This window comes from Lynx canadensis, chromosome B3 (assembly GCF_007474595.2).
Source record: "Lynx canadensis isolate LIC74 chromosome B3, mLynCan4.pri.v2, whole genome shotgun sequence".
In the NCBI taxonomy this organism is placed as follows: Eukaryota; Metazoa; Chordata; class Mammalia; order Carnivora; family Felidae; genus Lynx; species Lynx canadensis.
This window is the reverse complement of record NC_044308.2, coordinates 76352920-76628226: the sequence shown is the minus strand read 5'-3', so window position 1 is coordinate 76628226 and position 275307 is coordinate 76352920. Positions and strand designations below refer to the sequence as shown.

At 34.4% G+C, this 275307-nt stretch overlaps 2 protein-coding genes and 1 pseudogene across 2 annotated transcripts; 2 read left to right on the top strand and 1 right to left on the bottom strand.

Annotated features, from left to right (window-relative positions):
• Nucleotides 1–23979: 23979 nt before the first annotated feature.
• On the top strand, nt 23980–24398 carry LOC115516328 (60S ribosomal protein L28-like). Its single transcript, XM_032593488.1, is given in 2 exon segments — nt 23980–24172; nt 24174–24398. Coding segments are annotated over 2 exon segments (390 nt in total). The 5' UTR covers nt 23980–24007.
• Nucleotides 24399–79261: 54863 nt separating this feature from the next.
• Nucleotides 79262–231267, top strand: NOVA1 (NOVA alternative splicing regulator 1). Its single transcript, XM_030318862.1, has 5 exons — nt 79262–79487; nt 81232–81375; nt 193736–193902; nt 204001–204072; nt 228095–231267. The coding sequence occupies exons 1-5, from the start codon at nt 79352–79354 to the stop codon at nt 229097–229099; spliced, it is 1524 nt and encodes a 507-aa protein (XP_030174722.1). The 5' UTR covers nt 79262–79351; the 3' UTR covers nt 229100–231267.
• Nucleotides 220290–220769, bottom strand: LOC115516051 (annotated as a pseudogene).
• Nucleotides 231268–275307: the final 44040 nt, after the last annotated feature.

The following is a 275307-nucleotide window of genomic DNA, read 5'->3' as shown; positions in this document are numbered from 1 at the left end:
AACCATGAGATCATGACCTGAGCTAAAGTCAGATGCTTAACCAACTGAGCCACCCCGGGGCCCCTATACCTGGTTTTTAAACACCAATTTAATCATATGCCAAGGTTGAAATGGATGCACTTGAGGCCTACCACTAGAAGAGAATGCCAAGGACTGGATGGGTGAGGACTGAGAGATTACCCCAATTTGGCGAGTGGTAAGACATGTTATGTCTTCTTCCATATGTACCCCCTATGATTTTTTCCCAGTGCAAGAAGAAATCTACATCTACAGCTCTGATTTTTCACACGCTATGACAACAGAAAGCATTATAGCAGAAATCTCACTTTTCTCATGTAGCCATAAAGGATTCCCAAATAATTATAAGTTTTGGTAAGATGCAAGGGACCCAAGCCATTGTTTTTTTTGTTTTGTTTTGTTTTGTTTTCCAAGAGAGACAGGTATCAGTGAAAACTGAACAATTTTCACTGAGACCTAGTTTGGCACACAGTCTGTCACTCAGCAGAATAGAATGTAAGCAACATGCAAAGCAGTCTCCTCAGAGACAATGGAGAACATCTCTAGGAATTCCAGTCAGCAGCAGTCAATGAAAATCTGACTAGGGTAAGGTACCAAAATATGGAATGATTTTTCTCACGTAACTAAGGTACATAAAAGGGTAATCCAGGATTGATTTAGCTGCTCAAAAAAGTGTTTGGTAATAATGATGTTTGTAAAAGAATTCCTATACCATGAGAAAAGTTGTTTTGTTTTTTTTTAAGTTAAGGGATGTGTTTGCAATTCTGTAATGAATTTAGAGTAGTATTTAAAAATAGGGGCACCTGGGTAGCTCAGTCAGTTAAGCATCTAACTCTTGAATTCGGCTCAGGTCATGATCTCACTGTTGTGAGATGGAGCCCCAAGTAGGGCTCTGCACTGAACTTGCTTGAGGTTCTTTCTCTCTCTTCCTCTGCCCTTCATCCCCACTTGAGCTCTCTCTAAAACAAACGAAAACAAAAGCAAAACAAAACAAGAAACATGTAATAAAGGTGTTTATAAGAGTTGTACACGAAGAATACTTTGAGAAGTGTATTATTTCAGGGATGGATGTGATAGGTCTTCTGTAATGTATTTAGAGAAGTGCTTAAAAACACATAATAAAAATGTTCTAAAAAGTGGTAACAGCTTACTGCAAAGAGAAAAGTGCTTTTTTTAAGTGAAGGGGTGTGTGTGCTGTTCTGCAATGCATTTGAGAGGTGTTTAAAAACACACTGCAAATTTTTCCTTAAGTGTTCATGGTCCTAGGGTCTCTTCTCAAATCAAAGGGTGGCTACTCTACCTCCAAGTATATGTGTGTTCTAGGCAGGAACAAAGCAGAAGAATAAGGGCAAAAGACAAAATAGTGTACTTCAGTACAAAAGAAGAATACTGATTATTAATGATTTAATGACTATTAAAAGAATACTATAGGTTTTTAAAATTATAGCTTTTGTAGATTAGCTATAAAGTCATCTAAGCAAGATAGCCTTAAGAGAGTGGTTCAAAATTTATATATACCCATACTGAACAAAATAAAACCTTAGACATGTGAACTAAAGTAACAATGGAAAGAATACTTTGTCTTCATAGTTCAATGTCACTATCACAGGAATTAAAGATTAATGAGATTGCTCTGAAGAAAGCATGCCCAAGACTCTAACTAGGCAAGAAGCAACCAACCTTGGCTGGATCCTCTGAGGAAGCTCTTCCGTGCTGCAGAAAATTATTTTTGGAAAGGGTTACTACAGGTGAAATAGATGAAGAATGTTGTTTCCTGAGTTTATGGAAGCCTATAACTATCAATTTAAATTGATCAATATTTGTAGACCCTATACTGTATGTCACAGACACCGGATTATTTGGTTAATCCTTTCTCTTACTCCACTGAGTGAAAAACAACTAATTTTCTTTGGTCTTTTTTCTGGGGAAACTTAAATTTTAAGTAAATAGGCAGTACATCTTAAGTAGTTAAAATGAAAAAATAACAGTTTGTAACCTGATAGCACGTTATGGCAAAAGTCTATTCTCAAAGAGAATCTAGCACATAAATCTAAGGGATGCTTAAGAATTCTTAAGAAAAACATCTAGAAATTACATAAAAAAAATATTTTTGGCCAATTAAAATAATGTTAAATCTGGACAGTCAGCACTACTTACTTGTCTAAACCACATTCTGAGAATAAATAAACAAACAAAAGCACATTCTGAGAAATTTAGATGGGACAGGTGACTGAAATTTAATATAATCTATGCTGCCTTATTTTTTTATTTAATTTTCAAGGGAGTCTGTGGTGAGGAGTATGGACCCTTGAGTTATTTATTAACAAGTAATAAACGTTATAACACATTTATGGATGGAGGAAAAAAAAAGGTGAGAACTGTCTACAGAAAGATAAAACCAATGAGAATCAACTTGATTCTGATCTTTATATAAAAATCTCATTTTGATAGTTAAGTCCTTGAGGAGAGCTCATGGTTGTGAAGCACCAGATATCTCTGAAAGCCAGAATGAAGGGTGTGGCTGAAAACAAAAGGTCTGTTGGATAATCTGCTTATAAGTTCAAACTAGCTCCCCTCCTTCTTTCTGCAATTGCTTCTCCTTTACCTAGGAGGAATAATATATCGAGTTAACCTCTAAAGAATCTGAACAACACAGCTACAGACCTAGGGACATGACGCAAAATTACAGGCCAACATATGGACATACTCAAAGCAAAGGACATCCTGCATTCTGAACACAGACCCCACCCTGTGGTCCTAATCTGCTGACAGCCAGACAAACCCTCAGAAAGGAGAAGGGAGGCTTTGTTTCTAAAACAATAATCAACCCAAGCAAAAAGACATATAGATACTAACATTTAGATTCCCCAATGACAGAGACTACTTTCACCCGATAACCTTATGCTTCAGCTTACCTAGTAAGAAGTCTCAGCCATATACCCAATTTTCAAACAGCTATTTGGTGCCTCACTATTAAAAGTATCAGCTTAGGATCATTAGATATCCAAAGAAAACCTAAAATATGAAAAACAAACAATAAAAAAGGTAAAAGGAATTTTAAGAAAAAAACAAACTTCGAAAATATGTGCAATTAATGAATCATATCATAAAACATTGACTCAAGAAAATAATATTACGGGGATATGAGAAAAAATATAAGAGGTCAGCAAAATAAGAGCTGCTAGAAATTACCACTATCATAGCAGAAATTTTTTAAATCCAGTAGAAGAGCTAGAAGATAAAGTCAAGCTAATCACATGGATAAGGAAACAAAAAGACAAAAAAAATGGAAAATTAAAAAAAATTATAAGAAAATCAGAAGATCAATTCAGGAGATCCAATCTCCCTTTCATGGGAATTCTACAGAGAAAAAACAAGTAAAACAAAATGAAAAGAATTTTTAAAGAAACAGTACAAGAAAAAGATTTAAAACTGAAAACACTAAGTTTGGGAGTTAAAACATAAACAATGAAAAAAGATGCATAAAGCACAATGATGAAAAATTTCAAAATAAAAAAATAGGAAATACTAAAAGTTTGTAGACATAACAAGGTCACATAAAAGGACTCAGCAGCAGTGATATGGATAACTGAAAACATTGAAGCAATGCTTTAAAAATTCTAAGGCAAAATTATTTCCAATCTATAATTCATTACCTAGCCAAAATACTACACCAAATGGAAAATCAAAATTATCATGTTTAGCCATGCAAGATATAAAAATAGCTACTTACGTACCTACCCATTCCTTTTTTTTTTTTTTTTTTTTTACCTTTTCTATTCAGCTCACTACATTTTTCCATACAAAATTTGTCTGTATTTACATGGTCTCAGAAGCAAAAACTCTCCAATACTCAAGGCTTTGGGGAATACAATACCAAGAGAGATGGATTGAAATAGGTAGGGAAAGAGATAAGAGTTAATGTCAAAATTCCTGGCATTATAATTTCCCCAAACAAGAATTCTAAGATTCAGTAAAGAAATAGAAAAAGGTATAGGAAAAAAGCAATCCAAACCAGAAATTGGACACAGGGAATCCCACGCATGATGGTAAATGAAAATCCCAGAATAACAGCTGTGCAGGAGGCCCAGAAAGCAACAGTTGAAATTGAAGCAAGAGGTCAGAAGGCTCCAGAAAGTATTTCTCAAAAAGGGGTAGTAGGAGGACTGATGTATTTAGCAGAGTTAGAAGTGTTGTTTTCTCTGTTGGTTTGTACGGAGCTAAATGTGTGGTAGGAAAACAATAAAACAAAGAGATCACTATATGGCAGACTTTAAACGGCCCCCACTCCTGTTTTCTGGTATTCATATCTTTGTGTATGTAAATCACTCCCCTTGAGTTTCAGGAGGACCTGTAACCTGCTTCTCATCAAAAGAATATGACAAAGATGATGAGATGCCACTCCTGTCATTACATTATGCTTTGTAAGACTCTGTCTTGCTAGCAGACTTGCTCTGCCTCTTGTTGGCCTTGAAGAAGTGATAGAAAAAACAGCAGGGTGCCTGGGTGCCTCAGTTGGTTGGGCATCGGACGGACTCTTAATTTCAGCTCAGGTCATGATCTTATATGGTTGTGAGATGGAGTCCCATGTAGGGGAGCCTGCTTGGGATTCTCTCTCTCTCTCTCTCTCTCTCTCTCTCTCCGTCCCACCCCCCTCACGCTCATTCTCTCTCTCTCAAAATAATAAAAAAACAAAAAAGAAAGAGAGAGAGAAAGAGAAAGAAATAAGAAACAGCAATATAAAACATTAATTCCAGGGGACAAAAAGTTGTGTAAGAAAATGTATAGAACACTATGTGGCTTAGCCATGAATATTTATGGTCATAATGATATAAACTCTGAATGTTGACTCTATAAAATTTCTGAATTGAGACTGAGAGGGAAAGTACATATTTAGCAGAAGAAAAGTTTATAAGAAAACTAATTTCTCATCTCCATGGTAGTAGTAACAACAAAATCAATTTTTGGATTTCCATACGCTATGCAATTTTCAAGCACCAAGATACATGATTTCATATGCCGATCAGGAGCTTTATCCACCCTTCTCAACTTTCTGGGCATTCTTTCCTCTTGCCCACTTGCCTGACTTTCCATCCACCATCCCTGACACTGTCCGCCACTCCAGTTCAGTTCCTGCAACCCTTGACACCTTCCTTTACTAAAAGGCTGTGCATGAACATGCTCAGTGAAGCCCTCTGAAGAGAACTAATCTAACCTTCCTAGTGAGAATGGAAGGATTTAGACCAAGAACACCAACCCTCCTGGGCTATATGAAAGAGAAATCAAAACTGCTGCTATTTAGAGCTATAGGATAAAGCAGTGGGTTTTCCTTGAGGTGGAGACCTGCAGCATTTCACTCAGGACAGCTCAACATTGTTGAAGCTCCTGAGATTCTCCCCCAAATTTCAGCACATCCCAATTAACTCTGAGGACACCATTGAAGGGGGAGAAGAAAAGAGACCTAAAATCAAAGAAAGTCATAGAAATGTAGTGAACAGAGACGCATCCTATAAATATTCATAAATTTCTGTGAAGTGTCTTATCTTCACTGAAAAATTTTATTTCATAAAATAACTTTTTACCAGTTTGATATTTTCAGAACTATATTCATAACTCATGGAATAAAATACTAAGCAACATAAATATTGAAATGCCAAGATTATCGTTGTATTTAAGTAGTACAATCAATTTATAGCAAGATACCAACAGATGCTACATAAAATTTTATAATAAATAAATAGCCATAAAAACACACTATTTTGTATGGAGGCAAATACCAGGAGGATTTGAATATCACCTCTTTATTCTACAGGATACTGATGTCACATTTCTATATAATATGGACTCTTACCATTTTTAATATGCATTTTGAAGTTATAATAATTAGAATGATTTGATAATGGCCTCAAAGTCAATAAACAGATTGATGTACCACTATAGAAAATTAAAGATTTTCACAAATAAAGTTTGTGATCAAGCAGACTTTTCAAAAGAACTAAGAAAGAACTGGTTACATGACTGGCATACCTGGGTAGATAATATTGGACACAATCACAGGCCTCATGTGTAAAACTAAGACAAGCTACCCTTGGTGTGGAAAACAAAATCACATGTTTTTAGTAAACATGAGTAGTGTTTTGTTGATCTTCAAATTTGCTATTACATAATTAGTGAAGAAAGTCTACTCACAGCACTAACATAAACTCACATATCCCTCACAAAGTAGTCTCTCTCTCCTTGGGGGAAAAAAAAAAAAAAAACTTCTCTAAACTTCTAGAAGTGAGGCTTTGACTCAGAGGTCTGAGTTGAAGTCCCATCTCTGCAAACCAATTTTGGAACTTAGGGTAAACAATATAACCCTAAACCTCTGCTTCTTTCTTTTAAAAAATGGGGTGAATAACTGCTGATAAAAACAAGTTATCTCATTTAATCTCACGGCAACCCTATGTAGACCTGCCTTGAAGACAATAAAGCACCTAAATGAGTAATTGGTATTACAGTGATTACTGCTTAAAGGGGCAAATTCACATAGAACTCTTAGTAGAAAAAAGTATATTCCCAAGATTTGGGGGGAAATATATATGTAAGTTCCTACTAAGAGTCAGTGTTCCTGATGAAAATAGATTGCATTTTTATAGTTCTATTTTAGAAATAACACATTTCAAGAATAAATTATTTTACTTCTAAGAAACACTTGAATTCAATAATAAGAAAATGAGCAACCCAATTAAAAATAGGCAAAAGATCTGAACAGACACTTCACCAAAAAAGATACACAGATGGTAAATAAGCAAATGAAAAGATGTTCAACATCATATGTCATTAGAAAACTGCAAATCAAAACAAGAATGAGAAATTACAATTTAAAAATAGGCAATTAAAAAATAGGCAAAAGATCTGAACAGACATTTCACCAAAAAAGATACACAGATGGAAAATAAGCATATGAAAAGATGCTCAACATCATATGCCATTAGTAAATTACAAATTAAAACAACAATGAGACATTACACACCTGTTAGAATGGGAAAAATCTATAAAACACAATACCAAGCGCTGGCAAGGTGTGGAGTATCAGGAACCCTCACTGCTAGTAGCAATGCAAAATGGCATAGCTACTTTGAAAGACAAATAGTTTCTTACAAAACTAAACATGCTCTTACCATATGATCAGCAATCATGTTCTTTGCTGTGTCCTAAAAAAAGTTGAAAATTTGTGTCCAAAAAAAAAAAAAAATGTGCACACAAATGTTTTATAGCAGCTTCATTCTTAATTGTGAAAACCTAGAAACAATTCATTCACCTTCAGGAGATGAATGAATAAATAAGCTGTGGTATATCCTGACAATGGAATTTTATTCAGTTCTAAAAAAGAAGTGAGCTATCAAGGCATGAAAAGATATAGAGGAAATTTAAATGTGTATTATTAAATTAAAGAAGCCAACTGAAAAGGCTACATACGATCCAACTATATAGCATTCTGGAAAAAGGCAAAACTATGCAGACAGTAAAAGAGATCAACAGTTGCCAAGGACTGGGGGTAAGGAGGGATAAATGGATGGAGCACAAAGGATGTTTAGAGCAATGAAACTACATGAATCGTACTATACTGGAGAATACATTTGTCCAAACCCATAGAACGTGCAACACCAAGAGTGAAGTTTAATGTAAACAATGGACTTTGGAGAATAGTGATATGTCAATGTAGGTTCTTCAGTTGTAACGAATATACCATGCTGGAGCAGGATTTTGACAGTAAGGGAAGCTGGGCTTATATGGGGGCACAGAATACATGGGAAATCTCTGTACCTTCTGCTCAATTTTGCTGTGAACCCAACACTGCTTTAAACATAAAATCCATTTGCAGGGGCGCCTGGGTGGCGCAGTCGGTTAAGCGTCCGACTTCAGCCAGGTCACGATCTCGCGGTCCGCGAGTTCGAGCCCCGCGTCAGGCTCCGGGCTGATGGCTCGGAGCCTGGAGCCTGTTTCCGATTCTGTGTCTCCCTCTCACTCTGCCCCTCCCCCGTTCATGCTCTGTCTCTCTCTGTCCCAAAAATAAATAAACATTGAAAAAAAAATTTTTTTAAAAAAAAAATAATAAACATAAAATCCATTTGTTAAAAAGCACTTATTTCCAAATAATATATTTAACTGCTAAAAGCATAGAAGCACATTTAAGTAACTAAAATTGAGGTGCAACATAGGGTAGACAGTTTAGGGTTTTCTAGGGTAGTTAAATAACATGATGTTTAGAATCCTAAATATATTTGGCTTTTAATTTACTCCTTGCAAAGTTCAATGTTATAATAAACAAACCCTTAAATAAATTCAAGAGACCACAGAAAGCATTTGACTGAAAATCATTGGTTTAAGGTATTTAGATTAGTTCAATTCCAAAAATTCTATACGGATTACCATAAAGGAGGTAAATCTGGGATACTATCAACACCATCATTTGTTTAAATTCATTTCTGAAAAGCACAGATCTTAAAGTTAGGCCAACCAGTTCACTTAGGAGTTTTAAAATTAAATGCCAAAAACTTGGAAAGTTGGTGAAACAGGACTATTTCATACCAGGAATTTTCCATACTAGGAAAAAAAGTCTTGAACAGCATATTAGCTGGGACACTTTCAATTTTAAATGACAGAGTCCCAACTCAAACTAGTCTGGATTCAGAGTCCAGAGTGCTCACCATTACACCAGAGAACTACCATAACTCAAACTAGTTTAAGGAAAATAAAAGGAGTTGGGAAATTTACTGTTTCCCCTAGGAAAAGAGTAAACCAGATTAGGTTAGGAGTAGGTCTCCCTCTTCCTTCCTCCAGTGTCCCCAATCCTAATGCCTTCTTTCTCCTTCTCTCTCCCACTGTTTCCTTCACTCTCCCCATCTTTGTCTTTCCCTCATTTTTTCTTATTGAAGATTTGATTCTTCCCAGTAGTGGGAGATGGACATGGCCTGCAGTTGGCACTATGCTTACAAAACCTGTAGTAGCCACTTCAGAGGAAGAAGAGAATATTTATTTCCCAGAGCCACCACATAAAATTTCAATGATATAATCTGACTGACCCAGGCTGCATCATGTGCCCATCTCTAGGTCAAAACTCATTAACTTCACTTGGCATGGAAAGGAAAATGCCCCCCAAATGAGAAGGGCAGAAATGGAAGGAAAAAAAAAGTGGGGAGGGAAATTAAGACAACAGATGGATCAATATATTTAATTTGGTTAACTTCCATTAAAATATTTGGTAGAAAAATGTGTTTTAAAATCAAAAGTCCTAGGACAAAAATTATATCTTCATTGGGAAATCCAGAAATAAGTTCTTTCTGAAGATACTCTAAAATTGGATAATGAAGATGTAGAGTACATTAGCCAATCAGATGACAATGAGTACTTCAGAAAGCATTTTCTTGCAAACAAAATGTGGCTGACATTCTCCTTTAACTACACCCTCTTGTCAAGATGAATGCCTTTCTTCATTGCCTGTTCAGATTTTTTTTTAAACAATTTTTTTTTTTCACCATGAAGCTATAATCAGTTTGTGGAACTCTGAATGACTGGTTTACATGACAAATGACTATGGATTAGATTTCAAAGTATTAATAGTATATTTGCATGAAAAATGTTCACAGGAGATCCTGGGAGGTTTGGTTGGTTAAGCACCCTGCTCTTCATTTCTGCTCATGTCATGATCTCATGGTTTCATGAGCTCGCGCCCCACATCAAGCTCTGTCCACTGACCTCAAGTAGGCTTCCTGGGATTCTCCCTCTCTCCCTCTCCCCCGTTCACATTGTCTCTCTCAAATAAACTTAAAAAAAAAAAAAATGTTCTCCACATAAATAAAAAGGTTTTACCTTACTTCTGAGATGAAACCGAAATGAAATTAAATAATTACATCCATTCCATGGATAATTCAGGTTTTTTAAATTCCGTTTTCCTTGGGGCGCCTGGGTGGCTCAGTCGGTTAAGCGTCCAACTTCGGTTCAGGTCATGATCTCAGGGTTCGTGAGTTTGAGCCCCACATTAGGCTCTGTGCTGACAGCTCTGGGCCTGGAGCCTACTTCAGATTCTATGTGTCCCTCTCTCTCTGCCCCTCCCCCACTCGTGCTCTGTCCCTGTCTCAAAAATAAATATAAACATTAAAAAAAAATTTCAAATTTTGTTTTTCACAAGTGGATATCTTGGAGGTACGGAAGTTTGCCCAAATTAACATTCCTTGCCTTGTGTGACAATTCAAAACTCAACATTGGTAAATATATACCAACAAAACCCTCATCTTCTTTAGAATAGCCATTTTCATATCAAGTTCCCTGGAGTTTTTCTTTCACAGAAATGTTGATTCTAACAGGCTTATGATAGTGGCTGCTCTGTTCAATTAGATCTCACTCAATAGGACAAGATAAGTTGTAAAGTAAAATTAACCTTAAAGTCAATGATTTCCCAAAGATTTGAAGAAGTCTGCTCCTCATAAATATCTCCAAAATCCTAAATGACAACTCAAGGAAAGCAAGCTTACAGACTTTGTTCCCAGTTCTGTTTTCAACCTCAAATGAAGTGTAAACTCAGATAAGCTCAGTGGCATCTCAAGTTCCAACCACATCACCACTAACATAGCTAACAAATACCTTCCAATCTCTTTCCATCCTGACTTTCCTGCAGTGCATTATCTATTCATGTATTTACACTGTAATGAGATTTGGTAAACAGCTGGCAGTGAGAGAAGATAGATTTTATAAGGCTAATTCTTCCTGTGGTGCCTAAATGGGTTGTTTCTCAATTAGAAGGGGGCTTCCAAATGTGGGGCAAAGATCCTGTGGAAGCCAGTAGCACAGAAGATGAAAGAATTCACCTGATGCAGAACAAAGGAAATAGTTTACTGAATACACCAAAAGAGTGGTGGGCAGGACAGCAGAGAGGCTGTCTGCAACAAGGCAGTGGTGGGCGGGAGAGGGGGGTGGCTGCTTTTAAGGAGGAAAACTGAGGAGGTATGGCAATGTATGGAATTTTCCCTTTTTTGGTAACTGTGCCTAGTTTTAAGTCGCCCATTGGTTACTTAGGGCCTATGGACATTTTGAGGTGGGTCATTCTAATGGGCCTGTTTGTATTCAGCCAGGTGGTTGGTCACTGTGGGCCCTTTCCATATTCCATTGTTCAAGTCTGTGTGCCTGAAAGTAGCCTCCATATTCCCCTTTGACAGATCAACAATGACAAATCTTTGGCATTTGGGTGGAGGTTTCATCTTCAGAAGCTTCTTCCTGAATGAAAGGCATAGAAATGTCCCTACTTAAATTTGTTGCTCCATCAGGGGTTCTGGGCATTTATAGACCAGAGCATGGTATTATATTAACTTGCTAATAAGTGATTTGAGTGAAATCCCTTGGCAGCCAGGACCATGGGATTTGGGGGAGGGGACCCTCCGATGGTATGGATTAGAATCCCTATTTAACCATCATTCATATACAGAATTGTTGGATTCTATAAGAGACAAATTTAACAAAGAGATTAAAGAGAGGGGGATCAATAATTAAGAGTAGAAGTATTGAGGCCAGGGGTCCTAAGAAGTGAAGCCAAGATATCCATGAATAGATTTCTTTCCAGGAAATCCATCCTTGTGTTGCACAGTCCCAGAAGGAGGAAGCCAAAAGGAGGATAACCTGGAAAAGAAAACTTAGCCCCAAAAGTGGGGAGGACTGAATTGTGAGAGTAGGACATCAAGGAGGGAACAGCTCCAGCTAAGTTATGATTTCTGACCAAGTGAATTCAGAGAGGTCATCCTGAACAAAAAGGTGGAGAATGAAGTCTTGGAATTGGGAACGAGAGCTCTTGAGAGTCTCAGGAGGAACGTATTGAGAGTGTTTTTCTAAGTTCATTATGATGCAATTGACATGGAAATTCAGTTATTTCTGTGACACAAAACACTCTAATACTCAGAACAGAGTCAGGACCTTATACCAGAAGGTAACATACCAAATAAGCCCAATTAGTCAGAGGTTTTGTTTAGAATTTTAAATCTTGGGGAAGTTTGTTAATACCTTAGAAAGTTTAAATGCAATGCCTAGGGGCACCTGGGTGGTTCAGTCGGTTAAGCCTCCAACTTCAGCTCAAGTCATGATCTCGCGGTTCGGTTCGTGGATTCGAGCCCTGTGTCGGGCTCTGTGCTGACAGCTTGGAGCCTGGAGCCTGGAGCCTGCTTTGGATTCTGTGTCTCCCTCTCTCTCTACCCCTTGCCCACTCTCTCTCTCTCTCTCTCTCAAAAATAAACATTAAAGGGGCGCCTGGGTGGCGCAGTCGGTTAAGCGTCCGACTTCAGCCAGGTCACGATCTCACGGTCCGTGAGTTCGAGCCCCGCGTCAGGCTCTGGGCTGATGGCTCGGAGCCTGGAGCCTGTTTCCGATTCTGTGTCTCCCTCTCTCTGCCCCTCCCCCGTTCATGCTCTGTCTCTGTCTGTCCCAAAAATAAATAAACGTTGAAAAAAAAAAAATTTAAAAAAAAAATAAAATAAAATAAACATTAAAAAAAATTGTAATGCACATGCCTAAATAGAATTATGGGTCATCAAACACTTGATAAAGACAAAACATAGAAATTGGTTTTTCTAGGCAAAGAAAAAACAATTTCGTTTACATTTTCTTACCAAGAGCAGACTAACGATCTAAAAACTTTGTGTTTATAAAGGAGAAGAGCAGAATTTTGAGCTCTGAGAAACCTTAGTCTCTGGTGAAAACTAAGTAATAACTAATTGTGAACTGTTACACCAGTATTCTTTAAATGGCAAATGTGTGAAATCTATTAAGCACAAAGTATGTTTTCCAACAGGCCCAAATATCCTTAGTTTCTTCGCAATAAGTCAAAAGTAGATAAACCATATATTAGTAATCAATGCTTTAGTATTTTATCTTATTTGGAAAATGATATCCAATGAATTCAATCCCATTTATCATCTAAGCAAAACTTTAAAGTTTCAGGTTACCAAAGGCTTTGAAAGCTATCTTAACAATTACCTATAAGAACTTTGAGACAGACAAAATTAACCATCATTTATAACTCATCGTTTTGGGGACAAATTGCAACAGAGATAACACAAGCTTATTTGACCTTTAGCAACCCTTGGTAGAATGAAAGTCTCAATTAGTTAAAAGACCACATGACGTTCCACCTGGGTCCACTTAAAGTCAATTTGTTTCCCACCTCAGTTTTTACCTGGGGCACAGGTGAGGAAATCTAAAGTGAGCAGTGTAAGTCCAAGAGGGTGGTCTTCACTCCTGGACAGAGAGGGTTAGGAAGTGGCCCCATGATGACATAGAACCAGTTATGCGGGCTGCACACAAGGTGGTGTAGAAATGGGAGGAAGGGAAGGCAGAAGAGGCAGAGTACTGACTACTGAGTACAGAGTACTGAGTACTCAGAGTACTGCCAGAAGGCAGAGAAAAAGGATTCCTGGTTCTTAAACTTGGCTTTGGCTTATCAGCTCCCACAGGGGAGCAGAAACCACGTTTCCCCCACCCTCCCACCCACCTAGCAAGTAAAAATATAGGCAGTTCATGTCAAGCCTTGGAGAAGACAAGGACCTTCCCCAAAGAGAGTTTCAGCAACTGCTTGAGAATATATTCCTTAAAGACCCCATCCCAAGGTAGACTCACCAGAGACAGCTGGCTCCAAGTATCATAGTCATTAACCGGGTAAATGAGTGAGGGAGAGGCCCCCACATCTATTAGGAGTTGGAACAGTGAGAGAGTCAGCGTCCAATATGTCGGAAGGCAGCTGATTATCAGCCAAACACATTCGGCAAGAGGCTCTTACGTCAGCGTCCTGATTTAGGGCCATGAAATGAAGCAAGGCACGTAGGGGACTTCTGACCATTGGCAGGGGTTGCAGCAAAGGAGGTCAAGCTGGAAAATAGTATTAGAAGAGAGAGTTCCGTGGGAGAGCCATACCTCTGGATCTGGGCGTTTGTCCTGAGGCCAGGAAACATCAGGCTTTGGGAGCCAAATTTGTTAAAGAAGACAGCCCAAGAGCGAGGAGGTGGGAAGGACAGGCCGCTGACTCCCAAAGGGACCTCCCGCCGAAGGTAGTGCAGCTCTGACGCAGGTCTCGATTTCAGTCAGGTTGGCCTGCTGACCTGATAAAGGACTGCACCTAATAGGAGGTGGTGGACTCCTGGTGGCGTCCCACGCCAGACAGGAGTCACGGCAGTTTCGGGACGAAACTTTTTGGGGTGCCCGACCGAGAGGGTCCCGGCAAAAGGCATGGAACTTCCTGTTGGGGCGTCCCTTGGCAGCAGGGATAGCCGGAGACCACCGTGGCCAGACCGAATCGGAACAAGGAGAGGGAAGACTCACCCCCTCAGACGCGCGGAAACGCATTGTCCGCAGGTCAAGATGGCAGCTGGATCCCCGGGGAACACAGGCAGAGGGGCGGAAGGAGAAAGAAGTGAGGCGGCTGAGAGCCTGTGTCTGGAAAGGGTCCCAACAGAGTCCACATCCTGTGCGGATTCGCCCCGGGCGAACTCTTAATTGCCGCAGACTTTGGGAACAGACTGCGGAGGACAGAGCGAGAGAGCAACGGGAAGGGGTTCTTTACCCACACAGGTGCGAGCAGTCTGACCTGTTTGCTCTCAGACCTTCAGACCCCACCAGGGGGCTATCCTGGCCAGTGGCCTTCCATTGTTAGAGGAGTACTATAAAAGATAAGATTCTGTAGGCAGAGAGGGAAAGGTAAGGAACTGAGGTCCCCGGGAGGGGGAAAGCGCTTCTTTTGAAACGATGCTGGGAGTGTCTGACCACCGCAAACCCCTCAGGCTTAAGGTTCCTCTTAAGAATGTGACAGACAACACCTACCCACCCCTCAGGTTTCCCTCAGGAATTTGACAAAAGACCTGACTAAACATAAGTACACCTTCAAGGATCACCCACAAGCAACTGGTATGGCCATAGACCACCCCTCATACAATAGGAGCCAACCAATCCAGTTGGTCAACCTAGGCAATAAGGGTAGAACCAGAGAAGAAAAGGGGCCAATCAAAAATTTATAAAACAAAGTCCCTTGCCTATAGTGTGGGGGGGGGGCGGGGGGGGTATTCACTTTCTAATGCCCCCACTCTGAAAAGAGAGCTTTGAGGCTATTCTTACTTTCTGATCTTATACTCTAATAAACTTGTGCCTGCTGCTCATTTTAGCCTGTGTCCACCTCTTCATTCTTCCAAGCTGTGAGACAAATCCTGAGGTAAAAAATCCTGCAACAGACTGCTGGTAGGAATGCAAACTGGTGCAGCCGCTCTAGCAAACAGTATGGAGTTTCCTCAAAAAATTAAAAATAGAACTACCCCACGATCCAGTAGTTCTACTACTAGGTATCTATCCAAGGGATACAAGTGTGCTGTTTCAAAGGGGCACGTGCACCCAAATGTTTATAGCAGCGCTATCAACAATAGCCAAAATACGGAAAGAGTCCAAATGTCCATCGACAGATGAGTGGGTAAAGATGTACGTATATACAATGTATACTCAACAATCAAAAAGAATGAAATCTTGCCAATTGCAACAAATGTGGATGGAACTAGAGTGTATTGTGTAAGTGTAGAGTGTAAGCAAAATTAGAGAAAGACAAATATCATATGACTTCACTCGTATGTGGAATTTAAGATACAAAACAGATGAACATAGGGCCGGGAAGCAAAAATAATATAAAAACAGGGAGGGGACAAAACAAACTCTTAAATACAGAGAACAAACAGGGTTGCTGGAGGGGTTGTGGGTGGGGGGATAGGCTAAATGGGCAAAGGGCATTAAGGAGGACACTCGTTGGGATGAGCATTGGGTATGTAAAAGGCGAATCACTGGATTCTACTCCTGAAATCATTATTGCACCATATGCTAACTAACTCAGATGTAAATTTAAAAATAATTATATATATATTAACAACAACAATAAAATCCTGCAACATTACTAGGGTTAGACTACTAAAGAGCCAAAAAAGAGAAAGGAGGGAGTGGAGGGTCCCTCCAGAAGGCAAAAGGTGAAATCCTTCACACTTTCAGGCAAGGGTGATCTGGCTGGTTCCCCCTTGGGACTTCAGATCCTCACCTAGAAGTAACCTCTGCTGATGCACATCATCAGTTCCCCAAGGAGTACTAGAGTTGGTCCACCAAGGAAAGTCCCAAGAGATTCCTGGAGAATCTGGGGAGAGCAAAGGCTCCTTGTGCAGAGTTCCCCCAAGTGTGGGGTGGGCCACAAAGTCCCCCCATATGGGACACCAAATGTGGTGCCTAAATGGGGTGTCTCTGGATCGGATGGGGGCCTCCAAATGTGGGGGCAAAGATCGGGTGGAAGTTGGTGGCACTGAAGGTAAAAGAATTCACCTGAGGCAGAACAAAGCAGGTAGAAATTTATTGAATACACCACTAGGGAGTGGTGGGCAGGACAGCAGAGGAGAGACTGTCCACCGGGAGGCAGTGGGTGAGGGCTGCTTTAAAGGGGGAAGATGAGGAAGCATGGCAATGTATGGAATCTTCCCTTTTTCAGTAACAGTGCCTAGTACTAAGTAGCCCATTGGTCAGTTAGTGCCATATGGATATATGCCAAATATATGTATATTTCCAGGTGGGTCACCTGATGGGCCTGTTTAAAGTCAGCCAGGTGTTGCCTGTGGGCCCTTTCTACATTACATTATTCAAGCCTGTTTGCCTGAAAGTGGCCCCTACATTCCTCATGGTATACAGTCTTTCACAAGTGCTTTTAGTCACAATGAAATAAGAAAGAATATCAACTGCAATCAACTAGGAATGCACAGAGAGAGTGTGATTTTATACATCCTAGTTATTCATAAACTGAATTGAATTCAACATGTCTTGGGCCTGGGATTATAAATAACATCTGAAGCAAGATTTTTTCCAATATGGAAGAATATTTTTTTTCTGTAAGCCTTTGACCTTGAGCTTGCTATCCTAAGCCCCCAGACACCTGATTCATTTCTGGACACCTGATTGCCACTGCTAAATGCATTCTGTTCTCATCTATTGCCTGTTCAACTTCTTTGGTTACCTGGATGCAACTCCTAGATTCTAGCCTGTGCCTGTATTTCTATACTTACTCTCCTTTTTAACCTGATTTTAACCTAAAGATTTTCCTTGTATCTATGTTTATGTACTTTCATTCAGTATATTTGGGCTTCTGGCTTCTATTCCCAGACATATCCCTCCTCTGGTGGCCTCTTGACTGAAATATAATTAATATTAAAATGTGTTTGCCTTTCCTGAGTATACAACAACCAGTGGCAATAGGAAGAATATAGAGAGAAGGGCATCCTTCAGTTAAACATTCTCTGTGGAGAGTCTACAAATGATACAAACATTGCTAGACAATCAAAAGCTCATTGTATTGAAGGCTGATTAATTTTACCTAATTATTCAATTCTTTTATTATCTGAAACATTTCCATTTCTCTTTATCTATTATCTACCTTTTTGCCATTTCACTAAATTGAAATATTAACATTTCTTGAACCAATATCTAAAGTGAGATTTAGAGGAGCGCCTGAGTGGCTCAGTCAGTTAAGCATCTAACTTTGGCTCAAGTCATGATCTCATGGTTCGTGGGTTTGAGCCCCACGACAGGCTGTGTGCTGATGGCTCAGAGCCTGAAGCCTGCTTCAGATTCTGTGTCTCCTCTCTCTCTCTCTGTCCCTCCCCCACTCATGTTCTGTCTCTCTCTTCTTCAAAAAAAATAAACATTAAAAAAAATTTTAAGTGAGATTTAGAATTTGTGAATTTCAGTGATTTGTGCACCATTGTCAAATCAAGAGTCAACACGTTCAGAAGAAATACCTAAAATCTAGATAGTTCCAAAAGATTTAAATGTTTCGTCATTCTAAAACTGAGGTTTTCAGGGGTGTAGCAAGAAGAAAACGTATGCCAACTTTTTCTAAAAAGTAGCGGGGAGTCAACTTATTGATGCCAGTAGCTAAAAAATTGCTTTAAACTAATTTCCTTTTGGATAATTTGTACATTACATTTTCCACTCACCTACCTTTATCCTTATATGTGTTGTTTTGTCTGGATGTTATTATATAAAATATATGTTTCAGTCACTACTTAAAATTCAGGGGCATAATAAAAACAGTTTAATCCTTTGCCATTTTAGCATTTCGCTACACTGACAAGAATACACAGCATTGAAAAAAATGAGGATATCATTTTTTATCATGTTTTAATCTTACATCTTAAATCTATTCTTGTATCTTCAATCAGTTCTTTCTTATAGTTTTAGCTATTTGAGTATGGCTGCTTTGTTAGGCAGGATTTTTTCCAAGCTTCTTTTTTCAGTTGCTTTCCAAAGGTGCAAAAATAATCCTGTCACAACAGAGAAGAAGAGCTTATAAAGATGCTTTAAAAACCTTATCACCAGGAAACAGTGCACAGTGCATTGTATAATATAGTGTCTTAAAATACTTCTGCTTACCTCCTCATTGATGCTGCTACAATATTTACATAACACTGCTAACTAATTCTTCATTATGTAGATTATTTATCCTTTCTCTTGGAGACTGTCTTCCCAGCACATTTAATATTATCGAAGAGAGGCATTGTTTTTATTTCTACCTGTTTAGCAGCAATGTATCTCTTCTCAGTTCTGGGGCTCCATTAATGGGTCAGGATTCATGTTTACTGCTCCTTGGGGTAAGAAATGAAAGTAGGAGGAGGTCTGTGGCAGGACAGAGTCTTGGCTAGCCATCAAGGCAAGTTGTTTATGGATGCAGGATGGGTTATTTCAAAACCTGAAAAAAATAAAAGAAAGGAGCAGTTGTGGTTCAGAGGAACAGTTGTCCTGGGAACAAAAAAGTGAAAGTGGAAACCAATATTTTTAAAAATATTTCAACAAAAAGACACTTTTAGTACAAGATACCTTAGAGGCTGGGGAAAATTATTTGAAGCATTAAATATTTTCAAGACTTTCTGCATTGAATACATTTTTAAACCCTAGGCAAGATGTTTTTTGTTAACATTTCATGTTGAAGAGTTGATTCACATCAGAAATAAACAAACAAAAAATCCTATTTCCATGTGACAGAGGAGCACTCCAAGGCAAATAGCATATAGGCATTTGGCTCTACCTAGTTTCAACCTGAAGGTCAATCCAGATGGACAAGGCCTTTGAGTTCCCTCTTTAACACTTCAACACTCTGTTAAGCCTCCTTTCCCATTAATCTTGTTGTACATGTGTCTACCATTACAGCACAGTGCCTCAGGCCGAGATCACCTAGCTTCCAACACCGTTGTTGGTCCCACTCCACAAATAAGTCACCTCATCAAGCAGCAACCAACAATGTCTTGGCTCATACCCACACCCTAATCTCCTGACGCTTAAATACACTGCTTCTCAAATACATCCCTCCTCCAGAAGCTAGGGAAATGAAGCCTAGAGGTCACTTCCAAGCTAGGTTTTTCCATGATTCCTACCAATTCCCCAAGCAACACCAAAGGCAGATATTTACAGTAATAGAGTTGCTGACCTGCCTTAGATTTGCTGAGGGAAAAAAACAAAAACAAAAACAAAAAACATCCAGGTTAACGTTTTTTTTTTTTTCTTAGCTGAAACGATCAACATCTAAATTTTAGAGGTTCTATAAACCTGTATATTTTGATGTACTAAACCTGGCTGTGTTTATATATAGAGTGGCCATCCACCCTTTTTCTCACCAAGTCAAACAATAAAATCAGGATCATTCTGTCAAATAAATGCAGTAGTCCTTCCAAACCAAATGACCAAATTCATATGGTCATTTAATGAGCAAATTACACCTTTTAATATGTCTAGCTAAACATTAAAGTCATGTGATACATGTGATAATTAAGGCTTTGAATACATATATATATATATATATATATTACTAGAGTATGAAACCTTCCCTATTTCTTATAAAATTAAAAAAATAAATATTTATTGACTAGTAGAAAAGTGACACTGAACTGCGGACTTTCACAAAGTTGCTCCTCAGTGATGCTATGAGTTGGATTTTAACATCCATTCAAACTGAGGAGAAAAACAGCCTCACAGAGAACAAGTGACTTCCCAAGGTTACTCAAGCCATTAAACGAGCTCTGATTCAGTTCTCCCAACTCCAGCCCCAGTGTTATTTCCACTACTTGATGCTGCAACTCTTCATTTGAAAATTTAATCATAAAGAATACTATATCATTAATCTACCAACATATTTTCATTCCACCTTGTAAAATTTGCTGAGTAAAAATGCTGTCCTCTGTTAAACTGCATAACCTTGGACAGGGCTAGGGTAGTTCTGATGTGTTGAAACAGATCTGATTACAAACCTACATCAAACTATAGGATTAAGAATTTGAAAAGCAGAAGTAAACTTTAGAGCTCACAGTTCTGTTTCCAGCAAGAATGTTTTTAGATGATTTATAATGGGAATTTTTCAAATTACTTATTATAATAAAAATACTTGATTGTACTTAGTAACTGTACATAAGCATATTTTAAACCATTTTAAGAGGATGAACATGATTTAAAACTCCTTATACTAATTTCTGCCTGATGTAGAGGACTTATAACAGATGCATTAAGGAGATTTAATGAACTTCACAAGGATAAAACTTACAACAGAGCACTTTCTTTAATGCTGAATTTTAACTCTTATACAATACTAGTTTAAGAGTACATTAATGAGCTTTAAAAAATCTAAGTAGATTTAATGTGTTTGGGGTTTTAGTTTTTGTCTATCCATAATGCAGAAGGGTGTGTTGTCTCATATGAAATTTTGTTGAACTGTAGATAAGTCATTTTTATGATCCTGTAAATAGCACTACATATTATATTAAGTGTGTTCAGTAGGTATTAAATAATCATTTTGACTTAGTTCCACAATTTACATGCAATACATTACTTTAACTTCTGGACCAAAGAATGGTATGCTAAAAGTGCTATTTGACAACTGGACATAACTGAATGACTACTATTTTGTTAAAATGAAATTAATAACAGGTGCAGCCATTTCATGTGCAGTGTATTCATCTCTGGTGCTTTAGATTCTTATGCGATTTGGGTCGTAATGTAAATAAAATACCTTTTGTCCTTTCTGTATGATCCCCAGTGGGCATTTGTTGGCATTTTCTCTACACTAAGCAACCTACTACTGTTGACAAATATCAAGGTAGGAGAAAGAAAGAAAGAAAGAAAGAAAGAAAGAAAGAAAGAAAGAAAGAAAGAAAGAAAGAAAGAAAGAAAGAAAGAAAATTTAAAAAGAAAACTACCTTTTATAGTTTTTTAAATATAGGATTAATCATTTTCTATAGCTATCAATTATTCTAATTAGCAGGTCTATTATTTAATCATCCCCACCTTGTTATTCTTTTCATTCTCATACTTGATTCTTGGCTACCTGAGAAAATAGAAGTTTCAGGCCTTGTGAATATACATGTGAATTCCACCTATTTTTAGTTGAAAAATCCTCTTCAATATTTTTGTATGCTAGCAACTTGGTTCAGATAGAGCTTATATTCCCTGCATAATCCAATAAAAATAGCTTATGTGTGTTTAAAGTGCTTTATACATATTAATATTCTTACCAATACATTTGATCCTCCAAGTCCAGAAACATGTTTGGAAAGTTTATGTGACTTACATAAGTGGCATCCACTTACCCACAGTCCTGACTCTAGAGCTCTGTACCTTCTAATGAGAAGAACCCTAGTAGAAACATATGTAGTAATACCTAGAGAAACATAAATAAGTAAACTAAAACCTTGGGAACTATAGAAAGACAAAAATACACATCTGTACAAATAGCTTAGAATTAAGAAATGTTCCCAAGGCTGCTGCTGACTTCTAGGAAACAAATTCCTGAAGAGTTTAAAGTTTGCCCTACTCTCGTGGACAAATTAGTCTCTAAAGTTTCTGAGCCTTGACTTCTTACCTATATAAGGGACTTAATAACTGATATATCTAAATCTTCTTCAGTAGGCCTCCATTTTATTAAATCCAGATCTTCCTGAGCAACATGGAATTCTATGTAGTCTTCCATTTAATTACCAGCATAAAGTATTGTCCTTATGCCATTTGGTATCATAATTCCATTTCACTGGAAAATGAACAAAATCGAATTCAATTTTAGAACTATAATCAAAACGTGCATTATTGAAAAACTTACATATAATATGAAAAAAACACACAAAAACTCCGTGTTTGTTTTTAAGATGCCAAAAGAAAACTGAGGTTATTTTTATAAAGAATATGATTTTTTTAATGAAGAAAAATTAGGATGAAGAGACATACACAGAAATAGATTCACACTATGGATTTTGATGACAAATCTCTCTCTCTCTCTCTCTCTCTCTCTCTCTCTCTCTCTCTCTCTCTCTTTCTCTGTCTTTCTTTCTCTCCTAATTTTCCATAAGAACCAGGAGCACAGAGTTGATGATAATTCACAGCTCATGGCCACACTAATCACTGGATTGTGAAAAGGACAAAAGGTAGTTGAATTCATTTATAAAAGAGAACATGTACAAAAGAGAGAAGAAAGGGGCGTGACCAACAACAAATATGTAAGAATGGCTAAAAAGTATAAGAATGATTTTTAAAAGGCCAATAACCATAATGCAGTGAGGCTTGCCAAAAATTCTAAAGACACGCAAAATAGGGTTTTGAAGTTATGTTCAGAGAAAATGAGCATGTTGCTTCAGAGTAACATTTTTATAACACATGACAAAGAAAAGGCCATACCACTCAACTTTTATTTTATTTCCATCTTCTCTGTCAAGGATAGCAAAAATAATGTTGGTGAGAGGAAATTGAAACCCAAGAAATGTAAGATTGTAAGAAAGCAATTCTTTTTCTAAATGACTTCATATCTTTTGTCCCAGACGAATTATAACCCAGGTTAAAAAAGGAACTTTCAAATAAAATGTCGCATACCATTGAACTATTTCTTGAGGCATTGTTAATAATCAGAGATAACCAAAATACTAGAGCAGGGGAAAAATGTTATAATTTCTTTTTAAATTAAAAATCAAGGACTGAGCCATAAAAAAGAATGAAATCTTGCCATTTGCAACATGGATGTATCTAGAGGATATAATGCTAAATGAAATCAGAGAAAGAAAAATATGATATGATTTCACTCATGTGTGGAATCTAAAAACAAAACAAAACACTTAAAATAGTGAACTGGTGGTTGCCTGGGGGAGGTGAGCGGTGGGATGGGTGAAGCAATGAAAGGGATTATGAGTACTCTTATCAGGGGCACCTGGGTGGCCCAGTCAGTTAAGCATTGGACTATTGATTTCTGCTCAGGTCATGATCTCAGGATTTGTGAGATTAAGCCATGTGTCAGGCTCTGTGCTAATAGTGCTGAGCCTGCTTGGGATTCTCTCTCTCTCTCTCTCTCTCTCTCTCTCTCTCTGCCTCCCCATCTCCCTCTCTCTTTACCAAAAAATAAACACTTTTAAAAAGGTACAGTTATGGTAAACATTGAGTGATGTATAGAATTGTTAAATCATTATATTATGCACCTGACACTAATATAATGCTCTATGTTAATTATACTTAAATAAAAATATAAGAAGTTAAAAAAATAAAGAACACTTGAAAAAAAATCCAAGAATTCTATACTATACTGGAGAGTGAAATTAATTCCATAGAAAATCTTAGAAATTATTATTAAAATATGGTTTATTAACAATTGGAAACAAATGTTCAGTAGGAAGTGACATGAGTTCACTAAACGTAAATCATGCATGTCTTACCTCGTTTTTTTGTTGACAGATTTAGCCCATTTATGTAGCAGGTGATTTCTAGACACATATTCCAATTTGGGCAAATTATCAATTAGATACAATCTTGGATGATATATTCATCAACAAGAGAAAAAAATCACTCAATTCCATCATAATTTTCTAATGGTTTCGATGGGTTGTATTAAAAATACATTATACAGCTCTTTCTGTTTCTAGCTGCTGTAGGGAAAGGGGCTGCCGCCATGTCGGCCCACCTGCAATGGATGGTCATGCAGAACCGCTCCAGCTTCCTGATCAAGGGCAACAAGCAGATGTACAACCCTTTGCCCAATAACCTGAAGGCACGCAACTCGTTCTTCTACGATGGGATGATTAACCACAAGACTGTGGGCGTGGAGCCCGCAGCCAGCCAACTGCAAAGGGGTGGTTGTGGTCATTAGGCAGAGATCTGGCCAGCGAAAACCTGCCACCTCCTACATGCAGACCAACAAGAATGCCCAGGCCACTCTCAGCAGCATCCGTCACAAGAAGAACAAGAACATTGCTGCTATTCACAGAACCAGCGCCATCCTGCGCAGCCAGAACCCTGTGATGGTGAAAAGGAGGCACGCCAGCACCACCAAAAGTTCCTGAACGCCTGCCTCCACTTCCAGAGCAATAAAGACGTCAACCACCTCCGCGGGGGGGGAAGGGGGGGTTATAATATATATAGATATATTATAGATACCTATATATTATATATAATTATATATATAATTATATATTATTATATTATATATTATATAATTATATTATATATAATATATATTATATATATATATAATCTAAAATGACATTTTTAGTGGAACAGGGTTCTGTTCTAGGTTCCATTCTCATCAAATGCATCTAAGAAAAATATTGCAGTAGTCTGGATTGAGCAGAGAAAAGCAGTGGTGGCTAGAGGCCATGATAATATACTTCAATGATCAACTACAAGTCTAATTGACCAGGGTCTGAAATCCAAATGTGTGTTTGTGCTGAAGGTACGTCTCCCAAGGGCTGCTCATAATTAACCATGGAACCTGGTAGGGATCCTGAAGCAAGTATGTTACTGGAAAATGTGGGACTCCCTGACAGGTGATTTTGGCTTAAGGGCTCCCCCATGGCCTTGCTGAACCTTCCTCATAATCCAGGATTGGATCTCCAATCAGATTGAGGGGAAACTTACTCAGTTAGGCACCTAGAGCATACACATGGATCACTGGATTTCAGGTCTCAGCTACAAAAAAAAAAAAAAAAAAAAAAAAAAAAAAAAAAAAAAAAAAAATCATCATTGGAACTCTAGATTCTAAGTTTGATGTAATTCCAAGATCTATTCAATGGGAAGTGATAATAATACCATAAATGTAACTTCCTCAGAATCGTAGGGCATCAGTAGATTCAAATAGGAAAAACAAAAGCTAACAAATGAGGAAGATTTCAACATCTTTGAGATTGTATTAGTCTAAGAGTAGTTTATATTTCTTTTTTTATATATATATGAAATTTATTGACAAATTGGTTTCCATACAACACCCAGTGCTCATCCCAAAAGGTGCCCTCCTCAATACCCATCACCCACCCTCCCCTCCCTCCCACCCCCCATCAACCCTCAGTTTGTTCTCAGTAGTTTATATTTCTTTAAAAGAAATCAATTTGTAAGTAAAATAGGGTCACAGGAAATACATAAAAATAGTTTGGTAGTGCTTTTTAAAAGAAAATTTTTTAATGTTTATTTATTTTTGAGAGAGAGAGAGAGACCGACTGCAAGCAAAGGAGGGGAAGAGAGAGAGGGAGACATAGAATCCGAAGCAGGCTCCAGGCTCTGAGCTGTCAGCACAGAGTCCAACACGGGGCTAGAACTCACAAACCGAGATCATGACCTGAGCTGAAGCTGGGCACTCAACCAACTGAGCCACCTGGGTGCACCAGTTTGTAGTGCTTTTGAGACAACACATGCCCACATACATATACACTCCACTGATTTAAAGAATCTAGCCTTTCATTCTTCTATCAGGAAGCCTCAAGTTTCCCTTCCACTTCCTCTCCTGTGCTGGGTATACTGGATGGCTTCTTCTGTTGCAGGCCACCCTTCTTGATGTGTGTTAGTGTGGCTCACCACCTGGTCTGTAGAGGTCTTTATCTTAATTTTTTAACCATCCTGGTAGAATGTGACTTTCCATTATTTAAGTTTTTAGGAAAGACCAAAAGATACGCTTTATTTTCTCATTCACAGATATCCCTAGTGGGCTTGACCTGCCAGCTCTACAGATGTATATGGATAGCCGTGAATGCAGTTTAAGCTCTCAGGCTAGGAGCCAGAAAAGGTAATAAAAGAGATATTCAAAGACGAACTGATCAGCAGGCATTTGAAAATACTAGATTGGAATTCAGGAGAAACTATACCAATGGATATAGATTTAAGGATTGTCTGCATTAAAACAACAACTGAAGAATCAGAAGAGATCCATTTAATGAGGGAAGAAGTGTAGAGAGAACAAAGGGCCAAGACTGAATCTTAGAAAATGCCAATGTGACCTGGGTTTGGGGACCTATTTGAGACTCTCTACAGGTCAGCCCTTAGACCTTTCCATGGTCTCTACTAGCTCTCTGTGTACTTTATTTCTTTCTGTCTGTCTTTGCAGAAGCTCCCACAAACTCAGCCTTCTCCATTTGACAGTTTCTAGCACCATTCCAACTTGGGATTCTGTTCATGTCAGCTACACGGTAGCATAGTCTCCCCAACTTCCCTGACTTCCTTTGAAAATGATCTAGACTCTTCTCTCCTCAGGGTCTTTCTCAGTAGCCTCTATAATAAAGCACAAACATACACAGAAATACACACAACAGAACACGTGCAAATATGCACACATGAGGGAAATCAAAAATAAAAAGAACAAGAAATACAAACCGTTAAATGTAGTTTTTAATCTCTAATTGAACAAGTAGGGGTAAATGGATACCTGATTGTCTCCATTTAGCCCTATGTTTTCATTTCCCCACAGGTAAGAGCCCATTACAGTTTCCTTCTTGCCTCATTCATTGTCTTAACCCCTCTTTAGGAGACACCATTTCAGAAGTTCTCTTAGGCTTAGCACAGTAATTTTCAAACTCTCTTATCCATGACCCATAGTAAGAAATACACTTTATATCATCGCTCAGCAAAAACTTAGCTGAGTGCGTGTACATGTGTTTGAAATAATAATTCCTATCCTTACTGCAACAAATGATATTTTTCTTCTACTTTTTCCCCCGTTGTTGGTTATTACCTACTAAACTAATCCCATGACCATCTATTGAACCTAGAGTAGAGCCATGTTTTGAAAGATCCTGATTCAGAGACAACAATCATGTACGCAGATAAAACACATGGAGAAGTAAAAATGTTCCCTTTCTCTCAAAGGGGTCATTTGCATTTCCCTAGACCCAGCAGCCCTCATCCACAAGTCTTCTGCTCAGTTTGGCATTTTCCTGTATTTGCTCATATTTTCAGCATTTTCCCACATGTACTCATATGGAGTCTATGGGGAAAGGGTTGAAACTCTGGCAAGAGGTATTCCTAATTAAAAGGGCACAGGAGGAGGCCAGAGAGTAATAGCACTTACCTCATATCTTTTCTCAAATGTCACTTCCTCTGTGAGGTCTTATGTGGTCATTGCATCTAAAATCCAGACCTCTACTAATGCATATATCCCTATTCTCCTTCAATATTTGCTTTTCCTTAGCAGTTGACAATATCTAATATTTTATATATTTAAAATACCTATTTAATTTATTATCTGTTTCCCCACTGTCACAGTAACTCTAAAGGAACAGATGCAAAGAACCAGAGTGTTTTTTTGGAGGAAAACTTAGAAGCAGAGAAAGAAAAAATAAACATTTTTCCTGAGCTCTCATTATCCAGGAAGAATGTGACTAGGCCAAGTGAGGCTAGACTGCATCCCCTATAGCAAGCATGCAACAGAGAGGAACCCTTATCCACATAGCACTCTACACGTTTATAGGTACAGGGAGAGAAAACAGCTTTGAATGTAACAAAGGAAAGTTCTGTTCAAGAAAACAGCCTTCTAACTTTCTCTTAAAACCTACTAAAGATTTTAAGGGAAAATTTTAAGGGAAAAGACACGATCAGACTTGCTTTTATAAAGTATACTTTATTATAGTGTGAAGTTGGTTAGACTGGCTATTAGCAGTTCCTCTTGTCACTCTCTCTACCTTCTGAAATTGGCTAAATTTTCTCCAGGTTAAGGAATTTGGCTGGTCGAGACCTCAATAAATCTTAGGTAGTTCAGGGAGACACTTGGCTCCATTAGCTGTAAAGAATATGTACTTGAGGGTTGCCGATGCAGTCATTATGTGCAAGGCAGAGAGAAGAGGGATTACAATATAATTTTGTGTACTTTATTCCAATTTTTAAAATGATAGAAGATAAATCAGGAAAAACTTCTTTTCACCTTGTAACTCTAAGGAGCCTAATCAAAAATGTTTGCTATCTGGTATAATTTGCTTTTTACAAGATTTTAATAAAATATGATTCCTTTCTACAAGGACTCTGAAGTATTAAAACACAGTAAAACCTTTTTTTTTTCTCTTATACTGATTAGGAATTTTATTAGAACCTTGGATTTCTTAAATTTCGCCTCTAGAGCAGCACTATTTAGAAGGGACAGAATGTGAGGCACAAGTATGTATGTAATTTAAAACTTTTGTATACTACATTAAAAAAAGAAAATAGGTGAAATTAATTTAATATTTTATTCACATTAATGTATCTAAAATATATCTATTTCAACATGTGATAATGTAAATAATTAAATGAGACATTTCACATTCTTTTTTCTTATAATAGACTTCAAAATCTGGCATGTATGTACTTAACACATATAGCATGTCTTAAGTCAGAATAGCCACATTTTAAGTGTTCACTTTGCCTAGTGGCCTAGTGGTTACCGTATTGGACAGGCATATTTCTAGATCTTTTTTTGAGAGAAAACATTGGTAAAATGAGATCAGGAAAGGAATGTTTACTGAGTACCTACTGCCGGCCTGACTGTACAGGCAATTTTACATTGATTTAAAATTTAATACTCCCAAACGCATGTGAGGTAGTTTTTACTATACTCACATACTGCCACTCAGAGGTTTAATGAACTTATCAAAGGTCATCCAGCTAATAATTCTAGTTGGCCCCAAGATATCCTCTGTCCACCCCTCTTTTCTCCCTCAAAGGAGATATCCTTACTAAACCTTTTATTATCAATAAATGCTTAAGCTATAGTAAATATTACCCAAATCCTAAATTGTTACCTATTAAGGCAAGGAAAGAGGAAACTGTATTCATTTTTTTATTACTTCTTTATTATTATTATGCATACACTACCATGATATCACAAAAAAATGTAAATTTGGATTCATTGATTTGTATATTTCAAGACATGTTTTTCACAGAGCTCATAAATTTGGAATCTCTAGAATGATACCTAAAGCTGGTGCTTGTCAGCTTCTGTCACTATCAGATCAGTCTTTTTATAAACTGAATTTCTTGGTCTTGGTTGTGAAGGGCATGTGAATATGACAGTGTCAAGGTCTGACATGGCTGAAGAAAATATGTTTGTTCTGATTTGCTGTGCATGAAAAATATTAATCCCACAACATGTAGGCCTATATTTACAAGCCATTGCAAATTGATGCTCTGCATATTTTGGTCACAGATAATTCTAACATAGTTGAATGTGAAATTGGCCATGCAGTATTAAGAAGATAAAAAAGTAATTGTTGTACATATTTTGTTGTTTGAATTTGACATATTCTACTACTTGAGAATTGCTTTATTTTGATAACCTGCCACTGATAAAAAAAATAAAAACAATTTTCAAGAGTTTATAAAATGTTCTATGCTCTATCTGATTGAAAGACAAGAAAACAATTTCTTTCAAAAGTATAAAATTCCAGATACTACTATTGTAAAAGAATAGATTACGGAAAAGAAGCTATTTTTGAAATAGAGATTGATTTAGTCCTATAGAAAAATAATGACACATGCATCAGAACAGATATGCAAAGATAATTTTATAAACTCATACTCTCAAATAAGAAAAAATGTTAAAGTTTTATCTATGATTTAAGCAAAACTGAAATACAGTACACATATATATTAGATAGAAAATTAAAAGAAATAAAAACCAAAAAGAAAGATCCCTACTTTTGATAACTTAATCACTGACTAATGTATAATTCATATACTTTTATTGGTGAACAGGAATTCACTTTTTCTTGAAAACACTACTCATTTTCTTTGGTTTCTTTTTTTAAAATTTTGAATATTCAAATATTTTTGATGTATTGAAATAATGTTATCTGTAAATAACATGAATGTTGGCAAGGATGTGAGAAACAGGAACGCTCTGCATTGTTGGTGGGAATGCAAACTGGTGCAGCCACTCTGGAAAACAGAATGGAGGTTCCTCAAAAAATTAAAAATACAACTACCCTACCACCCAGCAATAGCACTATTAGGAACTCATCCAAAGGATAAAGGAGTGCTGATTCATAGGGCATGTGTACCCCAATGTTTATAGCAGCTCTTTCAACAATAGCCAAATTATGCAAAGAGCCCAAATATCCATGAAATATTTATTTAATTTTGAGAGGGAATGAGAGAGAGAGAAAGAGGCACAGAGAGGGAGATGCAGGCTCCAGGCTCTGAGCTATCAGCACAGGGCCCAACACAGGGCTTGAACCCACTAACTGTTATCGCGGTGAGAGCATGACCTGAGCCTAAATTGGCTGCTTAACCGACTGAGCCACCCAGGTGCCCAGGTTGATTACCAGTTTTTGACATGAAAATTAGATATTACAGAATTCGACATAACTATAAATGTTTGTTTTATATGAAGTATGTGATTTTTTAAATCAAATCATAATGCAGATGAAAGTATTTAAACTTTATTTTGAAATTTTATTTGTTTTGATTTGCATTTAAAAGAAAATCATGATTCACATAGAAAATTTGGTTCTAAAAGCAACAGTTTTGAATGGCATGCCTTGCGGGGCGCCTGGGTGGCGCAGTCGGTTAAGCGTCCGACTTCAACCAGGTCACGATCTCGCGGTCCGTGAGTTCGAGCCCCGCGTCAGGCTCTGTGCTGACTGCTCAGAGCCTGGAGCCTGTTTCCGATTCTGTGTCTCCCTCTCTCTCTGCCCCTGCCCCGTTCATGCTCTGTCTCTCTCTGTCCCAAAAATAAATAAACGTTGAAAAAAAAAAAATTAATGAATGGCATGCCTTGCAATTTCATGACCAACTTGATCATGACTGATCCACAAATATGGAAGAGGATTCAGAGGTAATTATAGCCAAGTTGAATTATGACAAGTTATAACAATGGGTAAGAACATAATTTTTGAAGTCTGAAAGGCCTGAGACTAGAGTTCTGCCTCCCCCATGTAATTACTATTTGACCTTGACATCTTTAAACTTTTTATTGAGATGAAAATTAGAAATACTAATCATATCTACCCCATAGGATATTAAGTCAGATGATATTTACCAATGGATTAAAGTATGGCACATAATTAGAGCCATGTTAATTTTGAAAGACTATGGGTAAATGGACTCAAACAAATTTAAAGTTTTGTAATGAAATATTCAGTTGTGTCATTTTTTAAAATTTGGATAACATGCTAATTTTTGTTAAATTTTCCCTCACAATTTCAAAACAAATTTCTTCTTTCTATGGCAAGTGATTTAGAAAGTAGTAAGTACCCTTCTATTCACACCACAGTAAAAAAACAAGTAAATGGGGAGCTCTGGAATATTTGTTCTCTTGTCCAATTGAATTGTAAAAATTTCATGTATGTCAGCCTATGAACTAATTAGTCAAGTAACTTGTGTGCACATTCTTGTTGTCTCTTAGCTTTATTTTCAGACAATGTGCTAATTGTATTTTCCTAGCTGCCTGCTAATCTAATATAATTGTTGCGATATAATAGAATGTCATTTAATAAGTGCATTTTCAGCATCAGATTCAAATTATGTTTGCATACATTTTTGATAACATTAAGCTGTTCCATTTATTCTTAAAGAATTTGAAAGCTTTATTTTTATACTCACTTTGTTTTGTTTCAAATAATGTTGTAACTTGGCAGAGATTGTAGAACTCTTTTCAAAATTTCACTGCATAAACACACTAAGGATTTGAGTAATTTTTATTCCCATGAAAATTATCCCCAACAAAAATAACTTTAACTTTCTTGTCATATTTTTTCTTTAAATTTCTAGTGATTTTGTAGAAGAATTTCTGGCATAATATATAATGGCTTAACGTTTAATATATGTTACTTCATCTTAAACCAGATGAATCTCATTGCTAGATTCTTTCCTTTTTTTAATTTTTACCAACAATTTTAGCTTTAATAGTAATTATATTTCATTTGAAAAAAGTTATGAAAAACTATAAAGGTTATAATAACACTATTATAAACAATCATAGAAGAATCTAAAATTTAAAGTAAGTGCTAAAACAATTTCAATACCATGTGTATTAGAGTTCTCCAAAAAATGCAATCAATAGGGTGATTTATAGACACACGAGAAAGAGGGAGGGAGAGAAAGAGATAATAAGGAATTGACTCAAGTGATTATGGAGACTGACAAGTTCCAATATCTACAGGGTAAGCTGGCAAGGTTGAGACCCAGGAGAGCGGACAGTGTAGTTCCAGGGTGAAGGCAGGCAGGCTAGGGTCCCAGGAAGAGCCTACCTTCACTTTGAGTCAGGCTTTCAACTAATTGAATGAGATCTGCTCAGATTACAGAGGGTGATCTGCTTTCCTCAGTCTGCCTATTTAAATATATTCACATCCATAAACAACCTCACAGAAACACCCAAGATAATGTTTGAGCAAATATCTGGGCACCCTGTGGCCCAGTCAAGTTGACACATAAAATTAATCATCACACCATATTATACACAGAGTTTACTATATCATTATTCCCCAGTCCACAACAAAATATGACCCTATGAGTTGAGCCTGCACTCATAGATATGCCTGATCCTCACCTGGCATTAAATTCAGTGCAAAAATATACACACACGCTATAATAGTTTTCTGCTTTCCACAGTTTACAATTCTTGGCATGCAGGGGTCTGAATCTTTTTGGTACCAGTGTAGCATTAAATTATATTGCAATGATTCGATGAAAAGTTGCAAATATATGCACAGAGATGACAGAACAAGCTTTTTCTGATACATGTAAAAAATGAGTTAACCTGGCAAAGCAAGTTAACTAATGGTCTCTGACGTTTTGAATTCAGCATACAACATTCTTGATATATTGTGCTGCTTTATTTTATAGTTGAAGTTATTTTCTATTAAATTTTTTACTAACTTTCACAGGATCTGAATCCTCTTTGTATTAATTCCTAGCAGCCACTTTTTGTTCTTACTTATGGGTCACAGATCATTACTTGTAGAAGTAGCACATTGAACATCAACTCTCTAAAATTCTATCAAATCTCTAGGAGACCATCTGGAAAGGAAGAATTTTCCACTTGATAATAAGGAACAAGCATATTCTAAATTCTGCTATAGGAATTTAAATAATCCTCCATTGATAATTTGGTATTAAAAATAAGTACCTGTCTGGAGTTCTCTCCTTTTCCTTACCTATTTCCTGTTTTTCCTCCAGTAGGTGGGTTTCTGGGCATATTTGGTCAAATCATTGTGCCAAATCAGCTGTCATACAGGAGCCCTCTCTGCCCATTAACTTTCTGGCTTCATACCCTATATTGGCAAGTAGAGTGCTTCTGGACATGTGTGCGTTTTGCCATTTTAATGTCCTTCAAAAGCACATTAATAGAAGCATTCTTTGTGTCTCCCTTTAGAACACAAATTATATTCTTATTTGCCCACCATATTTTTGGCCTTCGATTCTTACCTATGTCCTGAGTGAAATTCAATGAGACCTCCAACCTAGAAGGTCTCATTGCATTTTACTTAGAAGCAAATCAGTTTGACATTTAAACCCAGAACAAGGGTTCTTATCCCTGGGCACCTTGTATATTTATGCAAAATTTTGTATGTATGTGCATGTATACACATTTTCCTGGGTAGAGAGCATACTGTTCACTGAGTCTTAACTGTGTTCTTCATCCCAAATAGGTAAAGCCACTGAACCAGTAGGAAGAACCGAGATTCACTAATTTCTTTTTGTATTATGGTTCTTCAGGGTTCTCCAGAAAAACAGAACCTGTCTCTCTCTCTATATATATATGAAAGAGTGAGTTGAAAGAGGAATTTTAAGCAATTGGCACACGTAATACAGAGGCTAGCAAGTCTGAAATTCACAGGGCAGGCTATCATGACCGAAATTCTGGCAAGAGTTGATGATGCAATCTTGAGTTCAAAGGCAGTCTGGAAGAAGAATTCCTTTTCTTTGGGGGACCTCAGTCTTTTTCTCTTAAGACCTTCAACTGATTGGATAAGGCCCACCCACATTTTGAGAGTGATCTGCTTTGCTCAAAGTCGACTGATTTAAATGTCAATCACATCTAAAACATGCCTTCATAGCAACATCTAAAAAGGTATTTGATCAAAAATTGGGAACAATGGCCTAACCAAGTTGACACACAAAATTAACCATCAAGCCTTTTATGCCCAAGGGCATCTTTCTGAGTACTCGCTTTTAATAGTAGTATTCTGATTCCCAATAAACATTCAATAAATGTTAGCTTTGTATTTGCACATTTCAGCCTGCTCTTTGGCTTCAGATCCAAGAGGGGCCACCTACCACATCTTGGCTAAGAATAGAATGGACTGCAATTCTTTATCCTAACTGTTCTCCAATAGCTTGTCTGAACCCCCTTACCTCTGTGCATGCTATAAAACCTGTTTCCTAATGGGTAAAGTCAATAAGATGAACTAGTCAAGCTGAAAGATAAGTAGACAGGAAAAAAATAAACAAGTAAACAAACAAACAAAAGACAGTGCCCATAATGAAAAAACAGAAGTATAAAGAGAAAACAGAGAAACAAATTTAGAGGTAAATCTTTGCTCTTGCCCTCCAAGTTACTAATTGATTTGCTTCTTGAAATAGGACAAAGTCATGGAATCATGAAGACCCAGTTTCCTAAAAATGTATACTGACTAAATTTAAACTAGCTAATCACTGCTATTTAGCAATTGTATCTTTAGTTTACTATTTATTCCCTATGAAAATAATTCTTAAGGTCAGGAGGGAGGTTAAGAGTAGAGATTTTATTTGAAAAAATTTTTCTTAAGATGAATATATACTATCTTTGGAGGACCAGCCCTCACTGGGGAAAAAACCTAGAGTAATCACTGTTACAGATAAGGGTACATCGTATTTCTCAGGGATGATATGCTGACAAATATTTGAGACTACTGCTGTAGAATCATAGAAGTGTTTATAACTGGAAAAGGCCTCAAAGTTCATAATGCCCAATCTCATCATTTAACAATGAAATTATGATGTCTCAAAGGGATTCAGAGCCTCTCCATAATCACTCAGCTGTAAGAACTGTTTCAAACCTTTTCCATTTTTTCAAGCTTTTCCTGGCTGCTCTCCTTTCCCTGTCCTTATCTCCTGAAAGTTCACCTCAAAGTCTTAACACCTTTAGCCTTACAGTCTAAATTAAAACTATTATCTTCATTCTACCTTAGCTAAGCTCTCTCTTGATATTCATTTTTTATCTTCCCCTATGCCTCAGAAAAAACTTGCCCTTCCTTTTCGAAGCTAACCCCAGTGAATGATCTTGGTCTTTCTCATCTCCATCTCAAGACCTGAGAACTTCAACATGTGATCTGAGGATACCAACACCTGAAATATCTTTTTTCTTATTTAAAGTTCTATTTTCTGGTCTCCACTTCGATATTACTGAATCAGAATTTCTGAATGGAGGCCAATTTCAGAAGAATCATCATCTTTTAATTTTTGTAATGTTTATTTTTTTTTATTTTTGAGAGAGGGAGAAAGAGGGAGAGAGACAGAGAAACAGTGTGAGCAAGGGAGGGGCAGAGAGAGAGAGAAAAACACAAAATCCAAAGCAGGCTCCAGGCTCTGAGCTGTCAGCACAGAGCCAGATGCGGGGTTCAAACCCACAAACTGCGAGATCATGACCTGAGCTGAAGTTGGATACTCAACTGACTGAGCCATCCAGGCACCCCGAAGAATCATCATCTTTACCCAAACTGTCTAGATACTTATCCATACTAAATACTTGAGAAACATTGCTATCAATAATGTCCACCAATAGTTACCTCTTTCTCTAAAACATCCAGAAGTTTCCTCTTAGCTGTCTCTGATATTTGACTTCCTTTCCTCAATATGGTCTACAAATTACACTCAGGGATTATTTATAACACCCTAAAATGGCATTAAAATGATCTTTCCCCAGTCTCTATTCTTCCTGACCTCTTAATGGCATAAAAGAATACTCACATCACAAAGCACTGAACTTCTGAAATTTCAAAGTTGGCCAAAGACAAGGGAAAGAAAATGGTAACATAAGTAGGTGACTTTTGTGTTATTCCAGACAATGAGGCCCTGCTCCAAAACAGGCATCAGATGGGATACTTCAACTCACCATCATCTCAGTAGGTCTCACATAGTGTGAACTACTTGCTCACCAAGTGTAAGTCCAGTGTTAAAAATTGTCTTTTACATGCAACATGGTCCCTACATGAAATTCAACTATGTCTTATGGAGCTGAGAGGGAAGGAAGGAAGGAAGGAAGGAAGGAAGGAAGGAAGGAAGGAAGGAGGAAAGGACCTATTCCAATTTGTGGGAAAAAAATTCCTTCTGTTGAATTTTTATAGAAAAACTATGTGTCAATATATAATATGGCACTTTTGTAAAGTAGTTTTGACTTTGTCATTTTCAACTTATGCCATGAGGAATCATAGATAGATATCATAGATAAGATGAAAATTCACTCCTTAACTAACTATACTGTTTATTAAACCATTTCCTTCCTTAGTCTCAACAAGGTATTCTTGTCTGGGTTTTCTTTTATCTTACTGTTCATTCTTGGATCTTCCAGATTCCTTTCCCTAAAAATGAAGGCATTTTTAATCCCTTCTTTCTTCCTTCTTCCTTTACTTTCTCTAGCTTCTTCTACCACAGGCCCAACTGTAGAACAAGACCATCATTTAGTTTCTGAATTCACTCCCGCCAAGGGTAGAAGTCTTCTAAGAGCACCAACTCTACCAATTTAAGTAGATTTGAAATAAAGTCCTGGTTCCTAGGTAATGAAACTTAGTGATCCAGTCACAAATGTCAAAATGCTGTATTGCTACCCCAGATATCCTTGTTAATTTTCAGATCAATTACTTTATTACTTGGGAATATACTGCTAATACCTAGGTCACCTGGAAGTGATAGGAAGTCTCTGTTCCCTCCTATGTTGACCTTGTCCACAGGTTTAGTTTCTGTCTTGAATCTTATTGGGTAGGCTGATTGTTGGCCTATGCTTTCTGTGAGACATTATCAGCTTCTCTAATTTTAAGTTCTATCAAATAGTGAAGCTAAAAAATGGATGAATTGGCCAGTGAGATAGACCAAAACCTAGAGACAGAGTTCCAGTGGACCCAGGTATAGACAGACACTATGGGAGCTGAAAGTAAAAGAAATGGAGGGACGGGGAAACTTATGGAAAGCTCTTATTTTGCAAGAGGTTAGCCTTTAAGGCACTTTTCATTTCATAACTACTATCCAATATTAGACTGAACTTTAATAGTAACTTTTACAATTTATGATATGTTCTCACTTTTATTCAGAAAAGCACACATTTCTATGTTTGAAAATGTCAAAGAATCACTATGAAATTAGTTCTAATCGGATCCTTGCCATTAGCGAAGTGTGAATTCAGCAGCATTCAGAGGAAATGGCTTTCTGAACATAAAAGTTAATCTATCATGCTAAAAGATCATTGAAAACACTATTTTATAAGCCAAATTGATGGCAGCTATATTAACCAAAATATATTTGCAAAGGAAATTTTTAAGAAGTATATCTTTATTTCTGTTAGATGAAAGTATATTCATGTCTCCACTCATACATAAGCAGTTAAAATTATAGAATATTTTATAGTTGTGAAGAACTTAATTATGAAGTCCAGCACTTTCATCTTATAGATAAAAGTACTAAGGCCTAGAAAAGGCAGACTAAATAACATTTCTAACATCTAACTACTGGCATTACTAACTCTAGAGCTCTTCTCCAAAGCTATTTAATTTATGCAACAGTTATGTATTGAATACCTTCTTTGTATATTAGGACAATGATAAATGGAAGAATCCTGTTCCCCCAAAGCCCACAGTACAAAGGAAAAATCATATAACCCAAATGTCAACTCCTTCAGCCACAGTTACCACCTTACCCTTAATATTTAAATAAATTCACTCAAGCTCCTGTCATGTGTATGTTGGAAATCATAGCCTTCTTTCCCATCTATTAGCTTCTCTGAAGGTTCATGTTTCTCCTCCCAAACTGGCAATTTCCTCCTTTTGATGAATTATCACATTTATGTTTCATCTTTTCCAAAGCACCCATAAATGCAAGACCTTAATATTTATCTTAGTTTCCTAAAAAGTTGGGTACAGTGAAAGATATTAAATAAGAACTGTACTATTAGGATCTGTTGGTTTTAATCAATTAAAAAAAACCTCAAATAGTACTAAACTATTTATTCATTCAATAAACAGTGCTTTATTGGTCCAGGCATTGGGAATTAGTAGTGAAAAAATAATAAAAAAAAATCCCTGTTCTTGGGGAGATGAATTTTTCTTGGGGGAAACAGATAAGCAAGCAAATAAATAAATATGTATGTACAGTGATCATACTAGAGATAAGACTAGGGGAGAGAAGGGCATAAGGTATAGTTCACCTTTTATTTATTTATTTTAGTTCATCTGTTAGTTAGGGGAGTCAAGGAAGAACTTGTTGAAAAGGTGGCATTTGAAAAGAAACTTGAAAGAATTGAGGAAGTGAGCAATGAGAACATCTGAAAGACAGGAGTTCTAGGCAGAGGAAACAGCAACAGAGCGACACTGAATTTGAAGAAAAGTAAGGAAGTCAGTGTGAGAGACCAGGAAAGTAGTATATGAGGTCTGGAAGATAACTGAGGTTCATATCAGAGAGCTTTTTAGGCCAAATGAATGTACGTGGGCTTTTACTGATAGTGGAAATTTATGACTAAAGACTGGCTTGGTTTAACTTACATTTTAGGGAATCACTATGTTTACTGAATAGAGAATAGGATGGCAAGAGTAAAAGCAGAGAGGCATTTTGGAGGCTATGGTTATAATCCAGGAGAGAGATAATGTGGGTTTAGATTAGGGTAATGATAACAGAAATAATAAAATGGTAAGATTCTGTATACATTTTGATTGAAAAGCTGACAAAATTTGCTAATGGAATACATATGGGTTATAAGAGAAAAAAGGGAACAACTGGGAGGAAAGAAGTGCCATTTAATAGAATTAGTAAAAAAAAAAAAAGTAAAATCAATAGACAAATTACTAATGAAATATGTTGTGTTTCTACCCACAAATAGTAAACTAACACAAATTAAATTAAGAAAACAATCCCATTTACAAATGCATCAAAAAGAATAAAATATCTAGGAGTATATTTAACCAAAGAGATGAAAAGTTGTGCTCTAATAACTATAAGACACTGATGAAAAAAAATGAAGACAGTACAAATAATGGAAAGATATACCACACTCATGGATTGGGAGAATGAATATTATTAAAATATCAATACTACCTAACATCTATTGGTTCAATAAAATCCCTATCAAGATACCAATGATATTTTTCACAGAACTAGAACAAACAACCCCCAAATTTGCAGGACACCACAAAGAGCCTGAATAGCCAAGGCAATCTTGAGGAATATTAAAGCTACAGGTATCACGCTCCCAGATTTCAAACTGTACTACAGTGCAATAGTAATCAAATCAGTATAATAATGGCACAAAAACAGACACATAAATCAATGGAACAGAATGGAGAGCCCATGAATAACCCAACACATATATGGTCAATACAATAAAGGAGGCAAGAATATACACTGGAGAAAAGATAGTCTCTTCAATAAATGCTGTTGGGAAAACTGGACAGCTATATGCAAAATAATGAAAGTGAACCACTTTCTTAAACCATAAACAAACAAAACCTCAAAATTATTTAAAAACTTAAATCTAAAACCCAAAGTCATGAAACTCCTAAAAGAAAATATAGGCAGTAAGCCCTCTGACATTGGTTTTACCAATATTTTTTGGATTTACCTCCTCAGGCAAAAACAACAAAAGCAAAAATAAGTAAAAGGGACTACATCAAACCAAAAAAACTTTTGCACAGTGAAGGAAACCATTACCAAAACGAAAAGGCAACCAAATAAATGGATGAATATATTCACAAATGGTATAGCCAAAAAGGAGTTAACAACGGAAATATATAAAGAACTCCTAGAATATCAAAAAACAAACAATCCAACTAAAAATATGGGCAGAGAACCTGAATAAACATTTTTGCAAAGAGGAAATGCAGGTGGCCAACAGGCACATGAAGAGATGTTCAACATCACTAACCATCAGGTTAGTGCAAATCAGGTAGATGCAAATCAAAACCACAATGAGATGTCACTTTACATCTGTCAAATGGCTATTATCAAAAAGACAAGAAATAACAAGTGTTGTCAAGGCTGTGAACCAAAGGCGATCCTCAGATACTGTTGGTAGGGATGTAAATTGGCACAGCCACTATGGAAAACAATATGGAGGTTCCTTAAAAAAATTAAAAATAGAACTAGCATTATCTGAAGAAAATGAAAACACTAATTTGAAAAGACATATGCACTCTATGTTCATTGCAACTTTATTTACAATAGCCAAGACATGGAAGCAACCTAAATGTCCACTATATAATGAAATATTATTCATTCATAAAAGAATGAAATCTTGCCATTTGTGACAACATGGATGGACCTAGAGGCTATTATGTAAAGTGAAATAAGTCAGACAGAGGAGGACAAATACCATATTTTTTCATTTGTGGAATCTAAGGAAACCAAACAAATGAATATACAAAGGAAAACAGAAACAGACTGATACAGAAAACAAACTGATGGTTGCCAGAAAGGAGGTTAGGTAGGGGGTTGGAATAATTAGGGGAAGGGTTTTAAGAGGTACAATCCTCAGGTGTGCCTGGGTGGTTCAGTCCGGTAAGCATCAGACTCTTGATTTCAGCTCATGTAATGATCTCAGGTCAAGGTTTGTGAGTTCAAGCCCAGAGTCAGGGTCTGTGCTGAGAGCATGGAACCTGCTCTTCCTGTGCCTCTCCCTCTGCTCCATGTGCACATGCTATTTCTCTTTTTCTCTCTCTTTCTCTCTCAAACTAAATAAACTTAAGAAAAAAAGGAGCTACAATCTTCCAGTTATAAAATAAATAAGACACAAGGGTGTAGTGTACAACATAGGGAATATAGTCAATAATATTGTAACAACTTTGCATGAAAACAGTTGGTAAATAGACTTACTGTGGTGACCATTTCATAATGTATATAAATGTTGAATTACTATGTTGTACACTTGAAACCAATATAATACTGTATATCAATTATCCAATTAAATAAAACAATAAATAAAATTTATAGCAAATGCTGTAGGAGAAGTTTTTGGAAGTGGGGGGAATCAAGAGTTTGGTTTTATTCAGTAAATGAGATTCACTGGGTCATCTAAGTAGAAATCTAGACAAGAGATTTGGAAGCCTTCAAGATCAGTTTATATAGGTCATTTGATCTTAGTGACTAAATCAAGTCATCAAAGACTCATCTTTTTCTTTCCATTATTCCATCTCTGTTATTCACAATTACAGTCTTCCTAAGGATGGGTCCCCATGTGATCAAAGGATAACTGCTGTCAGAAATTGAAACTATGTCACCACATGCAGTTGGACAGGCAAGACAATTCTCACAACCATTAGACACAAAGTCTTGAGGCTCTTCTGAATAGATCTTCCCTAAACCAACTCCTGTGCCTCAGAAAATGTCAGGAAACGTGTTGACTGGATTAAGCCTACGTTGTTTTCAAACTAATCACCGTTTAAATCGTATTATGGGATTACCTGATTATTTAGAACAATTTGCTGTCACTATTGGAGGAAGAAGAAAGGTTCATCCAAATGGTTGCTACATAGTCAGGGAAGAGTGGAAGAGATGTTTTAAAGACAGACAATGACCACTATAAATGCACAGAAGAGCAAATGACTTAATATTGCATGCTGGATGCAACCATTCTTACAAGTCCTTTGGCAATTCCCATTCTGGGGAAATCTCACTGGATGTTTTATTTTTATTTATTTACTTACTTATTTATTCATTTGTTTGTTTGTTTGATTGAGGTTCCCCAACTCAAAAAGAGTTCCATGTTGCATAACCTTTCCTTCAAAATCTTTCTCATATTTCCTCCTCATATTACTTCTCTGGCTCCCTAAACCCCTCTCCCTCATGTTACCACAAGAATATGCAAAATCCCCATCACCTGTCACTTTAGTATGCAGAGAAATTAGCTTCATGCCAGTTTTGCATATATACAAATTCATGAAGGTGGCCTGTTAAATGAAAGACCGTTCACTCTAGTTACGAACTCCTTAGCAGACGAACCTACAGAAATTTGTAGTTTGGGTCTTTTCCCTTTAAACACATGTAAGTTTTTATTCTTCCTCTATCAAGCTCTGTGGGTGAAAGGTAACTATATGGATCTTTTTTAACAGACATGAATTGCCTTTAGAAAACAAAAAGAGCAAGATAGGATTATGTGTGTTTATCTGAGAATTTATTGTATTTACTGTTTTAAATAGCTTACCCCTTTTTCACAATAATTATTCAGTGAGTCAAAAACTCTAAACGAAGTATGTACAGAGTGTTATAGTAGGTAAACAGAATGGGCATCTAATTCTGCCCAGATGGTGATAAGAACAGGTATTAGGTATCGTTTAGACATTACTATGGTTTCCAAGAGACACAATTGTATTCTAGAAAGATACCTCTAACAGTTACAGAGGAGCAGTTAGGAGGATGCTAAATAAAACTAAATGCCATGCAGTCAGGAAGCTGCAACAATGTCTAAGAAGCACAGAATAAGGGACTGGCCCACAAGAGTGACAGGTTGGAAAGAGGCCCTGGTTCAAAGATAATTATGAAATTGAATTATTATTATGCTGTCTCTCTAATATTTCATATAAAACTCACTATAGCAATATGGGGTGATACTTTTGGAAGCCTAAGGATTGAATAAACTATTTGTTATTTTGCCACATTCTTTTGGATTTTGTTATGTTGTCAACATCTTTTTTTCTTCCTCCATTAACAACACCTGAATTTTGCTTCAAGGGCAATGCTCTTCTCCCATTAGATACAATTTGGTTAGAGCAATCAAGAGAATCTGTCTTCTTCCATATTCTTCTCTTTTTTGGTGCAAAAAAAAAGTGATTTTATTAAAGCATGGGGACAGGACCTGTGGGCAGAAAGAGCTGCCTTCTATATTCTCCAATTGAGACCAATAAGATAGCTCTTCTCTGAAATTTGCCAGAGTGGGAGTGGGAAGGAAGAAATAAGGATGATCACAAGCAGCACCTAATGAGACAGTCTATTTGTTGTTACTCCTAGAATTCCAAAAGCTGCTCTGATTCTTATATTTTAGATTTTCCAGACTATATTTTAAGTAATATATCCTTATATCTCCCTATAACCTCCCAAGAAATTATTTTCTGCCTATATAAGCTAGGATGGGTTTCTATTCCTTATAACAAAAGCATAACTTTTGGCAAAAGTTATAACTAAATAACACAAAAGTATGCTAAAAACAAATGAGCCAAAATGTAACAGGGATAAGAACCCCAGTCTCCTAATACTTGGTCCAGTAGCTTTCACACCATGTCATGCTACCTGTAAATACCAAACAAGAGAAAACATTCTTCAGACATAAAAATATAGCATCTAATGGAAATGTCTTCTTTAACAGAATAAATAATAAGGAAGGATATAATAACCTGTTTAGATCCCATGAGGCAATGGCAAAGAACAACTTGGATATTACACATGTTTTGACTTTATGATAGCACATCCTACCTTAGCCATTTCTGGGGATTATATAAAAATGCTCAGCAAATCTGACACAGTTCTAAGGGTTTGGAAGTAACAGACCACATGCTAACTACTCAGATCTTGTCATCAAAACAATCTGGGAATTTCTGAGCTCTCATTGTTGCTACTGCTACTGCAAAATTCCATGTTGTGGTTTGTGGGTGAATTAAAGAACCTTCAATCAAGACTTTACATTGGAGGTTTTGAAAATAATAAAAAGCCTACTTGAATAAAATTTAAAATAATCTTTTTGGTTCATTGAGTGCAAAAATAAAATTTAATGGAACCAAGAAGCTCCTTTCTGCTCAGTTTGCCCTCAAGTTTAGGTGATGATCAAACTCCTATGATGGTACCTTGATCTTTCTGGCTTCTTGGGGATGAAGGAATTCTCTAATTTATCTGCTAAGTGGGGAATATGGCTTCCACAATAAAAAATCAAACTGAAATTTATAATACAGGAACCATTAGAAGGGGGAGGAAAGATGAATTCAAAGAGAAACAAACCAACAGGCTGAACAATCCTGAAAGCTGACACATATCAGTGCTGAAAATATTGGCAGATAGCCAGAAAGTATTTCTGCAGAAGATATTTAAGTTTAGAAGAGCTAACTTTGGAATGAGAAAAGGCAGTTAAGTGGAGAAAAATCAAAACAAAATGGATAGAGGGGAAAAATAGTTAAAATGATCAGAGTTATGTTCAAGAAGAGACACTGACAGTTCCTTTGTTTTAATAAGAAAAATACCAAGAGCAAAAAGTGAAAGTTTCCCTACTTCTTGAAGAATCTCTAAAAATGAAAATCCATTATAAGTAACCAACAACACTGATGCTTTCTCTGATTTAATAGACTGTGGTCTAATTAACAAGACAAATTACAAATACTGGTAAATAAAGTGTAATTTCCTTGACCCTTGCCAAATAGATTTGAAACTATAGGCCATGACCTCCCATTGATCTATTCTCCAAAATCCCTTTGGTAAAGGTGACCTTTTTGTTTTTCCTCATGAAGCCATTTTATTTAGATTCCAAACAAACCAGAGAAGAGGTGACCAGAAATTAATCTGGTCACTTGGGAGCTGGGAACCTAAAGTTTCTGGCTCCTGCCAGCAGGAGCTGCAGACAAGGCCAGGTTCTGGGTCCTTCAGGCCACCACAGTTCACTCACCGACATGCCCCGCCCACCTGGGCAGGCCCTGACCTAGGTACCCAGCACAGGTAGGAGGCATCTATGATGCTAATGAGAAGGTGCTGGGTTCCATGAGAAGGGAAGTGATGCTCAGGAGGATAGTCGCGACGTTCTGGGTGGGGTTCCACCGCTCTGAAGGGAGCTCCCTGCTCCAGGGGCCAAGGACCGGGGGTGGAGGATGGAGACGCAACATCTTGCAGATGCTAGAGTGTCACATATTGGTTAGGAACTGAAAGGTCGGCAGGGAGTAAAAGCAGTCGATAGTGAACTTGAAGCATGTCCTGAATTGCCCCCCTTGCAGTAGATATTGGGGGACCCAAAGATGGCCACCTCTCAACTGTACACTTTCATCCTAAAGGTCACCTGGGAACCCTCAATGTTCTGCGGCCCCTTGAACTTGAGCAGCTGTGCCTTCTGTGAGCCGGCCATTAGCAGTCTTAGTAGAAAATTACTTATCTACCCAATGCAAGATGGCAGGACAGAAGTTCAGTATTTCTAGATTTTTTTCTTTAATTATATTATTTGGAAATTTTTATTAATTGAAATACAGAATAAATAATTTTTTAAGGAGATTTTGAATTAATTGTGAAAAGAACTTAACAAAAGATAGTATTTATATACAATCAAGTAACAATAGTATAAAAAGCAGATGAAGGAAACTTCCTTGATGACCAAGTGGAAAACATTTTGATTTCCTATACATTGTTTCCCTTCTATAAAAGATAATTTTGTTTGCATGTTGCTTCACTGGATGGCAATCGGTGTGACAGAGGTGTAGTGGCATGTTATAAATATGTCTTCACAGTCTTTTGGCTTTCATTCCTTAAAAACATTTTATGAGCTGTGTAAAGTTACTTTAATAATTAAACTGTGTAAAAATATAATACTACATATGTAGCTTATAGGTGCATTCAGAGTACAAGTAAATATTTTGATCAGAATTGGAAAATAAAAGTAACTTCTACACGAGAAAACTTCAACAAATTATTATTTGAAAGCCTGAATTTGCGTGTGTTTCTTTCTTTATAATTAAACAACTTATGGTCTAATTCCAAAGCTTCAACAGCACATGTTTTGAATTATTGTTCTTTTAAAGCATTCTTCTATTCCCAAATAATCTTTAACATTGCTCTATCATATGTATGAATCTGAATGCAATATTTAATAACTACTGTCATCTATGTAAGCATATGTCTATCAGAAAAATATGGGGTAACTAGAATTTACCATCCCTACCAGTTATATTTCTACAAGATATCGATGACCTATGCATCAAATCTATTCACAAATAAGTAATGTTTATTTATTTTGAGAGAGAGAGAGTGTGTACATGAGTAGGGGAGGGGCAGAGAGAGAAAATTGGAAAGAGAGAATCCCAAGCTCTTTGTTGACAGTGCAGAACCCAACACGGGACTCGATCCCACGAACCGTGAGATCATGACCTGAGCTGATATCAAGGGTTGGATGCTCAACCAACTGAGCTACCCAGGCACCCCAACAATTTTTATCTATATCATTGTTTGAAGAATGGCATCTACTTATGAAAATATTGTTTTAACATTTAAGCCTATTTCTAACCTGCGTGGAAAGGGTGTGATGAAATGGAGCAAAGTTCCTAGACTTTATTGAGCTTTTCCTGTTATAAACTATTGAGAAGACTACATTATTTTAATGACTCAAAACTTAATAAAGATATGTAACACATAAAATATTTAAATAAATATCACTATCTTAATACCACAGATAACTTCATCTGTAAGCAATTAAGGTTTAGCTGAACCATGAATTTTTTGGTGAGGAGATTCATTCATGTGTTAGGAATTTCTCCTGGTCCATAATCATTCCAAACTTTGGATTTATGAAGGAAAAACCTTTCATTAACTATAGGTACTTACCAGAGAAAAGCTTTTATTGTTTTTTTTTTCCCTCAATTTGTCTAATGAGCCCATAGTAACTCCACCAAATGACAGTTTTCCCAAGGTCATGGGAACATGACAACATCATGAACATGGCAACATGTAGAATATGTGTTTTACAAATGCTGTTTTTTTCTTCATTCAGAGAAGTATCTGAAAGCATGCTTCTATATACTTTCAATTCCATCCCAAAAGCTCTTTCAATTTTCAATTATTTAATGGTCAGTGTATTTTAGAGGGTTTCCTTTTCTAAAGTCTACAGTTGTGTCTATGGCCATACCATCCTGAACGCGCCCGATTTCCTCTGATCTAAAGTCTACAGTTGTACAACCAGATTGTCTTAAAGGTCCCTAACTAAATTGCCTATGGGTACCAACTTTTCCCTTTCAGTATATTAAAATTACTCAAGTTAGAAAGCATAGTTTGTTATACAGATATACAGAAAAATACTCCAATAATTTGGGGTCTCATTCGCTGAGCAATTCTGTTTAGGGAAGGCACCTACTTTTCAATTACTCCATGACACTGTACAAGTCACTTAACATCTCTTGTTCTCATCTTTCTTCTTTATACAGAAGTTGAACAAGATGGGTCCTTTGGTTTATTTTAAGCTATTACATCTTATTCTATTCTCAATAGCAAAATTCTTGAATGCATGAAGGTATTCCTTTCCTAACTATCATTGACTATCAACCTACTATGTGTTAGACTCTACACTAGATGCTTTTTTCAAGGTAGAGCTTATTTTTGAGAACACTCTTAGATTTATAGGGGAAAAAACTGAGATGATAATACAGAGTTTATTTACACTCTGCATGCAGTATATTTTCTATATTTGTATATTTTGGACACCAATCTCATACCTGGTATACAAGGTAAGGAAGACTGAATGGTACAGCTCATATGGATAAGACTCACAAAGCAAAGATCAAAGATAGATGTGAGTAAGGGTAGTGCTAGTAAATACAATTTCAAAAGAGAGAACAACCGTCTTAGAGATTTTTTTTTCATGTAGGCATATATGATCTTTTTCATTTTAAGTTATAAAAGAATGAAGCTAATGGGGAAAAAAGGTTAAAATTTAATTTTGAAAAACTGCCTACTCACTAATTCTACTATTGTGCTATTTTTGCCAAATTGAAACTTATTTAGGGGTTGTCATTTAGGCACTGAAATTTATGTGGCATATGTAAACTTAGAAACTGAAATAATGTAAACAGCATCTAAATCTATAAACTTTATTTCAGAATCAATTTACATAATATGTAAACAAACAGGCTTTCAATCAAAATTTAATCAACTTATTATTAAATATTAATATAAAACTGACATTCCCTCTAATTTATGTAACTACTGATCAAGAAAACCCTTAATGTACTTTGTGGTTTCAAACCTCATTTGTTTTCTTCAAGTACCAGGAAAACATTCCATAGACAAAAATTATAAAGGTCAGTTTATGGAACATAATTTTAATATTAAGCTTATCTCAACTTGAGAAAGTGTATTTTCAACCAATTAAGTCTAAAGTTTTATAGATTCTTTTAAAAATTCATGTTAACTTTTTAAAAGATCTCACATTCATTTAAAGACACTGACCTGTTATTTGGCAAAAACAACAAAAACCCAGCGTTTAAAATATTTAAACATTTCTACTACTATTTTCTAAGTATGAATAGTTTTGTCTTAGATATAACCACCACTTGAGGTAAGAAAACCAGAAAATGTATTATCCAAAGTACAGTTCTGTGAATAAGAAAGAGCAATAGTAATGATAACAGTCATAATGAGACAGTGGGCATAAACTGAGTCTGTTCTGGGTAAACTTGGATAAAGGGTTAAGACCAACATTAACTTAAAAAATCTGAGTCACACATTACCAAAAATACTCAAAAGTTTACAAAATGCCTAGCGTTAGGTGGCACAAATATAATAATGTATCATTTACAGTATATAATTTACAAGCAATTTATTTACCAAACTGGTAATACTCAGTTTAGTGTAACAATTAGAAGACTAACTTGATCTTAGCTTGTTAATAAAGGGTGGGAGACTAAATATAAGATAGCAAAATTTTTATTTATTTTATAAAAAAATTTAAAAATATATTGAGGAGCGGGGTGCCTGGGTGACTCAATCGGTTAAGTATCTGATTTCAGCTCAGGTCATGACCTCACAGTTCGTGAGTTCGAGCCCTACATCAGGCTCTGTGCTGACAGCTCAGAGCCTGGAGCCTCCTTGGGATTCTCTGTCTCCCTCTCTTTCTGCTCCGCTCATGCTCTCTCTCTCTCTCTCAAAAATAAATAAACATTAAAAAATTTAAAAAAAAGAAAAAAATAGAGAGAGAGAGGAGTGCCTAGCTGGCTCAGTCAGTGGAGCATGCAATTTTTGATCTTGGGGTCATGAGTTTGAGCCCTACCTCAGGGGTAGAGTTTACTTAAAAATAAATAAATAAATAAATAATAAATAAATAAATAGAAAAATCTTTAAAAGGCTTTCCTTCTCCAAACTTATTCACCTAACAAGTTCCCTAAAAAGCCACCTTTAAACATTAGTTGCTTTTGTTTAAGGCCACATTTTTGAAAGTCTATTCAAAGCACATCAGACTGTCAAACCCTACTGGTTATGGCAGAACCCAAGGAATATGTCCTACTTGAGGACTAAAACCTTTTGATAAGACATTTAACATTTGCTTTTCCTTTTACGGAAAGAAAACAAGATTAATAGACCTTACCTCTAGCCTATTTTTAATAGCAGAGGTACACCAACATACCTCTTTCCAGAGATAAGATGAATTTGCAAGAAGGCAGGAGAGTTAGAAGATTTCTGCTTAAACCTCCTGTATTAAAAAATAATAATAATAATTAAAGTAATCTCTATGCTCAACATGGAGCTCAAACTCACAATCCCCAAATGGAGTCACATGTTCTACCAACTAAGCCAGCCAGGCTCCCCTAAATCTCCTGTATTTAGAAATCATGTCTCCTTGATTTTATAAAATTTGAGAGATATTTTCCCTTTTTATAGGAAATAAGACAAAAGAATAATGAGCTTCACAATAAATGCACAATAATCTGGGGGTACCAAGATGGGGAACATGTTACCAGTTAACAGAATCCAGAGGATGTAGCTGCAGGGAAAATTTGCCAGAGAGATGTGGCCCTCAGTAGGGAAGCACAACTTGCATGGAGACAGCTGGGGAATGTTTCAATTAACTATTGATGCATAACACAACACCCCAAAACTTAGTGGTTTAAAACAACTATTTTACTATTGTTCATATTTCCATGGTTTCACTGTGTGGTTCTTCTAATCCACATGATGCCAGGAAGTCCAACAGTCATTTAGAGTTCAACAGGGTTGGAAGGTCCAAGGTGACTCATTCACATAGTTTCCATTTGATAGTGGCTATTAACAAGACACTCAGCTGGATTCATCCACTAGAGTATTTTCCACCTGGCCTTTCGATATAGATATAGCTTTTCACAGCATAGACTACCAGATTCTAAGGGTCAGATAGTAGAACCTATATGTCATAGGTTGGATTCTCCAGAAGAAGATTCTGAGAATTTTGGGGTGCAGAATATTTATTATTGATCAACACCTGAGAGGGGGAAATGTGGAAGAAGCAGGATTAGGCAAAGGAAGAAGTCCAACTGTGATGCAGTTGGTTAACCTGCAAATCTGTTGCATATCAGGCAAAATGTCCAGACCTTTTATAACATCCCTTTGCTTAGTCTTCAGGAAAGTCATGACCTGAGGTGAGGCGGGTCTCTTTAGCTGAGGTAGATGCTGAAGGAACCGACACTTAACGTCTCTCTGTTGTCTTCATTCCTCACTGCTGAACAAGAAGTTCTTCTCTAAAGTAGGATCTGAGTAGCTCATCTCAGATCTGCCATACCACCAATCTTCTTAAAGCCTGGGCTCTTAGGTCCCAAATCAGTAATTTCACCAATTTCATGGCCATTCGATTGATCAAAGTTAGTTACAAGGGCAGTCCATATTCAAGGAAAGGGGCAATAAACTCCACCACTTGAATTAGGAGTAACATGCATATAGAAAGGGAGGAGGAATTTGGAAAGGCACTCCAGCCTCTGCCTTCTGGCTATAACAATTCATGTACAAAGTACACTTAACACCTCCCAATTACCCTACAAATTTCCATTCCCTTATGGCATCAGCTCATATCAAAAACTCTTATCACCTATATCAGAGCCAGATATAGATGAGACAGAGTCTTCAAGCTCCTCAGGAGCACCTGTAAACTAAAAAATGAAACACTAACACAATAATTATCTGTCCCATACACACCTAACATACAATAATGAGGAAAACACATGGCAGGCACAATAGAAACCTTCACTCTAAAAGTGTAAAACTGAAATAAAATAGTAGTTACTGGCCCAAAACAATTCTGAAATCTAGCAGGACATGTTACCATTTCCTCTGTCTCCAGGGATACACCATGTTTCTTGATTAGGTCTATACTCCCTGAGAATGGTTCTTCATGCTCTGCCTGCTCTGTTATTGTTACTTTTCTATAAGAAGTAGAATGTGTTTGCTGCTGAGTAATTTTCTTAGCTTGCGTCCTATTCATAGGAAATTACTAACACCTGAGACCTTTTTCATTTTGTACTACCTCAGTCCCTTTTAGTCCATGCTCTTAAAATTTCTGTTAAAATGTTTGGACTTCCTATGTACCTATACCTTATTTTATGACAGATTTTAAAGACGCACTCCTCTCTACTTAGGGCTTAGAATCAGGACGCTGTAAGGACAATGCCTTTAAGATTCTTGAAATCCTTTTTTTTCTAGCTGAATGGGCCTACAAGGCAAAAAAACTTTACTGTCTAGAGAGAAAGAAGGTCAACAAGGCAAGCCCCTTAAGATTTTTAAAAATCCCATTGTCTAGCTGACAGGGTCTAAGGGACAAATCCTTAATCTTTATGAAGGTTAAACAGTCTTTCAACTGCACTATTGAACTGATCTTCATAATGTGGCAGCACTCTGGATTTTATCTTTGCCCCCAGGTATTAATTTACTCTGAAAATCTCATATGGGCTGGAAGAGATAAATAGGAGAATAACTTATGTTCCAACTCACCAAACCCTTATTTGAAAATGTTTTTTCTGGGTCAGAGGTTGGTCAACTATGGCCCACAGGTCAAATACAGGCTGTCACCTGCTTTTGTCAGTCAATTTTCTTTTTTTATTGGAGCACAGTCACATCGAATCACTTAAAGATGGTCTGTGTCCACTTTCATGCTACAAGTGCAGAGTTGAGTAGTTGCTACAGACAACATACAACCTGAAAAGCCTAAAATATTTACTATCTGGCCCATTTCAGAAAATGTGTTGCTGACTTGTATTCTAGATACTGCTTACAAGTTAAATGGTTTCTTCTCAGGTCATTTCACCCTATTAATGGTCATATACACCTAAAGAAACCAGTAGACTCTTAACTTTGTTTGGAAACCTCCTGAGCCAAATACACAAGGTTGTTAGATATATTTTCTATCTCTCATGTTACCACAAATTACAGCATTGTCAAACATTCTCCCTCTACATAATAAGGCAGAAACTCACCTTTGCTCCAGGTTCAACAATTTCTTCACTGTCTTACAGGCCTCCATTGATTACCTCTGTGAGATCCCTTATCCCAAAGCCAATGCCACATGTTTAAGGTTTTTGTTACAGCAGCACATTACTCTCTAGGTACCAATTTCTGTTTTGGCTATCTATTATTGCAAAACAAACCATCCCAAAGCTTGGGAAACAACCTTCATTGGGTGCCATATTGGTGACTAGCTACCACAATGACTCACTCAGATGGCTGTCAATAAGTGCCTGATATAGCTAGAGTGCTTGATTCTCATTTTTGTGATTCTTCCATCTATCTTGGGCTTCTATCTATCCTGGGCTTCTCATACCATGGTGGCTAAATTCCAGGAGGCAGCAAATAGAAGCTTCCAGTTCTCTTTGGTCTGAGTTTGGAAGTCTCAGATTGCCCTTCTGCTACATTCTATTTGTAGAAGCTAGTCAAGGGCCAGCACAGATTCAAGGAGAACAGAAATAATCTCCAACTCTTGATAGCAAGAGTGATATGTATATACAAGGAAGGAATTGTTGTGGGATACCTTTGAAGACTAGCTAATACAGGGAATGAATACCCCATCTCATTCTCTTCCTGCCCTCTAACCTATTGCAGAAGCTTCCTATTGGACTTCCATCCAGTAGTCAGAGGACAGGTCATCTCTTGAGGCAACCCCTAGATGTCAGCCTTTGGGGGTACAGAGAAGATTCTGAAGGAGTGAAACTAGAAGGGAAAATAGAAAATACCCATCACAATTCTGAAATATAGGTTAGAAGTAGTCCCATGGAAATTATATTTTTCCATAAAGTTTGATTATATTAAATAAAAAGTTTTCACTATCTATAAAAGTAGCATAGCAAACAGGATGGCTTTTATAACCAGTCCTTTCCTCTTTGGTCTGGCCAATTGCAGGTACAGAAATTCTTCACTTTGAAAATTTAACCCTGTGCAATACAAAGTTGGGAATCATGTTAGTCTGGCCACAATTCAAATTTCCATTCATAGCTAAATGAAAATGTAATGTTCTTAGTGTGAACCTCCTGGAATAAATAGCTATATTGTATATCTTTTATTTGTGATTATTAGCCTAATTTGTGTTCAGATTTACATTCTACCTCCCTGCTAGCAAGCCCTATTCTGCTTTTCAGCCTACTCTGTCCTCATCTGTAACTTCTCTTTGTAGAGACAGGGCCCTATTACTTTATGGCCATGTTCTAGGTACTACTACCAGAGGGCTTGCATCCATCACATCACATCCAATAGGTATGCTTTCTAAATCAGATCCTACATGATATTGTCTTGTTGCCTTAGACATTATACCTGTGGTCACCCATACTGGAGTCAGTCCTTTAACCCCAATTTCATTCATGCCTGATTCAATCTCCTCTCTTTAATGACCTGCCTTTGAAGAAAGCACTGTACTGGACCTCATACACTTCTAAAAAAAGGACAGCTGGTAATTTATCTGTGATTTTGGCAGTGACAATATTTTTTTTCATGACCGTTTGAAAAACTAATGTTGTACGGTTGGTTACCTGTCATCTTCAAGAGTTAAAACCAAAATCAGCAGCACAGCATTTTAACATTCAGCGCTAACATCCTAAGTAGGAAAGTTGCCTTTTGGTACTTTGTTGAAAACACTCTTCCTATGGATTTGTATGTCCCTGAAAAATTTTTCTACCATGCAAAAAGCACTATTAAAGTGTTTTCATAGTTTGGTATGTGTTTAAACTTTCAGCTTTCAAAAATCTATCTAATTGCTATCATTTTTTATCTCTTCCATTAAGCTAAATGTTTCTTATCATCACTTACAACCAAGCCAGTGATGATCTAGATTGCCAATATATCCATTATTCGTCAGAGAATTTCCATTAGTCAGAAGCTAAGGTGTATTTTTAATATATTATTTTAATATAGCATATGGAACTATATTGAAGGTATAAGGTATTTTGCAAACATTAATCTTCAAATAAGCTGGTATATTACTACTATTCTATAAATATTAAAATGGAAATGGAGCTAATAAGTGAATTTCCCAACACCTTGCAAAAGTCAAAACAGAATTAAGATATAATCAGTTCATCGTCAAGTGTCCTTGGACAACAAAATCAGACTTTTCTTAAGGAGTTATATAAGTCACTCATCAAAGTATGATTCAACCTATTTTATGGGTCCTTGTGTGTCAGGATTATTACTGAGGACTTCAAAATAGTTTTGTCTGTGAAACATAAAATACATGAAGAAGAGTATATAAAACGTATAAGTACAGGTTACAATGCAATAACAACATGAACACCCATATTTACACCCTCCCGTGTTAAGAAATAGAATATTAGGGGTACCTGGGTGGCTCAATCAATTGAGCATCCAACTTTGGCTCAGGTCATGATCTTGCACTTCGTGGGCTTGAGCTCCGCATTGGGCTCTGTGCTGACAGCTCAGAGCCTGGAGCCTGCTTCGGATTCTGTGTCTTCCTCTCTCTCTACCTTTCCCCTGTTTGCACTCTGTCTCTCTCTCTCAAAAATAAATAAACGTTAAAGAATAAAATAAAATAAAAAAGAAATAGACTATTACCAGTTAAATTCCCTCTATTGTACCTCCTTACCCTCTACCCAGAGAGAAACCAGTATCCTGAATTTTGTATTAAACATTTCATAGGTTATCTTTATATTTTTACAATCTATGCACAAGTTCTAATACAATACATAACTTCCATGAACTCTTCATGCTACATTCAACACAAATGAAATCTTACTATATCTATTCTGACTTGCTTCTTATACTAACCAATATACTTTGAGATTTATCTATGTTGATGGATTTGGCTATATGTGTTTCATTAATTTTCTCGTCTCTATAGGAGTTCACAGTATGAATATACTACAGTTTCTTCTTTTATATCTGATAGATATTCCATTTTTTCCACTTTTTTGCTACTACTGCGATGTTCTTTAAAGCACTGTTCTTTTTTTTAGGTTTATTTATTTATTTTGAGAGAGAGAGAGAGAGAGAGAGAGAGAGAGAGAGAGAGAGAGAGAAACGTGAGTGGGGGAGGGACAGAGAGAGGGAGGGAGAGAGGGACAATCCCAAGCAGGTTTCTCACTGTCAGCGCTGGAGCTCAAATACACAAACTGTGAGATCCTGACGTGAGCCAAAACCAAGTCCAAGAGTGGACCCTTAACTGACAGAGCCACTCAAGTGCCCCTTTAAAGAATTTTTCTAAATGGCTTCTTTGTGTACAGAATCAATAGGATAAATGCCACCTATTAGAATTGCTGGCTAATAAATACAAGCATGTTCAACATTACTTGGTGATACTAGAGCAATCATAATGGACTAGTACAACCTCCAAAATCTCAGTGGCTTAAACATCAAAGTGTATGTTATTGGTGTTACATTTTCATCTTAGATGGGGGTTGAGTAAGGAGAGTCTCTTCCACATCACCTTCCTTCAGCGAAGGAAGTAGCCATGGAAGAGGGGGAAAAAACTTGATCACTCACTCACAGGTTTTAAAGCCTCCCACTTCGAAATGATACTGGTCACATAGTCACACATAACTTCAAAGGTTTGGTACAATTTTAGCATACACCCGGGAAGAGAATAAAATGCATGTATGAACAGTCTGAATGTCTATTGATGATGACTACAAATTGTTTGTTCCTTGTTATGATGAGCTCTGGGTGTTGTGTGCAAGTTAGGAATCACTGAATTCTACTCCTAAAACCAATATTGCAATGTATGCTAACTAGAATTTAAATAAAAATTTAAAAAGAAAAAAAATACTGCTAGGGTAATATCTTATTAAATACTAAGATACATTCTACCCTTAAAAAAATAAAGTGACTGCTTCAATTTGCACACCTACAAGAGAGGATGAGAACTCTGTTGCTTCACATTCTGCTAAATCTGATACTGTCAGATATTAAGACTTTTAAAATCTTATGCATATGATCTATCTCAACTGTGGTTTTAATTTACATCTTTTTGATTAGTAATGAGATTTAGCATTTCACAACTTGGTAAGTGCCTTGTACTCATACAAAATTCTTCTTTTGTAAAATTACTCGTTATTTTGTCCATTTTTCTATTGAGTAGTTCAAACTTTTTCTTGTTTCTTTTTAATTCAAGTATAATTAACATACAGCGCTATATTAGATTCAAATATACAATATGATTCAACAATTCTATATATTAGTCAGTGCTTATTGCGATAAGTGTACTCTTAATCCCCTTCACTTATTTCAACCTTCTCCACACCTACCTCCACTCTGACAACCACCAATTTGTTTTCTATATTAAAGAGTGGTTTTTTTGTTTGTGCCTTTTTTTCTTTCCTTGTTTCTTAAATTCCATATATTAATGAAATAATTTGGTATTTCTTTCTCTCTGACTTATTTCACTTAGCATTATACCCTCTAGATCTTTCCTTGCAAATAGCAAGATTTCTTCTTATGGTATATATATATAATAAATATAAATATATATATAATATATAATGTAAAAATATATAATATATAATGTAAATTATATATTATATGTATTTACATTTTATATATCATGTTATATATTATATATAATTATATGTAAAATATATAATTACATATAAAAATATAAAATATGTTATATATATATATATATATATATGAATTCCTCACATTTTCTTTATCCATTCATCTGTCAATGGACATTTAGGTTTCTTTTATATCTTGGCTATTATAAATAATGCTACAATAAACATAAGGGTGCATATATCTTTTCATATTACTCTTTTAATATTCTTTGGGTAAATACCCAGCACGGAATTGGTGGATCATATGGTAATTCTATTTTTAAATTTTTGAGGAATCTTCATACTGTTTTCCACAATGGCTGTACCAGTTTGTATTCCCATCAACAACGCATGAGGGTTCTTTTTTCTCTACATCCTTGCCAACACTTGTTATTTCTAGTATTTTTTATTCTAGCCATTCTGACAGGTGTGAGGTGATAGCTCATTGTTTTGATTTGCATTTCTTTGAGATGTGGAATACCTGAGTGATGTTGAATATCTTTTTGTGTGTCTCTTGACCATGTGTATGTCTTCTTTGGAAAAATGTCTTTTCATGTCCTCTGCGCATTTTTTAATTGGACTATTTGGGTTTTCCTAGTGTTGAATTGTATAAATTCTTTTTTTAAAAAAATGCTTATTTATTTTTGAGAGACAGAGAGAGAGTGAGAGAGAGAGAGTGCCAGCATGAATGGGGGAGGGGCAGACAGAGGGGGGACAGAGGATTCCAAGCAGGCTCCATGGTGACAGCAGCAAGACCCACGCAGGGCTCGAACCTATGAACTGTGAGATCATGACCTAAGCTGAAGTTGGACACTCAACCAATTGAGCCACCCAGGAACCCTGAGTTGTATAAATTCTTTATATATTTTGGATATTAACACTTTATCAGACATGTTAGTTGCAAATATCTTCTACCATTCAGTGGGTTGTCTTTTTTGTTTTATTGATGATTTCCTTCATTGTGCAAAAGCTTTTTATTTTGATGTAGTCCAAATGGTTTAATTTTGCTTTTGTTTCCCTTGCCTCAGGAGACACATCTAGAAAAATTAACATAGAGAAATCTGTAGCATTTCTATACACTAATAATGAAGTAGCAAAGAGAAATTGAGAAAACAATCTGATTTACAATTCTAGCAAAAAGAATAAAATACCTAGGAATAAACTTAACCAAGGTGGTGAAAACCTGTACTCTAAAAACTATAAAACACTGGTGAAGGAAATTGAAAATGACACAAATAAATGGAAAAACATTCCATGCTCATGGATTGGGAGAACCAATATTGTTAAAATCTCCATAAAATCCAAAGCAATCTCCAGATTTATTACCATCCCTATTGACAACCAAAAGCATATTTCACAAAACTAAAATAAATAATTCTAAAATTTGTATGGAGCCACGAGAGACCTTAAATAGCCAAAGCCATCTTGAAAAAGAACAAAACTGGAGGTATCATGATCTCAGATTTCAAGCTATACTTCAAAGCTGAGTAATCAAAACAGTATAGTACTGGCACAAAAATAGACACATAGATCAAGAGAACAGAGTCCAAAAATAAACCCATGCATGTATGATTAATTAATTTATGACAAAGGAGGCAGGAATATACAATGGGAAAAAAGACAGTCTCTTCAACAAATGGTGCTGGGAAAACTGGACAGCTATATGCAAAAGAATGAAACTGAACCACTTTCTTATACCATACACAAAAATAAACTCAAAATGGATTACAGACCTAAATATAAAATCTGAAACCATAAAATTCGTAAAAGAAAACAAGCCATAATCTTTTGACGTCAACTGCAGAAACATTTTTCCAGTTTGTAAATAGTGGTTTGGAAGAATATATATATATATATATATATATATATATATATATATATATATATTCTGAATATTAATTATTTATTGGTTTTATGTGTTGCAAATATTTTCTCAAACTCTGTGGCTGATGTTTTCACTCTTTAAGGTGTGTTTTCATGAACATTTTTAAATATAGGCAAATTTATTAATTGTTTATTTTATTACGTTTTTCATGTCTTTTTAAGGAAATTTTCTCATACCTGAAGAAATAAAGATATTTTACATATTATCTCCTGTTTAATAGCTTTGTCTCTCATCTGTATGCCTTCAATCCACTAGAATTGATTTTAGTGTATAGTGTGACATAGAGCTCCATTTTTACTTTGTTACTTCTATATGTGTAGTTGTACATGAATCAGCCAAGTGGCTCTCAGCTGGGGCGGGGAGGGAGTTTTGCCTTCTAGAAGACGTTTGACAATGTCTGGAGACCATTATGTTTGTCACAATGGGAAAGAGGGTACTTCTGGCATGAAGTGGGTAGAGATCAGGGACGCTAATAAAAAAAAAATCCTTCAATTCACTGGACAGCCCCCAACATCAAAGAATTATACTATCCCATTATTAACATGGAGAATTATTAATATCATATCATATCAATAGCCCATTATTGACATTGAGAAACTCTGGATTAGATTATCCCAGTGGTTACCAACAACAACCAAATCTTTTGACAATAAAGGTTACTTCTCCCCCCATTCATGTCAATTGAGGACTGGCTAATGTTCTATTCTCCAGCATGGATCACTGCCAATCTCATTAGCAGAGGGGAAAAGGGAATGCAGTCATAGCATATATGCAGTGGTTCTGCCAGAGGAGTCACATAGCTCTTCCTCTCAAAATTTTTTTGGACAAAATCAGTGGTCTAAGTTTCAGTCTAAGGAGCTACAAAATAGGGCAAATTAAACCCAAGCTAAACGTAAAAAAGAAGATAATAAAGATAAGAATGAAACTCAGTGAAACAGAAATTAGTCAAACAATATAAAAAATATATCAAGTGAAAAGCTATAGTTTGGAAAGATCAATAAAACTGATAAATCCGTAGATACAAAAGAAAAAATAAAGAAGCCACAAATTATTAACATAAAAAATGAGAGAGGGAACACCATCATAGACCCTAAAGATATTAATAGGACAGTAAAAAAATATTATGAACAATTTCATGTCAATAAATTCAATAACAAACAGAATGGGCAAACTCCTTGAAATTCCAAACTCCTTGATATAACAACAAATTTCAAGAGTCTGAATAGCTTTAGATCTCCCCAAAAGTTAATTAACAACCTTTTACAAAGAAACTCCAGGCTTAGAGAGCTTTAGAGATGAATTCTGTCAAACACTTAGGGATGAAAGAACACCAACCATACACAAAATCTTTCAGAACACAGAAAAGTAGGTAATACTTTCCAACACATTTTATGAGGCTGGTATTACTCTGATACTGAAACCAGACAAAGATATTATAAAAACTTAAAATTAAAGGCCAATATAACTTATGAATATAAACACAAATATCCTTAATATAATATTAGCAAATAATTAGTAATAATTTCCTTCCATTCTAGTTAATACTTAGTTCACCTATAGTTGTAACTAACATAAAGGAGGTAGGGGGGAGGATTTTACTTGTGCCTTTGTGGATGTGTAGAAAAATGGGGTCAAAAAGGGTCAAGGTCAGGCTAGAGAATGTAGAGGAAGGAAGTAAAATGGGACAATGAGATGAGTATAATAAATAATGATAAGAAGGGCCCAAACAGCACAAAGAAGAAAGCAATGGACATTTTGTTGACTCCTTCAATATGCCAAAAGAAGGAATCAGTTCACCTTTCCCTCACAGAGGAAGTGGTATTTTGGGGATATTATTGGAGACAAAGCTTGACTCTAAAGTCCTGAAAGTTGTGTTCCTGTGTTTAGGATATTTATTATTTGGGGAATATTGGTAGATAGAGCCTTGCAGTGGTTTTATTGCCTATATATTAACTAATAACAATATATACATACTAATACATGGTTACTATTTAGAAAATTCATAAAGCATATATTAGTGATTAGTTTACATAATAATCTCTTGATTTTGAGATCTCACATACATATGATAATTTATTGCTTCTTACTATTTTGACAGTGTTAAAAATGATTAAAGACAATTTAGGTGATACAAACTATTGAACACTTGGTAAGGCAGACTAATTTCAGAGAACTGCAAAAAGGGATGGAAGGCAGAAAACTTTTACAAGAGAAGAATGACCAACAAGGAAGAGAAAAATAGAAAATATTTGATTGGCTGGGGCCATATATTCAACCTTGTTTGGGTGAGAAGATGTAGAGTTGGCTTGGCATTTAGGGATTGGTGGGCTGGATGTACTGCATTCCTGGTCAAGCAGAGCATTTATAGGGGTACAGAAGTTCAGTTTCAGTTTGCTCACATGGCACTCTAGACAGAAGCAGAAGAGGGACCATCTTGGGCCTATAAATTTGTTTCAACAACAGCCTGCTATTTTGAAATTTGAATTGTATACTAAGTACGCTACCTAAAATTTGTTTAAAACTTCGCCTTTCATCCTTTTAACTACAAAATTACAAGCATCTGTGTGAATATAGTTTCTCATACTATATGGATTATGGAACGATGTAGTGAATAGTAATAAATCTATCCATTTACCAAATGTGGAGGCTTGTGTAGATTTCGTTCTAAGATGATGACAAGCACTGATCTAAAAATGGTAAAATAAGGGCTACCCAACATAATGTAGCTGGCTTAAGTATAGCATAAACCTTGCAAATTTGACTCCTCCTCCTCCTGAGTAGCTTGCATTTGTCTTCCTTATGGTTAGTGTATACCCCAAACCTCTTGAGTTCTCACATACTACAGATGAAATCGATAAGTAATTAAATAGTAGCAGTGACTCATTTAAAAAATATTTACCAAACACATATTCTGGCCATGTAGTGTGCTAAGAAATGAAAATGCAACATGACCTAGTTAGACATAAGCCTTGGATTTCATAACCTCACAGTGCAAATTAATTAAAATGTCTAACACATATTCTGTGAAGCCTTCTGAAACAACCTGTACTGCATCTACTGGCCAGGCCAATGTAACTTTTTGATGGTATTTGAATCAGAACTAGGAAAAGGAAGCAGCCTTATAAGACACCACAGTGAAGTGATTTTCATATTTGTACATCTGGTTAGGAACATCTCAAGATGTCTTGTTATCTCCAGCATCACCACCAAATCTCAAAGCAAAATAAAACAGAACAAGTAAACAAACAATGAAACCCCCAAAAAACTAATTATCTATGCCAAGTGACCTATTCAGGAGGCTGGGAAATATTTATTATAATACCAAACAAAAGGTATTTTTACAATTTCTGGACAATGCAATTCCAAAAAGCTTGGAATATCTACCTTAAGGTCTCTATCTTCATTTTCTTCTATATAAACTTCCATGGACACAATGCATTATTTCCTATTCCTCCATTCATCTGAAATTTCTTAGCTGAAAGAGCACAAATATGGCTAAGGCATCAAGATAATTTCCTGCTTTAGCTGGTTGTAGATTTCTCTTTCAGAATTAAACATATTGTAAGAAAGGAGGAAGAAAAAGGAAAAGAAAAATGATCCTAGTTTTAAGTAAAATGTTCGCTAATCCTCTAAGTATTTTAATCTTGTGCTAATTGGTTATTGAACAATATTTTGCAAACCGTATGACTCCTATTATCTTCCATAAGAGCTGAGATTCTGCATACACTTGATTTGAATATTTGAGCCTGTATATATTTTTATCATTTCAAGGTTATGTTAATTAAATGTGTCACTCACTAAATTTTAATACATCGGTGGCCAGCAATACTTGCCTTTGTGTTGTCATATTAATTTTTTTTGGACTTTGCTTGAGTAAAAAATTTTGGGGGGATTTCTCATTTTTAAATTTATAAAGCTATAAATTAATAAAATTATAGATGTGTAAAGCTGTAAGTTTATAAAATAAAGTTCCTATTATAAAAAGAATTATAAAATTAGCAGAAAAGATATATTTTAAAAAATCTATTATTACAAGTTTCAACTTGTCTTTGTGAATCAGGATTTTCTTGCTACTCTGCCACCAAATAAAGAAATAAATCAGATGCTAAACCTGTTATTAAAAACCTCTAATTTCAAATTTTATATCAACCAATAGTTTAATTTTTCTCCATAATTTTAAAATAAATGTGGTAAATTTAATTCATATAGTAACTTCATATTAATAAAAGGCTCCTTCCTTCCATTTTATAAAAGGATTATATATTTATTGGGAAAGGATTCTACTTAAAACCACAACCTATATTATATAGTGTATCTAGCTTAGCTTTTATTTTCAGTGGTTGGATACCTGAACAGCTTTCTGTCAGGGTGGAATATTTGAGGAACTATAATTATTATTTAATGTTGCTTATGAAGTTACAATGAAGATATTATGTCTTTTTAATTGGCATACAAAATCAAATTGAAAAACTATAATAATATTTTTCTGTATTATATCTATAAAGTACATACAATGCAATTCTTGTCTATTTGGAAATTATACCAATCAAAGGTTGATATTCATTCACTTTAGAAGGCTTGAAGACGGGTGCCTGGGTGGCTCAGTTGGTTAAGCATCCACCTTCAGCTCAGGTCACAATCTCATGGTTTGTGACTTCAAGTTCCACGTTGGGCTCTGTGCTGACAGCTCAGAGCCTGGAACCTAGTTCAGATTCTGTGTATCCCTCTCTCTGCCCCTCTCCCACTTGCACTCTGTCTGTCTGTCTGTCTCTCTCTCAAAATAAAATAAAAACATTAAAAAAAAACTTTAAAAAAAACTTGAAGAAATTATGTTAAATTTGGGTGACAAGAAATCCAAATTCTTTATAATAAATCCAGATTAAAAGGGTTTTTTTCTTTATTTGTTAAAGGTTTATTTATTTCGAGGGAGAGCAAGCCTGGGGGGTGGGGATGGGGGTGGGCAGAGAGACAGAGGAGAGAGAGAGGATCCCAGGCAGACATTGCACTGTGAGCACAGAGCCTGACACAGGGCTTGATCTCACAATCCTGTGAGATCATGACCTGGGCCAAAATCAAGAGTCAGACATTCAACCAACTGAGCCTCCCAGGAGCCCCTGAAAAGTTTATTTTAATTCAATATTAAGAGTCTTACCAAATGGGGGTAAACATATTGGCTGAAATCCCAGGCAGGTAACATAATGAGTGCAGTGGTCCAGTATAAGTGTAAATGATGGGAACCAAGGAGGGCCCCATGCCTATGTCCTATCTAAAGGGACAATTGCTATTTAGCTTTGGCCAATCATTGCTACATGGAAATGTGGGACCAAAGTTACCAGAATGTGATTTTTCAAAATGACACTGAAAAACCTATTTTTTTTACAACATGAAACCTATTTACTTTTAATTTTTTTTGAAGTTTGCTCATTTTTGAAAGAGAGAGCATGTGAGCAGGGGAGGGGCAAAGAAAGAGGGAGACAGACAAGCAGGCTCCAGGCTCTGAGCTGTCAGCACAGAGCCTGATGTGGGGCTTGAACCTATGAGAACCGTGAGATCATGATCTGAGCCAAAGTCAGAAGTTTACCGACTGAGCCACTCAGGCACCCCCAAGTCTATTTACTTTTAAATGTTGGCTCCCAAATGGAAATACAGTTCTAGCAAAATAAACAAGGCAGTCAGTCTGTAACCTCTCAACTATATAAATCAAGCTCAATTCTTTCAAATTTCAAAATTTATTTTGCATGAATCACAGGGATTCGTGTAAGTCTCTATTACAAAAGAATACATTCACTATTTAAAACCATGTAAAGAATTTAGGCTCACAAATAAAATGTAAAGCCACTTGAAACTTTATGTATTCTTTAAAAATATGTATTTCAGTACATTTTATTCTTCTACCTTTGGCTACCAGTAATACATTAAAAGTCTATAAGGGAATATTCTCTCCAAAAGTAATAGATTTAAACTTAATTTAACTATTTAACTCCTTAGAAAATAAAGAGACATTTCCTTGACTTCTTAATCATATTTCATAGTGTTTTCAAATTACTCTTACAGAAAGTCAGAAACATAAGGATTCTTAAAAACGATTTAATAAAATCCTTTATGTTTTGGATGAATAATATCCAGAAAGGGCAAGTGCTTGTCCAGTATTATAGATTGTTAACAGCAGAACTAAAAATCCTTTCAAAGAGCATAAAGTTAGGAGGTAACATTTAATACCCCAAATTGAGAATGTGAACAGACAGAAGTACAGAAAGCATGTGAAGAAACACAGCACATGTAGTAAATTAAAATATAATACTGGTGTACATGCACACATACCTGAGTGAAATTTACTAGGTCTAACTAAATAAGCTTAGTCTTATTTTTAGTGGACATTCACTAGTATCTTTATGGTTGGTAAAAGAGTTTCCAAGTTGTTAACTTAGGAAAGAATTCTGGATGGGTGCCATTTGTGAGCATCTGGGGGAATTTCAAAAAGACTTGTGGCAATGGACAGAGCTGGTGTCCAAACCTTCAGTAGTAATTAAACTTAGTATCTGTCATTTATCTCTGTTTTGCAAATAAGCTGGGAACTCAGAGATTTCTCATCGACAGAAAAATAGGAATTTAGTGGGCAGTTCAATATATAAAAGGTTTTAGAAACTGTAAAAGATGAGAACTCTGCTTCTAACTGTCAGAAGAGCTGACAGGATTCAGACAGATTCCAGCAGGGAATGATGGCATTTTCTATCAGAACCACAGAGCTGCTGCAGAGACCAGGACTGGATATTAATGTAGCCAGTATGAATTTGCTCCACATACTAAGTAGCAAGCCTCTTTTGTCCTAAAACAAACCAAATACTCACCATATGGAGTTGTACAGAATTATATTTGTTGTATTTAATGGAAAGAGCTATCTTCCTTCCTAGGAATATCTAAGGATCTGGTGGGCATATAGTTGCTATCTGTCCAGAAGTTGGGGGCATGGGATGTGGGCTGGTCTTTATGTTGCGGCAGTCATTATCTTCTTAAGTTCCATGATAATGTTATTGCATTTCATCTTCTGCTGTATGCTGGACACTGATCCACTGACACTCTCAATAAGCTTGCATGGTTACACCACTCATTGAGCGCAGGCTCAGCTGTCGAGACCTATAGTACTGCCCTGTAGGCTGCAATGCTGAGTGGTTAGTCTTTCACAGCATCACTTAGTCATTCTCCATTAAGAGAGCTGCATGCAAGAGGACTCTGACATTTTACAACTCTCTCTGTATCTCGGATACAGTCACTTTCCCCTTCTCAACTCTCAATACCAACATTTCTCTCCTTCTTTTGAATGAGTCTCTCTTGCCTTAAAAATTCTTGGGTGTTCCGGGGTGCATGGGTGGTCAAGTCAGTTGAGATCAGGCTTCACTCAGGTCATGATCCTGCAATTCGTGAGTTTGGGCCCCACGTCGGGCTCCCTGTCAGCATGGAGCCTGCTTCAAATCCTCTGTCCCCCTCTCTCTCTGCCCCTCCCCAACTTGTGTTCTCTCTCTCGAAAATAAAAAAAATATTAAAAAAAAAAACAAAAAAACACAAAACCTCTTGGGTGTTCTTCTCCAGTTACCTAACAAAACAATTGTTGTATTAGGGACCTGAAACAGAAACCTTTACATCGTCCCACTTAAAGCAGAAACTTCAGATTCAGAATACTAAGTCTTGGCTATCTTCTGATAGGAAAAAAATCTCTCTCATCTTTAGAGTATCCTATATTCCAAGGTGATACAAAGCAGATAATAGCCCAGTAAATTCCTAACATACAAATTCAGGTAAAGGAATTCAGTTTCATTTAAGATAGAACTAACTTTATAGCTGGTCAGTAAAAATGCTTCAGACAAACGCATGATGTTTGGGTCAGGGGTGAGGTGTAAGGTTGTGTTAATAAAATAAGCAATTACAATCTTTGAAATTAGTTAGGGAAATATGGGGCCATGTCCTGGCCCAAAGATTTGGTTGAAACATAAAAATTATAGCTTGGGACTGTGTGTGGGGTGGGGCAGAGAGCAAGAAGTAAACCTGAATATTAAACTGAAAAATTTATTACCTAGCTGTGGGGATATCTCAGATCTATCTTCAGCTAACAACACCTGGATAAACATGCCACCATGGCATATTTGAAGTAAGAAAAAGGGGAGCAAGCCCTGGTGTTCCATAAACATACACTAACTAAGCCATTTTATGGATAAAATTCAGTTGTCATGATACAGGGGACACTTCAAACTTCTATTTTTCTATGCTTTCTGTTTTTTCTTTTCTTAAGTTTCCTACAAGTTCTATTAGAAAAATTCCAATTTTTCCTTAGTTTAGGGGGCAAAATGTCTTCTGAGACCAAAGCCTAGGCATAAAGAAAATCTGAGTGTTCATGAAGTTGAAGCATGGTGGTACTACCATTCATTTTGGCTTAGCACTGTAAGAAGAACTAATGGAACAAAGAGGTGAAAATCCAGAATGAGAAAGTTCGGAACACTTGAAATATTTGTCCCTCAGCACCATATGATTTTCCCTCATGTGGGATAGTAGGGCTTCTGGAAAATGGAGGATATAGAGAGTCATTTTGTAGGCTCTGAAATATACTATGTATATGGATATTGATAATTCTGTTCAATCTAAAAGAGAATCTTGCCATCTACTTCCTTATGTTTCTCTTCCTTCTCTATCCTCCTCCTCAGGTACCAATAAACTCTCCTAAATTTTAATTAAAAAATAAATTATTGTTAATATTCAGGTCATTAGGAAGTTATAACTATGACCCTCTGGCTTCTCATGTCTTCCACAATACGTGACAAGAATAGTTAACACTGTGCTGGGACAACTGAATTTCCACAAAAGAATAAAGTTGGAAACCTACTTCATATCATACACAAAATTAACTCAAAATGAATCAGTGATGTAAATATAAGACATAAGATAAAATTCTTAGAAGAAGACATAGGAGTAAACCTTCATGACTTCAAATTTTGCAGTTGATTCTCAGATATGACACCATAAACAGAAACAAGAAAAGAAAAGATAGGTAAGTTGGACTTCATCAAAATTGAAAACTTTTGCATATCAAAGGACAGTACTAATGAACTGAAAAGACAATTTTACAAAGTGAGAAAGAATATTTGTAAATGATATATCTGGTAAGGGACTAATATGCAGAGTATATAAAGAACACTTACAACTCAACAACAAAAATAAAAATGTGCAAAGGACTAGAATAGACATTTTTTTTCAAAGATTACAAAGGCTATACCCGTGAAATGCATAATTTCTGAAAGGAAATGTAATATACTTTTTCTTAAATATTTTTATTAGGAATTAAAAGCTAAATAGAAGCATTGTATGTGAGTGGGGTGATGTATCTGTGTATATAGTATTCTTTGTTCTATCATTGTAGAATATCTACATAAATATGATAAATATGCTCTCATTCAGCATATAGGCTATATACTTTTTGTTCAATAAACAAATGCTTATTATATTTCTAGTATAATGTTTTTGAGGTTCATCCATGTTGTAGTATGATTAAGTACTTCATTTCTCTTTATGCTTAAATAATATTCTATTGTGGAATGGTATATATGTTACATGATTATACAAAATTTTGTTATTCCTTCATTAGTTGAAGATTTGGGTTGCTTCTACTTTTTGGCTATTGTGAATAATGCTCCTATTAGAACTTGTGTAAAGGTATTTGTTTGAAACCTGTTTTCTTTTGGATAAGTACATATCTAGGAGTGGAATATCTGGGTCATATGAAAATTCTATGTTTAGCTTTTTGAGGAACAACCCAACAGGGTGGCTAAAATTCACAGTATAACAGAGTACTGAGAGAAAAGAGCCACAGAAATAGACCTTCAGAAATATGAAAGGTTCTCCTTGGGTCTTCAGTTGAATACTAACCAGCAGATGCACTGGAGGAAACTACGTAAGGAAACTAGGTACAGGGCCTGGTGCTCACACAGAGCTGGGACTAGTTCCTGCTCCTTGTACCTGGAATGGAAAACCTCATAATTCACTGTGCATCAGCTAGAGTATTAAGAGGGTTTTGCCTAAATTGTGGGACAAGATTATCCCTAGATTAGGTGGTGATTTGGTCCCACCTCATAAAGCAAGACTCCAAAATATTGGACTGTTTCCAATAACCACATTCAAGGACAAAGCTCAAGAATATTTGTAGAAATGAAACACAAAAACACCCAGCATACAACCCGGTAAAATTAATAATGCTTGACATCTCACAAAAATTACCAGGCATGCAGAAAAGCAGGACAGTATAATTATATTGAACAGAAAAAATAATCATATCAGGAATGATACATACTATAACCAATAAAGATATTAAAATAATAATTGTAACTGTCTTCCATATGTTCCAGAATATACAGGATTTATTCAACATATTAAGTGGATACTTGGAAGATATAAAAAAAAATCTAACCTTAATTTCTGGAGATGGAAACTATAATGTCTGAAATGGGAGGTCTACTAAAATCTTACTTGATTCATATACGTGGAAAATTCTGTGTGTAGTGTCCTGAAATCTGACTTGAACCACCAAAATGGAGTGTCATGGCCCCTCAATCAAATTCTGGACTTGAGTCAATTTACAAATCCAAGAGGGGGAACTTGAGAAAGGACCCTGCTATATTATAATTCTTTTTACTATAAAATTTTTATCTTGTGTGACAATGAGCTCAGACTCATGGAATTCAGCTGGCTTGACAGGACTGTGGATTGCCCTTTTGAAAACTCAATCATGGTGTCAGCTAGGTGGCAATACCTTGTGAGACTGGGGCAATGTCCCCTAGGTTGTGGTCCATGCTCAAATCAGACTTAACGTATTGGTGCTCTTTCTCCCATAACCAGGATTTATAGATCTTTAAGTTGTAAATCCAAGGGCTGGAAATGGGAGTGGCTCCTCTTACGATTGCCCTTGGTCTAGAGGTCTTATTGTTATTCCTTCATTAGTTGAAGATTTGGGTTGCTTTTCCAAAGAAAAGAATGCATCCACCAGACAACAGAATAAAGAATCTATTGAACTAGAAGTTGAGGCTGCCATCTGGCCACCTTGGGCTCCTCAAGCCTCTGAATCAACAGGATGAGAAAGGAATTACTGTGCTGGCTGTGGTGACTGATCCTGTCTCTCAAGGAAAATTGGGTGCTATTATACAATGAGGGTAAAGAGGATTTTTCTTAAATACAGGAGAATCCCCTAGGAGATCCCCCTAGGGCATCTCTTTCAATTCTCATGTCCTTTGATTAAAGTCAGTGGAAAACTACAATGACTCAATTCAGGTAGGATTTCTAATAGCTCCAGAAACTTCAAGAATTAAGATTTGGGTCATCCCGGGTGGCAAAGACCCAGAACCAGGTAAGGTGCTTGCTGACAGCAAAGGGAATACTGAAAAGGTAGAGAGAAGGCTCCCACACGGGGCTCGAACCCATGAACTACGATATCATGACCCCAGCTGAAGTTTGACGGTTACTGAGTGAGCCACCCAGGCACTCCTAAAGATTTTGTATCCTCTCCTGGGGAAAGAGGTTGGAGGGCTAGCATATTTTTAGTCTTACAGGGGATAGTTCATTCTGTTATATCATTATTTGCAATATGCTATGATTTTGCTAGTGTATTTATTTGGTGATTGAAAGTGGTTTAAGAAGCTGTGTATGGTGTCAAGGTGAAAAAGAGTTGTCTGTGATGGCTTGGTGATATGTCAACTTAGGTTGAACTACATTTCTCAGAATTCCTTGTCTAGTATGTTTCTAGTTAGGGTAGTCTACAAGGAATATTATTTGGTGACAGTTGGAGGACAGAGAGGAAGCAGCAGCCACTTTGCAGCATATACACAACTTCCTCCAGCTATTCAATCAAGCAATAGTCTAGGGCCTGATGTGAATGGATTTTGGAGATGTGATTAGAATTCTAATTTCCAGTTAACCAAAAGGGAGATTACCATAGGTGGGCCTCATTTAATCAGGTGGTAGCTATCAAAGCAACTACGTCTCTGAAAATCAGAAACTTAAAGCAGTTGGGCCTGCAATTGCTCTCCCTCCCCCCTGTATTTTCCCTTCCTGAGTGACCATCTGTGGACTTTGGGCTTGTTTAGCCAGAGCCCACAGCTGTGTGAGCCAATTCCCTTAGTATCACTATCACTATCTATCTATCTGTGTGTGTGTGTGTATAAAATAAAAATTTTTTAAATATATATCCTAGTGGTCTGCTTCTCTGGTTGAAGCTTGACTGATAGAGAATTAAAAGAGATTTAAGTAACATATGAACCAGTTGTATTTATTGGGTAGAGGTTTAAACAAAATGTAAAAAAACGTTGTAAGACCATTGAAAAAAAAATTAAACACAGACCAGACACTTGATAGCATTAAGGAGTTTTTGCCAATTATTTTCAATATAATAATGGTATTTTGGATATTTACAAAGGATATAATGTTTTCAGAATAAAAATGTAATATTAGATAGTTAGAATTTGCTTCAAAATTACCCCAAGAAAGAGGTGAAATGAAATAAGATTGACCACGAGTTTACAGTTTTGAAGGTGGGTATACAGTACATGGGATCCATTATACTCTATCATCTCCTCTTGAATAATTATGAATTTTCCATTATAAGAATGGAAGTTTAAGAAAAAAACAGTTGTCTTAAAGCCCCCAATTTGACCTTGAGAAGAAAAGGCTAAGTAAAGGCACATTATGCATTTACTACTTTTTCTACTCCCACTACAGACATTAGATAGAACTGGTATACCAGCCTGTTCTTCTCTCTCTCTCTCTCTCTCTCTCTCTCTCTGTCTGTCTCTCTCTCTCTCTTTCACACACACACACACACACACACACACACACACACACACACTTCTTTCTACACCAAATGCACAAAAACATCCATATATAAAACGTAGGTTTGTTAATAAGTAAGCTCTATGCATTCTCAATTACACGAAATAAACATGGATAAAATAATTTAGAATTACATGAAGTCAGTTAAACACTTCTGACCTACCATAGAAATGCTTACAGAGTGAAACCAAAAGATTAAATAGCAAGGCAGAATCTGGCAAGGTAGAGTATGGTAGTGCATTTTTTTTTTAATATACAAGGAAACCAATTTCTTCTTGTACTTATAAACACATGTAACATTATTATAAGACAAATGGAACTTTCTATTACTTGACCTATAATAAACAGTGGAAATAGAAAACAACATTAGAAAGAAGCCTTGACCAGAGACATTAAAAGCTTGTCTGGAAGTCAAGAAGGACTAAGACTTATTTTAACAGTAGGAAATAAACCCAGAGAAAATGTGAATAATCCATAATGTAAGCAATTCTCTGATGCTGTTTGTGGGTCCGATGTTTATCATCTGAAGATGTATTTCGTTATATTTATAATGTCTCATTTATTATTTTTTCAATTCACTTCATCTTGCTACATACAGTACTTGCGAAGAAGACTTGTCCTATCTAAAATGATTGTTTCCATGTTAAAATGTGAAAAAGTAAAATTTAAAACTCTATCCTACTACTTTCTACCTCTGTTCTTGATCTCTGGTCTTAGCTACAGCTAAGAATAGTATAGGTAGGGAATTAAAACATCATGAAGAGTAGAGAATATGGGGATGTACAAATTTTTTATACTACAATGCAATATGAGTGAAATATGATAAACATTTATATTACACTTGGGGAAACTGACATATAAAAGAATCCGATGAATAAAAAAGATTTTATGGTTTATAATTGGCAGGCTAAAACAAAAAGTCAAAGCTCTTGAGTATTATTAAGGTGACCATATAATTTACTGTTCAAACTGGGACAATTTTGAAGGTGTTGAACATTGCTCTGGAGCATATGGCCTAAGCCAGGACCAGAGCAAATGGAGACTCAAGATCACTCCAGGCATTATAAGAATAAATGATATTGATTCTTCAGATGAAGATGTTTTATGCATGTAACAGATAAGTAATTTCAACTTAGTTGATATAATATATGAATATTAATTATGGTTTCCTTAATCTTCTTTTGAAGTTCTTGTTTTTCTTAATTTTTTCTGTTTATCACTCTATCCTCTTTATCATTTACTGTTTTACTCCAGCAATTCTTCATATTCAAATGGCTTAAAAGATGAAACGGTCACATTTTGAATTGTGGTGCCAGTAAAATATCTTTAACTATAGACTTCAACGAATGATTGCTTTTAAAATGCAAAAACATAGAGAATATATCAAATATACTCTTTACCGTACCAAATTGTTTTCCTTGGTATATTATTTTCCATTGTGTCTAAAGCACATCTTCAAAATGTGTATTAACAGATATAAAAATACATGTTAATGCACACAGTATGTACTTTGATGTTGACAATTTTCTTTGTAAGATTCTATGAATGGTCATAAACATACTGAGATAGAAATTGGTTTTTAGAGATGTAAAGAACATCTACCAACTCTCCCATTTTATAGATTAAGAAACTGAAAATCAGAGCAGGCAAATGAGTTACTCTAGGCCACAAAGTTAGTAGGTAGAAGAGTCAGAACCAGATTATCAGTTCAAGGTTCTTTTTTTTTTTAACTTTTTATTTTGAAATAATTCAAAAAGTTGCAAAGATAAAAATTCCCTTATAGCCCTCATGCAGATTCTCCTAACACTTATCTTTTACATAAACATGTACCAATTATCACCAGGTTCTTTTTATTGCACTGTGTAAGTGTGAGTTCAGGTTTATTGTCTTTAAGGTAAGTGCGGAAAGATGTATTTCATAATATGTAGAAAAATGCTAGAAAAATTATCCATCTATTACAGACCAAGGAAATATACTCAGTGCCAAAAAATTTAGGATTCTTTCTAACATTAACATATCTCTTTATCTACCGGGATGACATAATCGCAACTGGAATATTAAGGCTTGGGGACTTTTTGGAATAATGCTAATAACACATTTATGTTTCTATATAAATTAGGGTGAGCTTTCATATACTGTTTCATAAACATATTCACCAACTGTGAATTTATGTGATTAAATACATAAACATAAAAGCTGTTTGAATTTTTAAGAAGATAAAGTTTAATAAATCATTTTCTAAGAAGTACAATCTCAGAAAAGTATTTCTAATCAATATGTCTATTTATAGAACTTATTATACAACCCCAAGATGTGGGATTAGGTGATAAACTCTTCAATATATACTTGCTCCTATTTTCTTTGTGGTGCATTGGATGAAAAAATAATCAGAATATGTACATTGATTCTTCATGTCTTATACCTTAAAAAATTAAAATGTATTTTTTAAAAACAGAAAAAAAAAGCCCAAATTATTCAACCTTATTATAATCAATGGTTACAATATTTGGATTGTGAAAATTATAAAATCTTAATTTCCTCGGTATCTTAAGCTTCCCAGATTCTTTCGTATTTATTTGATCTTTCCAAAAATGCCGTGCATTAATAGTTTTCTCATTTTCCTTTTTCCTACATTTATGTTGATATTTGTAACAAACTGTTATTGCCCAACCCATATCTCCTTGCCCTACCGTTTCAGAGCACACTGGCCTGATTTTCCATAAAGGTGGGGGATGTGTCCACAGCAGGGTGTTAACTCCCTAGCATTGCCAGCCTGTGTAAAGGCAGAACAGATTCCAGCTGCCAGAGAAAGTCCTCAGAAAAAGATGCAGCTCTGGCAATTGGAAGAGTGGCCAGCAAGCATTGAATTCATAATGTACCCAAGGAAAAGACCTCCATCAATGACTGAAGGGAGTTGGTGCATATATATCTGAGTTTTCTCACATTTTGAGTGGGTTAATTCTGAAGCTACTGTTTTAAATGGTTTCTTAGGAATCCCAGTGAGATTAAGCTCTGTTTGCTCACAATGTAACTTGCTTGGGTAATTCACCCTTCATTGCCTTCCTTCCATTCCCTGTCTCACTTCCCCAAATCCCTACTGTTTCCTGAAATCACTTTCTAAAATACACTATTTGCACTTGAATCCTTAACTCAGGATCTGATTTCAGCAGAACACAAACTCAGAAAAGTTTCCTAAAGCATAGACTGAAAAGATACTCATGTAGAGGGAATATTTATGTTCTATAGTTAACAGGATTTATTGTAGGAAAGGCAGGAGGATGGGGACAAATGGGTTTAGGAATATTTGTGGACATCAACTACCTGCGTTTTCTCTACAAAGACAATCATTATTACTGAAAATAGATTATCTTGTGTCCATATTACTCAGACTAAAACTCAGGAAGAAAAAGAACCTTACCGAAAGTCAATAAAGACTAGGAATTTTGTTCTTCAGATTAATATCATTTTCTATCAGAGTTGCTTATATTCATAACTCATCAACTAATTAAGCAATGAAAAGTATACACGTTCTCTTGTATCTTATGGTATTAGAAAATAACATTAAATTTGCAGTGCCAATTGTTTGGTTAATTAAGAAAATAAAATATTTCTTTTCAGAGAATTAAAAGGTCAAATATGTCTATTATATTTTTCAAAAAGTTCATTCAAACAGTTTATTTGTACCCTAAGAGGTACAGCATACTATAAAGTGGGAGCTGCTTTTTAAAAATTTCCTCAGGTTTATTAGCTGGTAAAAAAATGCAGGACAAGAGATCAAATGTTTACGTCTGTTTAATCAGAATGGTGGAGGTATATAGTGTGAAATGGAGAAGTATCCTTTCTTAAAAAACAAGAAAATACAAGAGAATAAAGGCTACAATATACTCTCTGATAACCTTCATGGCCAAATCATAATCATAGCTAACTGACCCTTTGAAGTCTGAGCAGGTCTTAGGATAGTCTGTGTAATTCCTGGCATGCCATAGTTAAATAAATTATTGGTAAGCATGCTATCCACATTTAAAATCATACCTTCTGCTCCTAGGCCCCATGGAATGGTGGGTAATATTTAAATATTAAGTCTGAAGAAGGAAATAAGAGAAGGGTCAAATAAATAACATAAGAATACAGTGTCATGACTCTCAGTAAGCTTAAGTCTATAAGGCAATTTAACTTAGCTCACTTTCAATTTAACTTACACATGGCAATGACAGATATTTTCTAAGATATTTTAAACATATTTTACTTATTTTTAGAAATTTGGTAACGTCAGTTTCCAATTCTCAGTCTTTTCCAAATTCAAAACTACATGATACTGAATACTTTGTCCAAGCTTTAATACAATATAGCTTTGAACTATTTTCATTTTTGTATTATCTTTGTCTCCTGTCTTTTACTGTTTTAGAACAATATAGTAGCAAACTCCAGCCCTTTTCCAATTTTTTATTTAAAAACATCCTTGCATATTTTTGGTACACTTCACAGAACACTTTGATTACACAATGTCTGGCATCAGCTTTTTCTATCTTGACTACCACATCCTTATTCCAAACCCTGATTTTCTTTCATCACAGCTCATTTTTTTGTTGTTGTTTTAAATCCAATTCCGTGTATAAATCCTCTTTATTCTGGGCATAAAGGCTGTATCATGGTTTCCTATTACATCATATATCAGATAAAAATTCTGGACTTTTAAAGGTTCATAGACTTTTACCAGTTATATACTAACTTACCTGCTTTCCCTTTCTTTGAGGTCTCAGCATTTCTTCTTCTCTGACTTGAGGCAAAGTGTTTTTCATACTCCAGATAAACTTTTATTCCCAAACTAAATGTTATTTTTTCCCTTGTTCAGCAGACTATCATCTATCTTTCATCACTTAAAAAGCACCAGAAATCCCAATGCCTCCTAGATGTTCCTTGAAATAAAGGACGCTGTGAGGAGGGTTAGTATTCTTTTTCATTCCCTCCTCAATCAGGAATTAAATTTTATTCTATTCGCTTTGGTGATTGCCTCAGATATGCAGGTATTCTTGGTTAGAATATCATAGAATTACAGTGAAGTTCTTTATTATGCTAGCTTTTACTAAAGGCATCTTTCAGGTTGAAGTGCTGTAGTGAAAAGTACAAGGAAGGAGCATCTTTGTTCTAGAAATGTAGCGAATATGTTCATACCTTTTCACATCTTTCAATACATTATCTCATTTGACTCATAAGACCTATGGGAAGCAGAGTTACAGCCCCTGCTTTCAGTGGAAGGAACTGAAGCTTTAGTGTCCTGCAATATTCCAAGAGGATAGACTTTGAAATCAGGAAGACCTGAGTTTGAATTATTGCAACAATGCTTATACCTGTGCGGCTTTGGATTATTCATGTCTCTAAACCTAAACTGCCTCGTAAAATAGGTACAGTAATAACTATATGATACACTGCATGTAAAGAGCATCGCACGTAAAATGATTCCTTGGCACATGGAAAGCACTTAATAAACAGCCAACATGTTAAAGGATCTGCCCAAGACACTTTTAGAACATGCCTGCAAGGAGGTGAAACCAAGATTTCGGGCTCCAGAGCCCATGTGTTTCCATTATCCCTCATTCCTGGCGCGCTGATTAATTAAACAACTAACTTGATAGATGACCTTGAGCAAAATACTTCACTGAATCAGTTTACTCATCTGTAAACTGAGTCTTTTCAGACTTTCAATCTATTGCAGCTACGATATTTTTTTCTGTAGCCTTGTACACTTGATGTTCAGACTCCTTATATATCCAAGATCTGTATAATCATAAGCTGTGCACATTGCAATGAGTTTCATTCCTATATTCATACTTAGTTCAATAATTAGTTTTGTGTACACTCAGCTGTTGCCTGTCTTTAGTCTGCGTACCAGCGCCTCTGAGGGGAAGACCCATACCTAGTTTCATTTATATCCTGGCTTGCTCCCGAAAGGATTAAAGGCAGCGAGCGACACTAGAAGTACCCTAACGATGTTACACAGTGCTACTAATAAATACTCTTTTTATGAAATCGCCCGCGTAGAAAACCGCCGATGAGTTAAGATGATGTCTCTTACCTAACTCTTAAAAATAAAAACTAATGTACCTAGCTAGAAGTCCTGGAAGCATATAGTTAAGGTTCTTTCTTCAGCCTTGACGCTGTCTCACCCGTTGTCAACGGTCACTCGAATGCCCTTCTCAGACTAGCCAAAATTGTCGCCACTCCAGCCCCGGCTTGACCGAGATCCCACCCCGCCCTTTCATTCCCTCTCATACCCAAGTTTCCTGATTGGGAAGGGGCCTGAAGAGCCTTTCTCACATTCCCATTTTATTGGCTGGCACGGCTGTCAGTAATCTCTGCTTCCCGCCTTCTAGCCTAGCGGGTTTCTTGGACCCCTTGGTTTCTGCGACAAGCCGCTTACGTTTGCCTGAGCCGTGTTGCCGGGGACCGGCGACCTTTCACCCCTCCCTTCCCACAGGAGCGCCCCAGCCCCCGTCCCCTCCCCCGCCGCCTGCGCGCGCCCCCGCGCACGCGCTTAGCCCGCGCGCACACACGCACGCGCATACACACAGCCTCCCCCCCCCCCCGCCAGCCCCCGCCTCCGGCGGGGCCCCCTCCGCCCCCGCAGGCTGAGGCATCAGCGCTGGGAGGCGGCAGCGGCGGCGGCGCTGCTGAGAGGCAGGGACCGGAGCGCGAAGTGTGTGGGAGTCTACGAACTCAACCCCTCTCTACCCTCCCCTCGCAGCCATCCCCCTCCCTCCCCGCCAGCCCCCCCTACAAGCGGGAGAAATAATGAGCGAGACCGGGCGGCAGCAGCAGCATCGCCGAGCAGCCCAGGCAACGGCAGAACCGCTCCGGCAGCGGCGGCGGCGGCAGCACCAGCAGCGGGAGCGAGCGCAGCGCTAGCGCGGCGCGGGGACCGCCGCGCTCCTTCCCGGCTCCTGCCCTCCTCCGCCGCTCGCTCCTCTCCGCATCCACCTCCTTCCCCTCCTCCTGCTCATTCACTCTTTCCCTCACTCTCCCCTCCTCCTCGGCTTCTCCCCGCGCCCCGCCAGCCCTCGCGCTCTCCCACTCCCTCTGCCCGTCCTCCCCGCTCCCCTCCTCCCGCTCATTCACTCGCCCCTCTCCCTTCACTCTCTCCCCCTCTCTCCTTTCTTCTCCTTCTTTCACCCTCCGTCTCTCACACCCCCTCCATTCCCCTGTCTCCTTTCTGACACTGCACTGCAGCTGCTCCTCAGCCCTGCCCCCTCCCCAGTGAGAACAAACCAGCAACATTGCTTTTTTTTCCTAAAGAGATTTCTATTGATCCGATTAAAAAAAAAAAAAAAAAAAACCTTAAGAAACCCCAAACGCAAAAAAAAAGAAAAAAAGCCAAAACAAAAGGGAGAACCTTCTCCCCGTAGCAGCGGCAGGAACTGCAAACATGATGGCGGCAGCTCCCATCCAGCAGAACGGGACCCACACTGGGGTTCCCATAGACCTGGACCCGCCGGACTCGCGGAAAAGGCCGCTGGAAGCCCCCCCTGAAGCCGGCAGCACCAAGAGGACCAATACGGGCGGTGGGTATCGCTTCCACCTCCCCGCTGGCCCCATCCCCCGCCGCCCGCCCCTGCCTCCCTCCCTCCTGCCGGCCTCCCTCCCTCCCGCGGCCCGGACACCTCCAGCCCGAACCCGGCGGCTCCCGCGCCCCTGCCCCGCGCCCCCTCCCCTGCACCTGCCCCGCACCTCGCCGTCCCGGACACATTTCCATTTCTCTGTTTATCATTCATCAAAATGGCGACCGGTTTTTCGGAATAGACCTATCTTTCCATTTAATCGGTCTAAAGACTGACCATTTAAATATCCTAGACCTGGGCAAGGGGGTCCGTTAAAGAGGAGGAGGATGACCCCGAGTGAGGTGATGGCCGCTCGAAGATGCGCGCTGCATTTAACAGTCTGATAAAATAAATAAATAAATGGCACTTGGGTAGCGGATAGCAAATGATTGGGGCATCGGAGAGTTTTTCCCTCTCCATCCCCTTGCTTTGGGCCACAAGTAGTATGCAAAATCTTGATGAGTGCATGCTCTTACCGCACTTACACTGTCGTTGCAAATATCTCATTGATTTGTCTTCAGAGGTGTGCATACGAGGGTGGGGGTGTCTGGTACTGTGACTTGTTAGTTTAACATCCTGCGCTTCCTGGGAAGATGAGTTATAACGGGACCGGTATCGCTTCTTCATTTGCACTGGAGTCATCTTAACAATGCACCCAATGCATCGAGGCAGAGGTGAATTTATCTACAGCATGTACATTAGAGACGGATGGGGGTCTTGCGAATGGCACACCCGCAAAATTTAGAACGTTTATTCACATAAGCTGGATTTACTGGGGTGTTTCCGATTTAAGACTTGATCAGTTTGTCAGAAATTAAAGTTTATGGAGTTGGCTTTATATTTTCTACAACATTTCATTTCACTCTTTCTTGGTTCATCCACTTCCTCTGTTTTTAAAGCTGTGGCTATTTTGGAGACGTAACATAATCTGTTTGGTCACTTTTAAGTGTATTTGATATAAATGACTCCTAAGCTTTTTAGTATTGGCAGAATTCTTCTTAAGGTCCTTTAATTAATGAGCTTAAACGAGATCATGGTAGACTAAGAAGTGCTAAAGAAATACACCAGGATTAGTTAGATTTGCCAGTTCACATCACTTTGAGTTATTTCCTGGCAGTTATTGCAGACTTGGAATACACCCTACAGTTTGGGTGGATTATTTGGTAGGAGAAATGTTTGTTTTGCATACTTTAAGTAAGATATAGGCAATGGCTGATTGTAGTCCTTAGGTGTTTGCTAATGTCAAACCAATATAGCTCATCACTATTTACAGTCCTTTTACTTATTTGTATTGCAATATGGTAAGTGAAGGTTTGTCATCATATAAATCTCTGAAGTTTTGTTAAAGGGTCAGTTCATTTCATTTTACCATAGTAACCACAGATAGAATTGGAAGACTTCCATGTTTGGAATAACAACTGGAATTTAGTCATCAGTTTCTACAGTGCTGCAAAATAATAAAACATGTTTAGATTTTAATTCCAAGTTTAAAAGTATAAATCCTACAAAATGAGAAACAGTTTGTACCTATTTATTTTTCAGTGTAATTGGCTTACTTTTGTTCTTTAAAAAAAAAAAAATTAACCCCATATTTCCTGCAGCTATATGCCCAATGTTTTAATTGCTGTTTTTCCCTCTTGAGGGTGGAGAGGGGATAGAGAGTTTAAAATTATCATGTTAACCAAATATATTTCTTTGCATTTTTCAGAAGACGGCCAGTATTTTCTAAAGGTTCTCATACCTAGTTATGCTGCTGGATCTATAATTGGGAAGGGAGGACAGACAATTGTTCAGTTGCAAAAAGAAACTGGAGCCACCATCAAGCTGTCTAAGTCCAAAGATTTTTACCCAGGTAGGTGCAATGGTGAAGAGATTGTTTGATAAATCCCCAAGGAAATAAAGAGAAGATCTACGTGTGTTGTATGTTGTATTGAAGGAAATTCTTAATAGTATAGACTTTATTTATATATTGTATTTGTGGAAAATTTTAAAGAATATTTCCACTCTTGATTATGTTTTGTTTCTATAATCGATATACTGTGTCTGTGATTTAGAACAATTATGAGATAACATCTTTTGGGTATGTCTAAATACTTCTTTCTAATTAGGAAAAAACTCTAAAATTTAAAGATAGAAACATGGACAGCTGGCATCAGGAAATAGGGTTCTTTTGAAGTTTTCAGACATCATTGTAATGACAATTAGTCTAGAGTGAATTCAGAAGAGGGGGTAGGAAGGCTTCTTAAAGAATGGACCATTTACTTCTAAATCCATTATGTACCTCTTTCTGCTTCACTGCTTTGTTTGTTGGCCCTGGAGTGAAGTAAAGAGGACAAGTGCTGCCTCTTCAGATTTTTAAAATACTGCGTTTTTAGTGTAATTGTGACAAGGAAATATATTATTATGTAAGAAGTAAAGTAATACTTCAAAATTTGTGTTATGAAGAGCTGTATTGGATTAAAATCTGGTAACAGTTGTGTGGTACTATAACCTACTGGAAAATGGCAAGTTTCCTAGGTGGCATAATTTTTTTTGTACTTTTCAGTGTGTGTTTTTTATTTCAAGTGTTATACAGTTCTCTGTGTTTTATCTTTTTCTTTTTATCATTTTGCTACTCATTATATGGATTTTAAATATAATTGGATAATCTGCATAATTGAATAGTATATCTCTTAGATAAAACATTAACTGATTTGCTTTTACTCAGGTGTAGCTTCTGCCATTTTTTTTGGTTATTTTGTCTTCATGGCCATAAAAAAGTATTTATTCAGTGCTGAGGAGACTGATACTGCTTCTTCCCCCCCCCCCCCCATAGAAAAACAAAGCTCATTTGCTTTCAATGATCTAATTTCAGTAGAATTCTTTAGTAGAGGATTTCTTTTTCATAGCCAATTGATTGGTGGGAGAAAATGGACCATTATGCTAGATAAGAAGGTTTTAGAATGGTTGAAAATATCACTTAGTTGTATAAACTAAATGTAGTATATTTGGTAAACACTACAAACATTAAGCTAAAATGTAATCTCTTAGATATGCTGTCCTTCGAAAGTTTGTTCCTGTGAGTGTAGTTTTGTAGATGGCTTTCCTTGTGTCTGAAACTTTCCTTATGCATTAAGAAAGTTTACTAACATATTCACATTCATATGTTTGAAAGGTATATTATGATGAAAAAAATCAATGTGGAATTGTGAAAACCTTAGTACAAATAAAAGCATTCAAAAGAGCTTGATTGCAGAATTAATAACGTGATAGTTCTAGGAAAAGAGCTGCAATGGTAAATTAAATTCACTGTCAATAGATGAAAATGAAATAGCTTTTTTGCATTATACATGAGGTGGTATCAGATGTGCAGGGATGTTACAGAAAATTGGTGTTTATCAAGGATATTCCAAATAGTAAATTAAATGCCTTTTCATTTGAATATAGTTTATTTTCAGTGGGTTTGAAAGGGTGCACCGAGAATTAGATCTTTTGTTTTTAGTCCACTTAGTTATACATTTTTTTCTTATTACATTGAAATTGCTTATTTTATTTATAGTTCTGAAGCACGTTATTCATATAGAACAAGAATATCCGTTGGAAAAAATGGAAAACTGGAATGCGTTGAACAAAATTTTGTGTGTGTAGTGACGTAACCTGATCAAATGTGATTTGAAATGTCTGGATAAAAGAAGGCTTATACTCTGCCTGTAACAGGTGGAAACCAAGCACACGCTATGGAATTAATTTTAAGGATAAAGTAAAGCCTTGTAATTAATAAGAAGTTGTATTAATTCTGAACACTTTAATTTAAATATGGTATTACTGGATTATTCCCTGTTCAGACAGATACATCTCTCTTCTTCTGACAGACTTCAATTTTAATAGTCTTTCTGTTCACACTTGACCACAAGCCTGTGGAATTATCTAAGGTCCTGGTATTCTTCAACATAACAGCCTCTGAGCTACTTTCAACTTCTCGTACTCAGATATATTTAAGGGATACTTACCTGCTCATCTCAGATGAACCAAATTATAAAACTGTGATTTCTTATCGCCGAGTTCTTACAGGATTATGCAGTAATTTGGAAGCCCATTTTTGTGTTTCATATATGTATTTATGACTCCTCTATTAGAGTGAACATGCCTGATGTTTATTTCATCAAGAATCTTTCTATTTCTTGTTTGGTAAGACAGTGTATTTGGGGAAAAGTATACTTTAGTTGTATAACCTAATGGATTTTCTCAAATTACCTAAGTTTCAAACAGAATGTAATTGTGTTCGGAAGGTTTAGTTAAAATACTGATGTATTTAACACAGACTTTCTTTAGGATGTATAAGCCAGTATACAGACACACTTTGGGGATATTTTAACAAATTTCATCTCAAATGTATGTCCATTGTTTTTACTATAGCCAATATAATATACTCATATTTATCATATTTGTGAAGTTTTTTGTTTTTTGTGTTTTGTTCAGCTTGTATCTTTAAAATATCTTAAACAACCTCGCCTTTCTGAGTAATTTTTAATATTTATGGTTGAAATCAAAACATTTTTTGCGCATTAATTGGTGTGATTTAGAATTTGTAGAACTGTATATTATATTGTGTATTTCAGCATGGCATAGTAAATAAAATAATTTGGGGAGATTGAGGATTGTGAAATGAATTTTTTAAATTACTGTAATCAAAAAAGATGTATGAGTAGATATACTTTTGCTGTGTAATTCATCTTTTTAGAAATCTAAATCTTACAGGATACTAGTTATTATCTGTGGTTTATGAATATATCTTTTTTTCTTGATTAAAGCAGCCTATTTATTTACATATCTTTTCTATAATTAGGTTAACTAAAGTTGTTGCCTTGTAGTAAAAAGCAGCTTTCTCATTTTTGGGGAATATATTACTGTATGCATTTTCAGAATGGCGATAGTGTTCTTTTATTCTTTTATTTGGCATCTGAAGATGTGTTTAGTTTTGTTAATAAATAGATTGATTTTATATGTTAAAATAATGCATGGTTCAGGTAGATAATCCAAAAAACTTATGGAATACATTATTGGTTGGGAATAGTAAAGGATTTATAAAATATATTTTTTCATGTGTGCCTTAAATTTTAGAACATTTCATAATGCACCTATTGTTATTCCATTGTATGACACTAGAGATCTTCATTATATCCACCAAACAGAAATACTTCACTGTAATCGCAGCATATATTAGTGTGTATCTTACACTTTCTTCGTATTTATGGCTATAAAACTGGATCACATTTGATGTAAAGTATTTCCTTTTATGGTCCTTAAGTTAAAATTTGAACTTATATCCCTAGATTTATTGTATCGTAATCTTAGCATTGCACAACTTGGGTGATTTTTTTTGTTAATCACAAGCCAGTTATGTGTTAAATTTTTAAAAGTCTTGAAAAAGAATGTAAGTGCATTTTTCTTTTAGTGAAGGAAGTACTCAACACTGCCCTAATTTTGACATGGGGAAAATTCAGTGGCCAATTTAACCTTTAGGATCGAGACTGTATAACACAAGAATGATCATTTTTTTGGAAATGAGATGAGTTAATAAAGTTTTAGAATAGATCACTTCTTTTGTTTACATTATTGAAAGAAGAGAATTATGGTGTTGGTAGTACAATGGGAATACTTTTGTCCAGCTTTTAAAAGTTGCAGTCCAAACACTTTTCTTTAATCTTAGATGCAAAGCATTTTAGAAATTTATTGGTATGTATTTTAAGGAAAAATTAGTAGATACATAAAATTGTAACAAGGAAAAATAAAAGTAGTGTAATTTCTAGTATTGTTGAGTTTAATATGATGGTTATGATTACACTGTACTATCCCTTTGATTTTAGTATGATCAAAGAGTTGCTGGCATGTAATGTGCTTTTCTTTAAATCTTCAACTTGTAATATTTATATTTATCATATTACCTGTTGTTATATTTTGTCTCTCTATACCCTTAGTTGAAGGAGGAACCATAATCTTTCAGTTAGACATTAGTATCTCTCTGAAATTTGCTGTATTTTTAATATTTTCTCATTTTAAGAAACAGGAAATCTCAACATATGAAGGAATGTTACTGGCATAGCACAATCTATGTTAAAATTGTAGAGTCTGAAGATAGAGTTTTGATACTTAACTCCTGTAAACAAATGTTTTATAGCATAAGATTTTTAGAAAAATTGAATTAGCACTAAAAGTCTTAGGTATTCTATTTATTTGATTTTTTTTTTCATTCTGATGTTATATCTTCTATCATTGATTTAGTAAGTTGTGGAACATCATTTAAAGTATTGACGTTTTCATGAATTATATTGTATAATGTCACTTTGATATTAGCTATTTGAAGCCTTCTGGATTTTGGAAAAATAGCTCATTTAAATTTGTGACGTTGTAAGGAAATTCAATATGTCTAACAATATTGCCTTGCAAATATCACCCCCCAAAGCTTTCAAGAAGAGTTTAAACATAGTGAATATAACCAGTGAAATAGTTCAATATTTATGTATGGAAGGTGTTTTGTATAATATGTAAGAGGAAAAAAAAATCTGTGTCTTGGGAACTCTAAGGAGTATGTGGTATCACTAAAAATCTGAGCAATAAACACCCATCCAAAACTTGTTTATTTTATAGCTATTTTGTTTTGTTTCGCTCTGGCTTAAGCAAATTAATTTTTAAGCTTCTAAATAACACAGATAACATTTATTGAACATAATTATGCCACTTGTTACCTAAAATTCAGTACCTAATAAAACTGTTTTTTACCATAGAGTTTAGTCTTAGTTGTTTTCAGTTTAGCGGAGTTGTTTTAAAGCACTTTTATGAGCAAGTGCAGCTTTTCAAAATAAAATTGGGGGGACAAGGGTGGGAGATTTGTGCTTGATTGCCATCTCATTTCCATCTTTGGATACAGCTCTAGCATAAAGTTAAACAACATCTGCAGAGATCTGACTGACAAACATCTCTCTGGGACTCATCATTGCAGCCTGCAGCAGGTGCATTCAGCTTGCAGTCTTTTCCAAAAAGAGGTTAGTTTGTTCTAACATTTATCAGTAGACCAGTGGGAGCAAGTGACTAGAGAGAAGAGGTTGGTTGTCACTTGTCCAGTGCTGGAATACTACAGGTAATTGGACTGGACTGGTGGGAACCGCAGCAGCGTGTGTCTCACATTGCACTGCAGCTGCTATGGGGCTTAATTAACCTGACCCTCAGAGACTGAAGTGTCATGGTATAAAACACAACATGCAAGAAACGAAGCAGTATTTTTCAGATACTTCCTGGTGTCTGAGTTGGTGAAATTTCCATTTTCTTCGTCTCGTTCTTAAAAAGATATGGCATAGGCTTTTCCATTTTTTTATATGGAAATATTTGAAACTAAAATGATTTCTATGAATCTGATAGAATCCACACACGTAAAAAGATATTGTATAGAAATAGAAAGAAAATAATCTTAAGTCAGAAGTATTTAACTTTACATATTCCACAAGTACGTTTTCAAATCATGAACGAGCAGAAAACAAGTGGAAGTACATTGTAATTTTTTAATTATCATTATCGTAGCTTAACATTTGTTTATTTTCAAACATAACCCATGTAAAATTAAGTTATATCATTTTAGCGTGTTAGAGGCTTTGGCAAGCAAGCTTTGCTGAGTGCTTTGAAGTGTTTCAACAAACAAGACAGGTATAGCATAAAAACTCAAAAAAAATTAATCTGTCATTTATTTCTATTGTTTGAAATTTCTTAATCTGTTTGAAATACTGACAATATGCTTCCATGACATATATAGAAGTTTCTTACATTTTCTAATAGTGTTCCCACTTATTGTAGGTGTCTAATCACAGTGCTGTTTATTAATTGGCCCTTGAATGGAAAATAACTTGCAAGGTAAAAACGCCTTTAAGTTAAATACGGCAAGTGCTATATTACTTTAAAATAATTCTGAATTAAAAAATATATTTGGAATCTTGTGAAGGAGTTTTATAGTTTTGATTTTTCTCTCATTTTTACTGATTTGAATTTTTTGGTCTTCGTTGAATATAACCTGTCAGTTACCAAAGAGGAATTAAGTTTTGGAGTTTGTACAGAGTTTTTTGTAACTTATATGCTTTTATTGAAGGAATTTTTACCAGTATTGCCAGTAACTATTGGATTCTGAAGTTACTGCTTATAAGAAATCTTTTAAAGTTTATTTTAATTGAATTAGGTATAGTAGTAGTTTATTGGTAGTTATAGTAATCATGGGAAATAAGATTAAAATAATCATCACTAGAAGTTAATATAATCATTTCCGTACTTTTAAGCATATGTTATTTTTCAGTCAAGACTTTCCATTTTTGAGACCTTGGATCTTTGTTTTCTTTCCAATTCTTATCAATATAGAAATGATTCTTTAAAATTCCACATATATACTGCACCATCATTTTTAATTTTTTTTAGAATTTGGTTTTTATGGATATTTATGTATGTGTATAATTTTATACTGACCGACTCAAGTTTTTTTTTTGTTTTTTTTTTTTTTAATTTATTTGTTTTTGAGAGGGAGAAAGAGTGCACACAGGGAACAGGCAGAGAGACAGGAAGAGAGAGAGAATCCCAAGCAGGCTCTGCACTGCCAACGTGGAGCCTGATGTGGTGCTCGAACTCACAAACCCTGAGATCATGACTTGAGCCGAAGTTGGATGCTTAACTGACTGAGCCACCCAGGTGGCCCTTTAAATTTTTGATAAAGAAAACTGAATAAAAATAAACATTTAAGACTACAAAGTAAAAATGAAAGAATATTATATACACTGATGAGCTTTTGAGATATTTTCCGTATTCCCTGAGTTTCAAACTACTATATGGATATCCTTTCCCATAACAAAACTTGGTCATGAAAACATATAATATCTACGTTCCATCATTGATCTTTTGCTGCTTCCTGCAGGGCCTGTCATAGCATCGTTGACAGGACCAGATGAAAAATGAAATCAGTATCTTGAGTTTTTTAACAGCAAAATGATTCAGGTAAGATTATTTGGCATAGAAAATAAACCATTTTTTACCATTCCTAAACTAATTTTATTTAATAATTGATATTTAAAATTAATATATATATTTTTTATTTCAAGACCTGTTCTATGTTCTACTGATGTTCAGTATGTTTGTAATTTGCAATTAATTTTATTCTGAACTCAGTAATTTTTAAATTTTAGACTGTAGTGTTTTTTACTTTCCTCATGAAACTAAACATACTTTTTGAAGTTTTGAGAAATAACTTTTCTCTTTCAAAGCTTTTTGAGAACAGTTTTACACTGAAGGCTCTGTAATTGTTTGGCAGGATAAATTTTCACATAATGTACTTATTAATTAAATAAGACTTCAAATCCTGCATTCCCTTTAGGATATAATATATGCTGACTCTCAGTTGATTCAATTTTTAAAAATCATTTTTATCTTAAAGAAGAAAGTTTTCATTTATATTGTTAATAATCTGCTTCTCTAGGAATTAGATTCAGTGACTTTTTATAAGATCTAGTAATTGGGGGGGAAGAATTGGAAGGGCAGAAAGGAAGGAATTGGCAGAGCATTTCATTAACACTGAATATAGTAAAGGAATGTGGTATGTATTTTTGTTTTATGTTACTAAATATTTTAGAAGAACTGTAACTTTTCCATCTGATTACATTCATTCTTGAAATAACGTTTCTAAAGGAGTTAGTATTGGAGGCTATTGAGCTTATCATTCACATTTTTAGTCTTAATTATTCTTTGTATAACTGCATTTTAATTTTTCTAAGATTAATTTATGTTTTTTTTTAAGTCACGGAAGTACTTTTTAATAAAACCTGGTGTGAAATCTGTCTAGAAGCTTTTCTCTTGTTTATTATGTGTATTTATCAGATGCTTCCTATGAGCCCAGGTGTAGGCAGCTCCTTGGTCATCACGACTTAGAGTTATTACAAAGCATTTTTTCTTTGTTAAAGGGTTTGGATATGTTTTACTTTTTCCTAAAAAGTTGCGCTTTAATTGTTCTTCTTAAGTTTTGTGTTAAATTTTTTTCTGTTATATGGCATCTCTGTCAAAAGACTTACTGAGGACCCTTAGAAATAGCAGAGAGGCTTTCCATTTTAAGAGACTGAAAAAATCATGGAATTGTGGAACCAGATGAAAGGAATGGATCTTAGATCTCATCTCTTCCAGAATCTCTATTTAACCATTGAGCAAACCAGGATACCAAGATAATAAGTGGTGCATGTCAATAATCATCCTTTAGCTTTTAAATATGTTTTCTGAATTTGTGGTACAAATTTTAGTAGGTACTTCTTTCTCTTCCTGTTTTGCTCCACTCTTTTTTCCCTTCCTTTTTGGATATGACTCTCTGAGAAAATAATTCTTTAATTTTTCTCTCTCCTAGTTTTAAAATGAATGTGCCCCTCCCCTTATTTTAAATAAGTTGAAAGCACGTTAGTTATTTTAGAACATTTTTTGTTGTTGATTTGCTATACTGAAGGGCCAAATACAGGTTCTCTTTATCACTACCACACATTAAAAAAAAAAAAAGTTATGATAGGTTATATTACTTGGAATATAGCCTGGTCTCTTTTTCCGTAATTGTAGTTTGAAGATGTCAATATTTCCAGGGTGATTTGATTTCTACACTTTGTTACTTTTCTTCATTTGCAATGTTTGCTTTCTTTTTCTTTCTTTTTTTTAATGTTTATCTTAAGAGAAAGTGGGAGCGGAGGGTGGGGCAGAGAGAGAGAGAGAGACAGAGAGACAGAGAGACACAGAGAGAGAGACAGAGAATCCCAAGCAGGCTCTATGCTGTCAGAGCAGAGCCCGACACAGGGCACGATCACATGAACCATGAGATCACGACCTGAGCCAAAATCAAGAGGTAGGACGCTTAACCAACTGAGCCACCCAGGCACCCCTGCTTTCCCTTCTTTCTTTTGCTTGCTTCCAGTGTTCCTTAGCTAAATTTTTTGTTCTTGGTTTAACAGAGTATTGACCTTGATTTTAAAAAAATGTGTAGACTTTCTAATTTAAAATCTGTTTTCAAGGATATATATATTTTCTATATTTTTATGTCTTTCATAAAAATTTTCTTAAGTATTATATATTTGGCTGGGTATTCATAACAGTTGGTTTAAAAAGAAAAAAATATTATGGTTAAAAAATAAGCAACAGGCTAGTTGTAAGGCATTTTAAGTAAAGGTGAAGATGTATTATACAATAATTTTTAATTTTAAAACATCACTATTTTCTCTTTTCTGTCTTTTTCATTACATTGGTTTGCTTCTCCGAGTTCTGATGATGTTTGCGTTGTAAGCTTATGGACTACTTTCTAACATAAATATAAAAGTATTCAGTGTGATTTTTGAGGAATTTTTTTTCTTCAGAGCTTTAAACCAAAATGAAAAATCTTTTGTGATAGCCTTTACTTATGTCATTTAAATAATTGAATTAGGCTTCATTGGTATGAAGGAATTAATGTTGTCCTTCATGCCTGTTGCTGTATGTTCAGTTTACAGCTCAGTGCTGTAAACATAGGTGGCAGTTCAAATTTAAAAGAATGTATGTATGAATGAATAAATGACTGATTTGAGGCTTCTTCTGTGAAGTGTGAGTACAATGGATAGTGGGCAGTTTATCTTTAAATTTTCATTATATATCCAATTTACCTTGAATGGGGGGTGGTGTGTATATGTAAAACCCGTATTTCAGATAAGTGAACAAATGAGTTCAAAAATTTAAACAAATGGCCATAGAAGTGTTAACACAAGTATGGGCCAGGTATTAAAAAAGAAGAGTAGAGTGAGAGAAGGGAGTTTTGCTTTGTATTTAGCATGTTGTCCTTTGTGAAGGAAACTGTAAAGCCAGTATTATGGAGTACTTAAAAGCCATTTCCAAAATGTAGATAATTAATAAAAATATTCTGACTTAACCAACATGAGCTTAATTAACATTTATTAATAAAAGTGATTTGAAATACCTATATTACAAGATTTTAGAGTTACGTCACATTATGGTTTTTCTGCTGCCACATGTCTACTTGTTCGCTAAGGAACATCCTGTTGATGACTTTTCTTGAGATATCCTGAAAATCAAAGTTTATTAACCACTAAATTAAAGTTACATTATTAAAAATATGATTACTTTAATTGTATTTTAATATCTTCACCTGTAGAGGGGAAGTTAACATGTATAAATACGTTATGACTTTTAGAAGCTAGACTATTTAATTTTCTCATTTGTGAAAGAAAAAAGTATACCAGTTACATAGTAGACCAGAATTTATTTGCTTAGAGTTTGACTAGAATATCAAGGTGTTAGTATGTGTTACTTTATTTGAAAATAAAATTATAGGAAAGTTATCAAATTTGGGCTTCTTTAGTCTTTTACTTTTCAAACAGTTAAAATTTAGAGAAATCCATGAAATACTAATGTTTTTATTGTATTAGTACATTGAGTTTTGCTACAATGAACCAAGAAACATCTAAGATTTAGTAGATAAATCTAGTCTTATGCTTAGTCCTCTACATTTTTATAAATTCTCTTTATTTTTTTAAAAGCTGGTGCAGAATAGTGGGCTAAAATAATTCTATTGTAGTGTTTCTTTACCTGGTGCTTCCTTTGCTACTACCATGGGATTGTACTTTGCTACTACCTCTTGGGGTTAGAACTAGGTATACAATGCTCTGAAGATCTTATTCTCAAGAAAGAGAGCAGTAAGACACAAGAAAGATAAATACCTGGTTAGAATAAATTTTAATAAATGTATAATGGTAGAATTGTGTCTACAAGTTGAAACTACCTCTGTCTGCGACCAGATCTTGCAGGGAGAAGGTGGACTTCAAAGAAAAGGGGGGTTTTGAGGGTTGAATTTTAATTTGCTTGTTGGGCAAGAGTGGAAGGTCATTTGAAGCAGAGACACAGTGTATATTTAGGTAGATATGAAAATTCCTGTCCTATTCAGGGATCCAAAAGTAGTTTGGTATTACTAGGTAAAAAGTGGATGTTGCTGGGGGGAAAGTGGGGATAGGGAGATACTATAGATATTTTTAGAGACAAGAGAGAATGTATTACATGTGAAAAAGATAAGAGCTTGTTTGAAAACTGCTATTATTAGCAAGAATTATTTTAAAGAAAAAATACCTCTGTTGGGTCTATAAAATGACCCACAATGGTACTGAAATTAAAATTTATGCACGTATTTGTATAAAAGTTAATAGTTGTACTTTGGAGGAGGATTGCCTTAATTATCTAAAAGTAGAGCTGAGTAGTAGACTGAGGAATGTGACTTTCTGCTTAGCAATGTAAGTAGAATTAAAGAGAAGACTACTTTGTTTACAAAGGAAAAGACTAAGGGAAAGGTGAGGCAACTAGAAATACGGAAAAAGAGATGTTAAGAAATACGATAGTTGTGTTTTATTAAGCAGTTATGTGCCAAGTGTAAAAGAAAAGCGTGGGAACCTAGTGAAGGACAAAATCCAGTGAAGAATGTTTTGCTGTACTCAGGAATAGTCTGGAGAGAAGTATGTTTTTGACATTTATTCACTTTTACATACCTTGTTGTCTGTGCAGACACATTTAAAATTAGCTACTTGGTTTCTTTTACTAGTTTGTTTTTGAATCATATATCTGATACAATTTTTCTCATTTCTTAAATTACATGAATATGTAGACCATTTTAGCTCTCTTGATATGTGATGAACAGATCTATTCATTTTTAATTTGATGAAAATTAGTGATTTACACAGCATATACATTTTTTTTTAATGTGTGAATTTGATGTCGTTCCAACACTAAAGTTTTGGTATATGAGAGAGACATTGGTCAATGAAAATAAAAACTGAAACTTCTTATTCATTGTAAATGGATTTTCTGTTATGTAATTATTTTATTTGGAGTTTCACATGATTATTGAGATTCAGCAGGATTTTCCATCATTGATATTTATTTCCTAAAGGAGTCACTGTTAATCGATACTCGATCAAAATCAGATTAATTTAAAAAAGACTGAAAAATATGGCACTGTGTTTCCATTTAGAAAATGAGATTAAAAATCTATCTAGCGTTTTATACTGATTTGTGAAATCATTGGCTAGTTGTGTAGAGAAACATTAAAGAATTGAACAGCTGAAGTGACATTAAGCACCAGATGGGGATTTGAAATGAAAATATTCACTGTGTAATCTTTATTTAAGTGCTATTCATAATTCAATAATACCAGTCGTATAACTCAAAGTTGAATTCAATACAAAAAGGAAGCATAAGCAAAATCTCTGCCTTCAAATTGATACGCATATCATGGTATGATATCATGACTTGTTCTTAAAAGGGATAAATAATATAGGTAAGACAACTGCATACATTTTTTGCAGAGGCAGTACAATTCTCTTTGAGAAAAATTTTGAAGAATTTTGGGTTGTGAATTGTTTCAAAGTAACGTTTATTTAAATGGAACATCTTTTATGAATTCTGTCTTTGAAATTATATTCTATTTTGCATTTACAAACATCTTCTAAACTAGAAACTTCCAGCCATATTTTCTTTACAGTAATATTTTAAATTTCTTCTGAAGTGTATACCTATTTTGTTTAAGGAAAGGTATGTTCCTCTGAAAGCTTTATCACGTTTTTAGCTAAATTGGTATATTTGACATCTTGTTTAAGAACTAGAATGACTCTGGATATGAAAACACAAACTGTGATAATAAGAAAGATATGCCATATGTGGCAGTTTAGGTTGGCATATATCTCACATGGCATGTTTAATGTACTGTATTACTAAAATTAGTGATTTTACAGTGGAAGGCTGCTACTCTTAGTATATAGTTTAATGCTGGTGGGCTTAGAATGCTGACAGACCCTTTACTTTGTAAATCCCTCTTTTCAGTCCTTGTAAAAATCTTTTCTCTGTTAAAATTATCTACATGGGATATATGTTAGTAACTTATTCTCTGAAGTTTATGAAAGTATTATAAATAGTATATAGTTTGACAGATGATTATCGATGTGAATAGCAATCCTGTATGTTGTATTTTTGTCAAGGAATAATAATGCTGATATATTTATATGGCAAAAAATAGTTTAGCAAAATAAATAAGAATCGAAAACAGTATTTTTACTTTTAGGGAATGTACATATGTTGGCAGGAAAAGCTTTGAGGTTCTAGAGTCTTGGCAGTGAAGCTATTTTAAACAAACTGAAATAAATTATTGCCCTTTAAAAGAAAATACTCAACTTTGAAATCATATTGCACCTTTCTTGAACATAATTTTTTCTTTTCTCTTTTAAAAATATTGATTTTACTGAAAAATTTTCTTAAGGCCCGTCAAATAATTCAGCAGACTGCATTAAAAATAAGTAGAGGGGCGCCTGGGTGGCTCAGTTAGTCAAGTGTCCAACTCTTGATTTCTTTTCAGGTCATGATCTCAAAGTTTGTGAGTTTGAGTCCTGCTTCCAGCACAGAAGCCTTGGGATTCTCTCTCTCTTCTCTCTCTGCCCTTCTCCTGCTTGCTGTCTGTCTCTTTTTCTTTCTCAAAATAAACTTAAAAAAATAAGTAGAAACTGCAATGTGATGGGGATAATTTAGGTGATTTCAAGGGATAAATAATATAGGTAAAGGATATGAACATTTTTTGGCCACTTAAACTATGCAGGACAAATGCAGTTCTGCTTGAGGAAAATTTTGAAGGAATTTTGACTCGGAGAGATGTTTCAAGAAATAGTTATCTAAGTGCAGTATCTTTTAACGAGCCTGACTCTGAATTTATGTGAGTATTTAAACTATCTCTATTATCGTTAATGGGAAAAGTGATAGTCTTGTTTTTAAAAGTCTAAAACCAATTAACTAAAAGTTACTTAATAAAAGTAAGTGGTATATAAAAGTAGTTTATTAATCATGGCTTAGTTAGCTCTTACATTCTATCACTTATTTCAGTTCTTAAAATTTCAATGTAGGCAAGAATTCTTATTTCTGTTTACAGTTCAGGAAAAGTAAGAAAGACGGTGAAAGTTGAAATGATATGTGGTATAGCAAGTTAATGATGAACCTGTTTTTTTTTTAACTGTTATTCTGTACCTCTTTGCATTAGACTACTTACAAAGTTGATTTCAGAAATACAGTATTCAAAATTTAAGTAAGGTTCACCAAAATGCTGCATTCATTGGTCAATCACTGGGAAATAATAGATTTTTTGATGGCTTAATAATTTTTGGCCCTATTCACATAATAAGGAAATCTTACAAATTTGAATTTTGCCATCAAAATAAAAGCTGTAATAATTAAACAAAATGGAGACATAAAAACAAGTTTTCTGTCTTGACCAGATCTCTGTAAACATTGAATTTTGATATCTTTTATGTACTTTTCCATCTTCCTATTGATATTAGACCTCTAAGGTAGTTTGCCATTTCACCTTATCTATGAAATTATTTTTGTGAGGTTATTTACTTATTCTCAGTTTGGCACTTATGATTTTGCTTTTGCTTTTTAAGTCATATATAACCACCGTAGAGATTTGTTAAATTATACATGAAGTTAGAAAGATCTAGTCAAATAAATATGACAGTACTTCCTATAATAAAAATTTTCATGAGGAAAAAAATGTGTTGGGTGTTAGATAGTGAAGTTTATTAAGAAATTATCAAGTCAGGGGCACCTGGGTGGCTCAATCAGTTAAGCATCCAACTCTTGATTTCAGCTCAGGTCATGATCTTGTGGCTCATGAGTTCCAGCCCCTCATCGGCCTCTGCGCTGACCCTGCAGAGTCTGCTTGACTTTCTCTCTCTCTGCCCTTCCCGTACTCACTAACTGTCTCTCTCTCTCTCTCTCTCTCTCAAAATAAATAAACTTAAAAAAAGAAAGAAATTGTTAAATCAGCTCAGTGCTTTTTAATGCCTTCTGGGTATGTAGAATGGAATGCAAGACCCTCAGGGACCGTGTGGTGTCACAGCAGAGTTTATCCGATCTCGACATTTAATAGCTGTATGATTTTTTTTGTCAGGTCCTTGGATCTATAATTTTTTCATCTGTCTAATGGAAATATTAGTACTCCTCACACAATCATAAGTTGTTCCGGGTACCACAAAAGGGAAGATGTAAAAGTATGTCACCATAATACCTGCCATATAAGCATTTTATAACCATCTTTTTAAATTTTTTCTTTCCCATATTTGTTACATTTAATAACACTAAATATACAGCAGACATTTTAGTGTAAAATAAACTATAGAAATGTGGCTCTAAAAAGGAAAACATTGCTATAAGGAGTTTTTCTTTCAAAATTGCTTTTTTCTTTTAATAACTGATTGTTATTAAAATATAAGCAATACAGAGAAAGTTAAAGCTCACTTTTCATCCCATCCCTTTAAAATAATATAAATAATTTGGTGTATATTAATTTTGACTTTATAAATGCCTTCTTATATTTTTATATATCTTATACATTCAATTCAATTTTTAGATACAATTGTCATATATATTTGTATTTGAATAGATAATTACAAGTGATATTCATTGTTATAAATGGGATGAATTTGCAGCAAATCACCCCTGTTGGTTAATGGATTTGTAGAACTTCTAAATACTCTAAGGTGTCCTCCCAGTCACAACTATGTGGATATTTTTATGTGAACATTTTTATGTACATAGCTTAAAAATGTGTTCTGTGATACCCCTGAGGGTACACAGAGCCTTATTGTTTATTTTTTACCCATATGATTGACCTGAAAACTAGAGATAAGGATTTATAATATTGAAGCATATTATAATCTCATATGAAGCACATGGGCTTCATTGTATTTAAGACTCTTGAAAATTAACATAATTTATTAAACCCTCCTTTCTTCATCTTTGTACATTCAAATATAAAATGTTAAAAATATTTAATAAGAAATCAAATGGTATATAGAATATTTAATACTTCTTTCATGATCTTTTTCAAGATACTGAGACTTCTGAAAATCCTTTACCTGTTAGTTGAAAAGAAAGTCATAGTGTATTAAATGATGAAGCTAGATGTTTAGTAATATAGGTGATAGTTCAAGACTTATTTTTCAGCCGTTTTTAGCTTAAAACATTGTTTTAATTGCTTCTGTAAAGCAATTTAGTTCATGTTCATGCAACTTTCAGGGAAGATCCTCTAAAATTTAGTGGTATGGTTTTACTAAGAGTATGTTTTGGGGTCATGGCATATTACTTTCCATTCCTTAACAAATATTCATATTTTCCTTGACTTATCACAAAAATTCTTGATTACCATTATGGTGAAAAATTTTTTATGATGTGTGTATATTTTGTTATCATCAGTGTGTAAACTTAATGTATTCAAGTGCCTTGCATATTAGATATATTTATATGTTAAATATTTAGGATTTGTCTAATCCCATAGCAAAAACAATTGTGTATATGATTTTTTTTTGTGTGACTGTGACTTTAAGGGCAATAAATATACTTAAGATCATATCGATTCTTACTGCTTTGTGGAAAGTATAAAACCTTAGTGAATATCTGCCATAGTACAGAGTAAATTCAATTAAATATTTAGAATGTTACACCTTTGAATATGTAAGAGTACTAAATGTTTTAGGAAAAAATGAAGCGAGAAACTTTGCTAAAGGTCATTTAATTCCATAATAATTAAATTTGTGGGCCTAAAAATGAACAAATCAGGAGACTATAGATGCTGGAGAGGATGTGGAGAAACGGGAACCCTCTTGCACTGTTGGTGGGAATGCAAACTGGTGCAGCCGCTCTGGAAAGCAGTGTGGAGGTTCCTCAGAAAATTAAAAATAGACCTACCCTATGACCCAGCAATAGCACTGCTAGGAATTTATCCAAGGGATACAGGAGTACTGATGCATAGGGGCACTTGTACCCCAATGTTCATAGCAGCACTCTCAATGATAGCCAAATTATGGAAAGAGCCTAAATGTCCATCAACTGATGAATGGATAAAGAAATTGTGGTATATATACACAATGGAATACTATGTGGCAATGAGAAAAAATGAAATATGGCCTTTTGTAGCAACGTGGATGGAACTGGAGAGTGTAATGCTAAGTGAAATAAGCCATACAGAGAAAGACAGATACCATATGGTTTCACTCTTATGTGGATCCTGAGAAACTTAACAGGAACCCATGGGGGAGGAGAAGGAAAAAAAAAAAAAAAGAGGTTAGAGTGGGAGAGAGCCAAAGCATAAGAGACTCTTAAAAACTGAGAACAAACTGAGGGTTGATGGGGGGTGGGAGGGAGGGGAGGGTGGGTGATGGGTATTGAGGAGGGCACCTTTTGGGATGAGCACTGGGTGTTGTATGGAAACCAATTTGTCAATAAATTTCATATATATAAAAAAAAAATTTGTGGGCCTAATCTTTAGAGTGATGGGTTTATTCTTAGATACTTAGAACACATAGAGATGTTGAGAGTGTTTGAAATCTGATTAGATTGAGTGTAATATTGAATGTTGGCAGTTTATGGAAGAGGAATCTGTATTAGTCGAGGGTAGAGGAGTCTGAGGATTATCTCTGATTGTATTAGGGTATGGTTTGAGGGATTATTGAAATTTGAGATAGTCTGTGAAAGCTGAAAATAGCCCCAACTTCCTTGTCACTTGCAGCATTTTCACTCTTTTTTAGAACCAGGGCAGCAGGCTACACCATATATGATGACTTTAAGTATTAATTCCAAAACTTTCACTGTCATCCTGATTGATGATCTTACGTCCTGTTTCACTGAGAAAATAAAAGTAATTAAAAGAAATTTCATAAGCTCCCATCACCAGATCTAGCCACCTAACTACATCATTGCCTATGTAGTCTGTATTTTCTCTTATTCCGATAAACTGTCCCTGCCCATACCAAAGGCTAATCCTCCACTTTTATTCTAGGTTTCGTTCCCTCTTAGCTACTCAGGAATGTTTTAGCAATTCTTTCGTCTTCTTATGTTATCAGTATACCAGTCAACAGCATTTGACAGTGATCACTGTCTTCTCTTTAAAGCATTTCATTTTGCTTTGAGCACACCTCTGCCTCACTGATTGCAGCTTCCAGTTTCCTTTGCAGGTTTCTTCTCATTTTCCTGAGCTCAGTCCTTGGACCGCTCCATACTTTTTCTTGTACATGTTTACACCCTTGGAGATCCTATTCATATTCAGTGTCATGGCTTTAAATAACCATCTGTTCTTCCATGATTACCAAATGTTTATATCCATTCTGGACCTTTCATCTGATCTCTAGACTAATGATGCAGTTACCTACTGGGTATCACTTGTATGTCTAATAAATATGTTAGAATGAAATATTCTGATCTTTCAAATCCTCATATCTACTTCTCCCACCGTCTTCTCTGTCTTAATTGCAACCTCATCCTTACAGCTGCTAAGGCCAAAAATCTTGGAGTCATCCTTACTTTCTCTCTTTCTGTTAAAGTTTACATTGAATCCATCATAATTCCGACTTTGTTCAAGATTATTTGCCTAATGTGAAAGCCAAAAGCATACATTAAAAACAAAGTAAATATTGTAAAAATGCATTCTGTTCTGCTTACCCAGGTGCAGAATCAAGGAAAGATGTAGTTAGCTGTGAGTTCAGTGTTAAAACTCTGGAGAGTGACAGAAAGTAACCTGTCCTAGTTACTGGATTGACCAGACTGAGCCCTCGAATTGTTCATAGTTTCAAAAGATAAAGCAATGGAAAATCTAGATTCATGTTTAATTTTATGTTATAGGGAAGTCTATAGGAAATAATCTGTATTCTAAGGATTATAAGTATCAGTACAATCATAATAGTAGCATAAATGTTTTATACCTGCAGGAATTGATTTTCAGAGAATAAATATGAAGCAGTAGAATTAAGAAAATTCTAAATAATGCCAGTTCATTGGATTGTATCAAAATTGAATCTTTTGAATGTTGAGGACATAGTTTAAAATGCAAACTGTTAGTTTAAAATGTAAACAATATATACGTTGTGAATGATGATTAAATATATACTGAACCATTTGGAATATTGTGCCAAATCAAAACTTCATCTTTTTTTCAGGATTATACCTTAAAGAAAATACACACCTAAAAAAATAAATTACCTGAGTGGTAATTGTTTTCCTATAAAATATTTTGAGATACTTTTATGCTTGTCAACTGGGAACTTCCTCATTTTTCTGTCTGTCCATGAAATATTATTCTAGTTAGTGGACTTCATTTCTCTTTCTAATTTAAATCAATTAGTTTTCACTTTACTATTTTATGTTTCTCATTCTGAAGTCAGTTATTAAAGGAAATTGTATTATTTCAAACACAAGGAGAAAAAAAATAATTGAGTTTTTATAGTGCTAATATATTTTCAATAAATAATTATGTATAACAATTTTGATTTCTTTCTAATTATACATTTCATTGGTATGTCTTCCTGGCAAAAGATCTTTGATCTCTGGAAATAATCTGCCAGAATAAGATAAAATCAATCTGTATACCTGTCAATGTACAGATGATTCAGTAGAGGAAGTTTCAGTAGAGGAAGGAAAGCTGATGGATGTGGCCTCCTGGAATTCAGGGGCAAGAATGTGTGTATGCATTTGATTTCATTTTTACATGCAACATTGAAATTTGATTTTTGTGGCTCAAAATTTTAGCTTAAAATTTGTGACTTAAAACATTTTATTTTGGCATGCTTAGTAATTACATATTTCTTTCTTACATCATTCCTTAGTATTATTAGTGCTTATTTATGTGAGATGTGAGTTTGCACATCATTCTTACATACTATTTTGGAAATATCTATATGATACTATTTTCATACAGGTGATAGAGACAGATTTTATATAGGCTTTTCTGATTCCAAAGCCCATTCTCTTTTTATCATATCATATTATGGTGTCAAAAAATCCTTTCAGTGAAAGCAGTTTTCCCATATTTTACTCATTTTGAAGTTTTTTTAAATTAAAATTTATTTTAAAGTGTTATTACATCATTGGCTGGTTTCAGCATACTCAAGTCATGCTTTTAAATTTTCATCTGTGTAAAATAGCTTTAAGATTTGTCTGCATAAGCAAATAAAGCATATTTAGACTATGGTCATATTTAATAAAAGTTATATATGAGAATGAAATATAACTGGAATTGTAACCTAATTCCTGATTCATAACTTGATATTGTTTCTATAAATTTGGTATTGACTAAGTTAAAGATGTGAAGTAAAGATTTACTTATGTACTTAGCTAGCAAATATTTATTAAGTGTGAATTGCATAGTGGGCATTTTGCTATGTGCAGAGATATTAAAGACCAAATATCCTCTCAGAGAGAGGATATGAAATGAAGCTGGAGTGTCTGGCTAGAGGGTCTTTTAGTTGTGTCAAATAATTTGGACTTTTATTTATTTTAAATCTAATTGCATACAATATGTTAAAACGACTTTCTAAATCTCTAGTTATTACATATTCAAACCTATATGGATGATCAAAACACCTATATGGTAGAGGGTATTTGCAGTTGTCAGAGAATTATTTAGTTAGAATTTACCTAGGACATATTTGACAATATAGTTACCATTTTTTAATATTAAAAGCCATTATGTTTGGAGTAGCTGGCTAACTTTAAAAATGTGAAGTTATTAGGTAACTATTTTCTGATAACATTTTTTTTTCAATTTTAAGTAACCATTCATTTGTGTGGCTCTGTTTAAAGCTGGAACCAAAAGTTGCTTGCTGCAAAATATACTTTATATTAAGACTTTGTTAAAGAGAACGATGTGTATGGAAACTATCAGAATTAAATGATTTGAAATTAAATATGAGTGACATTACCAAAGTAGCAGTGAATGTGTTACACTCTACACTAACCATATCATTACTGTTTTACTTTTTCCAATTTTATGGTATCCATTTCTGTTCTTGAAAATCTTTAAAAATGTGTAATCCTTGTTTTCTTGAACTGTCATTATTTAAGATAAAAGTGTAGGGTCTGATGTTGCTCAGCCTCGTACTTTTATTGTCATCCACTTTTTGTACTTTTGCTCTGTACAACATCTAGGGATGTTGCTGAGCATCCCTAGATAAAAGACTAAAATTGGACCAATTGATTCTGCTATTCAGCATAGCATATTATTTCCAATTGAGCCAGCTCATGTTTGTTTTTTTTTCTTTCAGTAATCTCCATTTAGCTTTCTATCCTGTGCCTGTGCTTCAAACTTTCCATCTTTGTCAGCCTAGCAATTCACCCAACACCTTCATACTCTGTAAATGAACTTGCTTCAGTTTCTTGAGATCGTCTTCACAGACCTCTATTAACTTCTTTTATACTTTATATTACTCTGTAACTTTGCTTTTAATCTTTTCTTACATTTATCTTTTGAGATGGAATTCTCTCTTCATCTTTTGAGGCTATATTTCAGCCCGTTTCTTTTTACCTTTTTTAGACTCTTGTTTTATTATCTCATTCTTTTGGATCTTTTTATTTTTTTCATTAGATCCTTCTCTTTGGCTTGGAAATCTCTTCAGTTCTTATTTATCTTAAAGTACAAACCACTACATCCTTTCTTTGATTCTGATAATTCTCTTATGGTTACGCCTCTCATCCCTCTGCAAATTTTCTTGAAAGCATAATCTGTATGCTGAATTTCCATTTTCTCAATATTCAATGCTCCTGAAGTTATTCAACTCTCTTAAAGTTTTGTTATCTCTTAGTTGTTTAACTCACTGAAATAACTTTTTCAATTATCTAGTCATCACCTTCTTAATTTTCTGGAGTATTCCATGTTGATAATCACTCTTTTGATACTTTTCTTCCTTTGACTTTGTTGACATCGTAAGATTCTGTTTCTCTTATTGTCTTTCTAACTGTATCTTCTTAAGCATTTTGAGGAGTTTCTCTGTTTTAAATCATCCCCTCAATGTAAAATTACATTAGATTTTGTCCTTGCTCCTATAGTTTTTTCTGACTTTATTACCTTTGTTCAGATCATTCTTAAGGCCATATGTTTAGCTCACAACTGTTTTGAACTTTAATTTGTGTAGTTCTCATCATAGATTTCATGTATTTCAAAAAAAGCTGATTATTATTTATTTTTTAGTTTTTTTTAACATTTATTTATTATTTAGAGACAGAGAGAGACAGAGCATGAGCATGGGAGGGGCAGAGAGAGGGGGAGACAGAATCTGAAGCAGGCTCCAGGCTCTGAGCTGTCAGCACAGAGCCTGACGCAGGGCTTGAGCTCACGAATTGTGAGATCATGACCTGAGCCACCCAGGTGCCCTTAAAGCTGATTATTTAAACCTTATTTACAATCTTTCTGTTACCTTGCCCTAAAAGTACAAGTTCCTTAATATGGTTCACATGATTTGCCCTTTTACTCTTCTTTCCAGAAATAGTTGGTTTTCTTTCCATCTTAATCCTTTATTAAATGAAACACACACAACATATCCACATGCGCGTGCACACACATACACACACACACACCACTATTCCTATGTATCATTAAGGTTCCTACTTATATATGTCATCATTTATAAAGTCTTTCGTGACCGTGAAAATCTAGTTAAGGCACCCTTCTTTTATGCTCATGAAGCATTCTGTACTTAATGTTCATTGCAATTATAAATCTGATCTAGCAGAATAAACTACTAGCTCATTGATAATACAGACCATATCACCTTTACTTACAGTGTATCCCTAATATTTGACATAAGATCTTAATGAAAATGTAGTCTCTTTCTTTTGAGTACCCTCAGCATGTAGAGATCATTCCCTTGTTTGGCAACACCACAGTGGCAGGGTACTCCCAAAGAGAGACTGTCTGATCTAAGTTGTTCTCTGTTCTCTTTAGAATGTAAGATACTTATTTCCTCCTTCTTCCCTTCTTCAGATTCTAGTTTCCAAAACCGCAGGCAATATGAAAGGCATAATTATTCATTATATTACATATGTATCGAAATCTTTTTTTTTTAATGTCTTATTTATTCTTAAGAGCGAGAGCAGGAGCAGATGAGTGGCAGAGTGAGAGAGGGACACAGAATCTGAAGTAGGCTCCAGGCTCTGAGCTTTCAGCACAGAGCCTGACGCAGGGCTTGAACTCACAGACTGCGAAATCATGACCTGAGCCGAAGTCAGACACTTAACCGACTGAGCCACCCAGGCGCCCCTGTGTCAAAATCTTTTAATCCATATTGTTTAGTCTCTAATCCAAAATAACACGTCACCAGTCTTTGCTCTCTACTTCACTAATCTGTAAGTCAGGTGTGAGTTGATATAGAGGAAGGGAGAGAACAAATTCTGTAACCCATCCACTTCCACATATATGTGGTCAGTAGACTAACCAGGAACAATACTTATGCGTATTTATAATCTGTGAAAAGAAGCATTTCACAGAATTTAGGAGGATTAAATGAGGGAGAACATGAATGATACATTGAACTTAAGCCTGTTTGGAATTATTTTAAAAAGTAAAGTGCCCACATACTATAAAACTTACGGAAGATTCTATTTCTGCATATTACAGTATCGTAACACTGCTTCCTGAAGAGGTGATTCAGGAGATGATAGTTGTGCCAGAGTGATTTACCCTTATGTGTTGTTTTGGGAACAAAATGCCACTGCAACTTTTATCTGTGGTTTTAGAATATATATGTATATGTGCATGTAAATGTGTCTGTATATTTGTATATAAGTGTACATGTATATTATATAGATAATAGCCCTCCTTAATCTGTTTTCTGAGAAGTTCACCTTGACAACTGCAGTCAAGTGATGAGATTTGCAGTGCTGAGATTTGCAGTGCTACAATCACAGTGACTGAGGGTGGATAACTTTAGTCAACTCAGTTTTTGGAAATAATAATTTATATCTTTAGTGAGGGAGAAAAGTATTTCTTCCTGTTACCTTTTTTGACATTTACTGTTGTAGATCCTTTCATATAAAGAACCAAGAATGGAAGTTGGAAAGCCATTACATAATGAAAACACTGGACTCATGTTTCTGTATTGAATCAGAACTTCAAAATTATTTGAGCTTATTTCATTATGATACTGAAGATCACAAAGAAATAGTATACTATTGAGGAACTAAAGATTTGAAACAATCTGGGACTAATTCTTTTCAATTAGAAAATTGCCTTAGGCTACTTTCTCAAGTATTACAGTAGTTGAAATTGGGTGTGGTAATTATTCGTCATTAATAATGGGCAAGTTTTACATCTTAAATTTTGCCGCTTTGAACTTTTTGATAGTTTATATACCTAGATCTGAGTCTTATCCAGTTACTTTCCATGATAAACAGAATTTTCTAGATAAAGAAATAAGATTGCTATGCACATGTAATTTTTAGAAATTAGATTGGAAACATTCTTTAACACTCAACTATATCATCCTTATCCACTTCTTGGTCTTTGTTAATATTTTAATCATCTGTTTTGTTGTCAAGAAATATGATCTAATAAACTGCATGCAAATGCAGACTATAATTCAGGCTTTTAAATAATTCACATTTCCTGTTCATTCAATCAAAATGTTTGTGTTTTGGGGGAGGAAAATGGGGAAGAAATGAATTAAAATGTAGTATGATATTCTATATGCAAGATACTTTCCTCGGTTCTTTCATTTCAGTGATTTTTCATTTCTAGAAGTGTTGTTTGATTCTTTTTCAGATTTCTTTGCCCATATGTTTACAAGACTCTACATACTTATTTTAAATTCTCTGTGATAATTCTGCTGTTTTTTCTGCTGGTTGTAGCCATGCTTCCTTGTGCATTTTGTAAATTTTTTGTTATTAATTTTTGTTATAGTTCATGTAGGAATTTTTGAAACCTTGGATAAATGTGGTTTCCTTCAGAGTGATGTTGCATTTACTCTTGTAAGGTGGCTGTGGTCAATCCTAATTGGAACAACTTGAAACTGAATTCTTGGCTTGAGGTCATTTGAACTACTGAGGTCTGAATTCAGGCTGAAAACCTGCTTGAAAGTGGACTTGTAGTTATGAATTCCCAGAAATTCCTCCTCCCCACTTTCCAAGTGTGTGTGCTGGGGGACTTGTCAGAATGAAAGGATGTTTCTGTTTAACTCTTACACTGTATTGGTGTCAGGATTATTGGGGACTCTTCCTAGGCTGTCCACCTTGGACATACTCTGTGCTTTTTTTTTTTTTTCCTAATCCTTATGGTCAGGAAGATAAAGAGACAGAAGCTCAGATTACCTTGGTTCATCAAATGTACTCAAAGTGAATATGCTCTCAAATGTTCTACTTACTCATCTGGGTTCCTGCATTCATTTAGGTCTTGACTTCAATATATATTACTGTCTTGCTAGCTAACTGATGCCATTGAAGAATGTGTTAGTATTTTTCCCCAGTATGTTTAGATGTTTCAGGCAGAAAAGCTGATCTGATTATCTAATGTACTATTTTGTAATATATAAAGAATGCTACATTTTTTTATACCAAATTATCTTACCTGTTTCCCCTAGGTACTCTTGTAGTCAGTACATGTATTAAAACCATTTCAGAAATGAGGTTACCTGACCTAAGTCATGCAGCTGTAACTGAAGAAGGTTGATCTTTATACAGATTGATCTATCTGACTCCAGAGTCCATGCTCTACATTGTACAACACTGCCTGCATGTGAGTTTAGATTCTTCATCTACAAATATTTGTTCTAAATAGTATTCATTTTGTTGATCATTGGTGGTATATATAAAGAAATGGAATCCTGAATTCGTATCTCCAAGGAGTCTTGAGAAAGAAAACCATTACTATACTGTAGAGTTAGCACTATGTGTCAAAAACAGGTCATAAGTGCACTGCGATACCCTTACAAAAAAAATCTATTTTCTATTTTCCCTACATCTCTCCTGTTATCCCAATGTTATCTGCTTAGTTTTTTTTCTAACATCCCAGCAGATCCTTCCTTATAGCCATCTTTCCCTTAACTTTCTCATAGCAATCCTGTCAGTATTTTTGTTAGGATTTGTCACCTCGTAAATATCAAGAAACTCTTCAGGTGTTACAAATGCATGCAGAAATAAACATAATACAGTATTTGCCAAGCTTTTCTCAGTAAAGACACAGTAGTTCAGGAGAGCTTTATTGATTACCAAATGGAAAACTATTAAATAAGAAAAAGCATAACTGGTTCATCTTGAGCAAGAAAAAAATTGCTTAAGATGTTCAGATGTTTTTCCTTTTGAGATAGCTACTTCAGATTTAATAGATTTGAGAAAATGGAAAGTTAATGAAGCAGAAGAGTGGAAATGAAACAGGTATAAAATAACCATGTGCATAATAGAAGTGATCTTATTAACAGTTGTCCAGATTAGGTTACTCTAACCACTACCAAACTATTCAAATCAAACAAGATGTGTAAATGTTGTAGGATAATGCAAATAAGAGAAACTATAAATAAATTTTTCTAAAAGCATTCTTCATAAATTACATTTAAAATTGATTATACTGTATATTATTTTAGATTTTAACATTTATTTTTTTTAATTTTTTTTTCAACATTTATTTATTTTTGGGACAGAGAGAGACAGAGCATGAACGGGGGAGGGGCAGAGAGAGAGGGAGACACAGAATCGGAAACAGGCTCCAGGCTCTGAGCCATCAGCCCAGAGCCCGACGTGGGGCTCGAACTCACGGACCGCGAGATCGTGACCTGGCTGAAGTCGGACGCTTAACCGACTGCGCCACCCAGGCGCCCCTTAGATTTTAACATTTAAATCAAAAGTACATAGACTTTAATACAGTTGCTGTTTAGATTATAACTTAGCATTTTTTTTTTTGTGAAGTTTATTGGGAAAAGTGAGCTAAATTAAAGGAAAGTATTTTTATAGGAAATTAAATAGATTTTTTTCATTTTCTAGTCATTCATTGAACTCATTTTCTGTGAGAGATACTTCTGAGTACTACTGAAGAAATATATGAGGTTCTACTTTGGGGAGAGGCAAAAGAAAAATATGTTTGTCTAAAGATTGGTCTCTTAGGGAAGATTTTAAAAAGTAGCATTTAGCCCTTTAAAGTATGTATAATGGCTCTATTTGCTTTTCTGATCTCTTATTATGATCACTCCTGTTGTCTTCTAATTTTTATTGATAATGGAAATTACCAATGTCAATAAGAAATACCAAGTAAGAAAGAATAATTATAATGGGTCTTCTTTCTCAGTGTCTGTTATTTTACTTTTAGAACTATAGTTTTTGCTTTCATAGTCTCGGTCATATTATGGGATTAATTTTCATATTAGTTAAGAGGTAAAATAGTAGATAATAAGGGACAGAATGTAGCAAAATGATAACAATAGTGATAATAATACAGCTAACATTTATTGACCATTTACTGTTTATAAGGCTATATTCAACACACTACATATTATTCGTTCTGGCCAGTAATTTTATGAAGTAGGGTCTATTCTTTTTTTTAATGTTTATTTTTCAGAGAGAGAGAGAGAGAATGGGGGAGGGGCAGAGAGAGAGGGAGACACAGAATTCAAAGCAGGCTCCAGGCTCTGAGCTGTCAGCACAGAGCCTGACACAGGGCTTGAACCCAAGAACCCTGAGATCATGACCTGAGCCGAAGTCAGATACTTAACCGACGGAGCCACCCAGGTGCCCCTGGGTCTATTCTTACATATAAAAAACTAAAGCACGCACACAAAAAAAGTTAAATCACTTTCCCTAGGTACTTAGTTGTAACCACTGAAGCCAGACTAGAAAACACATGTATATAGCAGTCTGCATACAGTTGATTTTTAATGGTAATTCTTGTTCTGGTGACAATGAACTAGACCTGGAATTTGAAGCTACTGATAATATAGAATAGTTCTGTTAATAGCCTTCAAAATAGATATGATATTTTCTTAGAAGTTGCAAATCTGTTATGTGCCCTGTGTCTAACCTTAAACTCTGCTTAAATTCTTTAACCATGGCATTAAGATTTTGCTAAGCTGTTTTGTTATGTCACAACATAACATTATGACATTTTTGTTTTTTACTTTACCATGATTCTGAAACAGTATTTCATCATTCATGTAATTCATGTAGTTTTGTTCAAATTATATTTTCATCTGTGACTTTCTCCTCCGTGCAGCATGTTTTCCTACCAGTTTTTCAGTTTTATTATATTTTCTTTCCTTTTGCTCATTTAAATGCTGTATAATGATCATAGATCGATTTCTGAGTTACTATGTTTTTTTTCTATATGAATGCCCATTTTATGTCTTTCTTTTTTTGTTGTTTATTTTATTTTTGAGAGAGAGGTGAGTGGGGGAGGAGCAGAGAGAGGGAAACACAGAATCTGAAGCAGGCTCCAGGCTCTGAGCTGTCCGCACAGAGCCCAATGCACGGCTTGAACTCACAAGTCCTGAGATCATGACTTGAGCCGAAGTCAGACGGACACTTAACCGACTTAGACACCCAGGTGCCCCTATAATGTCTTTCTTTATTTAAGAACTTTATCTTTACTTTGTGTTCTCATGCTCCTTTTTTCTTGTGTCACATTTTCAGTACAATCAGGGATTAAAGAAGATTAAAAAGAAAATGTGGTGGTCCTGGTTTTAAGTTAATTAGTTTCATTTGTTAGTGACTTCTTTTTATTATGTAGTTAGTCCATTTCCATCCAGTATCATTTGGTCCTTACTGTAGAACAGTGTTCAGTGCTAGATTACACAAATGAATGAGCATGGTCTGCCTTTTTTCTTTGTCTATGCAGTCTCTTAGAGTGTCTTGGCCTCATATCATACTGAACTTTTGGTCTTTTATATATGGAAGCCAAGAAGTAATAAGACAGATCTAGAATAAGACAAGAAAGAGAAAAAGTAAGGGAAAGAGAAGAGCAGAGAGTGGTGGACTATGGGAGCAGGTGTGCAAGCACTGTTGTACTGGGACAACAGCAGATACTGTGGCACAGAAAGAAGCCCCTGGAGGACAGAATGTCTTTGTAATCTTGCAAGCGGAAAGGGTGCTTAACACACCTCAAGGGCAGCACTGTAAAATAGTGAAAGTCTTAGCCACAGGATAGTTGCCCATCATCTGTTTTGGGGTAGAGGATAAGTCAAATAGCTACCTAGATATTAAAAATGATAACATTTTGTTATTGCAGAAGTGCAAGAGTCCAGGTACAGTGCGTCTAGATGAAGAGCAAAGTCAAACAGCTATTGTGGTTTTTTTCCAGACAGAAAGGCCAATGACAGAAGTGAATTTTCTCAGTATGGACTTAACAAGGTGACAGCTCCTCCTGACTTCAATAGCTCTTGCGTTTTATCTTTTGCTATTTACACTAACTACCTTGCCACACAGTATAATTACTGATGCTCACAGTGATGATCTTACTGTATCAGAAATGTTTAAGTTGCATACCTAATGTTTTATGAAGTTAGGGATATATATGATACATTTTAGAAAAATTTCCATAAATGTATTTAAAACTCAGGTATAGTACTTAAAGGTTTCACTTTAAAAAAAAAATACTATGATGAAGAAAACCCAGTCCCTACCTGAAATCAATTTGCATATCTCATGTGTAATGCAGAGACCTTAAAGTAAATTTCATTGTGTAGGTTTTTAAATCATTTTATCAAAAAGGACTTAAAGCATTTTACATAAGTACAAATTGCAAATTAATATGATATTTTTGTTGAGGCATAAATGACTTGTAACATTATGTATATGAAAGATTTAACATTTTTATCTCACAGAAACGCTAAACCAGACATACATGTTAGACATATTTTAATAATTAAAATAGTCCTTTACCACATTGTTTATATATTACATAGTAATAGGATTATTTACTATCAGTTTTGTTGTAATTTTCACCCATTTAACTAACTTACCATATTTAGTAAGAGAAAGAACAAAGGCTTTGAAATAAGTCCAAATAGAGTATGAATTTGTCTTACCATTTCATTTGTTAACACTGTGATTTTTGGGCAAGTTGCTTGATCTCTTTTACAGTTTCCTAGTATAAATATGGATATGGGAGTACCTGTTGCAAAGAGCTATAATGAGTGATGATGTACATAAAAACTATAAAAATACAAACTGAGCCCTCAGTAACTCATGTTGTCTCAGTATAAAGCAGCATGTGGTTACAAAATTATGTAAGAATGGCTTCTTGATTTTTACCTTAATTAGCAGTGCTTGAGGTTCTCCGTATGTACCAAAGAAGAATGACTCAGATCTACACAAAACTTATTAGTAAAGTTAATTGTAATTAAAATTGTTTGACATTTCTTCTTTCACTATTTATTTATTAAAGTAGCCATTGTATATAATTTCTTCAGGCATGGATGTGAAATCGTGTTGTGGAAAACTTTTGTTTTTGGAAAATAATTATTACTCTGTATCACATGTATGCCAGTTCACTGCTTAAACATTTTCCATCAGAACTGAAAGTATGTTGAGAGTTTATATCCCAGGGGATTACAACAGAAAGGGTGAGAAGCAGCTGAGCAAGGAATTGAAGAATGAATGCTGACTAATTGTCCCATTTATGCTCCGTATTCACTGGCAACCAAGTAGTTCTACTTTTAATTTTAGTCTTTATTCTTATACAACCAAAGAAACAGTAGGTTCTGTTTACAGAAAATGCTCTACTTAAAAGCAGTTGCAGTTTCAGAGAAGAAAAAAGCATTAGAAGTTAACAGGTCTCAGGGAAAGGAATGAATTATGTGTAGTGATGTGACAGTACTGTAAAATATTTTAAAAGTCTCTGGAATTAGGAGCCCCTGGGTGGCTCAGTTGATTAAGTGTCTGACTTCGGCTCAGGTCATGATCTAGCCATTTGTGAGTTCGAGCCCTGCGTCAGGCTCGGTGCGGTCAGCTAGGAGCCTGGAGCCTGCTTCAGATTCTGTGTCTGTCTCTCTACCCCTTCCCTGCTCGTTCTCTGTCTCTTTTTCAAAAATAAACAAACATTAAAAAATTTTTTTTAAATTTCTGGAGTTAGATTTCCTACTGAATTTGGAATTTTCTGTCTTCCATTCATTAGCTATGTAAACTCCAGCAGTTACCATTGTTTGTAAGATAAACTATTACTTTATGTACCAAGAAAGAAAAAAGTGTAGAAGAATATGTATCTTAGACTCATTGCCATATAATATTGTTATTAGGTAAGTAAATTTAATAAGCTTTTCATATTGTGATTCTTTTAAAGGTAATGTTTTTTTTTCTCCTTCTGTGTTATATTGGTAATATTTCACTGACTTTAACCAGATACATTATTTATTTTAGGGGAAAAATAAAAATATGACAAACCATGTATGGAAGTATTTAGTTTGTACAACTCTTGTTTTGTCAATTTATAATTTTTGTGGGAGAAATTCTCATTTTAAATTTATAAAGTAAATATTATTTGGCATTCTATTAATTTTGAACACACTTTCATATATCTCTAACACATTCATAATAATAGTTTGTAGTTATGTTCTTTAGAACCTATAAGATTCTAAAGTGTTTTGCAAATAATCAACGACTATATATTGTGTTTAATAGATTTATAATGCTGAGTAGAACATAGTAGTAAAGATAACAGCCTCTGGGATGAAATTGCCTGCATTTAAATGTCAATTCACTCACTTATTAACTACTAAAGTCACTTTGCCCCTGTGTGCCTTTCTTTTCATATCTGTAAAATGGAGACTACTTCACAGAGTTGAAATTTATGTGAAAAGTGCTTAGGACAGTGGCACTTAGAAAGTACGTTGTGCTTGCTTGCTTGCTAATTTTTTATGTTAGTTTGATTTTGCATTGTAAGTATTTTTTGAAGTTCTAATAAATTTTATTAACTAGAATTGTTAGTAAGCCAGATTATTCTAAATTTTGCATTTGTTTGTTTATTTGTTTATTTTACTCTTTTAACATTTAAAAAAAAGACAGACCTGGGGCTGTTTAATGCAGGACAGAGTGTTCTGTATACTCCAGAGATCTGGTGCAAGTATGATAATTGGTATGCATAATAACACCTAATCATCGAGAAGGTAAGGAATGATACTTGATCACTCAAGATTATGTGTGGTAATTAAAAATATCTCTTTAGGGGCGCCTGGGTGGCGCAGTCGGTTAAGCGTCCGACTTCAGCCAGGTCACGATCTCGCGGTCCAGGAGTTCGAGCCCCGCGTCAGGCTCTGGGCTGATGGCTCAGAGCCTGGAGCCTGTTTCCGATTCTGTGTCTCCCTCTCTCTCTGCCCCTCCCCCGTTCATGCTCTGTCTCTCTCTGTCCCAAAAATAAATAAACGTTGAAAAAAAAATTAAAAATATCTCTTTAATAACAAATTGTGAAAAAAGGAAAGTTTTGTCACTTGAAGGTGTATGTTTCAATTCATGTCTGGATTTTATGTGAAACTGTGCTGGTGCTGGATAATTTAGATTATTACTAACTTAAAATTTAGAAATTGACATCAGTCATGTATTACTTCACTTTTTAAGTAGGCAGTTTATCTAATTTACTTTCTTAGATTGATTTTAAAAGCTTAAATAATATATGCACAAAAAGCAAAAAAAAAATTGAAAGAATTGAAACTAAATGACTGCATTCTCGTTTCACTGCCTGACATCTTCCACAGTCCTGCTATCTGGACGCTGTCACTTTGCACTTTTGGAGCTGTTTCTTATAGCATTTCCATATCTTTAAATAATACATAAAATTTTTTTTAATGTTTATTTTTTGAGAAAGAGAGAGACACAGAGCACGAGTTGGGGAGGGGCAGAGAGAGAGGGAGACACAGAATCTGAAGCAGGCTCCAGGCTCCAGGCTCTGAGCTGTCAGCACAGACCCCACACGGGGCTCAAACCCACGAATTGTGAGATCATGACCTGAGCCGAAGTCAGGTGCTTAACCAGCTGGGCCACCTAGGCGCCCCCATATTTTTAAATAATACTTTTAAACTGTTGTGTATTGATTGATCAATTTTATCTTTATTAATTTCACTTTTTATTAGTTGGAGATTTATTATTCTTGTATTTAGTTACCTTGTTCTCATGTATTTACACAGTAGTCACTCCATTTTCTCAACATACTTACCCAGTAATTTTGCATTATATCAGCACTGTTATATTATCAATATGGCTACTTTTTGAGTGAAGTAATGTACTCTAATTGTCTCCTTTGTCCTGCTTTCCCCTTTTTTCTGCAGTTAGTAATTACTTCATTTTTGTTTGCTTACTTTTTGTGTACCTACTATTTTTTTCCCTGAAGTATTTCAACATCTGTTATATGCATATCAATGATTTCTTTGAATGCTCAAATATGATTTCAAACACTGTATCAAATACAGTGGTTTTTTTTTGTCTGGAGACTTCTCTTTCCATTATGGTCTGTTCTCCATTTAGATTATTTGCTTTCTACTCCTAGTACGTAGTGAATATCTTGGGGCTTCCCTTAGCTATTCTGCAGGGCCAAATCCTTTAGTTCCTGAATCCCATGCCCCTCTCCCCTTTTTCCTTTTTTTTTTTTTTTAAGAAGTATATTTTATTTTTCAGGTGCTTCCTGATAAAGGAGTCATAGAAGTTTGCTTACTTGAAAATACCTTATCCCATTATCACTTTTGAATATTAGCTTATATAAATAATTGCAATTTATAAAATGAGTTTTCCTCAGAATTATCAAGGCATCACTCCCATTCTCTTTTCTCTTTTTTTTTTTAACTTTTTTTTTTTTTTTGCTACTTATTAGGACATTGTCTAGACTTTCTATTTCATTGAATATTTCATTTTAGCTGCTTTTATTTTCTAAATGTTCTTACTGTTTCTCTTATTTTTTTTCTTTTTTTTTTAACATAACACATTGTTCTTATTTTGTGACTGTAGTTATCATTTCTTATGTCTAGGAGGATGGTATTTTTTTTTTTAAGTTTTCTTCTGCTCTTTGTGTTGTATTTCCTTTGAGTACTTTTCTTCTGTTTATTTATGTTGGTTTTAGTCTTTCCTGTTGGAGACTTTTCTGAAAGCCTGGACTTAATGAAGTACTACGGATTAGGTTGGAAGCTGCGTGTCTGCGGACAAGATTTGTTGCTTCGTGAGGCTTCATGAAGATGATCAAGTAGAGAGTCAGAATTTTTCTTGGAGATGCCAGATTGTGGTATCTATGTATCTATTCTCTGGAGTCTTAAAAGTTCTCCAGTGAGTTTGCAAATATTCTTTCTGAGTGGTTTACATCTACCTGCCAACTTGTAGGAACGAGTTCCGGTCCAATTGACCCTTGTTCCTTGATGTTTATCTATGTTGTGCTTGCTAATGTTAGGAACATCTCTGATCTTCTAGAAGTGACAGAAAACATGTGAAATTAGGGTAGTTTAGCCTGTGTGTAAAAATGTTCTCTGTATAGACTTTTAGAGAATCCCTCAGTATTCATTGCTAACATTACCTCTGCCTTTCTGGGGTTCCATTAAGCAAATTATCTTGATTCTATTATCCTGTTTTTTCTGCCACTTAGTTTTCAGCTTCCTCTACTGTGCTGAATCACTAGACTTCTGCCTGAGTTTTTCATTTTCTGAAACCGTGTTTAATTTCTTGTTTGCTGTTGTCTTCTGTACCATTTTCTTTGTCCTTGGGTCATTTTAGTGGAGTTTGAAAAGGTAGTGTGCTGAATCTGCCACATTTACCGTAACAGTGATATTATTAATAATAATACTAAGTAGCATTTATCCAGTGCTTTACCATGTGCTAGATTTATTCTTATTATTTTAATGCAGATTTTCATTTAATCTTCAAACAAATTTCATTAGAAAGACACTATTGTTATCCTCATTTTATAAATGAGGGAACAAAGTGAGAAGTAATTTGCCTAATGCCACATAACTAGTAAATGGCAGAAAGATTTGAATCTGGGAACTTGTAGAGCCTGAGATTGCTACTTTATCATTATAGACCAGAAGTCTACAATACCTTTATGACATTTAGAGTTACTGAAATGAACACACATCTTAAAAATCACTTTAAAACAGGCAAGTCACTAGATCATTTAGAGGAAAACCTAGTATTTTATAAATATGCTGCATATAGACACATTCACAAATGTACATACAGAAGTTACTTATTGAGTGAAGAGTAATATTTCTGGTAACACAAAATTTAATATAAACTATTAATTATCATTTACCACCATTTTTATAAGTTTTTTTTTTAATGACATTTACTGTCTGAACTGGGACACAGTGGTCTACATACTAGGCATACCTAAATAAAATCAGAGGACCAATAAGTTTTAATTGATCTTATAAAAGTTTTCCCTTTATTTAAAAATTTCAGGAAAAGTGGAAATGTTTGTTTGCAAGATTTAAAGATACTGAATAAATAAAATTTTTATTTTTTAAAAAATACTATAGTCAAACACTTGAAATTTAAAATAAACTTAATTCTACATCGAGTATCACTAGCCTAAAATAAATTCTATTCAATATAGTTTGAATATATATAGTTATTCAATATCAATATCAATATAGTTATTTCCTTCATAATAATAATAAATCATTTCTATTTGTGTAATTTTTTTATCCTTTTATTTCTTCAGTATAGACAGAACCTATTGCCTTCCTGCTGAGGATATAATTTCTGAACCTAGGCAATGTACTGTCAGCACAGTGAAGCAGGAAATTATTCTCCTGTGTCAGCTGCTGCTGTTAAAGAATAAAGAAGGTTTGGGATAGGATGCAATTCTATTATCTCTACTCACAAATCTCATATGGCATGCAAATAGGTTTTAAATTCAAGACAGTTCAAAGCTTTTTGTGACAAGAGATACTCCCTGCCCTCAGTCCTTCGTCTACTCTCTCTAAAAATCCCAAGTATGTTTCAAAATTCCATGCTTTTTTCCTTTTGCAGTGGCAGTAGTCCCCAAATGTATTCAGCTTATTTAAGTGATAGAACATGTGTAAATCATTGTGTTCTTCAGAACACCGGGAGCACTGGTATAGTGCTTAAACTTAACATTAGTAGAGCAGCAGCAGTGATAATAATAATAGCTAATAATTTTATAGAACTTAATGTGAGCCAGGAACAGTTATAACTACATGCTTTCTATATTTTAATGGAATTAGTCCACACAGTAATCCTGTGACATAAAGGGATTTGCTCAAAGCATATATGTATGCATGGTACATATATATGTGTATGTAAGTGTGTGTGTGTGTGTGTGTGTGTGTGTGTGTGCGCGCGCGCACGCGCACACGTGCATATATACATATCCATAAGTGTATGGAGACACATTAATTATATTACTTGGAAATGTATGTATGTATATATACATATGCAAATATATGCATATTTGTTATATATGTAAATGATTTTTTACCTGTAAAATTAAAGGCAAAGATGGGATTTGCTCATAGCTTGCCCCTAAGGTCTGTTCTCATAACTACCATGTTATGCTAATAGAATATTCTAGTATAGGCAATTAGCAGGGAGCTATCAAATATTAAAACTTAGATAAAATGTCAAAATTAGGTAGTTTCATCCCTTAATCTAATTTTATATGAATTGGGCAAAGACTGATGTTACTTGAGTTTTATCTCCAAAAAGCCTCAGGAAGTTATAGATCATCACTTTGTTGATAGAGTCTACACTATGTTTTTACATGGCATAGATAACAAATTTATATTATTCAATAAAGTTTTACTAAATTATTACAATGAATGATTTCAATATTATATTCCTATAACTCTGTGACAGGAAACTATAACACTCATTCTTTTTTATTTGATAAATTATTATTTAAGGACATGTATTATTAAATATGATAAAATACATTATAGACGTTATAAGGAATTCTGAGAGATTCATGTACATTTTTAGCATCCTTAAATTAGGGGATGGTCTCAGAGTCATGAAAAAGTGGATTTTATTTTAAATGTCATTATAAAGTACATATTTGGTATATGATCTCTTGGATATCATTCATGGATATTTAGATTTGAAAATGTCGACAGCAATTGATGATAAGAGAGTCTCAAATATAAGCCTGTCTACATAATATAAAAATGGTATTAAAATTTATAGTTATCCCATTTTTTAAAAATGGGTGTTCAGTATACTTTCCAGAATTATGGGAACCAGTAGAGTATTTAATAAATGATAAGCATAAGATTAATTCCACATTGTTGGATGCAAACCAGATTTTATCTAATTATTCTCTTTAACACAGCTACCAGGGTATTTCATATTTTCCTAAAATTGATGGTTGTCATTTTACAAAAGATGCATTAGAGTCATAAATGGTACTGAAGCATATTTAAAGATAAATCAAAAAAATGATTGCACAGAGATGTACATAGATCTACAGATCTATACACTTTAGAAAAGTACATATATATAATTTTGACCTAAAAGAGTAGAAAACTATTTCCCTCTCTTGGTGAAAATTAATCTCATAGTTAATTTAAAATTTCCTGGTCCATATAAATTTTCTGTTGCATCTGAGTAAGACCTATAATATGTAGGCAGGGAGGAAAAACTTATCCTTGCATTCTTTTGATCAGGAGTTTTCTATTTCAGTTTGCTGAGACAATATCATCTAGTTCCATCCTAATATCATCAGTTAGGCAAGGGAATTTTAGAATGATTAAAGTATAGCATGAATATTTTTAAAAATATAACCTTAAATTCTTGGTACTGTTATATCCATAGCATTATCTGGGTTTCTGAAATTAAAATAGCACATTAAACCTAACAAAATCTCTTGGCCTATTTAAACCTTGTTTCCCAGATACAGCTTTTCTATATATAGATGACAGTTTTATTGAGTTTTATGGTATAAATTACCTTTATAAACATATAACTTAATGTGTACTGTGATCCTACAAACTGGAAATGTTACTTGCATGTGACGAAAGCAAGTTTGGTTAGCTGTATGTTTAAATTTATTTCTTACTTTGAACGGGAAGTGCTTATTATGCTCCTTCACTGTGTTCCATTTCAAGTGCAATAGCTTAGAAAAAGAAGCTTCAGAATGAAAATATATTTTGGTAAGACTATAAAAAAATAGCTTCACAAAAGAATGTCATTGAAAAAATGTGGAACAAAAAAGTTTACCTCCATAAACTCATTTGCATATCAGCCATCATAACAGTGTTACCATTGTTTCTCTACCTGCATTGCACGCAAGTCACCGTATTTTAAAATTAGACATAATGTGTCTCTTGCATAATTTACTTTCATGACAATTGCTGAAAAAAACAATATTATCATTTACATCTAGATTTCTAGACCTATTTCTATTTTTATGTAATTATTCTAAACCTTTTACTTCTTGATATCTTAATATAACAACCAGTTTTCTTTTTTTAATTAACAAACTTCAATTTGTAGAGCAGTTTTAGGCTTGCGGAAATATTTAATGGAAAGTTCAAGGAGTTGCCATTTACCCTTTTTTGCCCCTCCTTTTCCTGTACCTCCAGAACACTGTTGCCCCTTTTATTAACATCTTGCAATAATGTAGTACAATTGTTAAAGTTGATGTAACAATATTGATACATTAATAACTGAAGTCCATAGTTTATATTAAAATTTTTTAATGTTTTTATTCGTTTGTTGAGAGACAGAGAGAGACTGTGAGTAGGAGAGGGGCAGAGAGAGAAGGATACACAGAACCCGAAGCAGACTCCAGGCTCTGCTGTCAGCACAGAGCCCAATGTGGAGCTCCAACCTACGAACCTTGAGATCATGAACTGAGCCGAAGTCTGCTGCTTAACTGACTGAGCCACCCAGGCACCCCCATATTTTACATTAGAATTCACGCTTTGTGATTTTACAAACATATAGTGACATATATCCATCATTACAGAATCATGTGGAACAATTTCTAAGTATCACCCCTGTGTTCCACCTGTTCATCTCTCCTGTCCCCATGCATTTCTGTTAGTCACTCATCGTTTTACTATCTTTATGGTTTTGCCTTTTCCAGAATGTCATATATTTGGAATCATAAAGATTGGCTTTTTTCATTTCGCAATATAGGTTTAAGGTTTTTTATGTCTCTTGGTGCCATGATAGCTCATTTCTTTTTATCACTGAATGATATTCTGTAATATGGATATACCACAGTTTGTTAATTCATTCACCTGTTGAAGAACATCTTGGTTGCTTCTAAGTTTTTGCAATTATGAAGAAATCTATAAATATTTATGTGTGGACTTTTGTGTGGACCTGAGTTTTCAACCCCATTTGTGTAAATACTGAGGAGTGTGATTGCTGGATCTTGTGGTAAGAGTATATTTTGTTTGAAAGAAATTGCAAACATTTTCAAAAATAGCTGTACCACTTTTCATTCCACCAGCAATGAATAAAAGTTTCTGTTGTTCTACATCCTAGTTAGCATTTGTCGGTGTTTTGGATTTTAGCCATTGTTATCGGTGTGTAGTAGTATCTCACTGTTTTTTTAAATTTGTAATTCCCTAATGAAACACTGTTATGAACTGAATTATGTCCCCCACCCAATTTCATATGTTGAAGTCTTGACCCCTAGTACCTCAATATGTGGTTTTATTTGGAGGTAGGGTCTTAACAGAATTAATCAAATTAAAGTAAAATTATTAGATTGGGTCCTAATCCATTATGGCTAGTGTCCTTATAAAAAAGGGGAATTTTGGACGCAGTGATATGCATACAGGAAGAATTCCATGGACACATGAAGACTGTCATCTATAGCCAAGGAGTGAGGCCTGGAATCTGAATCCTTCCTTCATAGCCCTCAGAAGGAACCAACTCTGCTAACACCTTGATTTTGGACTTCTAGCCTCGAAATTGTGAGAAATTAGTTTCTCTTGCTTAAGCTATCCAGTTTGTGGTACCTTGTTATGGCAGCCCTACCAAGCTAATAAATATATGATATTCAGCATCTTTTCATATGCTTACGTGCCATCAGCTTATCTTCTTGATGAGGTATGCATCAGATTTTTTGCCCATTTTTTGTTGTTTTCTCACTGGTAGATTTTAAGGTTCTTTGTATATTCTTTCTTTGTATATTTGGATATGTGTTTTGCACATTTTTCCCCATCTGTGGCTTGTTTTTCAATTCTTAACAGTGTTTTTTTTTTGCAGTGCAGTTTTTAATTTTAATAAATTCTAACTTAGTTTTTTTCTTATGTAGATTATGGTTTGGTGTTGTCTTAAAAGTCACTGTCAGTCCCAAAGTCATTACGATATTCTTCTATGTTATACTTTAGAGGAATGTTGTAGCTTTGTCTTTGATTCATTTTGAACTAATTTTTGTGAAAGTTTTATCTGCATCCAGATTCTTTTTTTTTTTTTGAATGTGTATTCTTTTTTTTCAGCATCCTTTGTTGAAAAAATTATCCTTTCTTCATTGATTTTTTTCACTGAATTTGCCTCATTGTCAAAGATCAGTTGATTACATTTTTTGCATTTATATCTGTTCCTTTTCATTGATCGATTTGTCTGTTCTTTCGCCAATACCACATTGTCTTGATTACTGTGGATTCATAGTAAGTCTTGAAGTCCTGTAGTATCAGCCTCCAACTGTGTTCTTCTCCTTTAACATTGTGTTGACAATCTGGCTAACATTTATTTTTAAATGTTCGTTAATTTTTGAGAGAGATAGGGCACAAGTGAGAGAGGCAGAGGGGGAGACACAAGTGGAGGAGGGGCACAGAGATAGGGGGACACAGAATCTGAAGCAGAGAATCTGAAGCAGGTTCCAAGCTCTGAGCTGTCAGTGCAGAGCCTGATGCAAGGCTCAAACCCTCAAACCGTGAGATCATGACCCAAGCTGAAGACAGACACTTAATCTACTGAGACACCCAGGTGCCCTTAACGTTTTTTGTTTTCTGCTTTTTTATTTTATTTTTTTTTAATTTTTGAGAGAGAGAGAGAGAGCGTGCAAGCATGAGCAGGAATGGTGCAGAGAGAGAGGGAGATAGAGAACCCCAAGCAGGCTCTGCGCTAACAGCAAGGAGCCTGACACAGGTCTTGATCTTATGAACTATGAGATGATGACCTGAGCTGGAATCCAGAGTCAGGACCTTAACTGACTGAACCACCCAGGTGCGCCCTCACAAACATTATTTACTAACAGTGAATTAACATGTGAGTGTGGATGACTTGAGTTTGTATGATTTTCCTTACTTTCCAATTTAATTTATAACTTACATTATTTATTCTTACAGCCTTTTAAAAAGAGGTTAGGAAAAAAGGTATAATTAGAGAACTCAGTTTTGTAATTTTGACTCATATTTTCTTTTCATTATGTTGTATCTCTGAGAAGGACTGATAAAATATATGTCGAGTATGCATGGTATAATTTAGGATGATGAATGATTATAAAATGAATGGGGACTTTACATAAACTGTTGTAAAATAACATCAATGTAATAGGATCCTGAATTCTCTAAAAATGTGACATTTAAACAGAGATAAGGTTATGCATAATTTAGCCATGTAAAATACTGATACTCCTTAATTTATTTTAAAGGATATATCTGAGTTTTTAGGGAATTCCCATTAAATATTAATTTAAGTATTAAATGACTTGAAAGAGTGTGATTCAGTTTGAGGGAAATTTCTAAGTTACTAACTATGAGAGCGGAATATTCTTTAAAATTGTGTTTTAGATTACTTCATTGTGAATATTGAAAGTGTTCCTTTAGAACAATAAATATTCTAACCTGTTTTTTTTTTCTTTCTTTTTTGCTTTTTCCTTTGCTAGAGCCTTTTTGTTCTGCAGGCTTTTAAGTTTAGCATCCTATTTAGGAGATTTTACTTTTTAGCTTGTATACAAGCTATTTGTTAGTTTTTGGAATAAGACCTATATTATTTATAAATGTTCAGAATGTTTCTTTAAGTTTTATATAAGGGAGAAATCTAAGGAATTCCTGACAAAATGTCTGTAGTTATATTATTACCAGTTGTTCTTTAAGAATAAGAAGTAAGACTGATAATGCAGGCATTTAGCCTGACATTCATGTAGTATTTTAGATGGAAAGTCAGAAGCACTTAGTAGCTCTTTGGTGCTAACCATTTCATAATATGGTATGAATCAAGATGGGGAATTAAATGGAGATGCAAATATAGAATGGCTTTTTTTTTCTCCTGTGGCACTTTTGTTTATGATTGGTCAAGTGATTTATTTATTTCTTTACTTATCTCAAGAAAAATAGCTTTTTGGACACTTTAGGAAAAGAGTTTAATCTGACTTTAATCTGGTAAAGTCTGTTTATCTGACTAGTTTGAATTTTTAACCTCATAGCCCAATTTAAAACTCAGCTTTTTCCCTTCTGCTCATTGCCACTTGGCTTTTCTAGGAGATTGGAGTGTGGAAGAGTTGAATCTAGTCATTCAGTCTGTTCACTCCAGTGAGTGGAGAGTGAGCTGCTTTTTCGTTTTTATTCCTATTTCTCCCCCTGGGTTCTGGTACCTAAAGGAGAGATGGAAAGATCTCCTACTTAAGTAGGAGAACTTTAGTTTTCTTTTTCTCCTCTGCTGAATACTGACTAGACCTTAATGCTTTCTGTCGGGGAAAGAGACAAAAATACTGGTTTTCTGATGCATCACTTACTGTAAAACTTGTTTTGGAGGTGAGATATTTTTGGTGTGTCAAGTTCCATCCAGTTCTGGCTTGTCTTCTACTTTTTTTCAGTTTCTACCTCTTGAGGATACTCACAGCCTCTGGCTTCTGGGATCCCCATTGTCTGGAGGCTCAAGTTCAGCTACTTTCACAGTCAAGACACTCTTTGCCATTACAGTGGTTCTCTTTACCCTGCTTTCCAACTTTGAGTCTTTTTTCCCCTCCCCTCAGATAAGTCTACCAAAGCGGAGAGAGCATGGGATGATAAGCAAGCATACATGCAAGCAGAAGTCCAACTGAAAGATAACTGTCTTCCTTCTTGCCAGTCTTTTGGACCCCCTCATACTGGGTTTAGATTCTTGGACAACAGCACTGTCCAGCTACATTAAGTCATTGAAGGAAACTCTCAAGTTGGTTGACTCACTCAAAATGAGACAAGGGTGGGCAGTTTGGGATAACAAAGAATTGGGGAAGGTAAACATGTTTCAGCTATGAAGGAGTAGTTGGTTCTCACGTTTGATCTCTGACTTCTGAATGTTAAATACTTGATTGATGATTTTTTGTTCTTAGTCTTGAGTTCTAATTATCAATCCCACCTCATATTGTTATGTAAATTTTACCATAGTCTCGCTGGTACTGTAGTATCAATGCAGAGTATATGTCTAAACCCCCCCCCCAGTGGATGACTGAAACCACAGACAGTAATGAACCCTATGTATAGTGTTTTTTCCTGTACATGCATAGCTATGACAAAGTTTAATTTATAAATTAGACATGGTAAGAAATTAACAACAATAACTAATAATAAGATTATATACTGTAATAAAGTTATGTGACTGTGGTCTGTCTCTCAAAATATTGTACTGCGCTCAGCTGTCTGGTGATGTGAGATGATAAAATGCTTATGTGAATGAGATGAAATAAGGTTAATGACAGGCATTGTATTGTAGCATTAGGCTAGTATTAATCTTCTGAGGATACGTTAGAAGGAGGATCATCTTCTAGACAGCATTGACCACAGGTAACTGAAACTGCAGAAAGCCAAAGTGTGGATGAGGTGATTTCCATTCTTGCTGGCTACGATCAGTTCAACCACAGCAACTAGTATGATCCTTACAAAAGATTAAACAAGTGATATTACTCCACCAGTCAAAATATTGCAGTGGTTTTCTCTAAGAGTTTTTTTAAAAAAGTCCAAAGTCCTTATTATGGTCTGCAAGTTTCTGTGTGATCTGACACCAGGTTAAAATTTTGATCACTTGCTCCTGTCACAGGACTTTGCTCTTATTGTTCTTTGTGTGTAGTGTTCTTACCCCAGATAGTCTGTGGACCTGTCATTTCATTCTTTGTTCATATACTGCTGCTTCCTTAGGTTTTCTCTGACTACTTTGTTAAAATAGTATATTTGTTAGTTTGTTCCTATAACTTGCTTTCCTTTTGTTTTATACCTGAGTCATTTCCATGCATTTTATTATAATTTAATAGTTTATTATCCGTCTCTCTCATTAGCATGAAATCTTTGAAAGGTCATTGGCTCCTTTGTTCAGTGCTTTACCTAGTGTCTTAAATGGAACCTGACTCATAGGAAACTCAATTTTTTTTGTTGAGTGAATAAATGAAGGAATGCTAGTATCTATATTCAAACTTTAGAAATAGCTTTGGCTTATCTCACAATTTTTAGTCTTCTAGTGTTTTTACATAGTAGTATACTTTTGTTTTTTATAGATTTTTTAAAATCCTAATTATATATTCCCAGTGTTCTCATCCCAGTTGAACCATCCACACCTCTAGTTGGTCTTCCATGCTGCTGCTAGAGTGATTTTTGTTAAATGCTTCTCAAGTTGCCACCCTTTGGAATAAAATATTTTAAAATTCCTGAGCCTAATTGGACCTGTGGCTGTTGTCCTTCTCACTGACCTGTGCATGTACTCTATGTTCTACTAATATCCTTTTCATTGCAGTATTCTGAATGCTTTCATATGCTTCTCTCTTACTCCTATACCTTTATGTAAAGGCTTTCCCCTTTTTATCTTACTGCTATATATTTTATTAGTGTGTGAATACATAAAACGTAACTCCTATCATGAGAAGGCTCTGGAAAAAGTTCTTTACATTTGAAGTGGTTGGGAGCCAAGTGTGTGTGTGTGTGTGTGTGTGTGTGTGTGTGTGTGTGTGTATGTGTGTACATATATATATATATAAGCAAACTCTTTCATTTTCTTCGCTGGGTACCTTTAATACATGGTGAGAGTTCATTTGTCATTTTTGATGAGTATTTAAAAAGTTGCTACAGTCTTGAAGAGCACCATAAACACTCTTTTGTAATGTTCTTTGTAATGTGGAATTTATTTCAAAGGTATGGCTAATCTACAGATGTTGTAACTCACAGATTCTTTTTAAAGGCTGTGCATGTATGAATGTATATTGAATCATTACCTTCACAAGACAAACTGAAAGGAATAGGGAAAATAATTTACGGAATTAAGAGTATTGCTTGTAGTATAACCTTTCAGAAAATATGGTCCCTTGATCGGTTCTTCAAATTTAGATTTTTTTGTTTGTATATTATTATGTGTGTGAATTAAAGGAGGGACTGACAAAGGAAATGAAATTTTTTTTTAATTTTTTTTTCAACGTTTTTTATTTATTTTTGGGACAGAGAGAGACAGAGCATGAACAGGGGAGAGGCAGAGAGAGAGGGAGACACAGAATCGGAAACAGGCTCCAGGCTCCGAGCCATCAGCCCAGAGCCTGACGCGGGGCTCGAACTCACGGACCGTGAGATCGTGACCTGGCTGAAGTCGGACGCTTAACCGACTGCGCCACCCAGGCGCCCCTGAAATTATTTTATATAGACAATTGAAGCTCTAAATATTTTCCATATCTGAGCCTGTTCAAAATAAGTACAGTGTCATAGAAGGGATCAGTGTGGTCTTTTGGGAAATGTAGATTATAGGAGTACATAGCAGTGTCTCAAAACTTGTATTTAGCAATTTTGCATCTAAAATAGTATAGAAATGTATAGTTTGCAATGTTGGTCTCTTTCAGAAGATACAGCTAAATAAAAGTAGAAGACTTAGCTAAATAAAACTAATAAGTTATGTAGCAATAAACAAAGATGAGACCCTATAAGGAAGTTCTGGTTGTTTGGTATAGCTTTTTTGAACAATTATTGCTATTACTGATAATTTTAGGTCAGGTATTGTACCGTGTGTTTATGTGAATTATTTCATTTGGTTGTTGGAACATATCTGTGTCTGTTTTTCAGTAAAAAAAAAAAAAAAAAAAAAAAAAAAAGGAACAGCTGTTCAGAGTTAGACATTTAATTTAAGTGATTACTTCCACCTACTCAATTGGGTATCTTCAAACCACTTATCAGTAGTTCCTTAAATTTTGGAGGGGAGTCACAGAACCTTTTGAGAACCTCACAAAAGCTTACGGCCTGTTCGCCCTAGACAAATGTGCTTGTGGTCCCCTATAATAGGTCTTTATTTTTAGCATGCAATTTTGCAGAATTTCTAGATTACCTAAGTCACATACATGGACCCCGCAATGGAATCTCTGATCTGTGTCTTCTTTTAATAAAGAAACTGATAAACTCTGTATTTTTTTCTTCCTCTACTACCTCTTATCACTTTAGGAAGGTAATATTTGTTTGCACTATGCCTTATTCTAGAAAGAATTTGAAGAAGCTGAAAGGAAATTATCAACTATCTCTAACTCTACTAGGTATATACCAAAATAAATACATAAATGCTGTTATGGCAAGTGAGATTCAGAAGTTTGATGGATGGGACACTTTTTAATGGTCACATTTGTTGGACTTTGCTTCAGAGCACCCTCATTCTGTTTCATGACTGTATGTGCGTATTTTGAAGTAATGTGAACTGTTACTTCTTCAGGGTAAACAGAGTAGCTCTGCCTAGAGATAAGAAATTAGAAAAGTAGTGCCTTCCAGCTTCATGATTGATTCATTGATATTTCTCAGAGAATAATCTTTTCTTGATCTTGTAATTCCATCAAATATAAATTACATAGAAAGGGTGTTGTAGTAAAAGTAGGATGGTAATAGTTTTCCTTATTAATGAACTAAAGTTATTGTACACTTAGTTAACTCATTGATATGTGGGCTAAGGATGAAGACTGTATTTATTTATAACTCTTTGAGACTTTGGAGAAGAAAAGTTGTTATTTTACATGAGATCACTTTTAAAGGTCCATTATATGAAAAATAATTTAACCATTGCTAATTGTTGAGGACTAGTTATTTCATAACATTGGTTTTTAAATATAAAGTAATTTAGAATTTCAGAATGGGTTTCCTTACTTTTAAATATATTTTCATGTCACTGATGCTTCAATTCTGATATCTCACCTCCTTTGTTTTTTCCGCCTTGAATTGTCATCTAAAGTAAAAGCATTAAATTAGCTAAACATAATGAAGTATCTTACTGTATATATTTGCTTGGTTTTAGGTAAATTACTATAAAAGTAATGTTATAAAACTGTATACAGTGTTTGGGTTTAATTTTTCTACGTATGTGTTTTAACATTGACTTACAGTTATGTTGTATGAATAATTGTATTTCTACTTTTTCCTTCAATCATTCTTAACATCGAATTTTTAAATGAACGGTAGCCCATCTGTGTAGGGCTCTTGTGACTGAATGATGTATTTTGTTTTGCTGTGGCACAGTTTTTAGACAGCCACTTTTGTTGTTAAATATTTTCATTTTCTATAGTACTTTTCATCCCTGTATATATGTACAGGAGTCACTTCACCCACCACCGAATTGCAGCCACTTCTGAGGTGGAACGCAGCAACTGTTTAACAGCGCACTTTCCCCTAGGTGCTGACAGCTGCAGAAGAAATTGTACATGGTCCTGTACAGAAGGTATTTCTCCACTGTGCCATCTGCAGAGTGAAACTGACTAGGAGTACTACATAGACTGTAAGTTTCTTGTGTACCCGTCCTAGACTGGAAAACCCAATAAGAGAGAATAACAAATAACTGGGAAGCAACATTTAAAAATGTATTGAGGTCAGTTAAACTTAGTGCTGCTCTCCCTGGCTCTAAATTTTATTTTAACGTCATCTAATTTGTGATTGTACTGAATTGAATAACAAACAAATAGATGCACTCCTTGGCAATTATTTTATTCTAAAAGCATATGAAACTAAAGTGCTTTCATAAATACTTCACTTTAATGAAGCTTAAAAGAACCAATTTGTTTTTAAATATTTTCAAATAACCAAACCAATATTATATAAGATCTTAGAACTGTATTCTTAAAGTAGCAAATCAACTTAAAATTCAATAGGAACATCCTAATTAGCTTTCCTTATAGTGTTTTATGTTTTAGTTGTAATACTTTCATTCTTGTGGTGAAAGCTTTGCAACAAAGCCAGTTTATAATGAACCTAGTTTTGATTTTTTGTTTTAGAAGCTTTGAGTTTGATTTTTTTTTTTTTTTTTTTTTTAGTGTATTGAAACAAAGCTTGGGAGAGAAGAAACAGTAAATATTTGAAATTTCACTTAATGTATTTTAGTCTTTCTCTTCCATTTCATTATTTAATGATTTTTTTTCCTTTTGTAAAAGCTGTTTACCAGAGTGCTATCTTTAATAATAGTTTGGTATGTTTATGCCTTATAGGATAGGAAAATAACATTAGAAGCTCCTGTGTCTATTGTTAAACAATATGATATGGATTGTTATATTTCATTGTTTTGCAAAATTTCTAGTCAATAATATGACTTACTATCTATTTTTGTGTGTGTGTGCATCTGTAGACATTTCTCTGGTAAGAAATTAGGATCTCTTAGTCTTCACAGAGTCTTAATTTTATGAAATATAGTGTCATTTGTTTTAGGTAACTAACTTACATCATAATTTAAATGATGTTTGTATACATCTCTATGCCTATAGATTCTCAATGAAAGCAGATAAAAGCCTCTCTGGGCCACAGTTTACTTACTTGTAAAATGAGGTGGGTGGAAGAAATTATTTCTACAGACCCTTTATTTACGTGTTTTCTGTTTAACTCAGGGGTAGAATTCTATGTATATAGAATGTACCTTACATTGTGTAACCAAGATATTTTGGTGCAAGTGACTTTGTTCTAGTTAGAATATTATTTGTGTTAATTAAATGCCGAGTGATGGTATTTTAGAGTCAAAAGAAGAGGTCTGATTTCCTACAAAGATTTTTAACTGTCTCTAATTGTTAGTGGAATTACCTCGCTGTTTTGAAATAAACTTTTTTGAGAATAAATAAAATTCTCAACAACCTGTTCATCATAGAGGCATCTGGTAAATTTTTAAAAACTAAGCTTTACATTCACAGTGGAATGCAGTTAAATATTACCAAAAACTAACTTTTTAATGAGATTTTCCCTCTTACTTAGACTTAATACTTCTTTCAGCAGTCAAAGCACTAAAGAAGTAAACATTAATATTTTAAAGAATATAGTTTAGACATAATATAATGTACTTATGTATCTTTAGCAAGAAGGTATTTTATCAGTATATGTAATATTTGATTTGCTAGAATTGGTTCTTTTGAATTTTCTACAAACAGTGTAATTGTAAGTATTGCTTCATCTCATTTATCTTCATAACTGAAGTTAATATATTTGACAGAATAGACCATATGCTTTATATACTGTTTTGGTGAAAAGTGCAAACTATACCTGTTGTGCATATCTGAGTATATAATTTTCAATTATACAGAGTTGTTATATATTAGACCTTCTGTGGATGATGTAAGTTTAGCAACTTAATAGATTCAGTTTTTAACCAAATGAATCTTATACTTTAAAATACTTCAACGTATGTTATTTGGAAAAGGGAATTAGACGGAAACTTTCATTTTTATTGAATATACTTATGTATTCTATGAATTTTATGAACATGTACTACTTGTATAATCAAAAATAAAGGAAAATATTGGTATTTCAGTTAAAGTGTATATTTGGAGCATTTATTTAGTTTATTTAGAAATCACCTTCATTGCGTAAAGTACCTTATAGATACTTATTATCTCTGTTTGAATGTTTGTTTCTCAAAGGGAGGGGTTTTCATATTATTCTGCAGGACCAGCATTGTGGTTGGGCTTATTATATAATTTATATTCATGTAATAGTTTTTGAATTCAGAAATAAATACTAGATCAAGATTAACTAAATCTTAAAGAAATCTGTATTTTTTCCATCTTCCCCCATTATAATCTTCTGTTTGAAATAGAAAAATGAGAGAAGTATATAGATAAAATGAATTTTTAATACTTAATAATATGTACTTAGACTTATGGCAATAATGTTCTCTGACAACATATAGCTTTCAGTTGGAAGCTTTAAAAAGAAATACAGCACCAGCTGAAGAAATAGTGAAATTGATGAGAAAATAAAATGCAAGGAAATGTACTTTTGGTGTAGATTGTACTTAATTTAAACTAATTTTAAAGAACATTTTCTTATAGAGTTTCAATCCATATTTTAAAATTCTCATATGCTCTCCTCAGTTTTACAAAATAACATCCTCTGTCTTTTCAATTAAAGGCATATTTTTATATTCATCCCAGATGTCTAAAAAACTATTTGTCTCATCAAATTAGTCTGAGCAGAATCTTGTCATGTAATAGGAAAATGAAACACTTTCAGATGTTTCATTGTGAATAATGGGGAAATGATTTTGTAATTTCACATTAGGTGGACAATTCTTTTCATACTAAATGGTTAATATTTGAGTTTATTTAATAAACTTTGATATTCAGACATTATCTTCTGTCATCCGAAATACAATTTATATCCATTGGATAATATTTGCAGTTTGAATTTATATAGAAAGAAATGTGAGGAATTTTTTTTTCAAAGAACCTCACACCAGTTATATGAAGTTAAAATACTCATATAATTACCTCAGTCTTTGATATTCATGTGTTATGTATCAATTAAGTCCGGCCACGTTTTATGAATTTTGCAGATACTTCTCATGTACATTTAATTAGTTGAAAAATTTAAAAGTCTAAATTTGTATAAAGAACTATGCCGCAAATCTCTTTAATAGTAAGTTAACATACCTTTATTACCTAAAAGTTGCTTAATCCCTGAAATTTCTATATGTCATAGGTAAAGTGTGTGTGTGTGTGTGTGTGTGTGTGTGTGTGTGTGTGTGTGTGTTTGTGTACGCATGTGATATACTTTCTGAAGCATGGCCTGGAATCCTGACTGCCACTTTGTAGCTATTTAAATAAAGTATAAATTGTTTAATAACTGTAAGTTTTTTTTTTAATCCGTTAATAGGAAATCATTACACCTACCTCACAGGGTTGTTGTGAGGAAAAACAGTAAAACATATGTGAAAGTGCTTTGCATATGCTGGATAGGCAGTATATAAAAAATGAGTGTTAGTAGAACTTCCGTGGACCTCATTTTTATCTTATGATAAAATCTGTATTCTGTGCATGTGATCTGACTCCCTCTTTATGTCCTCAACCTCATTTCTTTCCTTGCAGACTGCATATATTGATTAATTGATGCCAAGTGCTTTGCAGTTCTTAGAATATGTCATGCCTTCTTTGGGTCTTTGTGTGCTTGCAACATTCTTTCCAACTACTCACACACCCCTTTTCCCCAGACCGCTATCATCTGTGTAACTCAACCTCATTCTTCAGGTCTTCCTTTACAGATTTCTCCTTAACTAAGATGTTTCCTACTCATCCTTCACCTCTTATACTCCTGTTAGATGACCCTTGTATATATATGGTCCTCTGGGCTTTGCTTGTTCCTATGCTAGCAGTTAGCTCATGTATTATTACTGCCTTTGTACTTATCTGTTTCCTCTGTAAACTCGTTGAGAGTGGAGTCTGCCTTTAACTTCTTTAACTCAGTACTTAAGAGTTTCTGCAACCCAGGAAACAGTGAGCATTTTATAAATAGATGTTAAGTTCTCCCTAAACAAATTCATAACACATGATTCATACTCCTTAAAAAAATGTTTAATTCTGTATTTATAGGATAGATTTTAAGCTCCATAATAACCATATCAAAATTACGGCATTTTTATAATTGACTACTTTTCTCACCATTTGTCACTCTTAATGGATTTATTAAGAGGTGAACTCACCAGGGTGCAAGTGGAAAGTTACTTTATTCTTTCCTGTCATGGCACCTGAAATCCCACCTTGAATATTTTCTTTTCTCCTTCTTGATACATGCTTTTCAAGTGTCTATCTCTTCTCTGCTCTTGTTCTTCTTCCTCTTGCTCTTTTCTTTCTCTTGTTCTTTTCATTCTCTCTTCAATCCTTTCTTTGCTTACTCCCTGGCATTTGAAAATATACTAACTTTTCAGATAACTTTTTTTTTTAAAAGAAGGCTATGAAATTAAAATTCCAAATTCTCATCCAATGTGAAAATTTTCGCTTATGTCAGCTTTGTTGAAAGAAGGCTTGGGGTGCCGGGGTCAGTTGGTTTAGCTTTTGACTCTTGATTTCTGCTTGGGTCATGATCTCACAGTCATGAGATGGAGACCTGCATTGGGCTCTGTGCTGACCATGGAGCCTGCTTGGGATTCTCTCTGCCTCTCTGTCTGCCCTTCCCCCATTCACGTTCTCTTTAGCACACTCACTCTCTGTCAAAATAAATAAGCATTTAAAAGAATTTTTAAAGATTAAAAAGGAATAAAGAAGGCCTACAAACCTGAGTGGAGACATGTGAACTAGTGGACATTTGTATTAATTTCATTTTTCCTTAGTTTTTCTCCCAGCTTCTCGTGCTGCTCCTGGTGGGTCTTCCTTTTTTTTTTTTTTTTTTTTTTTTTTTTTTAATTTTTTTTTTTTAACATTTATTTATTTTTGAGACAGAGAGAGACAGAGCATGAACGGGGGAGGGTCAGAGAGAGGGAGATGCAGAATCTGAAACAGGCTCCGGGCTCTGAGCTGTCAGCACAGAGCCCGACGCGGGGCTCGAACCCACGGACCGTGAGATCATGACCTGAGCCGAAGTCGGCCGCTTAACCGACTGAGCCACCCAGGTGCCCCCCTGGTGGGTCTTCCAAAGCTTAATGTTAGAAATAGAGAAGAACTAATTGGCAATAAAGGCATGTTGGAAATTTAACTTTTTTGCTTTCCTGGATTTATCAGACTCCCACTGTTGGGGGACACCCCAGTTGTAATTCCTTGATACAGTTGAGACTTCCTTTGTTGGTCTTCTTTTGACTACTATCCTTGGTTTCTGACTTTCTAGTCTATGTTGAACCTCTTTCTTCTGGGGTTACCTTGTTCCCTTTGCCGTCCTCTGTGTAGAATTCCTTTAAAAATGACTCAATGCCAATTCCTTTCCCAGGAGTCCTTGGAAAATATCCCATTGGAAAATGTAATTCTTTACTTCAAACTCTGAAATTGGCTATTTCTAAGGTAGTAGCCCCAGACTAAGGGCATCTTAACCTCTTGCCTTTAGATGTTTTTAGGCCTAGGTCCAGTTCCTGTATCATTCGTTTAATGCCCTGTATCCTAAGGGACATAGGCCAAACTTTGAGTGGGTCGCTGTTCTATTTCTTCCTCAAACAATGTAAGCTCCTCTCCTCCAATATATACTTATAGTTTTTATATGAGCGATGGATTAAACAATGCCTGAGCGATTTTTGGCCACATTTTTCCGAATGTTGCGTAGATGAGCTGTTATCTTAGGTATAGTACTTAGAACCTTTTGTTGTCAGCTTTGGTTCCTATCTGAAACTGAGAAAACAAGAAAATGGCCATAATGGTCATCTTGCATTTCTAGAAATTTCTGTGAACATTCATCCATTTCTATATTTCTGTGCCTTGTGTTAGGTTATACTGTGAGTTTGTAATGTCCTTCCTACTTTTTCCTCCTGGTGGAATCCTTCCCAGTCTTTGATGACCAATTTAGGGGAAATCTCTGTTGGTGCCTGCAGTTAGAATAACTTCTGTCTACTGTGTTCTCACACATACTTTGTGTGAAGTGTTATTGTATTACTTATAAATTTGTCTGTCTGACTAGATTGAGAGCATTTTTTTTTTGAGTTTTATTTATTTTTTTTTATGAAATTTATTGACAAATTGGTTTCCATACAACACCCAGTGCTCATCCCAAAAGGTGCCCTCCTCAATACCCATCACCCACCCTCCCCTCCCTCCCACCCCCCATCAACCCTCAGTTTGTTCTCAGTTTTTAACAGTCTCTTATGCTTTGGCTGAGAGCATTTTTTTTATAGCCACTGACTTATTGGTGAACCCCTTGCCACTTGGTCTCTATTATGTGTTCCATATATTATTTGGTAAATTAATCTCTTCTGAACACTGAGATTAAACTTTGTAAAATTATTGTTAAGTAATTAATATTTATATTCTTATTTATTTCTGTCCATATTTCAAAAAATGTTTGAGGCGGTAAGAATTATATTTTATGCCTCTGATTTTTGTCTCCCAGTGTTATTGCTCTTTATCTGTTCTTAGGCACATTCATTCTTTCAGTTCTGGTTTTCATTCAGTTTTCTCCATTTCTCCCTGCATTCCTAATATTTCTTTCTTGTTTTGTTTTTCTTCCTTGTTTTATTCCAGTTTTCCAATTGACGGATATAACTATGAGAAGTAAAGATAACTAGGTATTCCAAGCAGGTTCAGGCTGAAAGTTAAAAAAAAAAAAAAGTAAATATGACAGATCTCCAGACTAGTTGAATTTCAAGCAGTATAGATGCCAGAAATTGTAATTTATGTGATTATTTGTCTGCAGTCATATTGCTTATACCAATAGATTTTTGTGTGTTTTCATAAGAAGGAACGCTATAAAAGATGGCCAAGTGATTGATTTTCAATTTTAGATATCAAGAAACACTGTTTATTTCTATTCATTACCCCACTTTCTAATCACTACAGTTATTCAAACATCTATCTTACAAAATTAGTAAAATTATTGAATTTTTTACTTAGTTTAAGGTGAATATTACTCTATGATGAAAGTTTGATATTAGGAAGAATAAAATTCCATTTTTCTAAGTTTTTGTGAACATATTGACAAAGCTAAAATCCAGGAGAGTTTTTAGGAAACATCTCGTATGGACCAGTTATCAAATAGGAAAATTAATGCTAAAACATATAGTTTTTCTAACTATACCATCTGAAATGTACTTCTCTTTTAAATATTCATTATTCTGTTTTCTTTTCCTTTTAATGGCTATTTCTGTTTTTCAGGTGTGGTTTTATATAGAACTTTAAGAAACCCTCTTTTGGTGGGTCAAGTAAAATGTTAAAAAAGTAAATATTATAAACATTAAAATTCATCAAAACCTAGTTCTTTATTTTATATGTAAGCCTATGTAATGTCCCAGGCAAAATACCTTACTTATATTATAGATATACATGCACATAATAAGGAAATTGGCCATTAATTGATATTTCTTTTTTATGCTTGTTTCTGAAATGCTAGCTCCACATTTTTCCCTTTGCTGCGGGCTATGACAGATTCAGCATGTCTGAAACCAAAGTAGATATTTAGTTCTCTATTCTCATTCTGCCTTCCAACTCAATCATTCTTGCTTATGACTTCAGTATATACCTTGTGACCGAGAGTCACAATAATACCATTCTCTCCTCTCCTTTGACTTGAATGTCATCCTATTTATTTTCACATCTTAATCATTTTGCTTTTGAGATGTATCTTGAATCAGTAAGCTCCATTCTATATCCATTGATAAACTCTAGCTCATTATTTTATCACTTGCCAAGATTTGTCTTTCTGTTTATATTACATTTTTCTTGAGGATGGGAACCACATTATATTCACCTTGGTACTTTCCATGGAGAATAGTCTCAGTAAATCCTTTCTAAGCTTACTCAGCTAATTGTGAAGTTGATTCTTTGTATTGAAGCCTTAAAAATATTGAATGGGTTGCTAAAACACAGACCAGTGCCACAGTTAAAATGAATCACGCATTATTCCAACTTGATGATACTCCTATTAGTGTTAACACTACCAAAAAAGTGCTTTAAGTGAATTCTGAATAATCTCTTAAGAACCCTTGGCTTCGTACTAATTATATTAAAACAGATTTTCTTGCCAATATGCTAGTATATATGCTGGTGTGTAGGCTCTTGCTATAACTATCCCATTAAAAAAATACATATAGTTATGTGCCATCTTGAAAATGTAGCAGAAGTCTTGGTTACTTCTCTTTTTATATTAGTCCCTTTCTAGATCTTTCAGAGATAAATAATACAAATGGGAAGCGAGCTTCTTTGGAAATCTTGGAAAAGTCTTCACCCCAACTACCAGTCCCACTGTGGATCTCGATTTATCCTAGTAAGGGGTTACAGTGTACTCCTAAGAGGAGTAACTTTACTACAGCCTATTTTAGTGCTTCCTGTGCTAGAACTTACAGAAAACGTATTTTCCCTTTTGCCTCTTCTCATTGTAATCTTTGAAAATAATCACTGGTTTCTGGTAATTTACATTATGAAGCTGCTCTCATTTCAGACTTGATAAAATATGAATATGTGCTTTTCTGATCTTTTAGAGTGTTTTGTAAAATTATTTGAATGAGTGTTAGTATTATATAGAAATAAGATGACCTTTTAAATGTTTTTGAAAAATATTATTTTCAGTTTATAATTTTATTTTGATCAGTATGGTCTGATATTTTCTTTATTCCTCTCCTGTTTCTTTTAATATGTACTTAGTATGTATACATCTTTATCCAGATCTTTCATTATACACATACAAATGTGTACATAAGAACTTTTAATTTTGTAGTCATCTTTTTATATTCTCATATCTCAGTTATTTCTTTGAAATGGTAAGTTTTCAAATCAGTTTAATTTTGTTTTTGCTATATAAAAATATATTTTGAAACCTGTATAGGTTTTTTTATCTGTTTTCCAGATTTATATAAACTTAACCATACGTTGCTTTTATACCCTATACATTATATGATATTTATGCTTTACATGTCACTTAGTACATTAAATATAATTAACATTCTTTTGTATAATATTTAATTATTTTTACTCTTCCATTTATTCAATAAATTTTTAGTGATACAATGTTCTACGCACTGTCTTACATGGTGGGAATACAGAAAGTCTTGGCTCTTACGGAGCTTTTATTCTTGTTGGTAAAGAGGGAGAGAAACATATAACACTAAATAAATATGCATAATTTTTTATTTGTTTGTTTATTTATTTATTTATTTAAATGTTTATTTTAGATAGAGACAGAGAGACAGAGCACGAGTAGGGGGGAGGGGCAGAGAGAGAGGGAGATGCAGAATCCGAAGCAGGCTCCAGGCTCTGAGGTGTCAGCACATACCCTGACACAGGGCTGGAACTCATGAACCATGAGATCGTGACCTGAGCCAAAATCCGATGTTTAACTGACTGAGCCACCCAGGTGCCCCTAAAAACATGTAATTTTAGATACACATAATTACCATGAAGGAAAGGGGTACTTGGGTGGCTCATTCAGTTAAGCATCTAACTCTTGGTTTGGCCTCAGGTCATGATTTCATGGTTTATGAGTTCAAGCCCCGCATCTGGCTCTGTGTTGACAGCATGAAGCCTGCTTGGGATTCTCTCTCTTTCTCTCTGCCCCTCCCCTGCTCACATGCACTCTCTCTCTCTCTCTCTCTCTAAATAAATAAATAAATAAATAAATAAATAGATGAATAAATAAACCAACAAACTTAAAAAAATATTATGAAGGAAATAAATGCATGTGATAAAAACAATATTGAGGAGGAGTATACTTTAGCTAGGATATCAAAAGGAAACCTCAAAGACAGGATATTTGAGTGAGCTCTAAATGATTAGGAGGAAGAAAATCACATTCCGGTTGTCAGGAATAGCAAGGACAAAGTTTTTGGATATGAATGAGTTTGGCATGTTGAAAAACAGAAAGGAATGTTGTGTGTTGAACATTGTTAGAGGAGAGAGTGTGGCAGGAGGTGAGGTCTTTGAAATAATGCAGGCCAGATCAAATGGGTCATAGTAAGAAGTTGCAATTACAGTATAGTTACAGTGTGAAGACTTTGGGTATTTGAGTTTTATGATGATTAGCACTGAGGACATTACTCTTGCTGTGTGGAAGATAAACAGGGAAAAGGAGTGAGGGTCTACGAGAGGTAATTATTAGGAAGTTCTTGCAGTAGTTCAAGAAGTTATGGTGTCTAGGATTAGAGTTTTTGGCAGTAGAAATAATGAGAGGTGATTTATTTTAGAGGAGCACTGATAGAATTTGTGAATGGATTAGAAAGGGTATTGTCAACAGTATCAGACATAAGTAAACATGAAGTAGTTCTTGAAAATATCATTCAATGGACTTGGACTTTTCTGTGGTAAAAATGTACCATAATTTATTTAAATTACACTCTATTTTTATATTTTCCTTAGTATAAATAACATTAATCTTTCATCATTTTCTTACCTCACTGTCATTGTATATAAATAATGATTTGTGATGGCTTGCCAATTTGCATGGTAGAAAATTATATCTTTCTTACTCACTAGACTAAAGTTTTAATGTGTATATTGACAGGTTGTAGTTTTTCAATTGTGAATTATTTCTGGCCTTGTTTATTTTGAGATGTTATTTTCCTTATTGATTTGAAAGGCCACGTTAGTTATAGAGAGCTAAGCATCCCCAAATTATTTGATCTTGAGATTTTTTTTTTATTCTTATATTAGTCTCCTCCATGCCCTTTATGTCCTAGACATTTCAGCTATTTCTACCTCTTTCTTGCCTCATGGAATTGGCACTTGCGATTCTCCATTTTCTGGATCCCTCTTCAGCCAGTCTTCAATGGTGGACTGTGTTTCAGCTCAAATATTATCTCCTTAGAAGAGCTGTTCCCAGCTTCCTAACATGAGATTCCTTCTCATGCCTTTCACATCCTGTCACGTTATTGCCTGTGTTCCCCCCACCCCTACCCGCACCCCGCCCCCGCCAAGCTTTTAAAGTCATCCTGGCACTTATCACAGTCTGGAGTTACTCATTGCTTACTTATTACTTGTTTTTTCCAATGAGAATGAAAGAACCATGAGGGTAGGTGTCTACTCTGAATTTGTTTACTCTTGGACCTCTCAGGCTAGAATATTGTTGGGCATTACCACACAATATATGTTATAGGGTGGATAATATAGGAATATTAGCTGTTTGTGCCATATGCTTGTGTTTTTCCCCTTTTGTCAATTGCCTTCATTCTGATTCCTGTACTTTTTACATGAAGAATTTTCTGTTTTCATAGAGTCAAATCCATGAAGTGTTTTTATATATTACCTTTTGATTAATTTTAGAAGGAAAAGAAAAACTTTCTCAACTGGAGATATTCCATTTTCCTGTATTCTAATTAAAATGTTTCTGAATATAAAGTTACTTATTTTCAAGAACTAGAGAAGTTATTGAAGGTAAAAATAGCTCATAAATATGTTTCTGTGCTTTCTTCTAATCTTATTGCACATTTATTTATAAAATAGAGATTATACTGTATATAGAGCTTTTCATCTTTTTTCACTTAATATTATACCTTGTGCATTATTTAGATGATATATATTCTTCATTCTTCACAAGTGTAGTTCTTTTAAGGTCTTAAAAAGATTAAGGTTTGCAGAATATTCCATCTTAGGTATTTGTTATAATATATTTAGTCTCTTATTACATACTTGTTTCAGTCTTTTTTGCTATAAATAACAGTGCATAGTATTGTATTTAAGTTTTTGTGTTCACTTATGATTATTCTCTTATAAATTGCAAAGCATAGAATAATGGATTTACTGAGTCATAGGAGACATGCAGTATTATAAAATGTTTATAGATTCAGTGCCAAATTATACTTCAAAAGTTTTTTTTATATATTTCAGAAAGATTTAAGTAAGTTTACACTCCTAGTAGTAGTAGTAGTAGTGGTGTGTGTCTGTGTGTGTTTCTCATCAGATTTTCTGATTCCCAATAATTATGTGCATTTAAAATCTTGGCCCATTTCTCCCAATCTGCATCTCCTCCACCATCAAAAAATTATGTAAAACAATTATGGTGTTTTTCACCTACAAAATTAAGTATTTTTTATATACTCAGCTCTATGATATTTTCCATTTTCCTTTCATGTCTGTGCTGAAAATAACTTTCTTCGTTCTGAGGTTAAATATATGCTTACTTATGGTTTGATCTAGTTTTTTACTTTGCAGTTCTCTAATTTATGTAGAATTTATTTTAAGATATTTGAGAAGAAAAGTTCTCACTGTATTTTCTCTAAGTAGTAATCCAGTTATGCTAGATATATAATTTTTAAGTAATCACCATTTACTGTTTTCATGCTAAATTTTTATGTATTCCTGGGATTTGGGGAGAAGGGTTGTTTATTCTGGGTCTTTTGTTGTACTAATTTGATGTTATTCATTATTGTTTCATAGTATCTTTTTGTTTTGAGCTATCCACTATGGTAATAATTCCCTAATTTTATTATCCTTTATCTTAACAACTGTTCTAGTATATTATTCCATTTATTTTTCCTAATGAATTTAGAATAATTTTGCCAAATATCCTTTCCAAATAAGGTATTCCTGTTTTTTATGTTAGTGAAATTATGTTAAAACTGTTGACTTGTTTGCATAAGATATTCTTAGAGGATTTCAGATATGAGCTGAGATTACTTTTTCTTTTCTGTCTCAGGAGAGCTTTTTCTATACAGATGTCTAACACATTTCATTTAAGATCATTCTTAGTCGTTTATTTAATTTAAAGTCATTCCTATTTCCTCCTTTAAATTTTTTTTTTAATTTATGTATTGAACTGGTTTTTGTAGGTCTTTAGTGTGTTAGTTTTCTGTGGTCACTAGACAATTACCACAAATTATGTGTCTTAAAACAGCACAAGATTTGTTCTCTTCAGTTATGGTTGCCAAAAGCCCAAAATTATTGGACTAAAGTAAAGTGTTGATAGGCTGTTTCCTTTGGAGGCCACAAGGGAGAATCACTTTCCTTCCCTGTTGTGGTTTCTGGAGGCTGCCTGTTTTCCTTGACTTATGACCCTTCCTTGAATCACTACAAAGTCTTGCTTCTGTCATCACATGTACTTCCTCCTTTGACCTTCTTGTCCCCCTCTTATAAGAACCCTTTTGATTACATTCAGGGCCCATTTGGACAATCTAGAATAATCTCACCATCTGAAGATCTTTAATTGAATTACATCTGCACGTTCCCTTTTCTGTATAAGAGAACATTCACAGGTTCTAGGAATTAAGACATGGATATTTGAGAGACCGTTATTTAGCCTGTCACATATGGGAAAATGTTTAAATTTTGATACTATTTTAAATTTCTATTTCATTGAACTTTTACATTAAGTATGATTGCATTTACTTCATTTTCTAAACAGTCATGAAATCGTAAGTGATGGTAACTTTTTCTCTAGCTTACAGTAGTAACTTTATGCCTTTGATTCTATTTCTGTCTTATTGCTGCTTTCAATTTTTAATGCAAATGTCCAAGATACTTTCTTCTTAATTATTATATTTACTGTCAGTTTAGGATAGGTATTTTTTTAATTACAGAAAAGTAATTTGTTCATTGTTCATTATCTTCCTGTTCCCTGCTTTTTTGACATATTTGTGTTATAGTTATATACAACCAAATATTAACCCACACTTGCATTTCTGGATTAAACTGTATTTGACTATAGTATATCAGTTTTTCAGTACAGTGCTGGATTAATTTACCAGTACTTTATAAAGATTTTTTAAATGTTCATATTAATAAACGTGATTCATTTATGTGTGGTTGGCTTAATGTATGACTTGCTTTTCCATTTGGAATATCAGGGTTATGCTAATTAATAAAATGAATTTACAGGTATATTTTTCTCTGTAGACTGGAATAATTTTTATAGCATTAAATTGTTTGAAGTTTCAAGTTTGAAAATCATTTAGTTTGAAAGATCACATAAAACAATTTGAGCTCAGAGCTTATTTGAATATAAGTTTTTGACAGACTTTTTCATTTCTTTGGTTATTTAATTTTTGTTTGAGTAAATTTTGAAAATTTACATTGTTCCTAGTGAGTAGTCCGTTCTACCAAGATTTTAAAGGAACATTTGTCATTCTTACTATATGTTAAGCATCGTGCCAGGTTCTGTACATGCAAAAATAAAGAATAAGGTATTCTTTTTTTAAAAAAAATAATGTTTATTAGAGAGAGAGACAGAACATGAATGGGGGAGGGGCAGAGAGAGAGGGAGACACAGAATCGGAAGCAGGCTCCAGGCTCTGAGCTGTAAGCACAGAGCCCGACACGGGACTAGAACTCATGAACTGTGAGATCATGACCTGAGCCAAAGTTGGACGCTTAACCAACTGAGTCACCCAGGCACCCCAAGAATATCAGATTCTTAATCTCAGAAAGCATATAGTAGTGAAAAGAAATTTAATTTTGTTGGGAAAATGACATAGGAAATAGAAAAGAAAAAATTAACACTTAAACAGATCTTCTGATAAGGATTTCATTATGAATGGAGTTAGCAGGAACCAAGGCCACAAATAGTTGAATACAGGAAGGATTGAGAGAATTGCAAATAGACCATTACAACTGGAATTTAGGTCTGGCCAGGAAGGAATTGTGGATAGGAATTAGAAGCTATATATATTTTTTCTTATATATATATTTTTTTTCTATTTTCTTTTTCTTTTTCCTATAGATATTGATAGTCTGTTCATAATGTTAATTCTGGGATTTTCATCAACAGATTGATATTTTTAATTTTTTTTAACGTTTATTTACTTTTGAGACAGAGAGAGACAGAGCATGAACGGGGGAGGGTCAGAGAGAGGGAGACACAGAATCTGAAACAGGCTCCAGGCTCTGAGCTGTCAGCACAGAGCCCGATGCGGGGCTCGAACTCACGGACCGCGAGATCACAACCTGGGCTGAAGTTGGACGCTTAACTGACTGAGCCACCCAGGCGCCCCAACAGGTTGATATTTTTAAAAGATTATTCCACTGGCAACATGGAGGACTCTACTGAAGCCAGTGGGATGCAACCAGTGGGTTGCAAACAGGTTAGCCATTGCATTACCACAAAATAACCATAAGTGCCTCCTGAAATAGGAATGTAAGTAGAGATGGAAAGGAAGGAAAGAATATAAATGAAAACATGCTAATAGAATAGAATCACCAAAGACTTTTTACTGATTGCATACAGTAGATGAGAGTTAAGACAGCATCCAGCTTTGTTCAAATGTATTTGGGGTTGAACAAAATATTTGCCGCATCTTTATTTCAGAAACTGTGGTTCTGATTTCATTTGAAAGGCTTCTTATATTGTTGATAGGCTATCTAAAGTGTGAAAAGTTGGAGTAGGAAAATCAATATCTGAATCATACATATTTTCTTAGAAACCAAGGTTATCTACTTAAACAGTAGTTTGTATATAATAGCCAGCATAAAAGAAATAGACATCCTAATAAGATTTCTGAACCATATGGCATGAAAGGTGATCTAAAAAAAAAATCATGTTTTATTTAGTAATATTTTTGTAAGTATTTATCTAGAAAATTGAAATAATTCTATAATGAGTGAGTTTGAACCTAATATTAAAATCTGTTTGAAGTAATTTCTCAGCAAATGTATGTAGATACATGATATATGGATATCAAAAAGAAATACCTGCTACCTCAAAGGGTATGAAAGCCTTAAAAACATGTTGTATGAGGATGATTTCAAAGTCTCTGCATATGTGCCTTATATATATAACATGGGTCCATGTAACTACCACCCCAGTCATGATGGAAATGGTATATTTCCACCATGCCAAAAATTTCATTGTGCCCTTTGCCAGACCATCCTCCTCTTCCCAAGTCGCCTAAGCCCGTCTCACACCTACGTCCCTTCCTGCCAGCGACAATCACTTATCTCTTTTCTCTCACTATAGATTTATTTGACGTTTCTAGAGTGTTAATGTAAATGGAATCTTATATTATGTAGCCTTGTGCCTGCTTTTGTTTTGCATAATGTTTTTGAAGTTCATCCCTCTTGTTGCATGTGTAAATAATGTATTCCTGTTTCTTGTTGAGGAGTAGTCACTGTTTGAATATGTAGCTTTTTTTTTTTTTTCCATTCACCTATTGACAGACATTTAAGTTGCTTTCATTTTTTGACTATTAGGAATGAAATGGCTATGAACATTTGAGTTCACATCTTTGTGCACACTAATGTTTTCATTTATCTTGAGTAAATACTTAGGAATAGAATAACTAGATCATATGGAATATTAAACTTCATAAGAAATTGCCAGTATTCTAAAGAGGTTATGCTATTTTACATTCCTGCCACCAGTCAATATATGAGCATTTCAGTTGGTTCATATGCTCACCAGTACTTGGTAGTGTTAGTCTTTTAAAATGTTCGCAATTATAAATTGTATCTATCTGTATCACATTGTGGTTTTAATTTGCACTTCCCTAATAGGTTTTCTTGTGCTCATTGACCATTGCTATATTTTCTTTTGTCAACTATCTCTTCAATTCTTTTGCCCATATTTATTGCATTGGATTACTTTCTTCTTATTAAGTTACAGGAGTTCTTTACATATTCTGGATACAAGTTCTTTGTCAAATATATGTGTTGTGAATATTCTTTTCCACGTTATAGCTTGCCTTTTCATTTACTTATTTGTGCCCTTCAAGGAGCAGAAACTTAATTTTCATGAAGCTCAGTTTATAAATGCCTTTTATATTTCTTTTTGTATCTTAAGAATCTTTTGCAAACAGCAAGTTTTTTCCTGTGTTTTCTCCTTGAAGTCTTGTCGTTTAACTTAAAATGATCGATTTTGAGTTAATAGTTGACTATGGTATGAAATAAATTTGCTTAATAAGTATATTTAATTAAGAGAAGTCTGAAAGGGTTATCTCCACACATTTGAATATAGAAAAATAAGTAGAAAGATTTTCTTTTGAAGTTAAAGATAGATGTGGGATTGGTTTGTGTAAGAAATACTCTTCTAGCTTCTGTATCCTTCCAGCAAAGGCAGATGCTTCTGTCTTGGAGAATTTGTACATATAAATGCCTAATCTTGGTTCTTATCAGGTATAAAATATTCAGTAAAGGTTTTTGGGTTTTGTTATTACTAATGTTGCTATTGTTATGATATTCAGACTTGAAGTTGAGAGAAGTGATATTTAGATGAGGTAGGTCTGGATTCTAATATTTATTTACTTACACATAGTGCTCATATTTTTTTTTGTTTTATGTTTATCCACTTCCCCCCCCAACAGAGAGTTTAATTATTAATGGGTACCAATAAATATATACTCTGAATCATTTTAATCATCTCTTTTGATTGCATGGGTAATTCATGAATACTTTGAAAAGTTCAAATAATATTGATGTAGAATAAATAGTGCAAGTGCCTTATTACCTACTCCTTTGGTCTTCTCCCAGAGGTAACTGTTAAATATTTGATGTATATGTGTTCTGATTATTTTAAATGTATTTTTACTAACAAATTTCTATGTATACATAGGTATACCCATTTGTAGGTTTTTTTTTTATATAAGCTTGAGATAAACATGTTATACTTGCTTTTTTTTCTCTTAACAGCATGACAGGTAAATCTTTCCATGTTGATACCTTCACTCATTTATACTGTTTCATAGTATTTAACAGAATGAATATACCATAGTTTATATTTCTTTCAAGCATGCAGTAGGCAGATAAGGGCAAGGCCAACACCAGACTACAAAATTGGCTGTAAACATAAAACAGCTGCTTTTAGATTCAGTTTATTACTAACATAGACAACAAAGGGAGGAGAAGCCAAAGATACTACATTCCCAGGTCCTTGTCTCATATAATGAAAGGACAACATGAAAACAAAAGATTTTGGATGACTGCAGTATGAGTAATGGAATATCCCATTACTGAGGAGCCAGTTCTAGACTGCAGCTAAATACTTTTTAGTCTGTAGCTATACCCTAAGGGGTTGAGAGTCGGGCAGGGTGAGGTAGGAAACCTTATAGCTAGCTTATCAGGAGCTGTGAGGCTATGAGAAACTGTCTCCTGATAGCCTCCTTGAGAGATAGGGAGGTGAGTTGGGGGTGGCCTCATAGCAGCTCCTCACAAGCCTCCCATTTTCTCATGTTCCAAAAAGATCACAAAGCATTCTGGCAAGATGCACATTAGCTGCATTTAAAGACATTGCCTGTGTGGCCTGTAAGTATACATTCATAGATTCCAGTCCATTATGATGGAGCCATTCCCATACAACTCCTGCCCCCAGCCTTTACCTATTCAGATAACAAATCTCAAGAGCATTAACCACTTCATCAGACACTTCACTTCATTTTCCTTATAGGGGCTTAGATAAAATATAACTCCCACTTGGGTAATCAGCACTTTTTGGAGGATAGACCTCAGCCAGGCTCCTTATCCATAGGCAAGCCAGTTAAATATGTCATTAATCCAAGTGTAGCAAGAGATGTTGGCAGTCACACATACCCCACTTTGGCCAGCAGGGAGTCCAGGGCAATGCAGTTTTTCATCACCAATCACCTAGAGAGTTAGAATAATCAGCTATAATCTGAGAAACATGCAAAAGAGTTTCTCTTCTCTTAAGTAGCAGAGGGAGACCACAAGTTACACAGTAAGATTAGATTAAATGGAATCATAGTAGCATCCAGAAAATTAATCTTATTCTACTGCCTATTCACTCCTAAAGTCAGTAGCTTCTAGGAAGTTTCTAAAAGTTCATAGGTTTAGATTCTTCAGTGGTCAAGTTGAAAGTGATGGCTGCATTCTGGGCTGGATGCTGTGTGGATAAGAGCTGAGAGAAATTATTTCGTCTCTCTACCTCTAGCCCACTTACGCCTAAGTTGTTCACTTTTGCACAGGGTTGTTGCTTTCTTTCAGCAGCCTTGTGATTCATTGTCTGCAGCATGATCAATCCCTTTAGTAATCACTGCCCTTTTTCTGATTTTCCCTATATCTTACCCACACTATAAGATCCAGACTCAACCCTAGGTGGCTTATCACAGTGGTACCTAATACAGTCAGTGCTCAGCAGTATCCTGAAGAGGAGAGAAGGGATGTAGATAGTTTATCTAGCAGGATTAGACTGATACGTTACACCTGTCTGTATGCATTAGAATTCCCTTTTTGCTTGACTGTGAACCTGTCTTTCTGGACAGATTTTCAGGCTTACTTGGCCTTGTGTGCTAGAATCACTAGGCTTTGTTTTTTTGGCCCTGTTCTGAATTGTAGATGAATAACCATGTTCTGGACAATGCTGTATCCAGGTGGCTGTGGTTCCTACCTAGACAATGGATGTCTGATCAGCTTGTTGATTTTATTAATGTTCATCCTCAAAGGGTTCTTTCCCATGGGCATACAGATAGATCATGAAGTATGGGTGTTGTGCAGTCTGCAGCCATAGTATTGAACTCCACACAGACTGGGATTTAATTATCTAATTGTCCCACTGCCAGGCCCCAGAGTCATTGAAAATGTGACAAACATTGGGGGCTATTTTCCAGGGTAAGCATCATACCTCATGACTTAACCCAGTGAGTAGAATTCCCCTTTTCTATGCAGAGTTTTAAACAGTTTTCTTTAGGATGGCACAGCTGTTAACACTCCATGCCCTCTATCAGATTTTAACATACCTGATTCCTCTGTGAACCAGGAACTTCAAATAAATGAAGCCCTCCCAAGATGTCCCAGGTTCTAGTACAGACTCTGCATCTGGGATAGCCACATTCTGGGTATGACTAGCCACTTTTTAATGTAACTGATATGTTTGCAGATTTCTTTTTCTTTTTTTATTTTTAAGGAAAATAAAAAATTTATTTTATTTTAATTCCATTATGGTTAACATACAATGTTATATTAGTTTCAGGTGTACATATAGTGATTCAACAAGTCCATAAATCACTGGGTGCTCATCACAAGTACACTCCCTAATCCCCATCACCTGTTTAACCAGTCTCCCCACCAACCTTCCCTCTGTTAACCATCAGTTTGTTCTCTACAGTTAAGGGTCTCTTGGGGCGCAGGGTGGTTCAGTCAATTGAATGTGCCACTCTTGATTTTGGCTCAGGTCATGATTCCAGGGTCATGGGATAGAGCCCCATATTGGGCTCTGTGCTGAGCATGGAGTCTGCTTAAGATTTTCTCTCTCAGCCCCCTCCCTGCTCACTCTCTCTCAAATGATTTTTTAAAAAGGTTCTTGTTTTGTCTGTCTCTGTCTCTCTTTCTTTCTTATTTTTCCCTTTGCTCATTTGTTTTGTTTTGTTTTGTTTTTTAATTCCATATAGGAGTGAAATCATATGTTAATTGTCCAATATTCTTCGGTAATATAAAATCTATGTTATGCATTTGCAAGGGCACTATCTTAAAAGTAGATTTTCCTGTAAATTATTTTAGGTCTTTTGAAGATAGCAGGTATTGTTGAAAAATAAAGACAAATTGCTTTTAGTTCTGTGCCTCTAGATTCTGAATTTAGGGCAAACCTTACACATACAATTTTCACCATCCAATATTAGTGTTAGGTTCAGGTTGTAGATACAGTGTAACTAATTACAGAGGAATATGAGTAACTATATGTAGTTCATTTGCTAATAAACTAAGCATGTATTTTTTTCTAATATTAAAAATGCACCAGTTTCTTTTTTCCCTTGTCAGTAAGAGAGGGACAGACACAGGTTAACTTTGTAGAGTTATCACAAGGGTTAAAGGAATTCTATGACTAAAGTACTTAGTATGGTGTCCGCAGTAAATGCTCAGTAAGTGTTGACTGGGAAAAATAACAAATTTTTAAATAAGGAAAATATTTTTTCATTTAGAATTTTGTAAATAGTACTAGAACTTTGAAATAAATATATGTGTTTTTGGTTTTATAGTTATCTCGGCTTAAAAATTATGCCAAGAATTTTTTATTTCCTCCTTTGAAAAGACATGAAATGTTTATATAGGTTTCTAAGCAACACCAGCTTAGAAACTGTAAGAAGAATGACTGAATACAAAGGCAGCCGATCCAAATTTGTTATACTTTTGGTATTTAGTAATTGATGAAAAACAGAACCACGTTAGTCATCAATAAACCCCACCTAGTTTGCAGAGTTAAAAATCTATTCTCATGTTGAACACTTCACAAACTTGAAATGTTTATTGAGCAATATTAGGGTTGATTTCTCCATACTGTCAGTTTACTCTCTCATTTATTAGCATATTGAGAGGGTTTCCATTGAGTACATCACAAATCAGTCAGCATGTGTTATTTTTCTAACTGAACTTTAACTTAAAAAACAAACAATTGAAAAAGAAAGAATAATCTCCAGTATGTATTATAATGTACACTTAAACTACCAAATGGAAAGAATGTTGTCTTATAATTTAAACTTCTTTAATAACACTTTGGATTTTAGAATTGCAAGTTAAAGAATGTGTATTGTCCGTAATACTATCATTTTCAAATGAATCCTGAGTCTCCCCAAAACAAATAAATTCACAGTCTTCTGTATGGAATACAAAGCAGAAAAAGACTGCAGACAAAAATACTGCAGAAACAAAGAGGGAAGATTTAAGAGAGGAGGCTGTAAGGGGGATATGTTGTAATATGTTGAGAGAGAGCTTTAGACCACTTGAATACTAGAAGTTGGTTACTGCATGTGAATCCAGTAATAAAAAATATGGAAGCCCATGGACCTGTGTTTTTTTAACAAAAAAACCTCCTGATTGTTTTACATATATATTCCCATTAATGATTCTGTCATTGTTTATGAAATGCACAGTTTTATGAATTAGCTCTCATACTTGGATCCCAGGTGATTGTTAATGAGATATACATTTACTGATGGATGCAAATCATTAAGGTAGTAAGAGAAGGAAGGAGAAAATGAGGCCTTATAATAATAAGCAGAAATTATACTATGATGGGAAATGTGATTTCATTTTCTAATTATTTCACAAATAACTTTCAAGTATGTAACTGTAATATGAAGTGTGTCATAGTCATTTAGTAAATGTGTGATAAGACAGAAGTGCTTTTACAAAGATTGTCACAGGCCCTTTCCTAAATCTCATTTGCTTTTTTTCTTCATTATAAATATAGTAGTAGGGCATTTAAGTTCTAAGAAATTTCCTTTTTATATGAGAAATGGAGGAGAAGTTAGCAAAGTTATTTGTCGACTACAGGAAAAAGCTCTTGTAGGAATTGGCTACGTCTGTTTTAACGTTAGCAGCTGAGACATCCAATACAAAGTAAGTTGGCTGATAATAAAAGTACAATAATTACTAATGTAAAACAGACAGATGTTTTTCTCATTACATGGCCCTGGACAGATGTATTTTGGTAAAAGAGTTGAAATTTTTAACAAAATTAAACTACTCATGAATGTATTCATTATGTGTTAACTCTTGTAAATATTTTATCTTTCCAAAAATTATGTGAAATGATTTTTTTGTTGTTTTATTTCTGCATTATACTTTGAAGTACAAATGGCAATAATTGCAGCTTATTGCATTTTGTAAGTACAGTAATATTTCTGATAACAAAATAATTACTAATGTACTACTAAGGTTGTATAACACCTTCTGCACTGTAAATATTGATGCATTTCTCTGTTTTATGTTTTTTTTGCTACTTCGTCTCATTTCAAATTTTCACTTTTTATTCAATGATTACTTGAGTTATGCCGTTGGATGTCTTCTTGGCTTCCCCATTTGTATGTAAAACCACATTTAAAAAGACATTTCACTTCATTGATTCCTTCACATTTTGCATGGGAAAAGGTATTCTAAATACACCCTGAAGAACTTATTGGATACTCTGAGATATTCTTTATTATTATTCCAGAAGATGACCTATGACTACTAGGTCATGTTGGCTGCTTTAGTAAATTGACCAAAGAAGGCCCTCTGCATCTTTCTGTGATTTGACAGATGTAAAATATGTGATGTCATTTTAGTGACATTTTAATGATTAATATTATTAATATTAAGTTTGAGTGAAATTGTAGTGGCACATGTTCTTTGAGTCATGTTTATGATGGACTTATGTTAGTCCATTTGAACTCTAAACCGCTTTAACAACACCAGTGAATACAGGTGAAGGTCTTTCTGCAGTGTGACTTAACAGTCCCCAGTCAAGAAACAGTCTTGTCTTATTCTCTAACGGTATTTGATCCTGTAGGCACCAGATCCAGACTGCTTTTACACCATGTTCAGACTAATTAAACTGTGATCAGTAGGTTTTAGAGAGCCTTTTTTGGAGACATGTTTTATTTGTACCAGGGTTTGGTAGATTTTAATCTGTGAGTCAAATCTGACCCACTCCCTTATTTTCCCCAGCCTCTAAGCTAAGAATGGTTTTAAAATTTTAAGTGGTTAAAATTTTTTTTTAAAGAATGATATTTCAGAAACTTGAAAATTATATGAAATTTAAATTTCAGTGTTTTAAATACAAACTTATTAGAACATAACCACACTGCACTGTCTGTGGCTATTTTTGCACTACACTGGCAGTTGAGTAGTTGCAGCAGAAATCACATGTGGAGCTCTCATCACTGCTCACTGCTTCTCTGTGCACTGCAAATCAGAGTTACACTGTAATAACTCAGCATTGTTTGCTATACCCCAGCACTTACTTGTTTTTCCCAAAGCATATCCATAATGTCAAAGCAAGAAGAAAAGAGAAATGTGAACTTCAAGTGTTTGACTATTAAGGCACCATGGGTTTGGATTATTTTGTTACAAATTAGGTCACACAGTATTGTGTTATTTATGCAATAACATAGTGGCTGTGCTAAAAGAATAAATGTTAACATTAACAGATTATGAACTCATCACAACATTCCCAATATACAAAAAGGCAACAGAATTTAAATGGAATCTTATTCACAAAAATTAAAAATGAAATGAGGTTGCAACCAAAGTAAGTTTATGAGTAGCTAATTTTTAGCCAGGCAAAGGATGCATTTCCAATGGTAAATAAGTTAAAACCTGTCCAGAGAAAATAAACTTCATTCAAGGAGTTAATGGCAATTTTTATTCAAGGAATTACTGGGATTGATGTATAAACTTCTGTTAAGTCTGTGAGACTGTTTTCAAAGAAGTTGAGAAAACATCAGTTCATGGCAACATTAAGTAGAATGTGGTAAGATGTGTTATTACTGATGGTAGTAAAAATATGTATACAAGTATACAAAGTATACATACAAAAATATGTGTACAAGTATATGGAGATGTGTTGAAAACCTGTGTTTATTCACTATATTATTAAATCAGCAAACACCTTGTAGAATATATTGGAATCTATTGTGTGTATAAAGAAATCTATTGTGTGTATAAAACCAGTAGTTTCAGTGGTCAGTTTCCTTCACTTCCATAAGACTTCATCATTGTCTATGAATTTTTGTCAGAAATAAAAGATGAATTTGTCCTACTACTTAAGCAGTTTGATAACTTAGCAGTGATAAAGTGTGTTGAGGTTTATTGAGCTCAGACGAATGTGGAAGTTTTTCTGAATGAGAAAAATGACTCTGACTCTCAACCACTGTTACTGACATTATTAAGTAGCTTTGGGAATTAGCTCTTGATACGGAGTTGATAATGTTTATAAGGAATTCAATCCAAGATTATATGGCAGAACAACACAATGTGCAAAAAATAAATTGCAATAAAGTCATTCCTACAATAACTAAACTTTTGGATCACAGGTGTGTTTCTTCTGTGCTATCATGAATTAAAATAAGAAGTGATAATTCCATTCTCACACAAATTTGCAGCAGTTGTGTTTTCAGAGTTCAAACCAGAGTTCCTGCAGCGTTTTTCAGACCTCAGTGCAATGCAGAGGAGATTTCCATATTTCAAAATCTGTTTAGCTGTGCAGTTGAGATTCCACTTAATCTTCAATTGGCAATGATTAATCTGTAATGTAATGACATGCTAAAAGCAAATTTTAAGAGAAAAATCTATTAGAATTCTATAAATGCCTCCTAAGTAATGGATATGCCCCCCAAATATCATATGCTCTTGGATTGATATCAGTATTTGGCAGTACCTATCCGAATGAAAAGACATTTCATTTTCAAAAATGAAACATGTAAAATCTCATTCTGGATTGACACTGGCAGATGACCATATGCATGTGATTTGATAGGAATACTGACTTTCAACCCTGATTAAGAAAAAGGTTATTCCCCTCCCTCCCCAAAAATAATTTTATTAGATCTGTCTGTTGTTCTCCACTGCTGTTGCTGTTGTTAGTAATAGCAATACTGTTATAAATTGAATACAGAATTGTGGACATGTTTTCTCTCTTGTTATATAGCACCTACCTAATATCCTTGATTTTACTTTTTGGCCTACAAAGCCTGAAATATTTACTTTTACTAACCCATTGTGGAAGAAGTTTGCCAGTCCCTGCTCTAACATGCCTACTTTTGCTTACTAGGGGTTTAAATAAATATTTCCATAGTATATCTTTGATTACTTACCTTTTAAGAGAAAAATAAAGAGTAAATTAAAAAGAAAAGTCATGGGTTACCTGGGTGGCTCAGTCAGTTAAGCATCAGACTCTTGATTTCGGCTCAGGTCATGATCTTAGGGTTGTGGGACCTAGCCCTGTGCTGAGCATGGAAGCCTGATTAAGATTCTCTCTCTCTCTCTCTCTCTCTCTCTCTCTCTCTCTCTCTCTCTTTCTCTCTGCCCCTCCCCCACTTACACACACATGTGCTCTCTCTCTCTCAAAAAAACCCAAATAAATAGAAAGTCATGATTTATAAGGAATGGAATATTTATGCAAATACTGACTACTTGAAAACAAAAGACAAATCTGATACACAGGAAAAAGCAACAACCTAATTATATTCTCATACCACTTAATGCCAGCCAACAAAACCAAATGTACATTCCAAGCGAAAGGAGAACAGTTTCTGAAATGTAGACCATGAGTCTGTTTCATTTCTTTATGTTCCATAAAAACAATTGGTTAAATAAATTATTAAATCCTTACATCATTTTTTTCTTTTATATTGATATTAATTTTGCTAACATTACTATGTATATGTATGTTAGTGTATGTGTATGTAAATATAGTAAATATAGTATATGTAAAACTATAACATTGAGTTTATAGATAACTTAGGGTTTATATGTTAGAATGATAAGTCCAGTAAGCTGATCGTAAGACAAGCAATATACAATCTTGGCGGTTTTGAACTGAAATTCTACCCTTAGGAAATTTAGAAGGCCTATGGCTTTTTCTACATATTTTTCAGCTTGTGACCTGAAATGCTGAACTATCTCAAATGGACATTGAGTTTCAAGTCCTATTCTCTGGAAAATTAGTATTTTTGACTACTTTTCTCAGAACTGCTTCGGGTTCACACTTTCTTCAATTTGTTTATTTTTTGATATGCATAATATTTACCAAATCTAATGTTAGATTTTAGGGTTCTGTACCAGACAGCTCTATCCTTAATGTTTTCTGAGCTTGTTTGAAAATTTCATTAGAGGGGAGTGTAAGTTGCGCATCAGAGTTATTCAGTATTTGAGGTGGAAGAGTCTAAAGATAAATTTGGAGGGGCTTCCAGTTTTTTAGATGAGAAAATTTGTTTCCTATTCCTGGTTATGTATCTATTTTAAGAATAGGAATTAAGTTCAAGTCATACAACTCTCATTCCATTAAATACAGCCAGTGCTCATTATTCCTGGATTCCATATTTACAGATTTGTCCACCTGCTAAATTTATTTGTAAACCCAACATTAATACGCACAGGACTTTCAGTATCTTTTGCAGACTTGCATGCAATGCTGAAAAATTTAGGTCACCTGGCGCACACATTCACAGCTTAGGTCAAACAAGGCAATGCTTTGCCTTCTTATTTCAACTCTCATACTCTAAACAAGTATACTTTTTTTTTTTTTTAACGTTTTTATTTATTTTTGGGACAGACAGAGACAGAGCATGAACGGGGGAGGGGCAGAGAGAGAGGGAGACACAGAATCGGAAACAGGCTCCAGGCTCCGAGCCATCAGCCCAGAGCCTGACGCGGGGCTCGAACTCACAGACCGTGAGATCGTGACCTGGCTGAAGTCGGACGCTTAACCGACTGCGCCACCCAGGCGCCCCTAAACAAGTATACTTTTTACAGTTTAATGCCACATTTTTCACATTTTTGTGCTTTTTACTGGTGATTACACTGTTTAAAATGGCCTCAAGCGTAGCTCTGAGTGCTGTCTAAACGGTCTAGTGTTTCTCAGTGCAAGAAGGCTGTGATGTACTCTGCAGAGAAAATACATGTGATGGATGACCTTTATTCAGGCATGACTTACGAGGGTGTTGGCCCTGAGTTCAATGTTTATGAATCAACAATATATACTAAATAAGGTTTCCTAAGTAGAAACGGTGTTAAAACAAGGTTATATATTGAAGGTTGATAAAAATGTGTGACCGGAAGCTCACAGAAACCTAAGCCCTATATTTGCCTGAAGAATTCTAGTTCATTGTTCAATATCTTCCTATTTGTGGTGACTGTATGGATAACTACAGCAAATAATGAGAATGTATTGATATGTATATCAACAGAAATTTCACCCATTCATTAATTCATGCAGTTTACCATAATTTTTTTCTTTCTAAGATCATGCTGATGGGAATGTAAATTAAGAAACACATTTCCCCTTCTGTTACCTGTTTTAGAAAATATGTTTTCCTGTGTTATTTTCCACATATTTATTTGTTCCTCTCAAGGTCATATAGCTTTCGTTTTTCTTCATCATAGGATGATTTTCTAAGACTGGTTGTGGTTTTACCAGTCTCCATTATTGAGATCCAAGAGGAGAGAAACTGAGTCCTGCAAATCTGTTACCATCACTAGAAAAGCAATCCAAAGTACCTATCAGGAAGATGTATTTTATCTTAGTTTTTCATTTTAGGAGTTTGTTACCATTCCTTATCCTCCTTTAGTTATTTGACTTTGGTTTCCCTAATTTTTTGCATATATGTTAACAGACTAATTTTTCTAAAACAAACTTGAAAGGCATGAGTCATCTAAAAACTCATAGATCAAATCCAAAATCTTTTGTTTCTATTTCAGAACCTCTTATAAATTAGCCCTATTTTACCTATCCTTAATCTGTCCTATTTTTTTCTCTAATGCACATCATTTGCTACTACATTTATGATCTTCTCACTGTTTATCCTCACTTGCTCTCTACATACTCATATGTGCCTTAGCTTATGCTGTCTGTTCTTATCCTTCAGAAGGTTCACAAATTGTGGAATGATTGCTTCATACTTCAGGAAACCAAAAATCTCCCATAATTCCAACACAAATACTGGTAAAGTTTTAACTGCTTTCTCCTGTCACAAACTTTATCTTTTTATCCTTCGCTCTATACTTAATTGTGATTCTCACAGGAAATTACTATTTTTTATTCATGTATCACTAGCTGCATAATATCCTATCTAACATAATATTTCAACTATTGATCTATTGTTGAAAATTAAAGTTGTTCAGAGCGTTTTTGTTACCTTGTTTATGAACTTCACCCATAAATATTTGTATTTCTGAATATTTCTTTGTAGAGATTCCTATAAGAAGGATTAGAGAGCCAAATAATATGAAAATAAATCTCCTAAATTGTATTGCCAGATCACTTTCTAAAAAGGTAAACCTTTAACTCTTTAATATACCTATGATGTAAGATGTTCTGTGGTATAAATTGTAAATCCACCTTTTTTTTCTTCCTAAACCAGCTTTTTCAATTTCATTTTTACAGGAATAATCTGGGTTCCCATTTGTTTATGACATCTTATCATATACATATTTTATTTTCCAGAATATTTTTTTTCTCCTGACCCATTTTTTTATGGTGATGGTGGCAGATAAATGCCAAAATATTCTAATTATTATAGATATAGACTTGATAGGATAATACACATTCCCATCTATGTCCTTTTTAAAACATATGAAATTATGCCTAATTTTCTAATGAGCATTAAAATCACCTTTTCAGTTTCCAAGATCAACTACAGTAGGATTTATTTTTAAATTTCTAGGTTTGATGTAATTGGGAATGAGTTTAGTCTTTCCATCAAAGATAACAATGCAGTTTTATAGTGTATTTTTTTCTGTGGAATATACATTGTATTTCTTGTCTAATTTTTGTGTATTGAAAATTATTTGTGGAGAGTTATGATTTTTACCTGACTCACTTATTTTTAAATTTTATTTTCAATTAATACTTGTGGATTTGGATATTAGGTGTCTATGTTTTAGAACTTTTAGACTATATTTTGCATTTAGAATTTGAAATTGCAAAGAAAACTCACTTAATTTTTAATCATAAAAATAAATCACTAATTACCTTGTTTTGCAAAGTATTATGAATGATTCTTAATATTTGTTATCAATTACGTTAATTGTTATTTGGAAAAATTATAATTTTATTGATGATACTACTATTAAGATTTTGTGAATGCCCAAATTTAGTTAAATAAGTAGTATAGAGTTTTAAAAAATTCTTTTTCTATTCATTACAACTAAAGTGATCCACTAAATGAAAATTTTTATCAGAGATATAGCATCTTTATATAAAATTTTTCTTCAATTTGGAATAAGTGTGTTTAAGAATATTTGATTATTGGGGGGGGCCTGGGTGGCTCACTCAGTTAGGTGTCTGACTTTTGCTCAGGTCATGGTCTCACAGTTTGTGAGTTCAAGCCCCACATTGGGCTCTCTGCTTTCAACGTGGAGCCCACTTCAGATCTTCTGTCCCTCTTTCTGCCCCTCCCCCGCTCATGCTCTCTCAAAAATAAACATTAGAAATTTTTTTAAAAAGAACATTACAAAATAACATTATGATTTATTATACCTTTGAAATAAGCTATTTGATGTAAATTACTGTATTGGATTTATGCCATGTTTTTGATAGAGATTAAAACTTGGGAGTGTAATTAACTAGATAGTCTCTTTTATAAGTGGTATTTAACTACAATAGTTGGTGTTTTCCAATCTGTGTTCAGCCCAGAATTTGCATACTTGTTTCAACAAGTATTTCCTGAGAATTAATAAAAAATACATATTTATTCTGAAATTGAGGAAGAGAAAACTGAACTACTTTGAGTTCAAAGGATGTCTCTGTTGAAATGGAGTTGTGATTTACATACAATTATGCCATTAAACAATACATAAATTTTCAGACCTGTATTATTAATAGTGAAAGTAGCATTTCAGTTTTGAAAGTGACAAGTAGTAAATTTGATATTTATACCAAACTAATACAACTGTTAAATTCTTAATTAGCAATCTGGGTACATATTCCATTTTAGTCTACTTGACTTTTATAATTTTGTTTTCTTTTAACCATAGTATATGGCTTCATATTAAACAAATATTTAATGAGCACTTATATACCTAGGTACTTGAAATAAAACAATAAAATAGGACCTGTAAAAATCCCTGTTCCTATGAAGCTTATATTCTACTGACCAAGAAAACCAATAAACACCCAAATTACTAATATTATTTGAGAAGGAGAAGGAAGCCTTGTAGGTAAACTGGATAGCAAAGATCTGTCTCAGGAGTGGTGTTTATCAAGAAATAAAACATACAATGATGATGATGTTTGGGAAAGGGGCATTCTAGCAAAAAGAGCTAGAGTGTTGCAAGAAGGCCAATGTAGCTGCAACATAGAGAACAAAGGGTGGAGGAAGTGGGGCAGTGGACTGGAGGGGAGGTTAAATCAGAGAAGTAGGCAGTGGTCAGAACATGAATGGCATTGTAAGCCCTCGAAAGGAGTTTGGATTTTATTCTAAATATGCAAGGACTCAGACCAGGAAAATGATGTGGGCTTCACTTTTTCAAAACATAATAAAGACAAACACAGCTAAATGACTACATGGCCAGATACCCAGACCCATTGAGACAGTGTGGTATTGCTGCAAGGGTAGATGTAGCCCAATAAAATAGAAAAATCTGTTCAATAAAGAGACCAGGTACAAAAACTATATAGTTCATTTATGACAAAGGCAACCCTGTAGTATGGTTGTGAAAATATAGTCTAGGTTGAGTAGCCAAATGGGGGAAAAATATGTATCTTGGCTCCCACCTCACACCATTGTCAAAAATCAATTGCAGATTGTTAATATAAACGTCAGTGATAAGAAAATAAAAGTGTTAGGATGGGGCGCCTGGGTGGCGCAGTCGGTTAAGCGTCCGACTTCAGCCAGGTCACGATCTCGCGGTCCGTGAGTTCGAGCCCCGCGTCAGGCTCTGGGCTGATGGCTCAGAGCCTGGAGCCTGTTTCCGATTCTGTGTCTCCCTCTCTCTCTGCCCCTCCCCCGTTCATGCTCTGTCTCTCTCTGTCCCAAAAATAAATAAACGTTGAAAAAAAAATTAAAAAAAAAAGTGTTAGGAAACAACACAATGTCTTTATGACCTTAAAGTAAGTAAATGTTTCTAAAGTAGGACATAAGCTGTAACCATAATGGAAAAATGATAAATTTGGAACATTACCAAAATTAAGAGTTTCTGTTCTTCAGTGGACATCAACAGAGTACACAGACAAGCCCAAAAATGAGGATATATATTTGCAATACAAGTATCTGATGAGGACTTATATTTCCAGTATGTACAGAATATTTCAAATCAGTAAGAAAAAGCTATAACCTAGTAAAAAAAAAAATGGGCCAAATAACTGAATAGGAATTTCACAAAAGAGAATATCCTAATGGTCACTAAACTCCTTAAAAGAGGACAAACCATTAGGAAGATATCACTGTACATCTACCAGAATGACTAAAGTGAAAAAGACTGACATAAGACGTGTTGGCAAGCATATGGATTAACTGTAACTCATACACTGCTAGAAGTAGTGTCTCTTGGTACTACACACTGTGAAAACATTTGAGAGCACGTAAAGCTGAACGTACACTTAACCACATAGTTTAGCTATTCTGTTGCTACAATGTACCAACAGAAACATAACACCTGTATTCACCAAAAGATACACAAAACTCTCCACAATGACACTATTAGCAATAGCCCTGAACTGGAAACTAAGTACACAAATACTCATCAACAGCAGAATGTAAAAATATCTTAAGCTCACACAGTGGGATACTATACAGCAATAAGAATGAGTTAACTACAAATAAAATGTGACTGAGTCTCACAAATGTGATATTGAGATAAAGAAACCAGACATAACACCGTTAATGCTGTATAATTCTATTTATATATAACTCAGAATCAAACAACTAATCTCTAGTATTGGCAGTCAGGTTAGTGGTTAGTCTTGGGCAAAGCAGGTAGTGCTGCAGTGGGGTGCAGTGGGACCGTTTTGAATGCTCTATTTCTGGATTTGGATGTTGGTTACATGGATGTATTTTTGAAAATTTAAGATACACATTGATGACTTTTCACTTTATGTACACATGTATACATACATCAATAAGCTAAAACAGCAAGTAACATAATTTGTAGAAATTTATAAATGTAAGAGGGGAAATGTATAGACTTTGTAAAGTGTTCCAAGGAACAAACATAATGTTTTTCTTTACAGATAAAACATTGCAGTAATCGTCATGGAAAAGTAAATGACAATTTAATCGGTACTTGTTTTCTTTTATTATCATTTCATTCTTTATCAAGCTTTTAATAGAAAGATGATGGATGTTCATGATCACATATTATTATAAAAATGTAAACCATGTTAAAAGTACCAATACATACTGATACCTGTATAGATTAGTAACATAAAAGTTTGCATCTAATCTTTGAGCCCATTCATCTGTTAGATAACAACTTAGACTTTCTTTTTACATATTTGATGACTATATTGTAAAGAATAATCGTGCCTGGCGATTGACCTCATCTAATCAACATAAAGAAAGTAAAGTTGATAATGTACAATTATTATCAGTTTTGAGTAATGCACATATAACAATGAAATACTGTCCGTAGTCAGTGTTTCAGGAAATTTCTTGAGGAGCACCACCTGATTTTAGGAACTTTTAGAGTTGGACAGTTTTCCTTTAAATAAATATAAACTCAGACCTTATAATGCACAGTTCCAGGTAACACATCATACATAGTCTGTGTGGAGAGTCTATGAACCAGCCAGTTTTCAAAGGTAATACCTAAGAACAGCATGAGGAATAAAATGAGAGTTTCTCTTGAAATTGTTTTCATAGCTTAAAACAATAAATATTGTCCATTTTTAGTCTTTATTGACCCCTTGAGGAGTACTGTTTAAAAGCATAAGAGACTGTTAAAAACTGAGAACAAACTGAGGGTTGATGGGGGGTGGGAGGGAGGGGAGGGTGGGTGATGGGTATTGAGGAGGGCACCTTTTGGGATGAGCACTGGGTGTTGTATGGAAACCAATTTGTCAATAAATTTCATATATAAAAAAAATAATAAATAAAAGTTTGTAGAGACATTGGAAAGAAGAATAAGTAGTTAGTTGGTTAAGATAAGGGGGGGGGGAGTTATTAGACATATGTAAAAGATTAGTAACATAAAAATAATGAAATAGTATATTTCCTAGGGTAAAATGATGTATGAAGAAAATAGGATGTGGGTTTGCTTTTGAAGATAAGGGCAAGATACAATAAAGGATTGATAATTAAGGGAAATTGGTATAGCTTACAGTGTTCTTTCCCAATTCACATTTTTTTAAATGTTTCTTAATGTTTGTTTTTGAGAGAGACACACACAGAGCACGAGCAGGGGAGGGGCAGAGAGACAGGGAGACACAATCTGAAGCAGGCTCCAGGCTCTGAGAGCCACCCAGGTGCACCCATATTTATTTTTAATTAATAGAATAAATTTTCTTCAACAAAACTCATTTGAAATACTTGACTTAAACTGGTAAAAGAGTAAGAAATAAATTGAAGCAACTTTTATGTAAACTAGTGTAAAACCTGTTTATTTCTGGGGAAGCTTTGATTTTGATTTGATACTTTTAAGTTTTTATTTAAATTCCTGTTAGTTGACATCCAGTGTTATTTTAGTTTCAAGTGTACGATATAGTGATTCAGCTATTCCATACCTGGAATTGCTCATGATTTGATACTCTTGAGAGAAAAAGGCAAGGTACTGCTTAATCAACTGTCACAAGAACACACATGTTCCTTTACTCAGAATGAAGGAATGAATCTTAAACGTCATCTGTTTATAAATCTCTAATATAATTTTAAGCATTTTAACTCCTTAATATTATAGTAACAAGTTAATGCTTGTCTCTTGGAGAATTACAGTCTTTTATTTAACCTAAACATTTGTTGTTATACAAAATATTAACCTCTGAGAATGCATGTATGTATATCTGTAAACATGTATATCAGTTTTCCCTCACGGATATCATGCATGAAAAACTGTTTAATAGAGTTGGTGTATGAAACTTTATTTTAATATTGCAAAATTCAGATAATGCAAGAGTCAGATCTATACATTGTTTAAACTGATGATATAAACTTTTAGCTGTATGATTTTGGTATAATATAATATGGTTAGGTATTTAATGTTAACCTGATCCTGATTCCATGAGTTTTTAAATTTAAAGCTCTTTTGCTTAGAATTTTACAAATAAGTGATTGGCATTACTACTAATTTAGATCCTTTTAAACATTTTAGTTCTTTATTTAATATTATATTAATAAATTATTAGAATATTTTGGCTAAAAGCAATGCAATAATATCATATTGTGCCATTTTAATAATGGCATTAACTCTTCCAAAAAAATTTGCTACTGGCAAATGCTATCTATTATGTCTATAGTAAGTATAACTTAAGTATAATTTATTTCATAACAATTTTATGAATCTAATAGTTTTGGATTTGAATTTGCCAAATATAAGAACTGGTAAATTTGTAGTTTCTTTTAATAATAGTTTCCTTTCCAGTACTGTAATTAATGTTTGAGAATACTTTTCATTTGTTTCAATACTAGTATATATCAGTATTTTTACTTGTTGTTAACTTCAGATTACTTATTAACAAGTAAAGTTTATAGAAGGGAAATGAAAATTTTAAAATATCTTAACATTGTAGTTTTCTTCCATTGTGGTGGTTTATTTTACAAGCAGCATTTTGTGTTCATTCATTGTTCAGAAGCACTTGACATTTTCTTTTTGATTTATTGCCATTTACACATGCTCATTCCATGACAACAGCTTTTCTCATGCATGCTCCCAGATGATTTTAAAAATCAGATTATTGGGGCGCCTGGGTGGTGCAGTCGGTTAAGCGTCCGACTTCAGCCAGGTCACGATCTCGCGGTCCGTGAGTTCGAGCCCCGCGTCAGGCTCCGGGCTGATGGCTCGGAGCCTGGAGCCTGTTTCCGATTCTGTGTCTCCCTCTCTCTCTGCCCCTCCCCCGTTCATTCTCTGTCTCTCTCTGTCCCAAAAAAAATAAATAAACATTGAAAAAAAAAATTTAAAAATCAGATTATTTATCTTAATATTTTAGTAATTTTTTTGAAGTTTTGCCAAATAGTTAAGCATATTCCTGCTTGGTTTCCAAGAATTCAATGCCAATTGTAGCACTAACGACCTTTTTATATTATCTTATTTCTAGAAAATTACTCACTTTAAGTTCTCTAACAAATTCCTTAAATAAAATCTTTAAATTGAATATCTTTCATTAGACTTCACCAGGAGCAATATGAATCTGTTATGTTTTAAAACATGAAAGTAAAATGTCCTTCTTAATTAAATGCTAAATTGCTCTTGTAAGAACATGTAGGATCAGTTAGTTGCTAAAATACAGAAGGCAAAGTGCAACAAAACATTATATAATCTTCCCAGTCTTTTTTGGTCTTACATATGGAAAGTTTAGACCAATCTGTTATATTTAGGCTTTGTATATACTTTTCTGGAAAGGGAAAGCTGTAGACATTACTGATCAGCAGACATTAAACACAGACATTTTATAAGTATTTTTTATGCACTTGAAAATTAGTTCTAGGTAAAATCAGCTTGGAAGGAGAAAATATAAATCATTTAGTATTTAAAATTTTAGGGGCATCTTGGGGGCTCAGTTGGTTAAGCATCCAACTTTGTCTTAGGTCATGATCCTTGCGGTTTGTAAGTTCGAGCCTCGCGTTGGGCTCTGTGCTGACAGCTCAGAGCCCGGAGCCTGTTTTGGATTCTGTGTCTCCCTCTCTTTCTCCGCCCCCCCCCCCGGTTGTGTTCTTTCTCTCTCTCTCTCTCTCTCTCAAAAACAAATAGACATTGGAAAAAATAGTTAAAATTTGAAGTCTTCTTGTAGTATGTGAATTGGAAGTAGTGTGTCTGATGCTTCTTCAAATAAAAGCTGCTGATAAGAACTATACACGTGTGTATTTTTGCTTTGTAAATCATAACATATCTAGAGAGAATAAAATCACAATTTTAAGAACTTTGCTATTGGATAAATGCATTTATCATTATGTCATATTAATTGTTTTAAAACATAAAAGTTAAATGCCCTTTAATTTTGTGTTCATACTATAACACCTTATAATGCCTAAGGCCTTATTATGGACATTTAATTGAGCAATATGATGAAATTTGACTGTAATACCATTTTATGTAATTAATATCACATAATTTAAAACACTGATTATTTAATAATTTCTTAATACATGCTATTTATTTTCACTTTAAAAAAAGTGACATTTAAAATATGTCATTATCTATGTAATTTATCCCCTGTATAAACATTCATAACACTTATGTATCAATGTATACTAATTGCCTATATTTTGGTTGTCTGATAGTAGTTATGGTGGGTAAGATATCTTGACAAGCAAAATATTCATTTCCTCATGCGAATTTTTTTGACTACTAGGCACAAATCAGTCATTTGCTATAGGAGTATAAATTGTTGCACACAAAATATTAGCTTTAGCTTTATTTAAATTTAAGGAAATATTGCAGAGTGAGTAATCTTAGAACTTGCACTAATGGCTATGCATTATTTCATAAATTTTGTGCAAAATATTTGATTTTAAATCTTTTTTTAATTTTAGTTTTTAATTTATTTAAAAATTTTAGTCATGTTTTACTTTGTTGCTTTACATTTTTCTTACTGTTTCTGATATCCTATTTAAAAGTGTCAGATATCTTTTCACAGTATTCTAAAACAAATGTTTTTAACGTGGTCTGTAAAAAATTGCATGTTTATTTTCATTAACCTCTATCTGAAATTTAGGATTTCTGTCAATTATAAATATAGGCCACAAGCCACAGTATTATTAGTGGTATCTGTGATATCAGTACCAATAGAAATACAGATATTTTAATATCCTATTACAGTTGTTGATGATAACTAGAAATGAGTGTAATCCTATGTCAGTAAAACTGTATTCAAAACAACAACAAAACCAAAAACAGACAGTGAGCTGTATTTGGCCTATAGGCTGTAGTCTGCTGATCTCTGCTTTAGACTCCTTTTCCTCAGAATCACTTTCTCCCTCAGTGTCCCAATTTTTACTTTTTGCTCCTTTATAGTTAGAAGTACTTCTGTGAAAAAGTGTGAAAACCATTCCTAAATAATTCAAATCATAGAACTGCATCTGCTTATTAGCTCATGAACTTGACCTTAAAAGAATTCTTAACTAAGTATTTTGTGTAATTTTGGAATAAGTAACTTCCCAGGAATATGAAGTAAAGTATATTTTCATATTTAAACTTCAGTGTATTCTTTTTTAAAGGGTCTTTATGTTACACAGCCAAGACTATAGCCTGTGGAACAGTAATTGAAACAGAATGAGAGCCCCTATGAAAAGGTGTTCTACAGTCTAGCAAGTTTGAAAAGTGCTAGTACTATATTTATCCTAAGAATTCATGATGTGCATCATTGAGTTAAATGTACAGAGAGCCAATAAACGATTTTGTTTAATGATGTTTGCACCTGTCCCATATTTACTACATTGCTAGACTATGAAAGCCTCTGTCAGTCAAATCTCAGTCTTTATCTTCATCCTTCCCTTCCTTTCCTCTCCAACACACACTTTAAAAACCTATCAGTAGAATTTGGGAAGCTCCTCTTTAAATTAATACCCTATCTATAAACTCAGTATGATTGAATCAAAATATAAGATGTACTTGAAGATGTAATCAGAATAGATGTATTATGTTTTAGTTATTGATTGATTTTTATGTGGCCAAGAAAGTATACAAATATATGTGAGGTTTTTTTCCTAAGTATATTTTCTACTACATCATGAAATAATGTAAAATACTTCATTTTTTTTAATATTAAGGATATGAGTTTGCCATACTTTCAGTACATCTGGAAACCTTAGCTGTACAGGTTGCACAGAATTATAGGTATTAGAGACCATTCTTTTAGATAAAAATAAATCCTAGTGAGAAATTTCTTTGATTTAATAGTACTTATTGAACATTTGAAATGTGCCAGATACCATGCTGGATGCTAGTTTCTTGAAACTTTTTTCTTAAGGAGGACATTATCAAGTTAATTAAAAGTAAATTTCCAACATAGTATGATGTTTTCTTTTAGATTTTCTATTTCTTTATATAATAGGCTTATTGAATCACTGAACCAATGGTAATCAGTCTGGTTTGTCCTTTTTATAATTACACATCAATAAGAAATGCTATTTGAAATTACATTTATTTAAAAAAATACTACACTTATATTGGTGAGCATTGAGTAATATATGGATTGTTGAATCATTATGTTGTTTATCTGAAAGTAATATAACATTGTATGTCAATTATACTTCAATATCAAGTAGTGAGAAGAACAATTAAAAATGTAATTTTGTCAAAATGGTTTACAATCTCATTAATGACAATGTAAAATAAGTCTATAAGACAAGTAGTCTTTTAAGTTTGAGTGAGCAGCAAGAAACAAAAGACTTTTAGTGAAATGTATTTCAAACCTTTATGTCCACAAGTTCATATTGCCATTAGTTTGTTTGTGTTCAGATAGATAAAGCAGAAGACTTTTCTTCATGCTGACTCTTGTTTTAGGTGTTTTCACTTTATACTTAATTCATTTTTTTTCTTTTAAATACTACTCACACTCTCCTCCAATATTCATTTTCTTTCTGCCAAGTATATGAAAGCTTTTTAAAAATTTTTTTTTTTACGTTTATTTATTTTTGAGACAGAGAGAGACAGAGCATGAACGGGGGAGGGGCAGAGAGAGAGGGAGACACAGAATCGGAAGCAGGCTCCAGGCTCCGAGCCATCAGCCCAGAGCCCGACGTGGGGCTCGAACTCACGGACCGCGAGATCGTGACCTGGGCTGAAGTCGGACGCTCAACCGACTGAGCCACCCAGGCGCCCCTATGAAAGCTTTTTAAAAGAAAATAGGTGTCTTTGACCTCTGTAATTTTAACCTCTTTTTATTATTATATCACTTTACTCTTTTTTATTCACATACATATATAATTTTATATTATCAGCTGAGATCCTTCAGAAATGTCCTTGTATCCAGGAAATAAACATTCACAATGATGTGAAAAGGTGTGTGGTTAGAAAGGTTCTAATTGTTGGTTTGATCTAAGAATGTAATAATCCTATATCCTACTTGTGTTTGTGAGCACCAAGATTCAACAACAGAAATTTTTATAACATATACACCATTTGTAAATACTTAGGAAAGGTATATAATATGCCCTAAAGACCATTTCACTTATGTTCAGTAAAAAAAGCAAAATATTATTTTTAGAAGGAAGAATGCTACATTCATCTATGTAAGAGAAACCAAGAAACAACTTTATTTCTTGCCAGTCAGTACCCTGTTAGTTATTAATTAACTTATTATTACATTAATATGAACAAATCACTATGTGGTCTTGTTTCAGATAGAATGTTATTCATTTCACTAACTTCATTTCTTCCATCAAAGGAATGGATTTTCATCACAGATGTTTTGTGTGGTATTGCTAAGATAGTACATTTATGGTGGTAGACATTTGTGTGTTGGTTTTGTTTGTGGGTCTTCTGGTGTAGAGGTTAGTATGATGCACATGTGGCTGTAGTATAATGGAAAAACATCAGGAAACATTCTTGCTGAATGTGTTGCATGATTATTTAGAAAATTAGTTTGACCTAAGAAAAAAAAAAGAATATTAGTTTGTCCTGACAAAGCAAAGAACATAGTATGATTTTAATATGATATGAACCAAAGCTATTTAAAAATGTATGTTTCCAAAAGATAGAATTCATGAAAGAATAATGAAGTATGATGGTTATGGAAGATTTTATAGCAACTGTTATTTTATTAGTACTTTCAATATTTATTTTGGATCACATCCTTAAGAAATGCGCTTTAAAAATTTGAATCAAGCTAGGATGACTTTCTTTACCTACAGTACTATAAAGAGTAGCAGCCTAACATGAACAAAAGGGGGCACAGCAAGAAGTACTTCAGTTATCAATTCAGATCCCTTAGCCACTGTGACAAAATTTGCAGAAATCATCAGACAGGGGCCCCTGAGTGGCTCAGTCAAACATTGACTCTTGATTTCGGCTCAGGTCATGATCTCATGGTTCCTGGGTTCAAGCCCTGAGTCAGCCTCTGCGCTGACAGTGTAGAGCCTACTCGCGATTCTTTCTCTCCTTGTCTCTCTCTGCCCCTTCCCCGTTCACTCTCTCTCCCATTCTCTTTCTCCCAAAATAAATAAATAAACTTAAAAAAAAATCCTCACACATGCCTTTTAGAGCCTTGTTTTGACATTAATCTATTTTTTTCAAGTTGATAAGTATATTCCGCTGAGGTTTTCTTTCTCAATCATCCCGGTTAAGTAGGTGTGCCCTTTATCTGAGTGTTAAATTTGTGCTAAGCCCTTGTTTATTATAATATTAAGACAGACATAACTTATTATAAATCAATACTTAAGGGATTTTACATATTTAATGCTCTTCACTTTAGCACAAGGCAACCAGGATTCAGTTAAAACATCGTGAACTACTCGTTCGGATGTTCACCACAACACTAAGTGGGAACTCTAAGGCATCTCAAATCACTGATATATACAAATAACCTCTTGCAACATGTCAAGTAGTCTTTTTATATGAATAATCTAGCCTGTTTGGATTAGTACAAAAATGAAATTCAGGAAATTTCAGATAACTACCAACTGATTAAATTATTTTGGATTTTTATTTTATTTGGTATTTCTCTAATACCAAATATGATATGTTGACAGTCCCTAAAGGACAGTCATTTATGTTTCTGTCTGCAGAGACCATTCAGGTTCAAGGTCAGCAACAGGTCAAGATTTTCTCTATCAGTAAGGACTAGAGGACTCATGAGAGATGAAGAGGACTATGATTTAAATCCAGCAATGTAGCGAGCCTTACTTGGTTAAGCATGAAAAGTTTTTGGATTTCTTGAAGGAAATTTCTTCCCCAAGTCTGTCTTACTGATGTTGAATTTACTTTCCTGTATGAACTCCAGATCCAAATTTTTCTTCTAAGACCTAGTGAAGTAGTTTTATGCTCTGAAAGATTACCTAGCCTAATTCAAACATGCCATAAATCCTAACCTGGAAACATGTTTAGCTAAAGAAAGAGTAGAGTTTATTCAGGTATTACTAATATAGCACTGGCCTGAGAATGAGATTTCTAAGAGTGTTGTTTTTCTCGAATATGTAGTGATGTCTAGATTTACATATGAACTTGCCTGTTAGCCTCTCTGGATAGGGTTTACTATAGACCTTCCTTCAGTATGCCTGTAGTCCTCTGTTTTACTTGAGTATGTCTAGTCAAGCACTCTCTGCCTCTCAAGCCAGAGTGTCTGTAGTCACTGCTGCCACCTGGGATCACAAGCCCATTTCTCTGTTTAGCACAAGGAGAGGAAGGGAAGATGCAAGGGATTAATTCTACCCTTTCCCTTCCTACACATGTTTCAAAGAACTACGCTAGCTCTTGCTCTAGCGACCCTCCCTTCTGTTTGCTACCTAAGAGATTGAATAGCTTCTGTTTGCTGTGGGTTTGCGGCTGTGCTTTACTTTTTCTATTCCATTCATTGTCATTTGTTCATTTAACAGTTATTTGTTGGACACTGTGTATTGGGCGCACTTCAGAGCACTGGAGATAGAGCAGGAAAAAGTCGTACAAGATCATTGTCCTTAAGGGACAAGAAAGAATTGAACAAATGATGAATAGCATAAGTAATATTTAACAAAAGTGTAATGTAGTACTAGAGTAAAAGAGGGTGCATGTGATAAAAGGGAGCCTACTTTAGTAAGAATGGCCATCGTCCTTACTCGGGAATTCTTCAGAAAACCTGGTCCAGGAAGATAGCCATCTGTGATTTTGAAACAAGGGAGGACAGGATGTTGAAGTGTCTCTCCTTAAACTACATTTACCCTTGTTTAATATGTAAAACATCACTGGAAAAATTTGGAAATATGTTACTTGTTAACTTGGGTTTCCGTATGTGTATATAAATAATGTGTATAAAAAATGTAAGCAGTCCCACTACCACTAAAATAGATACCTATTTAATGGAAACAAAACCTTTGAATATTTTTGTAATGTCCACATGTAAGCTGCATTGTATAGTTAAAGGCTTTGTTGTGGACCATGAGGTAGCTAGTTGACATTCACCTGACATTAGAAAATTCAACTGACATTCTACAAGTGAGTTATGCATAGTATGTAAGTAATGAGTTGTTGATAGTAATGAGTAACTTACACATTTATCTAGATTTTAAATGGCTAGTCTGCCTTCAAGAAAGTTCTGGTACACAATATTTCATGTTATATAATCCCTTAATTTCGATATAAAGATCACTCTCATTAAGCCTTGAAACAATTGTTTAAAACATGTTATTAAATAAGTGCCAAACATGCCCAGGGCACTCCATGTTTTGGTTGTCCCTGCTATTCTGTTGTCTGATTTTTTTTCCATTTAATTAATCGTGAACCTCTTTCCATGCCAGTAAATAAAGGTCTTCATTATAAATTTAATTATAATTTATCATGAGTAATCTAATTTACTTAACCAAACTCCTGTTGTTAAAATTATTCTATCATGAACAGCTCTGCATTTGCATCTATGTACTTTTCCAATTGTTTCATGTGAATTTAATAAATTTTTAAAGACATTACTAGGTCATAATACTCTTGATACTTGTTGCTAAATTCCCTTCCACAAACCATAAGAGACTCTTAAATACAGAGAACAAACAGGGTGGTTGGGGGGGGTGGGGGAGAGGGGAAAATAGGTGATGGGCATTGAGAAGGGCACTTGTTGGGGTGAGCACTAGGTGTTGTGCGTAAACGATGAACCACAGGAATCTACCCCAAAAACCAAGAGCACACTTTACACACTGTATATTAGCCTATATGACAATAAATTATATTTAAAAAATAAATTGCCCTCCAGAAAGAGTGTGCCAACCTGTAATTCCAATAGGATTATTTATACTAGAGTACCCATTTCTACATATCCGTAGCAAGCCTTTACAATTATTTGCCAATTAGAGCTATATAGTAGAATGTGATTATTTGATTTGCTGTTTTGAATACAGTGAATGGGATATCTTTTCATTTGATTAGCAAATCAGTCTTTCCTCACTCATTCCTTTGGCTTCCCTTTCAGCGTAATCTTAATGTCAGGATATGTTTACGTGTGTGTGTGTGTGTGTGTGTGTGTGTGTTATAAGACAGTGAATGAAATGGCCATTCATATACTTTGTTCATTTTTTTTTGGTGATGTTTATCTTTTTTTGAAGGATTTTCAAAGCACTTCATACATTAGGGAATAAGTAGTAGATATCAATCTAGCATTTATCACATGTTGCAGATGCCCCGTTAAATCTTAGCTTTCTAACTTTGATATCTACAGAGGTAATAAATTATATGTTAAACTGTTTTGGAGAGCCTGTATGGAAACAGACTTTTATACATTGTTGAATGAAGACTAAGGGAAACTAAGTACACATGGCAAGAAATATGATTTATAAATCCGTGATTGCTCTTCAGTTAAGGGGAAAATTAGGAAGAACATTGTTTAACATCACACTTTATTTATATAGAACTAAATGGTGTATCTTTAATTCTAGAATGATAGCACAAAACCTGACGACAGTATTTTCATTGTGTGTATCATATTTCAAGTAAGGTGAAATGATGGGATTTTTAGAGTTTGCTAGAAGTGTTATAGTTGTCAGAACCATTTAATTTAAAAAATGTTATTGTTTATATTTGAACTTTGCTGCATAGGAAAATTTTAAATGAGCTAGTACATTCTTAACTCTCCAGTTTCTGCAGTGTAGTTAACTGTACATGCTATTTTTTTTTTAATTTCTAGAAACATTACCTTCACGGCCAATTATGTGCATAACTTGTAATAAAGTTTACATTTTTGGGTAAATGATATTCTAAATTACTGTCATTTGAAAATATGGTTTTATAAAGTAAAAAAAATCTATATAATGCTGACTGTTGTGCACTGAAATACAATGACGATGGTATAAAATGAATTTTTTTAATTATTTATTTATTTATTTATTTATTTATTTATTTTATTTATTTATTTTGCTTTACTCTGACTTCTTTCATAGCGGGGATGATTACTTGCAAATGAACAGCTGCATCTGTAGTGCCACAGGCTTAAGTTAAGGCCCCAAGGCCCCATAGGTTTTACATCCTGTGACATGTTAGCAACAAACTTGGGAATATAGAAGGCTCTTGTTCTAAGATGGAACACAGTTAATATAATATCCATAATTAGCAAAGCAAACAAAATTCAGTCAAATAGCAGGCTCTATGACAGAAATAGGAAATGATAAAAAGAGAAGAAAAAGGAGGGAGGAACTGGTTGGTTTCTGTTAAAGTTGAATAACAGTAAACACAAACCATTTTCATCATATTAGTAGTATTGAAGAAATTGATGTAGTTGATACTATTTCTCTGAGCTGTTAATATTATAATTATCTTAAATTTCTCATTTTGTTTTCATCTAAAATATTTTCACATAGCTCTTGTAATACTTAGTGATATAAACTTCCAGGCCATGTGAGTTTGTCCCTTATTTTTACTTTTATAAATGAGACACATGAGAAAAGAATGACTGAATACTTTGAATTCATAATAAGCACTTCAAGTTCAGATTTGATTACTTTAATAGCTGAAAAGTTTTATAACAGCCTATTGAATGTTTTGTTCTGCTCTTTAAACTTTAAAATCTGCTATATCAAATATAGTTTCAATTTTGCTGGAAGCTTACTGAAACTGAGAATGAAGAACTCTCAATACTAAAAAGGATAGTACCACGATTCTTTACCGTTAATGCCAGTGTGTTTTTCTTAATAATATAATAACTTAAAAATGAACTTTCTGGCTGTGTTAATAGGAAGCCAGAGTAATCTGGCCACTCTTTCCTTATCCTTAAAATAACTTATAGTCAGAATTCAAAAGAAATGTATTGATCGCTTCAGTTAAGCATACTTCAATAAAGTTTTCATTAAAACAATCATAACAGGGGGGCCCAGGCAGCTGTCAGGCCTCTGACTTTGGCTTAGATCATGATCTCACAGTTCATGGGTTCAAGCCCCACAGAGCCCCTTCTGTCAACACAGAGCCCTATTGTGTTGACAGCTTGGAGCCTGGAGCCTGCTTTGGATTCTGTGTCTCCCTCTCTCTCCGCCCCTCCCCTGCTCACGCTCCGTCTCTCTCTCTCAAAAATAAACATTAAAAAAAGTTTTAAAAAAACCAATCATAACAGTTGGCATACATCAGCCCTTAATATTGTGTTGTATACATATATGTATTTGCATATAGGATTTGTATACCTGTTCATACGCAATTAAACCAACATCTAGCCCCTCTTTCCTAGAATTGTACAACTAGATGTCATTTTATGGCCTCTTTATTTTCTCTGGCCCTAGATATACTAGCAAAGTAAGAATATTATCTTAGCAATATCTAGATGATGACAATGGAGATTATTTCCATTAAGATGATATTATATCTTCCTTTTTTAACATCTTGGCCTTAGGTTTTACAAATAATAGTGGATTGTCACTTTTTTTAAGTTACAAGGTGAGCACTTCAAATATCAATTGATTTGTGACATTTTAGTTTTGGAGAGCATGTTCTTTAAAATATTGCTTGCTTGGGCAGGATGTTAACAGGCATACACATAAACAGTTGTCATGAATAAATAAATTTATTTATAAAAAGTTAAATGGGTTTGGGGTGCCTGGGTGGCTCAGTCGGTTAAGCCTCCAACTTTGGCTCAGGTCATGATCTAACGACTCGTGGGTTCAAACACTGTGTTGGGCTCAGTGCTGAAAGCTCAGAGCCTGGAGCTTGCTTCAGATTCTGTGTCTCCCTCTCTCTGCCCCTCCTCGGCTCGTTCTCTCTCTCTCTCCCTCTAAAATAAATAAACATTAAAAACATTTTAATGGGTATTTAATTGTAGGGCTTAATATTTTTAATAGGCTAGTATGTATTATGAATCATTCAGAGAAGAGGTTATTATATGCAGTTTTTCCCCTCAAAAGTATTGGACCAGAAATTCCTTTTCTTTCATGGAGCATATTGTAGGGCAAGTGTTATGTAAAATTTAGTTAGAGAAGTGCTAGACTAGCATTTGGGGGTTTTAATGCTTTTCAAAATCTTGTATCTTTTCCTTCAACTTATCTTTAAAAAAGGTGATTGTATAACACAATTCTGTTGTTTTTTTTTTTCTTTTAAAAAATACTTCTTCCAATCCTGAACTTTCTTGAGGTGGCAACTTCAAAACTTTTTACCAATATAGTCATATTATTCAACTCATAATAATATCTGTTTTTCTTATAAATATATGATTCAGCTTCTTTCTTTCTTTCTTTCTTCATCTCTTTTCATATTCCACTTGAGCTTTTCTCCCAACTCTGTAGAGCTACTAACATGGACATCATAGTTCTGAGAAACCTTTTGTTCTCAAACTTCCTTACCTTAAAACATGTAGTTCTTTCTTCCTGGAATAGTCCTTTCTTACTTTGCATCTGCTTATGAACTCTTCCTTCATATGATTTAGAATTCAGATTAACTGAGACCCACTCAGTAAAGCTTTACTGAGCTAATACCTACCATCTATTTATATCTCCATTGAGTCACTTCTTGAATCATGAATATTTATTAAGTATTTGACACACATATGTTTATGCCAGGATGCTGTGGGTATAAAGATGAACAATACAAATGTATTAACAACTCACATTCTTGTGAGTGGGACAGACTAGTGAAACGGCATCTGTAATTGGATCATTGCTGTTATGGGGAAGTACAGAGTGCTGTGGATGCACACACATAAAAGCATTTAACCTAGACTATGGAAAGACAGTAACACTTTGGGAAACATAATTGCCCAGAGATTTAAGAGAGAAACGGGGACTTACTGAGGTAAAAGGATGACTACAAGCAGAACATCTAAGGAAAGAGTTAAAAACAGAGATGGACTTAACTGAAACAGTCAAGCAGACATTGATGATTATGTGGTATAACAGTTACATAGTATTACCATAGTACTATAGAATTGCCAAATCTGTGACTTTGAGAATTCTAGGTCTGAACTTTGACGTCATGTTGGAATTGACTGTGATGTTCTTCTATGTTTGTAACACTTTATAAGCCACACATACCAATTTTTTTCTGCATAACACGCACATATGACTATACAATAGAAAGGAAGCCCTAACTGGATTTTCATAAAAGAACAAATTTTCAACAAGCTTGGAATAGATTTGTTGTATACACTTCTTCTGCTAACATGGTGCCTAAGGAACACAGGAGTGCATAAAGTCATGTATATTTTCTCCAGACTAAGAGCAGTCACAGTCCTTGTAAATTTTTTTTTTACAGGCTACACACTACTGTTACCCACAAAGTTTCTATATGACTTTATTATATTCCTTTTTCGAGTTACAGGTAAAAAATAGTATCTATAGCTTAAAAGTTGCCTATAAGTAGGGACTTTCTCTACTGCATTATTAGAAATTGGACACAGAAGAAAAACCAACTGGTTAAATCTTACACATTCACATTGTTTTATGTATAGTTCTAGATTGTTGGTCTCTAATTTTAAATATGCTCGAGCAATTTATAAGATGACTGGATAAATTTTCAAAATGTTTATTCCTTTTAAATCAGTTCACAGAAAATTTCTTGAAATATCCCCAGGATTAATCCATCAGGGTTCTTTTATAGGTCTTATTCAGAAATAAGACTCTTTATAATATAAAGTCTTCAGACAGTTTTACTCCTAATATCAAATTTGTGTTATGTTCATTTGTGTTTCTGTGATATTTCAGCTTGGTAATACACTGTATCTGGTCCTGTTGATAGTTCATCTGTTTAATACTTATCTCTGTATATATTTTCTCTCTTCTTTTGATATTTATATCTTATATCTTCTTTTGAAGATATCTTGTATTTTCTGTTGATATTTATAATTATAATATAATATAATATAATATAATATAATATAATATAATATGATATAATCTTACTGTAGGGGTATCTGGGTGGCTCAGTTGGTTAAGTGTCTGACTTCTGCTCAGGGCATAATCTCATGGTTCATGAGTCTGAGCCCCGCGTTGGGCTCTGCGCTTACAGCTCAGAGCCTGGAGCCTGCTTCAGATTTTTTCTCTCTCTCTCTTTCTCTCTCACTCTCTCTCTCTCTTTCTCTCTCAACAATAAATAAATAAACATATTAAAATTTTTGCTGTAATGTGATTATCCAAGGCCATAATTTTAATTCATTAAATGAATAATTATTAATAGTCTGCTAAGTTTTGGGTTGGGGATATAGCTGAGAACAAAACAGTCAGGGTTTCTTCCCTCTTCATCCTTTTGTTCTAATCAGAAGAGGCAGACAGTGAAGTAAATTATAAGAAACAAGAATTTCAGAAAGTGGTAAGAATAATGGAGAAAGTAAAGAAGCCTAAAGTGATAGAGACTGAGAGTAGGCTATTTTATGCTTGTTAACAGTGAGATCTCTCTGATGAGCTATCACAGAATCATGGTCTTAAGGTGAGAAAGGGGCCTCTGTAGGAAAAGACAGAGGAAAAGTGTACCTAGGGTAAAAGTCAGTAGGAAAAAAAGACCTAAGTGAGAACAAGCCTTGGCATGTTCCAGTGACTAAAAAAGACCCAACTCCCTGGAGTGAAGAAAAAGAGAGGGAGAGTAATATGAGATGAGGAATGAGAGGCCAAATCATGATGGGGTTTGAAAGCCAGAGTGAAAGATTTGGATTTAACTCTGAGAGTACACTTAGTTTAAACTGGTAAACTACATATCATTTGCGTATCCAATAAATTACTTTCAGCAAGGAGTGGCTTGATAGAGGTGCGAGAAGTGAAGCAGCCTGTCCTGTTTAGAGACCGTGATGGCTTGAACTCCGGAAGTGTCAGTACAGAGAGAGTAAATTCATAATATATATTTATGATATTTACAACCATGGAACTAAGTTAGTTAACGTAGGCAGAATATAGCAACCAGGAAGCCAAAATAAGAAAGTGTTTTCATAAGGCAGAAATGGTTAACTAAGGCTACTGTATGGAGAAGAAAGGTAAAATAACACTATACCATTTACTATTTGTCTCCATTGCTATTATTTACCAACATCCCTATCATTCTGCTTGTTGACTGAAAACTTAAACATCTGATTTGCGGTCTACCTCTGTACCTGGTACTCCTCCTGTTCAGCCTTTGTTTCCAAAACTGTTGAAAGAAACTGTAATGGCAAAGACAGCAAGGGAGTGACAAAGTGGAGCAAGGAAAATATCTAAATAGTTTGTGGCCCCAAGTAACCTGGGATTTGACAGAATAAAAACTGCCCCAGTTGAGAGTGCTCCGTGGGACATAAAGAACTAAAGGAACAGCCAAATATAATCAAGGGGTGAAACTAAAAGGAACATTCATAAAAGACGTTTTGGATATGGAACATATGTTGAAACTGAGGTAAGAGAGGACACCATGAAGAGGTTTAGAAGGACAGAGTAAGGTAGGGAATTGGGTCAGACTGGAGACATAGAGAAAACTATGAGCATGAGAATCGAAATGATGACTAGAGAGATTTAGACTTCTGGTAACTTAGATATATAGGAACATGAGGAACAGAAATCTCTTATAGGAAGATGAGCAGTTAAAGTTTAGTCCAGCTTATTATTTGAAAGGTCTGATACCACTGACCTTTGTTTCCTGCTCCTTAAAATGATGCGGTGATCTTTCATGGGAGAGGAGCAAGAGTAGTGAGATACTGAGGTGTCGTAGCCACTGGACAGGGGAACAGTTGACTCAAATGAACTAACTGAAGGAAACACGAGGACTTATTTATAGGGGTAGGTTAATGAGTAAGGGCAGGAGGCCAGAAACTACATAGTGGATGGGAAACTAAAGATCTGAATCCCTTCGAAACGAAAGGAGGCCAGAGGAAAGAAAGCCAGTCTTCTGTCTTCACATGGATCAGAGACCTGTGGGTGACCAGGAGTCCAAAGATCTGTCTTCAAGTGGATTAGAAGTCAAAAGGGCTATCCAAAGGATCAGGAGGTTTAAGTCTGCGGAGAATTATGTATTCCTATGATAGTGCATGAATATATGTGACATGGAATTACTCTGTTACGGGCAGGTAACATCTAGCCTGAGATTTCTTCAGTTGACAGACCTTATTCATAACCTTTAAGTAATTCAGAGTAACAGAGACAAAGATAGGAGACAGGCTTATATGAAACAGGAATTAGAATTATAGAAAATTATTCTTATGGAAATACAGTTTTACCATTTTCTGGGACACATGAAATTAAGAGTATAATGGGCAAGTCAGTTAATTTTAGTTCATGATACCACAGAAACTCATCTGAATAATACCTCCCTGCTTTGAGCTATAGTCAAACAGGTGTTAGATGTATTATCTATTTCGTATCTCACCATTAGCCCTTATAACTCTAATATATCCCAATGTTCTTTAGCTTATAATTCTTTAATACTCTATCATGAAAAAATGAATTGGCACCTTATTCCATTGTTTGTTCACATCAAAGAATACAAGAAAATTAGCAATTGAGTTGAAGAACTTTGAAAAACTTCTGAGCCTCACCTTCAGCCTCAAGGCCACATTTTTCTCCAAATATGTTGTGGCATGCTGCAGCTATTTACATAAGATATTTTGCTACTTACTCTCAGCATCATGGTCATAGTAAAACTACTTTGCATAGAGGGAGAGTACATATTAGCAGCATGTTTTAGTGGAAGATTTGTACTTTCTTTCTTGATAAAATATTGTCATTTTTTTCAGCATAATAAAAGATATTTATGGAATGCACTGATAATATCACAGTAATGAAACTCAGAAAGCTTTAGCCCTAAGATCAAGAACAAGACCAGGATACCTGCTTTCAACACTGTTATTCAACACTGTACTGGTAGTCCTAGCCAGATGATTGAACAAGGAAAGTTTTTAACAGGTATCCAAATTAAAAAGGAGGAAGTAAAACTATCTCTCTTCACAGATGACATGATCTCATGTATATAGAAAACCCTAAAGAATCTACAAAAAGCTACTAGAGCTAATAAATTCAGCAAGTTGTAGGGTATAAAAATCAACACACAAAAATCAGTGTATTTTTATACACCAGTAATGAACAATCCCAAGAGGAAATTAAGAAAGCAACTTCATGTGCAACAGCATCTAAAGGAATAAAATACCTAGGAATAAATTTAAGGAGATGAAAAGACCAAAGACCTAAATAAGTGGAAAAACATCCAATGTTCATTGGTAGGAAGACTTAATATTTTTAAGATGCTAATACTATTGATCTGAGTGTCTGTTCTTGTGCTAGTACTATAGTGTCTTGATGATTACAGCTTTGTAGTATTGCTTGAAGTCTGGGATTGTGATGCTTCCTGCTTTGGTTTTGTTTTTCAAGATTGCTTTGGCTATTCAGGGTCTTTTCTGGTTCCATACAAATTTTAGGATTATTTGTTCTAGCTCTGTGAAGAATGCTGGTGTCATTTTGATAGGGATTGCATTGAATATGTAGGTTGCTTTGGGTAGTATTGACATTTTAACAATGGAACAGAATAGACAACCTAGAAATGGACCCACAAACGTATGGCCAACTCATCTTTGACAAAGCAGGAAAGAATATCCAATGGAATAAAGACAGTCTCTTCAGCAAGTGGTGCTGGGGAAACTGGACAGCGACATGCAGAAGAATCAACCTGGACCACTTTCTTACACCAGACACAAAAATAAACTCAAAATGGATGAAAGACCTCAATGTAAGACAGGAAGCCTTCAAAATCCTTGAGGTGAAAGTAGGCAAAAACCTCTTTGATCTTGGCCACAGCAACTTCTTATCAACACGTCTCCAGAGGCAAGGGAAACAAAAGCCAAAATGAACTACTGAGACCTCATCAAAATAAAAAGCTTCTGCACAACGAAGGAAACATTTATCAGCAAAACTAAAAGGCAACCAACAGAATGGGAGAAGATATTTGTAAATGATGTATCAGATACAGTGTTAGTATCCAAAATCTATAAAGAACTTATCAAACTCAACACCCAAAAGCAAATAATCCAGTGAAGAAATGGGCAAAAGACATGAATAGATACTTCTCCAAAGAAGACATCCAGATGGCCAACCAGCACATGAAAAAATGCTCGACATCATTCATCATTAGGGAAATAGAAATCAAAACCACAATGAGATACCACCTTACACCTTTCAGAATGGCTAACATTAACAACTCAGGCAACAACAGATGTTGGCGAGGATGCGGAGAGAGAGGATCTCTTTTGCACTGCTGGTGGGAATGCAAACTGGTGCATCTACTCTAGAAAACAGTATGGAGGTTCCTCAAAAAATTAAAAATTAAAAAAAAAATTAAAAACTACCCTATGACCCAGCAATTGGACTACTAGGTATTTATCCAAGGCATACTGGTGTTCTGTTCTGAAGGGACATATGCACCCCAATGCACTATCAACAATAGCCAAAGCATGGAAAGAGCCCAAATGTCCATCGATAGATGAATGGATAAAGAAGTGGTATATATATACAATGGAGTATTACTTGGCAATCAAAAAGAATGAAATCTTGCCATTTGCAACTATGTGGATGGAACTAGAGGGTATTATGCCAAGCGAAATTAGAGAAAGACATATGATTTCACTCATATGAGGACTTCAAGAGACAAAACAGATGAACATAAGGGAGGGGAAGCAAAAATAATATAAAAACAGGGAGGGGAACAAAACACAAGAGACTCTTAAATATCGAGAACAAACAAGAGGGTTACTAGAGGGGTTGTGGGAGGGGGGATGGGCTAAATGGGTAAGGAGCATTAAGGAATCTACTCCTGAAATCATTGTTGCACTATATGCTAACTAATATGGATGTAAATTAAAAAAAATAAAATTAAAAAAAATAACAGCTAACATAAAAAATAAAAAAGGTATAAAAAAAGAAAAAGGTATAAAAAAAAGAAAAAAAGGTATCAATAAAAAAAAAAGATGCCAATACTACCCAGAGTAATCTACAAATTCAATTAAATCTCTATTAAAATTCTAACAGCCTTTTTTAAACAAATGGAAAACCTAGTCTTCAAATTCATATGGAATTTCAATAGGACTAGAATATATAAAACAATCTTGAAAAAGTGTGGGGATTCACTCTTCCCTATTTCAAACATTACTGCAAAGTTACAGTAATCAGAACATTGTGATGCTTACATAGGGATAGACATACAGAACAATGGCATGTATTTGACAGTCCCGAAGTAAACATATATATCTGGTGTTTGTAAATCATATAAATGATAAGGCTTTATTATCTAGAATATGTAAACTAAAAGTCTACAACAAAAAGACAAAAACAAAATTATGGGAAAAGGGGGTGAGTAGGCCTTTCTCCACAGAGAATATACAAATGGTCAATAAGCAATGAAAATATAATCAACATCATTAGTGATTAGGGGAATGCAAATCAATATTACAGTGATAGCTATTTATTTTTAAAAAATAAAATAGTTGTTAGTGAGGAAATGGGGAAACCGGAGTCCTCATACATTGATGCTGGGAATGTAAAATGGTTCAGCCCTGTGAAAAACAGGTTAGCTCCTCCTTAAAAAGCTAGAATAGAATTTCCATATTGCCCAGCAATTCCACTCCTAGATATATATCCAGACGAGGTGAAAACAGATACCTATGTAGATACTTGTACATTAATGTTAATTGCAGCATTATTCACAATAGCCAAAAGGTGGAAACAACTCAGTGTCCATTGATAGAAGAATGAATGAACAAATGTAATATATAGACACAATGGAAAATTATTTAGCCATAGAAAGGGATGAAGTTCTTTTTTTTTTTTTTCAACGTTTATTTATTTTTGGGACAGAGAGAGACAGAGCATGAACGGGGGAGGGGCAGAGAGAGAGGGAGACACAGAATCGGAAACAGGCTCCAGGCTCTGAGCCATCAGTCCAGAGCCTGACACGGGGCTCGAACTCACGGACCGCGAGATCGTGACCTGGCTGAAGTTGGACGCTTAACTGACTGAGCCACCCAGGCGCCCCAGGTTTTGAAGTTCTGATACATACTACAACATAACTGATAAAAGTACTATGCCAAGTGAAATAAGCCAGCTATAAAAGGGCAAATACTGTATGATTCTACTTACATGAAATATTTAGAATTGGCAAATTAATAAAAACATAAAGTAGATTAGAGGTTACTAAAGGGTTGTGGGGAAGAAGAATTGGGGATTTATTTCTTAAGAGTTACACACTTTCTCTTTGAGATGATAAGAAAATTTGGAAATAGTGGTGATATTTGTACAAGCTTCTGACTATAATTAATGCCAATGAATTGTGCAATTAAAAGTGGTTTAAATGGGGGGGTACCTGGGTGGTTCCAACTTCAGCTCAGGTCATGATCTCGTGTTTCTTGAGTTCAAGCCCCATGTTGGGCTCTGGGCTGACAGCTCAGAGCCTAGAGCAGCCTCAGATTTTGTGTCTTTCTCTCTCTCTGCCCCTAGCCTGCTCCCTGCTTGCACTCTGTGTGTGTGTCTCTCTCTCAAAAATAAATATCAAAAGTGGCTTAATGGCAATTTTATGTTATATGTAATTTACCATAATTATAAAATATTTTGCCATTTTATATCATCTCAGCACAATTTAAAACTGTGCCCTAAATTAATAACTTTTTATTAAAATAATTCTCTTTATTAAAGGATTACATGTACCCTTGAAATTTTTAACATTTTTCCAAACTTTACAAATTTACCTTCCCATATTCCTTCCCCCAGCAAGTTAATGGGTCACAATTCTTCATGCTTCCTGTATATTCATTTGATATAGTGTATGTGATCAACAGTAGGACATTTGTTATCATTCACTAACTTGAATAATTCACTCTTAAAACCTATGCAAATGTGGGTCTTGTCTTTGTATTTGATTTATAGGCTGGCTCCTAATAAAAATGGAGTCATTTTCAAAATAACTATTTTTAAAGCAAATGTGGAATAAAGTCACTGCGTAGACTTGGGTAAAACATTAATCTATATTGGATCTCAAAGTGATAATTTCTATGTTAGGAACAGGACTATCACTAGGGATGTTCATCATTTTACTCTCAGCTTACATCAGTCCTCAGATTTTTTTACAGTGCTTCATGTCCAGTGGTATGTTTCTCTCCTTACCTTCAGATGACTTTGATTAGCTATGCATGCTAACCACTAGTCATGCTTCTGAGTTTGTGAGCTTAATTTGATAGCACGTGTTTGTTGCAAGCTGTTTTCCAGCTTCCAAGCATGGTCCACAGAATTCTGCAAATTAATCCCTGTTAGTATATAAGGAGTAGCTAGGAAAATTAATTCTAAGTGCAGTTTTTCTTCTGGCAGAAATCTAAGAGTACAAATCAGTGTCAAAAATGGTGACAGGGTTTGGTAGTGAAAAGAAAATCAGGAAGTCTATTTTATATATACATATAAAAACATAATTAAAACTTCTAATAAAATTTAATCATGGCAGTTTTATATTCCTGTAATGCATGATGGAAGTTAAAAGGTGATAATACTGACCAAACTAGAATTGCCGTGTCTGAATTTAAAATCATAAACCTATGTATGCTAAGGATGGATGAATAACTAGTCAGTCATAATTATAACTGTTGGTGGAAATTTTTGCATGACCTCAAAATTTAAAAACTGGAAAGGAGTTACAATATATATGAGAACAATTGCAATTGTTACTTAGAATTTTCAGATATGTCTGCTTTCAAACCTCAGGGTTCTTCAGAAGTTAATGTCTCCTATGATCTTGTTGCTGCCTTGTGAGAATAGTTATTGAAAACTAAATGACCATGTCATTTGCATGCTTGGGAAGAGAATGAGTAAATTAGAAGCTGGACATCCACTCTGATTCCCATTCATTCATTCTCTCATCTTAAGTTCTTTGAAGACTCTGTACTTTTAGATTTTTCTGAAAAGTAGACTAATTCTTTGGCTTGACTGAGTATATATCAATGGTGAAGCCTGCTCTGTAAACAGATTATCAAGCCTTTGCTACATTGGTTTGGGACTAACGCATGTTATAATGGCCCTTTTCAGATTTTTACAGTTTAGAAGTAGAGACATGATTATGTGGAGAGTTAATTACCTGGAGAAGAAAAGCAATTATTACTTCGTATCATAAGATGTCAATTCCTATGATTTCCTTTTTTAAAAATGCCTCTTCTTGAAATAGTATATTTTTTTCCTTAGAAATTGTAGGGTAGGAGGAAGCATTATCAAATGTGCATAACTGTACAATGGTATAAAAGCTGCAATTACAAATTGGACAAACTTTTTATGGCAATTTTCCTAAGTGCTTTTGTTGATCTGAAAACTTGTTTTCAAAAATCTGCTAAATAGTCCACACAATTATTAACTATCTCCTGTGGTGGTAAGTTCTCTGCAAGAAGGGTCAATCATTTCTTTCATTTTATGCCAGTTTTGGAATAAATCTGTGAAGTGATATTAATGGTGTGACTCAGTGTACGTAAAAAATTGTCAGATTTGGGTGAAAATTACTTTTCCAAGCTGAAACATGTGACTTTCTTAAATGGATGTAATTTGGGACCTGGCCTTTCATTACATTTTCAGAAGGTATATGTTATAATGGATATAAGGTATAGCATATAAAGTATATGTTATAATACGGTATTTGGCAAAACCTTACATCTCTGCATTTGTTAGTTGTGTGTCCTTGGGCGAGCTGCTTCAAGATAAGATTATCTGCCCTAGTTATTGTGAGCATTAAATGAGGTAGTATATAATATATAATATACAATACACTAATATATTAAATACATGTATTATGACATATATATTTTTATATAAATCATAAGATGGTTTATAAATTTACATATAATCCATGTTTAAAGCACTTATCTTCCAGTAATATTCTGAGATACATATTGTAAAATTGATTGTTAAATTAGCTCTTCCCAATAAGTATAGGAACATGGAAAAGAAAGTAAGCCAAAAGGAAAAGATGTATGGCTGTGAATTTCAGAGGAAACCTTTGAATGGCTTTATTTCTTGAAATTGGTAAAGTATATGTTTTTCCCTGAAAGAAGGTAATACTCTATTTCTATACCTACGAAACCCTTAAATACCCTTAAGTGGGGCTTTTGCTGATGTAATTACAGCAATAAATACGGAATGCATATAAATCAACTATTTATAAAGGCATTAGTAGGAATAGATGTTTCTTATATAGAGATTATTGTAGAAGATACATATTAAAGAAATGGTAACATTATCTGTTGAAAGGTAATGTATTAAAGGCATGTATTTTCAGGTATCTTTCAATAGTTTTAATTTGTTAAATTTATGATTACTCTTACTGTTTTTTAATTCTTTAAAATAATTTACATTTTGTTGTCTAACCTAAAATTTATAATACATGTTGTTACTAGTGATAAATATTCTATAGGTTATTTTTAATATCTAATCTAAGGAAACCTAATGAGCTAATGCTCCTGCTTTTTTTTCAAACCACAAAAACTTGCAGCTAATTAAATTACCATGTGTAGACTGAGACTAATGAAATAATCCTTGAAAATTGCTTTATTCATTTAAAAAATTATACTCTCTGTTTTAGTTTTTCATTACTGAAATACAGTTGACATAAAATGCTATATTAGTTTCAGGTGTACAACATAGTGATTCAGCAATTCTATACAATACCTAATGCTCATCACAACAAATGTAGTCACTGTGTGTCACCATACAGTGTTAATACAATATCATCGGCTACATTCCCTAGTCTGTACATTTCATCTCTATGACATATTTAAAAATAAATAACTGGAAGTTTGTACCTTTTAATCCCCTTCACCTATTTTTCCGATCCTTTTACCTCTCTCTCGTCTGGCAACTATCAGTTTGTTTTTTGTATTTAAGTCCGTTTCTGCTTTTTTTTTTTATTTGTTTTGTTTTTTAGGATAAATTGACTTACATACCCAAAGAAATCTTGAGATTACCACTTTACTATTGCCCAGAATTATATAGTTGACTCCCAAGTTATTATGGAAACATTAAATATATTTGAAATACACAATAAATTGGGAGATATTTCTTAAAATAATAGAAATTAAATTTTATAATGAAAGAAATCTTTTTTTTAAGGTTTATTTATTTTAGAGAGAGAGAGAGTGTGAGCAGGGGAGGAGCAGAGAGAGAGGGAGACACAGAATCTGAAGTAGGCTCCAGGCTCTGAGCTGTCAGCACAGAGCCTGACGCGGGGCTAGAACCCACAAACTGTAGGATCATGACCTGTGCCTAAGTCAGACACTTAACCAACTGAGCCACCCAGCCACCCCGAAGGAAATAAACCTTTATTCAGAATATATTCTGTCTAAAATAAGTAATTTCTCAATGATATAAGTAGCTGTTGTCTTACTGTAAAAATTATGTTATATTTTGTTTTAAATCTCAATTTTTGCCTATTGCAAGGCTAATTGGCACCTGCATTTTCTTAGTCCTTTTCAAGGCCAAAATCATTGTCAGTAAATTGTCCTAGAATTATTAGTAATCTACTAGATTTTTTATATTAATTTTTCATTTTGAGATGTTTCACTGACATTCATCCAACCAATTTCTTATTTTAGATTGATACTGATATTTTCTAAAGAAGTATATACTTGCATTTTCATTATAAGACACTAGTTATATCCTTAGTAGGAGTATTTTCTTACATCCAAACAAAATGTTCACTAATTTTCATTATAGTTGGCAATTGGAAATAATGTGGATCAAATCATTAGTATGTGCCCATTATTCTAGACTAGACCTATTCTAATGGACATGATAATTTATAATTTACTATATTTTTAAATAATTTTCTCAAATTATCTAGTTTTATGCACATTTACTGATCTTCTAAATCCAAAGAGGGTAACTGCTTTAATGTAGACATTTTATTAATAAAAAGTTCTTAAAATCAATCACATATGTTTTCAATATACAGATGAGAAGATTTAGACTAAGGTTTTCATTTATTCAAAAAAGACTTCTTAAGCACCTACAGTATACTGTGCACTATTCTAGACACTTGAGGATATAGTAGTGACCATGACAGACAAGGTCCCTTTCATACTTTAATTTTTATCTTTGCTCATGTTATTATTGTTTCCAAATTTTCTTCATAGCACAAGTTCATTTTGTATTCTGTATATATATTTTATTTGTTTTGTGTATAGTGTCTACATGAACTGGAATATGAACTCCTTGAAAGCAGGAGTATTCGTCTGTCACTCAGCTTCTAGGATAGTACCTCACATTTAGTAGGGAGTTAATAGACTTTTGTCAAATGAATGAATGAACTGAATAAAATAAAGACCCAGGAGTGTGTGATAATCTGAAAGCTAAGTGAAATGTTTTCAGAATGGATTGGTTAACTGCGTCAAATTCTGCTGATGGGTCAAACAACATAAAGACATGAAGATTGGACTTACCCAGGTACAGCTGTGATGTATGGTTTGAATGGAGTGAGGGACAAAAGCCATACTGGAATAGATTCAAGTAAAAAGAAAGCGGTGAAGAAGTAGAAAGGGGATCATTCAAGGAATTTTGAGGGATAAGAAAATTGAGCTATAACTGGAGAGAGGAGTATGAATGACGTCAAGGAAGCCTTTGAAATGTTTTTCTTTTATTTTGAAAATTCCAAACATATAGAAAAGAATAGTACAGTGAGCCCCTTTACACTCTTCACATATATCAGCAATATCAAAATTTTTGTAGGCTTATTTTATTTACTCATTTTTTGTTACTGTTTAATATTTAAAAGTGAATCCCAATCATTTTATCTGTATATGCTTCGGTATGCATCTAAAAAAAAGAAAAAAAGAAAGGAAAAATGGCAGTTTTTTTTTACACAACCTGATGTCATAATCATACCTGTTAAAATTAATAGTAATTCCTTGATACTATCTAATACCTAGATCTTATATTGTCACAATTGTTTAAAATAAAAGTTGTTTGAATCTAGATTAGTCAAATTCTAATTTACATTTGATCATTATATCTCGTAAGGCACTTTTAGTCTAGAGGGAAGTCCCTCTTTTATTGATGGGGCAAGAACAATTGACCTGTTGAGTGTCCTACATTCTTGATTTGTATCTTTGATTCCTCATGGTGTCATTTTTTTTCTGCTTTCAATATTATTTGTAAACTCTAATGTAGTGTGTTTGATTGGATTTAGGTTCATCTACTTTGGGAAACGTACTTCATCATTAGTGCCCTGTGTGTCAGTGGTATTGCTTCACATCAAGAGGTGCATGGTTCACTTTCACATTCTTTTTGGTTTTATTTTTGTTTTTTTGAGAGACAGAGAGCATGAGTGAGCTGGGGAGAGTGGTAGAGGGACAGAGAGAGAGAGAGGAAGGAAGACAGAATCTTAAACAGGCTCCATGCTCAGTGCGGAACCTGATGCAGGGCTTGATCCCATGACCCTGGGATCATGACCTGAACAGAAATCAAGATTTGGGTGCTTAGTCAATTGAGCCACGCTGGCACCCCCACTTTCTCATTCTTAGTCATGCAAATGGCGATCAGGGAGGTCAGTTGGTGACTGCCTTAACATTTCCACTGAAAATTACCCATTAACCTTACATCATATGATTTGATGATCTTTGCCTAAATTAGTTACTTTATTTACTTTGTCAAATAATTTTTAGTTCTGTCATAAAGGAGGAGTCTTTAAAAATTGAAGAAATTAAACATGTTTTTCTGCTGATAGAAATGATTTAATAGCAAAGGAAAAATTATGACGTAAGAAAGAACTCTAATACCTGAAGAAATCGTAAACTTGGTAGGTAAGAAGGAATAGGGCCCACTGCATAAGTGATAGAATGCTGTAGGTAGGAGCAGGAACAGTTTAAGTGACTTACTTATTCAAGGTTACAGCACAGAATGAATATATTTTATTAAAATTCTATCAAAATTTTGCTATAGAATCTGTTTGAAAATTGTACCTAATTTTAGAAGCATGCATTTTCAATATATGATATTGTATGTGAAATCAAAACTGAAACCACTTTAAATTTCACTGCCTGTATTTGACATTGACCCTACTTGTTAATTTTTCTAACTTGTCCCTTGAAAGTGCATTTTTAAATTAGTGTGTCTTATACTTCTGTATCTTTACATCATAAGAAATGTGGGCATGTACTTTTATGTGATTGTTTTTCAGCTTCTGTTGCTAGTCTATTGCAAAGAGTAGTAAATGCTACTGCTAAACAAATAAAATGATAAATAACTAGCAGTTTAGTTTAGACACTAATGGAGCCTGAAAGCCTTTAAAGTGACAAAAACAGCAACTTTAATGATTTATAGGTGCATTTTTGTTACACAGTTTGGTCATATACCTGACAGTTTTCTCTCTTTGTGACTTTTTCCTAAAAATTATAGTTTTGTGTTATCTGAGTAAAAAGGCCATTAGGGTTCAGGAGAAGAATTTGACAGCATGTCTTCTGAGGATTGCAGCAATTCCCATTGGTGGATATACAATCTCCTTTTTTTCCTTCTTTTTTTTTCTTTTTTTTCTTTTGTAGTACTAATGGTAGTGATATAATTTAATTCTCAAAGATTATGTACTGCAAATTTGAACCAATGAACTATTTCCAAATTGTCTCCTATATGCTATATGAAATTCAGTTTTAGACAATCATATTTCTTTATGGCTCAGTGATTTCCATTTACTACCTGATAGTCTGTACACTCTAAAGAGTGTTGTTACTCTGTTGGGGTTACTGTATTGTCTGACATGATATGTAGTGTATTAAATTAGAATTTTAAAGGCAACATGGATTATATAATGTCTTCAGTTATTTAGTGCCATGTTGTTTTTTAGAATTCCTATTGAGGTTGAGCTGATTTCCTTTCCTATCTGGCATCCCCAAAGGAGCACTCTGTATTTGTCTCCAAAAGCAGGAATATAATCTTATCTATTTTGTTTTGTCTCCTGACTTAGATGAGAACACTTTGCATGAACTACATTGATCAGTTATTATCCTTTCTAGTTATTTATTAGACAGTTAATACAACCTTGTCAAGACTTCCCTAGAGTATCCCTGTAAACTAGATCATTTTACCCAAGAACCACCACAGAGATACATCTAGGTTGACAGGATGAGAAAAGCTGATCAGGAGAAAAAAATATTAAGCCTTCAAACTCACATTATGTTTTTCAGATTTTCTTCATCCTTACAAATGAGAGGCACACTTGCTCTCTACCGAAATATTTTGTACAACTTAAGAAACTTAGTTTTTCATAGACTTGAATCTTCATTGTTTAAAATAAGAAGTTGTAATTTAGGTGTATTCTTGTAATATTATTCTTTAAACTCTTGTGATCTGAGTCTTTTTACTAGAAGTAAGAATGATAAGCTTTTTTACTATTCTTTTAAAAATTCAAAACTACTAGAAACATAGAAAAATGGTTTATGAGGCAGTTAATCCTTAAAGCAACATAATCTCCCTGTGTTTTTTTTTTTAATGTTTGTAGCTTCACAACTTTGTCCTTCCAAATGTACTTTAAAAATGTTTTATAGAGTGGCTTAGAATTTTTAAACTGTAACACCAAAAAGAAGTGTGTCAGGTACTTGGAAGTTTTCATGTTTATTTAAAACCCAATATTTTAGAAATTTAAAAATAATCATTCTTTTGATATTTTTTGTTAACTGTTTAATAAATGTTTCTGAGAAGTAACTTTATGTGTTGTGTTGGGATGCTGAGAAGATTACAATTTAATACCAAGCTACTATAATGAGGCTCACTTTTATAGTCTGAAAATGAATTTTTTTTGCCTTAAGGTTTATCTGTAAAGTATAGAGTTGTAAGATCTATATTGGACCCAACCAAATTTATTCACTAAGCAGTGGAAAGAACACTATTAATTATATCTGTATCAATTATTCATCAATTTCAAATTTCATGAACTATTTTAAAATTTTGGTCTTAATTCTGATATTCTGTCTTATTAAAATTACATAATAATGACAGTGCTGATTCATTCATCTAATAAATATTTATTGTGCACCTGTAATATACAGGCAGTGTTAAAGGCTATGGGGAAACTACAGCATAAAACAAAACAAGCTAATCCATTGTCCTCTGAGGGCTTGAATTCTAGTGAAAAAGTTAAAAATTAACAAATATAAAGTATCAGGTAATGTTGATGTTATAATTAAAGGAAGAGCAGGGTAAGTGAGTAAAGAATGGTAGAAATGAAGAAATATACCTGCCATGTAAACCTTCCAAGACCTCCTCTCCCCACCAGTTTAAAAAAAATTTTTTTTTTCAACGTTTATTTATTTTGGGGACAGAGAGAGACAGAGCATGAACGGGGGAGGGGCAGAGAGAGAGGGAGACACAGAATCGGAAACAGGCTCCAGGCTCTGAGCCATCAGCCCAGAGCCCGACGCGGGGCTCGAACTCACGGACCGCGAGATCGTGACCTGGCTGAAGTCGGACGCTTAACCGACTGCACCACCCAGGCGCCCCCCCAGTTTAAATGCTGTTTGCATTGTAGACCATCTGTTTGTGCCATCCATGTAGATACATCCATTATTTTTCACATCATACCATCGTATAATTGTTGACCTGATGCTAGCTTTTTATCCTTAAGATATCTTCTTCGAAAGCTGGGTCCATAGATCTTCATCTATGTGTTACTAGCATTTACACGAGGTCTTTTTATAAACGCTCTGCAAGTATTTTTTTTATGTCAATGAAGGAATGATAGGCTCATAATTTCTTAGGATCTCTGGCTCTACTGGAATCCAAAGGCCGTTTTTGAGACTATTAGAAAAGAATGAGTGTAAAAATGATAAAAAGGAGTATATATGTATGTATTCATTCTGTTTGGTTCAGTTGAACATTTCTTTTTAATTGAGAGTTTTACGTTTTACATTATATCATCCTTTTTCATGGCTTTTTTTTTTTTTTTTCAACGTTTATTTATTCTTGGGACAGAGAGAGACAGAGCACGAACGGGGGAGGGGCAGAGAGAGAGGGAGACACAGAATCGGAAACAGGCTCCAGGCTCCGAGCCATCAGCCCAGAGCCCGACGCGGGGCTCGAACTCACGGACCGCGAGATCGTGACCTGGCTGAAGTCGGACGCTTAACCGACTGCGCCACCCAGGCGCCCCATGGCTTTTTTTTTAAAAATACAAAATAAGAAAGAAAGTTTTCTGAAAATTAATCTTTCATCCACAGGTACTACTGAACGAGTATGTTTGATCCAGGGAACAGTTGAAGCACTGAATGCAGTTCATGGATTCATTGCAGAAAAAATTCGTGAAATGCCCCAAAATGTGGCCAAGACAGAACCAGTCAGCATTCTACAACCCCAGACCACCGTTAATCCAGATCGCATCAAACAAGTGAGTGTTTAGTTGGGAAATCAAAGAGAAATATCCACAGCATAGTATGAATTCCTTATAAAAGAAGCTTAAAGTCTTAGCAGATGAAGTTTTGTTTTTTTTCCTAAGCATACTTAATACATAACAAAGTTGTCATTTTGTTTACTTAAAGACTGTCAGTCAGAGCCTCTTCCATAGATTGACTAGTTGATTTATTGATTGATTGAATAAGTCACTTTTTAGTGTTATACTGAGGAGCAATTATATGGCTCATTACTTTTGTGATTACCTTTTAAAAATTTATAGACATAAATTTGTTTAGTTTATAGGGATTAAATCTATTTAAAATTATATCACTTTTTAAATAAAGTATAAAAATTGAAGTGAGAGTATATCCTCAAGATTTCAAATACCATATTTTTAGTAATATTTGTAGTTTTCAGTATACTTATAAACTCCTATTTTGTTAACTTGTTATATATAACAGTTTTTATAAACAAATATGTATAAGTAAATTTTTGTACTTAGCAAATAGTCTTTTGTTACAAATCAGCTATTATGTTCTGTATAACATGTAGTCTTTATATATGTCATAAAAGGCCAATGTTTACTTTTAATGTGTGAGATTTTTCTGTAACAAAAATTTTATTTGATAAAAGACAATGTGAGTTGTTAAGGTTGAATAATGGCTGACATGCTGTAGGGGAAAAATGACATTCTTTAATGTTAAAATAGATGAATCCTTCCCCATAAACTCTTAAATTCTCAAATTTATTTGTTACCTTATGATTATAATTATTGTTTCTGCATTTGCCCCTTTATAATTAGCTGCTTAATTTGTGATCATACAATCAGTAGACTCTGCCTTCAAAAGAAATGTATTAACTTCATTAATTTACAGAATACTTAATTTACAGCATTTTATGTTCATTGTAATAAATTTGAAATGTAGCTCAAAATCTTATTAATTTCATGTTTCTGGATTGAAAAAAATTATGCCAAACAGTGTTATTGACATATTATAATTTTAACAATGTATAGATAAAAGTAAGGCTGACTAATCATACACAAACATAGGAATTAATAATTAGGTAATATATTTTCAAATTATAGGCTAACATTAAACTTTCTGTTGATTACTGTTCAAATTTTTGCCATGTTTACATCAGATAGCTGCTATTCCATATAAAATTTCATTTTATACTCTGTCACTTTGATTTCTCTACCCTTTTTAAGGAAGTATCTTTTAATGTATGCATGGCAGAATGTAAATATTTTAGAGTTCTACGCATCAGTTGATGTTTTTTTCTTCTTCCCAGCCATATAGAGTTTAGAAATTTAGCTTATCTATGCCAGGGGAATACAAGGAATATTTTTAAAACTGATACCTTGAAAGAGATACAAGGACTCTGTATCCAGATTCTAAAACTATGAGTTTAGTTAAAGACTTCTGGGTTAAAATCACCTGGGGCTAAGAATTTACAGAATTGCCACTAAAGTGTAGTAGGGTTTATTGACTTTCTGCCTTACTCCAGCCTATTTCTACTCTCTTTTATACTTTCTGTGAGAAAAGTGCAAACATTTATAGATAAGAGTGAGCATCTTGATTTTTTAAAAAATAAAATATACAATGTAGTTTGAGTAGTATGATATTACTGGCGGTATATTTAGGACAATGATATGAATGAATATTTATTATTTTTATAATAATAGCTAGTATCAAATAATGGAATATGAATCATTAAAATTCCAATTTTCTCTATGCAATATGAAATTTAAAGGCTCCCGTATATCCAGTACCAGTATAGATTGATGAAAACCAGAATTTGAAAATGTTTGCTTTTTTTATTTACTTGCCTTGGTCAGATAATGTTATTTAAAATCATGATAAGTGTTAAAAACAATAGTGATTGATTGATTTTTGTGTATTTGCATTCATTTGTAAGCCTGGTAGATATTAATGGAATTAAAATTATTGTTGATTTTAATATTTTTATGTAATAAGTGATGTACATGAAATAGAGTATCATTTAAAAAAATAACCAAACAAGTACACTAAATCTATTAGGGCAATATATTTAATCCTTAAACACTTTCTTTGTAAATGTAAAAATTAAAAAAATTACTTGAAAAATCTGGAGAAGCGATCAAACATATTTCCAAGATAGTATAGATCAACAGAGTTTTTTATGTTTTAAGTTTTCCTATTTTAGCAATGTAAGATTTTTTTGTTGGGTTATTCGCTAAATAGTAAGTCAAGTATATAAATTTAAATGACCACAGTTTTGTTTCTGAAGAAATTATGCTGGTTATCCATTATCAAATAATATGTCCAAAATAAATTGCTCTAGAATATATAAAAACATTTCATATATCATATTTCATATGATATTTTTATATGATAGTTTTATATATGCATACATAATACATAGAATCACAGTAAGATTTCTTTTAAAATGGTGGTCTTTCCTTTGACATTTATCTCTTCTTTGGGCTTTATTCGGTCCTGAAGTTAATTTTTTAAAAAATTTCTTTAAAACGTCTTTTAGAATTTTCTTTTAGTTAAATTGGGCAAAGAATAAAATTAAGAGTTTTAAAAAATGAGAGAGCTAGAAAATACAACTTCTGCACAGAAATGAGTTCATGTTGAATATAAAATTATAGGTTTCTGAATGTTTATTACTACATGACTGTTGTTTTTTATGATTGATAACTTTAAGGTTTGCTTCCTAAAAGAGTATAATTTATATGTAACTTGGATTTAAAAATAGTAAATCACAGTTAGTTCTAAACAAACATTTTAAAAGTTACAATTTCAAACCATATATATGGACTTTTAACAGAATATTGTGTTCTGAATTATGTAATCTAGATATAGTTGGTAACTGAATAAATTGCATGAACCAGAATATTCTGCCCAAATGAAACCTACATTTACTGACTGAATGAATGCTCAGACAAATATAGTTTTGTAAGAAAATAATGCAAACTGGTCTTGCAGGCCTTTGATATAGTGGAATGATGAAATCTAGGATAACAGCCTTACATCCAACTTCAGATATTAAGGTGTTGTTCCCTCTCAAATGTTTGTTGTTGTTGTTTTATTTTAAAAATATTTATTTGCCAATAGAGAGGGACTCCAATACTTTATATATTCAAATGGTAATAGTAATAATGATTAACGTGCATTGAATAATTAAAATATTGTAACCTCTGTTCTATCACCTTAATTAGGATACTTTTATGAAGCACCTAATAACCACTGTGCTAATTTTACAAGTCAGTATACAAAGAAACAGAAACACAGAAAGAGCCAGTAAACCAAAATTAAACATATATTACAACATAGAACATACTATTGCTTATTTTCAGGACACGCAAATAGCAGAGACATTCAACGATCTTCAAATAATTTAGACCTTGTTTGCCTAGAAGCTTTGAACTCATTCCTGGAGCATGTCTTTAGTCCAGAGTAGTTGGTACACATTTTTCCATTTCCACCTTTTTTATGTTTTGAGCTTTATACTCTATACCTTTTCCCCTCATAGGATTATTGCAACTTTTCTTTTTTTTAAGCCCCTCAAATCCCTCTCCAAGTATGGTTGCTTATACATAATAAGTCAATATAAGAAACCCTAAAACAAGGTAGAAACCACAAATCAGTAATACAGTTAGCATTTGTTAAGTCCTTTTGTCTGTTACAAATTTTCAGCAATTCTTTTCCATTTTGGCTCAAATGTATTTTTAAGAAAAGCTACATTAAGAACAAAGTGGTTATAGGCATTTAGAGAATTTTCTTGTATTTAAAAAAAATCAAGTGAAGATATCAAGAATCTCACTTAGAGTTTTACCTCTATCGTGAAAAATTGGCAAAAATAGCACATAATTGTATTCACTATTCATCCATTCAGTCATGAATTTATTAAATGCCTTCTTACTGAGTTGCAAGATATATTAAATTGTAGCCCTTGCTCTCTAAAACTAGTTTGTGAGAGATCAGAAATGATTAAAATGATTTATAAAAATGTCAAACTGTATATACCAAAACCGCAGCATAAACAGTGTACTGTAAAATATATAAAAGTTCAGAGGTGTGTGGAAGAAATATAGGGTGGAATGACATTTGGTCTTATAATACAGGTGAGGATTTGAACCGGACCTTGAAGATTCTTTAGGAATTTCCTAATTAGAGGAGAAGAAAGAAAAAAAAGCTTATTTTAGGCATGTGAAACAATATGGATTTGAGAAGAAAGCTATAATGGTTGAATAGTAAGGTGACTCTCTTGACAGAAATGGAACATTTGTGTTGGAGTTTAGAGGAAATTAATGTTAGGATGGGATCAGATAATGGAGAGCCTTGGATGTCTGGCCGAGGGACATTCTATAGATTTCTTCATAGTATTTCCCAAAGGAGCTTTTTTAATTTCTCTGAAAAGTTAGAACAAAAGGAAGCACATCTGCATTTTTTTCTCTTCTGTTCTGAAAATCCAGACAGACCCTTAAAAAGGGGTGCCTGTATGTATAACTTGGTAGAAGAGAACTATGACAATTAGCTGAGTGATCTACTATGCAGATCTTTAGGTCTGAAGGTTTATAAGAAAGTATTTTTTAAGCTTCTTTCATGTAACACTCAAAAATTCAAGGAATGTTAAGCTTTGTCAGGCAAAATAAATAAATAAAGGTTTGGTGGTCAAGAATGAAGGATCAGCAATGTAATAATGACATATACGGTGTTTACTCTGTTTCTCTGCCAGCCATTGTGTTATGCGCTTTACATGTATTATCATATTTTATCCATCTTCACAAAAACCTATCAGGCAGGTAAGGAGTACAGAATCCATGTTATACTTAAGGAAGCTGATGAGTAAAGAAATTTAATAACTTACCCAAGGAAATGTAATTGATAATTGATCTTGACACTGAACTATATGGCCTCCAATTTTGAGTAATGATGATAAAATGAAATTTAGTAGATTTCTCTCTTTGGGGACATTTCATTATCTTGAATAAGTTTATCCAAGAAGAGATCCTCATTTAAAGTAGAATGTCTTGTGTCAGGGTGAAGTTAAGAGACTAGGCAATATTTTAAGAAGATGAACACCTACTCTGGTTTGGTAGTGAAGCTGAGGCAAATGCATGATGTTAAAAGAAATGTCAAAGTAAAATCTGTGAGCCTCTGAGAATGATTTGTTCTAGTTCCAAAATGGTAAGAAAAGAATAAAAAATGATTATATATGGTTTTGAGCCTAGCAGAATAGTGAAGCCTAAAAAGCAATTAATGAATTGTAGGCAACTGTTTGAAATAATATTTTTGTTTGTTGCAGGCAAATTCAATAAGTTGTAAGTTGTATGCTTTTCTCTTGAAGTAGTCTTTTATAGAAACACAGGTGAAAATGTAAAACTGAAAATATAGATCCTTAATTGCATCATAGGTGATAATTTCACTTACCATCTTTATTGTAGTAGAGAAAAAAAGGAGCAAAAAATGAGATAAAGAAACAAGAGAAAAAGTAAGTCAGAGGCATTGTAACGTAGTAGTTAAGCCCATAGGAGCCGGAGCAGGTGTGCCCAGGTTCAATTCCTGGCTCTTTAATTTACCAGCTATTGTACCTTTGGGTGAGTTGTTTTGCTTCTCTGTACCTCAACTTCTTTACTCATAACATGGGGTTAGTAATAGTAGTCTATTTCATAGGGGTATTGTATTAACTGAGTAGAACTATACCTGGTTCCTAGTAAGTGCTCTATTAATCATCAAGATAAAAGGGAGATCAGTAATATTCCCTACGATAAAATAAGGAGGGAAAGTATAAGGAAGGATGCTCAAAATGATCCAATACCCAGAGAAAAATAAAAAAAAAAGATTTCAATAGGAGATTATTGGAGATTTAAAGGTTAGTTTTAATCACATGGTGAGAACAAAGTCATTATTTCCTACTAATATTATTTCCTAAAAGTATAGTGGCTGGGTAGGTAAAGAGAAAAAATGGTGTGGAGGTTAGAAATGCTGATTTGAAATTTTGGATATACAAAGGAGTAAAATACAAGTTAGATAAGGGAGACTCACGTAACCCCTCTCTACTCAAGAGGCTGATGTTAAAGAAAATAAACAAGAGCTTGAAAAGGCAGAGAAATTGGAGATGAGATTATTGAGGGGACAAGATGACTCAGCAATAGGGGAAAGTTAACATTTAGGGTATTCAGGGGAGGAGGTCTGAGTAGGAGGTCACAATTTTGTCTATAATGAAAAGAAGAGGAAGATGTAAAAAAAAAAAAGGTGGTTTGGAAAATGGAAAAAGTTCAGACAGTCAATTGTAGTAAATAAGGAGTTCATTCTGGAAAATCATGATTTTTTTCAAATAACAAAGACCATAAGTTGAAAGATAAGTAAAATACATGGTATTGAATGACTGAAGAGAAGGATAATGGTGTGGAATAACAAATTATGAGGAAAATAAGCAATGGAATAGGAATAAATTCTGAAAGACCTGTGTAACTTTGACAATATGAATTTATATTAGAGCTGAGGGGCTCCAGATTGTTCAGACATTGGAAGAAGGGAGGAAAGAAACTTGTCATGATGAAAAGCCAGAGATGACAATTACATATTCACATACTTTATCCATTTTTTATAGAGCACTGTACAGATTTATTTAACAGAACTGGAAACACAGGTGGAAGGTGACTACTTGAGTAATACTACTCAGCTAGTAATAGGTTTTGAATTACAATTGAGACTTCTTGTTCATTGCTGTTCTCAATTTACCTATAACTATCAGAGGTTCTTGACAGTCTGTTACTGTAGATTTGCTTGGAGGTAAGCTGCATATATTACAGAGTTCATTTATAGTAATATTTTCTGATCCAGCAAAACTGTCACTTGTTAACAAGAATGCATTTTACAATTTGTAGTCACTTTTTTAGTTCTTATTCCCAGAAACCTAGTTATATCTACACTTAACTAAATGTCTGTTGTTAAATCATGAATATTTGAAAACTGTTTCAAAGGATCCACTGTTTTGAAATTGTCAAATACTTTAAAATTTTCTGCAATACGTAATTCAGCCTCCAATCTTTAAAGCAGACTTCTTAAACGGCTACTCAATTCATGTAAATAAAAATGTTATATTTTCCCATTTGAAAGATAAAATTGTGCTAAAAAATGACTGTCCCTCACAATCACTATTTGACAAATGTAAAAAAAAAATTAGAGAAAGAAGTGTCCTTTGTAAGTGTTATTTATAACAAATATTTTAACATACTTTGCTTATATGGATATACAGTTAGTTACATCTTCATGATGTGTGACAGGAATTTTACTAAATGATTTTTAATTCTGAAACCATGAAACTTTAAATCTGTGTAGTAAGTAGGAGTGAACACTTTGTTTACAAAACAATAGGGAAACAAACATATTGTACATTTATGTTGAAATTGAAATATTTCTTATGGATTCTTCGGTTCTATTTTTGTTGAGAAAACTATTAAAGCTGTTTCATTAATCTAATTAATAAACATTTTAAATGAGAGGTATTATTTTAATACATTTATCTGTTTGTTAGAACAATTTTTTTGTAGCTAAAAATCTACCAAAAATGCAAACTTCCTGGAATCTTTTTATTGTTATAAGTTAAATTTGTAAAGGGAGGAGACTTTTTGTGTTTAAAGTATCTTTATGAATAATAGCTACAAAACTCATCATGTGTTTATTTCATTATGTAACATTATTTTAGAAATTTAAGTGAAGAAAATCTATTTAGAGATGATTTATTGTGACATTTTGACAATCTTATCCCTTCAAGCTCAAACTTATATAATTTTCACCTGTTTATTTAAAATACTAAACTTTAACTTCTTATCAGATGATGATGTTTAATAACCAAACTTTTAATGATTTAAACACATTAATATTTTTCCCAAAGTTTAAAGTTACTGTTTTTGTTTCTATGAGAAAGAAATAGCATCAGAATTATTAAGGACAATGTTGATGACTATGAATTGTATCAGTTACTAATAATATAGTTGTCTAATATTTCATATATATGCCAAGCAACAAAAAAGGTATTGAATAAGTTGATGGAAGACAATATTAATTGAAGTGACTACAAATTCTGAGCCACTTGCTATTACTACTTTTTCCACATTGTTCTTTACAGTGTTTCAGTACCTTATTGAGACTTCATAGCCAGGGTAAGGTGGATGTCATAGTGAACCTCTGGTACTTCAGGTTGATTTTACCCTGATGGAAGTAGAAGAACCCAGTACATACTTAGTGCTTCTGTATGTTAATGAACTTAAATTCTAACCTGTTTTGACAGAATTGGCCTCTAGATTTGTTTCACATCTATTTCATCAGCAACCTCAGAATTAATCTGAGATAAGTACAGAACAGATTTTTAAGTATGTTAATTACTCCCAAGAATTCTCTGTAATAACACTTGTAACCAGAGATGGGAAAATAAAATTTTCACTGTTTAACATATAGTAGCATCATGTCAATAATATATGTTCCAGGATAGTATTGCATGAAAAGAAAATAGTAGAGCAATTTTTAATAACTGAAAATGAAAGTCTCTCTGGAGAAATGACAGGAATTTATTACAAGGAATGAAAACAGAAAACCAAGGTTTTGAAGATGTATTTTCTTCTTTTATGAGGTTTCATTTCTGAATGTAGTTCCTGTCCCCTTTTTAAATATGATTTAACAAAAAAAAAAACCTTGGTATAACTCAATATTAAGTCTGGTTTTCCTCAAAGTATCTTAGGTTTTAACTTAGAAGAACCAGGAATCACTTGAAGAGTGGACTATTTAAAACATGATTTGATGTTAGAACCAATCTTTACTTTGTTACTGGAGAATAGTAGTTAAGCAGAAGCCTGTGAATCTCCTATTTTTTCTTTTTATGATCAACTGCTTTGTTCTACCCAAATTAGAATTTTCGAAATCTTAAATGAAGAAATATGATTTTGTTAAGTAATTTTATCTGTTTTTTCTGACACTGCTGAACCTTTAAAGTTATGCTTTTGCTCATATCTGAGTAATTGTGATGCATATGTATTAATATAAAACATAATGTCCACAAAGAATTATGTCTATACTATAAAACTACCCCATTTCACCTATTAGGAAATATTATCTATTGAGGATGCTTCTTAAGCAATGCTGTTCACTAAAAAAGTGAAAATACATTTTTTTAAAAAGAAAAAGGCTTGACATCTTACACTTTAAGGTTATTCCATTAGACTTGAAGTTTTTAAAAAATGTTAATGTATTGTTCAACAAATATTTTATGGTCTCATACTATATATTTTATATATAGTATGTATAAGTGTTTAGGAATGAAGTGGACAATAAATATGATTCCTAATATTTTTGTGCTTATTTTCACCACAGGCTGATGATGCTACAATACATCTATATTAAGTTTTTAGTCTTGAACATAAATGATAAAGATATTATAGCAATTTGTTAAAATGCTATTAGTTACTTGTTTATTAATATGAGGTTGATGTTTACATTTTCAGACGGGCTCTAAATTTATTAAAAATTAATATTTTAGAAGATAATCTGATATTAAGAACTCAGAAGTACAAATTTAGTTGCTTTTAAGTATGGATCCCTAAATTCATATGGAATCAACTTGTTGGTGATGTTCAACATATTAAGTAGGTAGATGCTTTTATGCCAAAGTAAACTTCATTTCACCACTTCTTCCAATCCCCGACTGTATTCATTGATAGGAAAGTAACTCTTTCGGTTTTACTCATTGACTTTCTTGAATTTTTGTTTGACATCTCTTTTCCCCCAAGCAAACAAGAGGGAAAGAAAAGAGACTACTATTCATGAATATGGTCAGGATACCTTTAATACTCATGTGAATTTTTATCAGCCACCATCATGATTTCAAGTCATGAATTTATTTTTACATGCTTATGCATGCATATTTACATGCATTAGTTACTTAATTGATCTTAAATTCCATTAAATTTGATGAATAGGAGAAAAATTTGTTCATAGGATTTTGTTCTCGTTATATTACATTTTATTTTATTTTGTTTTATTTAAATAATCAGTTTAAGGCTTTTAAAGGTTGATTTGCTCCTGAACTGCTTTGTTCCCAGACATTGCCATCTTCCCCAACTACCACCAAGTCCTCTCCATCTGATCCCATGACCACCTCCAGAGCTAATCAGGTACAGTATCATCCTGTCATCTACACCATACTTTTCACGGGTGATTGCCTGCACACTGGAGAAAAAGATAATGGTGGGTTAAGGATGTGTTCGTTCATTCACATATGTGCACCATGATCAGATTCCAAGTAACCTGAGAAAGAAATATCCATTATTCCTGAACCTTTATATGCATTTTTTACTTTAGATAACAAAAATATATTCACATGGTAGACTACAAGAATTTTGGATTTTTCCCTTAAAATTATGACTTAATGGAGCTCTGTGGGTTTTTTATTGAGTCACTGTTTATAATCTTCATTATTGTTTCTTCCTAGGATTATTGGTATATATATTAAGAATGTCATATATGTAAAAAATAAATGTATAAATATGACTTATTGAGCAAAGGTATATCTTTAAAAGTGAATGCATTTTCATTGTTTTTTATTTTAGACATGCCTTACTATGTAAACGATTTTCAACTTTCAATGAAAAACATTTCTAGCAATCTGAAAGTAACTGAAAATTGGTGTTTGTGATAATTTTAATGCTGTTTAACAACTCAGGAAATGGTATTTTCTTCTAATTTAATTATAGTGTTTTCTTTGGTGGAGTGGCACACTTTGCAATTAGAAATATGAAACTTATGTTTTTGATGATTGTTTTGCTACTGAATATTTGTAGGTCATTTTTCAAAAATGTAGTTATTTTTGGCACATTTAAGTAAATCATCTAAAATATTTATATGTAATCCAGAGCCTAATGTACTTGACAAATGTTGAAAAATATATTCATTAAAATGATTAAACACATTTTCATTTTGTCTGAGTTGAGCTTCATTTAGGTGAGAGATGTTATTTTTTTAATATTTCCACTTTTTTACTAATACAAGGCCTTATGGGATTATTCAAATATTAAATGAAAGCTTATCTTTTTCATATATTTTTCATATAGTTGACTAATAAATTAACTTTGAACTATATTTGCTAACTATATTAAGTGTGCCCTTTGCATGTAATCTAACCTAAGTCTATCAGAATAATTTTGCTCATTTGCTAATTCTAATACTTTGGCAACCTCAGGAAAAATTTTAAAACAATAACTGGAAGCAAAACTAACGTAGAGTGCTATTTTATTCTATAGTAGGAGCTTGATTTTCATTTTATACAGTAGCATTCCCTTTAGAAAAAAAAAACTACTTTATAATACTCACATTTTAGCCCCAATAAATTGGTTAAAATAATACACATCTCTAGTGATGAAACCCAGCACTTCCCTTTGAAGGAAATGATATGAAATAAATGTGAGAACAAAGCTTGTAATATTGATGCATGAAGTTAAAAAGGTGTTTATACATTTGCACTCTCTATGCCTTATTTCTTACATGAACTTTATGTGATATAGAAAACTATTGGAACAACTGACTTTTTTTTTCTAGTGTTTCTCTTGTATTTTATCATTCTTTATTTTTCGAACAAAAGACAAATGAGAACAACAGCAATACAAACAAAACTAACGGTTTTTCTCAGTGTATAAAGTAAAAAATCCTGGATCTGGAAAGAAAAACTATCTCAATAGTTTTGTCTTTGATGTTAGATTTATACTTTCTTTTTTTTTATATGAACATGTGAATTTTTATTAATTGATTTCTTTAAAGGCTCATTTATATATTGAAGTTTACTAATATTTTTACCCTCCAGATATATTACTATATCCACCTCTACCAATTCTAATATTTTCCTAATTTGAAATAATAATTCATTGTGGTTTTGTACTTTGTCTACTGTACTCTGTTACATATATTTTATTTATATTATGGTTTCTTCTGTTTTTATACAAACAAGCATAGTATCTCCTGGATAACATAAGGCAAGATATAAAAGAAGAACAAAACAGAATTCTTAAATATTGGAATTTTAGTCATCGTCCATTCTTATGTTATTAGTAGTTTGTACTCATTGTGCTCCCTCGGTATTTCCCAATAGTTTCAACTCCACTAGATTAGCTTAGATCTTTAAGGGTATATAGATAGAAAAATGGGTTCTAGTATGATAATCTTAAAATCTTCATAATTAAAGTGAACTTTTAAACCTATAAGTAATTTTTTTATGTGTTGCAGCTAATAGGATACCCTCTGCTGTTAAAAGCAACCAACTATAAACTTTTTCCTTGTAAATTTTTATAAACCAATGTAAAATACATCCAGTCAACTATTTGTGTTAATTTCATCTGTAATAGCTAAGTGAGTTATAATTGAGTCTATTTTCAGAATAAATAGTTTGTCTATGTTACAAACTAATGTGATAAAAAGATCTATGGGACTATTAATATTCAGAAAATCCAAAAGTAAAAAGCACAGAAAATACACCAAAGAGTAAGTTTTATTGCAATTTCAACATTTAAAAATCTTTTCTTTTAATAATGATTACGTGTTTCAGTACCTACTAAATTTTAATTTTCTACCCTCATGTTTCTACAGATCAGACTATTTCCACAGGTCAGACTGACAGACTGTAACCACAGTGTTGTGGGTCTATAATAATTTCCCCCCTGAAAATTGAGAAGTCTTACAGAATGGTGGTTAAAAGTCAAGACTAGCACCAAATTGTGTATGATCAAATCCTTGTTCTGCCACTTACTTGCTGAGTAAATTAGGCTTCAGTTTCCCCTTTTGTGCAATTCAGATAATTATAGCACCTCAAAGGGTTGAAGAAAGAAAGAAATTCATTGTTAATAAATAGTACAGTATCTAGAATGTAATAGTCACCTTAAATGTTAGGTTATGTTTATTTTTTTATGAAATATCTTTCAAGTGATATGAAAGAGTGTTCTTTAAGATGGTGAATAACAGCATACAGCTTATTAAAACTGAGTTTTATCTTTAAAAAAGGATTCAAAGATACTAGTGTTCCTGCTTTTTTAACTCCAAAATATTTCTGTAATCAGTCTCTGTGTGGTTTTTAAGACAGTTTAAACTACACTACAGTTATTTTCTCCTCTAGTGAGAATACTAAGTCATGCATTCTCCAGTGATAAATCATCTTGCTATTATTTCCCTATTGAGAAAGAAAAGTTATAAGGGCTAATAGTTTTATAACTTACACTTTTTTGTGTGTGTGTTGCATATTGCAAAGTGCAACTTTGAAATTTCCAACAGGTGAAATTTTAAATATGAAGCAAATATAAAGATATAATAAATAGAAGTAGATTCTTTAAGCAATGTGTTTTTTAAAAACTTAACAAAATAAAAAAATAGAGGTTTGATCAGTTCTGAGTTATTGATAATAAATTTTTTATTCACTTCAAAATTCAACAAAATGGTTTTGTTAATCAGCCATTGGTGCCAAAAATTAAATTCCAGCCTTAATTTTAGATTCCTGGTGGTTAGCTCACCTAGGATTCTTCTTAAATTTCATGAAAAGAAAAAGGAAAAATAACAATTGCAGAAACATCTGCTTTATGGACACTCGTTTACTGATGAATTTGAAATCATATCTCAAAATATAATAAAACAAATGAAAACAGATAGCTCATGTATAGCACCTTTGCTATGGTTACAGGAGAACAGAGATGAAACCCACTGGTCTTTCTTTAAATTCATGACTGTAGATCTCAAATGAATCCTTAATTCTCAAATAGTCATAAGCCCATTTACTTTTTTACTCTCTAGATGGCTATTTCATATGTTCTCTTCTTTCAACCTCTGTATTAGCTTTCTGTTGCTGTGTAACAAGTTACACAGTGGCTCAGACAGCACCCATTTGTTATCTTGTAGTTTCCATAGGTCAAGAGTCTAGGCACTGCTTCGCCGAGTTCTCTGCTCCTGGTCTCACAAAACTGCAATCAAAATATCGGATGGAGTGCATTCTCATCTAGAAGCTTGACTGAAGTCTAATCTGCTTTTAAGTTGATACAGGTTGATGGCAGCATCCAGTTCCTTGAAGTTGTATGACTTAGGGGCCCTGACTTCTTACTGTCTGTCGACAAGAGGCTGCCCAAGTTCCCTGCAGTATGACCCTCAGTACAGTAGGCACTTTCCACTATGGCTATGTACATCTTGCAAAGCCAGCAGGAAAATCTTTCTCCCATGTGTGCTAGCAAGATGAAATCTTACATATTGAACTGAATCACATGTGTGACTTCTCACCTCCTTTACTATACAATATATAATCACAGTAGTGACATTCCATCATTTTGCCACATTCTGTTGATTAGAATCAAATCACAGTTTCCACCCACATTCCAATGGAGAGAATTACACAAAATGTAGCACCAAGGAGGCAGATCCTGGGGCTTTCTAAGAATTCCCCTATCAAACCTTCCAATATCTCTTGCTCCATCCTCACTCCCAACAGATGATCTGAGTTCCTGCTTCACTGAGAAAACTGAAGCAAAGGAAAACTTGCACAAACTCACACTAAACATAAACGTAATACCCACATATTCTACATTCTCTTACCTTCTCCTATCTAAAGCCAGTAATTTCACTTATACATTAAACCTCATCCTTTTTCCTTTACTCGAAGACATCTCTTCAGCAATTCTGCCTTCCCTCTCCTTTATTATCTTTCACTTTTTTGTCTCTATGGAATCATTCCCATCAGCATGCTAATATCTGTTTTTTCCCCCATCTTAAAAGACTAAACAAAAACTTTTAATGCCACTCTCCCGACCAGCTAATGCCCCACTTCTTATACTCCTTTGTAGCAAAATTCACAAATTGTTTTCTCTGTTCTCTGTTTTCCAATATGTCTCTTCCTTCCCATTCTTTCTTAGGTCCATTCCAGCAAGATTTTTGCCTCTACCATTTCACCAAAACTGTGTTTGCCAAGGACATCAGTGATGACCACACTGCTAATTCCAGTTGTCTATTCTCAGTACACATGTTACTTGGCCTATTAGCGGTATTTGTCATAATTCGTCACTTCCACTGCCTTGCTAAACTTTCGTTACTTGCCTTCCAGGATACTACACACTTGGGGTTTTACCCCTGCATCATATCATGTGCTTTGTCTCAGAATTCTTTGCTAGTTTTCCTCATCCCACTTAATGTTGGAAATCTCCATGTCTTACGACTTCTTTAGGGTTTATACTTTGTTTCTCCTTATCTAATACCATGGCTTTCATATGTTAACAATATGCAAAATTTATGTCGTCAGTGAGAGGCAGCTTTACTATGAACTAATGAAGCTTAAGCCTTAAGATTTCTCACCTCTACAAGCTTATTACAAGGCACCGTACCTAATTTTAAGTTCATTACTTTGAATATATTTCCCAAAGATGTCCCCTAAAATTGTATGATACCGGTCCCACATAACTTGGGTTCGTATTTATCTCTTAATTCCGCTCTAAGAAACTATAGACTGTATCCAGATTCCCATCCAGCAATTTCCGCTTGCATATCTAATGGACATTTTAAATTCATCAGTCCAAAAAACTACCCTAACCTTGCTCCATCTTTACCAACCTTTACTATCTCAGTAGAGGCAATGCCATACATCTACTTGCTCCAACCAGAAATCTTAGATTCACCCTCACCTGTTTTCTTCCATAACCCAAATCCAGTTTCTATAAGATATAATAGTGACTCTACCTTTAAAATAGAGGTAGAATCTTAATCACTTCTCGTTACATCTACTGCTATCCTAGTCCATGCCTGTATTATTGCAATAGACTCCATACAGGATTTCCTACCTTTTCTACCCTTGCTATCCAAAAGTTTGTTCTATACCAAGTCTGTATTCCTTTTAAAAATGTGTCAGGTTTTGGTGGGTTTTTTTCCCCCTTTGCCTATATCTGTGATAGTTTCCCATTTCACTCAGTAAAAGCCGAAATCCCAAAAATGATACCCATTAACTTACAAGATCTGGTCCTTGTCACATTACCTCTTTCATTTCATTTCCTACCTCACCTGCTTACTACTCTGCCTCAGCCAAATTTACCTGCTTGTTTTTCCTTGCAGACAATAGGTGTGCTCTCTCCTCAGTATTTTGTTCTTGCTTTTCTCTCTGCTTTAAATTCTTTTATCTCAGAGATTTACTTGGCTAACACCTTCAGAGCCCTCAAGTCTTACTTCAAAATTCGCCTTCTCAATAAGGCCTACTGACCGTCCTATGTAATATTGCAGACTGGCCTCCTTCTAGTACTCCTAATTCCCTTTGTCTTGCTGTATTTTTCCATCCCTTCATAGAATACCACATATTTGTTTATTGTCATACTCACTGTGCATTGTCTCTCTCACTTTCGTAGAAAGTAAGATGAATGACAACAGGGATCTTTGTTTTATTCTCTCATGTATCAGAAGCACTAACCTGCAACATAATAGGTTCTCAGTTAATATTTGTTGAATGACTAGTCTTAGGAGGAAAAATAGGCTTACGGCCTGTATGTTTAAAAATCAGTTTATTTTTAGGAGTACCTGGGTGGTTCAGTTGGTTAAGCGTTCAACTTCGGCTCAGGTCATGATCTCACAGTTTGTGGGTTCGAGCCCTGTATCAGGCTCTCTGCTGACAGGTCAGAGCCTGGATCCTGCTTCGGATTCTGTGTCTCCTTCTCTCTCTGCCCTTTCCCCACTCACAAACACTCTCTCTCTCTCAAAAATAAACATTACAAAATTTTGAAAAAATGAGTTTATTTTTGAAAATCCCTTCAAATGAAATTTTGAACATCAGTTCTCTAAAGATCTAAACCACCTGAATAAGGATGCTTTTAAATTTTTTATTGCAATTTAGTTAATTTATTTAATAATATTTGTTTTTTAATAAATTTATTAAAATATATTTTAAATATAGTTGATGTACAATGTTATATTAGTTTAAGGTACACAACATTGATGATTTGACAATTCTCTACATTACACAGTGCCATGAAAAGTGTAGTCACCATCTGTCACCACACAATATTATTACAGTATTATCGATCCTATTCCCTATGCTGTACTTTGCATCTCTGTGACTTAATTATTTTATAATTTGAAGTCTGTAACTCTTAATTCTCTTCACCTATTCCATCTATCTGCCCACCCCCTCCTTTCTGGCAACCACCAGTTTGTTCTATTTATGTGTTTCTTTATTGAATAAATAAATTGAATATTAAATTAACGGGACATAGCTTTCTTCATTAGACTTCTGTTTTACTCAGAACACAGTTTGAAAGCTAGTCAGGCTCTTGTCTCAGGTATTGTCATAATTCTCCAACAAAAAATTTTCATTTCCTTCAGCGTATGTGTGTAAGTTGGTGTGTGTGTGCACGTGTGTGTTATATCAGGGTAGTGTTCATTAGAAGTGTATTTAAGAAAGTTCCAGAAAAACAATGAAATACAAATGTTCGTTTTAAGAGAAGTGATTTTATTATTTTTATTTTAAGGGAATTATATTTATTACACATTAGAGTTTATGTATTGTGCTTACTACTAGGATGAGCTTTATAAAATTGCTGATATTAAAAAATTGCTACTATATGAGTGAAGTTTATTAGTGTATATCATATACATATCAAAATCTGTAAAACTTTCCAAGAATAAATTGAACCAAAAAAGGATAGAATCCATATTAAGAGAATGTAAAATTTTCATATAAGTACATAAAATGCTTCCTTAATGAATAGACTTAAAATAATTTTGGAAGAGAAAATTTAATATAGAAATAGCAATGTTTTTAAATTAAAATGTAAATGTGTTGTAATTTTCATTTTCTCCCCAATTTTTTTGGTATTGTGGGAGCTAGAAACAAAGGCAAAATGATTTTAATATTCATATGAAAAAGAAATGCCTAAGAATTACCAGGAAACTATTAATAAAAGGATTATCAAAAAATAATATATGTGTGGGACGGCTTACTTGGCTCAGTATTAAAATTTACTATAAAGCTATCATAATAAAAGGAGTGTGATATTAACACAAACAGGTATAATTTATCAGTGAAATTCCAGAAATCCAAGTACATATGAGAATTTACTGTGTTTTATTATATATTAAGAAAGGTAGTATAACTTAGGGATTAAGAGAACTGGGATCTCGAATCATAATCTTTGGCTTCAAATCAAATCTTTCCTGCTTTCTTATTTTCTGATTTGAAGAAACATCTTTAACTTTGCCATGTGTGTTTCTCATCGTTAAAATGTGACTAACAACGGAGCCCTAGCTCATAGGTTTGTTATGATTCTTAAATGAATGAATACATGAGAAGCACTTAGAACACTGCCTGGTCCAGAGTAATATTTAAGTGTCATTTTAATCCATTTTAGAAAAGGATGTTAGGCATCAGGGAAAGATGAATCAACATCATAAAATTATACTTTTTTTTTAACCAACAGATAAAATTCTCTGTGTTAATAATGCACATGGATCAGGAACAAATAATCTGTGTGTATGTGCACTTATAAATTTAAAGTGCTGGCATGGATATAGGAAATAATCATTCTTATACAATATTGATGTAAGTGCTATAATATTGCGGCTTTTGAGAATCTATCCAGTAAAACTTAATGCACCAATATTTAGGAATATAGAGACAAGGATGTATATCATAGTATTATTTGCAGTGGCAAAAGTTGGGAAACAACCTGAACTCTAACAGGAGAATGACTGAATAAATAATGGTATTACAGAATATTATGGGGTGATGGTATTAAAAATAATAAGTTGGAGCCACATAAATTGGCTAAGAATAGTGTTCATAATATACTATCTAAAGAATACTAAGTTGCTAAGAAACATATGGCCCTATGTTTAATAGAAAACATCTTGTGTGCATGTATCATAGGGTGATGATGAGGAATATGAACATGATTAACTTTTTCTGTTTATATCTCTACTTTGTTTTTAAAATGTTAACTGAGAATGTAAAACAAGATGGAGAAAATGACTTCAGTTGTGGTATATACTGTGTTTTGAAGAATATAAAGTGGGAATTTTCCAAGAGAAAGACTGGACCATCTTTATCATTATATATCTGTTTGAGCTACCTGTCTCTTCCTTTTTCTAGTCATGGAATGCTTTATTGAGTTTCCAGAAGGGTTACATAGAGAGGGTTCAGGCCTAAAGGAGACATTTATTAAATGACAAAGGAAATGACTTTTTTTTCATATTTTGAAGTTATATCAAGTTATGTACTATATGTAATATTTTTCTTAATGCATCAAAGGTTCTCAATCCTACTTTTACATCAGAAATACCTGTGGAGATACTTACCTAATAGATCTTGCATGAGATTGGGTGTCTATATTTAAAGAGTTAGAGAAATGTTTTCTGAAGCTGTTTATTATATGAAAAATGCATATTAGTTGACTAAAATGATTGTGTACTATACTTACACTGTCTCTTCTCTCAGACTTTATTAAGACTTTTTTCATTAAATAACATACTTTATTTGAAAAATTATAAATTAAAGAAAAAATATTTGATTTGTGCAAAAGTTGAAGGGTAGGTGTTAGGTTTAGCATTGAAAACAATAAGAGTTATTAACTATAACTAGTACAACTTAAATCTATGAAGAGTTATTATGCAAAGGGTGATTATCTTTTCACATAGCATTAATAGTCCTTGACGATTACCAGGAATGATTAGGAGTTCTCTTACGTTGTATATCTTTATATACAGATTACAAAAATTATGGAAAGGGGTTAATTGAATGCTTCTAACCATAGTCATTCCATTACAAGCTTCTAAGTTAGTTTGCTATGCTGTAGATAGTGTGTTCTTCACACCCAATGGTGGGAATCAGAGGATCTGCCTGAGAGCAAGTTAAGAATTGCTACTGAAAGCACCTAATTTATGTTTGCATAATACACCTTATGGTAAATACCAGCCTATTTGACCTTCCGAAGTCCCTTTTGAAGGTACAATTTCAAATTAAGATATATTCCTGTTTATGGAAAATCTAGTGCTTTACAGTTACTCAGATTGAAAAAAAAGTGGTATACTTCAGGGAAAAAGAATGAAATAGTCACTCTGTAATGTCGTTTATTTTACATCCCATACATGACTCGGGCATTGGCTCATGAGTAGGCAGATTTGCAATTATCTGTCTTTCTGGACTACCTACTAGGTAAAGGTGTTTTATTTATTTCATCAACGTTTTTCTTGCAGTCATAGCTGTAGTAATTCTTACACCACAGCGTGTTCTCAAGACAGCACATTATACATGCATTTATATAACCAAAGCATTTAATGCTCTGTACTCTGGAATGTGTATTAGTCTTCTTGCTCTGTGTGTGTGTGCGCACGCGCACACGCACACGCACGTACAGTTCAATAGAATTTTTTGTAATCTTTCAAATAAAGCCATATAAAAGGGGTAGTTATCAAGTTTATTTTCAATATTTTACTTTTTAAAATGCTTAGAAATTGGAAGCATGTGAATGTCTTTGCATGTTCTTTCAGATAAGAGTAGTTTTGCCAGATTAGACAGTTTGACTCCTATTCACTATAGAATAAATAATTATTTCTCATTTTTGACTTTTCTAATTTATCTTTGATTAAGGAATATCCTAGGAGATAATAAGTTGATCATTTTCATCTTTTCTTCTAAACCTAATACCTTTATAATTCATTTTATTAAGTGTTTGGTTTAGCTATTGTTTTTTTCTTGTATTAGATGATACTATTTTTTTAAGATACTCTTTAAAAATATTTTGGAAAAGGAAATGCTCTATTTTATTAACTAACTGCAATTTGTTTTGAGCCAAGTAATAGAAGTTACAAAATTAATGTTTTTATTTATGATTTATTAAATATTAGAAGTGAACTACTTCAATCCATATTTAGGGAAAGAGCTTAGTTTTGTGACTAATAATACAGTTTGTTAAATTACAGGCATTCTTCTGTAGCCTTTTATGTTAATATTTGTTTATCTCCAGTGTTAATTAAGAATAATTTGTGAAATATTCATATTCTTAACGATAGTCACTTGTGATAGTAAATTATCAAACTTTACTAGTATGTTACTGAAATGAAAACACATATTATCTTTAAAAAAAAAAAGTACTGGCTTCAGAAAAATTGTTGGTAAAATCAAATATAAGCAGTGTTGTATTAGGATGATTAGTAAATATAAAATACCTGTAAGCACCTGTATTTGACTTCAAAGTAGCTTAAATCAGGTAAAAAATATTGCACATCAAGCTTTTCAACTAAATAATAACATTTAATTTTAATGGTAAAAATGGCTTAATCAAAAATTTGAAAAAACAAAATTAAAAGTCCAAATTATGCAAGTTTTTAAAATTCACCTATTTACAGAAGTTTAAGTGGAGACTGATTTTTCAAACATAGTTGAGATGTTTACTTCTGAAAATATCTAATTAGTTTGGTTATATCATAGCATATTAAATCAATCCATGAATAAACTCAGAATTTAAAGAATTTTTAAATTCTAACATTAACGTTCTGGTTTTCCTAGATAGGTATTTATTTTAATTACATGATTCTTATTTAAAACTATGACTTTAAGTTTCCTTATTTTAAAATTTAAAAGTATTTTCTAAGTCTCCTTTCTATCATTTCTCAACTACTTGTATAATATAAATTTAAATATTTAGTAGTCTTTATGATAGATGCTACCTGACTGTAAGCTTCATAAGAGGGAGATCTAATTCTTTTTATTGACTTCTATAAAATCCCCAACATCTGCACCAGTACCTGGCACACCATAGGCACTGAATAAATAATTGTGCAGTGAGTACCAAGAAATATATTAAAACTATTTTAAACATGTTGTTTATTCTACTTTTACATAATTTGTTTATTCAGCAGTTTAATTTGGAAGTAACTTTTTTATTTCCTTTTATTACACTGCTTTTAAAATATTAAAATAAGACAAAGTTTACCTGGTAGGGGGAAAAAATGTCACCTGAAATTCAGTCTCTGTTATTCCCTTCATTTCAGTTTTACCTGCATATAATTTTACACTACTTAATCCAAACTCTACGTACACATTTACATATATTTTAGAATTTTGTGTTGTTTTCCACATCATTTTATAATACCATGTAGTGCCTGTACACTGTTCTTTGTATATGATATTTTCCGTGTTCTGGGTTATTTTCCAGAAGGATCACAAAAGGAGAGATAGACACTAAGGCAAAGCTTATGTTCATTTTATAACTTAATGTATTCTCCATAGTGATTTCCAAGAGGTAATATATACTACTACACATTTTTTAAAGGAAAGAGATTAAGGGGTGCCTGAATGGCTCATTCGGTTGAGCATCCAACTTCAGCTCAGGTCATGAACTCACGGTTTGTGAGTTCAAGCTCCATGTCAGGCTCTATGTTGACCTCTCAGAGCCTGGAGTCTGCTTTAGATTCTGTGACTCCCTATCTCTCTGCCCCTCCCCGACTCGCTTGCACTCTCTCTCAAAAGTAAATAAACATTAAAATTAAAAAAAAAAAGATTAATAGTTAGACCATTACCTCATGTACATTTGGTTCACTTTTTTTTAAGTGATTAATTTTGCTGCTCTATTTTAAATATCTGATTGATTTTAGCAGTTTTTATTTTCTTATCAAAGTTCTTTACTGTTCACTATTTAATGAGTTTTTTCACTTTTACCTTCCCGTAAATTACCTTATCCATTTCTATTGCTTTAAATAACCTCAAATTTCCTATGATCACCAGACCTATAGCCAATCACCTACTTGCTGTCATCACTTAGATGTCTCATGAGGATTTCAAACTTAAAATTTCCAAAGTAGAATTCTTGATTCCCTCTATCCTTATCTTTCATACCTTTTCATCATCCACTTCTGTGAACACAACCCCTCCTTTAATGTTCATAGCTATTTTTCACTTTTTAAATTGACATTACAGCTTTTAAAATATTAAATTAAAAGCATTAGTTTTCATATTAAAAGCCCAAATATTTCAAGTACATTTTTTCACTAATTGGAATTAAGAATTCTGAACATATATCTTATTATGTAAACTCTAAAACAGTTTGTCTAAGAAGATATGGTTTAAAATAATAATAGTAATAATAATAATGATTTCTAAGAGGTTTTTGATAATTTGACATGTAGATGATGTTGACAAATGGGAGTTCAAGAAATTTAACCTCATTTTAGTAAAATATGGTTTAGTAAGCATTAAGAAGACAATACTGCAAGTTATTTTCATTTGTAAATAATAGGCTGCCCTAAAATAGTTTATTATTTACAACTTTTATGGTTTCTTTATAGTTGTTTGACTTCTGGAATTTTTCTTTTTTGACGTAATTATGTCTAGACCATTTAGCATCTCAATAGGAATCATTTAAAGTGCTTTTCTTTTCCTATAAAAAATGATTTTTCCTATTTTTCTTATACCTAAGTGTATCCCTGTCTGGAATGTGATGTGATGTGTCTTTAACATAGGCAGCAGTCATCAAAAGGAAAAGAAAAAAAAAAAACCAAACAAGCTAACTTTGAATAATGCTTCAAGGGGCAAAGTGAAAAAAATGTATGAAGTAAAAATATAGTTAAGTTAAACTTTATTTGCCTTTAGAAATTTCATGGGGATTATCATTCAGTTTTTGTCTTCTTCCAAGGGTACACACAAGAAAAGAGGTGTATTGTCTGTCATTCTCTCTCATATCTTATATCCGCAAGGGGAAATAGAGTATGGCTCTTTGAAAGAAGATATAAAATGAAGTATAAACTCTTAATTATTCTGAGGTAAAAATGTAATTACTTGAACCAAGGCAAAGAGGTAGGAGGTAATTGCACCAGTTATGAATTGTGATTATGACTCAGTAGAAGCTGTCATTTGAGTCATGTTGTTAATTGATCCAGTTCATCACATAATCAAGGAAATGCTAATATATTTGTATTCTGGACTTTTAGAACCAATCTGACTATATTTTGATGGCTAAGGAAGCCTAGCCACAAAACCTTAGTGGGTAAGGGGTAACAAACTATGAAGTATCATAGGAAAAACATAATATATATCAATGAACATTTAAGAAAAGGCATGTAGTGCATATTTAATCATTTAGTTCTTATAATGTTAGTGATTTTTTTCTCAAGTTTTTATTTAAATTTCAGTTGTTAACATACAGTGTAATATTAGTTTTAGGTATACAATATGGTGATTCATCACTTCCATACAGCTTGCTTATTACAGCAAGTACATGCCTTAATCCTCATCACCTGTTTCACCCAACGTCCCCTCTGGTAACCATCAGTTTGTTCTCTATAGTTAAGAGTCTGTTTCTTGGTTTGCCTCCCTATTTCTTTTTTTTTTCCCCTTTGCTTGTTTGTTTTATTTCTTAAATTCTGTATATGAGTGAAATCATATGGTATTTGTCCTTCTGACTTATTTTGCTTAGTGTAATACTAGCTCCATCCGTGTCATTGCAAATGGCAAGATTTCATTCTTTTTGATGGCTGAATACCTATACTACATCTTCCTTATCCATTCTTCAGTTGATGGACACTTGGGCTGTTTCCATAATTTGGCTATTGTAGATAATGTTGTTATGAACATAGAGGTGCATGTATCCCTTTGAATTAGTATTTTCGTATTCTTTGGGTAAATAGTAGTGCAATTGCTGGATTGTAGGGTAGTTCTATTTTTAACTTCTTGAGGAACCTCCATACTGTTTTCTACAGTGGCTGCACAAGTTTTCATTACCACCAACAGTGCAAAAGGATTCCCCTTTCTCCTCTTTCTCGCCAACATCTATTGTTTCTTGTGTTGTTGATTTTAACCACTCTGACCAGGTGTGAGGTTATCTTTCTTTTTTCTTAAGTTTATTCATTTATTTTGAGAGAGAGAGAAAGAGAGAGAGAGAGAGAGAGAGAGAGAGAGAGAGAGAGAGATCATGAGCGGGAGAGGGGCAGAGAGAGAGGGAGAGAGAGAATCCCAAGCAGACTGCACTGTCAGCAAAGAGCCTGACACAGGGCTCGATCTCAGGAACCTGAGATCATCACCTGAGCCAAAATCAAGAGTCAGATGCTTGACCAACTGAGCTACCCAGGAACCCTGAGGTGATATTTCATTGTAGTTTTGATTTGTATTTCCCTGATGATCAAAGATGTTGAGCATCTTTTCAGGTGTCTGTTGACCATCTGTGTTTTTTCTTTGGAAAATTGTCTGTTCATGTCTTCTGTCCATTTTTTTAAATTGGAATTTGTTTTTCAGGGTTGAGTTTTATGAGTTATTTATATATTTTGGATACTAACCTTTTATCAGTTTAGTATAACCAGGTTAGTATATTTGCCATTTGCAAATACCTTCTCCCATTCTGTAGTTTGCCTTACAGTTTTGTCAATTGTTCTCCTTACCATGCAGAAGCTTTTTATTTTGATGAGGTCCCAGTAGTTTATTTTGGTTTTGTTTCCCTTGCCTCCAGAGACATACCTAGAAAGAAAGTGCTACAGCCAATGTCAGAGAACACAGTGCCTGTGTTCTTCTGTATGATTTACATGGTTTCTTACCTGACATTTAGGTCATTAATCCATTTTTAACATAAAATGTAAAAAAGTGGTTTTTTACTTAACTGAAAAAAGTGGTCCAGTTTTTTTTGCATGTTGATGTCCACTTTTTGCAACACCATTTGTATAAAGTACCAAAACTGAAACAGGAAGAAATAGAAAACTTGAATAGACCAATAACCAGCAAAGAAATTGAATAAGTATAATAAAAAAATAAATAAACAAGAACCTCCCAACAAACAGAAATCCAAGGCCAGATGGCTTCACAGGCATAGTCTACCAAGCATTTAAAGAAGAGTTAATACCTGTTCTTAAACTATTCTAAAAATAGAAAAGGAAGAAAAACTTCCACATTCATTCTATGAAGCCAGCATTACTCTGATACCAAAACCAGATAAAAACTCCACTAAAAAAGAAAACTACAATCCCATATCTCTGATGAACATAGATGAAAAATCCTCCACAAAATACTAGCAAACCAAATCCAACAATACATTAAAAAATCATTTAACTGCAATCAAGTGAGATTTATTCCTGGGATGTAAGTGTGGTTCAATATTTGCAAATCAATCAATGTGATACACCACATTAATAAAAGAAAGGGTAAGAACCATATGATCATTTCATCAGATGCAGAAAAAGCATTTGACACAGTACAACATCCATTCATAATGTTAGTAACCATAAATCTATGAGAGTTACTGATTTCAGTAATTTTGTAAGATTAAAACATCTGTGCATTTATCTTTTTGTGTATTTTAGTATGTTTGCCATATAATCTTTGAATATTTTTTTAGTCTTGAGGTATTTTTTTTTACACATATCATCCCATGAATTGACAGGGAATGGGTTCCAGCAGCTCAGGCTCCTTTCCATTGGTTCTCAAAAAGTGTGATTCTCTGGGTGAGACAGGCTGGCACTTCAGGTGAACCCAAGTACCTTTCTCTTTGACTACCTTCTTTTTCTTACCATTTTTCTTCACACTCTTCAGGAAGCTATCTCAGCTCTTTGAGTGGTTTATATGCTCAATATGTACATTAATTCTCTTGGCAAGGATCTTGCCCTTGTTTGTGCACAACAGTGCCAACAGTACTGTTGTAACATTGTAGACTCTTCCAGTTTTGCCATGGTAACATTTGTGGGGAATTCCTTTTAGAACAGTGCCCATTCCCTTGATGTCCATAATGTCACCTTTCTTGTAGATTCACATGTATGTGGCCAAAGGAACAATTCCATGTTTTCTAAAAGTTCTAGAGAACACATAACAGGCACTTCTCCTCTTTCCCTTTGTGTTGATCATTTTGGTGAATTACTAATATATGATGGTTCCAGTTGAAAGGATCATCTTTGAATTTTGGATTTTAGAGGTGGTAAAGTTATTCTTGTTTTAAGAACCGGATGTCTTATTTTTACACACTCACATACACACATACACACAATTGCATGGCCATGATGGAATCTTTTAAATAGTTTATTATTTGGTTCTTATTAATCTATATTTTACTTTTTGGTTTTATCTTTTAAACAGTTATCCAACTGATCATGTCAATTAAGTGCAAATAATAAATCCAAAACTAAATAAGATAATGGCTTTCTGAAAATATAATTTTGTGAGAGAGATAAATATCTGTTGCATGCTAATATAAGCCAGCATAGAATAAGTAACATAATAAGAAATACAGAGAAGTATTTGACACTTCTTTAGAGAACCAGGATTGAGTTTACAAGCGCTATTGCATTTGAACTGCTCTTACAGGACATATAAGATTTAAGGAGGCAAAAATATGCATTCTCAAGTAAAGAACAGTGTGGGAATATAGGTATATAACATTTCAGTCAGTTGGGACAAATGAATAAACAATAAGCAAAGACATGGAAAAACAATGAATATAGAGTATATCCAAGAATTAGAAGGTAAAGTTTGGATTCAGCATAGCATACCAGTCTTAAAAGAAGCATTTCAGAGAGAAAAAAAATCAATAGTACATAACAGGATGTAGACATCTAGGGAGCAAGAAAAGGCACAGATGGCTCCTGGGTTTCAAACCTGGTGTTGGTAGTGGTGGGGAAAAAGAGGGTGAAGATATCTAAGAAAAGACAGCATGGCATTTACAGTGATACTATGCATGTTTATGAAAACTGTATTGCCTTTGATTTGATTATCAAAAGTGGGAAGATAAAACAGACTACTAGAAAGTTAGAAGAGTTGCTTTTTTTTTTATTTCAATATTTTGTATTCATGTAGCAGTCCTGTACATATTTTGTCAAATCCACACTTTTCAGAAGGCAGTTATTAATCAGTATAAAATCTATAATCAAAGGAAAAGATGTTTTCAATTTACTTTAGTCAGCAATTCAAGATAGATCCCCAAATAACACATGCATCTTCATTGAACACTACTAAATGCTGCCTCAGCAGCCAAAGGTGTACATTACGGAAATGAAAGAGATTTATTCTTTTAGATCATGTAGGGTATATCTTGGTAATGTCTTGATTTTTAAAGCATCAAGACATACAACAAAATGTACTATTTCTTTTAGATAGGCAAATAATATATGATATAGTAAGAGTGTAAAAGTTTCTAATATACCAGTTGGCTTGTTCTAAATTATAGAAAACCAACTCAAAGTGGCTTAAAAAAGGGAATTACATTGATCTGGGCAGGCTTTAGACATGGTTAGATTCAGATGCCAGAATGCTGTCAGAAATTTTCTCTCTCCATTTCTGGAGTTTCCTTTTATCTCGGTTAACTTTATTTTTCAGTCAGGTTTTTTCTCTTTCCATATGGTGGCAAGATACTACTGTCAGGCTTATGCTCTGCTAGATTAGAAATACAACTATCTCTGTCCCATCAGTTTTACCAGATTCTCAGGTTAACTCTTACTGGGCCATCCTGGATCATGTTCTTAATCCCAAATCAGTACCTGCCAGGGGTGTGGGAATTTTGATGTGTCAGGCTTTGTGTTTCCACTGCTAGAGCATTGGAAAGTTGTCAGCCTTACCTGAAGCACATGTGCTAAGAATGAGAAAGGGTGCCTCCAAAAGAAAACTGGGGTCTGTTGCCAGAAGAAGGAAGATCAGATGTTGGATGGATGAGTGAGTGAATGAACGAATGAATGAATGAAAAGTATCCACTATTGATAGTCATTGCTTTACCAATGTAAGTCCATGCATATGTGCTATATAATATGGCAGCCCTAAATAAAATAGTATATACTATTCATTGAGATATCTTAAATTATAATGGACCTTGTTTTGCATGTATATTAAGGTATGGCTTTATGAAATAGGTAATTTTCCTGCCGTGATGATGAAATGTGACTACAGACACTCTCATTGTTTTATAAAACCATGATGAGTTACAGGTCTTATTTAGCAAAGGGGTAAATTTGTTTAATACTTATTTTTAATCAGAAACATATCAATATTAAAACCTACCCATTTAGTGGTTTTGATACTGGATTCCAATAGAGGTTCTTCTTTGGCTGCACATAGAGAAATAGTCACTTAATTACTTTTTTTTTCCCCTGAAAAGCAGTTGATGCTAGTAAAATTAGTATAATTATATTGTTAATCTTATCTCATGTTTATTTGATAATACATAATTATAAGTCTAGGAATAGGGAAAATTTAAGTAAAGATTTTTTTCTTTAAAAACAATACTTAAGCACACGATTACTATTCACATAGGTTTAGGTTCGAATGGGAGCTCTCCAACACAGAGATAACAGAGAGCAACCTTATGGGAATGTCTGATAATAGAGAATAGGATTCTTTTTTTTTAATATGAAATTTATTGTCAAATTGGTTTCCATACAACACCCAGTGCTCATCCCAACAGATGCCCTCCTCAATACCCATCACCCACCATCCCCTCCCTCCCACCCCCCATCAACCCTCAGTTTGTTCTCAGTTTTTAAGTCTCTTATGTTTTGGCTCCCTCCCTCTCTAACCTTTTTTTTTTTTTCCTTCGCCTCCCCCATGGTCTTCTGTTAAGTTTCTCAGGATCCACATAAGAGTGAAAACATATGGTATCTGTCTTTCTCTGTATGACTTATTTCACTTGGCATAACACTCTCCCGTTCCATCCACATTGCTACAAAAGGCCATATTTCATTCTTTCTCATTGCCATGTAGTATTCCATTGTATATATAAACCACAATGTCTTTATCCATTAATCAGTTGATGGACATTTAGGCTCTTTCCATAATTTGGCTATTGTTGAAAGTGCTGCTATAAACATTAGGGTACAAGGGCCCCTATGCATCAGCACTCCTGTATCCCTTGGGTAAATTCCTAGCAGTGCAATTTCTGGGTCATAGGGTAGATCTGAGAATAGGATTCTTATAGTACAAAAAATGTGAAAGACATTTAGATAAATATAATCACTGTCTCTCAGAGGTTTTCTTACTTACTCCTTCTCCTTCCAGTTAGGCTTTGTGTCTACTTTGTACTCTTCATGCCCTTATATACCAGCACTTTTAAGACTTCACTGCACTGTTGCATTTACACATCTTTTTTCTACAACTAATCTATAATTTCCTTACAGGTAGGAGCACTGTCATATATATCCTTTATCTCTAACTCCCAACACAGGACCTGGGCCACTCAGTATTCCATAAAAGATTGAATTGATGGTAGCAAGTCTAGAGTATAGTTCTGAAAACTGATTTATAACTGACAACATTATGTCTGATTTAGTTGGTATATGTTACACCAAATGACTTGTGTGCTGTCTAGGACCCAGCTTTATTATTATTATTGTTATTCTCAATTCTTTAGAAATAAGTATAGAGGGCCATCTCGGTGGCTCAGTAGGTTCAGCATTCGACCTTGGCTCAGGTCGTGATCTCGCAGTTCGTGAGTTTGAGCCACCATCAGGCTCTGTGCTGACAGCTCAGAGCCTGGATCCTGCTTTGGATTCTGTGTCTCCCTCTCTCTCTGCTCCTCTCCCACTCGTGCCCTATCTCTCTCTCTCTCTAAAAAGTAAACATTAAAAAAAAAGATTTAGAGATAAGTATGCATATACATATGTGAGTCAGTATTGCAAATGCTATCAATGCACAGACTTTTTCATTGGTAAATGCTATATTCCTATATCTAAGAAATAAACAAGTAGACCATCTTACATAATTTTCCACCCTCCTTTTCTCTTCCCTACCCTACCAAGTATTCAGTAGCCTGCTATCTCCAGCCTTCCACATTAGTGCCTCACTTCTTGGCTCTGGCCTGACACATAAAATGGCACTAGAACATTACTTTTCTGAGACACTATGCAAATGGATTCATTTTTCTTTTTGTCTCAACTTCTCACTTTCAGAGTGTGTTTCTTGTTAGTGTCCATATTAAGTGTGCAAATAGATACATACATATTTTTTAATTCTTCAAGAAAAAAAGTATAAATCTGAGAGGTTTTTTTTTTAAAGGTTCCACATCTTTTAAAAATTTTATGTATGTATGTATGTGTGTATGTATTTTATTTATTTATTTTGAGAGAAAGAGAGAGCATATAGGGGAGGGGCAGAGGGAGACAGGGACAGAGAGAGAAAGAATCCCAAGCAGACTCTGCACTGTCAGCGCAGAGCCCCAGGTGGGGCTCAAACTCATGAACCATGAGATCATGATCTGAGCCAAAACCAAGAGTCAGACGTTTAACTGACTGAGTCACTCAGGAGCCCCATGAGAGCTTTTTCATTTTCTTGGGTCAAAAACAAAAGTTGGGTGACATGTTCCTTTGGCTAGGCTATTCAGTATTTATATTTTTTTATTTGGAATTTAATAATTTTTTATATTTATATTTTCCTTAATTTTTTAATTTAATTTCTAAGATCAGTAATCTTATGTAGAATTATTACTATCTAAAATTAAGGACTGCTACTACTAATATTAATATGCAATCATTAATACTTTCTCTTAAATCATAACACACCCTTATTAAGTTATATGTGGACAGATGTAAGTTCTACCAACAAAATTTGGGGACCACATCACTATTTGATAAAATAGCAATTATGGCTGACAGTATTTTATATAAGATAATTTCAAATAGTTAAAACTAAAATCCAGGGAATAGTACTTATTACATAAAGATGACTTTATTTGTGTGTGTGTCTAATTTGTATTAGAAGGATATCTTTAATATAAAGATAGATGGGATGGTGTCATTTTTCAGTTTACAAAGAGACAGATATTTTGCAAGATGTTTACTTTTATGAAAAGTTTACACACCATTTCTGAACTATGCGTTATTTCAGCATCTTTGAATATTGAAAAGAAAGAAAAATGACTAATGGGACAAATAAAAGAAAGGACAGACTAATGTGCAATAATGAAAGTACTTTGCACACATCTGCAAGTTCTTTTGGAAGAATAGAACAGTAAATATAGTAGAAGACTGGTGGACTGGTGTGCAGTGTAGTAGAAATTAGTATTACCTTTCCACATCTCATAGAAGCATAAGGTGATTTTAAGATATTTTAAATTTATATATTTCATTACTTTATATTGACAGTGTGTAGAACAGTTCCCATAGTTAAACTTTCATGTGCTCGTCTCTTCTTGGGTTATAATCATGCAGGTAATTACTATGCTGGGCAAAACAAAAGTGATATTAGAATTTAAACTAATTGAAGAACAGCTCTTTTGAAAGTTTTGGTTAATTAATATATTTTTCTTTGCAAAAATTGTGTTAAAACATAAAAATAATGTTAAAACACTACATTTTGCCAGTATATAAATATTTTCAACTGTATAAAAAATGTTCTGATTTTGAAAAGAAGTACTTATTTGTAAAATATCATATTTAACATTCACATATTTAAACCCTTAAAAGTACATTTTCTCAATACTTCATGTGCACAGTAAAATAGAAGGATGATTCTAATTCATCTTTATAATTAATATAAGGGGTAATCATGGTTTAACTTTCTAATTATAATACTAACATACTATATAGCATTTCAAACATATGTTTCTATAAAAAAGGTCTGTGAACAAAATTAACAAATTAACATGTTTTAAAAAATTATTTCTCTGTCTACCTCTTGAAATCCGATGCACTTAATCGGGGATATGAAGGATATATTTGATATTTCTAAAAAATGTTTCTAGACAGTTTAGGTTGTTTCCATTTAAAATGAAATTATTTTATACACAAAGTGGAATGAAACAACATCCTGTTCCTATCAATTATAGGTGTGGAAAAGAAAAGTTGTGCGTGAATGTACATGCGTGTTAATACATGTAAACATATTTATGAGATGACCCAGTCTGGAATTCGAATTTATACTTTCACTGCCTGCTACCTTCAAGAGCAAAATTGCATGGCTGTTATTTCTTTAAAATATTTGTCTTAAAGAGAGCATGGCAATACTTGCTAAAAACTAGCTGGTGAAATATTTCATAGAATATCTCAACTAATTCCTGTTCATTTTTCAATAAATTATTTCAACCTGCCCATTTTAATATCTAGAACGGGGAAGGTGGTTCTTTTAGCGCTTTGTCAGCGACACAGCACTCACAGTCTCTGACCTACCCAAGGAGTCATAAAACAACACCATGGGGATCTTTGTGCCACCAAAATAAAAATTTTAATATTTATATTTTAATTTCAGGTGTTATGATAACTACCCTACTGATTTTATACTTTCTATAATAGTATTTGATTGTACTTAAATAAATCAAACTAGGCTGGGTTTCGTGGGTGGATGTTTCAATACAAATTAGCTAAAATGCCTGTACTTCATATGGTCACATTGGATCATTGTAAGTATTCATGTGACTCCAGTAATTTTTCAGTCACCTTTGATAATATGGTTGTAAGCCCTATTTTTTAAAATGTAGCTATTACTGCCAGAAAGAAAAGTATCTAACTAAAATAGTCATTTTACAAATTTAAGTAGAACAGCCAGGGAATATTCTCAAATAGCCTTCAAGACCTACCTCAAAGTGACTGAAATTTTTCATATTAATTATTTAGAAATATTTGTTATTTTTGTAGTTATATGTTGTGTGTCAGTTTAGATGAAAAATCAAAATACTACTAGTAATTATTGATTTCAGAAAATATTAGTCACGAAACAAGTAAATTTTGAATAACACAAAAATTACTAGGTGATAAGGAACATGAAATTAATTTTTTGAATGGACTCAAGCTAGAACTTTACTACTTTTATCTTTACTAACTTTGCATCATAATCCTGCACTCTTTGTTTTTATATGTTTTAGACCAAAGGTATTCTTAAAGCTACAATAGGTGAAGAATATCCACATTATTTTTATTTTGAAGCTATATAAAAATGTTGCCATTGATGTATAGTTATGATACCCTCTTTTTAAAGCATACTAATTTCTTATAAGTTGTACTGCAAAATGCAACAAATCTCAAGGAAAATTCTGTTTAATAATTTTAAACTGAACATTGCATTTTCTTTTAAAAATTCTGATTTTACAAGATAAGTGTATTAAAATGTGATAAAAGTCACTTTAGAAGTTGTGCTATTTCTGTCTTTCATAAATTATGTTTAAATTAATTTTCACTTATTTTACTTTTGCTAGGATAGCAAAGTAATATAATGTATATGCGCAAAACAGAAGTATTATTTATACGTATTTTTTTTAATTACAGGTAAAGATTATAGTTCCCAACAGCACAGCAGGTCTGATAATAGGGAAGGGAGGTGCTACTGTGAAGGCTATAATGGAGCAGTCAGGGGCTTGGGTGCAGCTTTCCCAGAAACCTGATGGGATCAACTTGCAAGAGAGGGTTGTCACTGTGAGTGGAGAACCTGAACAAAACCGAAAAGCTGTTGAACTTATCATCCAGAAGATACAAGAGGATCCACAGAGTGGCAGCTGTCTCAATATCAGTTATGCCAATGTTACAGGTCCAGTGGCAAATTCCAATCCAACCGGATCTCCTTATGCAAACACTGCTGAAGTGTTACCAACCGCTGCAGCAGCCGCAGGGCTATTAGGACATGCTAACCTTGCTGGCGTTGCAGCCTTTCCAGCAGTTTTATCTGGCTTCACAGGCAATGACCTGGTGGCCATCACCTCTGCACTTAATACTTTAGCCAGCTACGGATATAATCTCAACACATTAGGTTTAGGTCTCAGTCAAGCGGCAGCAACAGGGGCCTTGGCTGCAGCAGCTGCCAGTGCCAACCCAGCAGCAGCAGCAGCCAATTTGTTGGCCACCTATGCCAGTGAAGCCTCAGCCAGTGGCAGCACAGCTGGTGGTACGGCGGGGACATTTGCATTAGGTAGCCTGGCTGCTGCTACTGCTGCAACCAATGGATATTTTGGAGCTGCTTCTCCCCTAGCTGCCAGTGCCATTCTAGGAACAGAAAAATCCACAGATGGATCAAAGGATGTAGTTGAAATAGCAGTGCCAGAAAACTTAGTTGGTGCAATACTTGGCAAAGGAGGGAAAACATTAGTGGAATACCAGGAGTTGACTGGTGCAAGGATACAGATCTCCAAAAAAGGAGAATTCGTACCTGGCACAAGGAATCGGAAGGTAACCATTACTGGAACACCAGCTGCAACACAGGCTGCTCAGTATTTAATTACACAAAGGATCACATATGAGCAAGGAGTTCGGGCTGCCAATCCTCAGAAAGTGGGTTGAGTGCCCCGATTGTACATCAGATTGTTTTAACCCCTCCTTTACCCCATTTTCAAGAAGGATGTACTGTACTTTGCAGAAGTGAAGTTTTTCTGTTATTAATATATAATTATGCAAATGAATGCGACTATGTTGACAATGTGTATATGTAAATAATATGTGTTTTACCAGATGTTTCATAGAAAGAATTTTTTCTTGATCTGTTTTGTTCTCTATACTTTGCTTGTGTATATTTGTCAGAGGTGTTTCTAGTGTAAGATTTAAGCCTGCCATTTTACCAGCATTATTGTAGTTTAATGATTGAATGTAGACAGGGATATGCGTATAGTTTTCAGTATTAGTTCTAGATAACACTAAATTAACTACTGTTAGGTTGAGTATGGTGGGGTCAGTGACCTAAAATGGAGTGAGGCCAAAGCACTGTCATGTAAGTCTTACTTCCTGCTTAGGGCACAGTGAAGTAGGAAACAATATTTTGAAAATAAGTTTTAAATTTAAAATGATCAAAAAGCAATATAGTTGCATAAAAGCACTGTAAAATATTTAAAAGGTTAAAACTGTGGAAAATTATATTGGTAAGTTTACAGATCAATAAAAGCACCTGTTCTCCATCTGAACTAGACAATGGAAATAATGCTGCATGCTGGCCATGGCCCATTCTTCATCATTTGTAAGTTCAACAAAAGTTCTCACATGGAGTCCCACCTCTTCAGAGGTTTGTACATTTGTTTTTAAGCACTGAATTCACTACTGATCCCATCGCCTGGCCAGTAGAACAGTCATTACTCCATTAACATCCTCACTGTTTAGACACATAACTGTGGTACAGTGTATTGGAAATTTTATAAACAAAAGTGAAAGTGCCAACAAATTATTGATAGCTGATAATGTTTCATTATCTGCAACTGCTTGATAAGTATGTTGCATTTTAAGAGCTTATAATTGTGTATAATTTGTTAACACTAGAAACCTATTAGTATTGTGAATGTAGATTTTACTGTGAAGCTATCTGTGATTTAGCTGTTTGCTCCCATGATGGAGTCTTTGCAGCATGGCGCTAGCAGCCAATGCAGTTTCTAATACTCGGTAATTTGCATGTTTTGTGGAGCATTTTTATGTCACCAACCAGACAGTATTTCCTGCATGCTTATTTAGAAGAGGCAGTTTATCTTGAGAGGTAGTGTGATCTACCTTTGTCAGGCTTTTTGACAGGTCATTTCAAAGTAAGCCTTTGTTCCCAAGACCCAACAACTGTCACCCTCTTCTGTACCTCTCCTGAGTGCCAACTGTCCAGGCCATTTGACACACCATCTGTTAACCTCTGAGTTTGCCCACTCAAGGCCACTCATAGGGGCATCCATCCCCAAGCACCTCCTCATGCTGTGCATGCAGTCTTAAATTCAATGGACAAAAATAAAATGCTGGCTACCTCTGGATCATCTGGCTGAGCAACTGAATTACAAAAGAGAATTACTTCCATCTCAACTTCAACCCATTGATTACGTCCATCCTAGCAAGCTAAATGGCATCCCAGCTGCTCCTTTCTGTGCAACCAATTAAAGAACAATGAGTGTGATGCTCCATGTCTGAATTTCGTCCAGCCTCTCTCTGAACTGTGATCTTTGTCCTCATGAACTTTCCCTTTTGTTCATTGAACTATATGGACTCTTCATTTCATATTGATTTACTGTGCAATTTACTTTTGGACATTGAGAACTTGAAATTATTTCCTGATCCCTTCCCCTTCCACTATTAATAATTCATTTCTGTCAAACTGTAAGAGTAGATTCATTTTTTTTTTAGTTTTTAACATTGGACTGTTATTTCATTTTAGAGTTCTCTATCTCTAAATATTTATTTAGAGAATGATTTTAAAAGGGAATGATATGCTTGTTTAAATGAAAGAGAAAAGCTGTAGTAAACTGTGTTAATTGGTAATGACTATTTATCGTCGATACTCTGTAGCTGTGTAAGTTTTGACAAATAGTGTATCTCGTGGAATCAGTGGTTAGCATTGCCGCTATTATATTTACTCATTTTATCATTATAAATGTGCTTAGTTCATCATGTAGCATCACTTGTCTCCCGTCTCATTTTTTCCTTGCATGTCACAAGTCTCAGATCATTTATAATACATTAACAGTAAATAATATCTATGTAAATTTCTTTCACCATGCTGTCTCAGAGTCAGCAGTGAACAAAGGCGAAGATTGGGGCCCCACTTAGTTGAAAAAGAAAGGAAGTGATCTAGGATGTGTATTAGAAGCATTTCAAATGTTGGGTCTTTAAAATGTTTTGTTCAGTCTTAGCAAATCTTCAACCTTTTATTTCAAAATTCCAGTAGTCCACTGTGGAGCCCATGCATTTCATCTGGAATTAATGTTACTTTGAAGCCAAACCATTTAAACAATTATGTGTATTTTATTAGCTAGTATTGCTGAAAATGCACTCAGTTCAATTTCAATTGTAAATGGGAATTATAAACTTTTGCTAGTTGGCATGGTTATATGTTAGTTAAAACTGAAAGCTAAATTGAAGATATTTACATTTTAATTTTTGGTAACAGATAAGGGTTTGTGTGCATTATGTGTAAATCAGCTTCATGCTGTCTAAAAAGTTATTCTCTGAAATTTATAGACCATGTAGAATTGATTTGTGATGTGATGCTTTAATTTACTGCAAGAAAATTAGTATGGCTTCAAACTGCCACAGGTAGGCATGTAACAATGGCTGTTCAGCTATACTGATCCAAAATGGAGAAAACTGATGATACAAGGGCCAAACATCTTATGAAATGCAACTATTTATAGACTTGTTTTGCTATAGGGAGGCTGGTGAACATGCTGAATACGAATTACCTCAGTTCTGCAGCTTTCTATGTCTTTTTAATGCATTCTGTTTCAGGGTCACTTTCAATCAATATTTCATTTACTTACTGAGATTGAATGGGCGCTCTGAGACACAGTGTGCTGTTTATCATACAGATTGGACACCTCATTCTAGATCCAAGATCTTTTCCTCAACACTGGGAGCTGTCCTTTCAGCACCACAAAATTACTGCTTGAAGTTGCATTGCAGTTTTTATTTTTTTTCCTTTATCACTGGGAGCTTTTCTTTCAGCACCACAACATTGCACCTAGACTTTTTAAACGGCTGCCTTCCTCTTTGCACTGAAGACCAATTTCGTCTGCACTTCCAGTTATTGCTATTACCTGTAGGACTTTCAATCCTACTTCACCTCACCCACCCCACTCCTGAAACAGTTAAATGTATCTATTTCTGTGGAAGTCATTTTCTCATTGAATGATCAGAAACAAAGATAAATTCTAACCTGTAACGGCTCATTTCGACTCATTGCTTACAATAGATCTAAGCTCTTTTTTCTGCTTATTCGACTCCTTCCAGCTTCCCATCACATCTGTAACAAACTTTTAAAATTATATTGCCACACCACCATGCACAGCCTACCTGCACAGTAGAGATAGATTATTCCATCGTATTCAGATGGTTAACAGAGGTTAGCAAGTCCTGTATTATATATTTATATCGCTTTCTAAGAAAGTGCATATTAATGTTTACTTTAAGAATGTGTAAATGGTGCTATCAAGAATCTGATAAATTTTATCCCAGTTTTTTGTGTACCACTTCTAATGTATGAGATTTATTTTTCTATTGGAAAAAAATAAACAGTATGAAAGCATTAAATTGGTAGATTTTAGTAATTTAACAATGAATGGAATCCCTATGTTACAGGCCCTATCTTTCCTTGGAAATTTTAATGGTGGTAATAGGTTTCAACAAAGGTACTGATAATCACATTTTTTTAATCCATTCTTATATTGCATTCTTAATTCACATGCTGATTCCTCACTGAGTCCTTAAGTAAATTTTACTTACTGTAAGTCTTCTCCAAGAAGGGAATTTTTGCTTTCCAAGGCAGCAATTGAAAGAAATGAAAATATAATTTAATACTATTTACATCACAGACACGATTTGAGACCAGTTACTCTGTTAGTAGGAGAAATTCATCACTCATTAAATACAGGGCAAGCATGGCTATCCATAATAATTTTGGGTGCAATGCAGTCTTAGAAATTTAATGTACACACTTTATTTAAATGATGCAAACAGCCATATGAAATTGCACATGATTAGAAAGCAGAATGAACTCATTTTGCCTCCTGCTTGGTTTCTCATAAACATGAATACATAATATTGTTATGCACTGTTGTTCATAGATGTCTTATTACATAAAGGGTAAGTATCATATTACTTTAACAGATTATTTTTGGAATTCTGCATGTTATTTTTTGTTTCATCAGATATGTGCCCCAATAAAATAACATTTTTTCCAAAAAAAAATGAAAGTATTAGAAAACTTGTCATGTTAATTTTGAAAAAAATGAAGTGTAGTACATATTACTAGATATCATTCCACTGGTCTATATATTAAAAAAAAACTGTTCTTGAAAATTGAAGCATTACCTTGTGTAATTAATAAAGTAATCAAATCAGATTTGTAAATAAAATATTGTTTAAATCTAAAGTATTCAATATTTTGATTAGATTATTTTTTTAAGGAAAAATATTTAACGTGTATGTGCCGAATTTTTTTTTAAATAGTTTTTTATAATTGCAATGGAAGGGCAATTGTCTCATTACAAGTGGTACAGAAGCCAATACTTGGGTTACCATAGATATATAAACAAGTAAAAACTGTGGAACAAGTTTTAAGCTCATTTTGGAAAAAAAACCAGTTCTGTAGAAATGCATATTTGTATTTGTTTCTCTAATAAATCTGCAAATAGCTTTAAACACAAATTAGTTTTAATTATTTAAATTATGAGTTCTTTTAAGTAATTTAACATCTGTTTTGCCTTACATTTGTGAAAACATTGTTTCATGGAAATTAGTAGAGGCTTACTGTGAAAATCAAGGTAGGTCTGCATTTATTTGAAAAGGCCAGGTATTTAGCATTCAAGTATGTTTACCTCCATGAAATAATTAAAGAATTTTTACAAAAAAACTACACTTCTCTACCCCTCCCCAATCACATCAGTTTGGCCACTGCCCCAAACAATTAAAGGCCAATTTGTATCAGCTTTAATTCAGTATCAAAGAAAAGAGCAAAAAAATAAGTGAAATCACACTTTCAAATGGTTGATAATAAAAAGATTATTTGATATAGATAACTGACTTCTTTATATATAGCAATGAAGAAATTTGGACTCTTCTGAACCACAGTGCCTCAATCTTCTTTAATGTGATTTACACATTATGATTGAAATTGCTGTATAAAATATACATATTTCCCTTGAATTGTGACCTTATAATAATTTATGTTGAAAATGTTTTAGGGTAAAATAGTCTCTATTTCTGTTACTAAATAATGTACAGTCCCCATTTTATAGAAACTGCCTTGTAGATGAAAAATATACTAAGTACACACACACACACACACACACACACACACACATATATGTATATATTTTAATTGTCCTTCTGCTAGAGCAGAAATGCTAAGCTTTTGATTAAGGACTCAACTGAGTATTCCAATCCTATTGAACTACAAAGAGCATTCAAATTATAATGAAGTCTTTGACTTTACCAATCTGATTTTATTAGGAAAATGTTTTGGGAGATCTGGCTTACAAAAACTTAAAGCATTTTCTAAGATATTCATTGGCTTAAACAATTTTATAGCTTTTGATCAATAACAAAAATAGTGTTTCTGCCAATATTAAGATGGTGAGTAATTATCTTATTTTTTTCTTGAAAGGAATTATTGTAACCTAAATTTCAAACGAATGACTTCTCAAAATTTCCACACTTTTAGTGTAATATCATTTTTAAAAAATATTACTATATATCAAGTCTTTAGTAGATAAAAAGTAATGTATTAATAATATTTCGATATATTTACCAAAACATCTTGGATAGATTTTATTATTTTAGGTTATTTACATATTTTACATTGCCTATATTAGGATATAAATGCTGAAAATGGCTCAGTTTATGGGAAGACCATATACTTGTAGTGAGACCAATCCATGCTGAAATTGTATTGTAAAATAAACCATTACTTTTGGATTTAAAGCATAGGCAAGAATCTAATTATAATTTTAAAAAATCTTAGCAGGGTACAAATTAACATCTCATTTTAAAACAGGAAAGAAAACAATTTGAATCTAATAAATTGAAGCCTAATCATATTTTCTAAAAATATCTTAGGATAAAAAGTAATAACTTTCCCCAGTCAATTCTGTACAGAATTTTTGTGGGGTTCAAGTCCTTAGTAAAAAGTATTAATAAATTCACCACTTAGGTAACACAACCCTTAGAAGTATTTAACATTTGTATCTTAACATCAAAATTGTATGTAGTGGTTTTCTTGCGGGGTGGCGGGGGAATGTTTATGAACAATCAAATAGAGGATAGAGGCAATTATCAGGACTATTTGCATTCAAGTTACTTGTTCTATAAAAAACTATTTGGAAGGCTAAATTCTCAACTAGTTTCAATGAGATTTTCCCATTGCTTTGCCAGTAGAGAAAAAACCTTTGAGGTTGAACTTCCTCTGAAGTTTGACTTCATAAATTCTAGAAAATGTTACTTCTATATACACTACAAAGGCTTAATCTAAATTAGAGAACTTTATAAAATTCATTTTTATATTCAGACTCATGAAACATTTTACACATTCTAGCAGATAGCAAAATACAACTATTGTTCATTGTCTTAAGAACACGCTTATAATTTCAAAGCTTTAAATAATCACTGTAGTTATTTCTGAACATAAGAATTCAGTGAAAATTTAATACCTTTTCTTAGGACTTTTTAAAAAAGTTTTCTTGTAGTTTGTCCTATTTAGGAACTGCTTCATTTAAGATTAGTTAATTGAATAGCTTTAAAAACTATACTTATCATTTATTTCGCATCTCGATTTAATTTTATGCATTAACTTTTACTGGTTAGAATAGTTTTCTCTAGATATTAAAGATAATTAAAAGTTGGATAGGTGATTATAATGATGCCCTTTTTTTAACTTTCTGGAAAGAATAATGGGTACCGATGGATCCAGTCATCATCAGCATGCTAAAATAAATATCTTCTGCACAGCCATTGAATCTGTTAGGTATTAGTTTTCTTGTGGATTTTTTCATTGTGAACGAAGTCAGGTATTCTAAATACATAGCTCAGACAAAAATAGGGGGAAATAGTGAAAGAAGGCAAAGCACTGGAGAACCAGTCTTTTGAAGAGTGTCAGAATAATCAAATCAGAGACCTGAGCCAACCAAGGACACCTCATTCTGAAGCCTTGACATTGCTGAGGCATACAGAGGTTGGTGACAATATAAGATCATCTCTGTTGTGCATTTTCACATTTTGTGGGCTTGTTATATCTTTGGTATTATTTTCAAATTAATACTATATTGATAGGTCTCCTATAAGTGAAAAGCAAAGATAAACACTAATTAAATTACCAATGAAGTGGCATGTGAAATGTAATGATATTGAAAAAACATGTTATTATATTGGTAGTACTGCCCCTATATCTTTATTATATCAAATATTTACAGATTCACACCCACTTTTTGATTATTTTCTTTATTTTTTCATTCATACTTGCATCATGTTTTATACTGACATGAAGAAATCATGGAGAAGAAGTACCTACACCAATTTTTAAACTTTAAGCACAGTATTATATTCAAGAGCACAAAGTTGATAATAAAAAATACAGATACAAAATCCCCATTTTTCTGAATACTAAGTTATAATTCTCAATTGTGATTATATATTCTCTGCATATACTGTATATATACTGATTGTGATTTTGAATTGAGAGTACATTATTTTCACTAACAATATGAATGCCATCACTTGTCTGTCGTAAAATAGTAAGACTGGTGTAATTAATTAGCTTATCATGCCTCTATATCATTTCAAATGTTTAAGAAAAAGAAAGTTACAGTTAAAACATTCATTATGGTATTTTCCTTATTAACACAAGCTCTATTGCCATTAATGATTAAGTATATTTAAAAGGTTGAGCTTCTAAAATTAAATACCAAAGGTATCTACATTTTTTCTCTCAAATATTATTAGAAGTATTTTAATAAATGATTTCCCAATATGTGGTGAGATTATAATAACTGATGTTTATATTATCTTCTGTAATATACATAATATACTTTTATTCTTTAATTCTCACAATATTGGAAGGTGTAGGTATTAATTTTATCCCTGTATCCTGGAAAATTGAAGTATATAAACTGTTGAGTCTCGCTCCACTAAGATAAAATTAGTAAATTGAGGATTTATCCCATTATACTGAGAACATAAAGATTTCAAATTTATAAATTAAAATTATAAAGAAAGTTTATTAGAATATATTAAATAGTAAGTAACTTTAACACAAGTTGTGTTTTTGTTTCCAAAATGTTTAAATAGTTTGAAACTCAGAACCATAACTTTAATATAAAGCAAAACACACTAGTAAGCATGTTTCCATTTACATTGTATTTTTAGGGCTGTCACAGCACATGTTGTCTCTTTGGGATACTTTGAAAAGTGGAGAAATAAAGCCATAAGCTTTTTGAGAACTAAAGCATTTTTATGGGAATAACACACTTAAGCAGTTGGAATGACATGGCAGAGATATATGGAATTACTTGGGATAAATGTGTATCTCTTTATCTGTCCAATGCATGATTACTTTTGTGGGCCTAGAGAAAATTCATATTATTTCATTTTGAGTGCTCACAAGATGAGATTTACTAAAGGTTCAAAGTTATTTCTAAGTGCTATTGCTGGTCAGCTTTGTTCTTAGAAGTTAAAAAAGTTTTCTCACTTGGTGTATTTTTCAATTGAAAGATACAAGTTTTTTCAAACTATTGAAGAATGCACATGATATGCACATGCAAATGCAAATGATGGAAAGTTAAATAATATTGACATGGGTAGTTTATCTTGTAAACCTGTGGGGAAGAAAGTAAATTAATAGTGTATATTCAGAATGTGTTTAAAATTTATTTAGAAAGTGTACATTTTAAAACCAAAAGAAAATTAATTCACATTAATATTAACTTGAATAAATAGTACCTATCTGGAAAAATAAATGGCCTCATATGGAATTTATATCTCAATTTCTTTCAAGATTCATGAGAGTACTAATACTTTGTTTCTTGACAGTTCTGTTGGTGATCTAAATTTTCAAGTATTTATTTATAAGAAGCATTTTGTCATATTTTTAAAATTTATTATACTACATTTATTTATTGTACTAAATTATAAAGATTATTGTTTAAAAATAATTATTAATATGTTCTTATAAATAAAAAGTTATGTGTTATAAAAAATTTAGAAATGACATTTATGAGTAAGATCTAAAGGAAATTTTTAAAAATTCTGCAATAATAATTCTCAGTCTGTCATTTGTTTTCCTTTATCTTTCTGAGATGCAGGAAAGTTAAAAATATATGGCAATATCCATATCTGGTATAACTTATCATTAATAGTTTATCATTTTTTTCCAGTCTCCTCAACAGTCAAATCATTCTTTATATACTTCATCTTTCCTTATTTATTTATCAAAACAGTTGTGAGAATCCAATTAACTCTGTCATAGCCAACTTGATCATCACATTTAACAAATCCAGAGATACTTATTTCTTTGTAGGATAATTGCAACACTTAAAATTCTAAGTCCTAGAAATGCTGAACTATTTGAAAAGGATTATTTTGATATCACATTCCTTACACCAAGTGGTTTTTTTTTTTAATTTCTAAAAATTAGAATTAATGTTTCCTAACTTTTTCATCAAATGGTGCTGTTTTCCTGTTAGGAAGTAACCTTTGTATATTCACTATTAATAATATATTTATTTTCTTAGGTCTTCAGGAAAAGCAAAAGTATATAATCACTGAAAATGCTTCTTATAAACATTCTGTTTGCCTTACACTTTAAAGTGATAACCAAAATTTTAGGATTAGTGTGGCCATTCAGTCATAGGATAATTATTCTGTTCTCTCAAAATAATAATTATCAATCAATAGCATGTCCTACTAGGAAAATTACAACTATTTAAATCTCAAAACAATTACTGCCTGCACCTTGCTCTCCAAATGAAAAGACACATAAATCATTTTATTAGATCCTCCAATTTTTATTCTTCCCTAAAGCAGAATGTAGGCTGTAGGCAAAAAGTATAGTTTGTGTATCCTAATATGGATTGAAATCCATTCTCCAGAATAAATGATATCTAAAATGAAACATGGTTAAGAATTTAAGAATTATAGATATGATTCTATAATCTCAAAATAAAAGCAATAAATGTCAGGGGTGCCTGGGTGGCTCACTTAAGCTTCTGACTTCAGCCCAGGTCATGACCTCATGGTTCGTGGGTTAGAACCCCTGTCTGGTTCTGTGCTGACAGCTCAGAGCCTAAAGCCTGTTCAGATTCTGTGTCTCCCTCTCTCTCTCTCTCTGCCTCTTCCCCACTTGTGTGTTCTCTCTCTCTCTCTCTCTCTCTCTCTCTCTCTCTCTCTCAAAAATAAATAAATAAACCTTTGGGAAAAAGACAAAAAGCAGTAGATGTCAGTGTGCTTATTTTCATTATTAGGAAAAATGTTTGTGACTCTTCTTAAGAAGTTAAGTTTTATTATCAGAAGTTTTAACTAAAGAACATCAACTAGACAATATAAATCCAAACAATGCATGATACAGAGGAAAAGGGCCTTAGAGTAGACAAATAGAGATTTAAATCTTAGTTGCACTTCTACTCTTACTGAACATTTTGTAGATGTCGATATCATGTGTACAACATGGAGATCACAATTACCTCAGGATATAAAAATTAAATGAGATGTTTGTTTTAAATACCTAATTCTCAGTATGTAAATTAAACCTCAAGGAGACGAGATTTTCAATAAATATCAATTGCCTCTAAAAATAAAGGGAAATCAAAGGCTAGTAAATTTTGTGACTACACTTTATAAAATACATGAACATGAAGGAACCTAAGATAAAGACCTAAATTTGAAAACTTAGATCAAATGCCTACATACAATACAAACAAAAAGAGACATTAAATACTTTCTCATACCCATTTATTTGTTACCCTTCCATCTGGGTGATCCTATAAAGGTATTACAACAGATTTTTATTAAATTATTAAAAGAAATACTTATATTGACAAACAGCTACAATTTCCTAAGTTAATCAGAGAATAGAAAAAATGATTATATAAAGATGTGAATTTTTAATCTTGGCTTATTAATGAAATAAAATTAGAATTCTAATTACAGGTACAGGAGAATGTTTATGAACACGTAAGGAAAATACTTTTTAAATTATTTTTCTTTGCCCATAAACTTCAATGAGTAAATGAGAGAAAATGAACTCTTATAATATTCTAAAAGTTTATTACAGAAACACTTACAATGGATAAAAAGACCTGATGAAATTAAATGAACACTGGCAATTAATGACTTTATTTGAGATAGTAGTTCATTGAACTGACAACTTTATCAGATTGTTTAAGTCTTATCTCATTTAAATCTTTCATAAACTTCTCTAAAATACTGCTGCTTTATCCCATAAATAAAAGAATAAGTAATGAAGAATTAGAAGCTCATCAATAATTATACTATGTTGAACATTAACAAAATCTGACTAACATCTCAGCAAGTTTTTGTGTGTTTAGTGCTTAGTGTTTTACATTTCAAATAAATAATTTTCCTGTAAATTATTTTTAAATTTATTATTATTTTATATTTATAAAAGTTAACACATAATAAAACAAAAAAAATCACCACAGACCTTTATATTTAAAAGATTTAGTGCAAATGCATTATTTAAAGTAAAAAGAAATTTCATTTGGAAAATTGTTAAGGTAATAAGTATCTACTTCTAAGAAAGAATTCTTAAAAGCTGATCAAAGAATTCTGAGGTATGCCTCTCTTCCTTAGTTGAAGAATTGTAAGAAAGCAGATAAAAATCATGGTATTAAAAGATTGTAAATGTCAAAGGTAAGTTATACAATAAGGAAAATGAGAGGAATTTTTGTCAGTCTTTGTGGGGTATATTTTGTGGAATAATTTTATCCATACTGCATTCCACAGAGTGTATTTACTCTTTACATAGACAATTTAAGGTCTTAATAAGTTAGCAGATTCCCACACTTTTACAAGATTATAACTTACCCTAAAGTTAACAAAGTGCTTTGACATTGCATCAATTTTATTTTTTTTCTTTAAAATAACTCCTTGAAAATGGCAGAACCAGTATCAAATTTAATATTCTTTCCTTAAGCTATGAAAATGATTTACCCAATTTCAATAATGGGGAGAAAGGCACAGCAGACATAACTGTTTATTCTTTGTGAGTATTTTAACATACACTACGTATTCAAAGTAGCTCTTGGGCAGTTAAAAATCCCTATTAGAATTTAAAAGTTCTGGTCAGGTTTCCTCACCAGTGTAAAAACAGAAAGTGAAGGGTAATTTGAACAATCCCACAGGAAAAAATGGCACTTCAATTAGTATTAAGTGAGCTTATAAATCCTCAAAATACCCGTCATTTCAGTCATAGCTACTGGTTGTGGGATATTTAAAACTCTAATGAAAAAAATATTTTTAAAACACTCATTACCCCATCTAATTTGAACAATCAATACCTTTGCTGAAATTGGCTCTTAAGTTTAGTTTCCAAATTTGGGTAAGAAGTAATCATCATTATGCATATGATTTGGTATACAGGCAAAGACTTAAAACATGGTTCAATGTTTGTTTGTTTGTTTCTGCTAAAATGTGTTTAGTTTATTACAGACATAATATGTTACTAGTTTGGTAGAAATCTGATTACAAAATTTATATGATCTAAAGATGTTTTTGAAAAGCATCCAAAATGGAAACTCAAGGACACAAAATTGCTTTTCCACTCTGGGCAAGAGTTATTCACTGTAAAGCATGTATCAAACACTATATAGAGGTTAGCCAAAATGATATTCAGCATAACATAGTACATAAGAGCCTAGCTCTCCAGGGTAGAAGGAAAGTCTATTTGCTGTCATTAAAATGTTTCCTAAGACCCAATTGTAATTGGAAAAGAAACAAACATTAGGAACATGAGGAAGGGAGAAAACATATCTACAAACATAAACAAGGCATTGTTAATATCTCTTGACATTTGAAAACAACAAGATTTTTATAAGCAAATAGTTTTTTATTCTCATTAAATTGAAATATTGGCAAGTAATCTCAGAGAATTTTACTTGCTATGATCTTTAAAGCATTAAATTGAATATTATGATAAATATTCAAAATGCACTGTTTTTCAAACAGTAAGAAAAGGTCTCTGAATAAAAATAAGTCTATGGGTATACAGTTAATGGGGAAAAAAGGAAATGAATTATTCTCAAATTAAACTATGAAGCCTAGTTTATTTAAGCTTATTACTATTTCTGGTGTGTAATAAGCAACAGTAATCATCTTAATCATTTTTGGTGGGTGATTATATTCATTAAGAAGATAGAAAAAGAAAATGAATATTCTATAACCTAGATATATAAAAATCACTTTAAAATTATTTCCTAATGGCGTGAATGTAATATAGTGACCATCTCTTATTATCATTGCCAACAAAGATAGTTCTGAAACATAATGTAGTTTCAAAAGTAATTTATATAACAATATGGAATTCTAAACAGTCTACAATAAGTGCAGTAAAAACGAATTACAGATAGTGACCCTGAGTAAAGGATTATCATATACCAAATATTTTTAAGAGCTAACTCTAAAGGGAAAACATATTTTTTAACTCAGTGAGATTTCAACCATGCTTTTAAAAGGAGGAGGTGATTTTGAAGGAATTGCTTTATTTGTGATTCAGAACGCTTTTCCGTCTCAGTCTTTGGGTATTCAAGCTGGAAATTCTCAATGTAAAGTTTAGAAACACTCTTTGATTCATGAAAAATACATTTTTTACTTCTGAGGCTTAAGAGAATAACAGCATTTCAATCCAAAGACCTATGTTTACTGAACTAATTAGGAATTTTTTAAATTTTCATTTATTAAATATATTAAAATTATATGTCAAGTTGGTTACTACATAATATAAGAAAACATCTTTTATTATGTTAAAAAAACAGAAAAGCCATACCACAGAAATGTACATGAAAAGAATGATCCAACTTTATTTTTCTTGCTGTCAGTTTTCTCTGACTTCTCTGTGTGAAAAATGATGTGAACATTCACTAGGGAAAATTGCATATACATGAACAATATGAAGTATGGGCCTGGCATATTGAGAGAAACAGCCACTCCACACCAAGGGCAAGAAGACCTGAAGATGATCTTCTGGATACATGCAACAAAGCTGAAGATAACAATGCTACTTTGCATTTGCATTTTACCCCACAGAGTGCCACTATCTCATTATACTTCGTTAAAGTAGCAGAATTCATTTAAATTCAACAATACGAAAATTTAAAACATATATCCCACATTGTAGATTTTCTAAAGTATCAAACAAAAAAATTCTACCTTCAAAATCTATCCCCTAAGTTGGATTCCTTCAAACGTACGTACTGCTATTAATTTTACACTGGTTTTAGAAAAACCTTTACAGGAAAACCTTCAAACAAGAAACGAATGAAATTTTCTTTTGTTTATAATATGGCTTGACTTGAGTAATATTGAACTTAAAATATCAGAGGGACAAAATTAACATTTAGGGATGCTTTGCCTCTTGTCTTAGTATAAAGATCAAAGAAGTATCTGAAAAATAAACATAAATAATCCCATATTGCACACCCTTCCCCCCGACATTTAAGCCTAGAATGGGTTGTATACTGATGAAATTCAAGGGGTAATAGGTAAGCTTGTTTTACTTTTATCATTCCAAAATTTTGAACAAAGAATATTTTTCTTGACCTCTTCACAAATTTCATTTCTAAATTGATAAAGTTATTTCAGGTTCTACATATTTGGAATTTTTGTGTCCTGACTTTCAGCATAACCAAGAAAGATAATAATAAAAGCTAAGAGAAAACTGATTTTACCACTTTTATCTTTTATAAAATGTCATAAATTTTATGTTGTTCGACTTTGAAATAAAAAGGAAAAACAAAAATTACTTTGTATACATTCTTAATGTGAATATCAACGAATTTAAAAAACACTGATTCCTATAAATACCCTTACATTGTAGTGTACAGTATCACTCAAGAATAATTTTCTTTGTATTTCTCTTAAAGACAAAAAAACCTAATTTTAAATATAAATATATTTACCTAAAGTTCTGACAACATGTATGCTGAATACCTGACAATTAAGGCCAAATCTATGAGTGTCCATTAACTTTTAGTGTGCATGAAGAATATGACACATTATTCAGAAACATTGGCAATAATAATATTTAAATGTGCAATGTGTTAATATTTTAACCTGTTTGGTACCTACTTAGATTAGCAGCTCTCAAAAATAATCCCGAATCTGAGAAGGTAAGTTAAAGTGTGCTTGGATTACACTCTTTATGTCCTAAACCACTGTTCATTACAGAGGCCTGACTTTCAAGCAATATCCACCATTGACATAATAAAATTTTAAAAGGCCAATTGATGTTATATGTTCCACATAGCTCAACTGAGAAATTAAGACGTAGAAAGTGGGAAACGGGCTGTGTAGCACCCACTGTACAATCTTTTAGTATATCTCTTTAAGACTTTTTCCTTTTTGCATTAAACAAGCTCACATTTGGGGGCATTGCAGCTGACTCAGAGACATATGATTGGTTGAAACCCGGCTCTACCCTTTTTTTCCTACTTTGGTCTTAAATGTTTTTCTTGCTGAATGATATGGTAAAGCATGGTAGGATAAAGTTTCCTGGTTAAATTTAAAGCAACTGACTGCTAATCAAATTTATACTTAAAAGCTTTCTACAAGCTCTTATTTGGGGGAGGAGACACTGGAGTTGGCTTATTGCTAGTAGCTTGTAAAATGACTATATAAAATTAAATAATGCCACAAAATACAAAACTGCCCTGTGTAGACATGGTTCAAAGTCCACATTATGCCCAAACACACATGGAGGCTCTCTTCCTAAGCATGCAGATGATCAAATCTCTTATAAAACTATGTGAATATAATTGTGATATTCATGTTCATATATTTCTCAACAACATCATCATTCTTTAGATGTGAAAATAAACATGAGAAATGACTGAGTCAAACACTACTTGATGGCAGCATCAAGCCAACACACATCTATGATGGTAAGTTTTTACACTAATGTTATTAAAACACATGGGTCATCAAAGCCCAACACTGAAAATCTCCGACCAGACCACACAATTATGATTCTATAAATTATGTAGGCAGCCACATTCAGATTCACAAAAAATCAACCCTAAGGAAACATAAAATCACCTACACCCATGTATTATTCCCTAAGCTACCTTCAAGCCACAATCCAACATAACAATTAAGTATCAAGTTGAAATCCTCATACCAAATAAAAATGAACATATATTTAGTTCATGAAACAAGGACCTACATATTTTTTATATTAAATACTATCTTCCAACTTTGAAAAAAACTTGGGGTTCAAGAAATATCCCTTAGTTCCCCGAAAAGGAACCTGAGAAATTTCAAGAAGATAAGAAGTTACATTTTAAAAGTCTCATATATTTACAATCCTTTCAAAAAAAAAAAAAAGAAAGATAGATACAAAACTAAATAAGATAAAAATTGGCACCAAATAAGATTATTTTTTTTCCTTTAGCATATACTCTCTTGTTAAAAACAAGGAGAAGTTTAGAGTAGGTTAATGATAATAAAAGCAGCAGTAATTTTGTCACACAAAAATATAGGGCATTTACATTTGTTGAGTAAGAGTCTCCCCATTGCCACATATGGAAGTCCATTATTCACTCAAGAATTTATTGAGTGTCTATGTGCCTCTTTATAAGGCACAACAGATTCTAGGTGGAACAAGACAGATAAGGTACCTGCCTAATAGAGCTAACATTCCAGTGGGGAAGGAAAAAAGTAAACCATGAAGTTAATAAAACAGTAAAGGAAGAGAAAATCACATGGGAGAATGGTAGAAAGGGGTAACTTTAGACAAAGGAGTTAGAGAAGCCCAGTTAAAGAAGGCAAGACCTCTTTTATGAGGTCTGTCTTATGAGTTAGAAAGGGCCAGAGGAAGTTAAATCATTCCCTATCTTTAAATGAACACAGAAATTCATAGCAGAGACTGGTTATATTATCTATGATTTTCATTCTTTAATTCAATAAACTTTATGTGCCTGCCATATGCTTGGAATTGGGATAAGTCTTGGTTTATTAAAATGAAAAAGAAATAAATATTGTCCTGACTTTGGAGGAAACATAAAAGGAGACCAAAGATTAGAGTACATTATAACACTTGATATAATAAAAGTTTCTGATAGGTTCATTACAAAACACATAGGAAGACACAAAAGGAAATGACACCAGTAGGTGGAGAAGTGACCAGGCAAAGTAGGCTTTATTTTATTTTATTTTGTTTTATTTTGTTTTATTTTATTTTATTATTTTATTTTATTTTATTATTTTATTTGTTGCAGATTAGTTAGTGATCACATAGGAAAACACATGACAGAATTGTGACTGGAAATCAGGTTTTCTGTTCCTCAGCCAAGTTCCTCAGCTAAGCTTGCTTCTTAGTAATCCATTCCACATCCACAAATCTAATTGGGGAAAAGTTCATGTTGATATAAAGCTTCTATAAAAAGGAGCTGTTTTTAGCACTCATTAAGGCATATTATAATCCAGAAATGACTGAAAAAGAATCTGAAAAGAAAAATTTAATGTTCCTATGTTCAGAGAACATAATTGAAAAAGAAAATTTTCCTGTACATTAATATATAAGCTACTGCATTAAGATATTTCCACAATAAAACTTACAGTGATACAAACTGAGCTGTACTCTGTTCTGATATTCTTTAGATATTAATGAATATTATTATCTAGGTACACATTGGGAAGAGTAATTGCATTTTCCAAAGCTAGACAGAGTGAGGATTAGGAGTGGCTTTTACACATGGATGCAGATAGTAACAATTTAAATCATCTATGTTTTCAAAAAGAAATATCCTACTTTCAAAAGCCAACAATACCAGCAAGTATCAGTCACAAGACTGTAAAGAAACACAGAGGCAGGGCTCACATCTTGTGAGTATGTGCAGTAGGCAGAGGCCTTTGGGTATGAATTAAAGAATCAATGGTCCACTGATCCAAAATACCTTTTTCTCCTTATTCTCTGCCATAGCCCTCCATATAACACATTCTTGAGTAGGTTAAAATGCCATCAAAGGTCTCTGTTAACAAAGTAAGTTTACTGGAAAAGGTGTTTTAAGTCATTTAATCATTATGGGAATTAATTTATTCTATTGACCCTCACGAAGGCAGAGAAATGAATAAATAGAATCTGAAGAAGAATTTAAACAAGAGAAGGGACCAAGAAGTAAATAAGCACACTACTGCCAAAACAAAGGTCGTGCGGAAGTTTACACAATGTTGGGGCAGGCCATATCTGATTGGGGATGTGTGAGGATGAATGCCACCAGAGAAATAGCAGTGAAAGAAACATTGGAGAAGTAGCAGTACCGTTCACCTTCTTCATAGGATGCCTATTCATGTACTTCTTGAGTGCTCTATTCTTAACTTCATTTCCTTCTTTCAAATCCTTCCCTCATCTGCTCTTCTCCCACTCTCTCTACTTTCTGTTTACCATATTTCTGTTCTATCTCTTTTCATTCTCTCCAATCAAGAATGTTGCCAGTGAAAAGATCCAACCCCAAGTGTGTGCTCTGTATCAGAACTCAGCTTAACCTGATGCCTGGCAAAGAGGAGGATAATGCTGGTGGTCAGAACCTAGGTAAAAATGAAATCACCTGTGATGAATGTTCTCCTCATTTCTCAGTAATATATCTGGCCTCATAAAAGAGGCCTTCACAGTTGGGAGGGAGAAAGAAACTGTTAATCAATGACTATATAATTTATTGTCCATGCCGGGCCACAAGTCAAACGGTGAGCTATGAATAATTAGCAGTGTTATAAAGCACATAACCTGGGTTTCCCTGCAAACTGGAACACCCATTACATGGTCACACTGGCCAGTGGCCACCAAGAATCAGCTTTGAGTCACACTTATGGGTGACAAAAGAGACAACCACTCTCGTCACCAAAGCGAAGGCCTGAAATATAAAACAGAACACTCAGACAAAATGTTCACCTTCTCTTTATTGTGGTAACAAGAGTTTGCCTTTCTGAAACAGTGTTTCATAACAGAATAAAGATTTGAACAAGTAAATCTTAAGAACACCAGTATGAACTAGATCTACTTCATCAGAACATCTCCAAATGTGGAAGCTGTCGCATTCTGGGTTTTTTAGATGGTGTTTATTGTTTTGATAAATAAGTCCTAAATGAAGGAACACCCTTCCAGCATACATTTGGCTTAAGTGACAGTGAATATTCATATTTGGGAATAGAAGGAATTTACATCAAAATTCTACCATTTTCCATTTTCCTGCATTCCTATTGTCTTTGGAACAATTGATGAGGGAAAACCCAATCAAAAATATATTCCTACCCCATTGAGTGAGTGTGATGGTGAGACATGCCTAAGGAATTTAATCACAGTGAGAAGCCTGCACACAGCTTCTAGAATCTAGACTACCTTTTCAGCACATGTGGGACCAATGGCTCCAGTTGCCTTCTTGAACTACCTCATGTCCAGCAGTGGTGCACCCAGTCTCTCTTCTAGCACTTACCTGTGGAACATCTTGTGAGTAAACAGCCTTTCTTGTTTTGTCCTACTGCCCTCACCCACACTTATTTATTTTGTCTTTCAATTAAAAAAAAAAAAACTCATCAGCATAGAAATTTCCTAAGAGATTCTTCATCAAAATTGGCTAATAATTCAGGATTAAAAGTCCTAGTTAGGAAAGGTAAACAGACTGAGCTTGCAGAAGAGATGGTTGGCAATAACTTGGTAACTTTAGAAGGCCAAGGCAGGTGAGTTACTAAGCAATTGTGTTATATTTCTCTTAGAATGGAACAGATTGGAATAGTATTAAATTTTAAAAAGAAGCTACCTGGTCAAGGAAATAGATTCACTGTCAGAAATACACAGTACTATATTTTATCATAAATGACTTCTTGTGGAATATTTTAAGAAAATAGCAGTCATATTTTCTTCTGAGTTATTCTAAGGACACATTTTCCATGGCAGAAAAATAGTGTAGTGGCTTTCTAAATTTTATTCTCAAGTAGATATTCTGGCACCCTAATAAGTTTTCGAAGTCTCCTCATACTGAATTTAACACAAAATTAACAAATTAAAGTATCTACAAGAAGTCACTTCAAACAAGTTTTCTTCTAGAGGATTATTTCCAACCATCGGTCTATAAGTCAACAAAATCTAGTGAGCAAATACCTGTAGCAATATATCTCCTTAAAGACAGCATTCATGTCTCTGCTGAGTCTTGCACGTAATTAGTATTCTATTAACATTTAATGAATAAAGTGTTGAGAAGTGCAAAGATGTATCTAGAAGGGAGAAAACAGAATATTCATCATAGGAGAGATTAGAATCCACTGTGCATTTTATCATCTTGGACTAAGTTTATACACATGAGGATATTTTACAGTTGACATTTCTTGCCAGCTTACACCTCTTATAATAATTCATTTGTATTCACAACAAATCCTCTACTTAAAGCACAAATAATCCTGGAATCAGGTTTATTTGTTTATGATTGTGGTTTCCTACAGAAATCAGAGTTAAAAGAGGTTTTTTAGTTTTCTAATTATATCATCTTAAAAATTCTTGGCAAACACCGTGGAAAAATTCAGGCTCATTATTCTAGTATTGCTAATAAGTTCAGTATACTCTTTCTCTGTCCCATCAAGGTTTTCCTGGTCCTTAAATTATCATTCTTTTATTAAGGAATTCTTTTTAGTTAGGAAAGTAATGTAATGATATGGATCCATAAAATTTTAGAGTTAGAAAAGGACCTTTTAAAACATATTATTTAAAGAACATATGTCAAAGGAGCCAATGACTTTGCAGATGAGGAAACTGATAACAGGTTGAGATAAAATAATTTACCCAAGGTTACATGGCTTGTTCTAGAAGTAGACAAATGGCAGATGTCCTTTAGAATGGGGGCTGATACATATTCTGGGGGTTCTTCCTACAATACTACTTTGTCCACACTTGACTTTCAATATCCATTATGTGGCTTGGCTCACAGAACTAAGAAAAAACTTCAGAACAGCCCCATCTTAAATGTTACTGGAAGTCATCTACGTTTTGATTTATCTTAAAATGAGAGATAATATATACAATTAACTGCCTTTCAGAGATATTACTAAAATAAGGGAGGAAGGATTAGAAACATTTAATCCGTGCTAGTTGTAATGAGGCCAGGGAGACAAAACAACAGCCAACCCAATGTTGTGTAATATACTATATTATATTTTTAACATACTATATTTCTCTTTACATTGTGTTTAGGAAGATAACATTTCCTTGAAACTGATAGTAATAGAGCCGAAGAAGCCAAGCAGCAATTGAGCTGTTGCTATAAACATTCAAAGAATGGCCAAGATGTGCACAATACAGATTTTCAAAACAGTGAATAGGCTGCTTTTGAATGTGCTTTTCCGTGAACTCCAAGGCACTGACATTGTGAGTAATAACTACAGGTACCTGTTTGACCTATGCACAAAAAAAAGATCAGATTCGGGTATTTGTAGGGAACTCCTTAGCATTTAAATCTAACTTACTGGTTGAGCAAATGTGATTGATTTCTTGTCAGCCTAATGAAGTATAAGCTTTCATTTTCCTTATTCATTAGCTTATGTAAACTCCTGCCAAGGACCACTTATAGGCTTTACTTTGCTAACACATGAAACTAAGAGGTCTCCTGATGCTTTTTTGCTTCCCAAGAGAGATTCCACTTCTTGGTATTATAGTACATTACCTCCTCAATCATACTGTCTTGTCTAAAATTCATGGTACACATTGCAGGATCCAAGTCTTGGTGCAGATTTCATATATATGTGTGTATATAAATACACACACACAGACACATACACACACACACATATCTATTCCATATACATATATATGTATGTGTATGGAATCATACATAAAAATTGTTTGCCAGGGAATCATACATAAAAATTATGTGTTCAAACTCCTTTTACAGTAATTGAATTTCAAACCAAAGTCTAGATTTTACATAAATCTTCACTCCCTGCCTCCTTAAAATTACAAGTCCCTTGATAACAAGTTTCTTCCCTCAAAATCTTAATTCCTGAATCTCCTCAATCTTATTTAGAATTAAATTATAATTAAACCTACTAGAATGCCCTGAATGATTTTTTTCTTTTTCTTCATCAGTTGAATCCCTTAGATCCTGAATTTAATCATTAAGTAATTTTATTCTTACAAACATGAGTAACTGACCATGTGTTGTAGGAACTATTTTTTTTTTTTTGTCATCTCATAAATAAAGAAAAGAAACGCAAACCTCAATGTGGATAACAACTAACTTATCTGGTTGTTTGTTTGGAAATCTTTGGTTGCCACAGTATTTCAATCAATAGGAAACTCCCTCTTCTCACTATATACACATTATCAGGATTTCACATCTCAGACAAGAAGTAGAAGCTCAAAGAGAATGGAATGCCTGGGTGTCTCAATGGTTTAAGGGTCTGACTTCAGCTCAGGTCATGATCTCACAGTTCGTGAGTTCCATCCCCATGTCAGGCTCTGTGCTGACAGCTCAGAGCCTGGACCTGCGTCAGGTTCTGTGTCTCCCTTTCTCTCTGCCCCTCCCCTGCTCATGCTCTGTCTGTCTCTCTCTCAAAAATAAATAAACATTAAAAAAAAAAAGAAGAAGAAGATGAAGCTTACAGAGAAGCAGCACTTATTATGAGTTAATCCTCTCCCAACCTTGAGCCTCTCAGTTTTGTCTGGTTGAGATCTATTACAAAAAATGAAATGTATAAGAAAATGTATTTTTTTAATCCCCTTTCTCAGCACAATGGATTTCTTATTCACAATACATCATGAATATATTAACACCATCCCAAAAGAAGCTAAAAGATGCTTCACAAAATAAGACTTTGATAGTGTAATCAAATTAATATCATATACTTTCTTCTCATGCATTAAAGACCTGGGACCAATGCTCTGTGGACCTTGGGATCTTTTTATGAGGAAATATAGATATATTTTTCTAGGGCTAAGTAGAAACTCATGGAAGAGTATATATTCTGATAATTACAATCTAGAAAAAAAATAGTTTAAGAATCTGATAGAAAAACATGACTGATAAATCCTAATGATTAAGGGACCCTAACGATAGTTACAGTATGTATGATACCTTATGAGGTAAATCATATAAAAAGCAATTACACGTCCCTTTGAAATGACCTTTTACGTCACCAACTTTTGAGCCCCCTCAGGTAGGATACATTTTCTCATTCGTATTTCACAATCCCAGAAATAACACTGGTCCTGACATAAAGCCAGTGCTTAAATTACTAAATTGAACAATCAAATGAATGAATGAATAAATGAATGAATGAATGAATGAGTGAATGAATGAATGAATGAATAAAACTTACTGAGGTTTTAAAAAAGAATAAAAGAATTTCACAGAATCTAGCCAGATGGCTAATTGGTCTGACAGCAGCAGCAGTAATTTTGTTCTACAGCCAAGAGCATGGAGGATAAAACAAAAAGAACAAGTATGTTTAGAAATAAAAGAGATGGAAACCTGAAAACACAAGTTTAAAGGCATTTAAGCCAACTATATCATCTCAAAAGGGAAATTATACATTCAGACTCACACTAACTTCATGAGAATCTTCCAGGGTGGGGGAGGAAACAGATCCAGGTTTCAGAATTCATGCTGGGGTAACAGAACCCGAACACAAACTACAATGGGACAACAGGCTTTTTCCCCCAGCCCTCTATGTGGCTTGTAAAAAGCAAGTCACCCAAAATGAGAAAGTAATTTGTTTGAAAATAAAGTTTAACTGCAGTTCTAAACTCCAGTTAGTGGTTGTACTTGATTATATAACCTTTCAGGAAAGTAAATTGTATTGTTTGCAAAATGTTTAGCATTCTCCAAGCAACATAATAAACAATGAGTAAAAAAAAAAAAATAGATGTTGACAAGTAAATGTTAAATCTTACACCATGTAACATCTCAATAATTGTACATTTTGATGGGAACAGCAGTAAACACAGTCCATCTGTCACATTCTGCTTAATCTATTCACAGAATGGAAGCCTCTGTGAAAACCCAATCAAAAAACCCTCTCAAAGCTGTCACAGGGAAATTGGGCATATATTCTTGCTCCAACTCAGCCACTGACCACATGACAGTCATCAAGTTATTTAACTTCTCTGGGCTTTAAATGCTGGCCTTTATACAATGAGAGTCTAAATGATTTCTAAGATGCCTTCCAGCTCTAGACAGTATTTTATGTTTTAATCATAGAAATTAACTAAAGGCCGTAATGCTTACCTACAGATTTATATAGAGTTACCAAAAATGACCAGCCTTTTCTCTTCATTTTAGATTTTACCATGTACATTTGTCATTAATTCATCTGTAGTCCACATTTACCATTGAGCCATTCACATCTCTTTCTGGCTTTCCAGGCTTAGATGAAGTAGACTATCATTTGTCTATTTTACCCTTAAATTTCCCCCTCCTTCCTCGATTCCAAGCCTAGTTTCCCCAGGGGAAGTAAAAAGAGTTGGAATATACTGAATTCCTACTAGCAAACTTTTATTAACTTTGTCCTAATATTTATCAGGGCTTCTGCCTATAGGGCCATTGTTGCTTTTAGTAATAGCATGTCCCAGAGATATAAACAATTGAAGAATTTCTATGAGAGAGGCTATACCTGTTATAATTCTGCTTCATGATATTGACTTCAAAGTGGTGAGCATTATCATCGTCATAGATACCATCATCACTGCCATCACTGTGATCATTACTCTCTTCAAATCGCACTTTATCTCAATGATGTCTAAGAAGATATTGTGCAGTTTAGGCAAAAGCCAGGGATCTTTTGTAACATCATTCCTTTCTTGGGAACCAACTGCCCTCTGAAAACAAGTGGGAAATTGATCATTTGCCTTTGGTTTTGGCATGTGACAACTCTTAAGCTGCTATGATACAAATGTAAAAAAATGTCCTCATCTCTGGGCACCTGGGTGCCTCAATCAGTTAAGTGTCCGACTCTTGATTTTGGCTTAGGTCATGACCTTGTGGTTTGTGAGTTAAGAGCCTTGTGACAGGCTCTGTGCTGACAGTGAGGAGCCTGGTTGGGGTTCTATCTCTCTCTTCCTCTTTCTCTGCCCTTCCCCACCCCCTCCACAAAATAAATAAATAAACTTTAAAAGAAATGACCTCATCTCAAACAAGTCAGGTCACATTATCTCACTCGTAAGTCTTAACCCAGATGTTTTCTTAAGTATCTGACTATGACAGTATACAACAGTTCTCTTTCCATTAAGGAAAGAGCAACAAGAAATGGGATTGATCTATGTTAAGTTTCATATAAGTGCTTCCTAATTTTAAAGTGTTAGGCAGGGGTGCCTGGATGGCTCCATCGGTTGAGTGGCCGACTCTTGATTTCAGCTCAGGTCATGATCTTTTAAGGTCATGAGATCGTGCCCCATGTTGGGCTCCGCTTTGGGCATGGAGCCTGCTTAAGTTAATCTCTCTCGTTCTCCCTCTGCCCCTCTCTCTCTCTCTCTAAAATAAAAAATAAAATAAAGTGTTAGTCAAATTAAGAAAAAGAATGGAAAGAAGGTTATTGACACATCATTCTCCTCCTCTCTGTTTTAACTGTACTAACTGTATTTTAGAACAGGACTACCGTTGGGAACACACCAAATGTAAACTTCACCTGATTCAGAAATTCACCAAGGCGAACCTTTTTTGGTTGAGTTTTTACAAAACCATCTCAAAAACCGTCTTTGGAATGCACACCAGAAGCTGCTGATCTAACTCCCAGTCTCGCTAATTTCACCAAGGCCTCCATTCTTGGAGATGTGACTGCCTGGGTGACATGATCGAAGGGGCTCCATGGAAACCAGCTGTTCAAATGATCTCTTAGCTCCTGCTGATGTATGAGTGGTATTGTATACAGTTTCACTTCTTTAACAAGATTTTTATCCTTATAAAAATACAGTGAAATACGGAGAGAAAATGTAATAAAAGGCTTAACAAATTGAAAGCGGACAGTAATGCATCCTCCTTTTTTAGTTTTTTTAGCCTCCCAATGGTGAACAATTCCAGAAGATATCAGTTATTTAATCCCTAGTGTATATGTTGCCCAACTGGATGGCAAAATTCTTAAGAATAGATAGCATGTCTCATTAATTGTACCAACCCCTAACCCTTTCTCCTTCTAATTCTCCTTTCCTCCACTAACCAAGAAGTGTGCCTGACATATATTAGGTACTCTACAAATGTATACAATTGAATCAAATTAAGTGGAATTCAGTTTTTGTTTCTTTTCAGCCCTGATTTTCACTTACTACCTCAATAAGAAAGAATGTGAAATAGTCTAAGACTTGCTTTGAAGATTAATAATTAAAGAAGTAATCTGATATACCTTGTTATTGCTGGCCAACCCAGGTACTAACTCTAAAATTTCTTCTGTGGCTAGTGAGAATTCTCTTCTTTACTCAATTATTAGTTTTCCCTATGGCATAATCTATTCTGAGAAATTTTGAGTACTTTACCACCAAGTTTTCTTGGTCACTGCTTTTAGGATTTCACTAATAGAATAGTATCAGTCAGACTGTATATCTTCACAGATGCCCTGTAGAAATAAAATAGCATATCCCCAATTTCACATGTTACTGGCTGGCAAATATAAATTTCCTTTGACACAGGTTTAGATATTATTTCTCTCAAGAGAAAAGCACTAGTAAAGAATATCAAACAGTATAGTTTTTAAATATATATATATATATGTGTATATATATATATATATATATATAGCCATAAATTTGTCACTCCCTTTAGCAAAAAGGGGGGCATATTTTCAAGGTAATATTACTGGAATCTGGCAAGACTCAATATCAAAAGGAGAGCCCACTTCTTTGACTTTCCCAGTCATACCTTTTTAATTTATGTCTTTTATTTTTAGCATCCATTTCCATAATCCCCACTTAACATTGATCTGAGATATCTGATCCTTTTTTTTTCATATAATAAAGAAGACTTAAAATAACCACCCTCACTCTTGCTGATAGAGTGAGGTTCTCACTAATTGGGCTCACCTAAACTTTTAACAATCTACTTGGAGGAAATTTAATTGATAATTAAGAGCAATTCAGATCATCACCCCAAAGGACTTAAAAAATACATGAAAAGCATATGGCTCTTTGCTTGGATTAAAAGAAAGGCAAAAAGAGAAAAATTTTTAAAAAAACTTAAGTACACAATTAGGTAGAAAGACAATCTTGATTACTTAAATCAAAGCTTACTGTGTTACTGAGATGAATGAAATCTATTACATGAAGGCTCTTTCATGGTTAAATTAGCTTTTACACACTAATATTGATCATGCCACCTGCAGAAACATTGCATGTAATTATTATTATCTATCCCAACTCTTAGTGCAAATACCACAGACTGTTCCCCCTTAGGGGAAGGCCAATTAGACCTGCCTTGCTTTCCAAGAGTAAATATACAACACAAAACCAGGCACTTCAGCAGATAAATGATCCTTGTCTTTCATATACTACACTCCTAAAAGGGACTTTTAACACAGTATCAATTCCTTGTTCCCTAAGGAATCTCTTTATAAGCTTAATGCATTCTGAAACTCACAAATTACATGTCAAATATTATGTGTGTGTATTTATATTCATTTTTCTTGAAAGAGGGTCTGAAGCTTTCACCAGATTCTCCAAGGGGCTGATGACCACAGATGTTGAAGAATCACTTCCGTCTGTGAACATGCACCAGTAGTGGGCCAGAAGAGCTGCACATCTGCATCCTGTTGGCCAGAACTCAGTAGGAAGTCCTTCTCCCTAAACTGTTGCTCCTCTGACTTCACAAATTGCAGAATTTTTACAATCAGCAGATCCAAAATGGCGTCTAAGATTCTGAATTTCTAACAAGCTCCCAGGGAATACTGATGCTGTTGGTCTGTGGACTACACTTTGAGTAGCAAAGTGTATTACATAAACCCTTAATCAGTCATAGGCTCATCAAAAGCAAACACTTACTGGGCATCTATTTCTGCTTTATAGTGCTGGGTGCTATAGGAGTAGAGAAGACATATAATCTTTGCATGAAAATCGTTACAGTCTAAGTGCAAATTTTAGCTACATGAACATAAATCAGCAATTTATATCAGATTGGAGATAATTAAGCAAAGAATTTTGTGGTATAAATTGTATGTTCTTAGGGGTTTAAATTAAAGGAAAGAAAAGCATAACTTCTAGACAGAAGAATTAATGGGGGAGAGGTAGAATTTGATCTTCAACTTGAGGATACATAGAACTTAGGGTCAGGAAAAGAAAGACCTTTCAAAGAATACCACATAACCTAGATCTTAGCACCAGAAGTGATCTGAGAGAGTGTGGAGAGTAACCTAATTACAGTTAGTTTGGGGATAGTGTAGAAGAGGAAGATAGCCAATAAGAAAAACTGAAGTGTTTAGGACTAACTGTAATTATGAACATTATTTCTCACATAAAAAGTTGAGCCACACTGCACAGTATCTAGTTAGTTTTTAACAGATCAGTTCATGTGGAAAAGAATAAGGCAGTTTTGCAATTTTATGCATGTGATAGCCATGGCACATTTGAAAGACCAAGGATAAAGCATTAACAATGAAATCATGAAGGGGTGGTTACATTTCTGTTGTTAAGTGCGGTAACTGGCTCCATTGCTTTGCTTTATTTTACTCACACTATTTTCTAAAATGTTTCACAAACATGTAAGAGAAGTAAATTAGTCATGCAACATTAAATTGCCCAGAACTTTCCACTCAAAGAGTTAAAAATAACTTGAAGGGGGATTTACGAAAATTTTCACGAGAATAGTTTGCATTCATAACTTTCCTAAAGTAAGTGAGTGTGGTATAGGGAGTGGGCAGATCTTCGTTCTAAGCTTGCTGTTCCACTCACAGACTCATATTTCTCTAAGCTATAAGGTAAACAAACTGAATAGGTGATCCCTGAGATATAATAAAAATCTAAAACCATGAGATGATGTCACTTAATGGTGTTTTCTAATATTTTAAAGCATTATTGATGGGTTGATCATACTAGAAACATACACCAGAGGGTCTGCTGAGTAAGCAAGGTAAAATTTCTATTTTTTCATCTCTACAATGTAGCCAAGGAGAATATCCATGATGAAAAGATTGCAAGCAGAGTTTCCGGACATGGTGAGCTCTCTGCTTCCACTTGAAAGGAGAAAATACATCAGGTCATGAGTAGACTTTGGATAAATGCCTGATTGCTCTCATAGGAAATCCAAATCCTACAAGGTTCTTGGTCATCTTGCTCACTGTGCTTGGTTGTATATACACAGGTTTACATTAGGTCTAAATATGACCTTCCTGTCTATGTGTGTTTGAGTGTATCCCCTGCATAAAACTAGTAACCAGAAATATCTCTCACAACATACCTCACATAGAGCAAGCTTTCCCAAGTAGCTCTCCTTAAACACAAGCTCATCATCACCAATGATGACCCATCAGTTGGTAAGGATCTGTGCGGATGAGAAGTCGTACATATTTAGGTGGGATTTTAAAAGATATGTTTAGCAGCACAAGGCTTTTTTGTTTCTCACTGGTGGGCCTAGAAAACCAGAAGATTTTCTAAGGGAGAAATCCAAAATTCATAGGGATGTATCCAAGTGTGGGGAAGTCCTGGATGCCGAAATTAAAGTCATTCACTTCCATTTTGCCAGCCTCAGATTTTCATCTATCCCTGAATGGAAGGTATGAAAATAATCAAGAGTTTTTGCACAGATGTGAAGAATAAGCACAAAGAAATATGCAGCTAAGGAACACAGGACTGGCAAGCATCTAGTTCTGCAGCCTGTAGGAAGAAGAATTTTTTTTTTAAATCAGAATCTCTGTTGTGCTATTAATTAACCTTTGTTAGGGTTGGCGCTGTACTCATTTGGGTTCAGGAGAAAGGAATGTACGCATGGGTGGCTTGTGCTTTGTAATCTGTTTACTGTTTTTACTGCTATTTCAAAGAACACCATGCAAAACGGAACTATAAAAATCAAGATCCAAGGGGGTGGATCTGTTGCCCTGAGATTTTGCCCAGCACTGTCCAGCACCTGGCCACAAGCCGGTTGACGTCAGCTGTAATATTTGACCTCACTAGGAGGCTGGCCAGTGAAAAAACTGTCAGATAAGCTCCAGAATTTACTCAGAATTTGGTCAGAGAGGTGATCTCTGGGCAAGAGCTATTTCTCCTCTTCCTCTGCATCCCACAGAGATGATCTGAGCCCAGAGCCTGCTTTGATGTCAGTAAGAACTTGGCAACCTGATCAGTTTCATGGGGAGCAGAATAAGACAAGCAAGAAGCATAGAGAGGAGCCCCTGCCAACTATGAAAATTTCTAAAATGTAACTGAAACACACACAGATGCAATACAGAGCACTCACACGTTTTGCAGATGAGAAATGAGATCAATATAATATCAGTATCTTTGCCTCTCCCGATGCACAGGCTCCATCAGAAACTACAGCAGAATACAGGTTGGAAATGAATCCATTGTGCTTCACCAAAAGAAGAGAAAATAATTTTGACTTCCAGTAGGCAGGGTGAAGGAGGAGTAAGAAAAAGAGATGTTGTAAACCTATTAGGAATGTAGTGCTTGCCTTCATTCTTGTTTAATATTTCTTAAAGCTATAAAATTGTATTATATTAATGAAATACATGGGCCAAGTTATAACTGCAGCTAATGTGGTTACCTCTCACTCTGCAAGAAAGCATTCGGTAAAACTGCTGACCCATCACACGCCACTGAGCCCAGCTTTTCATGACCCAGGGTAGTTTAGGAGCACAGTACACGTCTCAAGGTGACTGCGGCCCCACCGTGCACAGAGACTTCTTCAATTGCACAGGAGTAGCCCGGCCTCAGGCTTCAATATTAATGTAGCCAGTCCTTGTTTAGACCCAGCCCCCCAAACACTGATTTATTAACAGAAATTAAGAATATTCATTTTGTGCCTCTTCCTTTCAGCTGGTTCCCCCTTCTCCCTACATCCACCTCAAAAGACACAGCCACTTCTCTGGTGCAGTGAAAAGAAGAAATCATCGCAAACATAAGCTGACAAGGAGGCAAGGGAAAAACTGTAGAGGGTCTTCAGTATCAGACAAATACATGTAAACTCTACCCTAGAGAAAGTGATTTTGGACTGCAAGAAGTTGAAAGTGGCATTTTAGAAAGATTACCAAGGAATCTGCATGAAAGACTGATTCAAAAGGAGGAGGGATAGAGAGAGACCAGTTTTGAAGCAATTATCCTAGATGGATAGGTGAGGTGATGAACATCCACAGGAGGTAAAAGCAGTAAGAATGGAAAATGAGGTCAGAATTCAAAGGATGTTTGTGTGAAGGCTTACTGATGATAGTAGCAGCTAACACAAATGTGGCACTTGCTACACTTCTAAGGATTTTATGCCTGCTACACAGATTTAATTCTTTTGTCTCTATGAGGTGAATACTGCTAAGAGGAAAGAGAGGTACAAAGGACCTAAGAAACCTGCTACCATCACACAGGGAGTTAGCAATAGAGCTAAGAGGTGAACTCAGGCAATCAGAGTCCACAGTCCCTGCTCTTAACCACTGTAGTACATATATACTATACTGCCCTTCGTGGTAAACAGTCATCCCCATGTGATCTTGTAAGCTTTATGTGGTGGCATGAATAGGCATTATCTAGTCTTTCACAGAGAACAGAGTGGAGAAGAACAATCTTTATCTTTATCCTTACAATCATAAAGCACATGACTCCCCGTTAGCGTATCAGTCCCCTTGGGGAAATTCAGCCCAGGTGCTGGCAGAGCACACACTTCTTGACTTCCTCATTTAATGGAGACGCCAATGCTTGAGGAGAATTGCTGATTTTCCAGAAGAGCTAGCTCCTTCTCCGGAGTTGAGAAATACCACTTCAAAGACACTTTTCTTGACTGCACCCCTGCAGGTGATAGAGAGGAAATATCCACAAAGGCGAGTTAAACATTTTATTTACTTGTGATGTGGCAGATTCCATAGAACCAGGATCAAATCATAATAGTTTACCCTAAGGAATCCATTTCTATTCTTGCCCAATACCTGAATCCTAAAAGTACTGCTATGAACTTGATTTATTAACTTTCACTATGTTTTTCATACAAAAAAAATAAAGAAACATAAAACAAAATCCCCTCTTTTTAAAAAATGTTTATTTATTTTTGAGAGAGAGACAGAGCACAAGCAGGGGAGGGGGCAGAGAGAGAGAAGGAGACACAGAATCCAAAGCAGGTTCCAGGCTCTGAGTTGTCAGCACAGAGCTCGATGTGGGGCTCAAACGCATGCAGCGTGAAATTGTGACCTGAGCTAAAAGTTGGACACTTAATCAAGTGAGCCATCCAGGTGCCCCAATCCCTTCTCTCTTTTGATAAACAATTCTGGTCCGTTGCTGTTTGCCGAGTATCCGCTTAAGCTTGCAAGAAGGGCCGAAGAACTTGGGAATGAAATCACCAAAAACCCAAATTCGTTCACTTTGGATGTTCCATGATATTGGTGGGTTCAAAATATATCCCATTTTTGTCTTAACCTGGTTGGGATTTACTTGCAACCCAGAGTACTAATTAATTCAGACTTTACTAACTTACATCTCTGTCTTCACCTGGCCCAGATTTGTAAGCAGATAATCCTACTCACATCATTCAGGTCAACAAGAACCAGGAGCCCCAGAGCATCCTTGGGCCAAAAGCTTCATCTATAGGGCAAAAGTTCAGAACCTGAAAACAGAGCAGTTAAGAGTCAGCCCTCACACAGTGAAGTTACTGATGGGTGTGTCCTAAGAGCAGAGCAGAGTTCATTACAAAGGAAATGAAGTCATTCTTGGTTAATGAAGAGACACATCAGGAACATGAAAGTTGTCCAGCTTTGGGACTTGTGAAAAGCCAAGGGGCACTAACAAGTAGGGAAAGAGTGGTTTAGGTTTATTACAGCTCGAAGCACATTTGCACAGTCTCTGCCCTCGAGGAGCATTTAACCCAGTTGAATTGGGGCAGAAAGGAATTTTTAAGAGTTATCTAGCCCTTCCCCCCAGACTGCAGACAGAGCTACTTATTCCATTCTGTAGAGAAACCCTTTTTATCTTAGCACTGATTAAGATCACTTCCACAGAGGAAAGTTGAAAATGGCACATACGTGTGTATGTGTAAATGTACATATAGGTATTTAAATATGAATACCCCTCACTTCTTCCAGAATGCATTTAAGTGGCTCACAAGGATATGTAAAATATAAGCATGATGATGTCATATTTATCCTCTTAAGAGTCTGGAGTTAAACGACCTGGCTTCATATCCCAGCTCTACACTGACCTTGGATCTTAGAAAGTGACTTACTCTCTCTCTCCATCAGTTTCCTCATCAGTATAATGAAAATAATAATAGTTTTTATTATTAATAAGTAGTGCTTGTACTAGTACTTATTATGGTAGCTGTGATGTAGAGTTTTCCTGATTTTAATTAAGATAACCCATATAAGGCATTTATGACAGTGGTTGGTACCTAGACTCTGCCCTTGCCCTCCACACGTTTTTTGTTGTTGTTTTTACTACTGATAGCCTATCATTTAAAAAAAAAGTTTATTTACTTATTTTGAGAGAGACAGAGAGAGAGAAAGAGAAAGAGAGAAGGAGAACGCAAGCAGGGAAGTGTCAGAGAGAGGGAGAGAGAATCTTAAGCAGGCTCCATACTCAGCACAGAGCCCAACACGGGGCTCAGTCTCATGAACCATGAGATCATGACCTGAGGTGAAATCAAGAGATGGATGCTTAACCTACTGAGTCACCCAGGAGTTCCCTGAGAGCCTATCTTTAAAGAAATGTCAATTCTTCCTCTAATGGTGAGAAGAAATGCTAAAATGTGCAGACTGTTTGCTCTCTTATGTATAAAAAAGGGAATAATGATTAATGCTAGAATTTTGTAAGAAGTAAACTAGTGAGAGATTTTAGCCTATATCCTTGCATATAGTAAGTACACAATAAATGAAAGTTGTTATTACTATAAATATTATTATTGTCATTAATATTATAAAATGTACAATTTAAAAGCAAGGGTAAGAAATAGAGAATGATATGGATAGAGATATGAAAATAAGCTGGGAAATTTGCTGAAATGTATTTAGTGTCTGCACATGGGTATACCATGCAATTAGATGTAGGTTTTTTAGTTGTCACCATAAAACGGGATTTACACAATCATGGTTGTTTATTCAACAAATAGTAATCACTACATAAGGTGGAACCTCCCTAGTTACTAAGACTTGGGAGTCATATCTCTCATGGACCCTCATAAAGAGTAGACTATATAGAGCAGAAAACAATTACCTTGACAGCATTCTCGCCATGGACATTACTGTGAGACCAATTTCTTATGCATTGTGATATCACCACAGCAAAGTATAATTTAGCAAAATAATTCTATAGGGGCAGAGGGTGTTGGAAACTGTCCATGCTTCAAGTACCTACCTCATTTCAACCTACTTGATCCCAAGGAAACTGGATAATCTGGAAAAACTTCTTCATAATAAACTTCACATTCTTCAAGCAATCCTTCCTAAGTAGTGTCTCTCTCAACGAACTTTTGATTACTGTTGAACAGTAAGACTAAATAGGCAGAGAGATAGTGAAAGACAGAGCAAAGCAGTAGATTACATTCTATTATGAAAGACATCATATAGTTAGTTTCCCTCATCAATTAATTCTAATAATCAACAACTCATCAGGAGGAAAGTCTAATTTGAATTCCTTTAAAAGAGAGTGAGCTTGGAGTGCCTGGGTGGTTCAATCAGTTAAGCGTCCGATTTCAAGTCAGGTCATGATCTTGCAGTCTGTGAGTTCAAGCCCCGTGTCAGGCTCTATGCTGACAGTTCGGAGCCTGGAGACTGCTTCGGATTCTGTGTCTTTCTCTCTCTCTCTCTCTCTCTCTCTGCCTCCACCCTGCTTATGTTCTCTCTCTCTCTCTCTCAAAAAAAAAAAAAAAAACACATTAAAAAAAATAAAAGTGTGTAAGCTCATTGCATACTACTCTATCCTCTGAGAAGATAGAGAGCATCTGGTCCATATTACATGTAGAATGACATATTATGTACTTGAAGATAACTCAAAGTTTCCTTCTGGTCATTTTGATACATATGGTGACCATAAGTTACTGTTGCTTGGATGGATCCAATGAGCTGTGACTTATCATAAATACTTATACTTTAAAAGATGAACTCATTCTATTAAATATGATTCACATAGATTGAGGCAAAATATTTGCGCAGTTATCCTGATAGTAAAGGCAAAAGCACACACACTCCCTCCTAGATAAAATAATGAACACTTCATCCAAGCATAGGGATTGCATCTGAAAAGCAAAGCTCTAAAGAGTTGTAGCAAATACATATCTGTAAGAAGAGCTAGAAATAATTCTTCTTAAGCAAACATTATAACTGAGCATGTTAAACTCTGTTAAGCTTAGTTCAAGCTTGCTTAACAGTATTTACCTTGGGGCTGGATGTATTAAATTCTGAGATGCAATTCAAGTCAACAACTCAAATTCTCAAAGATCATGCTTAAAAATGAGGTTCTCTTTTCATAATGTAGTTTTTTCAAATTATTTTTGATTGTCTTGCCAATTTCTAATAACCACCAGCTGAAAATGTGATGAACTTTAGGTGTTCACAGCCGAAAAGGAAAAAAGTGTGATCTCAATATGCCTATCAATTTGCTATGTGATAAGGCAAGATTGGGTGGATCTTTTCAATTTTAGAAAAATGAGCCTAACTTCCCAGAGACAATTTGAGGCACTGTTTAATAAGCTTTTACCTGTCAGACGTAAGTGCAGGGGGCAAATTGCTATTTTGGGTTGATCCCATGCAGTGACAGTAGGGAACACTCTTTACATGTACCTTGCTGACCACAAGAGCTTGTTTGTGTAGACGTCCTAATCTTCTTTCCGAAGCAGAGCAGAAGGCAGCAACGGTTCAGCCTCAAAAAGAAGAAAGGCATAAACAGAAAAGAAGTCTCCCATGTTTTACCTACAGGAAACAAAATCATTTTTGCTTCCACATGGAAGGGGATAATTCTGATGCTTTGTCATGCTCATTCCCACTCTGCCAAGTGCTCCAGAATATATAGAATTCATTTCCAGCACAAACTCAGGGAGAAAGGATTGGAGATGCTACCCTAGAAGCCAGTTTTGTTTGCCTGCTTTGGAGACGGGGACACAGTTATTGGGTATAGATATTTTGAGGGAGCTATGTAGAAAAGTGTTTTGTTTGTTTGTTTTTGTATTTTTATTTTTTTTCTTTTGCATTTGTGTGTGGTTGTCGTGCAAATCACTTAGCAGATCATAAAAACCCTTCTTTGGTAAACGAACCTTTTGGCTTTTATTAAAATCCCAGTTCTTTATAGGTATTTGTGACTTGAATTGGGCAAGGTATAAACATGGAATATACAAGCAGGACCTGGCACAAGGAGTCACAAGTATTCTTTCTACTAATATTCGAAATTATAATAATGTCATTCTTAAGGTTTTGTCCAATTCCATTTCTATCTATATTTTTTCTTCCCTGGAATTATAATGATAGAAAATTAGGAAAAATGAACATATATTTTTTTATCTAAGTATCTATAAGAGACTATGTAAAAGTCTACCTTATTTTCCAAGAAAAAGGGGTAAATACAGAAAGAGAAAACAGGAATTTCCAGTATCATTTTAATCAGAAATAGTTCATTTTATCAAGTAAGTGAATTCTACTCAATTTTGGGAAATGGCCAATAGGTGAATATGAAGAAATTAGATCTGGTCAGACAGTCTAAATCTAAGAGCAATAAATTTTGTGCTAATGGGTATTTAATAAATATTTCCCCTTCTGGTTACCTATTGCTGCTTAACAAACCATCCATATACTTAGCAACTTAAGAAAACAATATTTTATCGTTTCTCACAATTCTGAGGGAAGGATGGGCATTTTTTCTGCTGCTGTCACTCATATGGCTGTGGTCATTTGGCAGCTTGACTGGGGCTAGAGGGTCCAAGATGGCCTCTTTCACAAGCCTGGCAGTTGGTGCTGACTGTTGGCTGGGACATGTCATTTGGCCTCCAAGTGGCCTCTCATTCTCCAGTGGGCAAAACTGGTCTTCTTCACAGTCTGGTATAGGTTTTGGACTCTAAGATAGTAAGAGAGGAAGCAGTAGGGCCTATCAAGATCTGGGCTCGAGAATTTGCATTTCATCATTTCTGACACTTTCTCATCAACGAAAATAACAGATTTGGTTCAGTGTTGGTAAATCGATTCCACCTCTTTTTTAATGTCTTAGCCCCCTATCCTATTTCATCTTTCTTTCCACCTCCCTCCCTCCCATCTTGATAGAAGGGGCAACAAAAAGCCTACAAAGAGTACGATTCATTAAGGGTCATTATTCTAACAACCCATCAAATTTCTGAATTCTTTATTTGATCAAAATAAAATGCATATTATAAAACATGTTTTTTGTAAGAGTGCTGCTTTCTGATTCCATAGTATGGCCACCAGTAGTTATTCTGTCTGCACATTACTTGGCACTTAGCAGAAGCTCGAGGAATTTTCTTTGAATACATGAAAGAAATAGCAATATATAATACTATTATAAATACAAAAAGTGGAGTCAGATACACACTTGAAAAGCAGTTTTTAAAACATTCATGAAGAGTTTGAGTTAGACTTCTATGAGACTTCTGAGTTCCCTTCTTGAGTTCCTTGCCCTTTGATACTTGATACTGAATGAATGTTTGTTCTCCATAAAATAAAGCAATGGATTCAAGACTTTTCTCTGAATGTAAAGAACCATTTTAAGACAAGATCTTTGATTCCCATTGATTTATGATGATTAATCCATGTGAGGTTAACACACTCTCTTTCTTTAAAAAAAAAAAAAAAAAGGTTGGGGCGCCTGGGTGGCTTAGTCAGTTAAGCGGCCTACTTCAGCTCAGGTCATGATCTCGCGGTCCCTGAGTTCGAGCCCCGCGTCGGACTCTGTGCTGACAGCTCGGAGCCTGGAGCCTGTTTCAGATTCTGTGTCTCCCTCTCTCTGACCCTCCCCTGTTCATGCTCTGTCTCTCCCTATCTCAAAAATAAATAAATGTTAAAAACAAAACAAAAAAAAGAAAAAATAAATTTAAAAAAAGGCTTAAAATATCTCAAACTCCAAAACTGACACATCAACTAAGAAAATGCTTTTTGAAACTGCAATCACCATTAAAAAAATAATAATAATTGTTTAGCTACTTTCAAGAAATTTAGGAACAGTCTCTTGAGGGTTACCTTATTAATAGGAAAAATATAGAGCACTAAATGGTCAGGATGGGATTGCTACTGGAGATATCTAAATGGATGTATATATGTGTCTATATGTGTTGGCTACCCAGCATCTGAGCTCTTTTCTGATTTTTAAGACCTCCCAGTGAAATCTGATAACAGGAAGTCGGATAGTCTCTATCTTCACCTCTGGCAGCTAAAATATGTACCTCTAACCCCTCTAAGCCTTTAAATCTTGAGAGAATGATATAAAACACATGGATAGGGGCACTTGTACCCCAATGTTTATAGCAGCACTTTCAACAATAGCCAAATTATGGAAAGAGCCTAAATGTCCATCAACTGATGAATGGATAAAGAAATTGTGGTTTATATATACAATGGAATACTACTTTGCAATGAGAAAGAATGAAATATGGCCTTTTGTAGCAACGTGGATGGAACTGGAGAGTGTTGTGCTAAGTGAAGTAAGTCATACAGAGAAAGACAGATACCATATGTTTTCACTCTTATGTGGATCCTGAGAAACTTAACAGAAGACCATGGGGGGAGGGGAAGGGGAAAAAAAAGGAGAGGGAGGGAGGTAAACCATAAGAGACTCTAAAAACTGTGAATAAACTGAGGGTTGATGGGGGGGAGGGGAAAATGGGTGATGGGCATTGAGGAGGGCACCTGTTGGGATGAGCACTGGGTGTTGTATGGAAACCAATTTGACAATAAATTTCATATTAAAAATGAATAAATAAAATAAAATAAAATAATTCAGGATCCAATTAAGGATCAAATGTTACACACACACACACACACACACACACACACACACACACGGATAATTGAGAAAATATTTACAACAAATGCAGTAACATTCCTACGAGTCAATCAGGGCAATCGGAAGTGGCCAGGAACAGTAGAGCCTGAGATGGTGTTCCTACCCAGACAGCTGTGGTATCAGGAAATTAGCCTGTCCCTGATTCTCAAACTCCCACTGGTTATCAGAGCCTAGTTTCTCAGGAGTCACATCCATAAATCACCTACTATCCTCTTAGAAATTTTCTTTCCTACTTGATTTTGTCACTCTCTGATGCTATGAGAATTGGCTAATACAGGGAGTCACATATTTCTATGTTTTCTCCATTTAACTCAATCCTTCCAACTGATTTTAAAGTGAATCAAATGGATAAGTGAATGAACATCTGAAATTCTACCTATCTAATTTTGAATTCTATACATCAGGACTGACTAGAATATAATGAGTTTCCTGAAGAGTTAAGTATTTTCTGGAGGATTTCTTTTGACCTGAATTGGCCAGGTTATGAAAAGGAGCTATTGCATCCATATGTACTTTTGGAGATTTGGAGGCACCAAGCACTAACATATCATCCTCAGTAGGTCCCTTTCAATGGAGAAGAGACAAAGGAAACCAGAAGAGATCAAAGCATTTGTTTCATTACTCAAAGAAAAGGACTCAGTCATTAAAAAGTAATGCATCTTCTTACATGAAATGCAATGCAGCTTTGCATGGTGGAGAAAAGCCAGATTCTGAAGCTAGGGTCCAAATTTTGTTTCTGCTGCTTAATACCTGTGTCACTTGGATGGAATTACTGCTCATCTCTGTGCTTCCCTTTTCTCATCTGAAACTCTATAGCCAGGGGTGTATGAGGATTAAATGACTTAATATTTACAAAAGCACATATGCTCAGCACATGGTTGTCACTACATGTGTTTACTAAATAACTAATGCAAAAGTAGATGCTGTAAAACTGTACAGCATCTTACATAATTGTATCTAATCTCAAAACATGTTGTAAATTATAGCATCAGCAAAAATCTCTCCCTTTGTTGTAGGTATGAAAGTCAGGTATTAAAATAGAATGAACTCCTTGGTCAAGATCTATGGGGTAAAGCATTCACTCATTCATTCCTTCATTCATTCACTCAATCACAACACTGTGAAGACCTGTTTTATGCCAAGCACTATGCTACCCACTTGGCCTGGAAGGCAAATTCAGAGTCACTAAATTCAAGGGAGTTTCATTTAGAATCACTTACATGTCCTTACCCTCAAATAGTTGGGATCATCAAAACCCGTAAGTGAGAAATCTTTTCCCTGATGCCCATCGAAGGCAGGGTTTGGCAAATTGTGTTTTTTCTGTAAAAAACCAGAGTAAATGTTTCAGCTTTTTGGGCCCTATGGTGTCTCTTTGTTACAACTGTTCTACTCTGCCATAGTAGTACCTAAGCAGCCACAGACAATACATAAACGACAGGCAAAGAAAAACAGAGGACCAGATTTGGCTCACAGGCCATCGTGTGCCAATTCCTAGTCTAAAGGCTTATGATTGTCATTTTTATAAAAGAGTTAGTTACTCCTGAATCCCAAGAGCAAAAAACTCACCATCCACTTTTATTTGTTGACACACTCTTCCTCAGGTCTTAGTCAATGATTTAGAATAGCTATAAGAATAGAAGAAAAGACAAAGAAGCAGAAACCTACGGATGCCCTTTCAAGGCTTCTGTGGTACATTCTGATCAAGGGAAACTTCAAGTTCTGAGTTGCACATTTCAATATGTTGCTAATCATGATTAATTCCTTTTGTATTCATCGTAGGAACATTAATCATGATTAATTAATTTGGTATGAATGTGGATATAACATTTAATTTCTCCCAAATTTCTGGGGAGCCTATTTCAATGAATAATTGAACAAAAGTGAGTTGCGGAAGGAAGGGAACAGAAAGTTTGCAATGCCAACCGCAACATGCAAGATGAAACAGTATAATTGGTACTGCTTTAATGCTATATTAATAAGTGATGGCTTCAGTAGGATATAAACACAGTATATGTGTCTCTTAATAATACCTTATAGTGAAAGAATTGTTATAGGCACACAAGAAACTCCAGAGCTAGGGAATGACACATCTCAGGCAAAATTGTTGCTGGCCCTCTACTCCTCACCTCTGATCCACTTTCCAGACAGAGTAACATTTTTCAATCATAACAGAGAAAAATTCTCCGTTGAAACTATTGATGTCTGAAATTGTTTCTTTATAATGTTTTTTTGTACAAGGTCAAAACAACTGTTTGTCCTCCCCCCCTTCTCTGTCTAATATGCATACGTTAGTGTCTTGGCAGAGTGTCAATTAGTGGCAAAATAATATCATTAATTGATATTAATGCATTCCCTCCCTAGTCCCAAATCAACGTTTCAGTTTTTAAAAGGTGTTCCTTTTTCTAGGTAATATCACACATGATATCAAGAATTACCACATGGCACAGACTGAGGGCTGAAAAATATGAAATGGGCACAAACTACCTTCTATTACAATATCCTGAATCAACCACATTCCCTTGCTAACTTTAACTGTAAATGTTATTTTATTCCTTACCATTTCCTACTACTGTTGGTGACATTTTAAGGCCAAACCTATTGAAAAGTTTCAAAACAGGAAAAAGAAAGGTTTGGACTGTTAAACCCCAGGACAAAGGAGTGCAATCAAGCAAGAAAAAAATTCTGTTTTCTTCTCTTCCTTCCCTTCTCCCTCCCTCCCTTTCTCCTTCTCCCCCCTCCTCCTCCTCCTCCCTTTCTCCCTCTCCTTCCCCCTCTCCCTCCTCCCTCTCCCTTTCCTTCTTCTTCTTGTAAAAACCAAGTTGTCTTTCTCCCAACATAGTTTGCAATATAATTTCACTAGGACACATCACTCACATCCTGAGGCCGCCATCTTAATTTAGGCTATTGTTGCTTCTCTAAGAACCAGCCCAAGGATGGACTACTCAATTTCTCTAGGTTAAGTCAGTTGTTCTTGTTGTGCACTCATGGTATTTTTCTCTTATCTCCACACACTATCTACCAGGTTGGGTTGTAATTAATATCTACATATTTCCCTACACTTTAAGACCGTGAGCAACCTGAGGACAGATTCTACAGTTAATTCATTATTGTGTCCTCTCTCTTAGTTTTGTGCCTTGTACACAACCTGACACATGGTCTAGTATGTGCAAAACATGTTTTTTGAGATGATGTCCTCACATCCTGGGCACTGGTTCAACTTCCTTCTGCTTGTCTGCTCCTTACATTGACCATCTTTCCTCAAATAGCATTTTCCCGTGTTAATTTTCAGTCTAAAAGTGCGCAGCAGTTTGATATTTTATATTATCAGAAAGCCTCTGTTGCTCAGCCTTTTACTATCTATCTAGTAATCTCACCAAAATAATTTCTCACTGCTATACCCAAAAGAGTATACACATGGTTCCTTCTCCCCCAACCCGCACCCTCAGATGGCTGATTTCTCTGTTTTTCTCTTCCAACTCTGTGCTATTTCCTCCTGAAGAACAAAACATAACAAACCAACCACAAGGATAAGAAAACCACTCAAACTTTCTGTTCTGGGACCCTACCCTTGTTTATTTCTTATCTGCCAAATAATTTTTGCTTACTAACCCTGTCTGAATAGTGCCTTGTATATACTCTTAAATCTCTTGTATAGGCATATCTTTTGTTTCTTATCTCCATTACATATTCCTTAATTGACATATAAGCAAAAAATTTGTTGTCGTTACTGTTGTTGTTTTGAACTAGTTTAGAGGGCAAAACATCTCTCCTCCTCATTCTTGTCCTGGTGGTTTGAGTGGGATTGACCCACCCCCAACTCCAGATGTGTGCCCTGATTGGTCCACTTCCCTTGGCCAAGGGATTGGTTCAAGGATGGAAATGTAATCTTATCATACTCAATGACTTACTAGAAGATGTTTATTGATATTCAGGAAAAGAAGCTTCTCTGGGGGCGCCTGGGTGGCTCAGCCAGTTAAGCATTGGACTTCGGCTCAGGTCATGAACTCACGGCTGGTAAGTTGGAGCTTCACCTAGGGCGCTGTGCTGACAGCTCAGAGCCTGGAGCCTGCTTTGGATTCTGTGTCTCCCTCTCTCTCTGCCCCTCCCCTACTCGTGCTCTGTCTCTCTCAAAACAATAAACTAAAACAAAATTTTTTTTTTTTTTTTAAAGAAGCTTCTCTCTTCTCTGAGAGTTAAGAATCTGTCTTTCTTTTCTGGCTGGCATGTTGAAGATGTGTCATCTAGAACCAATGGGGAGGCATTTTGGTATTCCGTGGAAGTGATGGAGCTGCTGTGCCCAATGGAACCCCCTTTTATGAAAAATAAGGGTGGATAGAGTGCAAGAAATTATACTCATGGTGATATTATTTGAACTGCAGGAGCAAGCCTCCACTAGAGCCAACCTCTGGCTTTTTTGGTATATGAGACAATAAATTCTCTTTACTGTGTGAGCCATTTTGCATTAAGTTTGCTGCCCCTGAAAGCGATAAGGTTCCTTATTTATGTGTAACAGCATGGACTGTGAGTCAGCACAGACCTGTATTTGAATCCCAACTGCATCCCATTATAACCAGACTAGTCAGGTAAAATCAGAGCCTCTGTCCTGGTTTTCTCATCTGAAAAAGGGAGATAACATCAATGTTTCAGAGTTTGTGTAACAATATGACATCTACAAATCTCCTGGTTCATGAAGGGGTTCAACCTACATTAGCTGCTGTTATCATCGGCTATCGGTTTAGATTAATCTACAAGTCCTAGTGCTTTACACATTTATTGGCAATTCAGTTGTCGACAATGATTGTTAAAACATACACACACATATATATGTCCATGTACATCTATGATGTGTGTACACGTATGCACACATATATCGGTATTCTGCGCCACCTGTCTCGAATGAGTCATGATTCACCAGAGGTGGGTGGCGAGTAGCTATTTGCAAAGCTGAATTATAAATCTCTGATTTAATAAACCTTCTAGAGCCACAGAGTTTTATTCCCACTCGACGAAGATCTGTGGAGCTCTTACCAAGTTGTGACAAGAGGCTATTTCTCCCCACTTTGATGAGCTCATACTATTGCTGGGTTGTATCTTGTAAATCAGGGGAAATCATCATACAAATTCTTCTGGAGGAATTGGATATGTCAGCTGATCTCTGCCCCATTAATTTCCAGTTGCTCATTTTGCAGAGATTATATTCGTTCCTCCCTGGGGTGGGAACTGAAGGTAGAATGAGGGAGAGTGTAGGAGGGAGGAGAGGTTAATGGAAAGCCACACTGTTTTTTTGGTTTGTGCAGCCACAGTAGGAACTGAGGGAAACATCTTACCATGGATATGTGGTTCAGATATATTTCCATCATGGAGGCTAGGCTTTCATCTAAAATCAAGAGGCCCAGACTTGATTTTTAGGTCTTATTAGTAATATAGCAAAAACAAGCAAGCTTAATCCTCTGTTTCCAAAAGGAGGGAAATGTAGTCATTGTTTTTCTGGTGATGGACCAGCACCTATGATTGGGAAGCAGTATCAGAAATGCTTAGGGGCAGATGGTTGATTTCACAATCATCTAGAACCAGGACCTGCTAAGTGTTTACCATCCTGAGATGTGAATGAGGACAAGGTGCTGGGGACGTAACTCCAGGTTTATCTGATGGCTTGTCAGCAAATGCTGTAACATTTTCATCACCCAGGCTGACAAGTTTTGCCGAATCAGGAAATAACTTGTTTTGAGGCGTGCAGATGTCTGTGTGTGTCTTGTAAACAATCTAGGGGGTGGGGGAATCGAACAACAAAGGGCAGCTTTGCAGATCACAGCCCAGGATGATTGCTTGACAGGTCTGTGCCAACTCTGCTGGTGAACAAATAAAATGAGCCATTCCCCTTCTCCGAGGACTCTGTATTTTTAAAGGGGGATAATAAATGCAAAGCTGTGTGAAGCCTGGCTGGGGGAAATGTGAAATCCATCTCCCATGATTTGCATAACATAATCAGCAGTGCTCTGATAATCAGGCTGGGGGAGGGAGTTGGAACATGTGTTCCATGGAGAGGTCCTGGAGCTGGCCCCAAAGTGCCTGCTGCGTGTTCCTGAGCTTGACCCCAGGTGACTGGCACCCCTTGAGACACTCCCTCTCACCAGGCTTGAAGATCACTAGAGCTGGCACCCTATCGATACTCACAGGTTCCTCCACAGTAAGCAATGAGCACACCGCAGTGAGTTCTGCCTGTATTACCTGTGTCTGCCCTTTGAAAGAAACTGATGTTTGTCCAACTCGTAAGTATGTGAATGGTGACATGACTGAGTGGGAGCTTTTCACACTATTTCTTGCTTTGTGCACGAATGACTCATTTTTCAGGGATGCAGCTCTGGCCGTTTCAGAAGGTGTCTTGAGACTAAGGTAATTCATATCGTTGTAATTCTACAGCACGGAGTGCTACAGGGTCCACTTTGCATTAATGTTTCCATGGCAATCAGATACTTGACATTTTATTTAAACTATTAATCTAGAATGGCTCACCAGCCTATGAGAGGAAAATCAAAGCTCACGATTTCACTTTTGGAACCAGTACCAAACCAATAGGTAAGATGCATAATTAACTTTCACGGTTGCAAAAATCCGTAGTTGTGACAGGTGCTAAACACATCACAAAATAGAAGCTTACCCCAATCGCTCCCTTTGAGCCCTTCTTTTGTTACTTACATTCAAGAGAAATCACAAGGGCTGGGCTTCTGAAGGTCTG

What these genes read in the sequence shown, in the direction of transcription:
- NOVA1 (XM_030318862.1), top strand. Translation starts at nt 79,352, where the DNA reads ATGATGGCGGCAGCTCCCATCCAGCAGAACGGGACCCACACTGGGGTT. An exon ending in GTCCAAAGATTTTTACCCAG is followed by an intron (nt 81,376 to 193,735) that starts GTAGGTGCAATG and finishes TTTCATCCACAG; the next exon opens with GTACTACTGAACGAGTATGT. An exon ending in ATCCAGATCGCATCAAACAA is followed by an intron (nt 193,903 to 204,000) that starts GTGAGTGTTTAG and finishes CTTTGTTCCCAG; the next exon opens with ACATTGCCATCTTCCCCAAC.